The sequence below is a fragment of the Spermophilus citellus genome (assembly GCF_964194105.1).
Source record: "Spermophilus citellus genome assembly, chromosome: 18".
NCBI lineage: Eukaryota > Metazoa > Chordata > Mammalia > Rodentia > Sciuridae > Spermophilus > Spermophilus citellus.
This window is the reverse complement of record NC_138200.1, coordinates 63,508,883-63,778,873: the sequence shown is the minus strand read 5'-3', so window position 1 is coordinate 63,778,873 and position 269,991 is coordinate 63,508,883. Positions and strand designations below refer to the sequence as shown.

General features: G+C 54.7%; 1 protein-coding gene and 1 long non-coding RNA gene across 3 annotated transcripts; both read right to left on the bottom strand.

Annotated features, from left to right (window-relative positions):
* Window positions 1–19,657: 19,657 nt before the first annotated feature.
* On the bottom strand, window positions 19,658–21,251 carry LOC308637815. The gene is made up of 2 exons (XR_014019690.1): window positions 20,438–21,251; window positions 19,658–19,999 (listed from the first exon to the last, which is right to left on the bottom strand). It is a non-coding gene; the product is annotated as an uncharacterized lncRNA (long non-coding RNA).
* An 18,715-nt stretch (window positions 21,252–39,966) lies between these two features.
* CMIP (c-Maf inducing protein) lies at window positions 39,967–237,262 on the bottom strand. 2 transcript variants are annotated; one of them, XM_081273566.1, is made up of 21 exons: window positions 236,554–237,262; window positions 115,315–115,440; window positions 106,795–106,845; window positions 80,632–80,793; window positions 78,220–78,261; window positions 74,476–74,538; window positions 71,554–71,634; window positions 68,399–68,502; window positions 67,225–67,329; window positions 61,613–61,966; window positions 54,640–54,705; window positions 53,445–53,471; window positions 53,105–53,153; window positions 51,156–51,263; window positions 49,276–49,392; window positions 47,739–47,879; window positions 47,118–47,165; window positions 45,910–46,056; window positions 45,101–45,206; window positions 44,085–44,155; window positions 39,967–41,814 (listed from the first exon to the last, which is right to left on the bottom strand). In XM_081273566.1, exons 1-21 carry the CDS (start codon window positions 236,848–236,850, stop codon window positions 41,761–41,763), a joined length of 2,319 nt encoding a protein of 772 aa, XP_081129692.1. In that variant the 5' UTR covers window positions 236,851–237,262; the 3' UTR covers window positions 39,967–41,760. The 2 variants fall into 2 exon arrangements, with proteins under 2 accessions (XP_081129692.1, XP_081129693.1); XM_081273567.1 differs by lacking the exons at window positions 106,795–106,845; window positions 115,315–115,440; window positions 236,554–237,262 and adding an exon at window positions 85,274–85,405.
* Between the last annotated feature and the right edge of the window lie 32,729 nt (window positions 237,263–269,991).

Below are 269,991 nucleotides of genomic sequence, written 5' to 3'. Positions count from 1 at the left end.
ACGCACTTGGTAAACTCTCGCCCTTCCAGAGGCAGCGCTGGAGTCGGAGCACCTGTTACTACCCTAAGGCGGGTCACTTAAGTACCGCAGCTTCAGTTTCCCTTTCTGCAAAACGTGATCAAAGTAGTGCCAGTCCCAAAGATGTGTGGTAAGGAACAAAGAACACCAGATATAATTGATGCCCCATTTGCCCAATGAGAATGTAAAAATTCTTCAGGAAAAAACTTGCTTTTGGGTTGGGGAATGTGGCTCAAGCGGTAGCGCGCTCGCCTGGCATGCGTGCGGCCCCCGGGGTTCCATCCTCAGCACCACATACAAACAAAGATGTTGTGTCCGCCGAAAAATAAATATTAAAATTATCTCTCTCTCTCTCTCTCAAAAAAAAAAAAAAAAAACTTGCTTTTTTCCATTTCAAACCCTTCCTATGCACATTTGATGGAAGTATCCTCTGGGTGGCTTTAAGTCACCTTCAGAGGCCAGGGCACTCCAATTGCACTTCTCAGTTGCTTGGGTCACAGCATCTCTGAATCCACGACTGTCCTCTCATTGTAAATGCTGTATCGGAAGCCACTAGATCTGTGCTGCTCCGTGGACTCTTGGCTTACCTTGTGACTGGGGTGAGAACCAGGGTTAGTCCCCACAGGTCTAGTGCTTTCTAGATATCAACCACTTGAGACCATGGAGCCAGTTCCCCAGGAATCATGGCCAAATCTGACTGAAATTTGCCCTTTGTTTTTTATTAGAATTTGAATTTCTTTATTTCAATCAATCCTTTAAACAGCACTTCTGGTTGGGCTCATATTTTGCAATGTGCATAAAGTATTAGCTAAGTCACACCTGTGTAACTCATTAATACAAACCTGCATGTGTATATGAGGAACAGGTGAAACCTCTTGCTGACAAAATGTGCAATCAGAAGCCGGAGACCGCTGTAGGGAGCCCTGGCTCCTGCCAGCTGACCTGGAAGAGGCTAATTAATTTCAGTTGGAATTTTCTCCCCTCCCTGGGAGCCAAGCAAGAAGAGAACATATAAAACATGCTGCAGTTTTCGTCCTGACTGAAGCCTACAGCATTTTTGGACTTCAAATGCCCACGGTGAATGAGGCGGTGGGTATGGTACATGGCAATTTGCTTTTCCTTTTTCTTCATATTTTTAATTCTTTTCTTCTTTGCCTCACTTTTTAATGACCCTCTCCCCACCCACACCAAGGTGAACAACTAAAGGAATCCAGAGCAAGGAATGGGAGTGTGCGGGGCTCCTTATCTCTTCCTCAAACTTCCATTTGGTTGTTTAAAATAAAAGTAATTGAAAGGTCAGCCCCAGCTCTGGGAGGTTTCAAACATATAATGATATTTATTTTCCAAGGAATAATGGGGGGGGCACTCTGCACATTCAGGCATGTAGGTAGCTGTCCTGGGCCCCAGGTGTTAGGTCAGTGGGTGGTAGAGGCAGGATTTGAACTAAAGTCTGGTGCCAGAGCCCGAGGGCACCTGACCCTTTGCCCATCCCCAGCATTAATAGGAGGTGCTCGGGCAGGGAGTCATGAGTTTGGAACCACCCCACAAGTTAATGAAGGGTCAGGAAGTGACCTCAAAGGGTGGAGGGAACTTTCTTTTCCTTTTCCTATAAAAAGAAAGGAGGAGGAGGGCAGGGGAAATAACAGGAAAGAAAAGTCCCTTCATCCACACTAACTCGGCTCCTTTTATTCTGCACCCCTCACCTGCCCTCAGGTACACACATGCTTTCCCCCACCACCCTCTTCTGTTTGCTGGTGGCCCTGGTACACTGGACCATTAGCCTCTCTGTGCTCCAATTTCTCCTCTTCAAGGTGGGTATCACGGGGCTGGGGTTGTGGCTCAGCGGTAGAGCGCTCGCCTACCATGGGCAAGGCCCTGGGTTCCATCCGCAGCACCACATAAAAACAAATAAATAAATAAATTGTATTCAACTATGACTAAAACTAAATAAATATTTTTTAAAAAGAAACAGGTATTGGGGCTGGGGATGTAGATCAAGCGGTAGCGCGCTCGCCTGGCATGCGTGCGGCCCGGGTTCGATCCTCAGCACCACATACCAACAAAGATGTTGTGTCCGCCGAGAACTAAAAAATAAATATTAAAAATTCCCTCCCTCCCTCCCTCCCTCCCTCCCTCTCTCTCTCTCTCTCTCTCTCTCTCTCTCTCTCCCCTCTCTCACTCTCTCTTTAAAAAAAAAAAAAGAAACAGGTATCACCGCAACCCACATAAGGACTGAGCATAAGGACTGAGTGAGATGATGGGGGTTAAAGGCCCACCACAAACAGCGCTGGCTATTTTTAATATCATTGCTACAAGAAGAAAAAAATCCATGTTTTTAATTCTTTTCTTCTTTATTTTCCAAGGGATAATGGGGGGGGGCACTCTGCAGGGGATCTAAGCTCAAGTCCAAGGTCTGCCCCTTCCTTAGCTGTGTGAATTTGACCTGCTCCCTGCTCAGTGGCCCTCTCTGAAACTCCCAATTTCCCCACAGTCACACCTACCTTTGGAACATGCAGAATTAACAAATCTATAGAGACATAAAATAGATTAGTGGTTGCCAAGGAGTAGGTGGGTATGGAGGGTATTGAGGGGTGATGGAGAAGGTGTACAGGATCTCTCTTTGGGGTAGTGAAAATGTTCTAGAATTGACCACAGTGATGGTTAAACAGCTCTGTAACCGAAAGCCATTGGAATGTACACTTGGAATGGGTTAACTGTGTGGTATGTGAATTATACTGTCTTAATGAGAGTGAGGGGATTGGAGCCCAGACCCAGGGTCGCTTTACCACTGAGACACATCCCCAGCCCTTTTTAATTTTTGAGACATGTTTTCACTAAGTTGCTTAGAGCTCACTAAGTTGCTGAGGCTGACCTCAAACTTGTGATCCTCCCACCTCAGCCTCCCAAGTCACTGGGATGCTAGGTGTGCAGCACCACACCCAGCTGTGAACTACCTCAATAGAGTTTTTCAAACCCTTCCCTTATAAGTTAAAGACTTGAAAATAATGAGTGACCCAGAGTAAGGATGACAATGAGCAACAGCGGCTCTGGTTGCCATGGTCATTATTTTACTGGGGAATCTTCCCATCCTGGACTCCAGTCTCCACCACGGAAGGCAGTGGCCAGGCTGAGGTCACCATCCCGGCCCAGGGAACCTCACCAATTTTACCCCTTTGGCCTCAGAAACCCCCAAGAGCCCCTGAGCCTGGTTTCCGTTCCCGGCATTGTTCAGAGTCGTGCCCCTCCCCTGGGGACAAGGCGAATCCCAGCGGATGGCAGGCTGGCAGGCTGGCAGGCTCTGTGAGAGGAAGCACCACCCAGAACCCGGCAGACCTCAGTAGGGTCACGCTGGGCCTCGCCTCCAGCCTGCGCATCAGAACAGCCCCCTGGGCTGCTGGAGCCCAGGCCTGCCTGCCTGGAAGAGCCTCTGGGCCGTGGTCTTCCACGGAGCTTCTTAAGCCTGGGGTCCTGCTGGGACCTTTGACCCTTCAGTCCCAAGTTTCCAATTCTGCAAATATTTCAACAAAAAATGTTGCATTAAAAGGTGCATTAAAATGGATTGGGAATCATAATCTAGAGCTTATATATCATAATAATTAATATTATATTAAATATAATTATATTATTAGCATATAATTATATACTAGTTTTTATAGGTGTTCCACGTGTGGGATGATGGGACAAAGTCAGTTCACTCAGTCAACAAACACTTGCTGAACAGCTCTGAGGAGCGGGGCACAGCTGTCATCAAAGGCCTCCACTGTGAAATCAGAGATAAACTCCCCTTAAATACCATTTCACTTGATCACTCATTCAATAGATTGGTTCAGTCAGTCCACAGCATTTACTGAGCACCTACTACATGTCTGTCGCTCCTCTAGGGTCTGGGGATAAGAGGAAGAAAGATTCATTCCGTCAGGAGCCACAGACCGGTGGAAGAGGCCAGCGGGAAGCAGCTGACTCCATACCCACTGAAACGGCCAACATGACCGCTGACCGTGCCCAGTGCAGGTGGGATGCCAAGCAACTGGGGATGTGTGCAGGGGCGGCCTCGTGGGGAAACAGAGGGCAGTTTCTTAAAAAGTTAGACACACACTTCCCACAGGACCCGGCCATCGCACCTGTGTTTACCCAAGGGAAATGGAAACATATATCCGTGCAAAAACTGCACGGTAATGTTTACAGTAGCTTTATTCATAATCCCTGAAGAGCGGAGATACCCACCGTCTGCCAGCTCCTGAGTGGATAAACAAACACGCACCAAAGACACAGCCCTGGGCCGGGAAAGTCACGACTGGCACAGCTCGTGCATGATGCTAAGGGAAGACACCAGCAGCAAGAGGCTGGGGAGAGCCTGATTCTACTTAAGTGGCCTTCAGGAAGTACGACAGTGTAGACAGAAGACCGAGCCGTGGACGCCAGGGGCTGGGCTAAGGGGCAGGGCTGCTGCAGAGGAGCTGGGGGAGAGCTGGGGGGGGGGGCAGTTGTTAGGTTGTTTCGTTTGCTTGCTTTTTCGTTGTCACTACGGTAGAATCACCCAACTTCATAATTTGCCAAACCTCACAGAAATGTCCACCCAAGGGGTGAGTCCTGCTGAATGGAAACCGCAGTCTGTAAAAAGGTGGAAAGGGATGACCCAGGGGAGGAGAAGGAACGGTGGTGCAGGCTAGAGAAAGTCAGGAGAGCTTCCTGCAGGTGGGCGTCCTCCAACTGAGACCCCAGAAAGGGCCAAGTGGGTCAGCCACAGGTGGGGGAGGGGGAGGAGGGCGGGAGTCCAGAAAGCAGGATCGGTGACAATGACGTGCCCCTGGGAGCGACTCTGGGTGCTGGAGCACGGTGTCTGTGGCAAAGTGACACTGGTCAGCTCCCGCAGAGCCTGCGAGTCCTACTAAGGGATTGGGGGCAATAGGGAGCAGAGGAGTGGCCAGGACGGGGCTGTGCTTTGGGGAAAGCACCCTGTGAGCGGCCGGGGGGCAAGGGAGGGAGCCAGGCCTGAAGCAGGAAGGCGCTCAAGGTGCTCTTTCCCAGGGGAAGGTCCCATTCTCAGCTGAGACGGTGTCACCTGAGGAACACTGACAGACGCTTGCTGTGTGCACAGCACTGGTCTAGAAGCCGGGAAACCAAAGGAACAACGGAAACAAAGTTCAAAAACCAAACACTCCCTGAGGCTCTTCCATTCTATAAGGAAGACAGACCCAAGCAAGGACCCCCAAAGAGGGCCATTTCAGATGGGCCTGACCATTTCAGACAGTAGCTGAACATCCCAGGAGAGGCAGGGGGAAGGGACTCACACATGGCCTCTGGGGCTTTGGAGGAGGGGACATTTGGGCAGCCCAAGCAGGAGGAAGAGGGGCCTGTGAAGTCAGAGCCCAGAGGCTGACCTCCCGGCCACCGACACAGCGGTGCAGGAGGCTGGGGCAGCTGGTGCACAGCCCAGGCTCCCCCAATCCCCGGGGCCTGCCAGGGACAGCCAGGTCCTCCCTAGGGGGTCAGCCTGGGGAGGAGCAGCAGAGCCTGGCCCTGGGAGCAGCTAGGCCTCACCCGGCTGCAACCTTCTGCTGGGTGAGTGATTGCTCAGGCCCTGAGTGTTGGAGAACCAGCCGGGTCAGGACAGGCAGGTTTCCTCCTGGCCCTGACAGTCACGGCTGTTGCCATTATAAACAGTGCCCGTGTTGACAAAATCACGCCAGCTCCAGAGACACCTGGGAAGGTTGAGCCTGGATTTCAAATTGAAAAAACAGAAAGTAATAAAAGACCCAAGCAAGCAAACACATATTGGCGCCTTATGACTCAGGGGTCCCTGGGTCCTCTGTCAACAGACCTGGCTCCTTCTTGGGCCCTGCAGGACTCTTCAGTGTGTCACCTCCTTCCCCCCAGCCACACAGCACAGTGTCCACAGAGAACATCTGCTGAGGTTCTGCAGCCCGCCTGATTTAGCTGCTGAACCAGATCAACCCTCCACTGTGTGAGGGGTCAAGGTGTCATGGGTGTAGGAGTTCCCTGGGACGCTGTAACAAGGGCCACACCTGCTGACCTGCAGGCTAGACACCTGAGGCAGGTGTCAGTAGGGCTGTTCCCGCCCCAGACTCTGAGGGAGCCTCTGTTGGGGATGTGGGTTGGGATGTGGCTCAGTGGTAAAGGGCTCCCTGTCCTTGGGGTACCTTGGCTTGTAGATGCACCACTTCAATGTCTGCCTCTGTTGTCACTTGGCCCTCTCTGTGTCTCTGTCTTCATATCATTTTCCTTCTTCACATCTCTCTGTGCTCAGGTTTCCTTCTCTTTCTAAGGACAGCAGATGTGGGTGTCCACCCAAATCCAGTGCGATGCGTAAACTTGACAGTAGCTGCCAAGAGTCTCTCTCCAGATATGGTTGCATCCTGAGCCTCCAGGTGGACTTGAATCTTAGGGTCACTATTCAACCCAATTCTGAACAAGATGGAGAAAATCAGGCTCACCAGACCTCTGAGATGACCGGGATGCCAAGTGTTCCCACAGCTTGTGACTGCCAAGGGCGGGAAGCGGGGGCCTCCAGGCAGCATGTTAATGATGGGCATGGCTGACCTGCCTTTGAACAAGGGATCTACCCAAAGCCAGCTGTGGATTTCCAAGCACCCCTGCCCAACACCTATCACGAACCACATGTTCTTCCCCAATGTGATACCATCGTCCCTCCTCTGAGGGGTGGGGTCCAGGTTCCCTTCCCTTGAAGATTCTGGTAACTTTTTCTAACTGCCCCAATGGACAGTGGCAGAAGGAACAATGCATGACAGCTTCTTCCTAGCTTGGGACACATGTCCTAGAGCCCAAAGCTGACAGCACAGCCAGCTCCTCTACATTCATTACGCTGGGAGACCACACAGGGACACGGGGATGCCCAGAAAGCCTGGGTGCTCCAGCCCCTTGTCTCAAGTCCCCCAGCATGGGCACCAGGCCTCAGGGAGGAAGCCTGTGAGATGATGTGAGCACAAGCTTGCAGCTGCATGAGGGACCCTTGGTTGGCAGCGCCCTGCCACTCCCAAGTTCTCCTCCCCTAGACCCCATGAAAGACAATCAGCAAGCATTATTGTTTTAAGCCACGGCCTTCTGCACTGGATTCCTGTGGAGCAGTAGGGAACTGATCCAGGGGTTTGTCTGCTGAGTGAGGCTTGCAAGTTTGGGACAGAGCAGAATTATCCAGGGCAGTGGAGGCAGGCTGGGTTCTTCCCTCCTTCCACCCTCTAAGCCCTCCTCTTCTGCCCCTCCTCTCAATCAACCTGAACAAGTGCTTTAAAACATCCACCTGAAGGGACTCCATAAGGTCAGCCTCCGGAAAGTCGCATCTCAGAGCAGCCCTCCCGTCATAGGGAGACCCTGGCCTCCCCTTCAGCTTCCCTCGACCTGAAGAATTTGGTTCCATCCTGTGGCACTCTGTCCTATGTTAAGGAAAGAATACAAATTCTACCTACATGTCATTTAAATTAACAGTTGAGAGCTGCTTTTTAAAAATAACATAGATACAGTGGCACAAGCCTATCATCCCAGTGACTCGGGAGGCTGAGGCAGAAGAATTGCAAGTTCAAAGCCAGCCTCAGCAACTTAGCAAGACACTGTCTCAAAATTAAAAATAAGAAGGGTCGGGGATGTGGCTCAGTGGTAAAATGCCCTGGGTTCAATACTCGATACCCCCCCCCCAAAATAAAAAAAACCTTAAGCTGCATGGAGAGATGGATAAAGACAATGGGCCAGGTTCCGTTCTAAACCTCATGCCTCCTTGCTTTGCTCAGCCCATCCCATGAGGGATGCACTTACTGTCTCCATTTACCATGTAGGAAATGGAGGCATAAAGAACTTTAAACCATGACTGAGGTCATAAGGATAGTCAGGGAAAGAGGTATGACTCGAGTGGGTCCCTCAGCCCCGAGACAGCCCACACTGGACCATGACAGCACTCACCTTGCACGCATGCACTGCTTTCATGTCAAGATGACTGTAATTTCACACCTGAAAACCACTTACACTGAAGCACCACACAGTGGGCTTCTGCCGCGCTCTTAGGCTGCCCAGTGAAACTGCCCTCCTGTATTTGGGGTCCCCACTTAGGAGGAGTCAAGGGGGAGCCAAAACCTGCTTTCCCAGACTCCCTTGCAGCTAGGGTATGGCCATTCCACCAACCTCATGTTCAAAAGCTGGCTGGCTACAAGAGAAGCAGGTGTCAAAGGGCACGTACCTGGCAGAGGTAGTGGCAGAGACACCTGGTGTCTGGAGGCAGCAGGCTCAGAGGTTGCAGCACCCTGAGCCCCAAAGAACCTGCTATGCTGTCTGAGCCAAGTCCTGGCAGGGGCCACTCGACAGGAGCTATTGACACGTGATTTTGCTTTGGTAGGCCCAAGACTTGGATCTCTGCCCTCCTGGAGACTCTGAAAGCCACCTAATACCCTTTTTCATTAAAATATTTTTTGGTTGTCAATAGACCTTTATTTTTATTTATTTATATGAAGTGCTGAAAATTGAACCCAGTACCTCACACATGCTAGGCAAGCACTTACCACTGAGCCACAACTCCAGCCCTTAGTAAACTTTAATAAGTCCTTGTTTCTGCTAAGGTGAGAATGGGCTCCAGTCCCACCTCCTACAATAGACAGATATACTGTACCTTCAGGGTGGTTTAACTATTCAAAGAAAGCTCTGTAGAGCTAGCACCGGAAAGGAGCTACTACGAGTGGGTGCTCAGGAGAACGGATAATACCCCGTTATGTATTTATGGGGAAATGGGCCACATATGTCCATCTAGTCGGCCACCTCGGGGAGGTGGTAACAGTGGCTGTGCCTAGGAGAAGTGTGAGTGACGGGGCTCAGGGGAGAAGAAGGCTTATTTTAGACTTCTATAATTTTGTATCTGTGTAGATATTACCTGTCAAAAAACAAAAACATAACTGAGTGTACTGAAAAGACAAAAGGGAACATGATTAAATATTAACTAGACTGTTCTTGGGGTGGTTATTTTTTCATCTCTCTATATTTCTGCATTTCTAAAATATGAAAAGTGAACTTTAAAAATCAGCTTTAAAAGGGACCGTGGATGTGGCTCAGTGGTAGAGTGCTGGCCTGGCATGCATGAGGCCCTGGCTGGGTCCAATTCCCAGCACTCCAAAATAATAATAATAATAATAATAATAACAAAAATCAAACAAAAGATATAATGAAGAACTGGAGCCCACAGAATGGGAGAAGATATTGGAATGCCGTGTCAGATAAACACTTAGAGTATATAAGGAACTCTTACAACCCAATAACAGAAAACAACCCCATTAAAATGGGTGAAGATGAATAATGGCTACTAATGACATGTAAAGGTGCCAGCCAGGAAGTGCACGTGGACAAGATGATGCAATCCACTTCACACCTGTAGTAAGCTCAGTTTAAAAGACAGACGAGACAACACAGTAGAAATACTCCAGGAGGCGGAGGCGGCGACTGCCTCATTAGGGCTCCTAGAACTCAGGAAGAAAGCCAAGCGCTAACCAATGGCATGAAGTCAGACTAAGAAAACCTACAGAATGGGAGAAAGTATTTCCAGTTACTCTTCCTACGGAGGATTAATACTTGGGATATATAAAGAACTCACTGGGGGCTGGGGCTGGGGCTCAGCGGTAGAGCACTCACCTAGCACGTGCAAGGCCCTGGGTTCGATCCTCAGCACCACATATAAATAAATAAAATAAAAGTATTGTGTGCAACTACAACAAAGAAAGAAAGAAAGAAAGAAAGAACAAACTGGGCCAGGCATGATGGCACATGCCTATAATTCCAGCAACTCAGGAGGCTGAAGCAGGAGGATCACAATTTTGAGGTCAGCCTCAGCAATCTAGCAAAGCCCTAAACAACTTAGTGAGACTCTGTCTCAAAATAAAATATATATATGTATTTTTTTTCCTTAAAGGGCTGGAGATGTGGCTCAGTGGTACCCCTGGGTTCAATCCCTGGTATAAAAAACAAAATAAACAAATAACAACAACAACAAAAAAAAAACCTCACTGGAACATAGCTCAGTGGTATAGCACTTACCTAACATGTGCAAGACCTGGGTTCAATTCTCAGTGTCATTAAAAAATGATAATAATAAAGCTGGGCACAGTGGCACATGCCTATAATCCCAGTGACTTGGGAGGCTGAGACAGGAAGATCACAAGTTCAAGACCAGCCTCAGCAACTAAGCAAGGTCCTAAGCAATTTAGTGAAACCCTGTCTCAATTAAAAATAAAAAGGGCTGAGGATGTGGCTTGGTGGTAAGGTACCTTTGGATTCAAGCTCCAGTACCAAAATAAATAAATAATAGGATATATAAGGAACTCAAAAAACTCAACACCAAAATTAACAAATAAATAACCCATTAAATAAATGGGCAAATGAGTTAAACAGACTTCTAAAAAGGACAATTCTATAAAAAAATGTTCAACATCCTTAGCCATCAGGGAGATGCAAATCAAAGCTACACTAAGAGTCCACCTCAATCCAGTCAGAATGTCATCATTAAGAATGACAGTAACAATTGCTGGTGAGGATCTGGGGAAAGGGACCCTTACACAATGTTGGAGGAAATGTAAATTAACACAGTCACCCTAGAAATCAGCATGGAGGCTCCTCAAAACCCTAAAACTGGATCCAGCTACACCACTCCTGATATATAAACAAAAGACTTAAAGCCAGTGTACTTTAGAGATACCTGCATCTGTCATGTCTATAAAGCACAACTCACAATAGCCAAGTCATGGAGCCAGCCTAGGTGTCCGCCCACAGATGAATGGATACAGAAAATGTGGTGTATAGACATGACGGAGTTTCACTCAGCCATAAAGAAGGAAATTAGGTCATTTGTAAGAAAATGGATGAAACTGGAGAACATCATGTTAAGCAAAATAAGCAGATTGAGAAAGACAAGGGTCGTGTGATTTCTCTCATATGTGGAAACTAGAGGGAAAAAAATGGATCTCATGAAAAAAGAAAGAAGAATGTGTACCTGACCAGCAGCGTTATGCAAAATAACCCAAGTGTCCATCACCTGATGAAGGGATACCCAAAATGTGGTCCACTCACACACCGGAATGTCAGTCAGCAATAAAAAGACATGAAGTCCTGAGCCACGGTACTGCAGGGTGAACCGTGAAAACTTTGGGTTAAGCCAAAGAAGAAAGTCACAAAGACTACCTGTTGCACAATTTCATACACTGAAACGTCTAGAGAGCCAATCCAGAGACGGGAGAAAGACCGTGGCGGGAGGGATGGGAACCCAGGGCAGGGTGGCGTCATGCCACTCTGACTGCCCTGAGACCACGAGATGGTGCACTCAGGTGGGTGAGCATCATGGGATGCGAAGTGCATCTGACAAAGCTGGTTTTCAAGTGTAGAAGGGGGCACTGGGGTGCCACTCAGTGGGAGGGAGCTTCCCTGGCATGTGCGGGGTCCTGGGTTCCATCTCCAGAACTGCAGAATCCAGCCGGAGGAGAGTGCCAAACAACGGCTCTTCTCTAGAAGCTTACTTTGGGGGGTTTTATGTGTTTGGGTTTTGTGTGTGTGGTGTGTGGTGTGTGTGTGTGTGTGGTGTGTGGGGGTGTGGGTGTGTGTGGGTATGGGTGGATGTTCTTGTATGACTGGGAAGAAAGCTGGAGCCCAGCCAATGTGTCCTGCGGGGATGGACAGACAGATGATGAGTGGAGGGACGGATGACTAGGTAATGGGGGGTGGAGAGGAGGAGGGTGGTGGAGAGGAGGAGGGTGGTGGAGAGGAGGAGGGTGGGTGGGCCCGTGGTCACATGGGGGGATGAGCAGAGGAGCGGGTGGACGGTGACTGGGTGCCCTGGTAGGTCGGGGGAGATGAGTGCCTGGGTGGGAGGCTGTTTGGGTCCCTCCTCGAGCTTTCCTTTCCCTTTGACTCACCCAAAAGTGAAGATGATAAAACTACCCAAATGACTCTCTCCTAAAACAACAGAAACGCTTCTCTGGCACCGCCCACTGCAGCAGTGGCTGGGCCAGGCGGACATCCCTGCTCCGGGCTGTGTCTACGCTGCCCTCTGCACTTCCTCTCCTGCACAACTTCTGGACACTGGCATAGAGGCTGGTGTGTGGGGCCTGGGCCATCTGCAGGATCACGGCTCTCAAGACACTTTAGTTTTGAGCAAACTGCAGAGGGATGTGGCGCGGGGTCCCTGGAAAGGCAGGCTCTGCGGTAGCCGTGTCTAACTCTTGCTTGGGCCACCCCATCTCTCCTGGCTCCTAGTTCTTCATCTATAAAACTGTGCTGGTGACACCCTCCACGGGAAGTCTGTGGCTCTTCACCACTGACATCAATGAAAAGCTACAGGGCCAGGAACCAGCACTCACCTTCCTTCCACCCACCCGGCTCTGTGCTTGTCCTCCCCTGGCCTGAGACAGTAGATGGTGTGGTCACCTGCATAGGTTCTGTGTTCTGATGACTCAGATTTGAGTCCCTGCCCTGCCCCCTCTACTGCGTGACCTCAAGGAGGATCCTTAACCTCTCTGTGCTGCTTATAATAGGGTGATAATAGGAGCTGTCTTGCATTTTTTTTTTTTTGTTTGTTTGTTTGTTTTGGATCAAGGAGATAAACCGCATGAATTGCTGAGGATGGCGACTGCTACAGAATAGTGCTCCATGGAAACTGGCACACTGCTACCAATCCAGCCAGCGCCTCCCTCAGGGCCCTCCAGGGGAAGCACCCCCAGTGCTGGGCCACGCCCACCCCTAATCTGGACCTCACAGCGATGGCCTCCTCTACCCTGCGTCAGTGCCCTACCAGCCTCCAAAGCCCTCTGTGGCCCTGAACAGGATGCCCATCTTTCCTCCCAGAAACGCTGTTACCTTCTTGGTCTCCATGGAGACAGCAGGGGTTGGAGTCAGGCCTGGATGCAGTTGGACCGGAGGCTCAGCCGCGCCCTTACGTGGCTCATCAGGGAGGTGCCCGAGCTGCCTGTGGACCTGGAGTGGCACTATTCGCTGAGGGCCAGGAGCCCCTGAGAACAGCATGAAGGGGTCCTCAGGCTCCTGCAGAGACAGCTCTGGTGCTGAAGTTAGGGGGTTGGGCAGGGGTTGACCCCACCACCTCCGCCTCTGAGTTGGCTGGTAGCACTTCTCTGCTTGCCAAGACCCCAAACATCTTTTGTCTCATCTGAACCCCCTGCTCCTGGCTCTAACAGTTGATGGAGGCAGAGGTCCAAAGCCATTTGACAGATTAGGAAGCAGGCTCAGAGAGGTAAGGCAATTTGCCTAAAGATACACAGCTGGTTTGTCCTCTTCCAAAGTGTCCCTCCCTCTGTGCCATTCCCTCAATGGTGACCTTTGTCGAGGACACTGCTTATAATCCAGACTCGGAAAGTCAGTGTAGCTCTAAGGACAGACTTCCAGTGTTACAGTACCTGGGACATAGTTGTAGGTGTTCAATAAATATTCTTTTTTTTTTTTTTTTTAGTGAGAGAGAGAGAGAGAGAGAGAGAGAGAGAGAGAATTTTTTAATATTCATTTTCTAGTTCTCAGCGGACACAACAACTTTGTATGTGGTGCTGAGGATCGAACCCGGGCCGCCCGCATGCCAGGCGAGCGCGCTACCGCTTGAGCCACATCCCCAGCCCTCAATAAATATTCTTGAAACGATGTCCTATCATTTTAAATTTAAAAATGGTAATTTTTGAGGACCTGCGAGGCAGCAGGATTTTCCTACACATTATTCTATTTACTCTTCATAATACTCTATGTAATACCCCAGAGTAGGTATCAGGGCCCTTGGGTCCCTCCAAACACTTAAGACAGGCTGGTTTTGACATTGCTAATGGCAGTGTTGGTGGAGTCAGGGTCCATCGATGGCCCTGAGCACCTGCTCCTTTCCAGCCCTTGAGGCTGACACACTGTTGAGTGGGCGCGCTGCCTTGTGAATGCCCACCAACCGCCCCGCCTGATGCGAGGTAAAAGGAGCAGCGGAGACCCAAGTGGAACAGGAGAAGGGCTGGAAGTCAGAGAGCTCCTGGGAGACTTCCCTGTCCCCTCCCCTCGGAGAGAGACGGAGAACCCAGGAGTGGGTCCCTAGATCAGCTCCCAGGCACGTCCCCAAGGAGGGATTCCCCGGGGAATCAGCCCAGTGAGCAGTACATCTCCTGAGGGTGGCTGTGGTGGGGACCAGGCCAGTGCAGTGCCCTCAGGCTGCTCAGCCTCCACTGAGCTGGGACCTTCCTGGCCCTCCAGGGAGCCCTGGCTACTGGAGCAATTCTCGGCCCCCAGCCACCCCTCACCCCCCAGCCCCACGGGAGCCCTCCAACCACGTCTCCTGGGGATGCAGGGCCTGGCCACCAGCCCACTTCCTCCGGGTCCTCAGCCGCCCCTCCTGCTGGCTCCTCTCAGCCTGTCCCCACATGCAGCTCCCAGACCAGCCCAGTCATGGGGAGTGGTCGGTCAAGGTCAAAGGGAAGGAGAAGGGGCTCCCCTTGGCCTGGGCCAGGTCAGCGTCCCAGCGTCCCCCTCCAGGCCTGGCTCAGGGTCTCCCAGAACTGGCTCTGGAGGTCTTCCTGGCTCAAGCCACGGTGGAAAGAAAGGAACGTCCTCTAGATGGACATAGAGTCCCAGAGACCAAAATGACAACCTTGAGTCCTGGAGAGGGACAAGGGCCAGCTCAAAAAAGACGACCCCTGGAGGGCCAGGCTGGCAAGATATCACCCAGGCAGTGAGACCTGGACTGCAGGGCTGGGCCTAAGCAAGAGGACGAGAGGCCCTGGGACCCCAGGAGGATGTCACTGCACCAAGCACCAGCCCCAGTGCTGCAAGTGTTTTGTGTCTGAGACCCATCTGTCACCATAGCCTAAGGTGCTCCACTCTGTCCATCTCAGGCCACCAACAGCAACACAGCAGTGGGAGCAGCCGGCCTGGGAAGTGGCCGAGCCAGGCTCTGAACTCATGATACGTCCCCTGATTCCATATGGCCCTGGCCACAGTATGGCCAGAGGGGCCTCCCCAGCACATAGACCTACTTAAAACCCCAGGACTTCTAGCAGCTTCTCAAAACACTAAACAGAGCCGGCCACAGAGGCACATGCCTATAATCCCTCCATAGGCTCAGGAGGCAGGAGGATCTTGAATTCAAAGCCAGCCTCAGCAACTTAGCGAGACCCTAAGCAACTCAGTGAGACCCTGTCACTAAATAAAATACAAAATAGGGCTGGGGATGGGGCTCAGTGGTCGAGTGCCCCTTAGTTCAATCCCGGTACCAAAAAAAAAAAAAATTAAAAATTAAAAAAAATAAATAAACTAAACACAGCACTACCAGTAACTCTACTTCTCTTGGGTCATACCCAAAAGGATTGAAGGCAGGGACTTGGGTGGCATTTGTGCCCTGCAATTCAGAGCAGCCTAAAGTCAGAAGAAATGCGAGAGTCAGTTGACAAAATGGACAGACCAACTGCACCTGGGGGTCCCCGTGGAATATTAGTCACAGAAAGGAGACTCCATGTGCTGCCCTGTGGGTGATCCTCCAGGATACTGTGCCAGGGGACACAGCCAGTCATGACAGGAGTGGCACTGTGTCAGTAGGAGGTCACATTGAATAAGGAGGACACATTCATAGGGTCAGAGGGGGGAACAATGAGCGTCGGAGGAGGAAGGCAGAGTCCCCGTTTCATGGGGCCAGAATTTAGTGTGGAGAGAGAAGAAAGTTCTGGAGGAAGATGATGGTGATGGTAACACAGTGTCACTCAACTGTGCACTTAAGAAAGGCTAGGGCTGGGATTGTAGCTCAGCCATAGAGCACTCGCCTAGCACAGATGGGACCTGGGCTCGATCCTCAGCACTACATTAAAAATAAATAAATAAAAGGCATTGTGTTAAAAAAAAAAATGTTAAAAAAAAAAAGAAAGGCTAAAGTGGCCGGGTGGGCGCTGTGGCACACACCTGTAATCTCAGTGACTCAGGAAGCTGAGGCAGGAGGATCTCAAGTTTGAGGCCAGCCTCAGCAACTTAAAAAGACCCTAAGCAACTTAGCAAGACCCTGGCTCAAAATAAATAAGGGCTGGGATGTGACCCAGTGGTGAAGCACCCCTGGGCTCAATCCCAGTACTGAAAAGACAATGGTAATAGAAGGCTAAAGTGGTGGGTTTCATGTCACATGTACTCTATGACACTGCAAGTGCACAGGCTCACACACCCACGCCTGGGGCTGGCCACCTCAACCGTGAAGACACCCACACTTTACCAAGCAGGCTGCACCGGGCTCCAAGTCTAAACATGCATGCTCTCTGGGGACCCGCAGTGGGGCCACACAGGATCTGGGGTCAGGCAAAATGAGAGATGGGGCAGAGCCGGTCGGGGCAGGCCGGGGCAGGCTGGGACCAGGCAGGCTGGGACCAGGCAGGCTGAGGTGCCTGCAACTGGCTTCCTCAGCAGGGGGTGGCAGGGGCATCCCAGTGGCTCAGGCAGAGTCACAGGCTCTGGCTAATGCCATTATTAAGCACTTTCTATGCTCAGCACATTGTATGCATCACTTCATTTATTTCTATGACCCTTTGAGGTTCTGCTACTTATCTCCACTACTCAGATGAGGAAACCGAGGCACAAAAGATAAAAGCAACCTGCCCAGGGCCCCCAACTGAGAGCAGCAGGGACAGGCTGGGAACCCACATCTTAACAGGCCCAGCCTCCCCAGCCCCATCAGGCATGCTGGGGAGGTGCTGAGTCTCCCCCCAGGCTGGGGCCTCCCCCCTCGGGGAGTCCAGAGGGACCTGACTGTCGGGCCAGGAGTCCTGGCCCAGAGCCCATTCTCCATGGAAACTGCTAGAAGCAGAAGCAGCTCAGCCTCGGGGCCAGTGCTGCTGGTCTTCCTGAGAGAGGACTTGGGTAGTCCTTGCCCCCACTCCTCTTGGGGTCACAGAGACTCTGGGGAGGCGGCAGGAAGTGGAGGTGATGTGGCCCAGGGGGGTGAGCCATCCTGAGCGTCCCCCGGGCCTCCTCGCCTCTGGTGAGGCGGCTGCTTTTAGTGCAGCCACTCTGCCTCCGCCCAGGAGAAGAGGAAGTGGTCAGAGGCCAGCGAGGGAGAACCCTCAGAGGACGTGTCCCAACCCACACCACCCCTTCCCCCCAGGGAAGAGTGGACTGAGCTGGGGTGCCCAGCGCTTCGGGGAACCGCCCCCCAGGAAGAAGGAACCTGCTTCCGCCCCACACATATGACCTGAAAACACCCGGCACTCTCGAGGGCCTCAGTGCCTCCAGCCTAGGGAGCCCCAGGGTACATGGGAGGGGACAGCGGGAGCCCCAAACCAGCACCCCGCCCTCTGCAGCCTGGTAGCTCCCAAGAGATGGAGGAGGCTGCATTGTGGTGGGGGACACACCTCTGGGGCTGGAGAAGCTGTGTGGACAGCAGCAGGTGGCTTTCCTTCTCTGGGCCCGTTTTCTCATCTGTAAAAGGGAGCTAACAAGAGTCCTAACCTCTAACAGCTGAGGTGAGAATTCAAAGGGGTGTTAGAGGTAAAGTGTCAACATCAAGTCTCGAGTGAAGTAAGAACTTCTTTGATGGTAGCTACTGTTCCATGTCAGGGAATCACGAGGACTGGGCTCAAGGGTTGCCCGCCTTCTCCGGGAGACTGGACCCAGGGCTGGCATCAGGTGGAAGCTGAGTGCAGGGTATTTCCAGAGAAAACCAGTTATGAATGGAGAATCAGAGAGAAAAGACAAAAAAATGGATGCTCCCCATCTTGGCAGAGGTCCACTCTGAATCCCTTCCTCCTCAAGCACCTCCAGAAAAGGAGACCTCACCAAGATGTCAAACGGCCTTGCAGAAGGGGTCTGGGCACCACCTCGGGAGCTGAGCCAGATCTGCTTTCTTGCCCCAGGGCAGAGCGCTGCAAAACACTCGCTCGCGACCACGTGTTACTTGGGACAGCTAGCACAGCGCTTCTGTTCTGCCATCAAGAAGCAATCAAGGGGGCTGGGGATGTGGCTCAAGCGGTAGCGCGCTCGCCTGGCATGCGTGCGGCCCGGGTTCGATCCTCAGCACCACATACCAACAAAGATGTTGTGTCCGCTGAGAACTAAAAAATAAATATTTAAAAAATTCTCTCTCTCTCTCTCCCCCCTCTCTCACTCTCTCTTAAAAAAAAAAAAAAAAAGAAGCAATCAAGGGGCTGGGACTTGGCAAGTTGAGTGAAGGACTGAGAGAGGGAATGGCCCCAGAATCGTGTCCCCTTACACTTTGCAATTCCTTCAGTGTCCCCCTTGGGCTGCTCACTGGGCACCTCTTTTCATTTGCCCTAGTCCTGGCCCTGGCTCTCAGCCCCCACACCTTCCTCCCTTTCCAGTATCCGGACCACTCCCACCTCCAAAGAATTCACCAAGAACCAAACAATACCCTTTATAAGAACATCCTGCCATTAAAAGAAGGAAAAATGGGAGTAGTGATTTGGGCAGGAAAATGACCTTATTTTTTCAGAGTACAGAATAATTCATTACCTCAAGACTGAAAGCATCCTCACCCACAGATCTAGAAATCCCATTTCCAAAATAAATTCTTAAGGAAAGCACCAGAGACCTAAGTAGAAATTGTTATGATGAGACACCATGCCAAATTTTTACCCGATTTCTGTGTGACAAAAGTCCAAGCAGGGCTGGGGTTATGGCTCAGCGGTAGAGCGCTTGCCTTGAACATGCGAGACCCTGGGTTCAATTCTCAGCACCACATAAGAAAAATTAAATAAAGTATTGTTTCCAACTACAACTAAGAAATAAATATTTTTTAAAAATTTTTTTTAAAAAGCCCAACCAACAATTTATAGAAGAGGAACCACAATTCACCAGTTGGGAAAAAAACAAAAAATAAAAAATGGTCAGCCAGGCACAATAGCACACACCTCTAATCCCAGCAACTGGGGAGGCTGAGGCAGCAGGATTGCAAGTTTGAGGCAAACCTCAGCAACTTATCAAGACTCTGTCTCGAAATAAAATAAAAAGGATTGAAATACATAGCTCAATGGTAGCATGCCCCTGCATTCAATTCTCAGCACTGTAAAAAAGAAAAAAAAAAAAAAGATGGTCAATTTCACTAATCATCAAAAAATTAAAATGAAACACCATTCTCACAGTGTAGTTAAATAACACGCTATTTTTTTAACCCAAACATAGCGCGCGCTCGCTCTCTCTCTCTCTCTCTCTCTCTCTCTCTCTCTCTCTCTCTCTCTCTCTCTTGTACTGGGGGTTGAACCCAGAAACACTTTACCACTATACCACTGACCTACATCTCCAGCCCTTTTTATTTTTTATTTTTAAGATAGGGTCTTGCTAGGTTGTTTAGGGCCTTGCTAAGTTGCTGAGGCTGGCCTTAAACTTGCAATCCTCCTACCTCATCCTCCTGAATTGCTGGGATTCCAGGCATGTGCCACTACATCCAGCCCAAACATATCTCTCTATGTGTATGTATTAAAAGTTATTTTTTCATAATAGAACCATATTACTCTACTACTTGCTTCTTTTACTGAACAGCACTTTGTGGACCTTTTTCTACATGAGTGACCCAGCAAGCCTCCTTATAAGCCATCACCATTGTGCATGTATGGCTAAACACGGGGGAACAATGCCAGATCACAAACCAAATCATGACACAAGTTTGGATAGAAACGCCAAATTGCCTTCTACATAATTTACTGTTTGAATTGGCAAAAGCATCTATCAGTGTCTTTAAATTGTTTTAATTGAAAGACTACTTTGTCTGAAGTACGTGATTTGATAATGTGCATCTTCAGGGATTATGGAGATGGGAAAGATGGGCTCAGCGAGAGGCTCTGGCTGAGTTAGCGCCTGCTGTCCGCCAGCCCGGCCAGATAACTGCCAAACCAGCTGTCCGTGAACATGTAAATCGAACCCATGCTCCGGGTGCCCAGCATCAACTTCTGTTTCCTGCCAGGACATCCCCTCCTGAAAGCGGCAGCAGGAAGGCAGCTGGGCTGAGCTTCAGTGAGCACGGAGCCTGGAAGGGAAACCTCACTCTTGGCCTCCACCCTGGACCCTCTGCTGCCCCCACTGCCCCCCCACCCCAGCTCTCTCTGAGAGGTCACCAGCAAGAGCGAAAGAGCCAGAGGCAGTCGTTACACGGGACTGTTTCAATTTCAGCTCTGCCAGTGTCTCCTCGAGCCTCTCAAGCCTCAGTTTTCCTGTGTGTAAAATGAGCTGACTGAATCCCGCCCGGGTGTGGCTTCAGGTCTACGGCTGGGGGAACAGGGGCGCCAGCCTGGGACTTTCTGACCCCAGTGCTTCCCAGAAACAGTCTTCTTTGAAGTTTTAAAAATGTGAACAGGGGGATGGGGATATAGCTCAGTTGGTAGAGTGCTTGCCTCGCATGCACAAGGCCCTGGGCTCAGTCCCCAGCAACACACACACACACACACACACACACACACACACACACCTGAATAGGTCACGCGTGACAAAGTCAAATCACCCAAGACGGCAGAGTGGGCAGTAGGCCTGCCTCCGAGCCCGCCCACCCCTGCCGGGTCTCCCCCAGGGTCGGTCCCGGCCCAGAGGTGCGCAGGGTTCTTCCTCTTTGCCGCCCGCTTGGAGGGCTGTCAATTCCAAGATTCCAAGAGACTGGGGCTTTAGGCACACAACGTGAACTACACTCCCAGAACGCACCGCTCTGGGCGCTTCCTGTCTGTGGACTACACTTCCCAGAAGGCAGAGCGATCAGGCACCACCCCGTTTCCGCTTCCGGCCCAGGTGATTTCTGGGAGTTGCGGTCTCCATCAGTCTCGGGTGCCGATGTGCAAGGACTAAGGGCGCCGCGGTGGTCCAGGCAGCGGCCCCACCGGGATGAGTAGATGTATATGAGACACGGAGATACCTGAAACCACTCTCCACCCTCCGTTGCCGGCAGACCGGCTCAGTTTGCGGCCGAACCGCCCCTGGGAGCGTGGTTGAGCTTCCCCCTGACTTCGGTGGCTCGGTTGGTGTCGGGTGTTGTAGGCGCCGTGCGGTGGCGTCCTCTGCTTGGTGACATCATGTTGCCCCAACAGCGCACCCGTGCCCTTCCTCCTTCAGACCTACTCCCCTCCAAGGCAGTAAAGAAAAGGGAAGGAAGCACCGCTCGATAGGCTAGCCCTGCTCCCGCAGATGACTAAGTAGTCGCATTGCAGGCAGGAAGCGCGGGAATGCAGTTCGGCCACCGAAGCCAGCTTCTGAATCAGCACCTGGGAGCACAGGTTCTCAGCTGTGCTCTTTGTTAAAACCCACACGTCCACGTCACCCCAGATCCGCTGAATCAGCCCCGCCCCGCCCACGTGACTGATGTGCAGCCAAGCTGAGGATTTAGGTTTACAGGGAGATGCATCACATTTGTAGTCTAGACTTACCTGTCTGCCTGCCTGGAGTGCAGTGAGTAGGCTTATTTAGCTGGGGACAATGGCGCAGGGCTGTAATCCCAGTGACGTGGGAAGCTGAAGGAGGATCGCAAGTTCGAGGATAGCCTCAGCAACTTAGTGAGACCTTGTCTTAAAAAGGTGTGTGTGTCGGGTGGGGGGGGGGGGGCTGGGGATGTAGTTCAGTGGTAGAGCACCCCTGCGTTAAATCCCCAGTACACCCACACACACAAGATATATAAAATATGCGGTTTTTATGTTTGTCCCATGCCACCCTCCATACAGAATACACTTGGGATTAATTCGGGGCTGATACTGACCACAGGGCCAAATGTCTGTGGCCAGTAGCCCATTGGTCAGTGCCCATGATTGTAAGTATTTTGAATACAGCTCTGAGTTACTGTCATTGGATGGAACTGAGAATGATCTAGCATAGAAATGTTCCCCAACACTACCAAGTGGCCAGGTCATCCTGGAAGGCAACCCTCCTGACTTTTCATTGGTCAGCACTAGTCACATGCCCATGCTGTCCAATAATGGAAAGAGGACTAGGAGTGCCATCCTCCAACTTAAGTCAATCAAAATTGAGTCTCTGGTGCTGGCACCCTGGCACGGGCTCTGCAAAGAGGAAGGGAACCCCTCAACACCTCAGTAACCAAACATACCTTATCTAGGTTGGTCCTGCCATGATTTACACGCTGGGGTTTGTTTATAAAAGCATTTAATGATTCTTATATTTTTTGCTGAAGGTTTATGGAATAATGGGGGAAAGTTTCTAGCATACAGCATTCTTTTCAAAATGTCTATTACTAGCCTGTTGGTGGCTACTAATCCCAGAGACTTGGGAGGCTGAGGCAGGAGGATCGAAAGTTGGAGGCCTGCCTGAGCAACTTAGGGAGACCCTGTCTCAAAAAAATAAAAAGGGCTGGGGATGTAGCTCAATGGTAGAGTGCCCCTGAGTTCAATCCCCAGTAATCTAAATAAATAAATAAATCATATTCTTCTTCTGGTTCTTACTGAGAGGAATTCAATTCTTTCCTGGCTCTTTTCTCAAACTTGCCTCCTCATCCTCCTCACCACTATATTTTTCCTGAAGTGCTTGAGATTGAACACAGGGCCTTGCTCACGCCTGTCAAGTGCTCTCCCACTGTGCTACCTCCCCAGGCCTCGCTACTAACATTTGCAGAATGCCAAAAGACCTTTTTCATTGCAAGTGAGACAAAATTTAAACTGCTTTAAACAAAAGGAGAAAATATCAGCTCATGTAACTAGAAATGTCGAGCTTCAGTCACAGCTGGACCAGGGGCTCAGTATCATCAGGACGTCAGTCTCTCCCCACCTGAGGCCTCGTCTCCCTCTGACGAGCCTCACCTTCAGGCAGCCTCTCTCCCTTGGTAGCTCCAGCTTCACATCCACAGAGAGAGGGGATCTCCTGACCCCCTAGTTCCAATGACAACCCCAAGCCCAGTCCTCCTCAGTTCAGTGTAGATGAGGCGCCTGTTTCTATGGGTGGAGATGGAAGAGAGGGGCTAGTTTGGGTGGGATTGGGTGAGCCCCCTAGAGTCATGGTGGTCAGGGAGAGTCAGTGCCTCTCAAACCACAGACCCAGAGTGGAAGAGAACTGCTTGCCTCAAGGAAGCGGGAGACAATTAAACCATGCAGTGGAGCGCTCCATGCAGATTGGCCCAAGCATCCTTCTGTCACCTCCACGCTGGAGGACTATTCTCTCTAGTGCATCGGTGAGCACACCCAGGCCTCTAGGCAGAGCCAGCGGGGTGAGGACCCAGGCAGGCTTGGCCGCAGGTAGCTAGGTCCTCCCCACCTGAGTAGATAGTTTAATGGACCTGCTACTTGACCATGCCTCTTGGCTCTTCCACGGAAGCAGCTGATCCAGCAATGTGGCCCTCTCTCCTAGCCTGAGGACAGTGGCTGAAGGGGGCCCTTCAACTTGGAGAAGGAACAACATCACATCCTTATTTGCTCTACCCTCGAATCAGAACTAGCATTTTGTCCACCTGTGACTGAAGGTGCCCAAGCATCCATGGAAATCCCGCACATCTTCAGACCACGTGATACAGGTTTCGCACACCTCAAAATGTCATTCACGCCGGCCACTACTTGGAGATGTCTACTGCTACTGGGCCACCCACTAGATGGGGTTATTAAATGTGTTTGAAACAATCATGAAGACTACCATGTCATGCGTTTAGGTTTTTATGTGTTGGTAACTATTTCAGAATAACTGGCTGATTTTCATGCTTTGGAATTAGTTTCTGTACAGCTGGCCCCTCCTACCTGTGTCTTCCACACCCACAGATTCAGACAACCTTAGAGGGAGAATATTCGGGACAAAATATCGCATCTGCATTGAACACGTACAGACTTTCCTTGTCATTATTCCCCAACCAACACAGCGTGACAACTGTTCACGAAGCTTTCCCATTGTATTCGGTATTATAAGTAATTCAGAGGTAGCGAGGTACGTGGGAGGACACGTCCAGGCTCTGTGCAAACACTGTGCCACTTAATATGAGGGACTCGAGCACCTGCAGACATTGGTGTCCCCAGGAGTCCTGGGGCCAGGGGAAGCCGGGGAACACACCCTTCTCCTCTTTGTTCTTGGATCCTAGGAAGTCACCCTGAGGGAACTGGCAAGACTCTCCTCAGAGCCCCCAAGACCCAGGGATGTGACAGCCGAGTTTGGACACTGGAGGGACATTTGAGGTTAAGAGCCAGGCTGTGACAAGAATAACAGGGTGCACAGCTGCTCCTCAGGCTCAGAGGATCCAAGTCCAGGGGAGCTTTGGGGTGATGAGCTCCCCAACACCATAGTGACTCCTGAGTACCAGCTCCTGTCCCCTCCAGAGAGCCGGGCACACAGTGGCCACAGCAGCTTCCAGGAACACCATGCTGATCACATGGCTCAGGGGCTTCACACTTTTCCAGGGCTCACCAATGCCCTTGGCTGTCATCCGTGCGATGGCCTACAAGCCCTTCACCCCTGGCCTGTGACCCTGCCTGGCCTCATTTCACCTGCTACCCCAGTGCTCCACTCCAGCTCCGCTGCTCTCTGGCTCCTGGAACGTGTCCCTCCAGCCTGATGGCCTTTGACCATGCTGGTCCCTCTGCCGGGACAGAAAGCCTGTGTCAGTCAGTCCCATCAGCACACTAGTTCCTTTAACAGAGAGTGTAATGTAAACTAGGAATTGGGAGGCTCAAGGCCACGAGTCCATGTGCCTGGCGAGCAGCCCTCAGTGCCTCTCTCCACCAGACTGGAAGGAGAGCTGGTCTCTGCAGGGCAGCTGGGCAGAGGGCTCATGTCTCTTCCCTGAGTAGTGCTGGGACCAGTGGGACCTCAGGTGGCCCAGCCTCCACATGAAGACTGCAGTACCCTGCCTGCAAAATGCTGGACGCTCCCAGAGAACTGAACAGATCTGGAGGACACTCCCAGGCTCCAGCTCAGGGTAAAGCCCTGGGCTGAAGACCTCATTACCCAGTTTGCCTCTCCTACAACCACACATTGGTTGTATAACTTTGGGCCAGTCACTGCCCCTCTCTGGGCCCATATCTTACTCATGCAAATGAGCAGGTTGAGCCTGAATCCCCATCACTAAGGGCCCTGGGTTCTCTCCAGGGAAAAGCTAGGGGTGAGCTACTGCCCCAAAATGCTCAAAAGCCACAAACTGCTCTGGCCCCAGCAGCTGCAGGTGCTGGAAAAACAGGTGGTTCCCTTTCCCAGCATCTCTGGCCACAGCACACCACTGGCTCTCAGGCTCCCAGAGGGAAAAGCCCCACCACTGGCCCCCAGTATAGCTCACCTCAGTGGCTGGACTGTCCCCTGGGCAGCACCCTGCAGGGCGACCTCCCTCTCTGGGGAGGGCTGAGTTCCTGCTGCAACTTCCCCTTCTGGTCTTAGTACCAGCCTGATGTGAGTTCTCCAAACAGTTGCCAGAGACTCACTGGCTCTCAACCCGGTGACTGTCCCCCAAAGAGGGTTCCCAGGCTGCAAGTAACAATGCACACTTTGGGACATAATGATACTAACAGATATGCAATGTTTATCATCTGAAATGTACACTTAAGCGGGCAGCCTGTGTTTTATCTGGCAACCTACTCCCAGGGGACACCTGCCCATGTCTGTGGACAGTTTTTGTTTATCCCAGCTGAGGGGTGCTCATAGCATCTCTAGGGTCAAGGCCAGGGATGCACTCAGCACCCTTCAAGGCACAAGAGAGCCTCCACAGAGAGGGAGCCGTCCCCAGAGCTGATCATGCTGAGGATAGAAACCTGGTCCTCCGGTGTTGACACACATAACACTGTGCTCTCAGGACTTCGTTGAGGGCACAGCAGTTGGAAAAGTCCAGGAAACAGGCACGTGTGCGATGCCCTGTTCAAGGTCACACAATACAGACCTATGCTGTGTGGGCCCTTTGGATAATAACTCATCTGCCTTTCCAAACGCAGAGCCATAGCAAGGTCAGCCATGAAAGACAGGCAGAGGGTCAGGTGGAGCCTTTCAGGATCCCAGGACTCGGGATGGGCATTCTGGACCTCTTTGAGGCCCACCCAGGAGAGGGAGAGGAACCCTGGTGTCACCATCCGGCTGTTTCTAGTCACGCCACCAGGGGGCAGCAGAGACCGGGAGATGGCAGCATGGCAAGACTGCGCCCCAGGTCCACCCTCATTGTGGTCACCTGGGCTGCACCAGCAGCTGGTGATTTTTTTTTTTTTTTAACAGATCCCTGGTAATTCTATTGTGCAGGCAGGACTGAGAACCACCCGTCTAAGGCCTGACTGCGTGTCAGAATCACCAGGGAGTTAAAAAAACCCACTGTGCAAACAACTCCATGTGCACGGACAGATGAGCAGGGTCTACACAGAAGGGACGTCGTGCAGCCAAGAAAGGAATGAAGTCCCCATACTCACACAGTGAGGATGCTGGAGTGGTGTACTCAGCAAGCCCCTGCCTTCCTGGAGATTTGGCCACGAACCTAGAACTGCTGAAGAAAGCAAAACCAGCCTTTTGATTTTGAACGTTTTGTCTGTGAGGAAATGATGAATATCTGAGGAGACAGAGAAGTTTACCCTGATTTCAACAATACTCAGGTACAAGCGCACCAAAGCATCACTTGGTACCTCATAACTGAGCACATTGTTCATGCTCTGGGGATTGAACCCAGGGCCCCAGGCATGGCATGCGCTCCACCACCGAGTCATATCCCCAGGACCGATATGTACGATATTTGTGTTTTTATATATCAGTTTAAAAATTAAATTCAAAGAAAAAAAGAAAAAAAATTTCAGACAAATATAGATGGTCCTTGTCTTATGGGGGGAAGGAAACTACCAAGATGGAAGGAACCCAAGTGGCTATTGATGGGTGGCTGTATAAACCAAATGGGAGAGAGAGGGAAGATTACTGAGCTGTGAAGGGAAGGGAATTCCAACCGGGGCACAGCACGGGTGACCCTGAAGACTCACTGCGGAGTGGGGTTGCTGAGCCTGGGCTGAGGGGTGGTCAGTGGTTAGTGGGTGTGGCTTCAGCTTAGGATGGTGACAGTTCTGGAGGTGACGGTTGCAGAACAGTGTGAGAGTACTTAATACCAGTGGATTGGTCTCAAAAATGGTTAAAACAGGGCTGGGGTTTAGTTCAGTTGGTAGAGTGCTTGCCTGTATGCACTAGGCCCCGGGTTCAATCCCCAGCACCACAAAAAAAAAAAAAAAAAAAAAAAAAGAGAAAATGGTTAAAACATGGCCTGGGGTGTGGCTCTGGGGTCAGCATGTACTTAGCACGTGCATAGCCCTGGGCTCAGTCCCCAGCACCACATGCACCAAAAAAAAAAAAAAGTTCAAAATGATAAATTTATATACATATTATATATAATGCATATATTATATATTTTACTGATATTTGAAAAATATAGCAAGAACATAAATGCTGGACTTCACAATTAAAGTTTAAGATTATTCCACAAAACAAAAACAAATGCCAATGTCTAAATCTCTCTCAGACCAATTAAGTCAGACTGCCGAGGAGGACTAGCATTTTCTGTGTCCAGATGGATTTCACAAGCAGCCGCGGCCCAGAGTCCCTCTTCTAGGATTTCAGCACCTGGCTGGCTAGCTGGTTCTCCAGCCACCGACCTGTCCTGATGGCTGTAAAACGTATCCACAGGTTCTGCCTCGGGAGGTGGACACAGCCTCTCCCCTGGAGTGAGGGCTGGACTTAGGGACTCACTTCTTACAGGGGAAAAAAGGTGGGGAAGGAGATGGAGAGGGAGGGGAAGGAGAGAGGAGGGGAGAGGGCCAGAGGGGTGGGGGGAGTTGGCAGAGAAGGAGACCTGGTGAGGTGAGGGGCCGTGGGATCAGGAAACAGGCACCATGGCTTCTGTGTGGGTCTCCCTCAGACCCCTCAACCCGGGGCGGCCAGCTTTTCTTGTCATAAGAACACTCAAGTAGCCCAGGGCCCCCACCGTCAGCCATGTGAGGGATCCATCACAGAAGCGCACCCTCAAGCCCCAGTTAAAACCTTCAGTGGTCAGGACGGTCACACGGGCAGCCCTGGGCCACAGCCCAGCCACGCCTCTCCCAAATTCCTGACTCACAGAAGCTGTGACATGAGGACTGTTTGCTGACTTTACGGAGCAATTTGTTAGGCAGCAACAGATAACTAGCATCCATCCCCCTCTACACGCCACCCACTCATCCACCGTCTGTTATTTGCCACTTGTCCATACACTGGTCCATTCAGTGGTCCACCTACCTGACCGTCCATTCACCCATCCATCCACCTGCTCTTCATAGAACCCAGGGTCCAGCAAATGTCGGACCCATGAAAACATTTGTCAAATGAAGGAACCAAAGATTTCACAGACATGTGCTCTTTGTGTCTTGCTGAGATAGGTCCAGGGAGCCTCAAATAAGGCCCTGAATCACTGAGAGATGGGGCAGTACCTGGTCTGCAGAGCCACTCTGCCCTCTAGGTGCCGTTGGCTACCTCCTGGGAGGAGCCCCCACCTGGATCCAGTTAGCCACCTTCTCTCCTGCTGAGAACCAGCCCCAGCTGCTCTCCCACAAGCCCTCAAGCCCCTTGGTATGTGTTTGACTCAAGAATCTTGTTTTGGGCTTTCATGGAGGTTCAAAAACCTGGGCCAAATGGAGCAGCCACAGGGGAGCCAACTTCCCTGTGGGACAAAGACCCTCTGCCTCTACCGAGCAGTCACTCAGGCCAGGCCTGCCCACCTGCTGTGCCCTACTCAAATGCTTGTCCAGCCTGCTCCTGTTTCACCCCAGGGGTCACCTTACTTGCTAGGCCCTCCACTCTCTCATCTATGGAGTGAGACACACAGAGGGCCCCTCAGCGAGCAGCCCATGCTACTCTGCTACTCGGGGTGCCTGCTGAGCTGCTAAGAAAAGAGCAGGGGACAATGACACCACAGTCTTCCTGCAGCTGGCAGGGCCTTGGGAGGCCCTCTCCTCCCCTCTGGCCCTACTACTGGGCATTGGCTGCATTGCCTCCCTGCTCCTCTGGCGCCCATGCCCACCCCACCTCCCGGCCTCATGCCCACCCAACCTCCGGGCCTTTGTGCTGGCTGCTCCTGCCTGGAGCACTCTTGCCCAGATACCCAGGTGGCCACTGCGCCCTCCTTCAGGTCTGTGCCCAGGCGTCACCTTCTGCCTTGCTGAGCACTGTCTTCCACTCTCCCTAGCCCCCTTTTTGAATTTACTTCCCCACCATATTTCTCCTTCTAAAAACTCCATCTTCTCCCTATTGGTTGTGTTTGTTGCCTGACCCCTTTCAGAACCTAGGCTGCGCCAGGGCCAGAGTTGGGGTCTTGTTCCTGCACTGCTAGATCCCGGCTGGGCACCAGAGTGCCCAGCGCACAGGAGAGGACGATCAAGATGGATGGTGGTGGGTGGTGGATGATGGTAGGTGAGTGCTGCGTATGGGGTGGATGGATATATGGATGGATCAACAGAGAGACGGTCAAACTAAGAGGGGATGGAGGGAGCGTCTCTAGCAGCTTAAGTCAACATGTGAGTTCTCCATTCTGGACTCCAGGGGCAGCCTCAGGGCTTTCCTGATGGAAAATGTTCTGTCCTTCCAGCTCTGACAGTTTCCATGAGCAGGAAATCAAGTTCCCTCCACGTTACCCAAGTTCACTGCTGCTCTTCCCCACGCGGCCAGGGCCGCGAGGGCACGTCTTTACATTGTCTTAGCTGAACCAGGGGAAAGAGAACTGGCAAGAGGTGGCTGGGTGGGGAGAGGTGGCCAGGTCACCTGTCCACCTTCAGCTGGGAGGGAGCTCTGAGGTTCTAGAGTCACTGGGCATCAGAGGACGCAGGCCTGAGTCAGCTCCCCATGTTGCCAGAGTCCCACCCAGAAAGGAAGAGGAGACTCCGGCAGGAACCGCAGGGGGTGGGAGGTGACCCACAGGGGAGGGTGCTGGGGGCACGTCCAGGGACCATCACCTCTACCCCATCGCATGAGGTCCCCCCAAAAGTTCACACCCGGGCCAGCACTGGAACACCCAGGGGCCTGTGAGGAGTGCCCGGTGACAAACAAGAACAAGGGGGACACCAGCCAGGACTGAGCCCCTGTCCACTTCCACCTCCACTGGCCAGCGGGGGACGTGGGGCTCAGACCCAGGGGAGGGGGGACCTGCTGTCCCCAGCCTTTTTTTTTCTTTTTCTTCTCCTGATGGCCTCAGAGAACCAGAAAGAAAGATGTGACAGTCAAACGGAGAGGCCTCTGTGTGCCCCAGGGATTCCTGCTGCCGGCTTCATCCCTGGGGGCTGGTTCCAAGAGCTCAGTGAAGCATTTGTGGCCCCACAGAGGCTCTTAATGAGGGGCATAAACCCAAAACAGTGGGCTCAGGGGAAGGAGGGACAGGGAGGAGGTCGCAGCACCCGCTCCCCTCAGAGGGTCCCCTCTGCTCCTGCGGGGGCAGTTTCCAGACCTGGGCCCTGAGAGCACAGTCTCTGGACCCCAAGGCCCTATCCTGGGGACGTGGGGCTGCTACAGGAGCCAGGCAAGGCCCTCCCAGTCTGGGCCCGAGCAGGACCCAGGTCCACGAGGCTCAGCGCCACCCAGCCCGGCCCAGGCTGCAGCAGCTGTGTGGTCTCCATGGCAACGCTGACATCAAGGACCCGGCTGCTAAGGCTGCCTCCCGCCCAGCCACCAACCCGGCCCCACCAGCAGGGACCCTGCAGAGTCAGGAGTCAAAGCTGCCCACCTGCCCTGCGATCTGCCCTGGACTGGTGGCCAGAGGGGCCAGGTGTGAACGGGCCAGCCAGGTCCCTGCTGCCCTCTTGCTTTCCTCGCCACCCAGCACTCACTGCCCGTTTGTCCTGAAACTGCCCCCAGCCGGCTGCTAGGGTAACAGACCCGACTTCCTTTTCCATTTCCTGAAGCCCCCGCCCAGGAAGAGTCCACATTTAATAGGACATGGGAGTGACCTGCCCACCTCTCCCTCCACTGCTCCACAATGAAGCCAGGGGCGTGTGCAGCTCCCAAATGATCTCATATCCCCTCGCTATGGCTGCCGACTGGCCTCCCCTGTCCCCAGTCGCTCACGCCCCACCCAGTCCTCCTCTGCTGTACCACCTCTCAGAAGGCCTGTCCCACTCCCACCTGAACATCCAGCTGGCCGCTGGACTGTGGCTTCCTCATTTCCAGTTCAGCCAACTGTGGGCCAAAGACAAAACACACACGCACTGAATAGAGACCTTCTTTCTCGTCCCGATTCCCTACACGATGCAGGAAAATGCTTGCTTTGAATCACAAGTGATCTTGACATGCTTTAAGTGTGGGGCAGGATGTTGTTTTAGTCACTTTGGGTCACTGTGATCGCAAGACCTGCAAAAGCAACGTAGAGGAAGAAACGTTTGTCACTTGTGGTTTCAGAGGCCTCCGTCCGTCCACAGTTCGGTATCTCTGGCCCGAAGTGAGGCAGGACTCGTGGCAGAGGGCACAGAGGAGAAGAGCAGCTCAGGACGTGACAACAGGAGACGGAGAACTCTGCCCATCAGGGACAGAGTATAAACCCCAGTCACACCCCCATGACTGCTCCTCCAGTCACATCCCACCTGCCTACAGTAACCTGCAGTTATCCTGTGATTAGGTTAAGGTGCTCATAACCCAATCATTTCACCTCTGAAAATTCTTGCATTGTCTCAGACCTCGCATCTAAACCATAGCGGATGGGAATAGGTCAGATGCAAACACTACACCATTTTCATGAGACTTTAGCATCCCGGTGTCTCTGCATGCATGTGGGTGGGGGGTGGTGTCCTGGAACCATTCCCCTCAGGTGTGGAGGGACCACTGTACTTTTATTTTTTAAAGTAGAATCGGGAGATGCCCGCCTTCAGATGGGACTTAGGACCAGACCTGTGAACGTGACATCGGCAAGTCAGTGTGCTGGAGCCCACCCCAGGGTCTGGCAAGACTTTCTGCTTGGGATTCACTGTGACAGTCTCCTGGTGGCCTGGAGGCCTCCTCTCGTAAGGCCTCCTCTCGTCCTCGTGCCAGGGAAGGATTCTACCAGCGTGCTGCTGCTCTACCCCCGGCCCCTGCTTCTCACTATAGGACCACCGCTGCCCCTGCTTTATACAGAACCTGGAATGGAGAAAGGAATTGGGAAACTAAGGGAGAGATACTGAGTCTCAAAGGAAGTGCCCCCAAATCACTGAAATCTAAAAAGCATCCAGGGAACATTGCAGCAACCGAAGGACATGCCCTTGGCTCACATGCCCCTGAGCCATTGTAACCTGAGGGGTGACACCAAAGGCAGAAAATGGGCGGGTATAAAATGACATAGATCCACCCTGGCTCCATGTCCAGTCCAGCCTTAGAAACTGTCCCTCCACACCGCACACTAATGGAGTGTGTCTCTCCCTCTGAGGAGGGCCCCCACTCTCCCTTGGATGGGTATTCCTTACTTTACCCCAAAGGTGGCTCTCGAGATCGCCCCATTCTCCCTTGAATGTGTATTGGCTTTCCTAAATAAACCCCTGTCTGTGCCTGTGATTGGCACGTGCCGGAAGTCTTTTCTGCTTGTGTACCAAGAAGTTCCCCTTCTATCCTAGGACTCCTCAGACCCCTCTTCAGAGACATCTCTTCTCTCATGACAGAACCACACTGTCCCCAAAGCAGCCACAGGACACCTGTGGGAACTACTGAGCACACGAAATGTGGCTGCTCCCGACTCAGACGTGCTGCGAGAGCAAACATACACAAAGCTACAAACTGCAGCGAAGACTTGGCATGGAGGAGAGAGAACCTGCAGGGTCCCAGGGTTTTTTACTGGTCTCAGGTTGGAATGCTAATACTGTGGGTCAGTTAGGCCAAGGAAAGTACATTGGTAAAACCAATTCTGTTTCTTTTTACTTTTCAAAATGTGGCTACTAGACGCTGGGCATGGAGGTGCACCTATAATCCCAGTGACTTGGGAAGCTGAGGCAGGAGGATCACAAGTTCAAGGTCAGCCTTGGCCATTTAATAAGGCCCTAAGCAACTTAGCGAGATTCTCTCCAAATAAATAATAAAAAAGGCTGGGGATGTGGCTCAGTGATAGGGTATTTCTGGATTCAATTCCTACTACCAAAAAAAAAACAAAAACCCCAAACCAAAACCAAAATAATAACAACAACCCTCACCACCAGGGGGAGTCAGGGCCCACACCCTGCCCAGATCCCCAGAAGCAGCAGGATTCTCTGAGGTTTCTTTTAGACTGATAGCCCTCCCGCTCCCTGGCAAATCAGAAAGAAGACCTGGGCATGCGTTGTGGGGTAGGCGGGTGGGGAGGGTCAGCAGGGGACAGTCTTGCACTTAGCAACAACAGTAGAGAGGTCTGTCTTAGGAGCTGGGCTGGGTCCCTTCCATCCTGTCCTCGTCCTCTGGACCAATGGTACTTTGGGGAAGTTTCAACTGGGAGTCAGGAGAGGATCTGGGTCCTGTCTCTTCACTTTACACCAGGCCCCACAAATGGTGTAGCCAGCTCTGAGTCAGGCGACTCCAAATGGAAAGTACACGTGAACCATCTGAAGACCTTGTCTGGGTGAGCCCCTGGCACTGTATTTCCAAAGAACTCTCATGCGATAATAAGGCTGCTGGTTCCAGGCCCCACGTTGAAAAGCCAGGCCTGTGGGCCAGTGATCTCAACCCTGGCTGCACAGGGGAGTCATCTAAGAAGCTTTCAAATGATGTCTGCCCAGGCCCCACCCCAGACCTCGTCAATCAGGGTCCCTCAGATGGAGCTCAGCCATCAGCATGTTTTCAAAACCCACTCAGTAAGCCGGGTGCAGTGGCGCACGCCTGTAATCCTAGCACCTCGGGAGGCAGAGGCAGGAGGATCGCAAGTGCAAAGCCAGCCTCAGTCATTTAGCAAGGCCCTAAGCAACTCAGTGAGACCCTATCTCTAAATAAAATATAAAAAGGGCTGGGGGTGTGGCTCAGTGGTTAAATGTCCCTGGGTTCAGTCCTCTGTACACATAAGAAAACCCCAACAACAATAAAAATGACCCAGTGATTTCAATGTACACTGACCATCTCTTTGAGGGCAGCATCTCTTGAAACTTAACATGCACAAATCACCTGGGCACCTTGTTTACTATTATTATTATTATTTTGGTACCGTGGATTGAACTCAGGGGCACTGGACCCACTGAGCCACATCCCAGCCCTATTTGTATTTTATTTAGAGACAGGGTCTCACTGAGTTGCTTAGTGCCTCGCTGGTTGCTGAAGCTGGCTTTGAACTCGCGATCCTCCTGTCTCAGCCTCCTGAGCCTCTGGGATGACAGGCATGTGCCACCGTGCCCGGCTTGTTTAATGCAGACTCTGATTCAGCAGGTCTGAGTGGAACTGAGACTGCACTGCTCACAGACCCTACAGCACGCTGATGCGGCTTGTCCACAGGCCACGTTTGGAGTGGCGAGGCTCTAGGCTTAATTCTTTTTCTGGTTAGCAGCATCAACGTTAGAGTGGGGACAGAAAGAAAAAAAAAAGCCAGAACAGGAGTCTTCAAGGCCCCTTCCAAATCTAGATAGGGCACACTGAAGAGTGACACCAAGTCAGACGTCCCACCAGGCCTATCTGTGCAGGCTGCACACTGCCCAGGGCTGCCACAGCCCAGGGGCCCCTTACATCATGGGTCTGTGTGTTTATCATGACGTTTCCAGCAGGGGGCAGTCGAGTGTTCTAAGGAAGGGATCTCGATACCAAGAGGCTTCGTAAGGACGGACAAGGACGACTGCCACAGGAGTCCCGAGGGCACAGCTCACCTTCCCATTCCAGAAGCAGCTGCGGAGCTGCAGCCATCTTGTCATTTAAAAAGCCATTCTTTGGTGCTACTTTTTTTTTAAGTGCCATTCATGCCACACAAGATAAACCGTTTTAAAGTATGCATCTCTTGACAGTTAGAATATTCACAGTCGTACAAACACCATTTCCATCTAGTCCCCAAACACATTCAGCACCCAAGCAAAACCCTATACCCATTCAGCAGTCTCCCCCAACCCCGGCCCCTGGCAAATGCCTACCTGCAGTCTCTACAGAGCTGCCCCTTCTGGAAGCCTCCTGTGGAAGGGTGTGCTGTGCCGTGCTCTGGGCCTGGCTTCCTTGGCTGCACCATGTGTCCGAGGCTCACTTGTGTCGTAGGTTGTATCAGTACTTTATTCCATTTTAGGACCAATATCTGTTCCTCGTGTACTTACCATTCTCGTCGATGGACATTTGGGTTGTTCCCACCTGATGTCCTTTTAAAAGTCGTGGGGAACATGGGTGGTAAATTGCACACATCGTCATTGCAGGAGACACCCCATCTCCAGGGTCAGGACAGGAGCATCTCCGTCATGCCGGTGCTCCCTGACCCCTCCCGGGCCCACAGCAACCCCATTGCAGAGACAGCTGCCCGGTGACCTCTGGAACGTGTGGGGCGCTCACCTACTCCTGAGCTCCCTAGCAGGTGCGATATTGGTCCAATTAATCCATGACATTCCATGACATTGTGTCTCAGTTGTTGGCTCCTCCCTCCTGTTTGGTGGAGGTCTCTTGTGTCTGTCTCTGTGCTGACTCCTTCTCCAGCTAACAAGGACTTTCACGCTGTCCCCCTGTGACTCTCCCCTGGTGTTGCTCTGCTGTGGACATTTGAGCCCTTCCACTCTCTGGCTATTATAAATTGTGCTAATGGAGTATTACTCTGCTTTAAAAAATGACAAAATCATAGAATTTGGAGGGAAATGGATGGCATTAGAGCAGATTATGCTAAGTGAAGCTAGCCAATCCTTAAAAAACAAATGCCAAATGACTGCTTTGTTATAAGGGGAGTAACCAAGGACAGGGTAGGGACGAAGAGCTTGAGAAGAAGATTAACATTAAACAGGGATGAGAGGTGGGAGGGAAAGGGAGTGAGAAGGGAAATCGAATGGAAATGGAAGGTGATCCTCAGGGTTTTACAAAATTACATATAAGAGGAAATGAGGGGTAAGAGAAGAATAATACAAGTGGAAGAAATGATTTACAGTAGAGGGGGTAGAGAGAGAAGAGGGGAGGGGAGGGGAGGGGAAGGGGGACAGTAGAGAATAGGATAGACAGCAGAATACATCAGTCACTAGAATGGCAATATGTAAATCAATGGAAGTGTAACTGATGTGATACAGCAATCTGTATACGGGGTAAAAATGGGAGTTCATAACCCACTTGAATCAAACTGTGAAATATGATATATCAAGAACTATGTAATGTTTTGAACGACCAACAATAATAAAAAAAAAATAAATAAATAAATAAAAAATAAATTGTGCTGCTGGGAACACTCTTGCTCCTGTTTGGGGGGCGGGTGGGTTCGGCTCTAACTTGGGTAGTGGTTACGGGGCTTCAGCAGGCTGCGTCCCACTGGTGGGGCTGAGCCGTCACCAGCACCCACCCCTATCTCCAAACTCCAGTGCAAGACAGTTCTCAGGCTCCGGCACAGACCCTTCCAGCTGGGCCCAGGGGGTCCTTCAGTAGCTACGGGGCTGGGCAGAACTCCCTGGTGACCATGCAGTCCTCTTGGGAGGGCTTTCAGTCCACCCCTTCCTCTGTCTCCTAACGTGGTTAGTCACTTTTGTTACTTGGCCTTCCCCAGAAGCAGACAATGAGGTGAAGGCCAAGTACAGGAGGTTGTTCAGGAAATGGTCCCAGAAAACACCAGGGGGACAAAGGGAAGGCCTGGGAGGGGCGGGGGAGGGAGGGATGTCCTAACAAGGCAGCCAGCGCAACTGGGGATTAACCCAGGGAGGGACTGGGAGCTGTCCACTGCCCTCCAGGAGTGAGTTGAGGGACCGCTGCCCCACCTCCCATCTGTCATGGCCCAGGGCTGCAGCAGGGCCCAGGGGCTAACTCTGGCCCTGCTGTCTGCCTTCAGAAGAAGGCAAGAAGTGAAAGTCGCCTTGCCTGCCTGCCCACCCTCCTGAGCCAGTCACCATATTGTGCAGCTTATACCTGCACCTCTCTGGGCTCTTTCTCCACGGGGTCCAAGCCCCAGGACGGCTCATCCACTCACCAGCCATAGCAGACCTTCCCAGAGGCCTGGTCTAGCTCGGCCTTGCGAAGAGACCCAGCCTCTCCTGGCTGCTACTCCTGGGTGAGTTCCAGGGGATCCTGTTAGTGTCTGTTCAGAGCCATGCCCGGAGGGGTGAAGAGTGAGACCCGTGAAACCCCAGTACCTCCAGCACGTGGTGGGTCCAGGCACGCGCTTTGCTTAAAAATCGTGACTTTATAATCATTCCTTCTCCTCCGGGTAAGTCCCGGGCTCCTGAATATGATCAGTAAGAAATGGTTCCCCTCTCCTTCCCCTCTGGCCACAGTGTCCAGTGGTACCCCTGGGAAACCCCTACCTAGCTGTGTGCATGTGGCCCTCTATGGGAGATGGTCTTTGAAGATGCCACTGAGGATCTTGAGGTGATGCCATCCCTAAATCCAGTGTCTAGCGTGCCTGTAACCCCAGCGACTCGGAAAACTGTCAGGAGGATCTCAAGTTCAAGACCAGTCTTGGCAACTTAGCAAGACCCTGTCTCAAAACAAAATGCAGGGGCTGGGCTGTGGCTCAGCGGTCGCGTAGCACGGACGAGTCCCTGGGTTTGATCCTCAGCACCACATAAAAATAAATAAATAAAATAAAGGCATGGTTTCCAACTACAACTAAAAAAAATAAAAAAATAATAAAATGTAAAGAAAAAACAAAGAGCCGGGGACTGGCTGGGGATGCGGCACAGCGGGTTCAATTTCAGGACAGAAAGAAAGGAAAAAGGAGAGGCCGCAGACCCTGGCCAAGAGGTGCAGGAAGTCAGGCAGGATGGCAGTGAGGCCACCATAAGCCTCGGAGGCCAGGAGCCACCAGCAGCTGGTGACAGGAGGAGCCTCCCGAGGAACCAGGGCCTCTGCATCTGCAGGTCAGGTTTCTCCAAACGGGGAGAGGGCGATTCTCCTCCCGGCCCCCCAGCTGGGGTAACCGCCCAGGCGTCCGCAGGGGACGAGGCCAGTCACCCGCGCCCCAAGCACTGCATTGGTTTCAGATAGCAGCAGTGCGTGGGCTCACGGTCTGAAGGCTCAAGTCCTGACTCCAGCGAGCTTCCTGAGGGCTGAATGAGGGCCTCCTGGGCTCCCAGCTCCGGGAGGTCACTGGTGACCCCAGGCCTGGGGCCACGTCCCTCCCGTTGAGCCTCCATCCTCACACGGCTTCTCCCTGTGCCTGCGTTCTCTCCTCTTGCCCAATTTCCCTCGCAGAAGGACACCAGTCACGTCTCGGTGGACCAGGTCCACCCTAGGCACGTCATTTTACCTTAGTTACCTCTTAAAGATCCTGTCTTCAAACAAAGCCACAATTTGAGCTAATGGGGGTTAGGACTTCAGCTCTCTGGAGGGGGGAACAATTCATCCACTGGCAGTGCCCAGTGTTGAGGGGCTCTGGTTGTGGCCCAGGCTTGCCCTGTTCCTGTCCCCTCTGGTGAATGGCAAGTGTTCTCTCTCTTCATGTGTAATGCCACCTCCTCCACAAGCCACTGACTCCGAGAGGCCCACATACGCCACCACCCATCCCTGTCATAGTGCCCTGTCGTGGAGTGTGCTGTGTGACAGTGTGACTGATCACTGCTCACCAGCAAGCCTGGACACCAGGCCCCTGGAGGGCAAGACCATGTTTCCTGATCTCCCCCCATCCTCCCACCCTGCTCCACTTCCTTTTAGTACCAGGGATTTGACCCACTGAGCCACACCCCAGACCTTATTCTTTGAGACAGGATCTCGCTAAGCTGCTTAGCCCCTTGCTAGGTCACTGCGGCCGGCCTCAATCTTCCTGCCTGGGATGACAGGCATGCTCCACCACAAGGGCTCTTGGTTCTTTTTCTAAGCCACCTTAGTTAAGTGTGATTGACGTGCAAGCAGCTGTACACAAGGCATGTGTACAACTAGATGGGTCTGGAGGCCGTATGCATATGACCCTGTCACCATAGTGTATGCCATGAACATGTCCATCCTCTCCAGAAGCTTCCTCTTGCCCACTTGGTATTATTTTTCCACCCTAGGCTGGGCGGCAAGATCAGGTCAAGGGTCTTGTCATGGGCATGTGCACATAAGGCCTGTGGCTGGCCATGGTGAAGCCAAGGCCATCTAGGGCTCCTGCGGCATTGGACTCCTCCCCGGAGAGGCCTGCCCCACCCCGCTGCAGGTCCAAGGCCCCTGACTCCCTCCCACAGTACCTGCATTCTGCGTCACCAGAGCAGGTGCATGCTGGGAGGCTGGAACCCTGTTCTTACAGGGCAGGGCAAAGGCCTCCCAGGAATGTGGAGGGGTGAGCAGAGATGGGCAGGTGGCCTTGGATTCCACCTGGCTCAAGAACACCAGGTGGAGCATAGAGTTGCCTGGGCAGGCCGGTGAAGGGCTGGAGGGAGAGCAGCAAGGGTGAGGGGCGGGGTGGTAGGACAGACCAGGCTGAGCACCGGGCAGCGCGGACACCTTAATGAGACGGGAAACCTGCAGGATGACGGGTGTGGTAAGAGGGTGGAAATAAAACTTCTCTAGTTGGACAAGTTGAGTCTGTTTCCTGAAGGCATCTGGGGGGGCTGTGGCTAATGGATGGGTCTAGGTTCTGTGGCCAGAGTCCTCCCCTAAACCAGCAGCAGCTGCTTGACCAAAATGCAGAGTCCCAGGCCCACCCTGACCTGCAGGGTCACAAGATACCCAGGTGGCTGGGGATGTGCTGGGCTAGGGCTTCCACATGGCCCCGCTGAACAGCAGCAGAGGCCTGGGTCTATAGCACAGGCTCTCACCAGGTGAGTGATTGTGTCCCCTGGAAAAGTCTGGAGACTTGGGCATGCAGGAGTGGGGGGGGGGGGTACTCGTGGCAGAGACCAGGGATACTGATCAGCATGTCCTACTGAATAGCTCAGCTGTGCATCAAAGTCATGGGTCCAGGGTCAGGTGTCCAGGTTGAGAAGCCAGAGTCTTCATGGACGCAGGAGAGGGTGCCCTGCGACTGTCCTGGGCCTTGTCCCCCCTTGCCCAGCCCCCAAGCCACACAGAAAAGCCAGACGTGGATGAGTCACTTACAGTTTATTTTTGCCTGAAGTATTTCACATCTCTTTGTACACAGCTACGAGACAGAGTAGCAACCATCAGGAAAAGCGACAGTGCGGGGGGAGGTGGCATGTCTTGTTTCTTCTTCTTCTTCTTTTTTTTTTTTTTTCTTTTTTAAAATTTTTTTTGCTTCTGCTTCTTCCTGCACCGGAGTGCTGTGAAGTACGGAACCGGGGTAAGAAAGTCAAACCAAACAACGGAAAACAACAACAGAAAACGGAACACAAAACAGAACACACTCACACACGCACACACCGGAAAACCTGGCACGAAAATGAAGTAAGACTGAAACCCAATTTCTTTTTTTTTCCTTTTTTAAAAAAATGAGGGCATAGTAGGGGTAATAAAGTCTACTAGCAAAGTATAAAACGACAAAGCATGGTTTCCATCGAGTAAGATTAAATAGATATAAAACAATGACATCGACTGTGGGTTAGGTCTGAGGTGCCGGTGGGGGGACGTATTTGTGCTGAACCAACAGAAAAGGGAGCTGGGGGAGAGGGGGACCCCAAATAAACCATCACGGGACTGTCCTGTACAGTGAGGGCTTGTTAAGAAAAAGCCAACCGTTATAAAAGAAATGGAGGTTGTCTGTCTTCAGAACAGGTGTGGGGACAGGAACGTCTTCGCTGCAGTGGTCACGTTGATAGGGGTGGCTGGGCAGTCAGGCTGGCAGGGGCGAAGGATCTCTCTTCTCCCAGGAGACCATGCAGAGGCGGGCATGCGTGAGGGCCATGGGGGCAGGGACACGATGGCTGGGGAGGCCACAGGTCGCAAGTCCAGTAGGGGACAGGGAGGGACAGCAAGGGCTGTGGGGGGGTTGGGAGCTGTGGGGGGGAGCAGCTCTTCTACCATGGAGGGTGGGGGCTAGAGCCCCTTCCAAATCTGTGACAGGGGCCAGGAAAAGAACTCGGGCCTTAGAGGAGCAAGGCTTGGTTACGGGGACCCCATTTCTTCCTCCTCCCCTGAGCCTGACCCCTACCCATGGGAAGTGGAGATGTCTGGAAATCAGGAATACACAGAGGCAGGGGTGGGCAGGGAGCAGACAGACAGACGGAGCATTAGCATACAGAATCCTTTACGAAAAAGCAATTAATTTTCCAAGGAGGGTCTTTTTTTTGTCTTTTGTTTTTTTTTCTTTTTTTTTTGTCTGTTTCCTTTAAAAAAATAACAATACTACCACTAACCCAACAGCTGACTGGTTGTACAGTACTACACGCCAGGGGGTGGGGAGGGGTCAGACTTCATAAATAAGAGCAGGTCCCAGACCCGCAATTTGTCAACATTTCTTAAATAGGTGCATTATTTAAATCTTATGTACAACAAGAACCACTTTGCATAGCAATGGTGAGGACGCAGGACGGTGCGATGACGTGACTGGTCTTCTGTCTGACGGCAGGGGCGGATCCCACTCAGCTGGGGCCTCCAGGAGGAAAGCTCCTGGGCTGGCGAGATGGCAGCGTCCCCGTTGACAGTGACGTTCCCACATTAAACACAGAGGCAAAGAAAATCCACCAAGGGCCCCTGGCCGCCCCTTCCTGCCCCGCTGAAGCTCCTCTTGTTGCCACAAAGTCCGCTTTAGATCAGGTCAAGGTTCCGATTATGAAGCTAAAAGAATGAGGCGGGGCGGGCGTGCTGTGGACCCCTCCCCCGCCCCAGGCTCCCCCTCCACCCACAGCGGGTGGGACCCAGGACCTGCTGCCCTAGGCTATTAGTCAAGAGTCGCTGCTGCAACGTCCCTGCCACCGCCCAGCTTCACCAGGCTTCCGTGTAGCGGACGTCCACCTCCTTCAGATTAGGAAGCTTGGCCTGTGGACAGCAAGGGTGCAAGGGGGTCCCTGTCAGTCACACATGCCACTTGGGCCTGGAACCAGGTGGCATGGAGCGCCACCCTGCCCTCTCTCAGACTCTGCAGGCCGAGGTGGGTGAACCAGCTCTGCCACTCACTGGCTGCCTGACCTGGAGCAAACCACGGCCTCTCTGGCCCCGATTCCTCCGCGTGGCAAACAAGAGGTCCAGTCTCAGGCTGGAAGGACGGTGCTAGGGGTGGACTACCCCAGGGCCTCCCGCTGTCTACTGCTGTCCACCCGCCCCGTTACTAGGCCATGGGTGGGAAGATGGAGTGGGCATGGCTAGTCCCAGGTGTGAGGCGGGGGCGCTCCCCCTGGACCTGGGCCGTGGTGTGACCCCACCTCTTCCTCTCAGCGCAGCTTCCACCTTTCTGTTCTGCGGCTCTTCTTGTTTCTATTTTTTTTTTTTTCCCTAAAAGCTTTCACTGTACAGAGGCAGCTGCCCCCTGCCTTCCTGCCTACCCAGCTTCCCTGGGCCCTGCCACGGGGAGTCACAGATGCGTGCACACCCATGAACACACGCGCACGCAGGAAACTCCTGGCCACCACGCTCCCGCACTCAGCAACCCGGGGCCCCACTGCCGGGCAGGGCGGCTTGCTGGGCCTGAGTCGCCAGGCAGCGTGGGAAGCACATGGAAACCAAGCTTTCCAGACCAGGCGGCCCACAGAAGAATCTAGATTTCCAGGTTCTCTCCCCAAACAGGAAGATCAGGCCGGATGGGCAGCAAATCACGTGACTCTGCCTGCCTGGCCAGTGCACAGGCCTCCTGCTCTGGGTCCTCAACACTGAAGCCAGCTGAAGTCCAGAATCACCAGGCTGGCACCATGCTTTTCTTGAGTGTGTGAAAATAAAAACTTGAAGAAGCAACTTTCCCCTTGAGCAGCCTTTTGGGCCCCCTGCACCCCTTGCTCCCCCTGCAGGGCACAGAAGCACAGGACTCTGGGCACCTGGATGCAGGGCACTTGGGGCTGCGTCTCGGGCTGTGGTGAACAGGGAAGCCTGGGCAGGGTGAAGGCACACAACTAGCTCTGGCAGGCATGGGGCCCTGGCGCTGCAGCCCTCCCCAGCCAGGGTGAAGGTCCACGGCCCACTGGGCAGCACAGGGAAGACTCAGGAGTGGGTGGGTGAGGCTTGGTGGCCGTGCCCCCGCCCTTCCGGTCCCCTGCCTCCTCTGTGTGCTCATCTGGATGCTCTAAGCCCCTTTCTGCTGGCCGTCCCACCCCTCTTGCTGGTCCCTTTGAGCCCTTGCTTGCCAGGACTGAGTGTGCCTTCTGGGTAGAGGTCCTGGCAGCCACACCCTGGTGTCCCTTCCCAACAGGGGCCTGGGGGCCGTGGGTACTCCAGTGTCTGGAGCTTGACCTGAATGAGCCCTGGCTGTGGAGGTCTGCTGCGAAGGAGGCGCCACCAGAAGGGGCCACGGGAGTCTGGCTGGAGTGGGGCTTGGCCACGGCTGCTGGAGGAGTCCCTCTAAGAGGCTTCCAGTGCGGCTCGCGGGTGCCACCTGTGCCTTCTGGCCTTCAGACGCGGCCCACACTTCCTAGGGTGCCAAGTGCTGGCCTCACCTGCTCCTTCTGGAGCCGCTGGCCCAGGCCAGGATGGTGGCAAGCCCTGTCTGCCAACTCCCCGAGAGCTCTTCCCAGAGGGCCAGCACTTGGATCCTGCTCCTGCGTCCAGCCAGGAGCCCAGTTCCTCAGCCAATGGCACTCGCCCTGTGAAATGCTCTGCCTGCTTCTACTCTGGCTCCCACACACAAAAAAGCTGTTTTCCACACAAGGGCCTGAACAGGCTTTGAAAGCATAACTCGGTGCCCTGCAAGTGCCCTTGTAGGCTTTCTGCTGAGTGGACGGAACCCAGAGGCCTCCTGCGACTTGCCAGGGCTTCTTCACTGGCCCTGTCTGTTCCCCGTCTCCCTTTCTAGCTCACGTGCAAGTCAGGTTTGCCTTCTCTGCCTCAGGGCCTTTGCTCTTTCTCTTGCCCTGGGCATCCCTGGTTCTGTATCTTTGGGTCTCAGTATACATGGCCTCTTCGAAGGGATCGTTGCTGGTTCCCCACACCAGTGGCCTGCCCTGTTTCCGGTCTCTGCATGCCCTGCTGGCCTCCTCCTCACCAGCCCACCCACCCCACCTGCCCTTGATGCTCTCCTTCACCTGCTAATGTAACGGCCCCTTTATTGGAGAAGCAGCTCTATGCACCGACAGGTGACTGCCTGCCACAGGGAGGGCGTTTACCTTCAGGTCCTCGTAGGTGTCGGCCGAGAGCTTGGTGCTGTTCATGTTCAAACTGCAGAGACTCTTCATGGCTGCCAAGGCAAGAGACAGAGCTGGGCCTGCGGGAGGAGCCCCCTGCAGACGGGCGGGAAGCTGCCCCAGGTGGAGTCTACTCAGGCGCAGGTCTTGATTCTAGACCAGGGATCCCCAGAGCTCACCTGACATACCCTGGACCTGCGCAGGAGGCTGGCCCTTCCCCACGGGCAGCCAGGACGCTCTCTGGGAGGTGCAGGCTCAGAGCCGCTCCCCAAGCTTGGTGTGAGTCATGTGGGGATTTGTGGGGACACAGGTCCCTTGCCCATTCCCAGAAATGCTGAGGCTGGGACAGGTCCTGGAATCCACAAGGCCCATCAGACACACTTTCCCATGATTCCGAGGAGCACACCTGCTGCAAACCTCACCCCTGGCCCCTGCCTCTCTCCCCAGCCCTGCTGCCCCACACCATCTGAACCGGCCCAGACCTTGTGGGGTTGTGACCAATGCCCAGAGCCTTGCCTTCCGGGCCACCTCTTACCATCTATTGCCACAGCTATAACCTACCACCTCTCTCGAAGCCTACTCTGGTCCCCTGCCTGCTGAGCCAGGGGCCAGAAAAGGGAAAGCCAGTCAAATGCAGATTTCCAGGCTCAATACCCCCAAGATTACAGTTCATCAGGCCAGGGTCAGGGCACGGGGATCTGCATTCCAGGTCCCCTGAGGACCCTGAGGCTCTTGTGTTGGGCAGCACTTCTCAATCTGGAATGGGCCTGGCAGTGGCTTGGGCACCTGAGTGCCAAGCAGTCTCTGTGGGGAGGGGTGGGCTGGACTCCCTCCCGATTTCCTTCTACTAACTATAGGCTCCATGAGGGCACAGACAGGCCCCTTTCTCTCTTGTTCCCACAAGTGCTTGGCAAAGAGCAGGTGTGCTTACATAGTGGATGCCAGTCATTCAGCACAGTGTGGGAGTACACGGCCCTCCCCACAACCCTGAGACTCACAGCTGAGGGCCAGCAGGCCAGCGTCGGTGACCGGGGTCTCGCACAGGTTCAGCACCTGGAGCATGGTGAGGTGTTCTGACAGGAGCCGCAGGCCGGCGTCTCCAAACTGTGGGCAGAGAGACTCTCAGCCACCCCAGGACCCCAGGCTGGGGAAGAGCTGGGCGGGGGGGGGGGGGGCTGGAGCTGCTCCATGTCCCTCCAGGGAATCTGATGTCTGCCTGTCCTGGTTCAGATCCAGTTTCTGCTGGGGGCTGGGGGCCGGGGCCAGGGGCGGGCCCTTCCTGGAGTCGGTTTCAGTGTCAAGGAGGCTCTGAACTCAAGTGACTCTTAAGCTCCCAGCAGCACCTGCTGGGCAGGATGGTGGCAAGGGTGGAACAGGGTCCAGAGGGTATGGGAGCGGCATGCTCCTCTTCTCTAAGATGAGGTGGTGACAGAGCCTGTGCTTCCCAGGACGGATGGAGAGCTCAGCAGGTGAGCCTGGTGCAAGGGCCAGCAGAGGGCAGCCAGCGATGTCCTGCGGGAAGCAGCTCAGGAGCTCCCTGTGTGCTTCCTGCAGCCACAGACCTGCTTCCTGTCTGAGCCCAATCCCCACCAGCCTCATGCTCTGCGTGTCCTTGTCCTGGGCCTCAGTGTTCCTAATTGTGAAACAGGCCACTGGGTTTGTAGGCCCTCAACCCCTCCCACCTGCGGAATGGCACCAAGCTGGAGGAAGAGGGTGGTAGCTGGGCCCCATGGACACCAGGGAGCACAGGGCAGGGAGACGGCAGGGAGGGGGCAGGGTGAGGAGGGTGCGGGGTGAGGGTGCACACCTGAGTGGACCACAGGTTCAGCTGCTTGAGAGAAGGCAGTTTGATGAGGTGCTCAGCGCAGGCACTGGTTACGTTGGTGAAGGCCAAACTGAGGTTCTCCAGGTTTCCAAAGGAGCCCGAGCTCAGCAAGCGAGCCAGGTCAGCGTCCTGCAGAGGGTGGTGGACTTAGGGCAGTGCTGGGCCACCTGGAGCTCCCCAGGCCCTGAGGAGCTCCCTGCCTCTTTTCCCAGAACCTCACATTCCCTGGCTCTGTGGAGAAGGCTCTGGGCTGCAAAACCTGGGGCCGAGGTGATGGTGGGAGGGGCGCCTCCACCTGTGCATGCCGCTGCAGGAACAGGTGAGGCCTTGCGTGTGACTCACATCCTGAGTCACCAGCTCCGGTGCTCTGAGGCCACACCCATCTTATGATGTGGGTGCATGCACGTATGTGTGCATGTGCATGGGCCTGGCTAGCTGTGTGCTTCCAGGCAGTCCCTGCTCGTTTCCCACCTGCAAACACCGAAGTGCCCAGACTGGCCAGCGCCTAAGCACGCGCTCCACCCCTTTCCACCGAGTCTCAGTGGCTGCCTGAGTTAAGGCTGATCTCCCAGCCCCCTGTGCAGCTAAGCAGGGCCATGTGGAACTTCTGGAAGGGTCTTAAAGGGAGGCCACGACTAGAGTGGAATCGCATGCCTGGAGTGTGGCAGATTTCTTGGTTTGAGACAAACCATGAGCCAAGGACAGTGGGGCAGCAGGTAAGAGGAAATACGCTCCCTGAAGACTTTGGAGAAGGGGAGTGGTGACACCCAGACCTCACAGGGTTGTCGTGAGGATAACACAAACCAATGGCACAGGATCTGGCATTCAATGCCCAAGGGACATTAGCTCCTTACCACTATTGCCACCACAACTGTGACAGTATCACTAATATCACCGACATTCTTAGCTATTTATTTATTGAACCCAGGGCTTCACACATACTAAGCAAGTGTCCTACCACCGAGCCACGTCCCCAATATCACCAGTAATGTTTATCACAGCATTAAATTTCTCTTCTTGGCTTTCATTTCTTTCCCTGCAACCTGCTGACCCCGGGAAGAGCTGGCCTGTCCCATGCCAGGGGGTCTTTTCCACCCTCCCATGCCAGCAGCAGGTGTCCATCACTCCCCAGCAGGGTGGCCCCCGCACAGCCTCCCTCCCTGGCCCTGCAGAGAGCCAAACCCACTCACCGTGGACTTGGAGGGCAGCGTCAGTCTGGTGGGCCCGCCTTTCCTTTGCTGCAACAGAAGCCAGACTGGTCAAGCCCTGTCCCTCCACTTCTACCCGGGTTACCAGCCCTGGTGGAGCTATGGCTCTGCTCCAGAGCAGAAGGCAACCTGAGCTACCATGAGCACAGGCACCACCAATCCACGTCTTGCTGGGGCCACTGTTGACAAATCCCACTGGGGGCCCTGGAAGAGGTGGAGGAGCTGTATCTCAGTTCCCAGTCCAAGGGCCGAGGGGACTGGGTGTGTAACATCCGCGCCCAGAACCCACTGGGTGAGGGCGGCTCAAGACCAGGGGCATCAACTCCCTGCCACTTCCCCCGCTTCCAGCAGCTCATGTGGCTGCCCGAGGATACAAAGTCCATTGGAAAAGAGACCCAGGTGCTGGCATTTGGATATTGGCCATGCACCGAAGCAGAAGGAAGCTGGGCACGGGAGGTTGAGAAGGAGCCAGTCCTGGCCAGGTCAGGTATGAGCTGTCTGACTTCTGGACACTTGCTTTACCTCTCTGTCCACCTGGGAAGTGGCTGCTGGTAATCACGACCTCCCTGGGTTGGAGACCCAGGCGGGGCGGCGGGGACTCACCAGCTCCTTCAGCTCCCGCTGCCGGTCGCACAGCTGCTCGTACATGCGCTTGCCCACGTCCGTGCTCTCCAGCGTGGAGATGATCTGCAGCTGCGTGTCGTTGTTGTCGATGATGTTGTACTCCAGCATCAAGCACAGGATCTGGGGAACCAGAGGGGCACTGAGAGCAGGGTCTCCGGGGTGCAGAGGCTGAGCCTCGCCACCCCTGGGGAGGGTCTGAGAGAAGCCGAGCACATGGAGGGAGGGCTCCCCGAGAGCTGGCACGCTGCTCTCCTCGCACTCCTGGCTGTGTGGTGCTGGGCAGACCCAGCCCAGCTCCCGGCCAGGATGGCAGGGAGCAGCGTCCATGCAGCTGTGTGCAGGTGCGTCCTCGGCAAACGTGCCCAGGAATGAGGCACGCAGGACCCCAGGGCTGCCAGGAAGCAACAAGCCATTTCTCTCCCTGGCCCAGAGTGCGGCAGGAGAGGGCCCTGGGCACAGCTGCAGAACACATTTCCCAGTGCCTCCTGCACTGGTCAACTTGGATAGCAGTGCCTCTAAGACCCTCTTTCCAATGACCTCCCCATTGCCCAGGGGAGCCCACCTGGCCAGCCCCTCACAGCCGCTCTTGCCTGCCTCCTGTCTCCCCACTCACCCTCTTCCCACCCCACCTCAGCCCCGACCACAGGTGTCAAGACCAAATCTGGATTCCTCACCAGACCCCTGGGCTCCTAACAGGCTAAGCAGGTCCAGCCATCCTGACCTCCAAGAAGCCTCTTTCTGCCACAGGGCCTTGGCACGGGCTGTCTCCACAGACTGGACCCTCTGTTCCCGTCGCCCTGCTAATGCCTCCTTGGTCCTACACTTCACCATAACCTCTAGTCCCACAGGAAGCATGTGGATTTAACACCTGCAGTTCTCTAGGCTCTTCCCACTGAGAGATGGCGTCTAAGTCCCGTAGCCTTGACCAGCAGGTCGCTTGGCGACTCAGGTCTGAGGGGTCGAACGTGGCAGGCGTGACACTGCCTGACTTAGGAGGCTACGTTAAAAAGCAACATGGCTCGGGCCTGGCTCCTCCTGAACAGTTGCTGTGGGAGTCCCAGGCTTTGGGGACTTTGTGCTGGTGGTGGGAAGCAGGGGACAGGCCACACAGGGAGAGGCTGGGGAGTCCTGCCGCTCCAGTCTTGCTTCCCCCCAGGCCAGGGAAACAGGCTGTGGAGAGGACCCAGCCCAGCCTCCGTCGAGTGGCCTCATGAGACCCCAAGCGAGCACTGCTTAGCTGAGCCGAGCCACCTCCAGATCCATGAGCCAAACAAGTATCGCGGTTCTAAGCCCCCTCTGGGGTTGTGCTGCGTGGCCACAGAGGAGCAGGCTGAAACTCCCCAGTCTCTCTGACCAACATGCTGGATCACAGCGGAAATAAAACACTGACTCAGAGACGCGCTGAGCTCAGCAGGGTTGGGCTGCTCCTGCTTCGCCCTGGTTCCCTGTGCTCTGTGACAGCTCCTGGCTCCTGGGAGCCCGCCAACGTGGACGAAGGGCCAGGCCAGCTCCTTACCTCCACCATGGTCTGGTTCCCCCTCAGCGCCAGGAGCATGCAGGGGCCCAGCTTGTTTTCCGCCAGGGAGAGCAGAAACTTTTTGGTCTTGTAACAGGAGCCCATGAGGATGTGCACCTGCGAGGCAAGAAGGCCCAGGTGACGGCAGGGCCACCAAAGGAGGGGTTGTGGCCCCCAGTGCTGGCACCTGCCTGCTGGGAGGAAGGGAGGAACCCGGAGCCATTGAATGGATTGAATGGATGCTAACCCGAGTGCTAAGCAGAAAACTGGATCTTCAGTGACCACCACACTCTCCCTGGGGATGCATGGGGCTCCTCCCAAAGAGGACAGACCTTAAGGACGTTAGGCTGAGCAAACAAGCAGGAACAGAAGGACAAATGTGACCACTGTGTGGGGCTGGGATGGGTGTGTTCCCAGAGACAGGCGTCAATAGTCTCAAATGGTAACTCTTGTTAAAGTCCCTCTCCAGTGCCCAGGGGCTGTCCTGGCATTCCATTCTCTGAATTCTTAGCACTGCTGGACCCAGGTGGAAATCTGGGGGCAGCCCTCACTTGGGGAAGCACTGGACAGCTCCCACACCTGGGGCAAGTTGTCACCCACTCTGCTTCCCTGCCAAGCCCCCGTGAGCTGGAGTGTTGAAGGAGATGCCCACGCCACAGGCTGAGAGCTGGGAGACCCGCTCCCCCCCATGTGCTCCTGGTCTGTCTGTCTGGTATTTGGGGAGGTGTCCACGGCAGGGGTCCCCAGGCCATGGAGCTGGGGGAGGAGAAACCTCGCCTCTTCCCCACTTCACGCAGGCTGGGAGGCAGCCTGATCCAGGGGACACTGCCGTCCCTTCGTTGCCATGAAGTACCCCATTTCCACCCGGTGGTGGCCGCTTCCTTCCCTGCGCCACCACTAATAACTCAGGAGCACACACACAGAGGCACTGAGCCAGGCTGCCAGCTCCCTGATTCTCTCACGCTGAGTCCCTGCATCAAGGGCGGGGAGCACTGTGTTGCCATGGTGAAGCTGTGACATCAGAGGCCAGAGAGAGGCTGCGAAGAGCAGAAGCCGTGTGAGCATGGGTGGGCAGCAGGACAGGTTTCTGGGGTGCGGGGCACTTGGAAAGGAGTCCTACAGCAGCGAGTGGTGGGGAGGGAGCCTGAGGGAGGGGCCCAGGGCAAGTCCCTCTAGGGCAGCTTCAGAGGCAGCACCTCGGCTGTCGTCACTGCACCAAGTCCACCGCAGTTAGCTGTCTGCCCAGTCCACAGGCTGCCAGCAGAGGGGACAACAGCCACAGGCAGCAGCTAGGAGCATGGCTGTGTGGCCTGCCTCACCCAGCATCTTGTCACCAGTGTGCCAAGGACAGTGTACAAAGAAGGCCTCAAGCAAGCTCTGAACCTCTCTGGGCCTGTTCCAACCCAGGTGTAGAGCGACAGGAATGCTGGGCAGATGAACAAGGGCAGTGTGTGAGGGTCCAACAGGGTGAAGGGGGACACCGGGGGCACTGTGGATGCAGTCCTGAGATGGGAAGAGCCACCCCGACCTTGACCCCTCTCTGTAAGGACTAAAGGAGTCTGTGGGTTTGAGTGCCTTCCGGGCGCCATGCGCTCAGGCCTCTGCCATAAGCTCAAGCAACTGTGGGGCCTGGGCAGTAAAGGCTGTGGCCATTAATGGCCTCGTCTACTATACAGGGTAAAGGTAAGGTTCCTCCTCCCAGAGCCAAGTGACATGGGCAACGCTGAGCTCAGGTAAGGAGCGAGCAGGTGACCACCATCAGCACTGTTTCTGCAGAGGTGTTCCTGGACAGGCCACAGAGGGCTTGGGGCAGCTACTCTACTGGTCAGAAGGGGCAAACCCTGTGCCCAGCGCAGCTCCGCAGAGCCTGCACTACATACCATGCTGGCAAACAGCTCCCCATCATCGTCACAGGCCACCCCTCCGGGGCTGTAGAGCTGAAACCAGCCATCCTTGCCAGCCCGCACGCTGAGCAGGCAGGAATGCACCTGTGGCAGAGAAGCAGAGGGTCAGCCTCCCGTGGCGGGACCACAACACCCGATCCACAAGGGAAGTGCCAAGGCCCAGCAAGACCAGCAGGCCCGAGACTCCCAGCTGGAATACCTTTGGGGAACAGAGGTCCCCACACCCTGGGGAACGCCAACTCCTACATCAGTTCCCTGGGATGGAGGCCTGGGCCAGCCACACAGCTGAGAGCCAGCCAGGCTCGGCCTCCTCAGCTCCCTTCCCTGGGGCTCCTCCGGGAGGGATGCTTCCTTCCTCCCTCTGCCGGGTCTCTGCCCCTCTCCCTGCAAGCCTCTGACTCCTCCCTTGCTCTCTGTCCCCCTTTCTGTATCTCTCTTGTCACGGTCCTGGGGCAGTCTCTGTCGGCCTCCTTCCCCACCACTGTGGTGTTCCCTGCTTTCACGTCCCGCCCTCTCCCCCTGCCATCCTCCTCATGAGGGCTCATCTTTGCTCCTTCTCCATTGAAGGGTCTTTGTCCCGGGCACCCAAAGCACGACCTCAAATTCCTTCCCAGAGCTGTGTGTGCCTCCATGAGCATGGGTGGGAGGAACTCTGTCCATTCCAGTCCCACACGAAGAGACAGGGACACAGTCACCCACACACAGGCCTTTGCCCCTCCCTCCCCGTCCTCAGCTGGAGAAGGCCTGATCAAATCCTTCCAAAGGAAGGACGACCTGCTGCCGGGAGTCACTTACTCACAGGGGTCACGGTGGGCACGCCCCCCCACAAGTAAACACAAAGCAAAGGCAGCAAGCGTCCACGCCACCCTCCGAGCTGGCAGAACCCAGGCTGACGTGCCCACTTCCCAGAGTCACAACAAGGTATGAAATGCTAACCAACCAACATGGCCAGGAACTCAAAGACGACAACTTGGGCCTCACTCAGAGGGGGAAAGCCAGGAGGGGAGAGGGAGGAATGAAAGGAGGAGAGACAGAAATGGGGAACAGCAGAGAAAACCAAGAGGCCAAGAGGAGAAGGGGCCACAGGGCAGGCGCACGAGCAGAGCGGCAGGCTGCTTCCTGTGGCCGGTCCCTGGCCTCAGCACGGCACCCTGGCCTGGCACTGGCCCTCCCACAGCCGCTCTGCCTCTCCACGCTTTTGTCCTCAAGTCTGTTTGGACACAGAGTCCCTTCCCAGGAGGGCTCTGAGACTGTTCTCACACAGTGAGTGACTTGGGGTGATATATCCCAGATGACTCGGGCTCCAGCTCCTTAAGAGCTCCTACCTACAGCGAGGCCCTAAGCAACTTGGCAAGACCCCGTCTCCATAAAAAAGGGACAGTTGATGTCATGGCCATCTAAGGCCTTGCTCACACACAGGTGCTGGGACGAAGTCTACCTGTCCCCAGAAGCCTAGCTTTGCTGAGGGTCGGATGTGTGGCCATTTATGGAGGCCTTGGCCACCATGCCCAGGAATAAAACCTGGCTTGGATTCCTCCTGGGCCTGCCAACTCCTGGAGCAGCAGCCCTGGACAGGACTCCAAGCCGCCTGGGGGCTCAGCCCACCCCTCCATCAAGGCCTTCGCAGTGGGGAGAAGCCATCAGCCAGTGGCAAAGCATCTCTGGTTAGCTAGGTCCTGGGGAGCAGTGCCATCACAGACGGTCTATGCTGGCCACGGCTGTACACACCAGGCAAACATCCTCCGTCAACTGCACCTGTCCCCTGGTGGCCAGACAGCCCCTGGCAGAGCCTCAGAGGGCTCTGAAAGACCCTCGTGTGACTGCTACCCCCAACAGCATGCCTCCTTGCAGAGAGAGGCTGGGTGTGGCTCAGCCGCGGAGCGTGTGCCTAGCGCGAGTGAGACCTGCCTCCACCCCCAGCTCACCTCTTGCCGCGGGTCTTCTGCAAACCTCTGAATCACATACTTCAGCTCCCTGGAAGAGATGGGCAGGCAGGTCACTCCTGGCCTGGGTAGACGGGGGGTGGAGGCATGGGGCAGGGAGGGATCAGGTCACACAGGGAACGTCTGACAGGGCAAGGCGTGTTGCTAGGACAGGCTGGACAGCTGCAGGAGCACGTCCAGGAGGATACACTGCTGCCTCCCAGAATGCACGTGGCTCAGAAAATGGGCTAAGAGGCTGGCCATGGAGGGTGACCTCAGAACAGAGGACGTGCCACCCAGGAGCAGGGAGGAGGGTGGAGGGTGCTGCCACCGGAGTACTCACTTGGTGAACTTCTCGTGCGCAAGCGCTCTGTGCAGAAAACAAGGGAAACACGCAGTCAGCACGGGCTTCCTAGCCACTCCAGAGCGGCCCTGGGACTGTCTGACTTTGTGTTTGACTCGAAGAATGAAGAGGGGGTTAAAATGAAAGACTGACGTTTTGTCCCCACTCAGAGCTCCAAACAAAGGCCTCCTTTGAGGAGTGACAAATCCTAGCAAGGTGACAGGCTAAGCCCATGCCCTCCTGCCACCAGCAGGGGCGCTAACTGGGTGCTGAGCTTGTGCAGTTGCACGTGGGCTCTGGGGACCCAGGTGTCGTTAATCGTTCCACTGTCAAGGCCTGGCTGCACTAATTACCGCTGCACATCGGCAGGCAGCCGGGGACCATTTTTCAAGCGAACTGCATCATGGGCCACTGTCAAGTGTGTGCCTGGGCCTGTGGGGACACTGGCTGTAAGCAATGACGCCACAGCCCTTCCGAGACCCAAAGCAGCTCTCAGGAGTTGGATTTCTCCAGTCTCTAGACCTTGGCCCCGTGGGGACAGGACGGGCCAGCAAATGGGGCAATTACCGGTGTAATGCCTCCCTTAGAGGAGCTGCATTTCATAAACACGGGCTCCTTAATGGGCTCCGGAGAGAGCCCAGGCAGGCCCCCGAGGCCAGGCCTCTTCACATGGATCAAAACAGACCTGGAGGCATGTGGAGACCTGGGCCCGAGGCAGAGCTCTTGGCTCCCCTAGGCCATCACCACAGATGGCACTATTTTCCTGTGATGCTTCTGATACTGGGATCAGGGCTGGCAGAGACAGAGGGTCCATTTCAGCCCAAATTCATGGTGGAACCTGAGCTAATCACCATAACAGGGTGGTGAGAGCTTCCTGCACTTTACCATGCTGCTGCCGGCAGACAGTTCCAAGTGCATTTTCTTTGGATTTTCACCATCCCCCTTGGAGACAGAGTGGCAGGTGTTATTTCCCTTTTGACGCATACTAAAAACTGTTAACTTGCTGCCGCAAGGCTTCATGGGAAGGCTGCTGCCTCCTGAGCTCAGCCGATCCTTGCCACAGAGCCCTAGGCCTAGGGAGTCTCCTCTAACTCCCTGTGGCGTCCACCCTGCTCTCCCCGTGACTGGCTGTGCCCCTGCCATGACGTGCCCTGGGAGGTTTCCCTGCAGTGGAGGTTCAGGGCAGTGGACTTACTCTTTGGGGAATGGAATGGGTTGAAGCAAGCTGGCCAGAGACGGTCTCCAGTCATCATAGTCCGACCTAGAATGAGAAAACATGTGGTGAGGACAGTGGTCAGGGCGAGGCTGTTGATGTGCCGTCCTGGGTGGGCAGGAGGGTGAGATGCTAGTCTGGTGAGTTCGCCCACTTCAAGGTCCAAGAGTGGTGGAGGGCACAAGCACCTCATGTCCACAGTGTAGCATGAGGTCACCAGCAGACCCAGGCCAGCTTCCAGACGGCAAATGCAGGATCACTGCCTTACTCCCCAGGATCTCAGACCTGCCCCACCTCTGAACAAAGCCTTCGCTGTCATTTTCCATGCCCTCTCTTGAACCACCAGGAGTTGTTAGGGGCCAAATTGTGTCCCCCTGACCCAAATTCATGCTGGCGTTCCAGCCCCTAGGACCTCAAAGTATGACTGTATTTGGGAATCAGCCCTTTAAAGTCGTGTCAAACGCAGCCCTCAGGGCGGGCTCCTCCAACCCACTCACATCCACACAAGAAGGGGAAGCCCAGACACCAGGACGCACCAGGTGTGTGCATGCCACGAGAAGGTGACCCCCCGGAGTGCCTATGTAAGAGGCCTCAGGAAAGACCCCCCACTGATGCCCTCATTCCAGTCTCCTCGGAGTGGAGAGAACACACGCTTCTGCTGGTCACTCTGCGCGGTACTCAGTGTCCTGTGTTGGCCATCAAGCACGCTGACACGGCCGTGCTCACCCTCGACCAGAAATGAAGGGGCAGCTGTAGGTGCCACGCTGTCTGAGGGCAGTCCAGGCACCTCTTGTTGTACTGGATGCTTCGATTCTTGCTTCCAGACAACCCCTTTCTTTCTGCAGCTGATACTGAGAATGCTGCGATTCCGTCACCTGCAGCCCTGCACTAGAGTGCGCCGAGCACTTCGCCCGCACCAGCCCATGGAGTCTGCTAGGCAGCCCCGGCAGAGCCCCAACTGTCCCTGACGAGCTGTCAGGCGGCTGGCGAGTAACTGCAGAGCTGCTCCACGTGGGCACAGGAAGGAAGCAATGCCTGGGAGCCCCCGGGTGGGCAGGGCTGCTCCCGCCCCACCAGGTCAGCTTCTAAAAGAAGGAAGTGTACTGCCCACTCTTGCCCCAAGAAGCCAGAGCAAGAGGGTCTGGGATGGGGGCGCGAGCCAGCGTCTCAGTCTGGGAAGAAACGGCCTGCACACTGCGGCAGAGCTTCCTGAGGACCCCCGTTCTACAGATGAGGGAAACCAAGGTTCAGAGATGCCTTGTACTTGCTACAAGTCGGAGCTGGTAGTTGAGGTATGGCCTTAGGTGTCTCTAAGGCCACAACCCACCTTGTCTCCCTCCCCAAGCCTACACTGACTATTTGTAACACTGACTATAATTTGGTTACAAACTGAGTTCCCGATTTCTCTGGCTTTGGGGGCTTAACTGAAAGTAAACCCAGAGGTAGGTGGCTCTTGCCGAATGTCCTAAGCCAAGCCTGGCACTCCAAGGTCCAGGGCCGAGGCCCTCACGCAGGGAGAGAGGGCACTGTCAGGGCAGTCCCCCAGGCAGAAGGGTCCCTGCCTACTCCCCAGGATCTCAGACCTCCCTCCGGCCCAGGCAGGGGTTGGGGCTCACCTATGTAGCCCCTGTGGTGGGTGCTGGCCTGGGACACGGCTGGTGCTTGGGAGAAGTGACACAGCCTGGGGACTGTGGTTCACTTAGAGCAGAAGGGGACATTGATCAGTCTCCATTCTGTGGAGCTGTGAGAGGATGGCCGAGAGCCTGTCTTGGGCCAGGGGCAAAGGGCTGGCACATGGGGGCAGAGGGATGACCAGGGGCCCCAAGCCTGATTCTTGTTCTTGGGACCTGTGACTCCTTTACACTGGGAAGGAACACAATGTTTCTCAGCCTCCCTATCCTGACCTCTACCAGGAGAGGTTTTCCTAATTGCCTCCTCCCCACATACATTTTAACACACTCTGTCTGCTGTCTGTGTGCTGTACACCTACAGGGCCTTAGACAGAAACAGCAAACCTGTTTCCACCACCTAGGACAAACATTAGCTTCTGTGGATAATGCCTGGTTTAGAGACCCCCTGGATGAGGGATCTTCCTGCCCGGCCTTCCTCCAAACAAACCCATGATATAGTGGCAGCCTTTGGAACCTGGACTGTTCCCTTGAAGGTCCTGAGGAAAGGCCCAGATGTCGGACGCCTGGGAGAGAATTGCCAGGAGCCTGGTGGCCCAAGGTCAGTTGTAGCGGCGGTACTGGCTGACTTGTGCCAGGCGCACATTAGGCCCTATGATCCCGAACACCAGGGGAGCTGGAAAGAGCAGGGGGTGGGAGCCTCAGCCATCTGAGAGGCGCAGAGCTGGCCTGCCGCAGCGAAGGCCTAAGTGCTCTGCTGCCGTGGAACTTGGAGCCCAGAGGCCCCAGGGTGCAGGCAGGCACATGCCTGTGCCCTCAGCTCTTTCTGGGGGAGGCGTACACTTTTGCAGCTCGTTCATCTTCCCTTCAAGATGCCCCTCTGGTCATTTCCCCTACCATCACTGCCTCCTACTGTTTCCGGCAATCTACATGCGACCTCAGGCACAGCACTTCTAAGTGCCATGCTCTCTTCCAGAATTTTCCCGAACGTCAGCTCGTGTGGTCCTCCTGCAACCCAGTCACACGGGCATTCCTGCCACCTATTGTACAGACAGGCACACTGTGATTAGAGAGGGTCCCCCTTTGGGATGCTCAGCTGGGTGTTCAGCCACCTGCCAATGACCAGCAACCTGGAGCTCTGAGTTGTTCCGTGACAAGACGCTCCCTGCCAGGCGGGCCTTCTTCTCATTCAAGGGGAGAACACTGCAGCGCCAGAGCAGCCTCGCTGCCCAGAGAGGCCCAGAGTGAGGCACAGCAGAGGCTGAATGGGGTACCACTGGTCCTCCTCCTGCTCCTCACTGGACACTCAGGCAATGTTCATGGGCTTTGTCCTGGGCCTGCTGTCCTGTCCAAACCCCACTGCACCTCAGTTTGCTAGGCCTCATATGACCCGGTTCCTCTCTTTCCTGCAGGGACTCCTCATGGGGTTGAGGAACATGGTGGTGGGATCTCCAAAGAGCAGAGCTTCCCTGAGCAATACCTGATGGTCTCCTGTGATCCTGCCCAGTAAGGCCTCCCAGCCATCAGAATACCCCAAGGCGTCTGCATTTCCCCTGAAGACCCTGAGGGTGGGGTTCTGCCCAGAGTAGCTACAGCCTGTCAAACCTCTTTAAAACCAGCCTTTGCAAGGAGTGGTAGACAGCAGAAGCAGGAGGGTCAGGAAGCCCTCCGCAGGCTGTCTTCTCTCCCTGGACAGAAGTGCATCCTGCTGCCATGGCCTGCCGAGTACCCACAGCTCCACGCACTGCACCCCACCCCACAGGGCACTCAATGTTACTGCTTTGGGCACTTGACAATCCTCAGGTTCTGAGGGACTGAGGCAAGGACCAGGCAGAATCCCTGACATTTGGCACAGAACCTGGCCCACTGAAGGTGTGCCACCAACCTTTGATAAATAGGCAAGCCAGGTGTGGTGGCACACACCTGTGAGCCCAGCAGCTCAGGAGGCTGAGACAGGAGGATGGGAGTTTAGAGCCAGCCTCAGCAATGTCAAGGCACTAAGCAACTCAGTGAGACCCTGTCTCTAAATAAAATACAAAATAGGGCAGGGGAGGTGATTCAGTGGTCAAGTGCCCCTGAGTTCAACCCAGTTACTGACCCCCCCAACAAAAAAGAATAAGCAAGCAGCTAAGTGTGAAAGGCCCATGAGACTACACCCCCCAGAGGCCACGGGCCTGCTCCCTGCCAGCTCCTTCCCTCACAGAAGCCAGCCGGCCTCCCAGCTGGCCTTTGGCATCAATCCTGACTGCACTCCCGAGGGTCCCCAGGGATGACTTACGGCTTTGGTTACTTTGCAAAGTGTCCATTCTAACAACGCTGGGGCCTTCCTGTGGGAGCACACACAGCCACGACTCAGGGACTGTGCCTTTCTCACACTGTCCCCGCTCCTCTCTAGCTGCAGTGTGGGCTGTGCTGACCCACACTCCCAGGGACCAGCAGTGTCCTCTCCAGTGGACAGAGGGGGCCATGCTGGCCAAGGCTGAGTGCGCACAGCCTCCTTCACCCCACAAAACCTTCAATTCCACACTAAGTCTACTTGACATTGAACTGTCCTTTGGGCAGCAATTCAGTATTGCTGATGGCCATTCACCCTTATCAAGATCGGGAGGCCAGCACAGGACCCTCCCACATCCCCAAGTTCTCATGAGAGCCCTCCACGGCAGGCAGCCACCTTTTTCACAGCCAAGAAAACAGAGGCCCAGGCAGCCAAGAATACTGACACGGCCACACAGCAGAGGAGTCCCGTGGCCGTGGCACCCGACCACCCACATGGAGGTTCCTGGCAAGGTTGAACTGGTTCTTCTCCCTCAAAGCACTGTATTAAACTAAGGGTGCCTCTTACTGTGGCTGAAACAGACACTATGGCTGTGCTCACAAATTCCAGCGACTCCCATCTGCAGGTGCCACCTTGTGCTGATGGCTGCTATGTGGGGTGCAAGCCTGGGCTGGATGTACTTTCTCTCACCAATGGCCAAGGTGGCCATGAGCACTGCACCTCTCAGCCCAGGAGCTGAGGCTCGGAGGCCCACCCACTTCACGAGGAGTATGTGACACACGGGAAGGGCACGGAGCCTGGGCTGGATGTACTTTCTCAGAGCGTCACACTTGCAGCCCTCTGAGGTGCGCAGCTGCTTGGCTGGAGCAGGTCTGAGGTCCCCAGTGTGCCAGGAGCTGAAGTGGCCCACTGGGTTAAGAAAGAACGTAGGAAATGAAGCCACCAGGCAAGCAGGGGACACTGTAGCGTGCTCCGAGCTCCCCTTCAGAGACTTCTGAGAGTTTAACCCCACTCTGCAGAGGCCTCTGACCGGGCCTGCCCACCAGGAAACCCCGAGCTCAGCCTGTGCCTGGCAGTGGCCATGGGGTAGGCGGGCCAACGCCTAGAGAACCGAGCCTTCTTCCCACGATGCAGGAAGGGAAAACCCAGCAAGTGAAGAAACGCAAGCCCTCAACGCCAGGTGAGCTCCAGTCGGGACCCAGGAGGTCCAGGCCTGGAGTCCTCGAGGGGGCGGAAGGCAGCTGAGCAAGGCCACCTGGACCTGGGCTGGGAACCCTGCGGGACCTCTGCCCTGCCTGGAGGACACTCTGGGCAGAGCGGGCAACTAGCAGCATTGGGAATGCCCTTGCTGGGGGTGTCCCTGGGTGTGGTGGTGCCCTCATGGGCTCTGTGTATGGCTGGACCCACATGGGAGGCTGGCACTGACCCTGGGGCCCTGCCTCTTCTTGGCCAAGGCCAACACCAGGGCAGAGGAGCTGTTTGGGGATGCTGCCTCCATGTCCTCCTCTAAACCACAGGAAGCCACTGTGTAACCACAAGCCCATGTGTGTGCACACACGCGTGTGAGCATGCAGGTACCACAGTCCTCGCTGTGGAAGCAAGGGGCATCTGAGGCCCCTCCCTGCCACCTCACCAGCCGGCCAGGTGTCTGGAAGCTGGCCTCCCCTTCAAAGCCCTGGGCACACTCTAGGCAGCAACATGACCACGAGTTGGGGACAAGCAAATGCCACATTGTTGCATGACAAGAGGGTCTCAGGGAACCCTGCCCACACTGACAACAGCCCAGGTGCCTGGATCCTCCCCTGAGAGAGGCCCCTGGTATCCCTGGTTTAGGCAGGCACTGACTGTTGGTTCATATGTGACGATGCAGCCGTGCCCGATCCCTCTGGGAAGCCCAGCAGGCACCGCCAACCTGGACATGCGGGTCTGTGGCTCTGGCTCCACAGAGAGCAGGACAGAGCACTACTCTGAAGCAGGGGATTTGTGGGAGCCACCTGCTGGGTGTCTCCAGACATAAGCTTATCCCTGGGCCATCCAGGTGCCCCAAACGTGGCTCCAGGAACCAAGCCCACGTTGCTTGAGAAGGGCTGGAGCTGGCAGAGTGAATGGTGGGGCTGGAAAGGCCCTTGGGGGCAAGGAACAAGCCTGCCCATTTCAGACTCATACAGCCAAGAGGGACAGAGACCAAAGAACACAGCTTGGAAGCAGTGCCACCCAGAGCGGACCGGAACCTCGCTCCTCCAGGGCCCATCAGGAGCTCAGCCAGGACAAGGCCTGGACCTCAGCATGGTCCAGTAGAGCTGTCTGCCAAAGAGATGCTGCCCTTACAGAAGGCGCCCATGTGCACAGACCACACAAAGCACATGACCACAGCTATGCAGGCACACAGGCACAAACAGACTCCATACCCACCGTGTACGCAGGCTCAAATTCACTACACACGCACACTCTGCCACACACCAACACAAACATGCATGGCTCATACAAAACACAAACACCTGCTCACACACACACAATTGCACACACGCATACTCATGCACAACACCAGGACAAGTGCCTAGACACACCCTTACTTGTGCATTTAACACTGAGACACTCACAATAGGACCCTATGGAGAAATCCATGTGAAGTCTACTCCCATATATACCACAGTCATACAGACACACAAGCTCAGAACAAACCCAAACCCAAACCAGAACGTGCAGAAATGTCCATGTAATCTCTCTCTCTCTCTCTCACACACACACACACACACACACACACAGCCATGCATGCACTCCACATGTGTACATTCCCGTGCACACTCCAGTGTGTGCTCACAGACTCTGCTGTGTGAACTCACTCTGGTGTCTGTATACCCATGCCCAGCCACACTGGCTGTGCACACTTCTCCAGACCCCAAGCAAGTGCGTACACTCACACACACACCCACCCTGCCCCACCTCACAGGTGGCACGTCAACAACTGTGGCGGAGCCCAGGGGCAGAGGGGGCATCCCTTAGTCCCCCCCCCCACCCCACCACCCCCGGCAGCAGCTCGCAGGATACTCACAGCAGCTTGAGGATCTCCACGTAGCAGCCAAGCGTGCGGTCAGCCTGGGGGCCCAGCTCGATGCTCATGGTGCTGCAGGCGGGGCTGACCATGAGGCAGTCAATGAGGTTGGGCTCGCTGTCGTTGCCCGCGCTGGCCGTCAGGGCTGGCTTGGCAGTGCTGGTGCGTTCCACCTCCACGTGGATCTCACTGGAGGCCACGACCACCGACTTGAGCCGCGCCTCGGACAGCGTGGCTTCCTGAGATACCAGGTCCGGGCTGGGGTGCAGAAGGCGCAGAGGTAAGGTGGGCTTCCGGTCGCAGGGCTGCTGACAGCCGTTCCGGATCTCCTTCAGGCTGGGGGAGTTGTCGCGGCTGGTGTAAGAAGAGGAGCAGGCAGGTGAGAACGGCCTGGCATGCTCGGAGGCAGGGGTGGCGGCTACTGGAGACGGCATTACGAGTGCTCAAGATGCAGAAGGCACCAGGCTGCTAAGTGCCTCCCCAGTTCCCACAGCAAGGCCTGGAGGGAACACGGCCCTCATCCCTGCTCCAGGAACGGGGAGTGGCTCACTGACAGCCCTGCAGACAGGAAGCAGTGAATCTGGCTCCAGACCTGGCACAGAGTGGCCTCAAAACACCTGCTGACCCCACAGACCCAGCGTCTCTAAGACAGCCACAGGCTGTGGGGCTCACCTCCACTGAAGGCCTTCCCTGGTCCTCTCCTGCCAACGATTCTATGCCTACCCCCATCTTGAAGCCAGTGTCCTCCTGGATCCCACTCCAGCGCCCACCCCAGCCAGGTGAGAGAGGCCAGCATCTGCCGTCCACCCAGGAGCCCACTTCAATGGCTCCCAAACCCCAGACTGCCCATCACAGGTCCATCACAGCTGCCTGCCCAGGGTGTTACTAGAAGTAACATGGCATCATTAATGTCACATTTGTTTGGAAAATGTGGGGCCAAGTGGTAAAATTAGGCCTTTTCACAACAGGACTCGTCAGCACCTTGACCTGGTTAAAACCCCTCCGCTGAGTGTTTCTTAATGCACTTGGTTCCCACCAGGGCGGTATAGCAGCAATGGGTATCCTGGGCTGGTGCCCACAGGCTGGCTCTGTGCTGAGTGCTGCTACACAGATGCTCCAAACACTGGTGCCGAAAGTATTCCTGAGGTCAAATGACCTCCCTGAGTCAAGGAAGCTGGGATATTAAACTGGATCTCTCTGATACAAAGCCAGGCTCCTCCCACCAGGTTCTTCCAAGACCTCCTCAGACCCTGTGCAGGTGCCCTCCTGCAGGAAGTCTCCCTTGATTTCTTCCTCCCATTGAACTCTAAGCCACAGCTTTTCCCCTGGTTGGACACCAGGATCTCCTGGGGCACTTCAAACACCCAAAAGTCCAATTAGATCAGAACCTTCGGGTGAGGTCTGGACATGAGTCATGTTCCAGGCTCCGGTGTGTGTGGTCAAGGTTGAGATCCTTGCTCCACCTGACTGAGCGCTTGTCCAGGCCTCCCCAGGAGACCCTCCCGTGCATGTCCTGTGCCTCCCACGCGTGTCCTCTGTGCCTCCCGAACTCTTGCACCTGTGCTCTGAGTAGCAGCATGAGGGGCCCTGTGCAAGTCTCAGACTCCACGCACCGGGAGGGTCTGAATTCACCCAGCACCTGCCACAAGCCAGGGCTGAGCTGAGCCCACCAAGGGTGTTTAATAAACATGCTTTAAACTTTGCTGGGGGAAAAAACAATCCCTTGGCTACAGTCCAAGAACTCTGCGGTCGATGGAAAATTGTGTGTGGCCTGTGGGGGGTGGGGCAGCCCGAATGTCTCCTTTGGTTCAGACCTAATTTGCTCCCCGATGCTCAGCGCTCCATGTCCTTTGCGTTTCTGGGCCCGGGAGTGGATTTTCAAGGCTGTTTGGCTCTGATGGGTGATTTTCCCGAGAGCCACGCTAACCTGGGTCGAGCTGTCTGTTCTTGTGCCTGTGAGTACATCATGTGCCACCGGAGCTCTACGGAAGGCCTAGAGAACACTGCAGCTTTATCTTGGAGGGACTGACCAATGGGGTGTGAGGGACGTGAGCCCAGGAACATCTCCCTGGAGATGAGTGTCTTGGGGTACCTGGAGGAACTGGCAACACTGGTGGGGACCCCGACTCCTCTGGGCTCTGAGGGGGTTCAGCAGGGAGTTGAGGCCAGCCTGGGGGGAGGTGGCAGAACCTGTCTCGCCCCCTCCCTGTTTCAGGAGCCGCCTGATGCCCCCCTCGTCTCCTCCAGCCCATCCTGCAGCCAGCAGCAGCGTGACCTGAACCTCTGGCACTGAAATCACACGAGGGCCTCCTTCACTTCCAACCCACACTGACTCTCCAGCCTTCTCAGAATAAATCCTGCCAGTGAGACAGTGCTAAAGAGTGGTCCCCACCATGGCACGACTATCAGAGCAGGGAGCCTCTCAGATTGGCACCCGAATCTGCTTTTAAAGACCACCCCCAGGAAAGTGTCAGTCGCAAAGGTCAAGAAGCTGAGCTCCGCAGATCTGGCCATGCCTGGGCCTGCCTCCCTCTCCAGCGCCACTTTGTGCTGCTCGCTCCCTGCCCCACTCACACCAACTTCCTTGGGTTCCTGCCCTGCAGAGCGCCTCTACCCTCCCTGTGAAGCAGCATCACCTGAGGAGTTGGGGATGCAGATTCCTGGGCACCCCGCCACAAGAGCCGCCTCCAGGAATCTGCATCTGAAAGTGGCCGTCCAGGTGGTTCTGAGGCAGGGGCTCAAGGCCCACCCACAGAAAATACTGTGACCTCAGCAACTTCATCCACCCCTGCTGGGCCCTGTGTGCGCTTCTCCCTCTGCCTGGATCACCTGCTTCCTGCCTCTGCCCTGCTGACAGCCGGGAGGTCTCGGCTTACACAGCACCTTCCTGAGGGGTCCTTCCTGGTCTCCCTGGAGCAGGGGCTCTCAGCTCTGGTGTGCCAGACCACCCCGATTCTATCAGAACCGCAGGCAGCCCATGGGGCCCAGGGACCCTGTTCTGACGGCAGGATGCCAGTGACGTCTAATAACCACTCCTGCAGGAAAAGGCACCTGGCTTGCAGCATTTGCCAACTTCCATGGGCTCAGTATCCCTGCTGCAACTGCCCTCAAGTGACGTGGCATCGCTGGCCACAGGGCTGGGGAGCGTGTCCTCTGAGGGCCTAAGTCAGCTGAGCCTAAGTTGCCAGGGTCGGCAGAGGGAGCGACTCCTGGGCACAGAGGTAATTTCCACACATCTCCCCATGTAAAAGCACCCCGGCCAGGGCTCTGCAATGGGACTCGCCTGGCATCTGGGGATAGAGAGCTGTCAGCTGTGTCCAGACATTGCCAATTCCCCCCTGGGAGGAAAACTGAGGAACCAAAGCAGCGTGCAGGGTGCGGACTGTTTCCAGGAGCCTGGCGGCTACCTGCCACCATTCTGCAGCCTGCCGCCATAGTGAGTTTTGCCCAGCCTTGAGGGTATCCTTTGGGTCTGACTTTTTGCGCTCGGTATGATGCGCTCAGTGAGGTTCACTAGTTCATTCATTCCTGGCACGTGGTGGCCCCTGAACAAGTGCTGGGGAGGGGAGCAGGTGGGGCACTGGTGGGGCTGCTCCCCCTGAGGCGCAGCGAGCGCAGTGTCCAACTCTGTTCCTTTCCCCTCTGACCTTCCCCTAGGTGTGAACTGGGAGAGATTTCCAGTCTCCTTGTCCTCTGCCTCCTGTTCCAGGCGCCTCACAGAGCCCTGCATTCACTATTTTCTGCTCCTGACCCACTGCCACGTTAGCCAGGTGTGCAAAGCACCCTGCAGGCCAGGTGAGTCAGGTGCCAGGAAAGGAGCCTGGGGTGTCCTGTGCACATCTGTGCCTCAGAGCTGGAGTCCAAGGCCAGGGCAAGCGAACACCAGTGTGTACAGGGGAGCCTTGGGTGTCCGGGGGACTGTCTGACTTCCTTTTCTGTATTTTTTCTTTCTCTTCTTATCCATGCTGCAGGCCTTAGGACAGGCACTTGGGAACAACCAGCTTGTCCTTCATGTCCTAACCCCAGGGTCTGGTCACATTTGAACACCAGGACCTGGGGCTGAAGGCGTTAAGGACAGCAGCCCTGCCTTTTAACGCTCTGCCTCAGGGACACCCCGATTTACCAAGGCCCCTTTCCCACTCCTTCCTCTAACCCTCAAAGCATGGTGCTTGTTCTAGAAGTCCTGTCTGCACAGGGCTTCTATTATAGTGTGGATGTGAGGTGTCCCCTAAAAACTCACAGGTGACACAAGGCAAGAAGGTTCGGAGGAGAAATGATTGGGTTGTGAGAATCTGAGTCCAATCAGTGACTTAGTCCCGACAGGGACTAACTGAGTGGTAACTGGAGTGGTGGGTATGGCCGTAGGAGGTGGGAACTGGGGTGTGCTCTGGGTATATATTTGTATCTGGCGAGTGGAGTCCCTCTGCTTCCTGATGATGTGAGCGCTTCCCTCTCCACACTCTCCATGACATTCAGCCTCACCTTAAGCCCCAAGGAGTGGAGTCAGCCTTCTATGGACTGAGACCTCTGAAACAGTGGGCCCTCAAATAAACCTTTCCTCCTCTGCAGCTGTTCTGGTCAGGTCCTTTAGTCACAGCAACGGAAAAGCTGACTGAAACAGTCTCTGTGCTCCACTGCTTTTTCTTTAAGAAAAACCAAAGTCCACTCTGTTGCATCTTCAGCTACAGTGGGGCCTAGACACTGATTCCTTGGAGTTGTGCAGTGAACTGTCTGGACAACTGGGAGGCTGCAGCAGACATCATCACCATCATACACATGCCACATCTCCTCCAATGACCAGAGATCACTGCAGAAACTTCCTCGTGAACTCATGGTACCCGAGTGGGCCTACCCCAGGAGTAGACCTCCACCAGCAAGGAAAGGGGCCTGGGAACTGCCAGTGTCGGCCCTCAGGGGATGACTAACCTCATCCTGCAGTGGTCACCTGCTTGCTAACTCAGCTGGACCAGCTGTCCCCTCTTCCCTGTCTCCTTCTACCTGCACTTGCATCTGCTTCCACCTGCATCTGGGTCCAGGGTTAGCCCCTGGGGGATCTGATTCCAGGAAGAGGCCCTGCAGGACCTCCTCTGGTCCCCTGCTGCCCGCCTGCTGTGTCTCACCTCGCGAACAGCCCTTCTTCCCAACTGACACAATCCTACTGCTGATTGGTCTGCAGGATAGAACCCAGGCCTCAAAGGGCCAGGGGAGTGGTGACCATACTTAATCTCCAGCACCAAGAACCAAGCCTGGCCTGAGACAGGTGCCCAAGAAAAGCCAGAAGATCCCTGTGCTCTCAAGGACAAGCCAGAAACAGACCTCACTGTGAGCCCGTGCCACGTGCACACACCCACACACGTGCACTCACACATGTGCACCCCCACACACTGCACACCAGCTGGTCAGAGTCCTCAGCACACAATCTGGTTCCCAGAGCCGGTCACCTAGCAGCCTGTGGGTGCTGGCACAGACGCAGCGCTTGCCTTCTCAGCACCCTCCCAGGGCCATGCCCCCGTTGACACGCCCAGGGGACTTGGCAAACTTGAGTCCAGTCCAGCAGAAACTATTCCACCTCCCTGTGACCTCTCACCCATGCCCCCCGGGGTGGCACTGACCTGTTGATGAATTCTTCGTAGCAGGAGTAGATGGCAGCCAGGCACACGGCCACCAGGTTGGGCAGGACCCGGGGGTGGGGACAGTGCCCTGTGGGACCGTGCATGCTGGAAAAGAGTGGAGGGCAGGGTGAGCCAGCTAGCTGAGTGGCCTGGCACGCTCCCCCGTGTCAGTGGCTGTCACATGAGGGAAACAGGCCCCTTCTCCAGAGTGACAATGAGCACCAACTTCCTGGTTCACAGAAAGACTAGTGCCTGCGTGTCCTGGGGCAGCCACACCTGCACCTGCTGGTTCTGGAGTAGTCACACCTAACATTCCACTGTACTCTCAAAAGTGTACTTTTTTTTGGAAGAAAAAATTTTATGGTCATCTGGGCTTGGCATGGATTTAGGACAGTCACTAAGCCTTCCCAAGACAGGCCTCACTTGGTGAAACTCCACTAACCATAAAGGGGGCTGTAGGGGAACCTGAGGTCCCCAGGGTTCTGAAAGAAGGACACAGCAGCACTTGGGTTTGGAAACGCGCTGGAGGGTCAGGTGGGATACTTCAGAACTCTGAGGCTTCAGAACCGTTTTAACCACATTGAATTCCCACACTCACAGGGTGAAGTGGATACTTGGGGTTTCATTTTAGAGATAAGGAAACTAAAGTATGAAGAGAAAAGTGAAGAACAATACAAGAAAAGCAAGCGGGCAAAGCCTGAACCTCAGAAATGGGCAAGAGCAAGAGCAGCCGGCTGCCTCCTGGTCACGAGTGGGAGGTGGCCGTAAGTCCTGCTGATTCTCTAAGACCACCAGGGTAAGATCCTCTCTTAACCACCCGGTGGCACAAGGTTGAGGGACCTGGGGAGAAGGCAGCACTGCTTAGGACTTCCACCACTTCCCAAGTGCCTACTGAGCAACACTACCATGCTAGGGGCTGCCTCATGCAGTCTCATGGCCCCTGCCCATACAGGAGGACATGGGATTAGAGAGGTTGGCACAGTGCTACCCCACAAGCAGGCAGCTCAGCCCACACAGGGCTGGGAGGATCTAGTGGAGTTCCTTGTAAACATAAGACAACAGGGCTGCGGAACACCACCCAACTCCCCTGGGCGTCGTGGAATGGGAGTGCTGGGGCCAAGAGGGAGGGAAGCGGGCTCTCAGGCCAGGGGAAGAAGCCAGACGGGAGACCTACCTCTGAATAAACTTCTTCACCACTTCCATCCCCGCGTTGAGTTCGTTCAAGGCGAGGATGTACTCCTGAGTAAAGAGCCTCAGTCGCGGGCACTTCCCAAAGTCCTGCACACAGAGCAGAGGGCAGGAGTTAGGGAGGCACCTTGGAGCGGGTGGGGTCCGGCTCTGCTGGAGTGCACAGAGAACGGGAAGCCCCGCTTCTAGAAAGCGGTGCACAGTTCAGCACAGTCACCTGGAGAACCAGCACTGCCCTGGCTCTCGCCTTTGATGACCCATGGCACAGGAGCTGTCTGGGCTCAGCCCCTCCTCTCTCTGCAGGACCATGTGGGACCTGCAGAGCCCAGCCAGCCTCCCACAGCCCCAGGAAGCTAGGTACACTTCTGTGGCCACCCAAGAGTCTTGGCCCCTGCTATCTCTGAGCTGTGATCTGAGGCCCTCAGTCCAGCCAAGCCAAGGTGCCTGGTGCAGGCATCGACTTGGGGAGGACTCTGGACTTGCTGGGGGTGTGGAAGAGATAAGTAGCACAGGACAAAGTAGCTCCCTGAGTCCCCAAACCACCACACTTAGTAAGGAGACACCTGCTCCATCCCCAGAGTGAGGGAGTGACAGGTGGGAAGGTGGCCCACAAGCCGACAGTGCCCAGGTGCAGCCTCCCTGCTCCAGGATCCAACTAAGGAATGTTTGATGACACTTCCCTGGATAGAAAGCCACCACCAAAGGCGCATGGGGACCAAAGGCAGATGGGAGAGACAGGGGGTGCTGTTGCTCAAAGAAGGGTGTGGAAGAAGCACTGTGGTGGTGTGTGTATGGGGGTGTTGGGGAGTCCTGGGGCTGCCAGACACCTGGATGACCCTGGTCTTCCCAGTACATGCCTGGTGTCCTGGACAGCCAGCAGGGAAAGCCCAGAGCCATTCTGCCCAAGCTCTCTGGACAAGTGGCTGGCAGCAGGACACTGGTACCCCCTAGCTCATCCTATGCCTTCCACCAGGGGACCCATCAAGAAAGCCACCTGATGGCAGGGGCACTAGTGGTGAGCGCTTGCCCGGCCTGCACAGGCCCTAGGTTCCATCCCAACACCACAAGCACTCTATCCATCAGAGAAAAAAACACCCAAATCAGGGTTCTCACCTGCAGAACAGGAAGGCAGAAGGAGACCTCCCTTCTGGGCCCCCCAACTGCAGGGCTCCAAGCTATGGCTGCTGCTGCCCCTTCTGGGGTGATAGGGGCTGCACAAGCCCCCAAGACCACTGGGGCAGTGCCTGCTCACACTGGCCACAGCCTTGGCCGCTCACTGAGCATGAAGAAGCGGCCTTGAACAAAGGTCAAGGCTCCCCGTGCCCCACTGTGCTGCCAGGACCCCAGGTCTGGCTCCACCAGCCCCCACTGCCCACCGCTGGTCCTTCCCAAGAGCAGTGCATGCTCCTTGGTCCTGTCTGCAGTTCTCTCCTGACCACACTGTGGCGTTTAGTCAGTAGACACCTGTGGGATGTGGGATGTGGGATGTGGACGCTCCACAGTGCCTGACGCTGAGGAGTGCTGGGGTCCTCGTGCCTGAGGCCAGGCCACCATTGCCTCTGCTGACTTCAGGCGTGCCCTGCAGCAGTTGTGATTCTATGCAGAAAACTTAGGTGGGCAACACTTGGGCTGTGAGACTGAGAAAATACAAGGACAGCAGGCAGAGTTTTGACTCTTTCCCTGATGTCAGAGGTCCCCCCAGAACCCTGTGAATAATGACTACCATGGAGTATGCAAAACAGCAGGGTCTGTGTGCCCCAGAGACATCGCCTGGCACGTGTGCCTTGGGCACGTGGCTCTGCTTTGACGAGTTAGACCCCTTGCAAACAAAACAAAACCAAACCCAGGCCTCTGTGCTGGACCCTCACCACCCCACACGCCAGCAGGAAGAGGCCCTGTCCTCCCAGCTGGCCAGAGCAGATAGTGCTCCTCCTTAAAGCTAGAAGAGCCCACGTCAAGGCAGAAATCCCCTCCCCACCCTGTTGTCCTGGAGAGAACTGCATGCGGTGTCCCCTCCCACTTTTGGAAAACAAAAGATGAATTTGCCCCGAATCTAGAGGATTTCAGAAAAAAGCAACACTCCATCAGGGTGTGTGATGGCTAAGAGCAGAGAATAGGTGCTCCCCTGTGCAGGGACCTCAGCGTCCAGGCTGCAGGCCGCACAGTACCTCGTGGGTGGGAATGGGCCCCCTGGCTGCCTGCTCCTTGGCCCCACACCCACAGACCTGGGTGGGGCACCGCCTGGCCTTTCTGGGTCCCAGGCTCCTGTGCATTCGCTGTGAGGTTGATGACCCCGCAGGCACTCTCCTTGGCTCTAAGAAGGTGTGCGAGAAATCTGCGAATATCTGACTTCTAGCTAGGCCTCAGTGGCCGGTCAGTGGACCCTGCCAACCAAGCCTGTTTCCCTGTGCTCCTCGGCAACGAGAACACAAGGAGCCACAGATCACAAGTGCCGGATCCTGTAACTGGGCAGTTCAATTCTGTAAAGTCTATGCTTCATCCAGATTTCCATCACTTCCCCTAATGTCCCTTTTCTGCTCTGGGGTCCCCTCCTGGATCCCACATGATGTCTGGCTGCCAGTCTCCTTAGGCTCCTCTCCTGTGTCAGCTTCTCATCTCCCGGGTTTGGATGGCTAGATGGATCTTGGGCCCTCGGTTGGGATGTGTGAGGTTTTTCTTGAGGTGAGACTGGGGTGATGGGCTGCAGGGAGGGGTAAAGTGCACGGTCTGCATCACTTCATCTCAAGGTCCACGCTGTCAACCAGAGTCACTGCTGCTGACCTTGGTCACCAGGCTCTCCACCGTGATCTGCTTTTTCCCCCACCACACTGCTCTTTGGGAGAAAGCTGCTCGGCAGAGCCCCAGGACAGGGTCACCCTCAGGTCCTGGACACAAGCGCGTCCCCCCACCCCTGGGTCTGCTTTGCACAGAACGTGCCTCCTAAGCCAGTGCTGCTGCTGTTCTAACCAACTGTGAAAAGACTCTTCCTGTGGCCTTCATGGAAGAAAATCGAGTCAAGGAAGGTGGGTGCATGAAACTCCCAGCTCCTTGAACAGACTGCTGGACCACCCATCCCCTAAATCTGTGGGAAGGCAGGAGGTTGGGAGGCTGGGGCACGGCGATCGGGGGTCAGGAACTCACCATGTTATGCTTGAGGATTCTCTGGACCACGGGGGTGAACACCTCGATGACCACCATGGACCGGGGCCGCTCTCTGCAGTGCTGGGGAGAGATGGTGGGTCAACTCAGCTGGAGCGTCCATACAGCCTGCAACTTCCAGCGGGCCAGGGCCAGGGAGCCCAGCTTATTTTTAAAAAGCCTTCAATTTTTACAGCAGTTTTAGGCTCACAGCAAAACCACAAGGAAGATGGCGAGATGTTCCATATGCACCCGCCCACTCAACCGCACAGCTCCCCTCGACATCCCAAGGGCACGGCGATGCTTGTCCCTTGTCCCGGGCCTCGAAGCCACACTGGCTTGTCACTAGCACCCATAGTCCACTGTTTACACTGGGGTGTACCCTTGGCGTCCTACACTTTCTGGGATTGGACCAACGTGTAAGGACACGTATCCACCACAGCAGCAGCAGTCAGAGCAGGCTCACTGCCCTCAAGGTCCTCTGCGTCCTGCCTCCTCACCCTTCCCTCGCCCCAAGCCTGACAACCTCTCATCTCCCTTCTGTCTCAACAGCCTTGCTTTTCCCAGCACATCAATATAGGTTGACACCCCGTCTTTGAAATGTAAGAGACCAGAAGTGTTTCCATTCTTTTTTTGGATTTTGGAATATTCGTATGTACATAATGAGACATCTTGTGGATGAGACCCAAGTCTAAATAGTCATCTGTGCTTCCTACCCGGTTACACACAGCCTGGAGGCCGTTCTGTAAGTTCTACAACGTCGTTAGTGTGCCTGTGTTTTGACTGTGACCTGCCAGGTGAGGAGTTTTCCACTTGTAGCGTCACATCAGAGCTGGAAAAGCTTTGGATTCGGCAGCATTTTCAGATTTCAAATTGGGGATCAGGGTTGCTATGCCTGCAGCTGGAATCACACAGCGGGCAGCTTCTCCAGTGTGGTTTCTTTTATTTCTAATGTGCCTTTGTGGCTCGACAGCACCTCTCTCTCTTTTTTTTAATATTTACTTTTTAGTTGTAGTTGGACACACATCTTTATTTCACTTATTTATTTTTATGTGGTGCTGAGGATCAAACCCAGGGTTTCGCACGTGCGAGGTGAGCATTCTACCACTGAGCCCCAGCCCAGCCCAACAGCTCCACTCTCTTTAATGCTGGGTGTGATCCCACTGCAGGGAGGCACCACTGATTTTTATTCATTTGTCCACTGAGGGTTCTCGGTTGCTTCTGCGTTTGGGCAGTTATGAATGAAGCTGCTATGAACAAATATGTGTAGATTTTTGTGCGGATACAGAGTCGTTAGCTCATCTGAGTAAAAACCAAGGAGTGCCATGGCTTTTTTTTGGGGGGGGGTGGGATTAAAAAAGTGTCATGGAATAGGGTCTCTGATTAGCTTTTTGTTTCTATCTAAAAGTGTGAGACTGCTTCAGATGGTGCAGTCAAGGTCAAGGAATCTGCTCCAACAGGATTCTTATTTATTATATGACAAGACTCTTGCAGAACCAAGAGCCAGCACCCCTGGTCTGATGGACCTTGACGATCAGGTTCGACAACACCCAGGGAGCTGAAAATGCTCTGGCTTTAGCCATCCCAGCTGCTCTCCTTCAGCAGCATGGTGCTGTTTTTTTTCTGAACCAAAATGTAAGGCCTCCATGCTGAGCAGACCCCCACCCCACCGTCCTGCACACATTCATAACCCAGCTGGCCATGGAGGTGCTGAGCTGCCCACCCCTGGATGAGGACAATGGACCTGGGATATCAGAAACCAGGGCTTCCCTGGGAAACGAACACAGACGGACTTGGAAACCCAGAAGGGAGGCTGCCTGTGAGTCCAGACAGCTGCTTAGGCCAGGCTGCATCCCCGCAGCTTCCTGCTGGGCTCCCAGCCCAAGGAAAGTGGCTCAGCGGCTCACTGGGCCATGGCATCCTGAAAGGTGGCACCCTCCATTTTAGCACTTGTGGACTCCTGTCGGGTTCTGGGCCCTCAGACGCACCCCAGCACTTCAGGCCTACAGAGGTGTGCGTGTCTGGAAAGGATCTCTTGCTGCAGAGGCAGGCTGAAGACAAAGGCCCGGTCACATCTCCCTTTCCAACTCCTACCCTTGACACACAGAGCACTCCCTGGCTGGGGCTGGGCGCCCAGTGTACCCCTCCTCCCCTGGTGCCTGTTCTGTGGCCTCTCCAGCTTGTATCGTGAGTGGACACAGCGAGTGCACCTCCCCTAAGGGCAGCACATGACCATGGAAGGGGCAGAGGCCACCCTCATGTGCCCAGGGAGATAGGGCAGGAAGGAGGATGGGAAGCGAGGGAGTGGGAGTGGGGGAGCTCCGGGGAGGGGACAGAGCCAGGCCAAGCACATAGTAAAGAGCAGACAGGCATGTGGGCTAGTGCCGCCTCCAGCATGTGCCCGATCCCTGGGAATGCAGGAGGCCTGGCCCTGGTGCTGCTAGGCAGTGCTGCTGGGCATTGCTGCTTGAGTCCTGCTGCGAGGCTGGCTCTGCGTCCCTGGGAATGGACGCCTGGCTCCAAGGCTCCCCTGGGCTAACCTGGAACACTCCGCCAGCTTCCCCTGCCTAGGGAAAGCCCCGCGGCTGGCCCCTACTGTGGGCCAGCTGGTGCCTGGAGGAGCCTCGGCTAAGAATAACCCAGCTCTGACGTCAGGAGCCCAGAAAATCTCTGCAAACTGCTTCCCAAGACAGCCAGGGAGTTATTCCAAAGAAAACCCAGATGCTCGTCCCTGCCCCCTGCCCTGGGACCCTGTTCTAACTTGTCACCTGTGTGGCAGAGGGACTGTAGTCCTAAGAACAGGTGCCCTTTATGTCCTCTGCCTGCATCTGGGACCCTGGCCCCAGGCTGGAGGGCCTGGGTTTTCAGCTATTTTGTGTAAACCACCCCTACCGTGCGGACAGCCCCACCTCAGCAACACCATACCTTGCAAAAGAATTCACAGAGGTCTGGAGGGGGATGGTTGTTTTCCAGCAGAGGAGCGATGGCCTGAAAGACAAGGAGCAAGTGTCAGCTGGACGGAACTGTGCGGCAGCCCGGGTGGGGCTGGGCCAGACTCCTATAGGAGAGGTGGCCTGACAGGAGAGCAGCCTTCCGCCGTCCTCGGGCAGAAAAAGCCCATTTTCTGATCTGCGGACCACAACTCCCTCCAGAGGCTCAGAAAGCCCTGGTGTGTTCCCCTGGGAAAAACACACACACAATACATACGATGGTGTGTATAAATTTAGGGCCTGCATGGCCTGCTGCCACCCACTGTGTCCCCTTCAGACCCATACCCTGGAATTGCACACAGGACATCAGAGTGGGCAGGTACCTCGCCACTTTAGGCAAGGGCCTGAGCACCCTCAGGTTCTGGTTTCTGTGGTGGGTGCTGGAATGAACCCCCCACAGGTGCCAAGGGACAAGCATACAGGATGGGGGCACAGTCCCAAGTACGAGCCCTGACTCTGACGCTTGCTGGGTGTGGCCATAGAACAAGTTGCCTCGCCTCTTATGACCCTCAGTTTCCCACTTGGAAAGGGGCCCAGAGTCACCTCAAGAGTCACCTGCAGGTCAGGGCAAGCGGGGCTCCAGCCTTCACTGGTGGGCCCACCTTGTGCACCATGGAGGCTCGACTCACCAGCGGCTAAGAGCGCCCTTCCTAGTGGTGACCATCTAGTGTTCCAGGGCACACCTCTTAGCAAGCCTTCTGGGGCTAGCTGTGTGACAGTACTACCGGTTGGCTTGCTCCAGGGATCATTAGGAAAGGGGAGTAGACTGGCACTGACTGATGAGCTATTCAGGCAGGCTACCCGGGACAATGAAGCCACTGCAGGGGAGGGCCCTGCTTCCCAGCACCAGCCACAGGCTCACAGAGTCGGGCCCAGGCACGGGTCTTCTTGGCTAGGGTGGCCCAGGTATGGACAGTTCTGCTGGAGGCAGTGGGCTCCTAGCCTTCTGCAAGGGGTGAGCCCCGCCTGTCACGATTCCTACCACCATTCCTACCAACCAACCACTTCACAGTACTGAAGTACTGACCGTGACAACATCAACATCCATGACACTGAACCTGGCTGGGCCACTGCACAGTGTGGCTCGAGCGTCACTGTCTGTTGGGAGGTGGGTGTCGGCATGCCCTCCTTTCTCAGGTGGGGAAGCAGGTCAGAGATAAAGTCAGAGGGCCAAGGTGCACAGTGAGAAAGAGGTAGAGCCAGGAGGAAATGACATCTGTGACCCCAGAGCCTGCTGTGCCCCAGGCGGGGGAAGGCTCCACTGTTCAGACTGAGCTCTGGGACCAGTTGGGGAGAAGGGACCTTGGGCAGGGAAGTCCCCTCTTTTGGATAACAATAAGCCAGGCTGCCAGGGGCGAGAGTGACTAGCTGTACACTTCCACTGTCTGCCAGGGGCGGTCTGGTGCTTCCGCCGTTGTTTTACTTCATCCTCATGACAAACTCATGAGGTCCAGTGGTAGTTTCATTTGTACAGATGAAAAGAGGACCGGGGAGGTTATCAGGCTTGATCTGGTCACTGAATGATAATTTTTACATGTGTCACTAATACAAAGGGTTCTGTTCTTAGCAGAACTTTTCGACAAGCCTGTGCCCCTGTTCAGCCTGGTACTGCATTAACTCACAGGATCCCCCAGGGGCCCAGTAGAAGGGCACCAATATGTCCTTTTCACAGACGAGGAGACTGAGGCTTAGAGCATGAGGTTGGCTGGAAATGACTGAGGCATTTAGAAAGAATGGGGTAGACCTGAGGTGATTTAGCCCTCCAGGGGATCCCTAGCACACCTGGAGGCCTCTCTGTCCAGAAAGGGTGTTACTGGCCTCCAGTGGGTTAAGGCTGGATGTACTGCTAACCACTCAGCAATGCACATAAGAGCCCTCCAAAGAATGATCCTTCCTCAGATGTCACCCAAGCTTTGGTAAGAAACTCTGGGGCAGGTCCTATAAAACCAGGAAGAAACTGGAAGACATTTCAGGTGAAAAACCAAATGCACAACACCCTGTAACATCATGGATGCTAAAAATAAGAAGCCACATGGACTCTGGCTGCTGGGGTGTCCACCTGAGAAGGGGATCTCTAAGGAGGGCTCAGGCTGGGTGCCTTCTGTTCTACAGTGAGAACACACTCGGACGGCACTGCCCCATTCAAGACTCAGCCACCACTCAGAGTTCTGGCCTCCACGTCTCAGGATTCAACCAGCTGTGGACCAAAAGTATTTTGAATAAAACTGTGCCAGTACTGAGCATATATAGAATTTTTCTTGCTATTATTCCCAGAAAAGAGCACAGCAACTGTTTGCAGAGCATTAATGCGGCGGCATCAGAGGCTCTGGGTTGCCCAGAGCCCACTCCAAATGTGTGGGAGGGTACACCTCGCACTGCAAATGCCACACTATTCCACATGGGGTGTGAGCCGCCATCATCACCCTCAGGGCTCTGGAATCGATACCCCAGATACCAAGAGTTGACTGTGTTTTAAAGAAAATTAAAAGTTCTTCTGTTGCTCCTCCAAGCACACAGCCATGTCTGGACTTGGCTGTGAACTTGAGCCCACACTGGGTGTGGGGCTGCCATCTTCATTGACAGGCTGAGTGCCACACAGTGAGTAGGACTCTGGCAGGGCCTGGAGGCCAGGCAAGCTTGCACGGTGACACCCAGCTGTGACCGCCAATGGCTCCTGTGGCTCAGATGCCTGGCCGATGGAATGAAGGAAATCAGCTCACGCTACGGGGGGACTGCTACAGAGAATCACCTCGCACACTGGAGGACAGCTGCCCAAAGGCCAACATGACAAAGTAACTTGGGCTGGAGAGCTCCGGGAGATTCATGGTCACAGTGACAGCGAAAGCCATGGTAATAAGGAATACTGAAAGGGAGGCTGCAGAACCCGGGGCAAGGGCTAGGCCTGCCACAAAGCTCTTCCCTGTTCGGAGGCATCCTGCAGTGGGGAGGCTCAGCCAAATTAGCCGGATAAATACAGGTGCCTTCACTGCCTTCTGCCATCTGTAAAACTCCTACTGATCCTGCAAAACATACCACTGGCTCCTCTCCCAGGTGGGGCTGTCACCCCAACCCTCCACACCCCTTGTCTATCTTGTGGTTATCACATCTGTCCTCCTATAACAGACCACAAGCTCCATGGGAGCAGGGCCATCTCAGTCCCTGGGGATTCAAATACAGCGCATTGTGTGCAGTAGGTGCAAGTCCATCTCTTCCTTCTCCCTAGTGAGAGCCATATTTCAATAGCTTAAAACTGCCCAGGTAGGTAATTTACTCCCAGTGGTGCATGTATCATTATTGAGCCCCTGAAAATCCCATCTTACTTTATACATGATACGGATTACACCCCGGTTCTATCTGCAGACTAACTAGAAGACAGGCTCTGGGGTAAGAAAGAGATCGTTGACTTTTCTGCTCACATGGTGATGGCCGTGCATAAACACGTCTCTGCCACCTCCTGCCCTCACCTCCTGCAGCACACCCGGGCACAAACATGAAGTGTGCTGATCACCCAGCCTGCTGCGGTCCAGAGGGGCTCAGAAGTGCACAAGGGCGGGATGGCAGGAGCTTGGCTTGACGGAAAAGACAGACCAAGCAAAGGAGGTCGGAGCTCTTGTGCTTCCCGGAGGATCTCAGACTGGCTCTGGGAGGAGGGCAGAGGGTGATGTTGGGAGGAACTTACCACAATGATGTTCTCATGCTCCTGGGTGGTCAAGTTTGTGTTCTAAAGGAGAGAATGGAGAAAGGAGGAGGAAAACAACATCAAGAAATCAATATATTTGGATTTCAAAGGTGCACAGAGTCTCAGGTCCTTCAAGGGTGGCTGTCACTTTTTCTTTTGTTTTGTGGGGCAGGGACTGGAACCCAGGGCCTCACGCAAGCCAGGCAAGCCCTCTGCCGCCTGCCGAGCTGCCTCCCCAGCCCAGCCGTCTCTTCCTAATTCCAGGGAGGACGTGACAGAGGACTGAGTCCGTGTCCGTGTTTCACAACCACGTGGCCTGGAGGATGGTTAGCTCTCCATGAGACTCAAGTTTCCAGGGGGGCAAGTGGGGATCCTGCTAAGCACACCTCCTGAGGCTGCCGTGAGAGGACGTGGCGCTTGTGACAGCGACGCTGCCTAGAGCTGGAAGGCAGGTCGGGACACACAGAGAAGCACCTTCTTGAGTCTCAACTTTCAGAGCAACATATACTTAGTTTGTTTACCAAGTATTGAACCCAGTGCTTAACCTCTGAACTACATCCCCATCCCTTTTTTATTCAGACAGAGGGTCTCTCTGATCCCGGCCTGACACACAGTAGGCGTGCAGCACGTGGAAGTGTCTTTCACTTTCTTCCTTTAAATATTCTTATCCCTCTACTTGGGGGTCAGCAGACTCAGAAAGTCTGCCTTAAAGCCCAAGGGGAGCTGGCCACAGTGGCCACACCTGTGATCCCACTTGGGAGGCGGAGGTAGGAGGACCAAAGGTTCAAGATCACCTGCGAAGATTCTGTCTCAAAATAAAAAAACAAAAGGACTGGGGATGTAGCTCAGTGCTAGAGGGTTCAAGCCAGTAGCACAAAAATAAAAATAAAACAAACAAATAAATGAATAAATAAAATAAATCCCAAGAGGGCGGAAGGCCAAGGGGCATGTGGCTACTGTGAACACGCCTGAGGTAGGCTGGAACGCAGCCAGAGTGGGCAGCGAGGCCCACCTGCCACCCCCGCCTCATCAGGATGACGGGCCTAGCTGATCTAATTTGATGGTGGTGTCGTGGTCCAGCCTGGTGAGGCTGGAGGGCTGGGCAATGTGGCCTCCAGTCAGAGCCAGGCAGCCCCCACCACTGGACTGAGCGGGTCACTCGGTGCCCTGGCCTCAGGCCACGGTCAGGGAGAACGTGAGTGCCATAGGAGAAGCTGTACGTGTGGCTGTCGGCTTCCGCCTGGCTTATGAAAGGTAAGCTGTTCTCCCCTCTCTGGAGAAGTGTGAATGCAAGGCTGGCACTGGGCACGTGGTCTGGGAACTCAAGACCTTGGTGGCAATTCATTTCTGAGCCTGACTTTCCCCTTTTGCAGAGCAAGGCTGTCCCTCACCTGAGAACACAGCTATGCCCTCCCCCTGTGCCATCTCTGCTACCCACTCTCTACCTCCCAGCCCACCTCCTCCCAGCAAGGGACCCTCCATTCAGCACTGCAGAGGCTCCTATACCAATGGGCAGCAGCCTGGGCCTGCAGAGTGGGCAGCAGGACAGAGGGCAGAGGGCAGAGGGTGCAGGAAGCTCACCAGGAGCTTGCAGCAGTGACCCAGGAGGGAGGGGGCCAGAGGGACCACTCTGCTGGCTTATGACTCGTTTGACTCTGGGGTCATCAACTGCGGTGTGTCCGAGGGCCAGGCAGGTCAGGCAGACACACTGACGTCTGTAAGCTCAGAACAGCACCTGCTCCCACGTGCTCCCTCCTGAGCTCTGACAGGACTGACCCATGATCACCCGGGCTCAATGGCACTCCAGGCCCACAACAGACCCTGGCAGGTGCACATGCTCCCAGCGTAGGGCTGTTAGTGGGCCAAGGAACCGGGCTGCTGAGTGACCAGTGACAGCCCCAAACTGCAGCTTTCTGACCGTTTTTAAAGAAAACCTGGAAATTCTCATTTTGTTGTGAAATCTGATTTTAAACCTTTAGTGAGCTAAATGAAGCCTATCAGGAGGCTGAGTGGGTGATGGGGTAGAAAGCTGACAGAGGCCAGGAGGAGTGACTGGGGGGGCCGCAGGCACGTCACCCTCAGGAATGACCAGGTTTCCAAAGCCAGCACCTTGAACCTGGGGAACTCCGTTGCTACGGCTGTCACTGCCACCAGCCCAGGCTGAGTCTGCTCTGGGGGGCTGGCAGGGGCAGCAGCTCTTCCCTCCTCCTGCTACACTCCCTTCGTGGAAGCAGCTGGACCAACACCCAGGACCATAGGGTGGGAGCCGCTCGCTCCCTCTGCAACAGGAGAGGACGCGCCTGGGAGCAGCCATGGCGTCCGCTTCTGGGACAGGGCTGGTGCTCAGCGGAGGTGATGCAAATGGCTCACAAGGGGACAGGGGTGCAAAATCAAGCCAGGGGAGCGCCTTACTTCTGAGAGCAGTTTTGAGACAATTTCCAGTGGGGCTTGGTTGATGGAGTCGTCCTGCAGCGGGGATGTGAGGGCCATGTCCACCAGCGTCCGGATTTCCTTCAAGACAACTTCCCAACGGCCTGGGTTACTCAGGACCTTCTTGTATTTGTAGATCTTTTTCTGGGTGGGAGAGAGAAAGAGACAGACGTCACCGAATTGAGGAGGGCAGAAGACACGAGCTGATTAAAGAATCCCGAGCATTAGGCTGCGCACAGGCCCTTGGGAGGGACCACCCTCCCCACAAGGAGGGGACACCTGAAGAAAGGAACAGCTTCATCGAGGGCAGGCGCGCCTGCCGACAGTCAGCTCCAACACCGGAAGAGCATCTCCCACATCGTTCCCACAGTTTTGAAATGGCCCACGAAGGGGCTTTCTTTGAGTCAAAGGCATTGCTTCTGCAGATCCTAGGAGGTCCCCGGACAGTGGTGTTCAGCCACAGAACATGACAGCCCGGATGAGGGCCAGGACTTTGAGCACAGTCAGGCGGGGCCGAGCCCGAGGCTGAGCATCCACCTGGAGAGAGACAGGAGCAGCTCACCTCTGCTCAGCACCAGCTCCCAAGGCCAGAGTGGCTGGGTGGGGGCTGCTGCCTGCACCTGAGGCAGAGTCGGTTCCGCCCTCTGACATCATGGAAACAGAGCGTGTGTGGCGGAGGTCCCAGCCGACGCTCCCTCCACACCGTCTCCACGGTGGCCTGCCCCACTGCCCGCTTGCCTGGAGTCTGCCTGGATGAACTCCTTCATTAAGCGCGCCACTCCTTGGGGAAAGCCTAATTTTAGTGTCACTGAGCCAGCAACCAGCTGGGGTGACTTGTCACAGTTTCTGAGACAAAGTCTGAATGGGGGAAAGGGGAAGGAGGGGGGAGGGTCCCCTACTGATAGAGGCTCCAACAGAAGCTAGCAGGCCACAGGGTCTGAGGACACGGTATCAGCAAGGAAGTACTGGGAACATACTCCATGTCACACGAACAGCCGGCACTGGGCGCGGCGTCCCCGGAACAGGCGCTCCTTCTATAAACTGGGCATGAAGATGCCTCTCAGGCCTTTCAGTGTGTAAACCCTGCACCACACGGGCCGTTCCTGCCGCAAGTGCAGTCCAGGCGGGACGGGCGGCACCACCAGGAAGAGCTCTGCTGCCCATTCATTTCTGAAAGCCGTGAAACACACCCCACAGCAGTGAGAGCACGCTCCCCTTTCCTCCCTCCAGGTTTTTACGCCCCACGCTTGTCCGGGGCCTCTGGGTCGCTCGTCATGCCCCACTGTGGCCCACATAGACGGCATCAGGTGTGTTTCTCCCCCCTCATCGGCGGATCTTGCTTCTAGCTCCCTTCTTCCTCATTCTCCCTGTTCTTCCGCCTGTCCACATGCGCCCTTGCTCTCCTCTTCCACGCTCCTGGCCTCAGTGCTCTTTGCCCGCTCCCCCATTCTGCATGGGGATGAGGAAAGGGGCCCGAGGCCAGCAGGGAGGCAAGAGGGCAGTGTGCATCAGGAGGGCGGGAGGTCGGGACAGCTACCGAGCTTCAGGTCCTCGGGGACCGTCAGGAGCGCACAGCAAGCTCTGCTGGGGTGAACCAGTGGTGAGCGTTCTACTTTAACAACAAGACACATCTGGCTTGCCCAGGCTTCTCTGGAACCGTAACCAGCAGCCTTCCCCGTTACCAGCACCTGAGCTGCCCCGCCCCGGTGTGGGGAGCAGAGCGCTGCTATAAAACAGAACAGACACGGCCCAGTCAAGGACCCAGCCCACTCCAGGAGAGGACGGCTCCCCCGAGCCCAGAGCCTGTGGTCTTAGTTTGTGCCCAGAGAGCTGCTTAATTTTTAAATGACAATGAAACGGTCACAAAAATTCACCGTACGTGAAGAGCCCAAAGCTATTTAGTGGGACTGGAATCTTCCCACAGAAGGTTCTAGATCTGAGCATGGCCTGAGCTCTCAGAGCCCTCTCTGCTGATCAGCTGTGACTTACTTCTGAAAGAATAATGACTTCATTCTTTTTTGTGAAGATGATGCACACTCATTAAAAAAATTAAACATACCGAAAAGCACAAAGGAGGAAGACAGACTCAAAAGGCCTCCACAATCCTACAATCCAGAAACAGCCGTCATGATGTCAGGTGAGCGTCCTCCCAGGCAACGTTCATGTACATTCTGCAGAGTGTGACCAACTGTGGGACTGGCAGCTGCCACTGCAGCCTCCCCACACTCCACAGAGACTTGGAGGCCTCCTGTCCGAGGCAAAGCAGGCCTGCACGACACCTCCACCAGTATGGCTTCAGGGACCAGCCCCACTGTCAAAGACCCAGCCTTAGCACTCATCGGGGGCCCTCCTCAGAGCAGGAAGGACAACGGCTCTCTGGCTCTGTGAGTGTCTGAGCCCTGGCTTCAGGGCAGCATTCCCAGTCGGGCGCTGCCCCTGGTGAGCTGGTACGACGTGCCCGGCATGGTGCTAAGTTGACAAGCACTGTCTCACTCAGTTCTCACAATGATCCTATGAGCCAGGGACTGGCCATAGGTTAAGCCCTGTGGAAGCAGATCCTAAAGCAAGAGACTGAGCACAAATGGCTTACGACTTGTGAAGTGGTAAGGTGGATGGAAGGGGATGAGGCCCAGGAACAACCCCATGAGGCTCTGAAATCTGAATGCCAGTAACCAGAGAGAGGAGGAGCCAGGGACGGGCTGTGGGAACAGCAGGCAGGGGCTGCACCGTGACGTCACAGATCTGGAGTAAGGGCAGGCCACTGTTTCAAAAGAGGCTCTGAGCCATGGCTTGGGCAGCCTGTCCAGGGCCACAAGGCCCCCACTTCTCGGTGACAAATTAGCATATCTCTTCCCAGGAACTCTGATGAGCTCACCAGGCGATGAATCATGCTCTCAGCTTGAAACATGGTCCTCCCCCAGCCCTCTCTGCCAGCGGGTGGGGGGGGGTGCGGGGGCGGGGTGGTGGCCTTGTAGTTTGTCTGGTGTGGCTCCCATGGACACCGGATCCCTGTGAGCTGGGAGGTTGGGTGGACGGAGCCTTGGAACAGCCTTGTGGCTGGTCACACAACAGGTGTGAGGTAGAAGGGAGCAGACTAAGTAGGGTTGGCAAAGTACAACGTGTGGCTCCCTCAGCCCAGCCCCTGCCTGTAGTCCCATGAGGACAGATGGCCTTACATTCTTTAAGAGTTGTGACATAAAAATAAAAACCTAAAGTATATGCAACAGAAATTGAATGTGGCCTACAAAGCCCAAAATATGTGCTATATGGACTTTTATAAAAAATGTTTGCTGGGACTTGGCTCACAAAGTCAAATCTCTGCCCAGGAGTGATCGTGAAAAAAGATGCACAAGGTCATCAGCCCTCAGGCAGAGGCAAGTTAAAACATCTCACCCTTGCCAGGACAGCTGCAGTCAAAAAGATAATACCAAGTGTTGGTGATGATGTGGAGAAATGGGGCCCTTGTGCTCTGCTGCAGGGAAGGTAAACTGGGCACACGTTCGCAGTTTCTTAAAACACTAAACATAAGCTTCTCACGTGGCTCAGCCATTCTGTTCAGGGAATCTGCCCAAGAAAACAAAGACCTGCCCACAAAACTACTCCCGTGCCCATCAATGAAGGAGCAGGTAAGTAAGACCAGGTACAGCCGACAGACAGTGCTCCCAACACAAAGGACGGAGCTCACGACGCTGCATCGTGGGTGAGCCTCACCCACCACATGAGCAGAAGAAGCCAGACACAAAGGACATACTGTAGATTCCTTTTTATGGAATGTCTAGAAAAAGCAAATTTGTAGGCAGAGAGTGGCCCAGTCGCTGCCCAGGGTTGAGGAATGGCAACAGGGATTAAATGACAGATAAGCCCAAGGACATCTCTGGGTGTGTGATGGGCACGACTCTAAATTTACTAACACACAAATTCCACATTTACAAGTTTTATGGGATGTAAATTATGCCTCCAATAGGCTATTTCTACATGACATCTTAGGGTGTAGATGTGGAGGTCATCAGACAAAGCAAAGGCCAGCAGGTTTGGTGTTGAACAGTCCAGGATTTGAAGCAGACTTTGGCTCAAATCTGTGCTTTATTTCATCCACCCACCCACCCATCTGGCAGTCAGTCACTCATCTATCCATTCACCATCCATTCATCCACACATCTCCCCACCCACCCACCCACCTATCCTCCATCCAATCGCCCAACAGGCTATTTGGCACCATCCATTATGATAGGCCAAGCACTGTGCTAAACACTAAGACACCCAGGGCGAGCACAGCAGACAGGCCCTGGTGCTCGTGAAACTTACAGTCTGACTTGCACCTCAGTTTCTTTATCTGCAGAGCAGGAAAAAGTAACTACTGTCAAAGGCTTGCCGTGATCATCCACTAAACATGTAAACATAAAACAGCCTACTTCCTGGATAAGCAGCAACTGATCGCCTACCCCGGCCCGGGAGTGGGCAGTCCAGGGCAGGCAGGACTCGGGGGGCCCCCAGAATCTGCGACTCAGTCCCACAGCTAACGACAAACAGAGGCAGCAGGAAGAGCCTCCTGCTTCCCGTCCGGCAGAGCCAGCCACTCCACTGCTGTCCTCACCCTCTCCGCTTGTCAGGGAAGGGACGTTACCTGGGCAACACCCGCCATCTCTCTGGTAACAGCTCCCGCGGCAGAAGCAGGCACAGACTCCGGAATTCTCAGGCCTGGGAAAGCGGAGCTTGTGGGTTTTCCTGGGGAGGCAAGCTGTCAACAGGAACGTGCCCCTCGCCAGGAGAGGCGTGGCTCCGAATGTACTGGAAGCGGGCCTCGCGAGGATGGGGCTGCGGCTCTGCTGCGTGGTGCAGCCTCTGAGGCTCGCACACACACCAGCACGCATGCTCCCACCTGTCAGGGAGAGGACGCCACACGGATGCTCGAGGAGCTGCGGAGGGGAGGAGGACCCCGCAGACAGGAGGCGGCAGGAGTCACGGCCTGGCTTTGACTATCTCCCCAGGGCACGTCCTGGGTCCTAGAGCAGAGCTCCGGTCAGAAAGCCACTGGCCCAGGGACTGCTACCAAAGAACTTCACTAGAGTGAGCTAAGACTAAGATCCAGTGCCATGCCACACTAGTCACACGCAGTTGCTAGTGGCCACCACACTGGATGACACAGAGAACACTTTCATCATGGTGGAAAGTTCCATTGGGCAGTGCTGCCCTGTGGAAAGGCTGGGTCTAGCCCCGAATCACTCTATTTTATAAAGCGGCAGTTTGCCATGAATAACTCCCTTTTGAGCCCAAGTGCCAAGGTAAAATGAGTCCACGCCTTGTTTGTACAAGTAAACAGACACCATCTGCCCAGCACAACCTTAAGCACAAGCTGGTAAGTACGTTAATCGTGCTAATAAATGCTGACCACCTGTGAACTTAATGGAACTGAATTACAAGTAGATGGACTCGTGGGCATATCAGACCCCTAGCAGAGAAACCAGGCCCACAAGCTTCTCGGTCTCACCAGCTGTATCCCCCTCTCGAGACCTATAACCCCAAGACTGGTTATGGTGGCACCCACTGACCCTCATTAGACCATCTGGCAAAAGCATCACAAGGGCGACAGGCCATGAACCCAGGGATCTGCGGTGGTGTTTCAGCTCGGCTCCGTCTCCCCGCCCCAGCGGCCCACTTGGAAACCGCCTCCCTCCAGGGCCCTAGCATACGTCCCTCACCCTGACAGTCTGCTTCCCGGTGGAGGCTCACTGGTGGTTATCTGACCTGACCACCTGGAGTGACTTGTGCCTTAGGATCCACTCTGGCCTTGGCTTTTCAGGGGAACCTGTGGCCACCCAGACCCCATCTTAGCCTTTCTGTAGCCCGCACATACCATCATGTGAACTCAGTGTCACAGGTGCTAGTAATTAGGACTGGAACAAAAGAACTTGTCACTGCCTGCCTATGGCCACAAAGTGACCCATGAGTATTCGGTGGATTGTTACTGATGGAAGAGGTCCACGCAGTTTGTGAACTTCTTGTTATTCAATAAATTCCAACACTGTGAAGACACAATGGTGTCCAGTCTAGTGAGTGGCATACCTCGCCATACAACATGTCCCGAAGTCTTGGGGTCCCCTCTGTCACCACACCCCAGCTACTCTCTCCTGCCTCTCCCCATCACTGCTGAGGGCCACTGTGTGCATTAGCACATGGCTCCTATACACCCCCTCAGGTGGGGACTCCTGTAAGGTCCGCCAAGGTTTGGTATCCTCAAACGGGCCTTGCACACCCAGGCACAGGACTGGCTGGTCAACATCCCTGGCCTTCCCGACTCAAGATGCGCTCTGTCTGGGCATGTGGTGTGTGCAGTAGTCTGCGGTCTCTGCCAAGCCAGCGGCTTTCGCAGCCCGGCCTCTTGGGCACAGGTGCGTTTTGGTCTGCTCTCCAACACTCCAGGTATTTTATTGGTGCACTGCAGCTGTACCTGATGATGGCAGCTGTTGTCACATTGCCGTACATCACACAACAGAACTATGATTTGGCCAAATTCCTCCCCAGCACTCCCCACCCTCTTTTGCCCTCTCCTCTACGGAGCTCTCCCTGATTTTCATGAGCTCCACCCCCACTTTTCTTTTCCTTTTTCTTCTCTAGCTTCCACATAGGAGAGAAAATGTATGACCCTTGACCCTTTGAGTTTGGCTTATTTCACTTAATATAATGGTCTCTAGTTCCATTCATTTTCCTGCAAATGCCATGATTTCATTTTTCTTTTTAGCTGAATAAAATTCCACTGTGTCTAGGAACCACATTTCCTTTATCCATTCATCTTTGGACAGACACCGAGGCTGGTTCCATAGTTTGGCTATTGTGATTTGCGATGCTATAAACATGGGCAGGCATGCATCATTGTAGTAAGATGCCTTTAATTCTTCAGGAAAAATACCAAGGAGTGGTATAGCTGGGGCATATCACTCCTAGTCTTTTGAGGAACTGATTTCCATAGTGGTTGTGCTAATTTACAGTCCCACCAACAGTGTAAACTGTTCCTTTTCTCCACACCTTCTCCAGCATTTATTATTATTTGTATTCTTTTTTTAAAAATATTTTTTATTTTTTATTTTTTTTAGTTCTCGGTGGACACAACATCTTTGTTGGTATGTGGTGCTGAGGATCGAACCTGGGCCGCACGCATGCCAGGCGAGCGCGCTACCGCTTGAGCCACATCCCCAGTCCCTTATTTGTATTCTTGATGACTGCCGTTCTGACTGGTAGGGAATGACATTTCAGTGTAGTTTTGACTTGCATTTCCTTAACTGCTAATGATGTTGAATTTTTTTCATATATTTATTGGTCATTTTTATTTCTTCTTTTGAGAAGTGTCTGTTTAATTCCATTTGCCTGTTTATTAGTTAGGCTATTTGATTTTTTAAGTTTTTTGAGTTCTTTGTATATTTTAGATATTAATCCTCTGTCTGAAGAGTGGCTAGCAAAGATTTGCTCCCATTCTGTGGGCTCTCTCTGCACATTCCTAATTGTTTCCTTTGCTGTGCAGAAGCTGTTCCATTTATTAATTCTTGGCATCATTTCCTGAGCTCTCAATAGGGATCCAATTGCAAAAGTCGTTGCCTGTGTCTAAAGGCTGGAGTGTTGACCCTGTGTTTTCTTCTAGGAGTTGCATAGTTTCTGGTCTAATTCCAAGGTCTTTGATCCATTTTGAGGTGATTTTTGTGCAGGGCGAGAGAAGGGTCTAGCTTTATTCTTCTACATATGTTGTCCCAGCACCATTTGTTAAAAATGTAAGTTTCTGGCCCTTTTGTCTAGGATTAGATGACTGTACCTGTGTCGGTTTGTCTATCTTCTATTCTCTACCACTGGTCTGTTGTCTATTTTTATGCCAGGACCTTGCAGTTTTTGTTACTACAGCTCTGTAGTATACTTTGATGTCAGGTATTGGGATGCTTCTAGCATTGCCTTTATTTTTTTAGTTGTAGATGGACACAATACCATATATTTAAGCTTTAGGTGGACACAATATCTTTATTTTATTTTTATGTGGTGCTGAGGATAGAACCCAGTGCCTCACGCATGCCAGGCAAGCGCTCTACCACTGAGCCATGATCCCAGACTCCAGCATTGCTCTTTTGACTTAGAATTGCTTTGACTACTATTCTTCCAAATGAATTTTAGAACTGTTATTTCTAGTCGTGTGAAGAATGTCATTGGTCATTGGATAGCACTAAATCTGTACATTGCTTTTGGTATATGGCCATTTTAACAATACTAATTCTGCCTGTCCATGAATATGAAAGATCTTTCCCTCTCTGAGGTCTTCTTCAATTTTTTTTGTATTTTATTCAGAGACAGGGTCTCATTGAGTTGCTTAGGGCCTCATTTTTTTTTTTTTTTTTTTTTTTTTGCTAAGGCTGGCTTTGAACTTTTGATCCTCCTGCCTCCGCCTCCTGAGCTGCTGAGATTACAGGTGTGAGCCACCGTGCCCGGCCTGTTCCTAGTTTTTATTTGTTTGGTGAGGTTATTGTGAACAGAACTGTTTTCCTGATTTCTTAGCAGATTCATTGTTGGTATATAGGAAAGCTATTGATTTTTGTATGTTGATTTTGTAACCTGCTCCTTTGCTGAATTTCTTTATTAACTCTAGCAGTCTTTAGGTGGGGTTTTTGGATCTTCTACATATATGCTCATATCATCTGCAAACAGTGATAACCTGACTTCTCCCTTTCCTAATTTTAACCCTTTTATTTCCTTCTCTTGCTGAACTACTCTGGCTAGAATTTCTAGTACTATATTAATTAGGAATGGTGAGAGGGGATATATCTGTCCCAGATTTTAAAAGAAATGCTTTCAGTTTACTCCTCACTATGATGTTGGCTTTGGGTTTTTCATATATAGGTAGGTTCCATCTATCCCTAGTGCCTTCAGTTTTTTTTCTTTTTTAAATCAGAATGGGTACTGAGTTTTGTGAGGCCTTCTCTGTATATACTGAGTGACTAAGTAATTTTTGTCTTTATTTCTATTTATGTGATGAATTACATTTACTGGTTTGCATGTGAAATCATCCCTGAATCTCTGGAATAAAACCAACTTGGTCATGATATACGATCTTCTTAATATATTGGTGAACACAATACCTAATATTAAGTATTTCTGCATCTAAGTTAACCAGGGATACTGATCTATAATTTTCTTTCCTTGGTGTGTCCTTATCTGGTATGAGTGTGATACTGGCTTCATAGAATAAATCTGGAAGTGTTCCATCCCTTTTTATTTTATGGACTAATTTGAGGAGCATTAGCATTATTTCTTCTTTAAAGATCTTGTAGATTTCAGCTGAGAATCCATCCATCTGGTCTTGGGCTTTTCTTTGTTGGGAGGCTTTTTATACTGTTTTTGGTCCGTTTAGATTTTCTATATCCTCTTGATTCAATTTTGGCAGATATTATTTGTCTAGAAATGTATCCATTTCTTCGAAGTTTTCTAATTGGAGTATAAGTTTTCAAAATTAGAAATTAAAACCAAAAACCCTTCAGAAACTACATAAACACATGGAGATTGAACAACACACTTTGAGTGATGAATGGGTGATAGAAGAAATCAGGGGAGAAATTTAAAAAATTCTTGGACTTAAATAAGAATAGTGACACAACATACTAGAACCTCTGAGACACTATGAAGGCAGTTCTAAGAGGAAAGGTTATAGCTAATAGTGCTCTGATAAGGGCACTATCTAAGATCAGATCTTACAGCGATCTGATGAGAGGCAGGAGTTTCCTATTTGCTGAGCTGCTTTGTGCTGGCCTTCTCTTTATGACTCCAGAATGGCTTCCCTTGATCCTTCCCTTAAGTCCTTTTGGCATTAAAGACCATTGTTTTGACTTCAGAGATGACAAAGGCCCTGTGACTGTTCCACATGTACCCCCAAACGACCCATCTGGCCCTAGGTCTTCATCATTAATTCAAGACAAGATTATCTCTGCACAGAGATGCCAAGGGTCACATGCAACTCTCAGACTTTACACAGGAGAACCGGAAGGCATTCATACACCTAACTGAGGGGTTTAAGTAATTACAAGATGCTCACCTTACACCTACATTACATCACACCTACAAATCAATACCCTCAGATCTCAATCTAAAAGAAATATTGTAAATGCATAGTTTTTTGTTGTTGTTGTTGTTGTTGTTACAGACTGGGCTCTCTGTTCTATAAATGTTCTGAGATTAGACTGAATACTACTTGTTTTTCTCTACAGCTGGGATTCTTCCCTTGCCTGAAGAGTGGAAAAGCTCCTACTCTGGGGAAAAAGGGGCTTCACCTGCGACAGCCCACCACTCTGGCTGCCTGGGAGTCCAGGTGTGGGAAGCAGCTCTGCAAGGCACCGGCTCTTACATGCACATACATGGACATACACCACACCACACTCCCACTGCCCACACACCACACACACACAGTTGAGGTAAAATTCACATACCACATAATTAACCACTGATCATTTTTTAAAGAGTTGGATCCAGGCACCCTTAGTGTTCACACAATGTTGTGTACCCTTGGTCCCAAAGGAAGCTCTGTGCCCCAAGCAGCATTCCTTGCTCCCCCCAGCACCTGACAACCACTGGTCTCCTTCCTGTCTCTGTGAGTCCCTGTTCTGGACAGTTTGTAAGAACAGAGTCATATGGCAGGTGGCCTCTTGGGACTGCATGTCACACTCAGCATGATGCTTTCACGTTTGTCCACACCGCTGCAGGTGTCAGGACTTGTGTCGCTCCTCCGTGGACACACCACTGTCGGCCCCTGAGGACGGGCACCTGGTTTTTTCTGCCGTGCACACTGCCACTGCCTTTAGCTGACGACAGGAGGTCTACACCCTGCTCTGGGACCTCAGCTGCACCAGGACTGCCTGCACAGGCCACAGGGCAGTGCACGGTTTAATGGTCTTTCAGGGGACCACAGTTTAGCCAGGACAGATACTCAACTGTCGCCTGTTGGTCCAATAACTGACAGAGGGACTGATCAACAACCGCCTTCCAGGAGCTGTGGGCTCAGGATGGTAAAAGGGCATTGAATGCACGGAGGGCAGGGAGCAGGGGAACAGCCAGGCCTGTGCACTGCCCATCTGGCTGCAGGGCAAGGCATGGTCCCATCACTCTAGCAATCTACTAATTACAGTGACCATGGCCACTGCTCAGCGAGGAGCAACTGCAGTGCAAGTGGTACCAGGGCGCAGGGGCTCTGCTTTCTGGAGGACCCTCAGGGCCAGGCCAGCGCTCAGTGCTTCAGGTGCATTAACTTTTCTAACCCTGCATGGCGTACACAGCCCCACTTCACAGCTGAGAAAGCTGAGGCCGAGGTTAGTCACACAGTCTAGCTTTGCATCCTGGGTACCCCAGAGAGGGGTGCACGTGGGTGCCTTCTGTGCCCCGCCCATGCTGCCACTTCTTATCATCCCCCCCAACATACTCAGCTTGCCTCCTTGGCTGCCCAGGGGCAGGTGCACCCTGGCTGCTGCTGGGTGCCCAGCTGACACGTGCCTGGAAACACAGGCTCCTGGGGAGACCTGCAAGAGCCCCGGAAGAGCCCACCAGAGGCAGCCTCACTGCAGCCATTACCACTGTCACAGAAACAGCAGGTTCTGGGGCATCTGCTGGTTACCTAGGTAACCATAAGTCTGCCTGGGGAGGAGGAGATGACCTGGCTTGGGTGTCAGGCTCCCAGCTGGGCACCATGTCCTACCTGCACCTCAGGGTCTACTGCACTTGGGCAGTCTGGCCACTATGGATGCTGTCTGAATGCAGCAGAAATCGAATGTGGCCGTTTTTCCCACTGAACGTGAGCTCCGTGAGGCAGGATGATGCCTCAGCTGTTTCTTCAATGTGTGGCCTGATAACTGGAGCCACTTGGGTGCACGGCAGGTGCGCTTGGTTTTTGTAAAAGGTAGGGTCGGCAGGGAGGAGGCTAATCATCAGAATAACAGCTAACAAGTGTTCAGCGCTTAGACTGTGGCAGCCTGGGACAAATCCTTTTACCCACTTCCCCTGCGTGGGAATCGCTGGGTCGGAGCGGGCCCTGGCAGTCCACTATGGAGCCTGCTGGGAAGACTGATGCTCCTGAGCCCTCTATGTGGTGAGTGCTAATCCACACGCCTATCCTGCCCCATGATGCAGAGCAGACCGTGATGAGGAGGGATCGTGACCTTTCCCAGGGTCACGCAGCTGTTGTTGTGGATTCTGCTGGGCCTCCCCAAAAGACAGTCTGAGTCCTACCCACTGGATATGACTGTGGTCGTCTTTGTAAAGAGGAGGTCATACTGGATGAGGGTGGGCCTTAAATCTGCCTGGTGTCCTTATAAAAAGGCCACGTGGAGACACATTCACACATGCACTCTTGGGCACACTCAGAAGAGAAGGCCACGTGAAGACAGGCAGAGACCGGAGCACCACATCTGCAGACCCAGGAGTGTCGGGGATGCACAGCCCCCAGAAGCTGCAGGCAGAGCAAAGAGCCCCCTGGAGCCGGAGGGAGTGGGGCCCTGCCCAAACCCTGATTTTGCACTTCTGGCCCCAGAACTGGAAGAGAACAGATTTCTGTTTGAAGGCCCCCAGTTTATGGTAATCTGTCCTGGCAGCCACTGGAAACCCACCCAGCTGGCTGGTAGCAAACAAGGGCTGACCCAGGAGGCTGGCTTCTCAGGGCTCTGCTGCAGCTGTTCAAGTGACGGAGCGGGCAGCGGGGCCTGTGGGACTCCGGGTGAGAAGGCCTCAGTTCCCGGCTTAGCCTCGGTTTAGACTGTTGGGTTTTACCTTCCTGGTGGCAACCTGATGCCCTGTCCCTTTCTGCTCCCTCAGTGGGTGGAAACACTGACATTCGCCTGAACACCAGCCCAGCCCGTCACCCGGTTGCATAAGCCCTGGTCCTCGCTGTCTCCGGAAGGCGGAGCCAGGAGGCCTGCACACCTGGGCACCTGCATCAGCAGTGATGTCAGAAGGAGCCGCCTGGGGTCCCAGGAGCCTGCAGGAAGAACTTCCAGGAGAACCTGGGCATGGACGTCAGCTAGAGGATGACGCAGGGTCCTTGGCAAAGAATGGTGGGGGAGGACCCCAGCTCAGAGCTTCTCTGTCACCAGCAGCCACCTGCACACCAGCCGACAACTCAAGCTGCCCACAAACCAGTTGAGCTCATGCCCAAACAAGCCCACCAGCGTTTCCACCCTGAACACACTGTAGCCCCCGGGGGTTACCAAATCTCAACAGTACAGTCCAATCGCAGGCCAAGCCTATCAGGCGGGTGCTGCGGATGGGTGCGACCCAGGCATCAGTGCTTTTTTGGGCACTGGTATACTCACAAGTCCATCTGTACACAACTCAAACAGCCAGAGGGAAGCAACTCACGTCCACCCACACTGCATGATAAACCACCGTGGTGCCAACAGACAATGGAGTATTATTCAGCCTTAAAAAGGAAGGAAGCACTGGCATGAATGAGCCTTGCTAAGTGAGCTGAGCTGGTCACACCAGGACAGCTCCTGTACAGGTCCATTCACGTAAGGTGACTGCAGCAGTCAGCCTCACGGGGACAGAGAGAAGGGCAGCTGCCAAGGGCTGGGGGAGGGGGAATGGGAACTGTCTTTTTGTAGGTCAGAGCTTCATTGTGGGAAGGTAAGAAAGTTTTGGAAATGGATTGTGGTGATGACAGCACAAAAATGTGACAGTGCTTAAGAACTGTACACTTAAAGATGGTTAAAGTGACAAATCACACTATGTTTATTTTAATACAATAGACTAAAGCATGTTTAGAATCTCCAGATGGCTAGCCAGGCGTGATGGCCCACCCTGGAATCCCAGCCTCTCGGGAGGCTGAGGCAGGAGGATCGCAAGTCCTAAGCCAGGCTCAGCCACTTATCGAGGCCCATAAGCAACTTAGGGACCCTATCTGGAAATAAAATGTAAAAAAGGCTGGGGGGTGGATCAGTAATTTAGCACCCCTGGGTTCAATCCCTGGTACCAGGGTCAGCAGGGGAGACCCCCATTTTACAAAGGGAAGAGGGGGAAAGGAGCCAGTTGAGGCCTGCCTTAGGGTCCTGGGCTGCATGCCTAAGTCCAGCCTGACACCCCTGGTGCTCTGGAAGGGCTCTCCTGCCTTCAAGTAGCCTTAACCCCAGGGGATGTGTTGACCCTGCAAACCTGCCAGGCGCTGGCACAATAGCATGCAGAGGGTAGTCCTCAGAGCGCACTCCGCACACGCCCACCAGAGACGTTTCCCGGAGTCCAAGAGCTGGATGCGGCCACCCTGCCCCACCCTGCACCTGGGTCCCCTGAGCTTCATTCTCAGTAGGTGGCAGAACCTGTGGGTAGAAGGTGCCTCCCCCTTCCCAGGAGGCTGACCTGGGGCAGGAAAGCTTCCTGCGCCAAGTGGGTCCTCAGTGGGGTCTTCAACATTAGAAAGAAAAGGAGGACTACCACCCCTATAATCCCAGCATTCGGGAGGCTGAGGCAGGAGGATGAGAGTTCAAAGCAAGCCTCAGCAATTTAGTGAGACCCTGTCTCAAAATAAAATACAAAAAAGGGCTGGGGATGTGACTCGGTGGTTAAGTGCCCCTGGGTCCAATCCCCAGTGCCAAAAACAGAAAAGGAGGAAGGTGACCCAGTGTAAGAATATTAGGAGCTGGAGCCCTCAAGAATGGGATCAGTGCCCTTATCAGAGGGACTCCAGAGCCGTGTTGCCCTTCCCACCATGTGAGCACCGCGGAAAGATGGTCATATGAACCAGGAAGCAGGCCCTCACCAGGCACGGAATCTGCCTTGATCTCAGGCTTTCAGTCCCGGAACTGGAGAAATAAATGTTGCTGCCTGTAAGCCGGCCAGCTTCTGATTTTGCCACAGCAGCCTAAATGGACCAAGCCACAAAAGAACACCTAGAGACACCAGAGCTGGAAGGTGGGCAGGGTCGTGTCCTAGAGCTTTGGATGGGTGCAGATGTTAGCAGCCCGGGACACTCACCCCAGCAGGGAATCTCCAGCTTCCTGGGTCCTCTGGCCTCTGCCTCTAGCAAAGCTACAGCAAATTCCATCAGCAGTGCACAGAGGGCTGCCCAGCTTCCCCCTCTGGCTGAAGAACTCTAGGGAGCCTTGCAGGTCCCCAAGCCCATGCTCAGCACACCCCAACACCTCACGCCCTCAGCTTTTTGATTATTCTTATGATTTTTTAAAAAATTTTGTTGTAGTTGTAGATGGACAGAATGCCTTTATTTTATTTGTTTATTTTTATGTGGTGCTGAGGATGGAACCCAGTGCCTCACACATGCTACTGACACTGAGCTACAGCCTCAGCCCCATGATTACTCTTTAAGATTTTTGGACTTCCCCCTTCCCATCGAGGAAACTCCTGGGAACCAAAGACCCAGGAGTGTGCATTATAATGAACAGAGAGTGGGGCAGACCCACATTTGGATTTCTTTCCTCCTACTTAAAAGTTGTGCAGCCTTCGACAAACCATGTCACCTCTCTGACCCTTATTTTAATCATTTATAAAATAAGGACTTTAGTGTCACTTGCCTCTTGGAGCTGTTGAGAGAATTAAATGGAACATTCCAGGCTTGACAGTAACTACTGAGTTCAGTAGGTAAGTGCAAAAGCTGAGTGACAGACCGTGGTCACAGTGCGCCACACAGCAGTTAGAGAGCAGGGACACCCAGATCCACCTGGACCCACCTCCACCATCACCCAGAGTCAGGCCTGCCCGCCCACACGGGATTGGCCCACATGCACAGCCAGGGAGGCCCACATCCGTCCAGCACAGCTGGCTTCTCTGCAGAGGTGGCTGGGGAGGGGTCTGGGCAGGGGCTGGGCTTGCTCCACAGCAGAGATTCCAGCCACTGCAGGAAGCCCCAGCCAGGCGCCGCACTTCCAATTAAAGAGAAAAGAGGAAGGAACCCGGGGAACAGTCCTCACAGTGGCCAGTCCTTAGTATTTGTTTTTTTTTTTTTCAAAAGAGAGAGTGAGGAGAGAGAGAGAGAGAGAGAGAGAGAGAGAGAGAGAGAGAGAGAGAGAGAGAATTTTTAATATTTATTTTTTAGTTCTCGGCGGACACAACATCTTTGTTGGTATGTGGTGCTGAGGATCGAACCCGGGCCGCACGCATGCCAGGCGAGCGCGCTACCGCCTGAGCCACATCCCCAGCCCCAGTCCTTAGTATTTGTACTTTTTAGTAGTGTATTATCTGATTTTTAAAATAATATGCATTCTTTGAAAAATCAGGATTGTATAGAACAATGAGGACAGAAAGCAGAGCGGCCCCCTGCCGGATGACACCTGCCTTCGGTCTCTGGGTGACCTCATTTCATGCATTCTCTTCCACACATATGTACACACGTGAGCGCGCACACACACAAACCTGCACATGAATTTGGGTTGTAACATCCCTGTTGGCTCTTGACTCCCATCGCCTCCCCTCCCCTCCCCTGCTTATGGTAAACACATGCGAGGCGAGCAGCCACAGTCCCAGCAGCCACAGTCCCCTCCTGCAACCACCGTGCTGCTGAAGCGTGGCGGGGCAGGGCTGCACTCCAGAGCCCGCTGGGGAGAACAGGTGGTGCAGGCAGTCGCGCCCGGGTCAGCACCGTCAGCATGGCCTTGTGCCCTTCTCGTGGTCCTGGTAATCAAACAGGTCCACAGAGCAGAGTCTGAGGTCCTCATTTTGTTATGTCTGGCACCTGGCCTGCTTTCTCATCACCTGCGGGAACCCTCCAAACAACTTCCTATCAATTTCCACATCTGTGTGCCTTAGTAAGCCACCTCCAGTGGGCTGGCAGAGGCAGGACGTCCATTCAAGACGTAAAGATGAGGACTGTGGCAGTCCTGCTGCCTGACCTTACTCCCACATGCTGTCTTCCTGGGGTCACCTGTGGCAGTGCCAATAGCTTCTGCTCAGTGACTGGGATAGAGCTCCTTCTCTCAGGCCTAGAGGGAGCAGAGCTCTGCCCCGTGGTTTCGGGCCAGGCCACGCACCAGGGCTGTTCCCCTGGGCATGGAGCCGGAGCCAGCGTGGCCTCTGGGATGGTCTTTGCATTTTTCTTTGGGGGAGGGGGTGCTCAGAAAATGCTACCTCAGATTAGTGACTAACAAGGCCCCTGCTCCCATCTTAATTTTGGGTGCAAAGAGCTATTTGACCCCCCTGAGGAGGCAGGATCAAGTCACTGAAGTCACTGAGCAGAAGCTATTGGCACTGCCACAGGTGACCCCAGGAAGACAGTGACTTGATCCTGCCTCCTCAGGGGGGTCATTCAGCTAATACTCTCCCCAGGTGCTTTCAGAAACTCAGTTTCCTCGCTTGGTCAATAGCATTTACTGAGAGATCTAAGCCCCATCTAGCTGAAAGCTTGTCTCAACAGAGGATAACACTCCTCCCTCCCATAATTTCACTTACCCAGGGCCAACCACAGTGTGAAAATATGAAATGGAAAATTCCAGAAATACACTACTTATGAGTTTTAGATAAAGAGTGGAGAGTGTGATGAAACTTGTGGCGGCCCACTCCACCCGGCTGGGATGCAGTGTGTCCACCCTGTATACACTATCAGTCCGATAGTAGCCTCTCAGTTACAAGGTCAACCTTGGCAGCATCCCATATTGCAGTGCTTGCATTCAAGCAACCTTGCTTTACTTAATAGTGGCCCCAAAGCACAGGAGTCGTGATATGAAGGAGGTGTCGGGGCATAGGGCATGGAGCATGGAAGCACACACTCTGGCACCTATGGCAACGCTGCAGGCCACACAGAGGAGAACGCTGTCTGTAGGGCTCTGAACCAGCTGAGGATTCAGGCATCCACTGGAGGGTCTTAGAACATGTCCCCCACAGATTGAGGGGCTGGCTGGGGTGGTTTCCTGGGGTGATGGAAAATTGGGTGATGGTGAACCTGAGCTTGACCGTCAGGATACATGCACTTTGTTATATCTAAACTGCAACCTGATTTTGAAAAATCCTAGCTGTTGGGAAGGGTTACGGACAGTGGGAATGTTTTTACAATTTTCTTTGATCTCCTTAGTATTTAAAAAAACACTTAAGTCAAAGTGCCACTGGGTTCAACCCCCAGTACCTAAATAAATAAATAAAATACCTTAGTAGATATACTTTTTAAACGTCCCGACTAAGGGCTCTCCTACCCCTAAGAAGGAGTGGAGGTACGACACGCCAGAACACTGCTGGCCAGCGTCAACTGAAGGTGACTGTAAGTCTGCCCTGTAGCCTGATGACTTAATTCCCAGCACACGCTCAACAGGCATGTGGACACACGCACCAGGATGTTTACACGGTTCCACCTGTGACAGCCCCAAACCGGACGTATATGTCCACGACAGAACACACAAGTCAAGAGTGCGACCCAGCAACGCAAGGACGAGACAACCGCAGCACGCAGCAGGACAGCTCTCTGATAAACCTGACTTTCAGCCTAGATGCCAGGTCACAGGAGTTCAGGTTGCATATTCCATTCAGATAAAGTCCAAATATGCAGAACTAACCCGTGCTGCTGGAGTCCAAGCAGCAGCAGCCCTGGTGGGGAGGCGGGGGAGGCCAGGGAGGCCGGGGAGGCCGTTGAGGCCGGTGAGTTCCCCGAGTGCTGCTCTCATGATCTGTGTGCTTTCCCCTCATGCTGTCCTGCAGGGGAGGTTTATCACACAACAGACAGGACAGTCTGTTCTGAAGAGAGTCCTGGTGGGAAAGCAGGAACCTTGCCCCCACCCCAGCTGCCCTGGCCAGGCACGAGGCTAGCCTGGAGGCCACCACCCTGGGCTGCATCTCAGCTCTGCCCATTGCCAGCTGTGTGCCTGGGTACCAGCCCCCCTTCCCTCAGCTCCTTCTGTCAGATGGGGTTTCCTGAGATACACTACACAGAAGCCCCCCGCCCTGTGACTGGCTGTTCTCTTCCTCTACTGTAAAGAAAGCCGGTGGGAGTTTCGGCTCTCGTCCCCAAGGCTGCCCAGCCCTCTGCCACTTGTTGGTTTCAATCCCAGAAGCTCCCCTTGTTGTTGGTTACAGGGTCCCCTGTGACCCACTAAGCGCGGCCTATGCTGTGGCTGGGAGACGCTGGAGACAGTGGACTCTCCGAGGAGTCACCCTTGGGCCCATTGAGCACAGGTACAGGGGGACGTCCCAGGGCTGGGTGCCCCCAGCTCAGCCACCTCTGGGGGGGGGGCCCTGCCGGGTAGGGAGAGCCCTCCTTTCACACTGCTCCTTTGAATCCCTCTGATCCCTCTTAAGAGGTCACTAAGTCCTCTTTGACTGAGGACCAGAAATTAATCTGGATGGAATTCCTGTGTTTCAACCTGGCTGAGCAGGCACGAGGCTGGGCCCTTAAGTAGCAGAGTCCACCTCCTGCCCACCTTGCCTTGCTCCTGCAGGATACTGGGGTAGTACCTGCCTGTCCCATCAGAACACACTCAGACTCAGAGGGTCTGGCTGGAAGCCCTGCAAAGGCCCCTGGGGCAAGCCCCAGAGACACAGGAGAGCCTGCGGCACCAGCCTGGAGTCCGCAGGGCACAGGCTGCCACAGGGTCTGGGCACTTGCACTCCCTCGGCCACGGAGCTGGGCAGCAGGGCTCTGTGGGCAGAGCTCTGTCTCTGGGAAAGTGGACTGGCGATGCCTGCTGGGGGCTCGCTGGGGCTGGGCCATGTGTGCCTCAGCACCCCCCTGTTCCAGGAGCCCTATCTTCTGGGGTCTTGTTTGTCCATGAAGAATAAGCAGCAGCCTTCACTGAGTGTGAGCATGAGGCAGGCGTGGTTCTAGAATCTCCATGGCTACTGACCCGCCACCTCCCTGAGAACCTACTGAACTTTGGACCTGGGCCCCTCGGCCTGCAGCCTTCACCACTCAGCAATGGACACAATGTTGTTCTGGGAGCAAACTGACAATAAGTGATGAGAGCCACCCACCACCACTGCCAGCCCCTGACCCCTTCCCAGTAACCTGTGTTGTGGAAACTGCTCTAAAGGACTTAAGGGAAGTGAAGGCTTAGCTGGTATAGGAGAGCCACAACCACGCCGTCTCAGAGGGAGCGGCACAGACCCATAGCCGGGGAGCCTGTACCTCACACCCTACGCGGACCAGACGGCCGTCCGTGCAGGAAACATCTGCGTGAAGACGCACAGCACCAGGAAAGGCGTAGGGGTGAGCCCTGGCTGGCGCAGAGGGGCCACTGTCCCTGTGCAGCTATAAAAAGGTAGAGAGGGCTGGGGTTTCTCAGTGGTGGAGCCCGCCTAGCTTGCGGGAGGCCTGGGTTCCTTCCCCAGCATTACAAAAAAAAAAAAAAAAAAAAAGAATTAGAGAAAGATAGGATGGCAAAGGGGGCCGAGAGGGGAAGGCAGCTCTGTGGTGGCTGTTAGGTCAACACAAAGGGATGTCCCAGCAGCAGGCCTGCAGAGAAGCCCGGGTGGAGTGGGCAGAGCACACAGAGCTGGGACTCCAGCCTCTGGGCATGCGTGATGCAGGGCTTGGGAAAGGCAGGAGGTGGGTCAGTCCTGTGCTTCACCCTCCAGGGCCAGGAGGCAGGGTCTGCAGGCTGCACAGACAGGAGAGGCTGGGGAAGGCACTGGCTGGCACCACGCAGGTTCCCAGCACCCAGCGGGGATTTGCAAGGCAAAGGTTAATTAGCATCATCCCCCATGACGTCCATGAGACAAGCGGGAAATGCAAAGCTCCCAGGCAAGGCCTCCGGAGATTAAAAGGCCAGGGCACAGCACAAGGGTCTGTGGAGGGACGGAGCTGTGTGTGTGGGGGCGCACTGTGCCTCGCCCACCTGTGGGTGGCATGCCAGCTCCTGCTGCAGATGTCCCAGGTTTACAGCCCAGCCCTGTGCCCTGGAGAAAGTGGTGTGACTCTGGGCCTTGGTTTCCACATCTGTAACATTGGGAAAGCCGGAGGAGCAGGCCCTTCCTGGGATGGAAGGAACCTGAGGGGGTGAGGTCAGTGTTCAGGTAGGGCAGGTGCTCAGCACAGCAGTCGGAGCCGTCACCTGCTACTTGGTGCAGAGGGCTGGGGGCAATTCAGGGATCAGTCTGGGATGGAGAAGGCTCAGGAGGGCTCTGCAGCCTAGAATGGGGAGCCTGGGCTACAGCCAGGGTTGATGGGACCTGCTGAGGGTCCTGCCCTGAGCTCACAGCTCTCCCCTTCCCAGAAGCCTCCCTCGCTCAGCCCTCGGCAGGGCGGTACAGCAAGGGCGCCAGCTCAAGGCCCTTGGTCCTCCTGCCCTGCTTCCCTGGGAATACGGGCCCAAGTTGGGCCCTCTCCCTGTGTGGGCGAGTCCTGTTCCCAAGGGCATGGCCAGATGGCCACATTTTGCTCTTGCGGGGGACCCTGACAGCAGCTGTCCTTTGGTGTGGGCCCTGAGCGAGCCCCAGGCTAACCCTGATGCCTGCGGACCACTCAGTGGTGAGGAGAGCCTGGACTCTGGACTGATGACGGAAATGCAGAAGCCAGAGGGCTCTGAGCGCCGTGCTAGGAGCCGCCATCCTTGGTGATGTTCCTCGCTCCTAGGACTCTCAGGCCCTGGCCAGGAGATGAAGACTTTGCAGAGCCGTCACGAGGCTCAAGGGAGCAGATGCATGTGCACTGCTGGTCAACGGGACGCTCTGTTGACCTCCTGAGGACAGACTTCCCAGCACAGCTCTGGGGGTCTCGAGCTGCCAGGACATGCTGGAGGGGGCTGGAGGGGGCTGCAAGAGGCACTGGCTCCTGCTAGGGTCCCCTCTACCTGCCACGTAAACAGGAACATGAGCCTCACAGTAATGCAGCAAGTGAGGCACTGTCACCATTTCACAGCCAACACACGCTCACGCACCCGCACTGTGGCCTTTCTCTCTTTCACCCGCCTCCCACATTCTTTCCTGCTTCCTTTACTGTACAGAGGAGGGACAAGGCCTGGACGCAATGACCAGAGGCTGCGGCCGCCCCAGGGGGTTGGGAAAGCCTGCTTGGGGAGGAGGCAGCTGTGGCCAGGGCAGCCAGCCAGAGAGGATGCAAACATGGGCTAAGACTTTCCCAGAGCCAAACGCATTCCTCTGGCCTGGCCAGCCTGGGACAGGGAAACTGGCCAGCCTCTGTCACACACTCAGTCTATTCCTCGGGCTCAGCTCTGGCGCTGGGCCCCTGGGGTTGTTCTTAGTGACCTAGCTTCCCCGGGGATGAAACTTGGATTCCAAGTTTAGATTCCAAGACTTCTGTGCAGCGGCCTTGGAACCCATCAGGAGCGCAGGGCTGGAGTCTGCACAAGTCCCAGCTGCGCGAAGCAGGTGTCTCTGGGCTTCTGGGGCTCCGTGATCAGCCCAGAGCGTCTCCTCACAGCCTGGTGTGCGGGCCTGTCTGGGGCACTCAGGCCCACCATGACAGCTGGGCTCGCCTGGGCCTCTCATCCCAAAATCCTGGACACGGAGTGGTTCATTCCTCCCAGGGCTCTGTGAACCCATTCTTGGCCTTGACGCACAACCCAGCTGTACCATCCTGGCCCTATATAAATGAACCCAGCCTCCAAGGGCCAGGGAAGGAGCAAAGTGGGGCATCTCAGAGTCAGAAAGGAGGCCTCATTAACCCAGCATCGTTGTTTGTGCTTCTAAGCCCCTGGGAATTGGCCTCCGGGGCCCAACCACCAGAACCAAACAGGGCTAGCCTCCCGAAAGAGTCGAGGACCTGAGCTCTGCTCCAGCGGCTTCCAGGAGGTCTGCAGCTACTGTCACGCCACCCAGAGCACCCATCCCCGTTCAACCCACCGGCATGGGGATGGCAGGTGCTTGCTGGTCTTTGTCCTGTGGGCTCCAGGCCTCCTTGGACTTCCCTGACCAACACTGGCTGGGAGCAGGAAGAGCACAGTGCCCAGGGAGGTGGGGGGTGGAGAGAGGACCCTGCAAGGGCCTCGTACGCTTTGCATTCAGATCTCATCTGCAAAGGGTGACTACCGAACCTGTTCGGAGAGACAGATAATCCACAGGCATGGTGCCCAGCAGAGGAAGTTCTCCAGCAAGAGGCCGGGACGGCGGCAAGCACTCTCGAGGCCACGTGAGGCCTTTCAAATAGCGGTGCTACCGGTGAACAGGGACGAGCAACAGGGCATCACAGACATCAGACATCATGGTCATACTCTGCCGCATCCCAGGAGCCAACCGACAGCAGCATTTCTCAACCTTCTTCATGACTGTCTCCCTGCCCTGCACTGAGGACTGAATCCAGGCGCTCCACCACTGAGCCCCAGCCCCAGCCCTTGGTGATTTTTGTTTAGAGACAAGGCCTTTTGGACAGATCTCCCTCATTTGCTTTCCTCCTTTTACCAAACAATAAGGTTTTAGTGAACAGAGTTGAGCTTCAGAGGACCACCGAGTATTTTTAAAAAACAAATATTTCTAAGCCCCAAAGACCTAATTCTGGCCCTAAGGGGACTTCACTCCTATGGGGAATGCCCAGAGATGTCAGCACAACTTGTCCACAGCTAAACCCAGGGACACGGTGTTCCAGAAGCTGTGCTCTTCAGGAGCAGAAGGAAGCTTTCTGTACACGAACTGTGCTGCGGCACGCCCGCGTACACTGGTTTCTGAGTACTCAGAAATGCAAAGTCTCAAGTGAGGTGGTGGAAGTTCCAGACATCCCTAATGACACCCCCTCCCCCGCCCCTGTTAAGTAGCAAAAGGGAAAAGAAAAAAGGAAAGGAGAGCTTCATTCAAACTGGCTGGTCATATTGTAAATATGGGAGAGAGAGTGGTTGTCTTAGCAGCAGCAGAGGGTCCTGTCCCGAGTGGGCTGAAGAGTCTGCCTCTCAGTCAAACACAGTTTGATCAAGGAGGAGGAGGGATGGACCGACAGACTGGAATAAAATTTAGATCTTGTTGCTGTGCAAATATGAGCAAGTCATTCAATCTCTCTGAGCCTCATCCCCTCATCTGCTGAATAACAATGAACCAGAATGTACCCAGCCAGGCCTGACACACTGAAGGTATTTACTAATTCCATCTCAATTAAACAAATATTTGCTATAATCTTTCCAGATCAGTACAAGTAAGTTACAGAACCAGGATTCAAATCCAGGTCTTCCGGCTCATCTGGCCAGGCAGCACCCTCCAAAACAACTTATGCTTCTTCCTTTCCCATTTTAAAAGAAGGAGAGTAAGCCCCCTTAACTCTCATCAGAACTAGGTGGCTAAGAGTCAGGAATTAAATCAAGTTGCCAACACTGAGAGGCCGCTGCCACCTGGTGGTGGCACACCTAAATCATTGGGGGGCAATTACCGAAGGGGAAAAACGGCCAGTGTCTTACACATGCCTAAAACCCCACTAAGCCCAAACTTACACAGTGAGACTGTCACCAGCCACCACCTGTCAAAGGGCCAGCACACCACCAGGCACCTGCCTGTTCTCTGACGCCTCTGGCTTAGCTTTCCTAGTTACCCGCCCCCGGTTTTTCTTTTAATTGATCAAATTTAATAACCATCAATAAACCAAATACCACCTTATCTGAGCACAGACGGTCTTCCCAAGAACTGCTGGACACCTACAGCCCCAGTTCCTGACGAGCTTAACCAACCACCTGGACACCACATGAAATTCTTGACAAACCAGTGTTTCAAACTTGAACTTCTAAATCAGCTTTCCGGCCAAACTCTCCCGAAATTCTATTTTTTATGCCCATCTTGGTCCTCCTTACAGCTGGGTAACGTTCACAGAACCTGCAAGCGCTGACCTCTGGGCGTGCCTACTGCTGGAGGAACGCTGCTGAAGGAACAAGGCCCAGGCAGAGCCCTGGACGGCACCGCAGCCCTCGCTCACACCCTTTACAGCTCCTCTGGGCGAGGTGCTCCCAGCCTGCGCACCTCCCGCCCGCCCCGACCTGGGGAGGACAAGCAAGGCTGCCACTTATGAGGACTCGCATGCGAGACCCCTAGAGAGCCGACGAGGCTGGACTAAGGAGTTACCGTCCCTGACCACAAAGTGGACTCTTCTTTTAGGAAAAGCTCTGGGGGGCTGCATACCATGGTGATGGCATGTAACAGGTCACTGCCGCCCAGTTGTCATTCCTCCTTTTCGACCACTGTGGCATTTAACTCCCAGATGGCCCAGGGGGTCCTATCTGTGTCCGCTCATCCTGGGCACATTGGCCCTGGGCACAGAGTGTGGCATTAGGGATGTCAACCCTGTGTGAGCTGATTCAGCAACACTGCTGGTTCCAAAAGCTGACGTGTGCCACCTGCCCCCTCAGCCGCCACCCGGGGGCTCCCACCCCAACTACACCCAGAACCTAGTGGGAAAGAGGGACCTGAACCTGCAGGAGGCTCAGACTCCAGCCTCAACTTCCTGTGCGTACGACAGGACAATAATCATAGACTTCGAGAGGTTCTGGTGAGGGTGAAGTGGACATTGTGAGACAGGCACAGCTCCTGGCACACAGAGGAGTTCAGTCTGCACAGTCCCAACCTGGAGACTCGTGGCCTGGCTGCGGTGAGGTCCCTGGGAGGTGTGAGGAGCCCAGCCTCCCTCGGGACAGACGACAGCTCCCGGGCATGCCTGCCGCCCGCGCTCATCCTCCACCACTGCTGGCACCGTGGGAGCCAGGGAGGCACAGGTGCTCACTGGGCGAGCTGCACACCTTGTCTGAATGGGATACCACCGCCAAAGTCCCAGAGCAGAAACTGGACTGCAGGGGCCTGAGGACCCAGCTTGGCAGAGGTGGTAACCAGCCAAAGTTGAATTTCTCTTTATGTGTCAGAGGACTCCAAACCATCCTCTGCAGAGTTCCAACCAGGCAGTCAGGCCACAGGCCAGAAAGAGACAGGCAGGAGGAGCCCATGAGAACACGGTTGCTCTCTCCACGGCTTTGCACAGCCTCCAGAAGTCTCCTCAGCACAGCTCCTGGAGCCCTGGAGGGCCAGCCTCCCCAGCCTCGGACCACCTTCCCTCCAACAGCAAGCAATTCTGGGACCCTTTGAGAGCAGGGACACCAGTGTAAGGCGCTGGGCCAAGCACACCAGGCGGGAGCACAGCTCAGCACTGCGGGGGACAGGACCTCACCCCAGAGAGTGAAGGGCAGAGGCTTCTCCACAGCAGGTGGGCCTCTCTGCAGAGCCGCCTAATGGCAAGTGTCCTCTGCCTCCACGCCCCCGGGGTGGCCCCGGGGAAGGAGCAGCCGAGGCAGGACTTACCTTCCACTGCAGAGAATGGAACCACTGGTCTCGCAGGTAGCTGTTGGCAGCCTGCAACGAGAACAAGAGAAGGTACAGTCACCAGAGGGCGGCAACTCAGGGTCCCTGACAGCCAGCACGTGAGCCCTGCCTGCTCTGGGCAGACGAGCCCTGAGTGAACTGCCCTGGAACAGAAGCATGCGGGGGACTTTTCTGGAAAGAAAGACACAGCCCTGGTGGATGCTGGCTGCTGGGCACAAGGAGCTCCCCCTTGCTGCCTATGCACACACCCGACTCACTCAAAATCATGGGAAGGGTGGTGACAGTGGCAGGAGCTGCCAAGGGCTCCCTCCCACCAGGATCACCAGGCACCCATCCCACCTCTTCTCCGTCCTGCTAGTTCCCTAAGCTAAAGGCGGCTTCCATCACTGCCCGCTCCACAGAGAAGACCAAGACTCCGAAATCCCACACTACGTGCATTCAGACCTGGGTGGGCCAGCGTCAAGGCCTGTGTACTTCACCAGGACCCTTGTGACATCTACAGGTCAGGGTGGGCAGTACCAGCCTTGAACTTGGCCAGACCTAGGGTAAAGCACGGAGCCGAGAAGCAGAACCTCCTTCATCCCCAGCAACCTGATCCCGAGAGCCGGCAAGGCAGTCTGGACTTTCCCGACGTGCGGCTGTGAGTGGGAAGTGGCCCGCTTGTCGGCGTCGGAGGATGGGGGACGGGCGCCGTAACCACCCAGAGCCTGCTGGAGGCCACAGCTGCCATTCTCACCAGTTCTCCCAAATAAAACTTGGCCCAAGCAGGCTGGACCACCGGGCACGAATGGCTGCTCTCAGGCCGCCCCCAGCAGCAGTCCTGCCACCCGTAGCAGCCATGTTGACAGTGTCCGATGGGACCTGCGGGCTGGCCTTGCAGCAGCAGCCCTGGGAAGATGGACTGTCCACATCTCGTGGTGCAGAGAGAAGGAAACTGAAGTTAAGAACGTTCCCAAGGTTCAGACGGGAGCTGAGGACCAGGAAGTGAGCTGTAAACCACACACGGCGGCACTCTGAGCTCTCTCCAGGCCACCCAGGCAGTAACATCCCCCTGCTCCAAGTGACCCTAACTGCGAAGGTCGAGAGGCTCCATGAAGGCTGGAATGACTCACCCCCTCTGCTTCCTACAGCACACACACAGGGCCTAGGTCTTCTGTAGACAATGGTCTCCACCCGACCGTCCTGAATAAACAGACTGCTTGGTGCCCAGGTGGCACAGCATCCTGGGGTCAGTCCAGAGACACCTTTCAAACTTGGGCAGTCACACCAGCCCCTGAGGCAGGCTGAGCCTGAGTGCTACCCAAGCCAGAGACCAGCTTCTGTGCTCCTGGGACTCCTGCAATGGCTAAGCCTCCAACAGACCCCGGCCCAGGCCCTGACCTCTGCCATAGTCTAGCGTTCTGCCCTGGAGGATGTTGGGGACACGGCCTGTGACACCTGCTCAGGATTGCTCAGGCCCAAGAGGAGAAGCAGCCCCCTGCCGGGCTGTGGCTGGGGTCCCCGCTGCCAGCACTGACCCAGCATTCTGGTCTCATGACACTTCTTGTTCATTAGGATGACAACACACATCCCCAGCTCAGGGCAAGGGATGGTGACACCCCAGGCGATGAAATAACCATGGGAAAGAGCTTACTCAGCACGCCCCAGATGGCGCACGAAGGCTCTTGAAACATGGCCATTCGGGTCAGCAGCAGCCACAGCAGTGCTGTGCCCACAGACGTTTAGCAATGGGCTCTCCAGGGCTTTTGTGAAAAATGCCACTTCAGCTGACTCCAGCGAGGGGACGTGGCTGCACCACCACTGGGAAGCGTGAGGGCCAGCTCTCATGGCAGGGGCATGCAGGAGGAGCCACTCCACATGGCCTAGGTCTGCTGATCACACCCAGGAGGCCAGAGGGGGCTGCGGCAAGCAGGATGAGGTCCCCAAGACGTGCTCTGGGATGATGTCATCTTAACACGGCAAAGGGACTTTGCAGATGTGACTGACCGAAGGCTCTTGAGATGGGAGACTATTCAAGATTATCCACCTGGCCCAGGGGAGTCACAAGAGAGGAGGAGGGAAGGTCAGAATCACCAGCAGGAGTCAGAGGGACGCAGTCGGGCCTCCAGCAGCTAGAAGAGGCAAGGAAACACCCTCCTGGGAGCCTCCTGAGGAGCCGGCACTGCCCACCCTGGATGTTAGCCCGGGGGACTTCCGGCCTCCAGAGATATCCACAAGTGTGCGCACCACACACACACACACCCGCTACACACACACAACTATGCAGGCGGCTTCAGGATATGTTATGAATTGCAGGCTAAGGACCTAGATCTAATCTGACCTCTTCTCTGATGCCATTTTTCTGATGTGGAAAATGGTCCAGATTTCCTGTACCTGTCATCAGTTCTATTTCCAGTGGCCTTCTTTACGTGACCATGTAGCTTGCTCAATGAGTGTGAGCTGGTGGATGAGCCAGTACCCTCTTGAGCTCCCCCGCCCCCGACCCCGCCACGGTGAGTGGCACATTCCCTGAGGCCTGAGCCCCACACACGCTGCACACAAAGCTGGGGTGAGCAGCAGCCACAAGGAACGTGGCTGCTCCCCAGGGCAGCATCAACTGGTCCTCACACAGCCTCAAGCCTACCACCACCTCCCTGCCCAGAACACTCTGCCTTCACCCCGCCCCCGGGGCCTACTCAACTCGTACTCAACCCTCAGGTCCCCCTGAAATACCTCTTCTCCAGAACTGTCATGATGGCACCTCCCCCCACACCCACCCAACACATCGCACTGTCTTACAGTCACCCGTCTAGTGTCCCGTCCCTAGGCTTGGGCTCTAGGAGGTCAGGAACCATGTCTGATTTAGGCACCACTGTGTCAAAAAAAAGCCAGGGAAACGTTTGTCAATGAAAGACGGGCTGACGCGCTGAATGAATGAAGGATGGAAGGATGTACAGATGGATGCGTGAGGCAGGAGGACTGACAGAAGGGTAGATGAATAGACAGGCAGATGCATGGGTGCATGGTAAGACAGAAGGACAGACAGATGGCAGACACATGGGTGGATGGGCACCAATGTACCCACTCTGTTCAATGGAGAATATTTCATGTGTGTGAGAACTTCAGAAGAACTCTTCAGTCCTCACACCCTCTCTTCCCAACTTGTATTTGATGAAGCCTCTAGAAATAACCATGGTGGTATTTTCCTGACATACTTTGTGCTAATACTGCCAAGTACTTTACACAGAATCTATGATCCTCTCTAATAACCAAGGAGACAAACATTATGGGTCCAGTTCAAAGATACAGAGGGTCCTTCCTGCTGCAAGGGTCACACAGCTACCTACACAGCCTCAGCAGTGTAGGGTGACACAGCCAGTGCATGGCAGATCTGGGCTGGAGCTCAGAGGGCCTGACCCCAGCCTGCTGTCCCTACTGCTCATCCCTGGAACTGGTGAGCAATGTGCCAGCTCCTCTGCATCCCGGGCCCTGAGCTGGGAATCTGAAAGAATTATTTCCCCGTGTGACTTCCCTCTGATGAAGGGAGGAAGGACCTGCCACCCTGTTCCAGGCATAAGGAGGCCCCACCTAAACAACAGGGTGGGCCTGAACTTCCTTCCAGAAGAGCAGGTACAGTTGATGGAGCCAGAGACTGCAATGAGGGTGGCAGGAAGCTGCTCCTCCTTGGACTTATCTGGTTCTGAAGGACCACTGCTGGCCCAGGGCCGTCTAAGTAGCTTCTAGCACAGAGGAGCCTCAGCCCAGGGAGAGGCTTCAGCAGAGGGCCCATGCTGCTCTGCGGGCGGCCGGGCAAGGACAAGCCAGACCCCAGGGAATGCTGAGTCTGAGGGTCACTCAAAGGAGGAGCCACTGGAACACAGGCAGGAGCCCCCGGCCCGCCCAGTGCTACTCAGGCTGCCCTCTGACGGTTCCTAGTAATAAATCTTTCCAACCAAAGGGCCTGATTCCAGGCAAACTCTGCCTAATTTCCTCTTCAAAAGTTGCCAAGTTCTGGCTCATTGTTGTATTGTCTACAGAGGTGAGAAAAACAGCCCAGGGAGCACCGGGGTACTGTTCCCAAGTCCCCTTTTCTGGCCAACTCTTGGGGAAAAACAGCCCGAGTGTGCAGACCGGAAAGGGCTTCCCTCCAGCTTCCAGTAAGAAAGGAACCCACCCTGTCCCCTGCCCTGATGCCAGTGTTTGGGGTAAACAGTTGCCTGGCTCCTGTGGGCTTTCCGGAACAATGACAGCAGAGCCAGGTTATCTGAGACACCCGGTGATGGTGATGTGGCTGGGGAGGAGGGCCTCCTCACTCTCCCATCACCAGGAACCTCGTAGGGCTCTCCATTTCTCACCAATGTGTTTAAACCCAACTGCAAGGCCCAGCTTCCTGAAGACGCCCTGCCCTGCCCTGCCCTGCTCCTAAACAGGTGTGTTCTGCACCCAGGGGTTCTAATAACATGGCATTAGGGAGGAGTGCTGACATCACACAGCACCCAGAATTGCAGCAAATGGACCATGGAAGGCTGGGTGTCCCCGTCTAGCACTGCCCCCGCAGGCCAAATGCTCAGCCTCTGGGCTGGAGAGGGGGTACCTGGACCCAAGCATTCCCCAGCCTCCTTCGTCTTTCAGGTCAGCTCCAGAGGCTGGTGTGGGACCGGTTCAAATGTGGGAGTGTTGAAGTGGGGTGCCAGGGGGGCAAGCAGAGAGAGAAGAGAGGAGAGGAGAGAGAGAGACACAGAGATGCAGAGAGTCCAGGAGGAAGGTGCCACAGAAATGATGCTGACAGACGGCAAGTGAGAGATGGCGACTGGGAAAGGAGGAGGAGAAACCACGACAGGGAGAGGGATGGAGGAGAAGCAGAAGCACAGGGGAGACAGGAAAGAGACAGGCACAGGTGCAGGGAACCTGAGACAGAAACGGACACCCGACAGGCAGGGACAGGCAGGGTACACCGGGAGCCTCCTCAGGGGTGCAGTGACTCAGGCACAGTGAGGGACTCCACCTCGGGAGGCTACTTCCATGGGAGGGGCCTGGCTAAATGAAAGGCTTCAGGCCAGCAGTACCCACAGAACCTTCTGAGGGTACAGAACCTCTCTTGGGGGTAGGGGACTACGGGGGATTGAACCTAGAGTGCTCTAGCGTTGAGCTACAATCCCAGCCCTTTTTATTTTTTATTTTGAGGCAGGGTCTTGCTAAGTTGCTGTGACTGGCTTTGAACTTGCAATCCTCTTGCCTCAGCCTCTCAAGTTGCTGGGATCACAGGTGTGTGCCATGGGGCCCAGCTAGAGATGCTCCATATCTGCTCTGGCTAATGTAGTGGACACTGGCTACTTGTAACCACTTGGCATGCAAAACGTGCCTGGTGGACTCAGAACATGCATTTTTAATGGAATGGAATAAACCAATCCAAACACAAATGACCCAGGGAGGGTCCTGGCTACAGAGCCAGGCAGCAGCTCGAGGCATCTTGGCTCTTCTGCCACCTGGAGCACTCAAGGCCTTCTAATTGGGCTGTGACCCATCAGCCCACCTGGCTGCCTCTAGAACCCCTTCCCCCACTCTAGAACAGAAAAGATCTATCCCCGGGGACCCTAAGGTTGCTCCTGGTGATGTCCAAGCTCTGGGTCCTAACACAGCAAACCATACAGAGTCAAGGCAAAGGAAAGATCCATCTGCCACAAGAGCAAGCGGACCCCATCAGCAGGGGAGAAGGCCCCACTCAGCACCCCAAGCACTGTCTTGGAGGGGGCCACCCGGGCGCCCCTATACCCACACAGAGCTCCCAGGCAGGAGCCCACTCCAGGATGACTCGGATCTGTCTCTGGAATGAGGCAGCCACACAGCAGCCATGAATCACAGGAGGCAGCAGGGAGGAGGGCGACGACAGAAGCCAGGGAGAAGCCACCCCAGGTCCACCTCCCTGGCCCAGTGGAGATGACAGCAAGGGAGATTGACAGGGTGGGGGCCGCACCCACCTGGGCTCCCCTGGGGACGGAGGGCCAGGCTGCTCCTGCCTAGCTCAGCTCTGCCTCCCGCTCGGGATCCAGGATCCGAGGCGCTGCACGTCTCCCCCTCCCTTTCTCCTGCTCCTCTCCTGCTCCTCCTCTGGCTGTGCCTTCCGCTGGAGCAGGGGCAGTGAGTAGGGGATGCTGGAGCAGCCACAGGCCGCCACTGCCCAGACCAGCCCGTCAGCTTTGCAGGGGGAGCTCTGAGGCAGAGCACTGCCCACTGCAGCCGGCTGAGCGAGTCATCACGGCGGGCCCACGGCCACAGCCTGGTTAAAGGGACACTCCGGCACTAGCAAGACGTGTCTCCCCCACAGCCTCACTGCTCCTCCGTCCCCAGGGTGACAATACTCTGGACTTCCTTGGGGGCAGGGTCATCCTTAACATTCTTGGAAGAGATCCTCCTATGGGTGGAGAAGGGACCCAAGGCCTCCCGTCTCTATTCCAAGAGTCTCCTTCCTGTCTGTCACTCCCACATTCAGCCCCTCTGCCCTGCAACCATGCTCACCTACCTAGCGTCTCTTCTACCCTGAAGAGCTTTCAATGGCTCCCTGTTGCTTCCAGGATGTAGTCTGAGGCTCCTTTAGCTGGCAAGGCCTGCAAGATCTAGATGGAGCCACAGGTCCTGAGTCCCCTCCTCTAGTGACAGCAAGTTCCTGGTGTCCCCAGATTGGTGCTTAGCCCCGTGTCCTCTCCACCCAGAGGCGTGCACCCCCCATGCTGGCACATGCCTGTTCATCCCTCTGCACACGGCTGCATGCAGAACCCCTGGGGAAGCTGCTGTGGCACCTCCAAACTGAATGGGTCACTCCGTCCTCTGGGCTCCCAGAACCCTGGGACTTGCCTCGACTTCAGTCCTAACTTCAGTCATGGTCTGCTTATGGCTCTGCCTCCCCAGAGGCCGAAGGGCTCTGCAAGGAGGAGGCCTTCATCCACGCAGGGGGAGCAGCCTCAAAACTGTGAGGGCAGCAGAGGCACTCGGGTGAGACGTCCCTAGGTGTCCCTCCCTCTCAGGTATTACTGCCAGCAGGTCTCCTGCTGCCCTGCCCACCCCCTGCACGGACCTGGCTGAAGCCATCAGACTGGCAAGGAGTGAAAGAGGAGGCAGGGAGGCCAGTGGCAGCAGGGGCCTCTGGGAGGGGCTGAGCTGGTCTCCACACTGAAGACAGGAGAGCAAGGAGGACAGAGGGAGTTCTGCTGGACAGAGGGCGAGCAGAGGGCCTCCAGGAGAAGAGCCACTGAAGCAGGGCGGGGTTGGTCCTCCAAGCGACAATAAAGACCTGGACTTGCCCACACACGTCCAGCTGTTCCACTCACCAGCATACTTGGCACTCCTCAGAGGCAAACAGGGTGACTCTTGGCCCCAGTGCTGTGACACAATCTAGAGGCCACTGCTAAAGCAGGGAGCCATTCTTTGGGCCAAGAGAAAGTCTCCCCAGAGAATCCAGGTGCGAAAGGCCAGGGCAACCCTCCCTGGCTGGGCATCCAACCTGGTTCCCCAGAACTAGGGGACCCTGATGTGGCATGTAGCACCCAGGTGTACTGGGTGGCCACTGGCTTTGCTTCCCCTTCTTTCTAGTACCCACACCTCTTGCCTCCACGTGGCCCTGAGGGCTATCAGCCAGAACACACGCTGCCTATGTGGTCAAGGGTGGGCAGGGCAGTGTGCTCCCACGGGGTGAAGGCACCACAGCAGGGCCAGTCAGCAGCTTCTCTGAGATTCTACAGAGGTGCTGAGATGAATGAGACGCTGCCTCACAATAAAACCAGCACCCAGAAGCAGGGCCAGGAGATGGAGGAGCTGCTGAATGCTAATGATGTCATCGGACCCCTGGATCCAGGACCCAGCTATGCTTCAAGTCCTTTCTCGGACTTCCCAGTTATTTTTTTAAATATTTTTTTTTAGTTGTAGATGAACACAACACCTTTAGTTATTTTTATCTGGTGCTGAGGATAGAACCCAGGGCCTCACATGTGCTAGGCAAGCGCTCTGCCACCGAGCCACAACCCCAGCCCCTCCCAGTCATTTTAACGGTTATAGTACTGCATTCTCTTCTTGCCTTACTACTCTGAATAATGTCTGTCATTTCTAACCAAAGTCCTGATTAGAACATACAGCATGCACATCTGTTTTCTGAGAAGAGGAACCATAATTCCACCGATCTCAAGGATTAGCCAACGTGAAGTAGAAGTCCCCTCAGTCAATGTAAAGCAAAAGGCAGCACCTGTTGCTCACAGGCTTTTCCCAGCCTTCACAACTGGCCATGTGCCTCGCTTTCCTCATCTGCAAAGCTCGTTTCTCAGGTGTAGGGAACCAATGAGCAACGTGAAGCTCCCGGACAGCAGCAGGCATGCAGCAGGAGCTCAATCCTCGCACATCCCCTCCTCCTTTCCTCCAGTGAGCCCTAGTGGGTACCTTTCTTACACTTGGAGTTAAACCCCTTCCCTCCAGGGGAACGACGGGCAGCCAGCCGGGCTGAGAGGAACTGCCTGTTCATGCTGTTTATCCTACCTGCAGCAGGACGGTCCCCCCGGGGATTGTGAGCTGTAAACAGTACTTCGGGGCATTCTCCCAGGACAGCAGCTGAACGTCTTCGATGGCGCTGTAGGAGACTGAGTTTTCCATGTACCCAGTTGGCTGCAACAGAAAAAGAGAAGACACACAGGTTACAACTACGTAACATGTAACAATCATGTAACAGGCATGGCCCCAGCCTGAAGAGGCTCCCGAGAAGTCCCCACTCTGGAAACAGCACGGGAGCTGGTGCAGAGGTCCGCAGCTCCGTGGCCAAGGGAAGTTCTGTTACTTCTGGCTGGGGAAAGGGGTGCTGTAGAGGAAACCCATCCTGCATTCAGGAGGGCAAGGGCTGGGGATTGCTGTGCCTGGCATCCACGAATGGGCCCAGCCCAGGGCCTAGCTGGAATCCCAGCATCCCTCACCAGCAACCTGCCACTGCCACCCCTCCCAGAAGCAGCAACAGCCTCCCAGTGGTCACCCTGAATTCTGCACTCAGGTCCCAACATGGCCATCTCATCCTCACGGCTGCTCAACACTGCTCAATGGCTCCCAGCAGCCTGGGTACGGAGTTCACGCCCTGGTCTGCTCCATCCTCCAGCCTCACAACCCACCGGGTCACACCCTTCCCTGCGCCTTCTTCCTCAGGCCTCACCACACCCTACTCAATCTGCAGTCTACTTGGTCCGCCTCTGGCCAGGTGCAGGTCTGTCTTGGCCCCGTCTCCCCCGTGCCCGGCCCATGGCAAGGGATCACCAGTATGTGTTGGAAGACAGAACGAGATGGGCTACTGGGGACAAGGCTGGAGGAAGCATGGGAAAGAGAAGTCCACAGATACTCTCTGCAAGAGACCCCAGGTGCCAGGACACACATGGCCACCAGGCTCTGGCAGTGTCCCTGTCACTCTGGCCCTGGCATGCCAGAGTACAGGAGAATCAGAGGCAAGCACAGCACAGCTGAGAATATCGACAGCTAACACCTCCCAGCTCTTGCGTGGGCACCACATCTAATCCTCACAAAGACCTCAGGGAGCAGGACCCAGGGCCATCCCTATCACAGGGAAGCAGAAACTGAGGCTCAAGTGGCCCTGTGACTAGCCCAAGGTCACTCAACTAGGAGTGAGTGGCATGACCAGGGGTGAACTCAGTTCAGATTCCGGAACCCACACCGGCCACTGTGAGCCCTGTGAGCTGGCCCCACCGTGAAGACCTGGCCCCCGTGGGTCTTCCCTCCTCGTATCTGTCTGCCTGAGTGGAGACGGGTGGCGCTGGCAGGGGTGGAGGGCTGGTGGCTTGCGCGGCCTCACTTCCCCATGATGGGTCCGTAGGCCCAGGAAGTCCGAGCAGCTGTCCAGCAGAGTTTTCCCATCCATCCCTCCCTCGCTCTTTTTCTGGTCCAATAGGTATTTACTGAGTTCTGTCACACTCTAGGGGCCATGCTGGGTGCTGGGGGTCAGCAGTGAGAAAGACAGGAGCCCAGCAGGGCAAAGAAGTGACCAACAAAATAGCCAAATAAATAAATGACTGAAGAGTGGCAAGTGCTGCACAAAGATCCAAATAGGGAGCGGCAACAGGTGGCCGAGAGCCAGGCCCAGTGGGCAGAGATGGAGGACCTCAGAGCAGTGGCCAGCACAAAGCCCAGGAGGGAAGAGCTGGGGGGAGTTTTGGGGGAGGCAGGGCAGGCCAGGCCACACCCAGAGGTCCGGCTGGGGCTGGGGCACTATTTCGGGGGACACAGTGCTTCAGGCAGGGGCTGGAGCCAGACTCAGCAGCATCAGCGGGTCCAACAGTCCTGGGAGTAGGTTGGCGGTGGAGACAGCCCCAGCTCCTGCACCGCTGTGGGGGGCCAGGCTGCTTGGACCCTGCAGGTGTGGGAGGAGGCAGCAGGTTCACCCTGCCCTTCTCACTGGTCATCCCCCATGCTCAGCAAGACCCCTGGGTACCACCCAATGGCTGCTGTGTTCTGACCAAGACAGCTCATAGCAGTACATCCCAAGTCCACGCAGGTGGCCCCCGCCCACCACCACCCAGCACACTGCCTGCAGAAAGTGGCGCAGTCTTCCCGCACGCAGGAGGGGGAAGCGAGTGGTCAGTGAAGCCAGTGCAGTGGCTGGCTGTGACCGCCTGCCTGACCCTGCCTGGAATAGTCATGGCGTGTCCCTGCCACGGCTAAGCACCCGGGCCTGACACCCTAACAAAGGAATGAGCATCTTGCTAAAGTGAGGGAAGCCCGTGAGCGTGCCTCTTGTCCTCACCACAACACACCGCATGGTCCAGACCAAGGCGCATGCAGCCTCAGTTCTTTGGGGCCACCCTTGGGTTTCTAGTCCCCACAGACTTCTGGGAGGCCCTGAGAGGCAGCAAGGCCTGATCCCAGCTCCTGGAGGTGAACATGGCTGCTAATGTGACTGGCTGGGAGCGACGGGGCCTGGCCACTGCAGTCCACCTCTTTCTCATGACCTGCCTGGGCTGTCTGAAAGCAGCCTGGACCAAGAGTTGCAACCAAGGCTTTCTGGGAAAAGGCTGGGTATAAATAATACATATTGTTTTTAAAATGCAGATTTATTGCCTCCCCATTGTTTGTAGCAGCATTTGGCCACAAGCAGGGTTTTATAAGAACAAATGAACCTATGTTTGAGCCACCAACTGTGTGTCCTTAAGCAAGTTAGTGCACCTCTCTGAGCCTGGTTCCTCCAATGGTAAGATAAGATTGACTCAATAGACACAATTATGGGAGCATTGAAAAAGATCTCATTTGTCAAGGGCCTAGATAGCATTTGGAACACTGTGAAAACCTCAATAAAAAGAACTATTATGAAAAAGACTAAACTTTATCTCTGGGGTCGTCCTCCCAAAACCCAAGTCTCACCATGAAGAAAACATCAGGCAAACCTCAACTGAAGGACGTTCCTCCAAACACCTGTCCAGGCCTCCCCCAAAACAAGGAAAGCCTGAGCAATGCCCCACACAGAGGTTCAGGAAGACATGGCTCCCGGGATCTTATGGGACTCAGGACAGAAAAAGGACATTAGGTGCAAAGGAAGGGAAGCAACAGTGTGGACAGTGCAGTGGTGTCCACAGCAGCCCACCCCACCCCACCCCCGTCAGCAACAGGGACGCTGGCGCCTCGTGGAGTCTGTGTCCTCACCCTTCCTCTGCCATCTACACTGTCCCCAGATGAAAAGCTCACCACAGCACCCCACTGCTGCTGCTTCCCCACCCACCGCCTGGGGCAGGGCCCGAAGGCCCCAGACGTGGCTGCTCTCTGGTCTCGTGGCCACAGTGCCTACTGCTACCCTGGCGCCTTCGTACTTTGGGGACAATCTCAGGGTAACTGTCAAGGCCTGGTGACCAGAGCGTGCTGAGGGGCAGAAGCCAGGGCTGGGGGAGGCTGGAACCTGGCTCCGGGGCACACTAGGAGACCTGAGCGTGGGCTGCACGGTGGCGCCATCCTGGGGCCTGCACAACCGTGGGATGGCCAGCTCACGCAGGGGAGGGACCCCTCGGCTGTGGTACCACTCCCCAGGTCTCACACCAAGGGTGGGCTTTCCTGTCCATGGATGACTACTCCACCTGACTGGAGAGGGAGGCGTGGACACGGCAGGGGACGGCAAGGTGGTGGACGGGAGAGGCTCTCCTGGAGGCCACCTTCTGGGCCACGCAGGGCACCTGTGGGTCACCTTCCTGCTGGTGTTTACAGTGACTTTTCACAGAGCCCCAACAAGCGGTGCGTGTGAGTGGGGCGCCTCTGCTTGGGTCAGATCACAGGTCACCATCCTCAGCAGCGGGCCCCAGGACCCCTGTTGGTAGATGGAAACCTTTGTCCACCCTTTATCCCCTCCGGCTTCCCGCTCTGGGACAGCACCCGCTCCGCTTCACGCTGCTCCGAACAGCTCCGCGGCGACATCCTTGCGGAGCGTGTTTTTCTGCCCTATATTTAGGATTATTTCCTTAGGCCAGATTCCCAGAAATGGAATTACTGGGACAAAGGGTAAGAGCGCATCTCACGCTGCTGCCAAACTGCCCTCATTAGGGAGATGTTTCGAGCCCTGCAGGGCGCTGAGGGCTTGCGTCCCTGGCCACCAGCTCCGCTGGGTGCTGTCCTTCTCCCCAGGTGGACTCAGTGCATATGCTCAGTAGCTGGGCCTTGACCCTCTGCTCTGGGGACCGTGTAGGGGTCTTGTGTTTCTGCCCTCAGCCGTTGTCTCGGGGTGAGCTGGCCTGGAAGGCTCTGACACCTAGATCTGCACCAGGGGGGCAGCAGAGACGTCCTGAGGACCCTGCGGACCCTCACGGCCTCCAGAGCTGACAGGGTGGGCAGAAATGAGGTGGCCAGCCCCTGTGGGTCCCCACCCCCCAACGCTGCAACCAGGCCCCCCACCCTGGACGCCTCCTGCCTTCCCCGAAGCAGCTCCTGCTGGCCCAACCTGCCTGTTTCCACAGGGATTTCTCTAAAAAACGAGCGTGATTCACTGGTGTGTGCAGCCTCAAGACGAGGCTGGGGCTGACTCAGCTCAGCAGGGCAAGGGCAGGGAGGGGCGCCGGAGGAGGGGAGTCGGTCGGGAAACATCCCTCAACCTCCCTGGAGGCTGGGGACGGGGCCCAGTCGGGAAATGGGTTAAAATAGCAGGTTGTCTGTCACAGGGTATCTGTGGCCCGCTGGGTAGGCCAAGGCAGGTTGAGCCCTCTCCTGGGTGGAAGTCGCCTGAGTCATAGTGCAGGGGAGACCTGCTGCTCCGCGGGTTCCCTGTGGCACCATCCCGCTAGCACAGGAAGCATTTGCTTGGGGCCCGCCCACAAACCAGCCCATCTGACATGTGTCACATCAGACGGTGGGGAGTCCCCAGCCCAGCCAAGAAGGCCCAAGACGAAGGTGCCAATGGACCCTCGCTCTGGCTGTGGCACCATGAGGGGCCTGGGGAGCGGTGGTCTGCAGTCCTATGGCCAAAGCCGTGACAACCGAGCCACTCGCCACTCAAGAAGCGAGCAGTGGGGCAGCACCCCGCACGTTTGCCACGCCATCACCCAGCCAGGTTCTGGGACACTGTCATCTCCCCAAATGGACCCCCACCACCACCCTGAACAGCCCCCGCTGCTACCCGCCCATCCTCCATCTCCGAGTGGGGCGAGCAGCAGGCACCCTGCTCTGGCTGCCTGCCTGATGGCCCGCCCACCATGGAGTGTCCGGACGGCTCCGTTCATCTGCCAATGGACGCTCGGGCTGCCTCTACCTCTGCCACTGTGAAGAGCCGGCTGTGCCCTCTCCAACGTGACCAGAGGACACTGTCCTGCGCATGCCACCCCTGTCAGCCCCGCCACACGGACGTGCCAGGCAGCCACCATGGGGCCAGCATCTCCGAGAGCTCCAAGTGTGGCACCTCACTCCGCTTTACAGCAACTCTGGCAAGAAGGGACTGAGGACCGAGAGGTGGTGACATGTCACAGACACCCTGCTTTGAAGAGACAGATGCTGGTTTCAATCTCATGACTCTCAAGGCAGGTGACCTGCCAAATTCCTCCAGCCGGAGGCAAGACTTTGTGCCCATGTGTACGCACATCTCTAGGGAGGCATGGCAGGCCATGCAGAAAGGGCTAGGGTCCCCTCTACCTGCTTTCCCACTGCCACCCAGTCTGGCGGGTGCCCCTGGTGCCCGGAGTTCAACCTGGCCTAGAGGGCAGAAACCCCAGATGCTCATCCGGGAAAAGCCTGTCAAAATGCTGATGATTTCTTTATTCTCCACAAAGGGCAAACCCACAGCTAAAGAGGTGGGGGGGGGGGGCAATATGCTGTGGGTGGGCCGCCTGGGCCCTAGGCCCAGGACAAGTCTCCCAGATGCCCCTCCGAGGCCCCTCCCCTTGTTCCTGAGGACCAGAGGCGCTGAGTGTGGCCCCCTCCCCTCGTGGCCTCAGGGCGGGGCCAGCCCTACCCCCATCACTTTAGGTGCCCAGCCTGGACAGCTGCTTGTGGCCGCACTCGATGGCCCGGGGGCTGACAGCTTTGTATCTCTTCCGCATAGTTTTCCAGTGATCCTCCAGACACCAGGCGGCCCCTTCCCACGGCCGTCAGCGTGCAACCCCGGCCACCCCTGAAAGGCTGCTGCTCCTCTGTGGTAACCTGTGACGCCAGAGAACAGAGGCCACCGGAACTACGCATAAAATGACAAGAAAGAGGCATCCGACAAAGAAGGCTCTTGGGAGAGGACCACACCCCTTCGGTGTTTTCCTTGGTGACTTCACAGTGCTGCCAAGCACAACTTCCTGCAGTGACAGGGACACTGGATCTATATTGCCCACCACCGCGGTGCCCATGGGCTCCTGGGCACTTAAAGCGTAGCCGGTGCCACTGAGGGACTGGCCCGTGAGTTTTCCTTGATGCCCACTCATTTAAATTGAAGCAGCCACATGTGGTTGGAGTGACCTTCCTGGTCAGCTCAGCTACGAAGGACACTCCACATTTACCTGGTGGGGGTCAGTTTCTAAAATACCTTCATTAACGAGCACACGTCACCCTCACGGCCAGCTGAGGCCAGCATTACTGCTCTTAGTTACACAAACGAGAAACTGAAGTTCAGCATGAACGGGAAATGTCCATGTCCTGATCCTCCAGGACACTCCCCATATGGGAGTTGTCCCCTTAGGACTGGAGTCACATAGTCACTCAAAAAGGAGAGGCCTCCCATGTGCAGCCCGAGGCCAGAGTAGACCAGAGAAAGAGACGTGGCACACACTCATGTCGCTGAGGGAGGTGGAGCCCCTGACACACCCTTCCACGCACCGAAGTCAGCAGCGGGCAAGCCTAAGGCTGTGCAGGAGGTCGGTGTGGTCACGGGGTGTCAGATGCACTGCACGCAGGGAAGTCCTGGGAAACAGGAGGAGTCAGGGACCCACCCTACTGTTCACCAGGGACGGTCCAGGACCAGGCAGTGTTCTAGGTCTTGATCCTGGCTGGTGGCCACACAGGCGGGTGTCCACTTTGCAAAAACACGTCCAGCACTCCACAGGGGGTGCGCTTCTCTGTGGACGTGCTGTTTCGATAAAGAGTTTTTTAACAAATCAACAGATGAGTGCACACAAAACATGGCCTACCAACCCCACAGAACATCACCCCGCCATCAGCAGGGCTAAGCAGGAACACACGACAGCCGTGAGGAACCTTGAAAACAGGGTGCTGTGTGAAAGAAGCAGCCAACAAAGGCCACCGACTGTCTGACTCCATCTCTACGAAAGGCCAGAACAGGCGACTCCAGAGACGGGCCGACTGCTGGCAGCCAGGGCAGGGCTGGGGAGGTGGGAATGATCACCAACAGGTGTGGGCCCCTTTGGGGGCACACAAAAATCTTCTAAAATTAGGTGGTGGGGATGGCTGCACACCGCGAGTGTAGAGAAGACGACCAGATACCACATGTTGAAATGGGGACTCTCGTGGTGTGTGAACCACATTTCAACCAAGAAAAAGGCGAGCGTGCCCTCCTGCGGCTGAGTGGAGGGAAGGAGAACGACCCCACGCTGGGCTCAGAGACCCTGCGACAGGAGACCACGCTACACTGTCACCCCGTGGCCCCAAGAAGGGGCTGCGCAGCCTGGCAGAGGGGACACGGGCCAGAGACACGTGACCAACGGCAAGCAGACACGTCAGTTCCCAGGGTCCTGGACTCAGGCCTGAAGGACCCACTGGCCAACGCCACACCCTCTCAGGCAGGCCTGCTTCCTCCCTCCCTCTCAGCTAAGCCCCCACAGCCCACACCTCCTCGGGGACCTGAGAAGGGTCTAATGGAGGCCATGGATCACTGGCGTGACTGGAAGACAGCGAGGCCTCCTCCCTGCTGCCCAGAGCTCAGCACAGCAGGCTTGGTGCCAGGCCGCAAGGGCAGGCCGCTCGGGGGCTCCACGGAGAGGCACATCGGGGCTCCACAGAGGGAACACGGGGGCTCATTAATCACAGGTCCTGCCATAGCAGAGGCCCCCTTTTATGGCCAATGGCTCAAGGAGTTTAATAATAGAGCAAAGGACTGATATTTCCACATATCAGACCCTTCCAATCCCGGTCATCTCTGCAGGCATGTGAAGAATGAAAATCTGGTCCCCAGGGTAAGGCAGTGAGCATCTGGGCCACCAGGCACCTTTGCCGCGGGAGAAGTTGATGGGGTGGCTCAAAGGTGCTCCGAAGTCAGCAACCTTCCCAACCACCGAGTTCCCGGAGGTTTCTAGGGACGACAGCAGCCAAACTAAATGAATCCTACTCCAAATGCCAGAGTGAGCTAAGCTGCTGCAGGCACCACCTGACCAAGCCCTCAAGAGGACCCAGAGAAAGTCCTGCGAGGGCTCCTCCTTCAGAGGAAGAAGGGAGGGTCAGAGCCTCTAGGTAAGAGGCCCGGGTCATGGCTGGTCAGTGGAAAGGCCACATAAAAGCCAGGACTGTCGGCTGGGAGGCCATATCCTTTAGGCACTGAACCACATCCCTCCAGCTCTGCCACACACAGGCCTGGGAGCTCCGGGATGGCGAGGGGGCCTCATTGTGGGGGCGGGAGTGCAAAGGTACATCAACCTCATGGAGAGGTGCATGGTGCAGGAGGCACGGAGAGGAGGGAGGGAGGGACACGGTGAGACAGGCTTCTCAGAGGTGACCTTTGAGGAGATCTTACAGAGGATCACTGGGCATTCTCAAAGGAAAGGGACACTGTGTGGGTCCTGGCCTGGGAATGAGAAGATGTCAGGTGACACTAAGTACAAGGAGGCCCGGAAAGGGGTCTGAGAAAGGACAGAGACCAGGGGACAGCTCTCCACTGCCCAAATCGCATATTTCTGAACTGTCTTATTCTCTATTCCTTCCCTTTGGAAAAATACTTCAAGTTTAAATAGTAAAGTCCATAAAGCATCAAAGTACACACACCTCGCGTGTGCCGCTGGACTTATTCTCACACGCACACCTTGTGCAGCCACTACCAGGGCGAGTCTGGGGCGGCCCCTTCACTGCAGGACCCCTGCAACCTTTCCCTGCCAACCTGCCCAGGGGCCTTGGCAGCCCTGGCCTCTGTGGCCCTGGGTCGTATCACGTGTTTCTGAACTTCTCACAAGTGACGCAGCAGATTCCTACCAGCTGGTGTCGAGGGCGTCCCCACGCACCCTACCCACCTGCAGCTCTTCCTTCACCCCACAGACCAGGGTTCCCAGGCCATGTCGTGTGGTCTGTTTATGGACACAGCGGCTGTTCCCTGTTTGGGGTTGCTGTGAACATCCTTGTATGTACTTTAGGGGGAACAAAAGCACTCTTTTGGGTAAATGCCCAGGAGCAGGATTCCGGGTAACATGCCTGTCCCCTTAAGCCCAACAAACACACAGTCCCTGGGAATTCCAGGGAAGTTTATAAAAACAAGTGCCATTGCAGGGGCCAGGCCGGCCCGCACAGAGACTTGATCCTCAGGAAGATGAGACTGCTGAGCCCTGGGGACACAGCCAGGCTGGCAATGGAGATCAACTTTCTCAAAAGACCAAGTGCACCCTTCACAGAGGGGCCTTCCAAGGCCTGCAGCAGAAGCAGCCCTGTTCTCAAGCCTGGACGCAGGGCCCCGAGGACGAGGGGGTGAACATGAACCTTCTGGTGACTTCAGACACATGCTCGTGCAACAGAAGGGTGGTGGCTCCTTCCTCACCACAGCAAGGAGAGCAAATGCCCAAGCGGGAGCTCAGAGCCCAGGGTCGCGATAACAGCTGCCTTTTAAATATTACATCTTCTCCGCTTCAGAATCACACGCCCGAGGCCGCGCAGGCCTGCATCCCTGTGGTGTTCCGCACGATCTGATGGTGCACTTCCAGAACATCAGCACCGGTTGATGGTGAAACCCAGCTGGGGGGAAACTGGCCAATGACAGTCTGCCCTCATGCGCCCGCTCTGGGTTCTCACGGCTCAGAGGCACCTTGACCTTGGGCACTTGCTCTGTACTGGTGCCAACTGTCTGTGTGCCGGGAGCTCCTTAGACCTTTAATGCACCACCTGAGCTCATTCTCACTTTCAGTGACCTGTGACACCATCAAGGACCTTCTTGGGCCAGACACCTTCCCACTGCTCTATGAGACGACACCATTATGATTCTATCTCACGGCAAAGGAGACTGAGATGCGGTGAAGAGAACTACCTTTCTCTAGGCCATGCTGCTAGTTATTAATGAAGTCAGGCTCTGAAGCTGCTATGACTCTAAACCAGAGGCCAGCAAACATTCCTACAAAGGGCCAGAGGGTCAATTCTTCAGGCCTTGGGGTCACAAGGTCCCTGTCCTAACTACTTGACAATGAGGCTGCATCATGAAAGCCACACACAATACACAAGTGGCCAGTTGTGTTCCAATAAAACTTCATTTATAAAGACTAGAGGCAGGTGAACTTTGGCCTGGGGACCATAGTTTGTCCTGCTCCAAACCTGTGTGAGAGAAACACAAACAGGAAGGGACACAGGCGTGCAAGTGAGCATTCAGGAGAGTGCACGTGCAACGCGTTCTTGCTTGCCTTTTCCTAAGGCGACTTCAGCACAAGGCACCAAAAGACGTGTGAGTGGGGGCGTGGTTGGCAGATGGACTTGCTATCTGCTGTGCTCCCCGAGACTGGGGTCCTACTGAGAAGTGCAAAGACCCTCTATCTCCTGAGACATCACTCCTCCCAAGAACTGGCCTTAGTCCTAGTCCTGAGTTCTGTGGAAGCATAACAAGTTCTGCAGAAATTTCCCAGAGGACGAACTTGGGGGAAAGTTCCCCAGGCCCATCCTTAAACAAAGCCAAATGGGACAGCTGCCAAGAGCCTCTTGGGGAAGCAACTGGTGGAGACCAGCACACCCTGAGCTCAAGCCCCTGGGCAGGCTGAGCCACACTCAGCTCTTCTTGTTTTTTTGTTTTGTTTTGGGGTACCAGGGATAGAACCCAGGGGTGCTGAACTGCTGAGCCACATCCCAACCCTTTTTATTTTTTGAGACAGGGTCTTGCTAAGTTGTTGAGGCTGACCTTGAACTTTCTCAGCCTCTCAAGTCATTGGGCTAATGGGCATGCGTCACGTGCCTGGCTCTGCTCTTGTTCTTGACCTCATGGGAACAAGCTGCATGAGTGACACATTGTTCAGAGACCCTCTGGTAGTGTAATGGAAGCTGGGACAGTGATCTCCAACAATGCAGGATTCCCAAAAAAAAAAAAAAAAAAAAAAAAAACAGAGACAGGGTGGAAGGAAGGAATGGGAAAGAAGGAAAAGAACCAGAAGGATGTTTTGGTCCAACATGCAGAAGAAAACTGAGACTCAGAGAGGTACAGCGACCCCACAGTCACTTAGTTGCAGGTGCAGAGATGGCAGAGATGGCCTCCTGGAGGGCCGCAGCTCTACCTGGGTGGTGAGCAGACAAGAGCTTCAGAATGACAGCTTGCCAAGCCCCCTGCTGAGGACACTCCTTGGAATTGCTCCCTGGGCCTCCAGTCAGGACACCTGTCCTCCCCTGCATTAAGCCATGACCTTGCCACCTAGACTCTGTGCTTTTCTGAGGACACAGAAGACCCAAGGCAGGCACCAGCCTATTATCACTGTGCGATCATGGGTAGACACTGTCCTTTTATTTTTTCACTGAACAGATAAGCTCAGAGGCTGAGTTGCCTCTTCCCTCCATGATAAGTAAAGGGAGGGTGGGAGACTCCACAGAGTCTGGAGCATGTGCTTTTCCATGTCTCCTACACAAAGTCCTCTAGTTGCTCTGGTCAATGGCAGTGCATCCACAGGCATGGACACAGAAGGGCCGGCAGCCTTGCTTTGTGACTTTCTCGCACCATGCACGCCTACACAGCCCAACAGGGGAGCCCACATGTGCCAGGCACACGCCAGGCTCAGGAGGCGAGCTCTGTCCCTGCCCACAGCCACCGCCTGCAGAGGACAAGGCTTGTTTGTGTATGTGTATGCGCTGTATTTAAAAACAGGCAGGTGCTATTGTTAGGAACACGATTTGTAGAAAAGCAAGCCAACGCACTGCATATCAGAATGTCTTGATGGAATTCTTTTGTTTTCTCCAATGGTAATAGCAACAAACACTCCTAGGATCAGAAACCTGACCACCCCTCAGCTCTGCCTCTCACGGGCTGGGAGTCCTAAGCTAGAGAAGTCTCTGGAACCTCAGTTTTCTCATCTAGGAAGTGGGAATGCTAACAGCCTAAGACAGGGCCATGGCGAGGGCTGAAGGGCGGAGCTCAGCAAATGTGAGCTAGGACTCAAGCACCTGCCCATGTGGAGTCCTCCTGCAAGTGGGGGAAATGGAAAAACAAACCAAAAAACAAGTACAACACACAGGATGCTTAACAGTAAGAAAGAAAACAAACAAAGGAGATAAGAGCAGAGGAGGAGGGCCGGGCGGCTCAGTGGTACAGCAACTGCCCAGCATGCCCACGGCCCAGGGTCCAGCCCTAGCACTACAAAGAGAGTGTTTGGACATGGTGGCCACAGAAGACAGCCACATAACCGTCACCAGAAAGGAGGGACAATCCTGCAGAAGCCCGTGGAAGCACCACTTGGTATTTCTCAGGGTAAGCACCCTGGCCCTGAGACCACAGACCTGACAAACCCAACAGGCTCCTTAAAGAAAGGGGCGGAATTTACAGAAAAACCTTCTGCTAATGGAAGCAACCCAGCTGACACATCTACCCAAAACCTCTTAGAGAGCTTTAGTCTTTAATCTGCAGCTGGGGAGAAAGAAGAAGGATCAGAGATCCCAGAAGATGGGTTTGTGTGCCTCTTCTGGCCAGAAAAACAAGGAGCACAGCGGAAACCGCCTCCCTCCCTTCTGCCACCTCAACAGAGACCTGTGAGCAGCTGCAGGACACGTGGGAGAGGGTGGGTGTCTCCAGGGATCCTGAGGGTCTCCCTCTGCCTAGTCCTAATGACAGCATTGCACAAGGTGTCTTAGCTCTGAACACCCCGCGGCCAGGGCATGCTCTTACACAGACCAGCACGACATTCTCAGCGTTCTCAGGACAGCTGGTGGCAGCCTAAGATGGTGTGCTTGAACAAGTGGGGAGGCCCTGGTCGTTCTTCTCTGGGGTCTTGCCTGGAGGCTGAGGGCGTCCAGCCAAGGGTTGCCGGAAGTGTAGAATTCCACCAGGCTTGTGCTCACTAGCTGCTTGTGGACCCTGTGCTCTTCTGAGCAGGCTGGACGCAGGGCCAGGAACACCTCTGAGGCCTGGGCACGCGCTCATTCACCACCAGGAGGGGATCCATGTGCACTCTCTAGAACCACCACAAAAAAATCTGCTCCCCAGGGCAGGTAGGAGGAAGGGACAGGCGCAGTCATGTCTGGAAGGCAGGTGGGGTGGAGGAAGGTTCTGGAATGTGGGAGCCACAGCTCATCCCTGGGTGTTCTCTGGCAGCTACTTCACCTCTGGGAGCTTGGGTTTGGTCACTGGTGACGTGGGAATGAGAACAGTGTTTGGCTTAGGGACTGCTGTGATTGTTCTCGCAATCCGTGTTGGCTTGGGTGGCAGAGACTTGCTAGGTGGCTGAGTGAAGGCACAGAAAGGCCAGCCTATGGGCCAAGGCTCCTGTGTGTGACAGGGACATACATTGGTCACCTTGTCCATCCTACTCACACACTCTCCATCTATTAAAATTCTGCCTAGCAAACAAAATAAAAGCAGAGGTGATATCAAAAGTGCTTAACAGCTGACCCAGCACAGGGAGGGACCAATGAGAGAGCAGAGAGTGGTGGAAGCCAGTCCCAGGGTTGGGTGTGTCCAGGACCGGGCCACCGGCAGGGAATTCTCCCACTCCCTTTTCATGTACAAGAGCCTCTATCCCCCCCACGGGGAGCTCAGATCAGCACCTGTAACTGGTATTACTCAAGCCAATAGAACACGTTGTGTCAGAAGGCGAAAACCAACCAAGCACACAGATTTTATCTCATATCTGCTGTTCTTCACACTTTGCAGAACTGGGGAAAGAGCTCACAGGTTCCAGCAGACCTATGTGAACACCTCGGTACTGGAGCATCCGGATTTGGATCCAGTGATCTTTCCTCTTCCAGTTCTCCACCTTACCTCCTTTATCCACTGTTACATAAGCACCCCATGAACTCTCCTAACTTACCTGCCGAGCAGTCGAAACAAGAAAAAAACAGCCCAGAATCTCTCCCCTTAACTGTGCAGTTGTGCATGGAGTCAGATACACCTACGCACTATTGCAATCCTGCGAATTATATGTGCAGATATGGAGGCAGGGGACTAACTCCACCACGGGTCACTCAAGAAGCCTTCGGAGAGCAAGCGAATTGGGCTTTGAAGGATGAAAAACCCGTCAGGCAGAGGGGCGGGGGTTTGGGAGAGATAAGTCAGAAAAACTGGCTGGATCCGGATTCTGTAGTCTTGAATGGCAGGCTGCAGTGACTGCATTTACACAGTGACTAAGGAACATGGGGACTCCCAGGGAGTGGATTTTCCTGGTGCACAAGAAACCAAGTAAGCTAACAGGGCATCGTAAAGAGTGCCTCCCAGGACCACACCCAGGGGCTCTAGACTTACATGGCCCCTCGGGCAGGTGAGCTTTGAACCACCACATCCCCTACATCAGCATTGCTCATAATGACAGAGAACCATCGCCTTAGGGACAGGGGCAGCATGATGCTGCTACTGGGTTTTTCTTTGGGGAAACTTGGACCAGGGAGTGATTTTCACCCCGTCCATAAAAAGCTCCTCTGAACCCTGTGTTTTCAAGAGCCGTGTCCAGGTTGCCCCTGCATTCCAGCACCTACCAAGGGGTCCTACCCTCCTCTGAACCGGCCTGGTAAAGCAGATGCTAAAGATGGGGTGAGGTGTAGAGTGACGCCAGCCCCCACAGCAGGTGGTTAGACCCCAGAACACCCTAGGTCCCTTCTGGAGAAGACAGGCACATGCACAGATGAGAGCATGACAAATCACGGACACCAGCAAGAGGAGCAACAGGTCTGGGTTCAAGGCCAACAGTTTGTTCACCATGTCACGCATTCCCTCAGCAAACCTTCCTGCAGTACCTGTGTGCCGTCCTCCAGGTGGGAGGTGCCCCATCAGTACGGGCCAAGGCAGGTGATTCGAGGGGCCGATAAAGACAGCCACCACCACTGCTTCTGCTGAGTTAAATCTTGACAAATGAGTTCACTGGACCCAGGAGACGAAAGGCATGGGGTGGGCGGGGAAGCTGAGTGGTGCTGGGCAGCAGGGAGTGTGGCCGCTCGGCAGGCACAGGAGCAGGCCACAGCAAGCACGACTGGCCAGGCCGGCCTAGGGAGGGTGGGAAGGCCCAGCAAGCTCCAAGGCGGCTCTGTCCTGAGGTTCTGGCCAGGCCGAGAGGTGGCCAGGAGGTGTGGGCCCAGCAGCCCAAGTCTCATGGAGGTGTGACAGAATGTCGGAGGTCCAGGGAGGGGGCTGGCAGCAGTGTGCTGTGCCACGGGACATCCATTCCCAAATTCTGTGTTTTGACACGACGCTGTGTAAGACACGATAGTGTGCACTGACACTCAGGGAAGCAGGGAGGAGAACCGTGAAAAGACGAGACCCAAACCCATCTAAGCCAGAAGCAAAAGGCCACATGGGTCTCGTTTGCATGACACATCCAGATCCAGGGACAGCAAGCAGATGGGTGGCGGTCACGGGGATGGGAAACAGCTGATGGACTTAGGGTTTCCTTTTGAGGGGATGAGAATATTCTGGAACTCAACAATGGTGCTGTTGCATAACATCGTGAAGGGACTGAGTGCCAAGGAACTGTCCGTCTTAAAACGATTTTGACAAGATGTGAATTCTGCCTCAATTTTAAAAATCCAAAATTAATGCCATGATTCTGAGAATGTCACAAACTCAAGGGGGACGCAAAAGAGGTGGGTCCAAAGCCCCTGTTCTTCCTGAATAAGGGCCCTGGACAGCTGGAGAAGACTGGGCCTCGGCACCCAAGTCCAGCGGACTCTGAACACCATCCCCAACACTCCTGCTCAGAGAGACACCCTCTCCTGGACAGACAGTGGGGGAGAACCAGGCTCTCAAGGAGGCCTCACAGGCCAGTTCCAGAACAAAATCGCCTCCTGGCACGTAACCATGTGCTGAAACTCAGAAGACGGACGGTGCCAGGGTGAGGTGTGGGTCTCCCTCGCAGGAGGAGCCAGGTGGGTGCCCCTGCGAGGGACTGCCGTCAGTCGGTGCAGACACACTCCTCACATCACCAGGGGCCTCACCCATTTCCAGGGCCAGCTCTGTGGCCACTCCAGGTGAAGCCAGGGTCTTTCTGACAGGGAGAAGGACGCACAAGCACTGCCTTGTACTCAGCTTGAAATAAATAATCTAAAAGCTGGATTAAGAGCCTGTTTCCTGAGCTTCAGACTCACAGTTTATCCAGTCATCAAATATTTATTGAGTGCTTCCTGCGTGACACAAGAAGGCCCTGCCAGCGCGGTCTAGGCGTCGGGGACACCTCTTCACACAGAACAAGGCTCCTGGCCTTCAAGGTGCGGTTCCAGCAGAGGGCTTGTCGCCCAATGAGTCCCACCTGGTCCCCTGACCCTCCCGGCTGGCTGCTGCCACATCTGCAGGTCACCCACACTCAAGCCACACTTCTCCCTCCAGCTGGACCCAACCTCGAATTCAGCCAGTCGCGGGGGCCACCCCACCGCTCCGCCCCGGCACCCCTCGTGCCCTCCACAGCGCTGTCTGCTCTCGGTTCTAGCTGTTGCCTCTCATCTTCTAGATGCTTCCTGTCTGGATTTCCTGCCTCCAGCCTGGTCCCCTACACTCCTCTCCACAATCTGTGTCAAGAGACTCCCCTGGCTCCACGACCTTCAGGGCAACGTTTGCCTGCAGAGGAGACCCCAGCCTCCTGGGCCCTGCATCAGCAGCCCCCGCTGGCTTTCCGGATGTTCGGGTCTTTCCCAAGCCCAGAAATGCCTCTGCAGAGACAGGAGGGAGGATCTGGGTCCAAAGAAAAGACAACGAATCCCTCAAAGGCCTCAGTTGGGGTGACAGTGAGAAGAAGGACAAGGACACAGGCCGCTGGACTCGGCTCCTCTGTCCCCTCTTCCCCCTGACCTACAGGATCCAGAGAACCTGTGCTGGCTGCTGGTCCCCTCTTCCCAAGACAAGTACTCTCAAGCATGTATTAGAAGCAAAATCAGGTGTGAAGGAGAAAGAATTCAGGTTTTGCCTAGGACGGTTGCTCAGCAGGTGACAAAACAAGACTGTAGTCAAGCCCATGCAGGCTGAAGGACCGAGGCTCCATTGCTGCTGTGGGGACCACAGCCTTGGGGGTGTCCTAGAGATGCAGGAGGCCCAGGACTTTGTCCACACTGCCGATGCCAGTGGACAGGCCGGGGGGCTAGGCGGGCAGCCCAGGTGTTAGCAGGGGCCTGTGAGCAGCCTGGAAGTCCTTCCTTCCCTGCCCGGCCAGGCGGTCAAGGACACAGGCAATCCAGCTTCGGCTTGCCCTGGAGAGCATCAAGGCCTTCAGAAATGTTAATAATTGGACAGAAATGCCCCTTCTTTCCCTTGCTTTCTACAGACCGCATATTCTTTGCTCTCTTCTTGATGACAGGTGCCATTCGGGCCACCTTCTCGACACACTGGCCCTGCCAGGGCTCAGTGCCCCCACTGCTGGGCACGGCATCTCCACTCTCCGTCCTGGCCCCCTTCCCTGGGTGGCAGGCTGGCAGGCGCGCCTGCCTCCTGAGGACAGCGTGTCCACTCATGAATGTCGCCCACCTTCTCCTCTGCTGCTTCTAATTTCCTGGTCTCAGAAACCCAAGCAACACACTCATCAGGGCTGCGCCCCTGGGAAATGAGCGCTGTGAGCCGGGTGTGCTGCAGCGACTCCCCTGGGCTGCTTCTCCCTGGGGCCCTGAGCTGTTGCTGGAGAGCGGCCTTGGAATGAGCCGGGTGTTCCTGTTTACCAGCGGCAAGGCCCACTGCTGACTCGAAGCTCAGAGTTCTCACAACTGGACAACCAGGGTGCAATTAAAGGTCACTTGCTGCCTCTTAGGGCAGGTCTTTGATTCCCAGAGGAACCATTTGGGTTCCTTAACCCTCTAGCCCCACCTGCCCTTCTCAAGCCCCATCTGATAAGTGGCTTTTAAAAGCATCACCTTGACTTGGGCAGGCTCTGGCTCAGAAGGACAGGGAAGAACTGGCCAGTTGGCAAACATTCCCAGGTGGAATTTCTGCCCTGGGCTGAGGACTTAGGGTCTCTCAGACATGGGAAGAAGCCTCTCTGGGGAGGGTTTGCAGGCCTCTCTGGAGAGAAGGCAAAAAGCAGGAACCAAAGGGCTCTGGTTCCAGAGCTCCTGGGTCATGTGAGAAGGCAAGCCAGTCCCCTGCTCTGAGCCTAGGTTTTCCCACCTGGATGACCTCAGGTGTCAGTGGAAGGATTAAAGAAGGCATTGTTCCTAAACCACCGAGCTCAGCCACGCCCTCCTGGGTGTCCACCCAAAGGATTCAGAAACAGACCCACACAGGAATGTCCCAGGCAGAGTACTCCTAAAGGCCTGACTGTGCACCCACAGACAGATGCATAGACAAACATGGCAGCCACAGCCAATGGAACCTTTCAGCCATTCAAGGGTGAAGTCCAGTACACACCACGGCACGGATGAGCCCCGGCATCGCCAGGCATGAAGGCCACCTCCTGTGGGGTCCTGTGAAGTGTCCAGGATGGGTAAATCCAGACTGGCCCAGAGTAGAGGCTGCCAGGAGCTGGAGCGGGGGCAGACGGGAGCCGGGAGTGCCTGCTGGTGGGCAGGGGCTCTCCTTTTGGGGGGCTGGCTGCATAATGTGCTCAGTGACCCTGCACTGCCCACTTCAAGACAGGCAAAGCCACTCAGAGTGAAGAGATTGATGTTAGGTTGGTGGCCGTGACTTAGAACAAAGCAGCCCGCGCAGGAAAGGAACATCAATCAGGTGCTTGTCAATCAGCAGGATCTCCTGACTAACGCCTGTCAATCAGCAGAACCCCCTGGCCAATCCTGGAGTTCAGCCAACTGCCCTGACCAACTCCAGCAGGACAAAGGGCCCTAAAAATCCCTTTTCCTGTCCCAAGCCCTTCCCTTCCTGCCGAAGCCCCATAAAATCCCAGTCCGGTCGAGCTCCCACACGGGTTCTCCTCGGACCCTTCTCCCGTCCACTCTGTCGGTCTGATCGAGTTCCGCCCGGGAGAGACATCTCGGTGGCCATCTTTGGTGGCCTTTTTAAATCTATCTCCTTTGGTCGCTGCCCGCCTCGCCTGACCTTACAACTGACACACACTCCAGCTCAGGGCCAGCATGTGGCTCCCAGGATAGGCCGCAGGGTCCCAAGACCCTGGCGACCTCCTTTCTCAGACTCTTCAGGCTGTCCCTCAAAGGGGTCCCACCACAACAGGGCAGCTGGGAAGGGGGAGACCAGGTGTCTCGAGGCAGGGCAGGGGCGTCTCCTTCCACCCCCAGGGGGAAGGTCTCAGGCCCTGAAGATGCTGGACACGCCTGTTCTTCAGAAGGAGCCAGAGTCGCGTCCCCCTCGGCCTAACACCTGCTGAGCCTGCGGTATCGTCCACTCCTCTCAGTGGCAGAGCCAGTTTTTCAGACGAAATCTCTGACCAGAGTCCGTGCAGGTAAAGCCAAGGCAGGGAGGCGGTGCAGGGCCTGCCAGACCCTCCCAGCCACTGCCCAGTCCAGGCTTCCTCACCTCCCAAGTGAGCCAGCCATGAGCTGCCTGGGTCCCTGGGGCTGCCACTCTGAGGGACAAGGCTCCTTTCCAGCTTCAGACTGGCTTCCAAGGCTGGAGGGCTGTCATGGGCACAGAGCAAGGTGCTGGGTGTGTGGGCCAAAGTGCACTGGGACCAAAGGGTGCAACTTAAGAGGGATGGAGACGAAGGCCCCAGGTCCCTAAGTGATGCCAAGGGTGGTGGGGCCTGCGGACTGACCGCTGCCTCATCTTGGGCTGACCCTTCAAGTTCCTCTTCCCTGGTTAAGAGATGCCCCTCATCATCCTGAGAGCCCTTTGATGGGGACAGTGCCACCCCCAGTTCACTACAACGGAAACGGCGGCAGAGCGCCAAGCCAACGGGAACTCTGGTCTGCACTTGAGACCCTGTGGGTGAGACACAGGCTGGGGAGGGGAGGTGGCCTCCTACGCCACCGCTCCTTCCAGGAGAGGAGAGGGAGGCAGGCCTGGGCTCAGACAGATCTGGTAGGCCAGCAGGAGGTGGGCTCCAGGTGGCAGTGGCACTCCCCTGCAGCCACAGTGGGCAGGGAGCAGATGTTGGCTGCTCCTGGGTCACTTCCCCAAAGAGGGACAGTGGGGACCCAGAAGGCACAGTCCTTTACGACTTCTCCAAGTTCTCTAACCAGCCATGAAGCCGCCTGCCCATTTTATCAAGCTTTCAAACTTCCTGAGCAGAAGGGCGGGGGGCGGGGAAGGGCTGGGGAAACACCCCTCTCTCCTGCATGGGCCCCAGGACCGGGCAGTCTGGGGGAAAAGGAGTCCCACAGACAAATGCACTTGGAAAATCAACTCTGTCATTCCCCTGAGGTTTGAATTCACAGTACTACAGACTAAAGGCACTGAGAAGTCCTGTCACCAAGAAACCTGCTGTGCTACGTTGACAGCAGAACTTTGGGGTTGTCTGGTCTCTTCTACTGTTGTTATTGCTGTTTTACCAGCCTTCCTACCATCGTAGACAAAGGGCATGTTAGGAAATGCCAGGCTACGATATCCCTCATAGAGATGAGTGTGTGGCAGTTTCCTTCTTCGGGAAGCAGAAGAAATCCTGTCAACTTGATGCCGGCCTTGAAGACTCTGGATGGCTCGTGGGTAGAGTTCAAACCCAAGAGCAGCACTGAGGCCCTGGCAATGGGGTGGTGGTCTTCCTTTCAGTCTCACCTCCTGCCACTCTATGATATCCCACACTCAGGATCCAATCTGCCTCAAGCACCCCATAGGCTTGGGCAATAGATGCTCACGCTCAAATCCTGACTCTAGTCAGGGTGCTGTGTGCCCTTGAGCAATTTACTGTACTTATCTGTGCCTTGATTTCCTCAACTGTAAAATGGACATACGCTGTATCTCATCCAATCAAAGATGCACAGGCGAATCTCCCTTAAAGCCGCTGTGACCACAGAGCTCTGCTGCATTCTTGTCTTTGTGGTATGTGAGAGAACAGGTATAGTCCAGGAATCTCAGGTCTGATGGAAAGCAGTAGCACCTACCCTACAGGGTTATTAGAGGATTAGATGAGATTAGACACTGCAAGTGCTCAGAAGAGCCCCACGTACCAGCGGGGCTTGGATGAGAATCCAACCTTATTCCAATATGTTTCATAGCACAGTCTACTAGGTGTGTTCAAGGGTTTGTTAAGGGTATGATATGGTCAGACTTTGAGACAAACCCCATGCCCTCCATCAGAAGCTGACATGGCTAGGAAGGGCCAGGGAGGATTGGAACTCAGACCTCTTCACACCCAGCCCTGCACCTTGCATGGTGAGGCTCAAGGGCTGCACTGTCACCAACAGCAACTCAGATCCCTAGGGAGTTGAGGAGGGAGGGGCAGCCTCGAGGGCCCTTCACCTGTTTCCTCTACCTAATGGATGAAGTCAGTCTCCTTTCCATGGGACGGTCCCTCCTGGGGCCCAATCACCAGATCATCACTCTAGAGACCCAGGCTCAACGGGGGAGATGTTTCCCTCCCTGGCAGTGACGTGTCCTCCCCCAGGAGCCTGTCAGAAAAGGTGGGCAGTGACAGCACTGGCGGCTGGGGGCGGGATGGGTGCAGGTCAAGCCTGTCCAAATCGGCTCTGCAGGAACAATCCCCATGCCACTACTGGGTGGCAGACGCTCAACTTTCTGACTCTGCGCCTCAGTTTCTTCTACTACAAAATGATCCCGAGGGCCCACGTTTGTTGTTGAGGGTTAAATGAGCTCACTGGGCAAAGTGTTTGGCCGGCATGCAGTAAGTGCTCAGTTAATCTTAGTTATTAGGTCACAAGGTGACTCCTGGAGCACACTCCAGAAGCAGCAGGGCACACTGAATGCATTACCTCCTCCTCCAAGTGGGAACAATGACAAAGCGAGAGGCATGAACAGGACTCCTGTACAGGTGTTCCTCCAGCAGCTGCTTAATGGGCACCAACTAGGTGTGGGTCCTGGGACCCACAGGGGACCATGCAGTCCTTGCCTGTGTGATCTCAGCGTGGCGTGCTCCAATATTCGGTTTTTGTAGGATTAGCACAGTCCACTGGCCTGTGATCTACTCAGACACCTGTCTGTTTCCCCTGCTGGTCTGTGACCGCTAGAATGCAGCCAGAGTGACCTGTCCCCAGAGGCCACCACTATACCCCAGGCAGTGGCACAGTATCTGCACACAGAACCTGTATGCAGATGGCTAAAATACCAAGCAGAGGTGGGGGTCTGCATCTCAGGCCACCACCAAGCCTGGCGGGTACAGCACTGCCCCATCTCGCCCTCCCTTTTTTCTTGGGGACTAAATTTTCCAGTGTGTCTGTTACTAAAACTTCCAAAGGCTTCCCAGTTTTGTCAAACCACCACCTTTCCTTCCCGGATGGACTAGCAGACATCACAAGCCCGGGCAGGGCCATGCAAGCTGAGATCTCCGGCTTCACGGGTCCCACTCAGCCAACAGTGCCCAGTGCCAAGGCTGGCAGCCCGCCAGCCTCCGCCAGCAGCAGGAAGACTCCTGGGGCCACGAGAATGTTGGTGCCAGGCGAGGGCAGTCCCAGGATAGGCCGAGAAGTGGCAGGCAGGAGTCGGGGGAGTAAGAGGGAGGTGGCAGCCTGGATGAGTGGGGACACCAGAGACCCCAAATGCAGGCACATTTAGAGTCAGCCATAGGACAGAGCTGTTCCTGGGCTCTGGGCTGGCAGACGGGCAGCACCAACCCTCCAGGCTGGCCCTACGAACTTTCTGCGACAGTAGGAATGTCCTCTCTCTGCGCTGCCCAGTACAGTGGCCATGAGGGCCAAGTACTCAAAGGTGGCTGGTGCGACCCAGTAGCCGATTCCACAATCCACTCGATTTTAACCTGAACCAGCCACGTGTGGCAGTGTGACCTGTTACAGGACGGCACAGACTGGGACACCAAGGTTCCCCCAGGAAGTCAGCAGAGAACTGAGGGCCGGCGGAGAAAGCAGGCAGCTTCCTGCTGTCGGGCACATGGCCTGCTGGGGCGCAGGGCGCGGCCCGTGTCACACTAGACCCCACCTTTAGCCGCCACAGCTGTGGGCGAGCGGGACGTTACCCATGTCACTGATGAGGAAACTGGGGTTTCCAAAGTTTGAGCCACTTGCTTGAGGGGCACAGGACTGAACTCAGGTCTGAGTATTCCAGAGCCTCAATCCACCCCATGGGTCCTCTCTGCGCCCTGTGCCAAGGAGGGGCCGGCCTCCCTCCCACATCAGGGGAGCTGGCTTGGTCCCCAGGCTGTCCCAGTAGAGAACAGTGGGAGTTCCTGGGGGAGGTGGGCCGGCCCCGAGGAGGCCCCCGGGCTCTGCTCAGCAGCTGGACATGGACGGCGCGCTCCCAAAATAAAGCTGGGGCTTACCAGCGTTCTTGGTTCTTCAACTTCTGATTCCCTCAAACCCCTCCCTCCTGCCAGGTCCCGTCAGCTCAGGAGGAGGAAGCCCCACCTCTTGCCAGGATGCACCCTGAGTCCTGGGTCCCCCCTCCCGCCTCCCTCAGTGCATGTATGGGGGGACACTGACCCCCGCCTTCCTCCCTCCACCCTCCTCCCACCCCGGGGCCCCAACCCACAAAGCTACTTCCAATAAAATTAACAGGTCGCATTGATTTTTTAAAAAACACAAATAACACCCTCTTTTCAATGAGATCCAACCTTGGTGCCCTCAATCTTGCCTTCAAGCCAAAGGTCTTGGGTGGTTTCAAGGACACAGGGGCACACAGGAGGGCTCAGGACAGTGGCCCTGGCTGCCAGTGGCTATGGCCGGAGTGATACCTGCAGGCCTGAAGTGGGCAGAGCCCGGACCTCTGGAGGCAAGGGTGGCTCTGGTGGCCATGTGTTCAGAGAACCCCAGGCAAAAGGGACAGCGTTTCACCAGGGAGCCTGGAAGAAGAAGGGTCCCTGTGGAGACTCTCCCAGTCTGGGGTAGGGCTTGTCTGGGTCGGGAGTGTCTGGGGTGGGGCGTGTCTGCCCGGGCTAGGAAGGGCCAGCCCAGGCCTGATGTAGCAGAGTGTGGCTGACTGGGGGCCTCTTGGGTCTAGCCTCTGTGAAACCAACATCCCGCCCGCCCAGGGGAGGCACTGTGGTCAGCAGGCACAGAAGTGCTCCTCAGACCAGTCAGTGCTTGCCCAAGGCCCTCCACCAGAGGTGGGCAGGCCTCACACCCTCCCAGGTGTCTCAAGAATGGTGGCTCCTAAAGTCCCAGATCACTCCTCCAAGCTGGCAACTGAGCAGCAGGGTGGCTTCCAGGATGCACATAAATGAGCCCACACCTGAGCACCAGGAGTGGGTCTTCTCAGGGCCCTGCTGGCCACACAAAACCAGGGGCCACATGAGTGGTGATTTGTTAAAGATGAAAAATTGTGGCTGCCTTGGATCAAAACTCAGCAAGTGAGAATCCAGCCAAAGCCCTCTGCAGGAGGGCATGGTGGGCAGATGTCCCCTCTCCCCCAAACCCCATCCCCAGAGGGAGGGAGGGAGGGAAAGAGAAGATTCTAGAACAGGCCCGGTGGACCCTGGATGAACAGATGCCCAGGGAGTGAGGGCTGCTAGAGGCGCGATGGGTCACAGCCGCGTGCACCCCCAGCAGGGGCCTCGCTCGGCCAGTCAGACTGTTCCCCCAACAGCAAACTCACCACTGCCCCAGGCTGACTCCTACCTGCTCTCTCTGCAATGGGGTTGTGTGCATGTGTGTGCGTGGAGGGAGAGGTAGGGGAGGAGTGTGTGTGTGTGTGTGTGTGTGTGTGTGAGAGAGAGAGAGAGAGAGAGAGAGAGAGAGAGAGAGAGAGAGAGAGAGAGGGGGAGAGAGAGAGGGAGGGAGATGCTCTGCCGGCTTCCCAGGCTTTGTGAGAAAGCTGCTCTGAGGCTCTAACCCTACAGATGATTCATCCCAATGAGCTAAATGATGTCATCTTCTCTGTAACCCACCACCTCCTTGAGGGGACCATCCTGTCCACCAGCCCAGCGGGTCACGGCCACTGCTACAAGGTAAAACTGAAGACAAGATGCAGCATCACCTGAGGGCCAGCTCCTCTGAGAGCAAGAGGAGGCAGGGCACAGCTGCGCATGGGCTTTGGGATGGGCTGGGGGGGGGGGGGGGGCGACACGCTTAGGCATGCTGAACCTCACCCAGACCCCTCGGCCACTGTGCCTCCCTGTTCCCACCCATGACGCGGGGCACTGAAGTGCTCAGACTGAGACGGTACGGAGAGAGGCCGGTCCAGAGCAGGTGCCCATGAGCTGGCCAGGGTGAGAGGTGAAGGGGAGCGTGGTGGGCCACCGTCCTAGGGAGGGGACGGCATGTCTGGAAGGCAGTGTCCACCAGGCGCTGCAGGTGCCTTCCCCGTAAAGGGCAAGGCTGTAGTGCAGCCCGCGCCGGCTCTGCGGCAGGGACACCCACGGCGGGTGTCCTTTACTCCAGGCCTCTGCTCAGGGGAGGCTGGGTTCCCGCTCCTCGGCTCCTGGGCTCCTGGCAGGCACCTCCACGCCCCACCTCAGTGCCTCTCATTTCCCTTGGGGGCTGCTTCTCATTGATCCCTCCAGCTTTCTTCCCACCAAGGTCGTTTAACCCCTCCTTGGCCAGCGGCTGGCACTGTGCTCGGCCACCACATGCCTTTCAGATGGGTCTGTGGGAGGCGGGTCGTCCTCCCCGCTCGAGGGTCACTTTGTCACGCAGCCCAACGCGGCTCTCTTTCCTCCGCAACACCTGCCTGCGGCTGCCAATCTGCGGGACCGATCCTGCTCGCCGCCTCGAGAGCGAGAAGCCAAGGTAAAAGTTCCCGCTCTCCTCCCTGTGCCCCTGGTGGCCGGGCACCGTGCTCCCCGGGCCTTCACTCCATGGGCCTTCACTTGTCCCTGGAGCTCCTGCCTGGCACAGGGAGAAAGTGACTCACTCCCGAGGCACCATGCCCTGTCCTGGGTCTCAGCCACACCACGATGGGAGACCCATGGCTACAGGTCCCTGGGCTTTTGCAGAGTGGCTCCTCACACGGGGTTGGGGACAGCTCCTCCCTGGTGCCTACTTCCAGAGGACAGAGGACAGGCACATGGCCAGAGGCAGTGGAGAAGACGAAGCCAGAAATGAGGGAAGGCCGGCTGCACTGACCACACCACAGCCACGGTCGGAGCCAAGGGTGCGAGGCAGAAGTCCCCGCCCGCCCTGGAGCCTGAGGAAAGGGCAAAGACAGCCAAGGAACCCTGGTGTGAGGTCCGTCTAAGGCCGCCTGGCCCCCGTCTCAGCCTCCATATCCTGTCTACCCACCATCGCCCGCTGACCGGCAGCCCTGCAGCACACAGCACCCGCACCCAGGATGAGTGCTCCGAGGTGCTCTGGCCCCAACTTTCCGGGGACAAGGAAGTAGAGGGGGTGCCAGGTGTGGCAGGGGAGGAAGGGCCTGGCAGTGTGGCCCAGGAGCGAGGCAGAGGAAGAGCAGCTTCTGCTCGCTCCGGTCCAGCAGGGGGGTTTCTTTGGGGTTCCAGCGTGGTTGCGGTTCTGAGCAGCACAGGACAGCTGTGGCTGAGGGTCCTTCTCTCTGGGAGGGCAGGGTTCAGAGTTACTCAGGCTACTTCCACCTGGTCCTGTACGCAGAAGGTGGCACACAGGCTGACATGTGCACATGTGTGACCACCCTGCAGCTCCCTCTCACCCTTTCCCAGCCACTGCCCTGAAGTGGCCGTTATTCCGACCTGTATTTACCTGCTGTGGAACTTGACATGCGTGCTCACTGTGTCTTACTCAATGTGACGTCTGCAGTGTGGGGGGATGTGTCATTTTTCTTTGCTCCATAGTATTCCATTGTGTGACCAGGTCACGATTAGTTCATCTGTTCTGCCAAGGATACATCAGAGGATGCTGCCGATTCTGGGCTGAGTATGACTAAGGCTGCTCTGAACATTCTCGTTCATGACTTTTGGTGGACTGAGCAGAACCACTGGTTCCTTGATGTAGGAGCACATGGGTGGACCTTGCTGAGCCAGAAGACAGGCAACCTAAGCCACACTGTAGGAGGAAACAGAACGCTCTCGAAACGTGCCTAGAGCACACAGCAGGGCCGTGGTACCAAGCTGAGCTGTGCAGGGCTTCAGCGCCTGGGTCTCCTTGCCCAGCCTCCGCTGGGTAAGCACCATGAGCCTGAGAAAGAGAGTGCGTGGGAGGATACTGCCCCTGCACTCCCTGGAAGACCATCAAGGCCCCAACCCGTCCCCAGGAGGCCGGGAGACCAGGTACAGGGCCTGGCAGGCTGGGCAAACAGAGGCGCATGAATGAGGTCTAAGTCCACCCAAACCCCAAGCACATAATTTTATCTGGAAGCAAACGCACCCAGCCGCACCGGCGCGCCTCCCTCTGGAGGAGAGGGCAGCCTCCCATCTGAAGCGCCTTTGTCTCCCGCGGACTGTCCGAGACAGAGTGGCAGAAGCCTCCCTTGTCCAAACAAATGACAGGCAATGGTCTCCCAGGCCCCCCGCTGCCTGGCTTCAGCCTCAAAGAACCAGCTATTTGCCGTCTCTGGAGTGTCTCACTGAAGTTTCCCACTTGGCTGTGTGTCCAGAGTGGACTCTCTGGCTGTGGTCCTGAAACCCGAAGGGAGGGGACAAAGTGACACGTCCACCCTGTTGATGTGTGCCCACTCCCAGGGAGAAGATGGGTGAGAGCCAGTCTGTCCCAGAGGCGGCCACACTCCGCTCCACGCAGGGCTGATGAGGGCTGGGGTCCTCCAGGAAGGGAGTGAGCAGGTGGCAGGCTGCTACTGTCTGTCCCCCTCCCCTTACAAAGTCCCCTCTGAAGCTCCCCCCGCCCCGTGGTCTGTGGGGCTATGACAAGTTACCCAGGCGGCTGCCCTAAGACACCAGGCCCCTGCCTGGTTGACATCTGCCAGAGCTCAGCCACAATGGGTCCCTCCCTGGGGGTCTGGAAACTCGGAGGAACAAAGATCAGAGGTCTACCTGCTGGTGCTGAGCCCCCACGTCCAGGCTAGAGCACACTGCAGGCCAGGACTCGGAATGAGGGGACAGAAATGCAGGGGGGCAGTGGACCGTCCTTGTCCTTGCCCACAGGCCCTCCTGCAGCCCCCTGCGCTGGGCTGCCGTGACAGGCCCTGGAACTGGAAGTTATTGGCAGCAGCCCACCTCTAAGGGTACCCCAGGGTGAGGACGGGGAGACTGGCCCCTCTGAGAACGCAGTCTAAAGGCATCCAGCCCCCCCTACTGGGCCCAGCCCAGGGCTGAGGTTCACAGTGGCACCCTGCCCCTGGGGGTAGGGCATCCCTTGATCCAAGGAGGGACTTTGTAAGAGCACATTGGTGATTGGTAATCCGCCCACACACACTGCTCCCCAAACTGAGCCCTATGGTCAGCCCAAAATCTCGAGCTTCCTCCTAGAGTGACCCAGTCCTTGGCCACGCACCACCCTTCCACAACCCACTCTGCAGAACCCTCCTGCCCAGGTGTTCGCTGCCTGGAGGACGCCTTCCTTCCCAGCACCTCCCCACGGCCACAGCACCCAGCCTGGACCCGTCCTACCACTCCTACAGACCTCTCCGTTCAGCCCATGTCCCTCGGGGGGTGACCAACTTCTGAAAGCACAACCCCCGGGGTGGGAGGCATCAGACAACCCACCCCTGCCGCCACTGCCCACAGCCCTGCTCGGGGGCAGGTTCCCTAGAGATGCCATGGCAGTGCTGGCAGGGGCTGGCTCTGCTGCTTCTCCTTGTCCCTGTTAGTTATCCCTCTTGCCAATGACCCCAGTGGGTGCCAGGGAGGGCTCAGAGCCCATTACAGGAGGAGAAGTCCCTCTTTCCCGGCTCTATGGCCTCACTTCTGCTGAGAGCATTACACACGCGCACACGGAGCTGCACACACACGTTTTCAAGTCCAGTCTCTGGGGGTGGTCAGAGCACACCTCAGGGAAGCTCCCAGGAAACACGATGAGTGCTGACCAGGGCCAGGCCGGGACTTTGGTCCTGCTGTCCCCACAGGCTGCCCAACCTCCTGGCCTGAGTGAGGGCCACATTCTCTCCCCCTCTGCAGATTTACTCAACCAATTAAAACCTGGCTCCACGGTGCTGTCAGTAGCCACCTGCTTCTTTCTGCCACCCCAGCTTTCTCTGACCACAATATATGGATCTGTCCTAAAGCTACAAGGTAAACAGAAAGGGGAGAATGAGCAGCTGGCCAGCTGGCCCTGGCTGGCGCTCGGCTGCCCACCCCACAGGATGCTGGGCTCCGAAGGCCTGGCCCAGGCACCAGCAGCAGGAGACGGCTGGGCTGCAGTGTAGAGCCAGAGTGAGGTCTGCCATGGAGGGCTGGCTCCTGCAGGTGCTGGGCCGGCCAGGATGGCACCGATGGCCAGCAGGACACTTTTCTAGATATCAATCTGTTTTCCAGGGCACCTCATCTCTGCACCACAAAGCCCCATGATAATAAGAGTCCAGAGTCTGCAAGAGGCAGCGCCGATGCAACTTGCTATGATGAGAGACCAGGTCTTCTAAGAAAAGGGTCCCTGTCCACTGCCAGGTAGCAGCACAGGGAAGAGCTTGGCCCTAAACCATTTAGCCTGCACCCGAGCTCCTCAGCTTCCACAGGCTCATGAGTCACCGCGGGTCTGGAAACCGAGGCAGGGGTGGGCAGCTCCTGGTGGACCTCACCGGGCTGGTGGAAGGCACCAAGCACGCACACACCATGCTTCCCACAGCACCACGGCAGCTCCAGGCGTGTGCACCTTGCACAACCCAGGGCAGGAAGAGGCCGAGGTGGCCGGCACAGTGGCCAAGTGTGGGCGCCACGTCTCTCCTGGATCATCCAACAGCCCCCCGCAGGCTCCCTGACGCCACACTGCCCCTAGGTAGACCACACTGTCCACGAGGACCTTCTGACGTAGCAGACACATTCTTTGTCAGGGTCAAGGAGGGAACACTTGAAATGGGCCTCTTATGACTGAGGAGCTGAGTTCTTAACTTTCTTTTTGGTTAATTTAAATGTAAGTGCCACACATCCCCCATGGCTCTGGGTTTGAAGGCTTAAGACAGCTGCTGGCTTTTTAAAGCCAGTAAGACGGCGTCCCTCTTCGGCTGGAAACCCTCCTAGGACCACCCGAGGTACTGAGTACCCGTCGGTCCACTGTGTCTCCTGTGTCCTGACCAGGATGAAGGAACCGTGGGGACAGGCGGGGGGCTGCTTCCATGACCTGGTCCACTCAGCCAGGCCCAGGGCCCTCCTTTCCCAATACATAAAGAAACACCACCCTCTCCTGCTGCCCAGCACCCACTACCCATGGGTGCCAGAAGCCGGAAGTCCCAACACAAGGAGGAAGTCCTGGTGGCTCGGAGCAGCAGGAGAGCTTCCGGCCTGGTTGCTGGGTAATCCCCGATCACGCACAGACACGGCAACTTGGCTTCCACGGGGAGGGCCCTGTGTTTACCCGGTCACCTTATCTGCTGGGCTTGGCTGCCAGTGTTTACATCTCGCTTTAAAAAGGACAAAGTACCTCAGGGAGCAAACATGGGGAGAATCAGACCAGGATCTACAGGCTGCTGCGGCAGCAGAGGAAGCGGGCCTACTGTGAGCAGCCCGTCAGACTGCCAGCCTGCGGGGCGCTGGGCTGAGACAAGGCCAGAAAGCTGCTTTCCGGGGTCTGCACGCTGGGACACACAACAAGAGCCAGCTGCAGCCGTGTCATCCCTCCTTCTGGAAAAGGCTCCGCCCTCTGACCCCGTTCTGCTCTCTTCCTCTGCCCCCCCTCCCTCCAGTCCACACCCCTCAGGGAGCAGCTGTGGGCTCTGCAGGGGCTGAGCAGCAGCTCTGGTCTCTGCCTGCTGCTGGGAAGAGAGGAAAATGGCTCAGCTGCTGTGGGACAGTGTGGCTCCTGTACAAAGCAGCTGGATCACCACCTGGCCCTCGGTCCCACTTCTGGGTACCTCAGGCACACTTGCGCAGGCACATTCCCTGCAGTGCTGCCCGGGACAGCCCAGAGGCGGGGACAGCCTCATCCACAGACGGTGAGCGGAGATGTCTGCGGCGCAGGGAGCAGCACTGGGCAGGGGAAGAAAGCCCCAGCACGTGAGCACTGGGAACGTCACAGGAGGACCCAACCACAAAGGACCTGGGTGGTGTGCTTCTGCACATGAAGGGCCTGGAGTCACCTACTCAGAGGGGCAGAAACTCAATGGGGTGGCCAGAGGCTAGGAGAGGGAGCAGGGCGCTCGTGTTTGACGGGCAGTCTGAGTCCTGCAAGATGCAACGCTCTCTGGGATGGACACGGCGATGGCTGTGCCACGGTGGAAATGCACTTAATGCCACAGAACTGTCCGCTTCACGTGGTCAACACGTGACAAATTTGAGGCTATGTGTACTTTACCACAATTTTTTAAAATGCCGCCAGTCATTGCCAGAAGTTCCCTGGGGGGCACACTGGTCCCACTGAGACCCGCTGCTCTTCTCTGCCTCCCCCCAAGGGGGCCTTTCCCTGGCAGGCTGGGTGCCTTGGTCCTCCCCCCTACCTCCACTGGCTTCTCCCAGCCTTAGGTCCCAACTCAGAAGTCATTTCCAGGGGACTGCTCCCACAGTGCTCAGGACAGAGCCCACACCCACAGCCCACAACGCTCTGGTCTCGGCACAATCGAGGTTCTTAGGAAAAATGGAAGGACTCTTCCAGGGGTCATTTCTAGTCACTTGGTTTGGCTTTGTCCCCTGTAAAGAGGAATTCTGGGTTTCGTTGTTGTTGTTGGAGTAAAGGCACTTTGCTCACAAAGAGAACAGTAATAAGGGCACAGTGAAGAAGTAACAGGGTGCTGGCACTTGGGGTGGGGGACAACTCCAGGCCCCAAGAATACTCTCTCAGCTGGAAAAGCAAAGAAGGCAGAGATTCCATATTTCCAGAATGTCAGATGTGCCAAGTTGACGCTTGGACTCTGGGCCATTTCCCTGCTGTTCCTTGTACCCTGCACACTCTTCCCTCCACACTCCGGAGCAGGCACCGCCATCCCTCAAGCCAGCCACTTCCTCCTTTTAAAAACTACACTTCGTTTGAGAATAGCTCTAGGTTCACAGGAAAGCTGTAGAGGTGAGAACTCGGTCCTCCTCCTACCCAGTCTCCACCGGTGTGACCACGCCCGTGACCAAGAATATCTGTCACAACCCACCAGTCAACACTGGTACGTGACAACTGGCCAAACTGGGCCTTGGTGTGGACTTCACTGGCTCTCCCCAGCTACCTCTCCTGTCCCGAGTCCCTCCCAGGGTCCCACACTGTGTCGGCCACCCTTTCTGGAGGACATGCTGGTTCTCACGTACATGCGCCAGGTGTCGGGCAGGACGTCCCTCTGCTGGGGTGGCCTACGTGGCAACTTTTCTGTGTTTGCAATTTCACCACTCGGGTGTGGGTCCAGTGGCACTGGGTACACGCACACAGCTGTGCAGCCGTCCACTGTCCACCTGCAGCACTTTGGCGTCTTCCCAAACACAAATGCCGTCCCCGTCAAACACTAACTGCCACCCCGTCCCTCTGGGGTGGGCCCCGTGATTCTGCCTGACGCCACGACTGCAGCTGAGAAGCGCGGAGAAGTGCCTCTCATGCCCGTCGGGAGGGCCACTGGGGACGCTGGCATCGCGCAGGTCACTAGAGGGAACGCCTGAGGTGCCACTGTGTGGAAATTAGGTGGTCTCTCAAGACGTTTTCACGGTCACTGATCCAGCAGGGCCACTTGCAGTTATGCACGAAAACAAAACCCAGCCCCACCCAACCCTGCTCCCAACTCAACTGGAAGGTGTGCCCTGGCCCCCAGAGCAGCGTCCACAGCCGCCCACAGCCCCACGGCCCTCACAGCCACCGACACCTGCTCTCACGACAGGCACAACCACCAGCTTGACACCTGTCCCCCGCCCCACGGGTACAGAAGAGGTGACTGTGGCCTGGGAGTGGCCTGCTCCTCTTCCCCACAGACCTCAGGGACAATGGGCCTGCATTTTCCAGGGAAACAATGGCTTCAGAGAGGAGGTGACTCTCACTGGCAGGGACCAGGCTTAGGTTGTAAGACAAGTGAATGTGCCACCAAAGAGTTCCTGGTTATTAAGCACTTACCAAACGCCACAGTGCAGCTCCCAGCTGTCATCGCCACAGCTCTCTGTAGCCAGGGAGCAGGTCACCATCTTTATATGTCACCAAAGCCAAACACATTTTGCACTGGCTCAATTTAGAGACAAGGGACCTACATGCAGGGGGAACATCACTGCTCAGGACAGACTGCAATTGCTCCCGTGGCAGTAACCGGCAGGCGAGCAGGCTCCCCCGAGCCTGGAGTGCACAGCTGGACGCAGCAGAGCAGGGGGGACTCTCAGGTCCCCAGGCAGGACGGGAGGCAAAGATTTTGACCTGAGGCTAGAGGCATCCCTGCCCCACAGGCGCACACTAAAACTACCCCTAGAGTTCCCATTTTGTATCTTAATTTTCGGTCTCTACCCAACAGCTAGTTTTACTCATCCATGGAAAGTTCTAGCAGAGGTTCAATATGTGACCAAAGGAGGCAGCACCGTTCAGCTGCACCACACTGAAGCGGCAGGCACGCTCCGACTCTGCCCTCTGTGGTGGAAGCTGGAGGCAAGGGTGAGGCTGCTCCTCAGACGGAACCCTAGCTGGGGCGCTGCGGGGTGCCCTCAGGCACACAGACCTGGACAAGCGAGGAGAGGTATGCCCCTGCTCTCTGCAAGGCCAGGGCAAGAGGAGGCTGTGAGCTGCAGACAGACCCAGCGTGAGCCCCAGGGTCCCGGAGCCTGGCTCTCAGCCCCGCACCTGTCCATCTGCTCCCCCGTCCAGTAGGCCCTTTCTACCAGAGCCATCTGGGGTTCTGCCTGGGACCCTACTTCCCTGGGAGGCCTGGCAATGATGTCACCAAGTCTGTGAGGACACCTGGCCAGGGAGCAGGTCACCATCTTTGTGTGTCACCAAAGCCAAACACAAAAGGAAGAAAGTGTCCCCAGCGAGTCCAAGAGGATCCTGATTTCCCACTGGGGGCGGGGGGAAGACCTCGGGTATCTATTTTTCACAGTGCTCAGTCACGTTTCTGCTCCCTGGATGATGCCTGGTGCTTATTATAACTATGACAACATCGGAAATATTTCTTGTGGATTTCCACAGGGGGGAAATGACAGGCTTGCTGATCCCTCTGGCTTTTTGCTGGATGCTGCAGACCTGAGATAAGGCCTTGTGGGTGTGCGACGGCCCCGTGGCTGGGAAGGCTCTCTGCAGAGGCGAGGCCACGGGGCGGGAAGGGTATGCAGGGGAGGGCTCACCCAGGGCCAGGAGACAACCCCCACTCTGTGTCCCTGGGCATACGCTCAGGTGGCTAGGTCTCCCACCTGTGGAGGACCCAGGCAAGCCGCCCTGAACTTCTTCAGTATCCCTGGTCCCAGCAGACACTGCACTGGTGCTCTGCGCTGTGGCTGGCCCCCCAGTCCAGCCTACCTTAGGATTATCCAAGAAACCCACGCTCAGGTTTACACTGCGGGGGGTGGGGGGGCGGGGGGGCAGGGAGAGAAGAATGGTAACTCTGACAAGAGTGACTGGAGGAACGAGAAAGTGAAGTCACAGGCCCAAGTCAGAAAGGAGAAATCTGGAGGTCAAGGTGATGGAGACACCGCCAGCTCCATCCTTAGGTGTGCGGTGAAGGGCTCTGCAGCTGCCTCTGGGCTCAACAGGAAAGAGCAGCACTTGATCACTGATGTCAGCCCTGGGTACAGCCGTGGAAAGCGTGGAACAGCTGGGACGTTTACCATCACACATCACTGTACAATCCATCACCAATCACACCTCCACTGCGGATCCTTCTGACACAGGGGACTTCCCTGGGTCCTCCCCCTCCTCAGCTTCCCCTGCACCAAACTCAGGAGCAGAACGGCCGGCAGGAACACCTTCCCAGGAGGACAGTGCTTTCTCTGATGCTAAGTTACACACCTGGAATTTGCAAATTCAAAGATAAAATTCAATTCTTACAAGAAAGAAAGGCACTCAATGCACACTTATTAAGCACTGATTGTATACTAGGGTCTCTGTTTTCACTTAGTTTAGAAAACAACTGATAAATATTTAATAATAATTGTTGTTCTAAATGCCTTGAACAGAAAGGACGGGTCCTGTCGCTGCCCACTGCAGGGCGCCAGGCCTCCCTGCCGCGGGTTTGACTGGCGTGGAAAGCGCCTTCCTGCTCACATCCACTGGCAACACCTGTACCTCGGCTCTGGCCTAGAAGGGTGCTGGGCAGCCAAGGAATGTGGGCGCACAACACCCAGGGCTGCAGGAGGCCGCGCTCCCCGCTTGGGAGCCGAGGGTGGTCTCCCTGCCCGCTCGCCGTCCGCCCGTGTTCACTAATTAGAAGCTCATGCCTCCTCCTTTGATTTTTCCACTGCAGAGAAGAATCTTGGCCACGCTGCCTCTGTAGCTTTTGGCAAGGGTGGAGAGCATGGCAGAGGAAACCCACGGGCCTCTCAGGCTGTGGGGAGTGGGGGTCTGAGGCTGGGGAGCTGCTCAGTTCTCTCTCGGGCTGCAGTTAGAAGTCTCTCTCCCCTGGATGAGCAACCTCGCCCACCGCCGTGCGGTGCGTCACAGCCACCTCCCCTGCTCAGGGCTGGCACCAGCACAGGCAGTGGGGTTTGTTTGGAATACATGCTCCCCATCAGCGGAGTCTGGAGCAGCCACCCTTTCTGGTCTGGAGACGGAAGGCTCTGCGAGCCAGCGCTTCCCCAGCGCCACTGCCCGCCCGGTGGCCTTCAACTTTGCTGCTCCTGCAAATGCATCCTGGGTCCTGTTTCCCAACCGGCACAGCCCAGTCAGGCTGCCTCATTCAGGCCTGCCTGCCTCACTGGCCAGACTAGGAGAAGAAGGAGGCCATCCCAGCCCCCCTCCAGAGTGCCAAGGGTGGCCGCCACCAAGATTGACAGAAGCAAGGAGAGACTTTCAGAAACAGAATAAGGCTACTGAGGGTGCTGGGACCCAGCAGTGCAGCAGACTCTCTCTGTGACTTCTAGTCCCTGAGCCACGGGCAACTCTCCCTCCCCCAGTCCTGAAGAGGCCTTTCCCGTCCCCCTTGGTTCCTGGGCTGCCTGATAAAATGCTCCTCACTTTTGCCCTGGACAGTCTGTTGAAGGTCAGACTGGCAGCTCCCTGAGGGCAGGAGCAGGGCTGCCCGCTGGCTCCACCACAGCCCCAGGGCAGGGCCTGGCAGGAAACTAAGAGCTAGGAAGGCTGGAGGAGAGAGAGGAGAGGCTGTGTGGCTTCTCCCTTGGGCAGAGGAGCAGCCCCCAGGTGGACTTTCCAGGTGGAAGAAGTGAAAGAGGGCGAGATGGGATCGAGTCTGGTCAGCAGGTGGCTATTCCAGCCAGTGCCCTCATGGGAGGAGGTGCAGGGCAGGTCTGAGGACACCGAGGTTGAGTGGTCCGGAGCAGGAGGACCAGGCCAGGGGCCTGCAGAGGCTGGAAGAAAGTGAAGGGACTCTCCAGGGACCAGCTGCCCTGCTCTGCTCGCTCTCTGGGTCTAGCGGGAGACAGAGGACCCTTCCTGAGGTCTCCCCTCCAGGAAGCCAGATAATGTTTGTGTGGTTTAAAGTCAGTGAATGTATGGAGATTTGCAATAGCAGGCCTAAGCCTAGGAAGCCTGCACCCCTACTGCGTGCAGGACACTCTTGGGACCTCACTCCAGCACCATCAGCCCAGCTGGGCCACCCAGTGGTATGCAGGTCACTGCTGAGTACCAAGCTATGGTTCCCATCTCCTACCAGGTATATGAGGACTGGGAAGCTAGGCCATGGCTACTCTTGGGTTCTGGCCAACAATGTGCGAGGAGGGGATGTGAGTCACACCCCCAAGGCCAGAAGACTGAACTACCAGAGCTCGCTCCACATCCTCCTGCCCCTGCTGCAGCGAGCCTGGGCTCCGTGTGGAAGTGGCAACAGACACAGTGACTCCGGTCCTCCTGCCGGGCCCTGCACACGGCCCATGGCGCTGCCAGCCAAACGAGAGGAAAACTGAAGTCTCCAGACGGGGGAGTCCTTTGTCACAGCACCAGAATCCCACCCATCCTGACACTACACACAGACCTAACTATGGAAACAACAGCCGTCCACTACAGGGGGCTCAGCCACCTTTGGGAGGACATGCTACCTCAGTCACAGACACCCTGCCACGTCCCCAGAGTCCTGTGCCTGGGATGGGAAAGCTGGTCTCAGTCATTGAAGGACCATGGAGTGGAAGTCACTTCTTTCAGTGTATAGGCAAAGGGGACAAGGGGCAGGTCCCCATACTCCCACGTCCAGGGGGTGCACCTGCAGCCTCAGCCTCAACACCCCATGTGACTTGGTCCTCAGAGCATCCACCTTGGGGCCCTCAAATGTCTTCTCGGGTTTCTGGTCCTGGCCAGACCCCTTCCACCATGTGTGTGGCCAAGATTTTATGAAGTCGAGGGGCACTGTCAGAGCTTTCCTGTCCCATTTGTCACCTGCTAATGACCAGGGAGTGACTAATCAGAAAACAGCAGCAGGCAAAGAACACCCCCCCTTGCTCTTGGCTTCCCGTGGCCGTGTTGCTGGGAGCCCTCTGGTGCACCTGAGGGAGCTGGGGTGGACAAATAGGGTCAGGGTTTCTCTGTCCCCTGGGCAAGTGTGCCAAACCACGGGCTGTCACCAAGAAAGGGATGCTGCTTCCCTAAAACAGTAGCATATGACCACTGTAGGCAAACACCCGACCCCAGCCGCCTGGGACTTCTCCCTGACCAGCCAAGCTGCAGAAGCACAAGCAAGCCCGCTGGGGCCCAACTCCCCTGCTGGCAAGGCCAGGTGGACTCACCGACGCGATGGGGCCCGTCTATACCCTTGGTCCAGTGCTGCAGGAGAAGACAGACACAGGCAGAGGAAGCAGCTTAACCCCTGCTGCCCTCCTGCACCCCCAGGAACAAGGTCACACCTTCCCAGAGCTGGGGGGACCCGGCAACAGCCACCCTCTTGGAGCCAGGCTCAAGGCAGTGCACACAGCGACCTACAACCCTCACCACAAGGCCACATTGCTGCTGTCCCAACTCTCCCATTTCAGAGCAGAAGCCCGAGGCTCGGCAGCCACACGGCCAACCTCAGATCATAGCAGGTGGCAGGCAAGGCTGCTGTCCACCCAGGTGTTTGTGTCCACAGTGTGGGAGCACACAGGGAGACCCACCAAGGGCACGTTAGCGCTCAGCATGTAATGCCTCCGTCCTACAGAGGAGGGACAAAATCACACCACGTGTGTGCACATGTGTAAACATGCACACACACACACGCCTACCCACACACATGTGTAAACAGGTGCCTGAACAGAGGCTGCATGTGTACACGTATAATATTCGCACGCACACTCTCCCATATGCACAAGTACACATGTGCACACGCACAGGGCTTCCCAACATAGAGGGGAAGGGGCTGTATGATCATCAAGGATGCCAACCAGCATCCAGGACCCCACTGGGCAGCCAGACCCGCTACAGCCTGACCGTCCTTGCTGCCCCTGCCATCGGGGCCATCTCATGGCCAATGTGCAGCTTGCAGAGCCAAACAAGCAGACATGAGGTCTCGCTCCACTCTCAGGACCACCAAGACCTTGCTCTGGGCCACTTCCCCGATATCCCCCCATGGGGAACACACCACTGGCACACCACAACCAGTCCTACAAAGGACAGTTTCCTGGGGACAATGAGAGATCAGGGCTGGTAAGGGAAAGCAGGAGGAATGGGCCTGAGAGCAATTTCCCAAGGGCCTTCCACACCCCTGGCTGCTGACCTGGCTGGTAATAAAGTCCAGTGAAGACAGTGCAGATGGGAGGCAAACTGCCACATTTGCAAGGCTGGCATTTTCCAGGGTAAAGTTCTAACTATCAAAAGATTTACCAGCTCAGCTGGGTTAATCATTGCCATGTAGGAACAAATGGCTCCCTCAATGCCCAGGCTGGGCACGCGGGTGCCAAGTCAGAGACCAGCTCATGGTCAGAGGTTGTGCCCATTTCATCCCAGCACCCCTGAACGTAGGGTCTCGGTGCTGACATCAAAACAGCCCCTTCCAGCCGGGCATGGTGGCACATGCCTCTAACTACAGCTGCTTGGGAGGATGAGGCAGGAGGATGACCAGTTCAAAGCCAGCCTCAGCAACTAATCGAGGCCCTCAGCAACACAGCAAGACCCAGTCTCAAAACATAAAAAGGGATGGGGATATGGCTCAGTGATTAAGCGCCCCCAGGTTCAATCCCCAGTACTTTAAAAAAAAAATACAAAAGAGCCCCTTGCCTGGCCACTTGTTATACCCAGCCTTGGGCAGCACTTTTTCCTTTAAACTGAATTAGCAGAGGATTGGGGGCCGAGAGTTCGGGCCCAGGAGACAGACCCAGATCCAACTCCGGATGCCAATGGGGGAGCCACACGAGTCGGATCCTCGTCTTATAAAACGGGGCACCGTAAGAATAAACGGGCCAAGGTGTATAAAGGCTGGTTCTCAACGGGGGCATCTGGCAGGTTCTGGAGGTATTTTTGGCTGTCACAATGAGGGAGGAGAATGTGCTGCTGACCTCTAGAAGGTTGAGGGTAGGGACACTGCTGAATGCCCCACCTTTGCAAAATACCCTGTGATAAAGAGTGACCCAGCTCCAATGTCAGTGGTTGGCACGAAGACATTCTGGTGTACCGTGTGAAGCGCGATGCCTGCAGTGAATGCTAGCCGTGGTCATCATCTCCAACTGTGTTGTGCCAAGAGGAGGCTGGGATCAGAGGCCATGTCTTGCTCAGGTGCCATTAAGGCAGGGCAGAGCTGGAGACTGCCTGCATCCCTATGTGTTTCTTTTTCCCACGGTACCAGCCTGAAGGACAAGCTGGTCCCTACCCTGGGTACCCACTGTGCCACGAAGATGCTGAAGCCTCTTGATGACCTGAAACTACAAGCCAGCTCTCCATGTGCAGCTGTGCGCGGGGAGGAGGGGCCGCTCCTAACCTGCTTCCTTGGTGGACAGACACCCTCGTTCGGACTCAGCAGACCACTGCCTTCGTTTCCCTCCTCCACTCCTGAGCCTACCTGCTGCAGCTTTTTCCAAAAGGGTGAATCTGTCCCCCAAGAGCCAGCCTCCTGCTCTGGCCCGGAAAAACAGACTCTCTGGCAAGCTGGCTGTCCCTGGCTCAGGGGCCACCACCTGGCATACCTGAGGATAGAGATGGTCAAGAAACAACATCCCACCAGTAGGGCTAAAGGAACATGGTGAGCCCTCTGTCCCTCGAGGCAGCAGAGGACCCTGCCATCCATGCGGAGCCTCATGCGGAGCTGGATGAAGCCCACGGTCTTGGCCACAGGAACACATGCAAGGTCTACAGTCTCTTGGCTCCTCCCCAAGGCCAACCCTGAACCAGTTCTTGCCTCTATGCAGTGTGTTGTCCCTTTCCCTGGCTGGACCATACTGAACCCTCTCTGTCCCCAGGGCCCAATATGGATGGCGGTCCAGCTTCCATGTGGCCATGACTCGGCACAGACTGCCCTGCGCTGCACGGAGACACACGCTGGTCTTCCCCCAACACGACACCATGAGCTTCCTGGTGGCGGGGGCCTGTCCAGGGCCTCTCCACTACGATGGAATGTTCTAGCTCTGTGCAGTACAACACGAGAGTCAACTGTGGCCTGAGCGCTCCAAATGCGGCTTGTGACCTGAAGGGCTGCATTTTAGCTTTGTCTCGCTTTAATGAGACTGTCACAGCCATGTGGCTAGTGGCTACCACACTAGACAGCCCAGGAAGAGAAGTGCTCAGACATGGCAAGTGTTTGAGGCCACCATCGGGGGAGCGAATGAAGGAACATGAGTGCACAGCGCTTGTGTGGTCCCCGGTCACCATGCTGCAGTCATCGGTATCCAGCTCCTAGAGGATGGCTGGCACTGCTGACCTTGCTCACCACTGCAACCCAGTGTCTCTCAGGTGCCTGGTGCACAGACCCCGGTGAAAGTTAGCTGACCCACCCGCCCCTCCCACCAAGCCTCAGGACATCCCTGATGGATGAGAAGGGCCACTCTGGCTGACCTGGGCATGTGCCCCCAGCCCAGCTCCTCCTCCTGCCAGCATCCTTTCTGCGCTCCTCTCTCCCAGATGCGAGCAAGAAGTCTTCTCGACTCAGATGGAGGCTCCCCCTTCCCTGCCCCGGCTCAGGTGGCAGGCCCCTGGGAGGTTTGGGGAGCGATCGCCACTCCTAGGAAGGAACTGGAGTCTTCATATCAAATGCCTCTCATGCCGACTACTGGCTGCTCTGCTCCTGGCGCTGCTACTCACTGCGCGCATCATCTGTGTCCCTCCCGCCCACTGCCCCGTCCCACTTCCTCCCAATGTAGGTCACGCTGGGTTCTCCTGCATTCACTACATATGCCTCCAGTGAGGGGGTGACACCGCCTGAAACAAATTTAGGAATTCTCTCATGGACACGTGAGGACCCTGTGCTCTCATTCAGCCAGACCCAGATCCGCACCCCACAGGGAAAGCCCGAGCAAAGGCCCCGGGGCTCACACCCAAGGAAGGTGGCTGGGCACTGGAGCTCAAAAGCCACCATTACGTGGGCACAGTGCCAAGGAAGGTTGGTTTCCCAAATAGAAGCAGATCAGTCGAGAGGCTTTTGCAGTGAGCATCAGTTCTGTGACCTGGAGCCTTGCTTTCCCTTCTGTCAGTGGAGAAGCCAGCGCTACTTCCCAGGCTGCAGGGCACAGAGGAGGCACTTGCCAACCACCATCATTGGGGGCACCTCAGCTTAGCCTCTCCCTGCACAAGCTTCTTGCCATGGAAGCTCAGCTTCGTTCCTCGGCTGCCCAGCCTGGCCTCACACCTCTGCCAGACCCTGACCCAGGTGCTGCTCACATAAGACAGGTTAGTCTGTGTCTGTCTGCACGTGGTGCAGCGATCCCTGGGATGGGGGACACACTAAGCCACACACAGCAGTACCTATGGTTAGTCTACCTCAAAGGACTGGAGAAGCTAATGAGCCACGACAGGCAAGGGCCAGGAACGAGGAAAGGAAGGGTCCCTGGCCAGGTCTAGGAATGCACCAGACCAAGGGTTCTCCGAGCAACAGGAGAAGGTTATTTGAGGCACAGGGAGCCTGGTTAGAAGTTGGCAGGAGATGAAACTGAAAAGACTGAGTCTGAGCCAAATTCAGCCTCTGCCCGGAAAATGAAGAGTTGAACTTTGAGCTGTGGATAACAAGAGGATTTTAAGCACCACTTCTAAAGTTACTCAGCGCTGGAGACCAGGAGCTAACCCTCCATACGTATGTGTGTCTGCGCACACGCACACATACACGGCATATGTACACTTCCTCCACACTCGTGAACACACACAAACACTACCCACTCACAAATAGACCCTCCTCACACGTGTGCATGTACACACAAAATATCCATGTGCATACATGCAATGCTCCACACTGTGCACACATGCACTCATGCCCACACAACACTAAAACACACACACACACACCCCTATGCATGTGCACACACACGCCCTTGAGTGGGGCCTGACACTTGTGTGACCCAGGGCAGAATGGAGAACAAAGGCATCGAGCTCCAAGAGGAGGTGGCACAGAGGCGGAGCTGTCCCCGCATGCATGCCCACGAGCACCCGCATCCCCTGCCCTGAAGCTACCGGGCGTCAGGACCAATGCATGCAGTGAGACTCTGGGATGAGAACCCAATCTTTTTCACTACGTAACTGTCCAACCTCCATCTTGTTTTGGGATGAATTTCCTCCCCTTGTTTAAAAGAGACACGTGCATAGTGACAGTCTTCTCCAGGAAGTCAGGCCCCAGGCAGGAGCTGGCAGGCACAGACAGGGAGCCCCACAAAGGGTGGCATAATCCGGGAGGGGCAACCTCTCCCTGTCCAGTGCTGGCACCTCCCACCCTCCCTCTCTCGTGAGCTAGGGGGCTGTTCTAAAAAAAGGAATGGGTACCCCAACGAGGCTCGTTCACAATGAAGATTTCTTGTACCAGGTGGATGAAAATTAAAGCACCCTAAAATAGTCGCACTTTCCTAAGAAGACAAACCCTTTTCCCTTGCAATATGGTTCACACCAGTAATCAGCTCAGCAAACACTCTTCTTTGGAAAGAAAAGAAGTGGGATGACGTTGAAGGGACTTCAGAGGTCAGAGTGGATTGGTGGGAGTCCATTTTTTAACCAATGAGTCAAACATAGTTATTTCCTTGGAAGGAGAGACTCATGAGCCAAGCAGGACCTTCTCCTCGACCCAGATGATGGAGCCCCATCTTTGTCAGATCCGACCCAGAAGCTGTGTCAGGCAGCAGCATGGCCTATCCTCACCGTGACTCGAGGTGGGGAGCTGAGGTTCCAAGAGGGAGTGACTTGCCCAGGTGTGAACTAAAGAGCAGGTGCCACCCCACAACCCCCCTCCCCTGCTCAGCTTGCTCAGCTGCTGCATCAAGGCAGGCCACACGGACAGTGGCCGGGTCCTGAGCAGCTGTGAACCTGAAGGTGGGGACAGCTGGCCGTGCAATGTCCCAGTCAGGCAGCAACCTCTGGGGTACTGCGACTGTACCCAGTGGAGGGGGCTCTCTGGCGGTCATGCAGCATGGCATATGACCGGGAAGACTTAGGGCAAAGACGGCCATGAAATCGGTCACAAAGGCCACTCTGTGCCATCTCAGGACTTCTCCAGCTTCCCCAAGCCAGACCCAGCCACCTACGGAGGGAAGCAACCTCTCCGAGGCCACACAACAAGCAGCTGGCAGAACCACACAGGTGCCAGGAGGCCAGACCTGCGTCCTATTGCCAGGTTCCTGCGGGTGGGGGTCAGACCACCACTCTTCTGCAGAGACCCTAGAACTAACCCCAGATCTGACCTCTTGCCTTGCTGGAGAGAATTCCCCACCCCCGAGACAAAGCCACAGGTCAACACAAACCTCCCACCCCAGCCCCACTGTGAGACACTGCTTCCCTGGCTCCTCTAAGCTGGGGATGGTGCTGGGGACTGGATGTTTGTGTCCATCCCTCTCAATGCATATGCTGATGTCCTAAGTTCCACTGGAATGGTAGCTGGAGGTGGGGCCATTGGCAGGTGACTAGGGTTACAAGTAGCCACAAGAGTGGGGCCCCATGATGGAATTAGAGAACAGGGCTCTCTCTTTGCTGGGAGTGGACACAGCTAGAAGGTAGTGTCCTTTGCAGCCAGGAAGAAAGGTGTTTGTTTGTGTGTTTGCTTGTTTGTTTGCTGTTTGAGAACCAGGCATTGAAACCAGGGGCACTCAACCACTGAGCCACATCCCCAGCCCTTTTCTTATTTTTTGAGACAGGGTCTCACTAAGTTGGTAAAGCTGGCCTCAAACTTGTGGTCCTCCTATCTTAGCCTCCTGAGCTAATGAGATTATAAGCATGTAGCACCACACCCGGCAGGAAGACAGCTCTTGCTGGAAACTTTGGGCAACCTTATACCTGGAACTGGGACCCCAGCCTCCAGGGCTGTAAAGGCAATGCCTGTGGTGTTTCCTTGTGGCAGCTCAAGCTGGTATGAACAGAGGACATGAACCTCAGATGAGGGCCCAGGAAATCAGACCATTACAGCCTCTTCTGCCAATGAAGAATTTTTACCTACCTCTCAAGAGTAGGCCCCCACATTACGAGCCGCCCACCCCAGAGCCTAATGCGGAACCTGGCACACGGCTGGGTCTGAAATGCCTGCTGGGCACGAAGCCGTGAGCACAGGGAGTGCCGTCTTCACGGAGCCCGAGCCTGGGAGTCTCCGACTTCCAAACCAGCCCACTCAGCACCTTCCTCAATGGAGAAGCCAATCGTGAGCTGCAGATCCACCCAGGGACCTGTGGCCCGCACCCAGGAGCCCAGTGAGACTCATGCTCCATGAGAAAGAGCCCTCCTGTCCCCCACCGCCCCAGGCAAGGGCTGCCTTCATGAGTCCCCCAGAGATGAGGCAGGGCCACAGCCAGCAGGTCCAGGGGTCAGATGCGAACCCCAGGTCCTCCCAGGACAGGGCTGTGGAAACGTGGAGGAGACACACAGAGAGCTACGAGTCCACACCTGCTCTCCAGCCTGCGCCCCGCTCCAACCAAAGTCCGCTCTGTCCTTGGGCATGGTCCCACCTAATGCCTTGCTGACAACTCGCAGTCTGCAGCCATGAGCTGTGGCAGGCCCCCTCACAGGCCATGGGGCCACCCAGCCCTTCCCCCTGCTCCCCATCCTCTCATTGCAACAGGCTGAGGGAACCCTCCTCAGCGTCCCCCTTGATTTTTCACAGAAACAACTGCTCTCCTCACACTCATAGTCCAGGAGCTGAAGTGACCCTAGGTAACTGTGTGGTCACAGTGACACCTGCCTTGGACACAATCGGGTCTGGGAAGAAACCCACCTGACTCCTGGCAGACAGGCCACTCGAGGAAGAGCATGGGGTCTCAAGGATGTCTCCCCAGTCCCAGGCTGTGGGCATCCCAGGCTGTGGGCATCCCTCGTGGCAGGCAGCGGGCGAGGGGAGTCAGCAGGGCTCCCGAGGCTCTGCTGCACGAACACATCTCAAAGTCTTGTTGCGTGAAAAAGCAACCTGCAGACACACACAGGACCGGACCCCTGCTGCCCTGCCCTTAGTACAGGATTCTAGTACGAAAGAGAAAGACCTGAGGGAGGGACGTGGGGAAGGAGCAGGGCTGGCGGGGGTGGGAGGGGAGATGGACTTCTGTAAGGCATCCCTTCGCACAAGAATGTATTCCTACGTCAGGTGAACAGCTGAGTTTTACTCTTTCTAATCAACAAGACAAGACTTAACAGAGAAGTTCAGCACCCAAAACAAACAAGCCCGGAGCCTGGTAAGCATGCAGCTGAAAATCAAAACAACACTCAAAACAGGAAATATCTGGCTACAAAGGAAAGGCCCTCAGCCTCCCGGAGCCAGGGCGAGCAAGTGGATGGCGCGGGCCGACGGCATGCAGGGACGGAACCTTCAGTGGGCAGGGCTGAAACGGCGCATCCATCAGCTCAAATGTGCAGGTCAACCCAGCTGGCTGCTCAGTTGTAGGTGACCAACGACCTTCAGCCCTTGCTGTTTCTCCAAGTGTCCAAAGATGCTGCGCCTCTGGCCAGTTCACTCAGACGCAGCATGCAGCAGGACCTCCCAGGTGGCTGAGGTTTTCTGCAAACTAGAGAGCCACTTCAGCCTTGCTCCCTGCTGGCACAGGTACCAGCAGTGTGGACGCTCCTTACTCTACCCAGGCACAGAGCTCAGAGCTGGGAACAGATTTGTGAGTGCAGGCTAGTAACCTGGCAGACGGAGACAAAGAGCAACTAAAGACGAACGATTCTTTCATATGAACTGTACTGGGACTATAACACAGTCCAGAAAGGGAGCCATCTGTCCCATCCCAGGTGGGGCAGGGAGGACCCCAGAAGGTCCCCCACAGAGGTGGAGTGAAGGAGGGTGGTGACAGGTCAGCCTCAGCAGGAACAGCATGCACCTTGAGTGAGAAGGCGGCTGTCCCACTGAGCGAAGGAAATGGAATTCCACCGCTGAACAAGGTGAGGGATTCAGGGTGCCGGAAGAGGGGGAGAAGCAGCTGTGGCCCTGTGGCCCTATGGCCCTGTGGTCCCGGTCAGGATCAGCAACGGAGCCAGGACAGGACACTGAATGGAGGCTGGAGCTCTGCCACATTCCTCCTGATTCAGCAGCCTGGGCTTCCTAAATGGTCCTCAGGGGCACCCCTCCCCTGGGCCACGCACACCTGTTCCAGGTCCCCCTCAACAGCCAGGCCTCTCGCAGCTGCCCTGGCCACTGCCACCACTGGGGACTCCCAGACGCCTGTTAGAACCTTCTCACTGTTTCCCACAAGCCCTGGGACTGCTGGCCTTCTGGAAACATCCCACCAGTGTTTTTCTGAGCAATTGAGAGGCCTGCCTGGGAAATCCCTGCTCCAAGCATTTCTTTCTCCCAGGCAGCTACAACTGACTGCTCTGTTGCAAGATTCTGCATCACAAAAGGGATATCCCCAGCTAACACTGGAGACCAAGTGGAGACCGGGCTGCCTGAATCCAGGCCAATCATGTCCCATCAGTACGTGCCCTTCCTCGGCATGACCTAATCAAATTTCCTGTATATGTGAATATAAATACTGTTGTTTGACCCATGATGAACTTGTAAACAGCCTGATTATATCAGCTTTAATAGATCAGGTTTGCAGAAGCAGATGACACTGTTACTTTTATTTTAATTTGAAATGAACACAATTTCCACTGGATACAGATAAAATTATTGACCTTAGAAGGAATCAACTTGCCCAAGATTACAACAGGCTGGGTTTAAGATGCCACGTGCTGTTTTTGACCTTAACGCCTTTTTCTATTTTCTTAGAATGAGGCCATTCTACCACATTCTTTGGGGTGGACTGAACATCAGTGTGACTTAGCTTAACAGGCAGGAGATAGATGGCCACCCCAAAATTACTGAAACCAAGAGAAATCCACAGGATCAAGACCAGACCAAGAAAATCTTATAAAACGGTAATCGAATCAACCTCCTTCCAAACCAGACTCTTCTTAAATTACAGATAGCAGCTCGCTCGGCATATGAAGCAAGCACATGAAACCGTGCCATTCCCGAGCAAGCCCACTGGGAAACGCCTGCCAACCCACAGCACAGTCTCCAACCATGACCGGACAGGTTCCAGTCGTGGTCACCTTCACCCAGCCACCTGTGTTACGAATGGGCATCTTCTCAGTCCTCGTGTCCTCACCCTGGAGACAGGCCATTGGTGCCAGCTCTGGACTTCTCTGGATTTCTACTCCCAGGTTTCCACGGCAGGCCAGAGGATGCTGATCTCAAGTGTCTTCTGAGAACCAGACACCTAGCCTCACTAGCTCTACTTACTAGTGCCCAGTCCAGGGCAAGTCATTTCACCTCCCTGAGCCTCAGTTCTCTCTTCTAAAAAATGGGTACAATGACAGCCTCTGCCTCACAGAACCCTGTGAGGGCCACACGCTGGGATGCACAGCAAGACTGTGGTGACATGCTCAGAGGTGTCCAAGGCAGGCTACGGTACTGTCCAGAGCAGCTGGGCTCTTGCCACCCAGCTCACCCCGACTCTCACGCTCTGTCCTCGCAGTTGCCGGAGACTCTGCTCCCCACGGACCCCTGCCCTGCATTCCAGCAGGGCCCTCCCGGCAGAGCCCTTGCCCTCACTTACAACACTACAGGGCGCTTCCCTGCTCAAAAGGAGCAGCTCCCAAAATCCCCACGTCGAATTCCTCCGCTGAACTTTTGTGAAACCCCTCATTTTGGCCATTTGTACCCAACTGTTTCTCAGGTTCCCCAATGCTCCCACTGGCACCCTTGGTGGGAAAGCCAGGAGAGGGGGGCTGGCCGAGCAGAGGGGCCCCCAGTCCACGCCCAGTGTCCCCCAAGCTCTGAGATCTCTGGCAAGTTACTTTCAATGTAACAGAAGCATCACATCATGCGGAAGATGTCAGACAAAATCATACATGCTGTGACTGCCTATGTGGGTGCCAGGAGCCGGAGGGCTCTCTGAATGCTGACAGAGCCAGGAGAGCAGTTACGGCCAGCTGGGGAGCAGGGACAGCAGTGCTCAGCACGTCTCTTCTTCAACCGGGGCTGGGTACACTTGTGCACTCAGCTGATGAAAAGCTGCGGAGCAGTGTGTCACTGTGCATGTTTCCAGATGTACACTGCATTCCTTAACCCTTACTGACAATCTGCCTCAGTTTCCTCATCTGTAAAACAGGAGGTGTGGGCAACTTTCTGAAAAGCTCCAGCTCTAAGCAAAGTGCACTGTACCCCAAGGTAGGTGCCATCCTGGAAGGCAGCCCAGGCCCACAATCAGGACGAGCTGTAAACTCCTGGAGCCCAGAGGCACACCGTCGGGGGGCATACTCAACACCACCAGCCTGTGTGTGTCAAAGGGCTGTGGAGGACTCCTGCGCTACGGGTATTTTACCACAATTTTCAAAAATGATGAGCATATGAGCTGTGCAGGAATGTCTGACTCCTGGAGATGAGTTCACACTCTCAGAGCGGACAGCAGTGAGAAAGGCCTGGTGCAGGCAGGCAGGCCACACTGGGTCCACCTGAGCCACATGCTCATCCTGGCACAGTGAAGCAGAGATTCCAATCTGCACAGGAGAGGTGGCAAGCACCTCCTTTGGTCACCTCCCAACGGTTCAAGGAACCACTTATTATATTAGCTTTCATGGCAAGCAATCCTCTCTTTGTGCAATTTTAAAGTAATTAACACTTATCTGATTTCAGAGTTTTACAGGGAAATGAACCTTTGTGCTGGCTGGTGGTGGCTGCTTTGCAGACCCGGGAGGGGTTGCTCTGTATCCCTGCGTAGAAGCTTACGCTGCAGACAGGATCACATGGACCCCAGGAGACTGCAGGCATAAGACTATCACCAAGGTCCCAGGACCCTCGGGGGACGCGGCTCTCGGAGGAGACCTAGGTGGTCTCACCCTGATGTCAGAGTGGACACTTTCCCCAAAAGCCTGGCCCACTTGCACTGACAGAGTCCTTGTGGCTCCGGGCAGTGTTAAAAGGGTATAGTTTTGTCACTATGGTAGCTTGTCAGCCCATTTAGAGTTTGGGTACAGGGGCAGATATTTGTCAATGAGAAGATCCTGAAATTCAAGACGTGCCTACAGCACTTACGGACAGTATGAGGTGAGAAAGTAACTTACAGGTAAAACTGATGGGAATAATAGTAGTTGTACTATTACTAATATGTTATGAGCTTTTTAGGTGCTGGGCATAGAATACAAAATGCACAGGTCTCGTCTCATTCTTGCTAATTACTGTACATAGCTGCTACTATGACTAGCTCCACTTAGAGACGGAACTTACTGCAGATAAGTTAGCATTCTAGCAACACGAATGAGTGGAAATAATAATACAGTAAGGTATCATGAGACACAACCCACAAGGTCAAATACACTGAAAATTGTATGCATGTGAGATTCTGACACACCACCTAGCTGTGGGGCCTGGGGCATGTCACCTGGCCACTCTGTGTCTCTCTTCCTTCCTTCTTAAAATGAAGGGGTCAAATTCTAAACACTATAAATCTAGAGAAACTCAAAAGAGCATGGTGGCTGAACAAGCAGAGCAACCCCAGGGTAACTAACAGAAAGCCTAAGCCACGAGCCGAGCACCTGGGGCAGGGTGGTTTCCAGCAGCAGGCGAGCAGCCTACCCGGGGAGAGCACTACCCAGTGTGGACAGTGGCACAGCTGCATCCTCCTCCACCCTATGCCAACACCAAGTCCAGGTTTTCACGGCTATCCGTTCTTTAAAAACAGGGAATGTTTGCTCGATACTAAAATTTGGAGAAACTTTCTAAGCTACTAATTTAGGCAACCATCACTAATTACGACACTCAAGTCTGACCACAGAAAAATGTAAAGCTTCTATAGATCAATAAATACATCCAGGGGCTGGGGTTGTGGCTCAGAGGTACAGCACACGTCTAGCACACGCGAGGCCCTGGTTCGATCCTCAGCACCACATAAAAATACATAAATAAAATAAAGGTATTGTTTGAAATAAATAAATAAATACATCCAACAAAACTAAGAGGTAGAGGGAAAAGATACGTTAGGGTGGGGGAAGTAACACTGATACGTGAATGGCTGAAAAGGATTAACTGGTTTTTCTATTTAAAAAAAAAGAAAAGAAAACCTCACAAACTACTTTTCAAAAAAGGTACCAAAGCCAGGTACACTGGCACACACCTGTGGTCCCAGCACTTGGGAGGCTGAGGCAGGAGGACTACTTGAGTCCATGAGTTCAAGGCCAGCCTGGGCAACACAGGGAGACTGTCTTCATTTAAAAAAAAAAAAAAAAAAAAAAAAAAAACCTACCTCAATTATAAATAAAATAGAAAATGTCAACAACTTACCAAAGAACGGTAAATAGTTAACCATCCCACAAAGAGAGGGACGTAGGTATGACTGAAGGCACCAGACGACCACCAGCACTGTGTGGCCTGGCCTGTGTGGCCGGATGGCTCGATCCTGAGAGGCCTGGCCATAGGCTGCCTGGGACGAGCCCGGGTGCAGGAAGCCCAACCCACACAAGCAGAGCCACCCGAGCCTGGGGGACACAGGGAATGTCGGAGGAATTCCCTCAGACCCACAGGGCTACTGTGAGCAGGGACTCCCGTGGGGTCCTCTTCTGCCCCGTAGGGACTCAGAAGGCGAGAAAATGAATGCTCACCCCTGAAACCCCCCTTCCTTGCCTGCCAACTCCTTGGCTGCCACCGGGGCTTAAGGGACGGGTGGGAAGGAGCAGTTCTGCCTCTTCCTCTTTGGACTGGTGCTCCTGCCGCTGTGCACGGACCTGGCCCTCAATGTGCTCCAGGACCTTCTGATGGGGCCCTTTTCCGTTAAAAACAAAACACATAACATCAACAATAACATGCAGCCGCTCTGCACAGCGCCCACTGCGGACTCGGTAGGCACACCGCAGTCCAGGGAGCAGAGCGAAAGCGACTCTCATTTGTTCAGTTAAAAACCACCAAGAATCGAAACGTGCCATCTGGGGATACAGCAGGGTGAAAGCACCAACAAAACCCCGGCCTTTCTAGCAGGAGGCGGCAGTAAGCGGAACCAGGAACTGTCTGCCAGTGCAGGTGGGGCTAGGAAAGCAGAGCAAGGCGGGAATGGACCAGAAGATAGACTGTGGGGCAGGGGGCTCAGGGGGCTGGCCAAGGAAGCCTGGGAGGTGACTTCCGAGAAGAGGGGGGAGGCCGTGAGGGCCACTGAGGCACTGTGCATCCCGGACAGAGGAACATGGGGAGAGGCCTCCAGGTGAGGCAAACTGGGTGTGGCCACCCAAAAGGCTGGGATCACACCATTGCTGTGAGCCTCCACTAGTCACAGTGCCCTTGCAGACGGGCACAGGTGACATGGGATGCCCAATGTCACACGTGAATCACTGAGAGACCAGCCAGATGTTACCGCCGGAGGAGGGCACAGAGCTGCTTCCTGGGGAGACAAGCCCACCAATGTCCCAGGCACTGCTATGGCGCTCATGGGACAGCAGCTCCTTTTGGGCACCAGGACGTGCCACCAACCCTCTGCTCGGCACAGATCCCCTGGCTCTGCCTCCAGGTTCTCCAGCTCTGCAGGATGTCCTCCTGACAGCCGGGAGTCTCTGCAGATGCAGCACCAAGCAGCGGGCTGCCAGCCCCGGTCTCAGGGGACACTCAGAGCTAGTGGCGGGATTTAAAAGGTACTTGAGGTGACGGCAATAAGCCAGTGATTTATCTGTTGGGCTCGATTTATTGAACTAGCAGGAGAGGTCATTCAGGAAACGTTTCAAAATTAGTGACGGCCAACATTCAGAAGACAGACACGTGCTCATGCCTCCTGCCCAGGCACGTGGTGCACACAGGCGCTTCCAGAGGTGAACACTGTATTGGTTTCATTCTGGTGTCTAGCAGTTAGGAAGCTGCCTGCAGTTGCCATGAGGATGAGCAACGCGACACAGAATACTGAGTCCCAAGACTGCAGCTTGAAACCCAGCTCAAATGCCTACGAGACTTGAGACCTTGGGCATCTAAGGTCCTCAGCTGTCCTTGGCTTCAGTTTCCTTACCTGTATAATGGGGGTCACCACAGAAGACAGTAAGCACCAACCCACACCCCTCAGAGCCTGAAGTGCGCAGGACAGCCACCAGGTGGAAGCCATCAAGTCACAGCATGGCTTCAGAACCATCCACCATGCAAGCCTTTCACTGCAGAACACAGTCCAGGCCCATGCAAGCAAATTTATGAGCCATTTCTAAATGCAAAAGGCAACGGAGGTGAGGATAATCAACAACTAGCACCAACCAGGAATTTGCAACAGAAACGAATATTCTAGTCAATCATCCTTTTCTTTCCTGGCAGTGGCAGGGATGGAATCAGCCAGTATGGGAAAAGCCTCAGCATTCGGCTTGACTTTGCAAAAGCAGGTAACATGGAAGCAAGGGGAATGATTCGGACCCATCGGAACACCACGCTCCAGGCAGAGGCGGGAGCGGGCCTGGGCTTGCTCCCAGAGGCGTGGCCGGGCCTCCTCAGCAGTCTAAGCAGGACACCTCCTGACCCCTCGGTCAGCACTAAGCAAGCAGGTGGAAACGGTACCGCCTCGGGAGGAAGGGGAGACAAGAGGCAGGCAGCAGACTCAAGACCACAGGAGCGCACTAGTGTCCCCAGGTTACACGACAGTCTCACCAACTGGGCAGCTTCCAACACGAGCAGGAGGCCAGAGGTAAGAGGTCCTAAATCAAGGTGCTGGCAGGGCAGTGGTAGGCTCTGTGCCTCACCCCTGCTTCTGGTGGCTGCAGGGACCCCTGGCTTCCTTGGCTTATAGCTGTACCCCAGCTCTCTGCTCCAGCACAACCTCCTTTTAACCTGATGAACTCTGTCCCCAAATAAGGTCACTCTCATGGGCACAGAGTTATAACTTGAACATACCTTTTGGGGGTCATCATTCAAGCCTTATCAGTGACCGCCATAGTTGGGATATGGAATGTCTCCCAGAGGCCCGTTGTTAAAGGTTTGTTCCCAGCCCATGAGACAATGGAAAAGCGGTGGAACCCTAAGAGGTGGGCCTAGTGGGAGGTCTGAGGTCACAGGGTGTACTTTTCAAGGGTCAGTGGGACTCCAGTGCCTTCCTCCTCCTCTCTTTCAGACCCAGCCACGAAGTAAATAGGCCTCTCCTGCAACATACCCTGCCATGCCATGCTGACCCACCATGGGCCCAGCCGGTCATGGACCAAAACCTCCACAGCTGTGAGCCAACACAGGCCTTTCGTCTTTTTAAATTGACATCTCAGCTCTTTGTCACAGTAATAGAAAGCTGACGTGTGCAGCGGCCACTGAAGAACATGGCAGAAGCAGCCCACGGTGGCCAGTGGCTGATGCCCACAACCAAGCAGCAGAAGGTGAGGATGAGGGTGGCAGGTGCACTGGGTGCTGCTGGTCCAGAAGGGGGCTGTGTGATCAAGGTGGTGTATGTAAAAGAGGGCACATGCCTGGCACACAAATGCCACTCGGGAATGCCACCAGTGCTGGCATCTGGAAGAGGCTCACAGGGCTGGCACTCGGTGATATTTCCACTTCCCGTGACACAGAAGCCTTGGAGGCAGCGCCACACAGGCCCCCGGTTGGGAGGGAGCGTGGGAGGGGGCGGGCGCCGCCTGGGCGGGGGCTGAATGGAGGAGCAGGCTTTTGTGAGGGGAGGCGGGGACTCCGGGGCGCCGTCAGGAGCGTCAGCCAGGGTGCGGGTGAGTCACTGAGTCAGACGGCCGCGCCGATCCCACAGAGACAGATCCTCCCACCCGGGAGCCGTGTTTGACTTGAGGAAGGTACAAGCTGCAGTGATACTCCCCACACGCCGCCCGCTGCGGGAGGCACCAGCTCCGACGGCACCGCTCCGCAGCCCCCAAAGGGGGCCCGACGCCGAGCGCTCACCTGCTCACCTGCGACTGTGCAGCAGCAGAACCCCCAGGAGCAAGTTCAAGCCTCGTCTCGTGGGAAACGGGAAGAATGGATCCAAACCCTCTGGTTTTCCTGGATCCTAAATGAGGCTGACTCCCCTCGGCCTTAAACGTAAGGACAGCCACCAACAAGAACACCACGCACAGCTGCCGAGAGGAGGCAACCCCCGTCACGGTGGTGGTCTACTGCCCTCACTTCCCTGGACAGTCAGGGCCACCCCGCTCTCCAGCCAGACCCTCCATCCAGGCATAGCCTGGCCTTCAGATGACCCAGTGCTTGCCTTGTGTCAGCTTTCTGTGGCTGGGTAACAAGTGACCACGGGCCTAGCGACTTGCCCTCTCACAGCTCTTGAGGCCAGAGATCCAAAGTGGGCCTCCCTGGGCTGGCCTCAAGCGAGGAAAAGGCAGTTCTTGGGCTCAGGGAGAATGTACGCTTGCCTTCTGCCTCATCTGAGGCCGCCTGCTTTCCTGGCCCCAGGTCCCTTCCTCCTCCCTCTGCTCCCTCCCATCTCCTCTCCACACGGACTCTCCTGCCTCCCTCCAGCCCTGAGGAGGACCCCATAATCCAGAACACCTCCCCATCCTACCCTCCATCCGTCCATCGCAAAATCCTCTTCGCCCCCTCAGGTAACACCTCAGTGTCTGAGGACCAGGACATGAACATCTTTGGGGAGCCTGGTCTGTCCACCACATGCACCCCAGTGCCCCACACTTCCACAGCCTTCACTCCTTGGAGGCCAGCAGGGCCCACCTCACTCTCCACGCTCCCACATGGTGACCCCGAGGCTCCTGAGTGTCCCAGGCACTGCTTACCTGTGTCTCCAGCGCAGAGGCCACAGGCCCCTTCTCCCCCCTCCTCCTCAATGGCCCCTCCCAGGACAGTCTCCAGACGCAGCATCACACTATGACCCCCCGGAAGCTTTTCCCGGTCCTCCTAGCCTGGCCAAGATACCTCTGTGTTGTCCCCCTTCTCACCCATCCCCTGTGCCACACTGAGGGGTGAGCATCCACTTGACCATGTCTTCTCCAATGGGGTTCCCAGGGGAGAACCTCAGAAGCAGGGACCACGGTCCACTTGACATGTCTAACCCAGTCCTCGCTCACCATGGTCATTCAGTAAGTGTGGATGGGAGGAGGGGGCACAGGTGGATGGGCAGAGATGGAGACTGGGTGAGGGGATGATGGACAGATGGACGGACAGGCAAATGGAAGGGAAGGTAAAAGGGTGGAAGGGAGAATGGGCGAGCATCCAACAAAAAAAATGCTGTGCTCCCTGAAACAAACTCATTTGTGGAGTGAAGGAAGGAGGAGGAAGGGTGTGGACTGAGGAAAGCCAGTTAAGCGGTGGCCAACTCGAGGAGAAGACTCACTTGAGCATCATTTGTGCTACGTCGAAAAGGGACAACCCACCAAGCAGGTGGCTGTGACCTCAAACCAACGACACAGAGCACTCCAGGACAGGCACACAGTCGGCTGGAACCAGCAGAACATCAATGGATCACAGCAATTTCCCAGGCCGACTCCAAAGCTGTGTCTCTAGGAACGAGCAAGAAGCAGGAGCACACGCCGCCCCCTCCCCACACACACACCCCCAGCATTCTGCAGAGACACCTGAGCACACTCCAAGAGCTCCCCGCCTCGCCAGGGTCCTCCAGGGTCCTCCGTCTATATCCAGCTTTTTAAACTTGATCCAGGACTCAGCATGGGGCCCAGGGCAGCCAGGGGAAGAAAAGGGTCATGGCAGATGGGACAGGCCTTGGCACCGTGCAGAGAGGAGCACAGTCTTCAGTCCAAGGCCAGCAAGTACCCATTTCACCCATTTCCTTAAAAACACTTATTTCTCTATGAAGTTGTCATGTGAGTGGGAATGATATTTTTTTTCAACACCTTATTGTGAAAAATTTCAAACATAAAGAAAACTTGAACACTGTTCTACACCCACCAAAATGTCTAAAATTAAAAGGCCTGGCAATGACAAATACTGGCATGGATGTGGAGCCACCAGAGCCTCAGAGCCTGGGAGTGTCAACTGGTACAACCACTGTGCAATTTGCTGAGCCTTCTCTAACAAGTTGATCTGTGCAAAGCCAGAGGCCAGCTTCTGGTTCCTCACACCAATTTCATACCCACTCCCCAAAAGGTGTGTGCAAGTGTCCTCCTAGGACGGCTGCTCATAACCACCCAAGGAGGGAGATGGCTTCCTGAGTGGCCCACCAGATGCAGAACGGCATAGTCCTCAGGTAAAAATCCATGGAGCCACAGAAACAGAACCCAAGGAAGCTCACACACTGACGCTGAGCAAAGTGGCCAGACGCGGAGGAATGCACTCCAATGGGTTGTCTGTGAAGTCGGAACTGAAGGGAGTTAAGTAACGTGGACTCAGTGATCAGGAGAGCTGCCTTTGGAAGGATCAGGAAAGGTGGGCAGTGGGAGGGTCTGCAGGGGATTCTGGGGTGCCAGCAATGCCCCTTCTGACTGACAGCCTGGGTGGCCGGCACACGGGATGAGATGATTCAGTGAGCTGTTCGTTTCAGTTGCGTACTTTTTTAAAAAATATGTTGTAGTTGTCAATGAACCTTTATTTTATTTATTTATATGTGGTGTGAGAAGCGAACCCAGTGCCTCACACATGCTAGGCAAGTGCCCTACCACTGAGCCACAACCCCAGCCCCTCAGTTGTATACATTTTTAAATAAGTAAAGCCCCAATAAAAAGAAAGAAAAAGTTGAAAAGAATCTTACAGTGAATGCCCATCACTTTAGATTCATGAACATTCTACTTTACACAGGCCATGAAGCTCAAGTTTCTCGAGCAACTCAGTCGCTTCCCCACTGCCATAGGCTCCTGGCCATGACTTACCCTCACTGTCACCTCATTCCCAGGGCCCCCTTTCCTGTCACACTCTGAGCAGACGACTGGAGAGCAGAGATGTTCCAGTGTGGGCGACACCCAAGGTGACGTTCCTCTTTAGATTTGGACCCAGCAGGACATGCATGCTGTCTGCACCCTCAACCTGCTGCTTCCTCCAGGGGACCAGGCCCCGGACACACATCTCCAACCGGTGTGTGCAGGCCAAGTCCACAGGCACAAGGCATGTCCACAGCCATCCCAGGAATCAATGAATAATCCCGGTATTTGCAAAGTCAAACTTCTCTTCTTACTTTGGAAAGATAAAGAGAAGCCCAGGGTCCCTCCACAGAGACCCCAACTGTCCTCCTCAGGGCTGCCTGGGAGCAGCACACTGAAAACCTGGGCAGGCTGGTTCCTGCATTGTGACCCCTCCCAGGGGCTCCTTGAGAAACACGAGTGGGCTTCCTAAGCTTTTGTGTGCCTTGAACCCCACGGTACCCTCTGAGCCCCCACTTAGGGCAATCTTTTTAAAAACAAAAGATAAATTCACAGGAAACTGCAAAGGAGTAGCCTGTGTTGAAGCAACTGTCAAATTTTATCTTAAAACCTGTGATAGAGGAACAGCTGTCTTCTTTATTAACTCTTTAAGAAACAAGACTCAACTATAGGCTGGTAACTACCATGACTCTGGCAAAGTGTAAATGTGACGATGTTCCCAGACACCCGCAACCCAGGACAGAAACCTGAAAATCCCCATGATGTCTTTGAGTGGCTGTCACAGGTGTTACAAAGGCCACATGGCTGGCACTGCCTCCGGGCACTAAAGGAAGTGCTGACTCCAGCTATGGCTGGTGACCATCCAGATGGCTTCTTTTCACATTCAAGCTCACAGATCTCTTGAATTCCACCCAAGGACCCACAGTTAAGATCTCCCAGAAGTTAGGAGCTTTCTTTTTTTTTAATATTTATTTTTCAGTTTTCAGTGGACACAATATCTTTATTTTATTTTATGTGGTACTGAGGATCGAACCCAGCGCCCCGCGCATGCCAGGCGAGCGCGTTACCACTTGAGCCACATCCCCAGCCCTAGGAGCTTTCTTTTCATTACCTTTATTTTATTCCTGATGACAAAATGCTCCCTACACATAAACACACTGAAAATAGGGACTCAGCTACTTGTAAAGCAATATTCACGCCCGCCCTGTTCTCATGGCTGCAAGGCAGAGGCAACCCAAGCACCAAAGGATGGACAAATGGACACACACATGCTAATAAAAGGAAGGAACTGACTGGCCAGGGCACAACATGCGTGAACCTAAGTGAGACAAGCTGGTCATAAAAGCCAAATCCTGCACGGTTCCACTCCTGAGGTCTCCAGAGTAGTCAAACTCCTAGAGACTGCCAGGGGCTCAGGGAGGGGCCTGGGGATTGGTGCTGAGCCCCAGGCGGGAAGACAAGAGGTCTGGAGCTGAGCGTGGACGCAGCATGGATGTCCACAACAAGCCACACGGGCGGAAGACGGTTAAGGTATCAACTTAGTGTTATGTGTGTTTGAACACAACAACACCTTAAAAACAAAACCAAAGGCTCCCTGCAGAACGTGTGCAGAGAACAGCTTGCCGGTGGCCCAGGGCAGAGCTGCTGGGGCTGAGCAGTGCCTGTGCCCCAGACACAGGACTGCGGTACTGCTGCACCACTTCCAAGTTGGGCCACCCTAGGCAAGTCACTTCAAGTCACTTCACCTCTCTGACCTCAATTTACGCATCTGTGAAATGAAGGCCATGGCCACAACTGTAGCTACTACATGTTAGGCAACAATGACATCAGCACATAGATAAGCATTTGCAGTCACTCTCTCACCAAGACTCCCCAATAACCCTGTGAAGTTGATGGGACTGTGGCTAGTACCTTACGAATGACTTCATTAACTTACCCAGGGTCACCAGTTAAGAAATGGCAGAGCTGGGCTGGCCCAGGAACCAGGACTTGTAATTCTCTCTGTATCTGTCCCTCCAAGCTGCAGCAGGCCAGAGGCCATCTCTGCTTCCTGTGCCATGTTAGCCCAGAGCCCACATCCAAGCAGGTCCTCCACAAACACTTGCGGGACCCAGCACTGGAAGGTGATCTCTCCGGGGTCTGCACCTCCAGGTCTCCAGGCTGGCATGTTTCCAGGGAGCCTCTGCAGCAGTGGGGGCTGAGGAAGCCACAGCTTGAGAGACGGCGGTAAACCCCCCACCCCGAGGTGCACACAGACACGGCCCACATGTGGCGGCACATACACGCACACCCAGCCACACACCTGCGACTTCAGCAGCCGCTGTGCTGTGCTCTCTCCTCATGTGCAGGCGGTGTGTGCTGCAGGCGGAGAGGCCAGTGCTCAAGAGACCTCACTGAGGTCAGGGGTTTCAGTCTGGCTGAGGAGCCCAAGGTCAGCGTTACTTTGGTGACACAGTTCATGAACGCCCTCCGCAGGACTCCATGGGGACGTGAAGCCGGTCAGGGAAACGGGCACACAGCTCCCCAGAATGGAAGCGCCTGATCACGTTTCTGTCCATATTCACTGGAGGCCACCATGCCGTGCCCTGTGGGGAGGGGCTTTGCAGTGACCTAAGTGAGGCAAACATCGCTGGCTGGACAACTGGAGAGCTGGTGTTTGTCAGCCTGGCTCAGTCAGCTGCCTGACCCTGCCTTCCAAGGCCAACCAGGGAGGCCTAGAGGCTACCAGGCCCGCCAGGTGGCTATGGACGCTACGCATGTCTTTGCAGGAGGGGGTGAGTCTACCCCATCCAGGGCTGCCCCTGCAGTGGGGCAAGATGGCAGACTGCTAGTCCTCTGCCACCAAAAAAAGGCCCCTGAGCCACAAAAACCAACAGTCTCAATCAAACACACGCCACAGGACTGAGAGCGTAGGGCGAGCTGTGAGGACCCTCTAGAGACAGACCCAAAACAGCTCTGCCCTGGTTAGGGTCACGTAACCACAGCAAACTTGTAACGCAGGGGACCTGGACAGGGCAAGTGAACAAGAGGTCAATATTAGGGTGACTGTACCTTTGCTAATAATTTATTTTAAAAACATGACTAAAGTCAGGTCAGGTGGTGGAAATGGGGACTTCTGGCTGGTCTTGGCCGCTTCTGCCCTCTCTTGCTAACCAGCTGCTCACCTAAAATCAGCTGAACCTGGTCCAGTGCCACTGACTGTCCTAAGCTGGGTTCATTCTTTTTAGTTTTTAAAGTCAAACAAGGCTGAGTCTGTCCCAAGGCAGTGCTCACTAACGCATCCCTTGCCTAGAACCCTCTTGCCCAGCTCTGCTAGAGGACTCCCCTGGCCTCAGCTATTTAAGCGAAAAGGAGAAACCCTGCTGGCCCTGCTTCCACAGGACAGGCACAGAGGTCTGGGTGTCCTTCAGTGGAGGGACCACATGAAATGTCAGCGCTCTCTCTCTCCAGTTTCAATCGGGGATGGCCACCTGGTTGAGGGTCTGAAGACGGGTTGGGTCCACCAACCACACTCCAGGAGCCCAATGACATCATCCCTCACCAACCAGAGCACAAGCCAAGGGCGTGGCCACACCAGAAAGACGGGGCTGCAGCTGTGGGTGCAGACACAATGTCCCCACTCTCCCAGGCAGCCTCATCCAGTGCAAGGGTGCAGGGACCAGCCAGGAGCCCACGGCCCCCTGCTCCTAGCTCCTCGACTCCAGGCTGACTCTGGAGTTGTAGCAGCAACCCTCAGTCCTGCCGACACACTGCCCTTACTCCCCACAGGAGGAGGAAACGGCTGCGCACCCTGTCACGGTACCAGATGCCCGCATTTTCTGTGGAGACAGAAATCTGTAGGTTTCTGACACAGAAAGGAAAGAATCCTTCAGTACAGATTCTGTGGTTTCCTGGTTTCATCCAGCCCCCAGCTGAAGAGGATTACCATATGAAAGCTCCACCGAGCCCCTCCAACTGTGGCCATTTTGAAATCTGGATGCAAGACAGTACAAGATGCTAGCACACCATCCCACATCTGCTCAAAAACAGGAGTACCGTGGATGAAAAGGAAGTCCCTCCACAGAAGGGGCTTTTGAAGAGGCCCCTCCCAGAATAGCCTGCTGGGTTCAAGGTCGATATGTAAGCACCTCCCACCCTGAGCTGAGGGCCCCTGCAGACAGCCCCCCTTCCTTAGGAAGCAAAATGCTCCTTTGCGGTCCTATCCTTCCAAGAACCAACAGTGACACTTCAGGGAGGTGGCCAACCTCAGTGGTCACCATTTTACAGAGCACAGTGACAGTGGGGACAGCTCATGTCTGCTGTTCAGGGAAGCAGTGAATGTAGAGTCACCAGATAACTGAAACCTCCACTGTCTTCCTGCCACTGCCGACCATCACCATAGGAACCACATCCTGCTGCTACCATGGCAACCATGCAGCACCAGCCACTCAGCAAGCAATGATGCACAGGCCACTCAGAAAGGCCTGCTGCAAGGCCTTGGGAGGAAGGGGTCCACAGTCAAGGGACCAGGAAGTGACAGAGAAATGCCTTCCACAGTGATTCATTTGATTAAAAAAAAAAAAAACTTCCTCCTGTTCCTCAAGTATTTACCCCCAAATTACAATCTTTCTAAAATACATTCCTACTACTGAGCTCCAAAAATCTCCAGGGCAGAGGCATCAGTTCAAATCCTGGGGTAGTTTTTCTGGCACATGGCACAGCTAATAAAAGGGAGTGAAACCAAAATCAGGGGGCTCCCCACAGGACAGCCTGCCGCTGGCTACAGCCACGTCGCAGGGCTGCACCTTGCAAGAGCAGTGCCCGAGGCCGTCCTCACAACCAAGCTTGCAAATCTAATTTCCCACTTCCTACCCAAAGAGGAATCAGCCTCCAAGAGACCAGCAACTTGTCCAAGGCCACACAACACACGGACAGGGCCTTCTGAGAGTGCCCTGCAGGCCCTGAGAAACTCCAGTCAACTCAATTACACCCAATGCAGTCTTGTGGCCAGCCTCACTTATTTACAGCAGCTAATGTTGGCTTTGTTAAAATTTCTCTATTCATTCTAATTTGTTATACATGATAGCAGAAAGCATTTCAATTCACAATACAGACAGACAGCACAATTCTTCATGTCTCTGGTTGTACACAAACTAGAGTCACACCATAGTGTCGTCATACATGTACTTAGGGTAATGATGTCCACCTCATTCCACCGTCTTTCCCACCCCCATGCTAATGCTGACTTTTAATAACATTATTTTTAATAAATGTTCCGAGCTACTCCACAGAGGTGGCTTATATTGTGCTGCGTCTTGTGTAAATACCTTACAGGGGCATCTTGCCTGTGTCTCTCAGTGTCTGTGGGGTTCAACTACTACACATGAGGAGCCAAGAGAGGTGAAGAAGCTTGACAGAGGAGGCACACAGAAGGCCAGAGGCAAGCGTCGGGTTCACACCTGACCAGGAACACTCCACAGAGGGCTCTTGGTCTCTTGGCCATGCATACCATTCCCTGCGAACTTGGGTGGCCAAAACACGAACATTAGATCCCCCATCAACAAAAGCCAGCCTCCCAGATCCTATCCTCTGGTTTGCTCCATCACCCTTAAAACAGTCTGAAGTGACCCAAGTGGCCGCACAGGAGCAGCTGCACCACCACTCCAGCCACCACAGCCCCAGCAGTAGCACCATCAACAGCCCCTTCCGCCCAGAGGGGCCGCTCCCAGGGAGTGGAAGTGGAAAGGGCTCCAGGAGACGGGGACCTCTGTTCCAACACCTCACCAGGACACTTCCACAAAGGAGGGGTTGGGATGGGCCATGTCAAGCTGCCATTCTGGAGGTGAAAAGTGGCCAAAACCTGGCACTTTCCTATGATTTAGCCTACTGCCTTGGCTTCATAACTATCCCACTTTACAGATGAGGAAACTGAGACTCAGAGGGTTAAAATATGGCCCAAGGTCACAGACCCAAGTCCCTGCCTACCACAATGCCCATGCTGACTTGACACCTGCCCTCAGGTGCAGAACAGGGTGTGGCTACATGTAATCCAGAGCAGAGAATACAGATCCCCTCCTCTGCTGTGAGAGATTTGAGTTAGGGAATCAGGACTTTCTTGGGGCATCCCAAGTGCTGCTCTCAAGTTAAAGCAGGTGCGGCTCAGGGATGAGGCTGTAATCACAGGGATTTTGTATTATTAAATCAACAGACATGGCACACAGGAAGCAGGCAGGCACCACTTAACTGGTCTGAGCCCCAGGTGGCCAAGGGGTCAGATAACTGAGACCAGGACAGCAGACAGCATGGCGCTGGGTGAGAGAGGAACTCGGCCCTGGAAGCCAAGCGCAGGTCCTCCTCTGTGGGGAGCCCCTTCCCTCGCCCAGCGCTGGGCTTCAGCTTTCTCCCAGGATGCAGGGGTGCGGCCTGCCTGGGTCCCCGCAGGGATTTCGGGAGTCGGCCTCTCCCGGGCCTGGCCTACTGTGCACACCTGGGCAGGTCAGGGTGCTGTCTGTATTTTGGCCATCACGGGAAAGCCACTACAGTCACTCACAAGCCAGACACCTCTCCACATCCCAACTCCAGGCATTCACCAACCGTGGGTCAGGTAAACTGACCCTTAGCAGATGGCAGGCCACACTTTCAAAATGAGGGTGAAGTTTCTGGGCTCAGCTCTCTTTGGATCTCAGAGAGCGCCAGGAGGAAATGGGGGGCTGGGCTAACCCAGGGCTTTGGCCGTAGGCGTTTCAAAGCTGACCTGCAAAGCACCAAGCCTTGGCCTCTGACCTCCAAAGACTGGCAAGTCCTCAAACAGCCACACACCACCCTCCTACACACACACACACACACACACACACACACACACGCTCACATGGCTACTCACAGTGCCTGCAAAGAAAGGCCACAAGTCCCCTGGTGTTCACTTTCCTAGAAAATCCTTGAACTACAGAAGGTTCCCATTGTTGTGGCCGGAGGTCACACTGAAAATAGATGTCCTAAGGCACTGCCAACTGTGTGCCGCGGCTGCATCTTCCAAGCTTCCTGAGAAGAGCAAACTCCAGAAATGGCATCCCCAGAGGACGGGAGCATTTCCGAGAGAACCTGAGAGTGCCGCTTCGACACTGGAGTTCTTCAAGACCATGTCCCTGGCCCCTCCGCGGATGTCTTCAGGGGAGACTCCTGGGACACACTGGCTAAAATGAGGGGCTTGTTTTGTACTGGTTTGGGTACTGGGGATTGAACCCAGGGCGCTGTATCGCTGAGCTTCCTCCTCAGTCTTTATCTTTTTGAGACAGCATCTGACCAAGTTGCTTATGCCTTCCTAAATTGCTGAGACTAGCTTCAAACATGTGATCCTCCTGCCTCAGCCTCCTGAGTTGCTGGGATTACAGGTGCATGCCATCATGTCCAGCATGTGGGTTGGTTTTTGTTTTTGTTTTTGTTTTTCCTTTCCCTAATAGCCTGTTACCTATTTTCCAATTACACCGCTAATATGGGAACACAGTACTGTCATTAAAGTTAGAACAATGCAGAAACAGGAAGAGTGAAAAGCAACAAAATCCCCTTCGCCATTCAGTCCTCCCCCACTGCAGGGGGTTTTCTTTGAGTCATTTTTTAGGCATCTGAACACATCCTAAATATCTCTGCCTTACACTTTTGTGCATCCGAGAGTCTGGGACATAATGAGCCCTGGAGCCTTCTCAGAGCCGGGCACTGACTCTCCTGTTCTCCGTCATCACGACATTATCCTCCACAGAAGCAGGGCCCTTCACTGGTGGCACTTGGTGGCCAGCTACTTCTTCACTCCACTACCTGCCACAGCCTGAGGCACATGTGCACATGCAGGGACTACAGGACAGACACCAGGATGCTGTGACACCAGGAGGTGGGTTTGGCCAGAGCAGAGGAGGAGAGCTCGAGGGCCCCGGGAGGCAGCCTGGCAAGGGGTTCTCAGCCTGGGACCCAGCTCACACCTGCAAAGGGCCAGGTGAACCAAATATGGCTCCTCACGCCTGAGGCACTCCTGGAGGGGACGCTGGGGAGTGGAGAGCAGTTTACCTCTGAGAAGCCAGATGCACTTTTTTTTAAAAAATATATTTTATTAAACATTTTGGTTTTTGGTGGACACAACATCTTTGTTTGTATGTGGTGCTGAGGATGGAACCCGGGCCACACCCATGCCAGGGGAGTGCGCTACCGCTTGAGCCACATCCCCAGCCCCACCAGATGCACTTTGTATCCTGGAAAGTGCCCAGGGACACAGATGGCTGAGGGCTGAGGGGCTGAGACATCAGCCCTGGTCCCAGGAAAGGCCGCATCAGCAGGATGAAGGCCTGGGGGAGGGGTACAAGAATTCGGGAGCCTTTCATGAGTGGTCAATGGAAAGGTCAAAATAACTGATGGCTAGCTCAAGTCTGGGACCAGCAGCCATGCGAAGGCTGAGCCCCACCATCTTCACTGCACCAGTGGGGCTGAACCCCAAGTCAGAAGCCACCTGAGTATCTACACTTGAACTCAGGGAAATGGGTACACTGAGTGGAAGCCTGGAGAAGCCAAACAGGGGACAATGAAACAACCCAGAGATGAGGAACAGCAGGAAGGTGCCACCACCCACACCGGAGGGACAGAAAGAGGAGGTGGCGGTATTGAGGCCAGGAGCTGGGATGGCCAACCAAAGATGGACCTCGAGGTGCCAGTGGGCTGCAGGTCCCAGAGTCGTACAACTGCTGCCAGACGCCTGCAGAGATCAAGGGCAAAGGACAAACTCCCTGCAGTCTCCCTTCCCCCAAACCTCACATTTGAACCCAGTGACCCGTGTGCCTGCCCCCCCAGGCCAGCCCTGGCCATATGGCAACCCAGACCAAGGACAAGGAATGTGCCCTTGGGCTAACAACCACCCTCGACCTGGAATAGCACCTGGTACCGCACACACAGACTGGAAGGACAAACTGTGGAGGGGCTCATTTCCGAGTCCCTTCAGTCCCTCTTCCTGACAGCATTCACCCCCCCCCCACAGCTGCTGAAACAAGCCTCACTGGTCCCCAGCCACTGCAGCCTCCCAGCACTCAACAGCCCAGCCCCTGAGCCAAGATGGGCATGCCCCCTCACTTCCTGGCACACAGTAGTGCCACCCAAGAGGGAACCAAATATGGCTCCCTACACTGAGGCGCCCCTGGAGGGGACGCTGTGGAGTGGAGAGCTACATTTTGATGACAACCCCAGAAACTCAAGGACAAGAGCCAGAAGTCCAAGGTGTTCTTCCCTTGGATCACCATGGGACTCCAAGCACAGCAGGAGGACCCAGGCTCATTGCCAGGCAACCCCCTGTCCCAAGGCAGATCCTTGCCCAGCACGCAGAGCAGCTGGTGCCCACAGGTGTCTTCTGCTGAAGTCCAGCTCCTGGCCTGACTGGTAGGAGGAAGCCCTGCACAGGGAAGAGGCTGAGGGCCAGTGGGCAGGGCCCTGCCAGGAACCAGCCGGGTGGCCGGGAGCAACCTCCAGCCTCAGGCTCCAGCTCTGGCAAATGGGAGAGCTATGACTCCCCTTGGGCTGTCAGAGGACGTAAGGAGTTAGGCCTGGCCCTTGCTCTTCCCTGCTTCTTCTGCCCTGGAAAAGGCCCCACCTGGACCTGTGGCCACCTTATCTACAGCTGTTGGTATGAGCAACAGCTGGAATACAGAGCCAGCCCCCAGCAGTGCACACAGAGCCAGGCATCAGCCTAAGTGTCAATCTTCACAACAGCCCAGGAGGGGAGATACTATTCCCCCACTTTACAGGTGGGGAGACCGAGGCACAGAAGTCTGGAAACTAAGCCACAATAACTAACCGTCTCCTCCACAATCACTCCAGGGCCCACTCTGCTGGGACCATCTGTGGTGCCCAGCCCGTCAAGCACCAGGAGCCATGGTACAGGCTCCTAGGGGGCTGTCCCCTTTCACCCTCAGGACAGCTCCACTTACAGTGGAAAAAATGGGGCTTCAGTGAAGTCAGGCCATTTGGCCAAGGTCACAGACTTACAAGTGTCTGCTGGGCTTGGAACCTGAGTGGTCTCACGCCAGAGGTAGCGCTGCTGACCTCCTGCCCAGCGCAGCCTGTTCCTCAGCTAGAGCTAGGTGCCCCTCCTCCCACCACTGCTGGAAGCTTGTCCCACCCTGATCCTCTGGAGGTAGTCACACCCCCACACACACAGGGCAAGCTCTCCTGGGCCCCCTCCTCTTCCCTGCCTCCCCCATCTGCAAGGACCAGAACACCTGCCCCTTCACAACAAAACCAGACACAAATAGACCATTCCTCAAATAGACCAGAAGTGTCACCGGATTCTAGCTTCTTACATAGTAAGTACATGAAGTCACTCTCCATAAACTGACACATTTTGGGGGGGGGGGGGGGTTCTCTGGACATCAACAAAGCTGGCAGCAATTCTGTGTGTTTTTGTTTTTTCAAACAAGCAGCAGCAACCACAGCAGAAACCCTGGGGCCCGTTCTGGGGCCAGAACAGAAGGCTTCCCTCGTCCCATGACTGCAGGGCACAGGGCAGGAGCTCCGGGCAGGGTACGGGTTGGCGCACACACTGCACAGGTTCAAGTCAGAGGAGCGAAAGCCAATCCCGGAGGTTCAGAGAGCTGGAATTTTAAAAATTCACACAGGAAGAAGTCGGACCACTCAGCCAGGAGCCACCGGAGCTACGCCTGTGCCCTTGCAGCTGCTCCCTGGCAACAGGGCCACTCTGGGGAGTCACCAGGCCGACCCCTGCCCCACTGCCTGTGCCCACAGGTCTGCAGAGCAGCCAGGCCAGAAAAGACAGGGTGGCCCCCAAGTCAGCACCCACCGCAGGACACCAGGAAGGTGTCCCCGCTGCTGCTGTAGAGAATGGAAGGCCAGCTCTAAGCACGAGAATCCCAGGGTGGAGAGGAGCCCGTCTGGCCAGGTGCTGTGCGGATCAGCTTTCAGTCCTTCCATTCACTCAACAGCTGCTTCCGGAACACCTACTACGTGGGGCCTGAGCCAGCCGAGCTGGCCTGGCTCCTCCACTCCAGCCTCTTGCTGGGAACGGGGCAAGGAGGCCCAAGGAAAGGTGGCTCCTATGAATAGCCCGCCAGCAGGAAGCCCCCGCGTCCCGAGCCTGGTGAGCAGCAATGGATGCGGCAGCCCCACTCTAAGAATGTTCGTGCTACTGAGAAGTCATCGACAGTCAAGGAGATGGACAACACACACGTATCAAAACCTCACACTGGGCCAAACACAAGCAAAGCTCCAACCAGAAGAAGAAGAATCACCCAACCAGCTAAGCCCAGGAAAAAACATGGAGATTCACAAATGGACAAGAACAAAAATCACCCAAGACAAGACAATGACGAATCCAAAAGTACAGTAACTGCAACAGACCCACCAGCTGTAACATGGATTCACTGTGATGGTAAAAAAATAAAATAAAATAAAAAGACAACCTTGGGAGGAGCCTACAAGCCCAGCTGATCACTCTAAAACTTGACCTCAAGGAAGAACGAAACACGTTTGCTGTCTTTCCTGTAGACACTGAACACGAGGACCACAAGGAACTTATGAAGGGACGCCCCTTCGGATCACTCAACATCACGAACGAAGGTAGAAAGGCACACTGATACCTTCACGTGCAACCCCTAAAGAAATACGGGGTGTGAGCAAAGACCATGCAGAAGAGCTATTGGGAAGCTATTATCAGACGGCAGCTCCAGAACCTGCCCAAAGATCACCAGAAAGACCCTGGAAGTGAGAGGACCCTGGGTGGGGCAGAAGGGATGCACGATGGTTCCTGGGAAAGACCTGAGCAGAACGTCTTAAGCCAAACTGACCAGATCCTTAGATCAGCATCTCAGTAGAAACACACAGTGAGCCACGAAGTTAAGTTTAAATTTTCCTATATCCACATTTTTAATAAGTAAAAGGGATGAAACCAATGTTAATACATTTTATTTAACCCAATGTAACCGACACGTTATCATTTCAACATATAATCAATATATAAAATTATCTAAGTCTTTAAAGCCTGGTGTACATTTCAAACTTTAGAACACCTCCATTTGGACCGCCCACATTGCAAGTGCTCAATGGCCACAAGTGGCCAGTGGCTGAAGTTCTGAACAGCATAGGGCTAGGACTGACAGAAACCCACAGAAGTGCAGGAAATTCACAGGAAACCCAGGGTGGCCAGGCACACACTGCATGGCACCCTGGGGAGGCGAAGGCAGAAGCTGCATGTGGAAAAGTCCACAAGACAATGACCTGAAAAGAGAGTTTAAGAGAGTTTAAGAGAGTTCGAAAAGAGAGTTTAAGACCCTTAAGAGACACACTGAGCAAGCGAGGCGTAGGCCACGTCTGGATCTGTGTCTGAACAAACCCACAGCAAAAGGTCATTCCTAGACAACTGAGGCAAACGGAAATGCTGACTGGACATTTGCTCTCAGGGAATTACTGCCCGTTTCTTGGGCATGGAATAGTATTCTTACATTTATGCTTATTCTTTTTTAAAAAGCCTTAGAGACTTAAGTCACTTCTATTGAAATGACAGAACATCAAGGACTTGTATGAACACAGTTTAGCAGCTGGGGAGGAGGGAAGTACCTGGGCCAGCTGTATCACAAGACTGTCCATGCGGGCTACTGCAGTACCCAGGGTACACCAGGGTGGTCCATTTTATCCTTCTGCATTCTCAAATTTCCCAAAATGAAGATTTGTACTTTGTTTAATTAAAGAGAAAAGCATGAGTCCAAGGCTGGTGTGAAACAGTGCCCAGGTCAGGGGATGGCTTTGGAACCAGGAATCATACCTCCAGGGTTTAAATCCTGGTGCTGTCCCTGGCTCATCAGGGACATAGGACATGTGCCTTTGGGTGCTCAGCCTCAGTTTACCCATCTGCTAAATGAAGCTGAAAATCATAGTGTTTCCTAGCAAGACTTCCCTGAGGACCAAATAAGCAGACTGAGCTTATTCAGGGGCACAAGTATTGTTATTCTCATTACTGTCACCCTCCTCATGCTCATTGGCAAGGACATCAGTGGCACGAGTGTCAATCACAGGCCCACTTGGCGATTCCCATTACCCAGCTGAGCTGTGGTTTCCAATCTTGAGAAATGAAAGCCCCGAGGCTGACCGTGGGGCTCCTGGAGCAGTCCTGAGGAGCGGGTGTGTCCTGGTCCCCAGTCAGGCCTTGAGAGCCCTCACAGGAGCAGGCAGCACAGTGGTGGGACAGAGCTGACACTGACGGTGACGCGTTGACAGGGCACTTACAGTGAGTCAGAGCTGGTCAGCACGGCTCTTGCCAAATGCCCCATCACACATACAAGCAAAATGCCTTCACTGAAAACTCTAATGGAAACTGATAGGAAAATGAGGTCCGACTTGGCAGCTGGACCTGACCCGGGCACTTCTCTGGGCAGAGCTTCATGGAGAACAGGAGGCCAGAAGGTCCTGACAAAGGAGGCCTTGCCCATCTGATCAGTCCTACTTCTGTGTTCTGGCCAGGAGAGCCAGCAACCTCCTCCTGTCCAATCAGGGAAGGCAGACAGCAGAATGGGGGCCCAGCTAGGACCTAGCCCCAGAGAGGTCTGCTGACACAGGTAGGCCCCAAGACACACCAGATCAAGCACAACTTGGGTGGTCCAGTGAGGATCCCAGGTCCCCTGAACCAGATCTGAGCCCCCACCCCAATGTGAGGGCAGAGCTCTGCCTGTGGCCACACTGGTCTGACCTGCTCAGGGTAACTGGAAGAGGTGGGCAAATGGGCAGGAAAGAAAGACTGCCAGACCACGGCTCCCTGGGCACCACCCTGGGTCAGCACCAGTGGGAAGGTCACTCCCATTTCACAGTTGAAAAACCAGAATCCAGAGAGACACCAGAGGTGTCACCAGCAGGAAGACGGGGGCCTCTGCTTCACACCCAAGAGCCGATCTCCAAAGCCATGCTGGCCCCCGCTGAGGGCACATGGGCCTGCGTCGTTCCTGAGGGTCTGCAATAGGGCGGACCAACCCGGGCTGCTTCTTTCTGTCCCACTTGCCTGACTGGAATGGAGCTAACGAAGCCGGCTACAGTGCAGATGAGGCCAGAGGACCAGGAGGCAGACCGGCCATACAGGCACATACCGGGCTGGCACACAAGCTTTTCCTGGGGACCTGCTGGCACTTGCCCCAGAGGAGTGCACCTTTATTTGAAAAGCAATACACAAATGACTCCCTTCCTCCAGAGCAGGTGCTGCTCCTGAGGCAAAGTGAAAAGCAGCCTGAATCACACTCAAAAGTTCATTGCTGGAGTGGGGGACTCGCACTGAGCAAGAAGGGGGCCCCGTGTCCCTCACGCTGCTTCTTGTGAACCAAGACACTGCGTGCTTCGTGGGCAGAGCCAGGGAGGCCCGCTCCGGCAGGGACACCTGCTCTCCTAAGCATTCCCAGCCCGCGCTGCTTAGCTGACGAAGCACATGCCAGAGAGGGCCCTGTCGTGGCACCTGCTTGGGTCCCTGTGGCAAGATCTGACTGTCCCGCACACCGACCTGGGCCTGCGCAGGCCACCCTGAGACCTTCCTCATGGCCCACTGTCTCGGGGCAGTGGAGGGTGCGGAAAGTCCACCGGGGTTTGGAAATGCCGCGGATATTCTGACCTTCGACTCGGCTCTTCTGCTTCTGGGGACTTATTCTACACGCTCCTGCATCTGTCTCAAATGTCCATGGACGGCCATGGCAGGGTTACTTGAAAGAGCAAAAGGCTGGAAACAGCCACCTGTAAGAACACGGCTGAAGAAGCCCCCACAGGAAGAGCCTACGCCACCCCCCCAGGATGCGTCGCCGTCGGGGTGGATAGGCCCTTATTGTTCTTTAGTGAAAACGTAATTGGGGGATGTGTGTACAGCACTGTCATTTGTTTCAACAAACACAAGAAGGGAAGCACCCTTGGTTCGTATTTGCACGGGCTCCTGGAGCGTCTCTAGAGAGAAGACCGGCACGAGTGATCCCGCGCAGGGCTGCAGGGTGACACGCTGGGGCCCTTCTCAGTGCTTTCTGAGGTCTGCGTCATGTGAAAGCATGGCCTGCTCTAAAGCAGACACGGCGAGGCAGCTGCAGCCCAGGCTGGCCCCGGGAGGGGCGGGCACTCTCCTGCCGGCTGCAGTAGGCTCCACGGAAAGGCTTGAGAAACCAACCCGGAAATAAAGCAAGAAAGGTAAAGATCACCAGTGCAGGCGGCCCCAGGAGGCCCCTGGCCCCTCACCACGACCATGGCAGCCTCTTCCAGACAGCCCAGGCCCCTTAATCTTCCATGACCCCAAGGGACCCAAGCGCTGCACAGCCATGTCCCCCGCATCTTCACCCGGTCTCCAGTTTCACCTTCGCAAGTCCCGTGACCTCACTGCACTCCTCAACTGCCCACTTTAATAGCAAAATAATGTTCTCAATGACTCTCTGGTTAAGCAGTTTAACCTCTGCCCCTCGCCAAACCTTCTGAAGTGGGTGCGGCCAGGAAGGGGCACCATGTTTAGATCACACTCCTGTTACAGCATTTAACCTCTCCACCCCTCAAGCAAAATGCTCTCTCCCAAGAAGACGGGACACATTTTAAGTTATATGTTAGTGAAATTATTTAACTTTTCCCTCTGAATCAACAAATCGATGGACACGTGGGGAAGACATACTGGATTTGATCTACAGTTTCTCAAACTCCCAACTTCCTACTGGGCTGCACATACTCCAATTTGAGAAGAGTAGTTTTAGCCTCATTTGGGCATCTGCAGAGGAAGGATACTCAAAACACCCAGGACAAACGGTCTTTCTCCAGCAAACATTCAGGAACAAGGGTTTAGGCCATTTCAACTTCAAAGACCCACTTTATTTTCTTCGTCCCTGCCTTGAATTACTGTCCTTAAAACACCGTTGATGTTTATTTTCACTTTCCAATGTTATTTCATGGAAGGCCAGTTTTTTAATTAATTATCAATACTGGCAGAATCAGGTCTGTGTAGTGAAAGGCTGAATGTAACTGAGGCACCTGGTTCAATTCTCAGCACCACATAGAAATAAATGAATAAAGTAAAGAGGTCCATCGACAATGGGGAAAAGAAAAAAAAGAACAACAAAGGTCAAGATCTCGCCAGACTTCTTGATGGGTTAAAAATGTCTTTGGAGCCCCTCCTCATTTCTATCTGCTCAGATCCCAAGTCAGTTAAGTAGAGTCAAACTGTTCCGGCACACGCGCACATCACACGGCCAGATGCAGTCCCACTCAGCAGTCTCTGGCTGGATGACCTAGAGGAAGTTCTTGAGTCTGAGATTTGCTTTCCTCATGCATGAATCAAGGCTCAGATAGTCCCACCTCTGAGGGATGCAGGCTGTGGATGAGGTGGAGTGTGAACACTGCCCCACACAGTGACCAGCACATAGGAAGCCCTCAGGGAATGGCAACTCTTGCTCCTGCCCCAAAGCAGCCGCTGTTTCAACAGGAGCAGGGTGAGGTGCAGGAGGGCCAGAGATCTTGCTTCTTCCCTCACAGACCATGATGAGAGGGACAAGACACAGCTCCCTGACCAGGAAAGCACCAGAGCCAACCTCCCTGGAGACCAAGAGCCAGCCAGATGGTACCACAAAAACCAGAGGTGACTGGCTGCAGAGACCTGGGAGCTCTGCAGGCCATGGGAGGCCCCCCAGCTCAGTGGCCCAGGCACACTGGATTTGATCTACAGTAGAGTTCTCCCCACAATTTCCGGTCTTTCCTATCTGTAGGTACGACTCCATTTCCTCTCCCTCCCTCCCTGTATAGGGATGGCCACATGACCTGCTCTGGCCAGTGAAATGTTCAAGGTGGTGTGCATCACCAGAGGCCCGTGTGCAAAATGTGAATGGAAGCACCATCAGCCTGGGTCCCAGGCGACAGATCAGCAAGGACCCCTGTGAATGTGCCCTGGATGCCCGGCACAAAGAAATAAACATGGGTGAAGGAAACCAGGGGTGTGTGAAGACTGACGGGCAGGGCTGTATGTGGCTGCAGCCGGACCTGGGGTTAAAGAGCACAGTCCACAGCAGCACTTCCCAGACTCTCCGTGAGAGATCCCCTGCAGACTGATACTTTAGAAAAGTAAAATAAAAACATCACTGTCACATCAAGTTGTGAGCAGTTTCTACACCCTCACAGAACGGTAGCAAGCAGCTTACAAACAGCTCAGGTCATAGACCACACCAGCAGCCGTCAGGAGTGTGCCAGAAGTGGGCTTGGCCCTAGCTCAACTAAGAGTGAGACCTAAATATGGAGCTCACAGAGCACAAGCCAGGCACAAAGACATACTCAATGACACAAGTTGCTCATGAACTCACACCCTGTCCTATTCCAGGTGACACCTGGGTCACCGGCAGGCCTGGCAGCTGCCCTAGGAATCTGGGGCAGGGCCACAGGACCAGGCAATGGGTTGAGATTTAGAAATCACTTCCACACATCCACTCTAAGACAAGATGACCAGACGGGTATCTAAAGGAGGAGAGCTACCTGGGGCTTGGCAGCCACCTGGTGGTCCACCGAGACCAGAGGAGAACATTTCCTGCCTAATGCCATGGGGAAAATCTTAAGGTTATTTATAAACTGTATGAAATCAGTGTTCATGGCCATCTGCAAGGTGCCTCTGTGCTAGACTCTTAAAAAATAACCACTGATGCTTCATAGTAACCCGGCAAAATATGTACCGTGAAGCCCGCTCTGCAGGAGAGGGAAATGAAGCTGTGTGGTTAAGTAACGTGCATGCAGTCACACAGTGGAGTCACACACGGTGACCCAGGCTGGGTCACCTCCAGGGCAGGATGGCCAGTAAGCCTAGTTTTCCTGAGACTGAAGGAACACGAGACTCAGAGTTTTATAGAGAGGTCAGTCTTAGGCAAACTGGGACAGTTTGGGCCTCCAAGCTTATGCCCTGCAGCCCTAGGCATTAGCAAGAGCTACACCAGAGCAGGTCTTCAATTCGACATCAGGAGGCTGGAGGACACCCTGGCTGCCCAGGACACCCAGCAGCTGTGATGCAGTACAGCAGCAGGTAGGATAGACAGGCTTTAGACAAACCCTTATCCCACATCCTGGGACAGCAGCAGCTACAGGGCCTGGGTCAAGCCCATCCCATTCCCGTTTGGGAACAGGAACTTATAAATTCCACTAATAGGCCTTCTTCTTACTCGGTTTTGTTTTTTAACCTTTATTTTAAAATTCAAACAATAGGTAATCAGAACCCTTTATTTCCAAATTCAAACAATAGGTAATCAGAAGTGCTTGGGTAATGACCATATTGTCATAATTTGCCAAAGCAAGGAGAATAAGAGGTAATACTCTGCATTTCTCAGAAGGGCGGGTCTTGGATGTGACTCCACTTCCCAGAGCTGCCGGCTCAGCCTCCCTCTTGACCCTCCCCCTTAGTCCGTTAGGGAGCATGACGCCCACATATCTGGAGTGTGAGAGGTGTCCAGGGATTGCTGGATTCATGAGTTGACAAATGAAGAGATCTCCATTCTGCAGGTAGCTAGGCACCACAGACAAGGTGGCTGGGTGTCCTATGGTCATGTCACCTCCCCTCATGGCTCACGACTTGTCCCCAAAGCCTGTCCTAAACACCCTGTCCTATTCCAGGTGACACCTGTGTAGTCTGTAGGTACGACTACACATAACCTACCGTACAAACCACGGACGGCTGTGAATGAAATGGGGCACCACAGGCAGTTCCAGCAGGAGCACAAATACAATCTAGAGCAGCCCAGGCAAAGCCGACAGGCAGCGACACCCCCCACCAGGCAGACCCGCCCCCACAGCACCCCCTCCTCACAGCTCACCAACCCACCTGGAGAGGCAACACGGCTCCAGGGGTGCAGCCTGCCACCTGCCGGCTGGGGCAGTGACTCATCCACCGGAGGCCTCAGTTTCCCCGTCTATACATGCAGCTAGGCTGCCTCACAGGGCAAACTACACAACTTAATACTGCCACACTTAGAACAGAACCCAGCACAAAGCAGGAGTCATAGTGCATCTACTGAATAAAAACGTCCTCCTGCCACACCCAGAATGGGTCCCTGGAGTCATCAATGTTTCACAAAGGAAATGAAGGCACAAGGGGCTTAAGTAACATGACTGTTGGTGGCAGAACTAGATTCACAGCGAAGGCCGTGCCTTACGCACCCTGCAGTCTTGCCCATGCCCTGCGCAGCAGGCAGCTGCTAGCTACAGCACCTTCCCTCCCCACCAGGAATGGGGAGCATGGGGAGCCGAAGCACAGGAGCCCTGATGGCCCTCTGCCCCAGGCATTCCCAGGCTCCCTGGGGCCAAGAGTGGCTGACTCAAAGGAGGGGACTCAGTCCAAGGCCCGTGGCTTATGCAAACCAAGAGGCACCAGCCCCCAAATAGGAAGGGCATCAGCTGCTGGTATGTCACAATCCAAAGTTCCCCTTTTCGTTGTCCTGACAAATTACTCGATCTCAGAAATTATTTAACAAGACAAGACTGAAATGCAATCCCCAACACCACTGGGCCCCGTGGAATCTCAACAACATGAACTGCTGGGTTCTCCAGGAGAATGGAGGAAGCGTGCCTGAAACTTCAGATTCCTGGTGGGTCTTAGAAAGCTCAGGCTCAGAGCAGCTCCTGGAAACGGCAGGAAGTGGTTTGCCTTTGCTTATTTTCCAGAGGATAACCACCAGATTTGCTCATAAAACTTTTTAACCAATTGGCAGAGGGCACCTGTGCCGGCCAGTGATCCCTCATGTCCTTCGGTTTTTCTTCTTTGTTAGTTCAATTCATGGGGCCTTCAAGAAACAGATGATGGAGGCCTTGGCTCAAGGAAGGAAGGGAGGAAGGAAGGGAGGGAGGGAGGGAAGGAGGGAGAAAGGGAGGGAGGACGGAGGGAGGGAGGGGGGAGAAAGGGAGGGAGGGAGGGAGGGAAGGAGGGAGAAAGGGAGGGAGGAGGGAAGGAGGGAGAGAAGGGAGAAGGGAAGGAAGGAGGGAGAGAAGGGAGAAGGGAAGGAAGGAGGGAGAGAATGAGGGAGAGAAGGAGGGAGGGAGGGACGGAGGGAGGGAGGGAGGGAGGAAGGGAAGGAGGAGAGAGGGAGGGAGAGAGGGAGGGAGAAAGGGAGGGAGGAGGGAAGGAGGGATATTTTGATGAAGAATCCAAATTTACCAAAAGCAAGTCAGACTGCAGCCCCTGGCCTCGGGCCCAGGGGTGCTCTAACAGCATGGGTGCCAATTCTGGGACAGACTAGAGGCTGAGGTGGAGTGGCCTGCACAGAGCGAGAGGGTGGAGGGAGCAAAGGGCTGAACCTAGAACCTAGTTCCCTAGAACCTAGTGCACCTGGGGTTCTGAGAGAAGGAAGAAAGGCTGCTCGAGGGAGGACGGCCCAAACAAGGCCCAGAGACAGGTGGAGCCCCGCGTGGGTGGGGGCTAGGATGGGCCAGGGCAGAGGAATCGGGATCCTTCTGGCGGAGCCAGAATAGGAGAATCTTGCCCTGCGGACAAGCCCAGACTTGAACCTGAAAGTCATGGGCTACAACTGAAGACCCTGGGCAGGGCTGGGCAGGGCTGGGCAGGGCAGGGCAGGGCAGGGCAGGGCAGGGCTGGGCAGAGAGCACTGCTTCAGATTCAGAGGCGCTGCTGGAAGCCAAGTGAGGGGCACAGAGGATGCCAGGAAGTGACCGACTGCAGGGGGACCGTCAGTTCCCTGCCACAGCCTCATAGGAAGCCTTGAGGAGTCACTTCTGTGCCCTGGGCTGAGGCCATGAGCGGCCCCCTACTGTGGATACCAGTGATTCTTGGAAGCTGGGCTGGGGGCTGAGGTCCTGGGCCGGCTGATAAGCCAACGGGGTTCCGGCAAAAGACAAGGGGTGCTGGGCAGATAGATATGAAGGTGAGGACACAGCTTGGTCAGGGCTGCCTCCTACACTGAGGTCACAAGCGGGAGAGAGGGTGGCCCAGGGTGAGGTGCGGTGAGCGGGTCCAGACCTGTGGGATCACTTCCCTCCTAACCCACGAGTGCACCAGACCAACCCAGACGGGACTCTCCGAAAGGCAGCTGGCAACTGGGGAATGCTGGGGTACCTGTGTGTGTGTGCGTGCAGATAGCGTGTGCTGTGTCCCTTCCACACACAGGTGACAGTATGGCACTGCATGCACACACACTCCTAAATGAGGAGGCCAAATCATGCAAAGGACCAGAGCACGGACTGCAGCCAGACTGGAACTGAACCCTGGCCTTGTCTTGCTAGCATGTGACCTTCAGCTAATGACCTGACTTCTCCATGCCTCAGTTTCCTCATCTGTAAGACGAGGCTAATGACAGAGCGTCTCCTACAATTCCTATTTGTAGAGTACCCCGCTGGGCTCCCTGTACATGGACTGAGCGTGTGTGTTAAAAGAACAAAGACTGAGCCCAGGTCACGCAGTCGGCGTGAGTCCGCCTGAGCACAGCACAGGCAACAGGAGCGTGTGCGCAGGACAAACAGGGCCGGGAGACGCCTGCTGGGTGAGCACAGGTGTGCAAAAGTGAGGGGCATCTGCTCATCTGAGCACAGGTAAGGAGTGGCGAGGGAGGACACAGGGCTCGCTAGCTCACCAACCCTCTTGTTGGCCCAGGGAGAACAAGGCAGGAAAACTGACCTCTGAGCAGCTGAGAAGCCTGCCCAGAGTGGAGGCGGTGAGCAGCGGACCCCAACCCGCGATGTCCAACCCTGGGCTCTGCGCTCTCAGCACCACAAGGAAACCAGGAAGCCGCGCTGAGTGCCCAGGAAGCTAATCCAAGAAGGGCAGGAGCAGAGGGCGCAGACACTCCTTCCAAAAGCCTGGCAGTGGACAGGACCCCCTCCCTGTCGTGGGTGGAGAGGTGTTCTGAGCAGGACCAGGACCCAATCCACGCAGGTGACAAAACCCACCAGGCCACAGCCACAGATGACAAAAGCCAGGCACTGCTAAGCGAAGTACCCCAGACTTGGGATCCTAGAGGTGCCACCCTCTGTCCTGTTCCTCGTGCCCTTCAGTGGACCCCATTCCCTCCTCCTGGCCCAGCTGCTCACCTCCACTCCTAGAGTCTGAGTTGGGGCGCAGGGTGATCACCTCCCACTACAGCCACAGCAGCCTGAGCTCCCAGCTTCCTGTCTAGCTGGGGGCAAGGTGGGAAGACCACATGGCCAACAGCAAAGTCACTGAGGGGGCTCCAGGAGGGGAGGTGGTATGGCTGGCCATGAGTGGGGCATTCCCAGAGGAGGTAACCACCCTCCAGGTGCCTAAGGGACATCAAACGGCAGCAGTCCACACTCTCTACCCTCCTCCCGGGGACACAAAAGGAGAGAGGCCAGGCCATCTCGGACCAGGACATCTGTGCCCCTCCAGAAGGGGGTCTGCAGCTTCAACCAGCGTAGAGCTGGCAGGGGTGGAGAAGGCAGTGGGCATGGCCCTGGGCTGGACACAACCCCCACTGTCCGCACCACGTGGGCCCACACCCCAAACAGCCTGTCCCATCCTTCCCCAAACACCAGGGTGGAAATCCGTAACTTCCCGCCTCACAGGAAATGCAGCGGCAGCCCGCGGGGTTGGTGTGTTGTTCTCTAAGCATCCACGCAGGCGTGCCTGGGCCCGCGCGAGCTGCCTGGCCTTTACTGCCAGGCTCCCACTTAGCACAAGGGCCAGCTCTCTAGGGCCTTGTCCACAGGACAATAAGTGCTTCCCATCTGATCATCAGGGTCTTTCCTCATGAGAAAACGTGCTATGGGAGATCAATGACGATGATGCTAGCTGACACTCAGTGAGCATCTACCATTTGCCAGGCACTCTACAGTTATTAATTCATATAATTCAAACCTATGCCACAGGGAGCACAATTAAGTCCATTTTATAGAAGAGGACACCAAGGTTCAGAGAGGGCACCTGACTTGCTCAAAGCCTAACAGTGCCTGAGTAAAAGGTATCCGTTATCAGAACTGGTGTGAGTCACCCTCTGACTAACTCTCTGATCTCTGGCTAGTTCCATACTGTTCTGGCCTCAAATGTCCTCTTCTGTAAAGTGGAATTGAGATGCTCAAACTCAGGGCTTCCCTAGCAGGACATGAGAGAGCACCTGGCCTCCAGAGGCTCTTGATAATGGCAGCTGTTATTAATCTGACATCGGTCATGACAAAATAAGAGCAATGCTGTTTGTGGACAAGGCGACCACCAGGTACCCAGTGGTACTAGAGCAGCACAGCAAAGTCAGGGGGCCTGGGCGTGACTCACTGTGTGGCTGTGGCACGGTGGGCACTGGAAGGAGGCAGCCCACAACCAGGGCCCACAGCCACAGGAAGCAGGCGGCACTAGGCACGGGGCCTCCCAGCCAGGCCCCTCTGGAGCCCTCTCTCTGAAAGCCATGCATCCTGCTGGACACTGCCAAGCTTCCCTCCCTCCCAGAGGTGAGAGGGGCTGTGGCCTTCCCTTGGAAAGTTTCTAGGAAGGCCCGCCCTGATCCAGGCAGACAGAGAGGCCCACCCTCTCCCAGCACAGCCACGTGGCGCTTTCCCACCCTTGGGGAGAGTGTGGGCTCTGCACCTGCTGGGTTCTCAGCTCCATCTGGACACACCCTGGGCTGGCCAGCTCTGCTCTGGGTTCAGGGCACTGAGCTGGGGACAGACAGGATCTGTCCTGGGCTGGAAGGGGCGGCCCCCACAGCCTGGCGCCAACCTAACCCTGCGTGCTTCCCTGGGTGACCCCAAGGATGAGGACCACGCCTGGAGGGAAGCTTCTGGAACATTCCTCATCTGCGTAGATGAGACCATTGCGTTTGAGCCAGGGATTCCAGCCTTGACCTCTCAGATGCTGAATTATGCTTCTTCACACTCACAGACTGTCTTTTAAAAATTAAGAGAAAAAACAGCTAATAAGTCAGCCAGCCTTCCAGACGTTCCTGAAAATGGCCAACCCATGCACCAGGCCTGGAGCTGAAATGAGTTAACATGGGCCACGTGACTCCCAGGGCTGCTCTGTAGTCACAGGCATCCGCCTTCGACGCTGCTGCCCCTCATGCTGCTTGAGCCAGGCAGGGACGTGGCCTCGGGGCTCAGGCCGCCGTCAGTGCTGCTGTCTGCAGGCCGCAGTGCTCTGCCCCATGCGCCTGCCCTCAGAATCGTCCGGAAACCTGTTCCCCATGGGTAAGAAACAGTCTGGCCGAGCTCGCCCCGTCGCTGGAGGATGAAACAAGGCCAGGCCCTGAACGGGCTCACACTGTGTCTTTGTGGTCAGCATGAAGACCGGTGGTCAGCAGCCCCGGGCCCCAGCACCCAGAGTCCAGCCTGAGCACCAGCCGCTGCAGGTGTCCTGTGTTCTGCTCCACTGACTCTCTTGACAGCCGAGTGGCAGGCAACGTCAACACCTGCACTGAAGGGCTGGAAGGCAGTGGGGAGGAGGCGACCACTCAGCAGGGGCCTGCCTGTGGTCCCAGGCCTGCTGACCACCCCAGACCAGCTTCAGATGCTACGCATGGCCCAGGGAGGACCTGGCAGGGTGGCTCCATCACTGGAACCTCTGTGTGCCAGGACTGCACACAGACAGGTCCCTGGCGAGGACACTCACAGTTAGCAAGGGGCAGTGCCAAGTGGGGACTCAGTCTCCCCGTTCCTACTGTGGCTCTTTACCTCCCATCAGCTTAAAGAGGTGCCAGGGCCCAGGCCTCCCTTGTTTCCCACTGGCATTTCTGTGTCTCTCGCCACACCCTCCAGCCCCTGTGCCCTGCAGTCCTCCCCCTTATCCCGCCAGCCGCACCTCCCTTCCTCTGCCCTTCGACATCCTGCCCGTCCTCCTTATCCCTGCGGCCTGCCGTTTCCGTGGTCTATTTTTGCTGGCCTCTGTCTTTGTTTCTCCCTCCCGCTTTCCTCCAGCACCCTCACTTCCCTCCCCGCCTGGCCTTTGTCCCCAGACCCACGGGGCAGCCTGCAAAGCCCGGCCGCTGGTGCCCCCACTGCTACTGGGGCCCACAGGAAGGGGCTTGAGCATCTCTGCTAACAGTGGTGCCGGGCGGAGGTGACCACAGTGAGGATGTAAAGGCTGGCCTCAAAGCCAGCTGTTGAGTAGTCACCCCTGAACGTGACTCTAGTCGATGAATGAAGTTACTTTATGATTAAAAAAAAAAAATTGAAAACAAACCTCCCAAGGCCAGTGGCAGTGAGGGGAGGACACCCCCAGGGATGCATCCCAGATGGGTCCAACTCCCAGACAGACCAGTTTCGGGGACATCGGAAGACAACACTCTCCTAACCCCTCACCTCTCTCAGGCACTTTTTCCAATCACTCAATCATCATCGGAAAGCACAGCCGGGTGGGGCCTGCCGGCCGGGATACCCGCTGAGCACTGCCCGGCAGAGAAGAGCAGGAAGCACCCTGCACCCAAGCAGAGGGATGTGGACCCCGAAAACACGCAGCCACTCGGGAGACGATCACGTCACCACTGACCACGGCCACTGACCACGGCTGGGAAGCCTGCGCGGCACCTGTGCTGTGGCAGCGGGGGAGAGGAGGAAGAAGGGCGGCTGCTCAGCTGCCTCTGACGACACAGGAACAGGTGAACAGAGGACCAGGTCGCCCTGGGGAGCCAGCTGCACTCGCTCCTGAGTTCACACAGTGAAGGAGGCGGAACATGGGAATCGGTGTGGTTCCGTGTTCGGGACCAGAGTGCAGCCAGGAGTGTCTCTCCCCCAGCTGCGGTGCGTGCCAGTGGGCTGCTGTCCCCTGCTCCGTTCAGGCACTAGAATCCTAAGTAGAGGTTTTCTCTTTTTCTTTTAAATTCTCTTTAGTGTTCTGTTGGTACTGTTTTTGCAATTTAGTAAAGAAAAATCAGAATCTCGCATATGGACTTTGGAGTGGCGAGGGACTTTCCTGTGTGTAATCTTGCTTGATCCTCATAAAATCTCTGGCAGGGAGGTGGGGCAGGGAGCTTTACTGGCCCCATTTTTTTTTTTTAAACAAGATGAAAACTAGGAATCAGAAAGGATGGGACTTTCTTGGAGTCACGTCAACCGAGCAGTGGCAGAGCAGTGACTCGAGCCAGGCCCTCTGGCAGGCAAACCCATGCGAGGTGCCTATGAAGCCAGCACCAGCCACCAGAACTCCAACCCTGGCGCACCAACCCCAGGACTGCCAGCCAGGAGCCCTCACGAAGACAGCACGGCAGGGCAAAGCCCAGGCCCAACGACATGGTCCACACGTGGCAGAATAGGGACCTACAAAGGAAACCCCACACTGGCCTCCCAGCTGGGCCCAGCAGCCGTCAGGGCCAGCACTGCAATCACAAGAGCCAAGGCCACTGCCACCCAGGGGCCACCAGCTCTAATCCTACTTCCTCTACTTCCTGACTGTGTGTCAAAACCCTCAGTAAAACAGGAATTATAACAAGACTGCCTCCACGGCTACTCACTCCAGGGCCCACAGTAAGCGCCACTCGCCACCATGCTCTCCTCAGCCTCTGCACGTCTTCCCACCTGGAGTGTTCCGCCCAGATACCAAGGTGGCTCCTTCCTCGAGTCTCAGCCCAAGCATTCCCAGGTGGAAGCCTGGTCACATGGTGAACATGCCCCTCCCGCCCTGGGTCCTTCATGGCCCTGATCCACACCTGATGAGCCAAGTATCTACATGAAGGGCTGTTAGTTCAGGCCCCTGTGCTGGGCATCCCCCACCACAAAACAAGCACGCCGTTGGCTATGAGGCTGTACTTCCAGCACACAGCAGGGGCTCAACAAAGCAACCGATTACTCTATGTGCAGTGGTAGTGACCTTGCCAGAAGCAGCAGGAACCCTGGGCCAAACTCAACCAATGGCCCACACTAACTTTCACAGCCTCCAACAGGCATCAGTCCCCAGAACACCAGCCCAGGCCACAGTACACACAGGCCCACACCCCGAACACCTAAGGGGCACAGTCCAAACGCTGGCACCGAGAAGGCACCAAGAATACTGCAGCCTGAAACCCAAAGAACTGTCCTGCAGCAGCAGGACTGCAGATGTCGGCCCAGCCATTGGATCCTGGCACTCTGCAAGAGGACAAGGCCAACCTCCTAGCACCAGAAGGCTGGGGAAGTTCCTGCCCCTTGCCCTGCCAGAGCTGGCACTGGCCAGTAGATCCTATGTCAGGCTCTTCACTCAGGTGGCCACTACCTCTCCCTACCTGGAGCAAGGCCTTCCCACAAAACAGCAAGAGGAGCCTCGTAAATCCAGAAGGCCACCTCAGGGTAGGGGCTGGGGGCACAGTGGCTCATGGGTCTGTGCTGGGTCCTTTACTCTGCAAATGAAACAGTCCCAAAGGCTTGAGACCTCTGCACACGCTGGCACTTTGAAAATGAGGACTCACAAACGAGACCTTTAGCGCTGGTCTCTCATCCAAGCCCCTGAATCCAAGGGACGTACCTGATTATGGGGAGCAGGCAGAGCCAGAGTACTGCAGGCCTGGAGGCCAGTTCTGGGTAGGAAGGGCCCCCTGCTGGGGACCCCCCACCACCGCCGCCTTCACCAGGCCATCTCTAGTCCCTCCCCAGGGGCTCACATAGATGTCACCTTGCCTGACCCTTCAAAGTCAGCTCCCAGAGCCTATCAGCCTCAGTAGGGCCACGATGCGTGGTGACACAGCTGGGATGGGAGGCCCAGAGCCCTTGGACCCGGTGGGCCTTTCTCAAGGCTGCCTCTTCCAGTTTGAGAGTATGGCAGGACAGAGCAGAGGCTCAAGGGTTGGAAAATTGATGAATTATCAAAGAATGAATGAACAGAATGAATGAAAGCAAAAAGAGAATGGAACAGGCAGAGTCAAAGAACAAAACCCGGGTGGAGCTCGCAAGGCCCGCAAGGCGGCTGCGCTCTCCTGATGCTGATCCAGGCCAGCAGCCAAGTGTCAATGACAGCAGCGTGCCTCTGATTTCACAGTCACAATCTCCAGGCCACACTGATGACTATTCTCTCCCCATCCTCAGGTCACAGAGCCAGAGCCACAGACCAAGAGTCAGGATTGGGGTGAGAGCCCCCAGATAGAGTGGAGTGCGAAGGCTCCAGGCCCCAGTGCCCCACGTGCAGCCACCTGGGCAAAAGGAAAGCAAGGGAGCTGATAACCGCTGGGAGGGCCACCAAAAAGGAGCCCTATTAGCACATCATCCTCACAGCCGTCCCAGGAGACTGGCATTTGCCCACTGCTCCAAGAGAAGCAGACACAGAGGAGGCCACAGTCAATGCCTATGGGTAGATGGGGGACCATCATGGTAACACCACTCTGCACGGCGCCCTGCTCTCTGCACTTTGCACGTACGACCTCGTTTAGTCCTCTGACACCCCGTGAGGTGGTCACTATCATCTCCAGATTAAGACTGGGAAATTGACGGGGACTCTCAGTCAGGGACCCAAGGTTACACCGCTAAGATGCGAGAAGAGGAATTTAAACCCATGCAGACTGTCCGGAATCTGAGCTCTTAACCACTATGGTCACTATCTCTCAGCTTTCGTGTACAAAGCCCATGGAGCCACTAACAACAAAAGTAATGCACCCACCTTTAGTATGCCCAGGTCATACAGCCAATCAAAAGCAATAGCATTCCCCTTAGCTTAGTCCACAAAGGTCATAGGACCAATAAAAATAACAGGGTGTCTCAATGACACTCCAGAACTATGAAGAACAGGAGGCAAAAGCAACGATTCAGTGCAAGAAGGGTCATCAGGCTGTCCAGTGCTCAGTCTGCAGGGCCTACAGGTCTTCTGCTTGGTCTCCACATCCACGGAGTGGCTCAGGGACAAGGTGGGGGCCAAGACCCCAAGGCTCCGCAGCTCGGGAGCCCTCTCTGTGCTGAGCACGGACCTGCAGCGATGCCCCTGGTGCTTCAAAACAGCACGCTGATGCTCGGGGAGGGTTAAGGGACCTGCCCACTGTCACACCAGGGCCCTCAGCTAGGAAGTGGCATTTGAACTCGGCCACACTCCGATCCAAGCTCCAGACCTGGCGCTCTGGCTCTGGCTTCCTTTGCCTTCAGAGGGAGGAGCTGCCCAGAAGCCCAGCAGGACAAGCTGCCAGGCTGCCCACTCCCGCCAAGTCGGCCCCTCAGGCCACCACAGGCCCGGGAACCCCGTCACTTCAAAGTGATTCACCCTCCAGGGCTGTGTGGTCTGGTGTGAGGCCTTGGGCAGTGGAGGAGCCGGGCCTTGTTCACCCCTGACCACCCAGGTCTGAACCGGGCTCCCCAAGACCTCAGGAATCCAGGTGCCAGCTCACGCCACCACCCAGCTGGCACCACCTCCCCCAGCAGGACGTTGAACTTCCTTCATTTCTCAGGAAGTTGAGTGATGCCCCCAAACAGCACAGAGAGGGCAGGAGAGATGGAGGTGCTCAAACCAGCCCACTGCCCCCCCCCACTACGCAGCCAGGCTCACCTCTGTTCCCAGCAGGACCCAAGGTAGCCCTCAGGACCCTTCCCCTACGGCCCTGGACCAGCAGGACTGGTGTCCAGGAGTGTGGTCATGCCAGCTGCCCCCACCCAGTGTCCCACGCTCCTTCTAGAGCACCTCCCGTGTCCTGCTCAATGCGCGACACAGTTATCTCCTGCCCAGTGCCTTTCAACCCCAGGAGGCCAGGGAACGCTGGAATGTACGATGCCTGAGGTCAGAGCCCCGGCTTGATTTGAGTTGGGTTGAGATGAGGGGAAAATGGCCAAGAACAACTCGCTCATTGACTTCATTTCCAGCCTTGGCGGCTGCCGGGACACAACTTCCAAACCAAGCTGGCTTTGGCCAGGACATCTGCAGCAGCGCCAGCCACAAGGCACATCTGGATTCACTTAGGGAGTTAAGAGCCATAAAGTTCTCTTAAGAAATTAGTTCCTCAGGAGCCCAGGTCTCTCTGGGGACTGGGCGAGGGGCCCACCCCTCAAGCCTCACCCCCTGAGCTAAGGACACCCACAAACTGCCTGCCTGGGAAGGGAAGGACTGAGTTTTGCTTGGAAGGCCGCGCCTGCACCGAGTACAAACTCTTGCACCCTGCAGGGAGCACTTCCTGGCCGCATGGCCCCAAGGAGGCCTCTCGCCTTTGCTCCAGTGAGAGTACCTGAAGTGCAATGTCCTGGTCTGCCACTGTGCCTCAGCCCACTGAGGTGACAATAGCTGGCCTCGGGTTCCTCATCTGACAAGAGGGGCTGCCCTAGGGTAGCTGGCAGGACGTGGTGGCCCTAGAGCAACGCGTGCTTGCTCTCTTTGAACTAGCCTTTTACTGACATACAGTAATCACATACACGCACACACGTGGGCCATGTGGTGCCTAGACACATGCATTCTTCATGTGAGGCATACATCACCAGCACATCTGTCACCTTTTTTAAAAAATATATTTATTTATTTATTTTAGTTCTCGGCGGACAGAACATCTTTGTATGTGGTGCTGAGGATCGAACCCGGGCCGCACACATGCCAGGCGAGTGCGCTACCGCTTGAGCCACATCCCCAGCCCACATCTGTCACCTTAAGCGGGCATTGTTTCTTGGTGGTAACAGCATTCAAAGCCCAGCAGCTCAGGTCTCATAGCCAGGTCTGAGAGCCTGAATGTCCCAAAAGTCAACCTGTGACCAAAACACCTCTTACCCTTCCTTGGAGCACTCTCATCTGAATGTGACAAAGCAGCTCACTATGACCAAGGCGACAAGCGTGCAGACCAACACGTAAAGAACACAGTGTGATGACCTTGACTGTAGCCTTCACAGGCCCCTCTCAGCCTGCCAGGCACAGTGCCAGGCTCTCATGCCTGGCCCCTCATCACTCTCAACCATCATCTATGCAAAGACTCAAAGCAAGATACTGAGTGAGTCTCTGGAGGAAGTGGCAAGATCCAGGTGAGCACCAGGGGTCCCATCCCCATCAATCCCAGTTCTGTCACTCATGAACAACACGACCTCTAGAACTGTCTCTTGCCTCGACTTCCCCACCTGAATCTGGGGTTGAAAGAGGACCTACTTCACCAAGCTGCTGTTGTGTGAAATGGTACCCACCTAATTCAACAACACCCAAAATTCCCAAAGAAGTCTCTGGCATATTAGAAGTGTTCAGTGAGTCTTAGCCCTTACCACCTGCACTGGCCAGCTCCAAACAGAGCTAAACGAACAGGTGCCCAGAGAGCAAAGAAGGGTAACAGGAGGCTGCGGTTAGAAATCGCCTCCAGTGTTCTAAACCGAGTTTTCACCCAGGCCTCCCCTCAGAATCACCTGGGCAGTGTTGACAGAATGTGACTGCATTCCTATGGACAAGGTTATTTGCATGATCACCAGCTTTCTCCAGGAAGAGCTGTAGAGTAACTCAAAGACAACCAAAGGTAGAGCAGCTTGGATGGGGAGCTGGAGAAGACACCCACCCATTTCAAAGTCATCTGTGGTATTTCTTGACATGAGCTCACAAAAAGATGTATGCAGAATGTATTATAGTGGGAAAATTTAGAAATGTAAATGTCCATCAACAGGAAACTGGCTTAATGAATCCCAGCATGTATGTGCAACAGAATACTCTGCAGCTATACAAATAGATGATATCAGAAGAAAAAACAAGATTCCCCATCTCAGGGTGGAACCAGTCCTCCGCATGCCTTAGCTCCTTGGGTAAACTGCTGTGCACACTAAGGTTGGGAATGCTACTCTAAACCCCCACAAAGTCAAAGCAGTCCTCCAGGGTGGCCAGAGGCAGGAGTGACTGCAGAGGGATGGGAAGGCAGAGGGATAAGGAGCCTAGGCCCAGGCAGGCTGAGCATCAGAGGGAGAGTAAATCCCACACTCGTGCCAGAAGGTGCCTGGCATCCCCAAGCCCCACGCAGAGCCTCCCAAGTGCTAAATCTGCCCAATTAACTTCTTGGTCTACAGAAGTCTGCTGGGTGGTTCTTAAGCCACCAGGTGTGTGTGAGCAAACTGCAGTGCAGAGTCCGATTCGGTCACCCAACTATGCTACCCCAAAAGCCCATTCCTGCATCCAGTTCCCCATCCACATGGCCCATGGGAAAGGCGAGCCTGCCTGCATGTGGGGGCTATGGGCAACCACACACTCTTCTCCATTAGAGGCAGGATGGAGCTCAACTAGAGCATTCTTCAGGAGCCTCAGGGAGGTGGGCTGCCATGGCAACTGCACACCCAAAGCCACCCAAGTCAGGGCTGTGGAGTGTCCCAAGGCTGCTGCACAGGCATGCTTGCTCCCCAGTCCCCCAGAAACCATCTCAGGCTGGCAAGTGAACTCCATCCAGCCACGGTGTCTGGGGGCCAAAACCAAAGTTGCCCGGAAGAATGGGGGTGCTGGCAGCGTCCAGCAGGAAAGGATGCCTCTGCCTGTGGGCCTCTGGGATGACCAGAAGTGCTGAGGGAAGAGGACGAAGTCACGTGCGGACCACTTCCTTCACATGCTGGAGAGGGGATCCCTTCATCCACCTCCAAATCTCACGTCTCTCAGAAAACGTAGCACACAGCAGGAGGGTTCAACAAATACTCACTAATTCACTAACCGTGAAGTGGCCAGGTACAGAAGGGAACTAAACTGGGTGCAACTCTGCTGCAGGGTGCAGTATGAGTCAGGTTTAAGCAGCAGCACCTGGGCAGAGAGCTAGAGCACATGCTGCTCCTGTCCTTGTCCTTACACGCAGACTGTCATCATCTGCCTGCAGAGGCAACAGGGTAGACTGTGACGTTCTAGAGCAGTTTATAAACCACACGCCACATAAACAGAAAAGTCACAGCAACCAGCAGTGATGAAAGCTGCAGGGGACACAAGTAGTCCCCAGATTGGACTGTGGCCAGGCTGCTGCTCGGTGTGGCAGGTCTTGATGGGCCCAGCCAGTCCCCACCAAACAGAGGGCAGCAGGGCAGCAGACAGCTTGTGGGGTGGTCACTTTCCTGAGTGCCTGCTCCAATGCTGGGCCAGAGCCAAAGGTCCTGGGGGCCCCCGCCAGCTGGCCACACTGGCCTCATCCCCTACAACCTTCCTCAAGGTCCCTCTGCTCCAATCACATTCGCCTCCTGCATTCCCAGGAAAGGCCTACCCCAGGGACTCTGCAAATCACAGCTCAGTCCCACGTCTTCCCAGGCCTCTGCTCACACGTCGCTTCCTCATCAGACCTTCCTCGGGCCCCCCTTCAAGGTACTGCCACACGACACTGCACCCGCCCAGCTGCTCTGACACTGCACCCCTCATCTTGCTGCACGTTCACCCAGGGCATTTGTCAACACTGACCAAAGTCCACACTCCCTGTCCCTTCTCTTTGCCCAGTGGAATGGGCTTCAAGAGGGCCAGGACCTTGTCGGCCTTGCTCTTTGCCTAGAGCAGTGCCTGGCACACAGTGGACGCTCCACCAGCCCCTGCTGCAGGAGCAGCAGACGAGCCCACTCTGCACTGATGTGTCCACAGTTTGGCTCAGCTGGTCCTCAAGTTTCCCCACAAGACAGTCACCAGCTCACTGCCATTCTGCAGTTGAGAGGAGGCTCAGCTTAGAACCCAAGGAGTCAGACTTCAATCCAGGCCCCCGACTCTTCAGCCGGGCTCACCTCCCGCAGTGGTGTGAAGACACTCTGTCTTCCAGGCCAAAGGCCACAGGTAAAGGCCAGTGGGCAGAGGGGGAGCTTCTCCACCATGCTCCAGCCTCCAGGTACACCTGTCTCACGCCCAGGTGGGAGCAGAGAGATCCTTTCTGGATGCCACTTAGCAGGTGACCAGCTCCCAGCCAGTCCAGTAGCACACAAGCCTCCCCAAGCCCACCTGTCCTGCCGAGCCCCCGCCCAGACACACTCACTCCAGCTCAGATACTGCAGCCCTCCACCAATCCTGCTCACTCGTCACACTACCCCTCAGTGGTACCCTCCTGCTGTCACAGGCACAATAACGGCCCCCAGAGAACCCTCATCCTAATCCCTCCACTCTGTGAATAAGTGGCCTGAGGTGGCAAAAGGGACTGTGCAGAGATGCTTCGACTAGCGACCATTGGTCAGGAGACAATCCTGGGTGGCCCAGGGTCATCACAGAGTCCTCCCAGAAGGAAAATAGGAGGGTCAGAGTCAGAGGGGACGTGACGATGGAGACAGTGGCTGTAGTGACACTGCCAGGAGCAAGGGGCAGTCTCCAGGCATGACCGGCAAAGAAGGCGGGTCTCCCTGGAGCCTCTGGGAGGAGCAGCACCTGATGCCAGCCCGAGACCCACAGGGCTCCTAATCTCTGGCACTGCAGGATGACGACCCTGCTCTGTCGCGAGCCACCAAGCTCATGCTCGTGGGTCATGGTGACCACAGGGGACCAATGCACTGTGAGCCTGGCCGGCACGCGCCCCAATAGGGGCTCTGGGCTTCCCCTTTCACAATCATCCATCAGTCAGGTTCTGCTTCAGCCTCAAGAGCCCTGCGAGCCGGGACCCGCCTCCCGCCTCCCCCAGCCACCCTGCACTCCCCGGGCAGCACAGCAGAGGTCCACCCTGCGTGGCCCCCAGGGGCGCTGGAGACAGGGTCTGTTGCACTCAAGGAAGCAGGATGCCCCCATCCACATCCGCTGCAGGATGACCAGTCTGTGGCGAATGGAGACTGGTCCACTGCACGCCCCCGGAGTCCCCAGACTCCCAGTCATCCAGGTCCTCGGGCAGCACCAGAAAACTCACACAGAGACATGGGGAGAAAGACGGTGAGGCAGCGCCCTGAAGTGTGCGCTTCCAGCTCAACTCCAATGGCCCAGACTCTCCAAACTGACCACTGCCAAGGCCTGGCCACAAAAACGCCGCGTCCAGCTCCAGATCTGGCCCTCGGGCCGACGTCACTCTGACCAACCCTCCCTGTCCCCCGCCTCAGGGGAGCCCCCACATGACAGCAGAGGAGGCCCATCTTCCTGCAGAAACACCCAGAGAAACAGGTCACTACTATAGTCCCTCTGCCTGGGCTACTACAGAGGTCAAAGGACAACAGGTGCCCCTTTCAAATCATATACAGAAGAACCAACGGAGGGAGGCTGGGGAAGCAGGATGGATCAGGGCTCTAGACGCAAAGACTCCAAGCTCTGTGAACCTGGGTAAGTGGCTTAACCTCTCTGACCCTGTCTCCCACCTCTAAATGAAGACGGCGTCACCTCCTCCAAGGGACTGCCAAGGCACAGTGGAATACTGCATGCCAGGCACTGCCACACTGCCCGGGCTTCCTGCAGACCAAGGCGGACAGCTCTGGGTGGGGCCTGGGAGCACAAGGAGGGCCCAGGGAATTCCCTCCCATGGGCAGGGAGGCAGCACACACACAGGAGGCACCCAGGAAACCCAAGTTTCTGCATCGCTCCATCCACTGGCAGGGACCCCACTCAACCTTCACTGAACTTTCTGCAGAGGCCTCGTACGTGCAAATTCACGGGTTTCAAAGCATCTGCTGGCTGCCAGGAACTGGGGGCAGGGAAATGGGTATGGGGTTTCCTTCTGAGGTGACAGGAATGCTCTGGAACTAGGTGGGGGTGGTGGTTGCATAACATTGTGAATGTACTGAATGTCACAGAATCGTTCATTTTAAAACAAGTGTTTGGGCTGGGGATATAGCTCAGTGGTAGAGCGCTTGTCTAATACTCATAAGGCCTTGGGTTCAATCCCCCAAATCAAAAAGAAATCTACATGTGTGTGCATGTGCGTATGCGTACGTGTGTGTAGAACAGAAGTTCTTGTTACGTGAGTCTCATCTCAATTTTTTAAAGGCAAAAAAAAATCATAATCTAGACACAAAGGGTAACTCCGGTAGGATTCCACTTACAGAGGTCCCCAGAGAAGTCAAATTTCTGGTGACAGAGAGCAGAATGCAGCTGCCATGGGCTGGGGAGGGTTGAACGGTACGGGCTTCAGGTAGAGAGGCGGGAATATTCAGGAATGGAGGAGTGCTGGGTGCACAACACCGAAGGTGCCTGGGGCACTGAGCACAGCACAGGGGAGGGGCCCCTTAACACGAGGAGCTGCACCAAGGCTCGGCAAGGCGGCGCCCCGTGCCCAGTGTCTGGCCAGCGCAGGAGCCGCCCCACTGGCCACAGTGCGGGCACCTCGCTCCTGCAGGAGCCAGCGTCTTCCCAGCTATTCCAGGACAGCAACTTTGGGTAACCGGACGCCCGCTTGACAAGCAGGCCGGGACCAGGCCAGACTAAGTAAAGAAACCCGCGGCCTCCCCCCAGGAAAAACCCTATCCGGTCAAAGGCAGAACTAAAGGCCTCGCGACTTTCACTTCCCGCCCTCCACCTCCCCAGCCCCTTGAGCCCCAGCCTGGGGTGGCAGGTCAGCCCTTCACCCTGCTGTGGGTGGGGCCCACCTCCACTGGACCCTTGTAAACAAGAAGGGCTGCATGGTCCCAGCAAGCGGTAGCAGCAGTGGCTGGGAAAGGCCCTGACAGGGGCACATGGGGGAAGCCCTGGTCCCCTGCCTAGGGCCTCTGTCCTAGGCACAGCCCCAGGGCACCGCACACACAGAATGTGAGGGTTCCCTGGTCTGCTCTGCACCTGGCCCCAGGACGCCCACTCCTCACGCCACCCCATCAAGGCCCTGCGTTCTGAAGCGCGGCCTGTTCTAGGGGCATGTCCACATACGTGTCTCCCCGCCAGCCTGTGCCTTCCCGACAGCGGAACAAGCCTGTCCCTGGGACACCTGCAGGAGGGCGGGTAAGGCTGGTGTGGCCTACGTGGACATCCTACGTGATCCTCTGCTCCCTCCTCACTAATAAACTCCTGGCCTGCAGAGGGCTGCACTGCCCGCTGGCAAAGGTCTGCGTCTCCCAGGCTCTCTTGCAGCTGGGCTGCTGTATGACTCGCTTTGGTCAGTAAGACGAAAGCAGAAGTCTATTTAAAAGGGTAGAAGTCTGTCCTCTCCCCTCTTCCCACCCCCACATCCACACTCCCAGTTCCTGCTCACTAGAATGTAAATGTAATGACAAATACCTACTTCCCACCAATTGAAATGTAGACTAAATGGCAGGAACTTGAGCAGCCACCTTGGACCATGAAGTAAGGTGGTTAAATGGGGCAGCAGAAGACAGAAGAATCTTGGGTCCATGAAGCACAAAACACTACACTCATCCTAACATGACAGCCTGCATCCTGGATTTCTTTCATAGGAGAAAAAAACATTTATTTGTGTTGAAGCTGCCAGGTTTTTTAAATCTCATATGAACCTGGACCTAAATGCAGGATAAATCAAGTCTATCTCCAGATGGTGAGCAAGCCCAGTTGCCTGCACAAGAGGCCAAGCACCCTGGCATCCTGAGCAGGAAAGGAGGCAGCACAGGCTCTGGGCCCTGGTGATTTCAACAGCCCAAGTCAGGCCTTGACATCTGCCCCTCAAGAATTCCAGGGCGACATCTCAACTTTGATGTTTCCTCAAAGCCAATGGATGGTCCGGTGTCCAATGGATGGAGAGGTGCAGCCCCACCATTTATCAAGCACCTACTGTATGCCACAGTTGCTCAGCTTAACATCCTACACAAATCATCCTAGACTCACAAGAAAAAAGTAGCCCTGCCGTAGATGAAGCCCCACAACCGTCACCAAGTCCGGGCTAAAACCCACCATGCCTGCCACCAGCCTGGGGTCCTTTCCATTCTCTTGACCGTCTCCTGAAGATTCCTGGGCTGGTCTTGGCTGACCCTGGGAAGTGAAGACAAAAGCAAGGGAGAGAGGGAAAGGGTGGATGGGAAGAGGGAAGGGAGAAAGCCTCCCACCCCTGCACAGGAGGCGCCCGGGTTCCCTGCGGCACCGTCTCCAGCAGCAAAAACCCTCAGCAACCCAAAAGGCTGCAAACAGAACCGCTCAGCAGCCAGGAGACAACATGTGGGACAACAGAGTGGACGCCCAGAGCCATACGAGGCTCCCTGGTGGACCCCACACACAGGTGAGCAAAGCAGCCGAGGGTGCGCAGCAAGAAGCCAAGCAGGAAACCACCCTGTGAAACCAGAACCGGGGCGACACCGGCCTGTGAACACAGAGCGTCCCAAGACGAATCCACCCCGACGCCAGGGCCCAGAGAGGAAGGGGGGGGGGGGCACAGCAAGACCTGCGCAGGAACCATCTGGGACTGAGGGGCTCCGCTCGAGTACTGTTGGCTCACATGCTTCTTTGGATGGCAGGAATAGGCCGCCATCCCTGAGCGCGGGGTGTGCTGGGGACACGGCTAGGCAGGGCCTCGCTCACCCGTCTAGAAGGACACGAGAGCCTGCAGTTTACTGCTTATCAACCACGCCTCAACCAGGTGACTTTTTAATACACCCAAAAAGGAAAAAAGGGAGAGAGAAGACAAGTGGGGGGCATGGAGGGAGGGCCGAGGCCTCCGTGGGACCATGCTCCCTGGAAGCCAGAAGCACAGGTCACACCAGTGCCCAGGAAGCCCCAGGCCCAGGTCCTCTGTGAAGAGGGCAGTTCACCTCCACATGCTGAAGCATCCTTAGGTGAAATGACATCTCAAAGCTTCCAAAATAAGTCACCCCAAGCCTGGCCACTCCCCAGAACCATGCCGAGCCCACCAGTCGCTTATTTCTCCCGCCCTCCTGCCCCATGGCTAGAGGCAGGGTGGCCAGGTTGGCTCACCTGGCACCAAGGGAGACAAGAGGCGGGAGGGGCAGGTGGAGGAAAAAGAGCCCCAAGAGGAGGTCACCACAGCACCCTGCGAGGCCCCTACACAGGTGGGCAGTGGCTCCTCTGTCTCCCCATCACCCTTTGCCCACAGAAGTGTGGCTAACACTGGACAGGAGTGAAGGATCACACAGAGGTGGGGTCCCCAACTGCCATGACCGAGTCACCTCTGGGACCCTCGGGCAGCACCTTCCACCAGAGGCCTGGTCTGAAAGCAGGGCAAGGCCCGCCCAAACCAGGGGTCCTTGCGAGCCCCGCTGAATGAGGGGAGCTGGTGGGGGGAGCAGGAGACAGGAAGGAGCCGGGAGAGAGGGAGAGATGGGAGGTAGTGACTCGCAGGAACAGCAGCTAGACTCCAGCCACCACCCTGCTCTCCCAGGCTCAGGACGGGCAGGAAATGAACCTAGCACAGAGGGCCAGGGGCTGGGGCAGGGTGGTGGGGCGTGGAGAGCAGCTGCCAGCCCAAAGCCATGGCCCCCAGGCACAGCCGGGCAAGCGCATTCAGGGCCTGCCCCCACTCCCCACTGAGGGAGGGATAGGATGGCTACAAAATGAAATATGGACTTTTCTTAAGAGAAATTCTCCCAATCTTTAAATGCAGACAACTTAGTAAGGTCACCCCACTCAAAAAAAAAAAAAAACCCACTGTGGGCAAAGTCAAGTGCGTGTGTCTGGCCGGTGGGACAGGCTCCCAACCTCCTCCTGCGAGCCCCTGCCCCTCTGAGGCAGGCTGGGGCCCACCAGCCCCACGTCCCCGGTGGCCACAGATCATCCCACTGCCCCACATCCCGCCCAACCTCTCAACAGGAAGTAAACCTGAGTCAACCCCCAGCAGCCCTCAGGCCACAAGGCTGAGGACTGCTACTATCACCCGCCACATCCAAGTCACCAGTTCTATTTCACAGGAAGGAAAAAGACCTACTTAAAAAGGAGAAGAAAGGGAAAAAAAAAAAAAAAAACAAAGGCAAACTCAAAAACACCCGCTGTTGACTTGGGCAGCGGCTCCGCCAGTCACAAGGAAGACAGCCTGGCCTGAAACCCGTCCCAGACACGAAAATTACAGAGCAGCAGGCCGACACCCCTGCCCTCTCTGTGTCACTCACTCCTGAGGAATGCAATTACAGCCCCTCCCCCAGGACAAACAAGAAAGAAGACAGCGACACCACCGCTGTCCGCTGTCCGAGGAGACAGGGACTGGGTGCTTGCAGGCTGCGCACGCCACAGGGCGGCTGATGGCCCACCCACTGTACAATCAGGACACTGAGGGGACCAGAGAAGATGAGACCCACATAATCCAGCACCCTCCGAGGAGGGGCAGGGGGCTGTCCGCACACCCTCAGGTGAGCAGGTCAGCTGACCGCCCTCAAGCACTCACTGGGCAGCTGCTGAGTGGCCAAGGAGCAGCGGAGGTCCTGGACAGAGTGCGACCACCATGGCAGGGACCTGCCTGCCCTCCAGCCTCCACCACTCGGCCCCTGGCCTCCCAGCGGGCTCCTGCATGCACACCACCTCTGGAGAAGCCCCAGATATGCAGACATGCTGCCCCCGCTCTCCCTTCATCTTCCACATCCATTACTGTCCAGCACGAGCCACCTCTGCAGGGACCGGGTGGTTCATGAGCCCATTTGTGTGCTGTCAGCCCCAGTGAACTCCCAGCTTCCTGAGAGCAGGGGCCGTGTCAAGAGGGCCTAGGACAGCGCAGGAGCTGGCCTCAGTGTGCTGAGAGCCCACCATCTACTCAACTGGGAATTACATGGGAGAGGGCCAATGCCCCAGGGCAGGCCAACCAAGCAACATGGGGGTGGGAGAGCGGCCCAGGAGCAGTCAAGGCCTAGGCTTGTGCCCCGCATGACCTTCTGAATCCTGAGCACACTCCCGAGTCTAGAGTGTGGCTGCTGACCTCATCACATCAAGGAGACAACAAAGGGCTGGAGGTCACATGACCTGCCCAAAGTCACACACCTACTAAGTATGAACGTGGCAAGAAAAGTGCCAAAGATAGCCCTGGAAGATGTACATGTATGTGTGGGCACATATGTATCACGGGTGCGAGCACGGGTTTGTGCATGCATGTCCATATGTATATGCCTGTGTACAAAAGTGTGCTTCTGTGTGGATTGCGTGCACATGTGTGTGCATATACGGGCACCTGTATGTGTGTACTACGTGTGTGTCTATCCCTACGGGTACCCGTACACATGCAGACCTGCGTGAGTATGTGCACAAGGCCACCAATCACAATGTTCCCTCTTCTGCCCCAAGTAAAGGTTTCTTTCTGTATTGACCTTGGAAGTCTTGGGGCTACTGAAAAAGACGACATCCAGAAGCTAGGAATTGTGTTTATTTAAAAACTAGTAGGTCAAACTCCAGGAAACCAATACTCACATCATTTTTTACTTAAATCGCAATCTCTGTGGCTCCAGCAGGTATCACCCCAGGAGCTACCATGCTGTGGCCTTCTAGGGGGCAGGCTGAGCTGAAGGGGAGAGGCCAGGCCCGCTCCTCCAGGCAGCCCATCAGTCACCTCAGTCCCAACCCAGCCTTACCTTCGACAAGAAAGCCTTGTGAGATCAAGGTTATGTCTCACTGACCTGGCCTTCCTGAGCAAACACCATGGCTCACAGGACATTAGCAAACACCATGCTAATGCCTGGAGCCCCAGCCACCAGAGCTGGCATCCTGCACGTGTGAGCAAGCTTCACGTTCAAGCTACTCAGTGAGGCACCTCTAGAACCCGCAAGGCCCTCCCAGACCTGGAGGGGCCCTGGTCTCACACACAGAAGCAGAGTGGAGTCCAGAGGCAATTTGTTCATCTAATATTCTCAACGTCAAATTCTCTTTAAACTGACACTGTCAGAAGTTGCATCTGATCAGTCTTTAGGCTGCAGAGGAAGTGGTTTGTCCTTCCTTGCTCACAATTTCTGCAAAAGATAATACACAGCGGTGAGGCCAGGGCTCCTGACAGGGGCCTGAGGAAATGTAAGCATTAACTCAGTCTGCTCTGCTCGTACCTGCTGATGGCTGTTAGACTCCACATAAGGTCAAGGTGCCACTAACAGGCAGCAGGAGTCCCCAAAGCACTGTCCCTTCCCCCACCCCAAAGGCTGTCAGCAAATTTTATTCCAACAGGAAAACTGACCAAAGGCTCCTACACCCCCAAAGCAGCCCCGGAGCTGAAAGCTGTTATCCCATTTTCCAGGTGAGGTAACTAGGCAACTAGAATGCAACTAATGTGCTCAATTTAACTCCAGTAACTTGCCCCATGTCATCCATGGCTACAAACTGGTAGAGCCTGAACTTAGGAATGTCTGACTCCAGAGCTTGACAGCACCTGCCCTGGGAAGCCCCATCCAACCCCTCCCTGCCCTGGGTGGAGCCAGGCCCTCCTCTGGAATCTGGGAAACAGCAGTTCACAGGTGGTACAGGAAGTAAGAAGAGCCTACTCCTGCCCTGCACGCTTTCTCTGTGCCAGACACAGTGTGCTCATGACTGGCGGAGAGCCCCTGGGATCAATACCACCATTCAGCCCATTGTGCTGATGCACAACAATAGCTCAGAGGTGAACTTACTTGCCCAAGGTCACACTGCAGACCAGCAGCAAAACCCAAGGTAGAACTCACAACTCGCTGCTCTGACCACTGGCCAGTGTTTCTAGGGTCAGGTGGCTCTCTCCACCATCCTGAGTCTAGATACCTCCAGTCTGGGGGACCTCAGGGCCAGCCTCTCTGGGTTTCTCCACCATCACCCCAGCGGAGGCAAAGAGGCCGCTCCCTGTTGGCAATGCTCTGAGCTCACCTCGTCTCCCGCTGGCCTTTCCCGATCCTCAGCCTAAGTAGGCCCCACACCCCGGCAAAGACCTCTGCCCTTCCCAGGCTGAGAAGGAAGAATGCTTCAGGCAGTGCTCCTGGGATTCCCCTTCCATACTGACGTCTGCAGCCCAAGTCTCCAGGCCAGCCTGCAGGACGGTGCCCCAGGCCCACAGCCAGGGATCACTGCCCTCCCCTGGGCGCACCAGGCCTGCGACACCTCCAGGGCCTGGCCTGGAGCTCCTAGCTGCTTCCTCTGCCGGCCAGGCCACCACTCCATCAGCAGCCTGCTCAGGGCACTTCCCAAGAGCACCCAACAAGAGGCACCCTTGTGTGTGTTGGGACCACATGGGGCACTGACACAGACGGTGCCACTCTCTCTTCCCAGCTGCTGCCCTGCATGCCCAGCCCTCAGCATGACACTGGGTGCCCAGGAGATCCCCCAGTTAGAAAGACCCCACGCACTTGGGAGGACAAAGTGCAAGCAGGCACCTGTCCCAGGCCTCAGGAGCTGTTCCTCGCTTCGCTCCTCTCACTTTGTACAGGAGGTTCCATCCTTGAATGCCACGTACCCACAAGGAAACGGAGGACCACACAGTTGAAGCAACTGCCCAGGGTTACGCGGATGGAAGTGGCGGGCTGGGACTTGGGCTGCAGACCCACTGCTGGAGCCTGAGGGGGCGGCTTGTTTCATCAGAGACCAGAGCCAAGCTGCACCGGGAAGGGTGCATGCCCACCCCCACCCCCTGACCAGTGAGCCTGGCTCGTCAGCTCAGGCCCAAGGGCCACAAAGGCCCTGCCAACTGGGTGTTTCACATTCTGTTCCCCTGGACCAGAGGTCCCCGTTAGAGAAGAGGGAGCGAAAGGGAGGGGCCAGCAAAGTAGACACCAACTCCCTCTGCAGACCTGAACTGGTGCTCGTGGCATTTTTGAGGGTGGGGTGTTCAGATCCTCCCAATTTCTCCTGGTGGGCAGATGTGAGGAGGCAAAGGAGATCGCCCTTGCTGGGGAACGAGGTACCCTATCAGGGACGCTCTGTGCTAAGTGCCCGCCCTGGACATGTCACTTCATCCTTCCTCCCCAACACAGCAGGGTAACGTCCAGCACCTTATTTGGAACCAATCAGTGACAGGGGGCCTCAGGTCCCATAGTGAGGATCAGGCGGTCTGCGGCATCACCATGCCCTCCAGCAGCAAACAAAACCCACCCAGTGAACACAGAAGATGCCCTGTCCCTGTGGCTGACCCTGCCCTGATGGGAAGGGCCAGCTTCAGAGGGCAGTTTAGGGGTTTCTGTTGGCTTCTTTTCCTATATGTTCTTCTGCTCATCTCGATCATCTCCCCAAAAGAATCAGTGCAAAATGAGGCCAGGAAACAGGAAGAAGTCTGTGTGGCCACATGCCTCCTGGGGCTGGCTGCAGAAACCCAACTTTGGCTTCCAAACTGGAAGGAACAACAGGCTCTTTCAAGTGAGGCCCTTTTGTTCCTCATTCCCAGGGAGAAACAGAGATCGGACACGGGAGGGGGTGGCTGAACAAATTCGGTTGAGCCAAAGTGTCTCAGGGAAATGATGCCCTGCTAAGTCCACCACCCTAACTAACCACCTCCAGTGAGGGCGACCCCTGATCAACTGGATGGGGTCCACTGGGGAATTTTAAAACATATTTAAAATGTAGCTTCAGATTCATCATTCGGTGGTGGCCCGTTCATGATGATAACAGCAACAGCAGCAGTCACCTCGACCGTCACATCTCATGTCTCACAAGACCCTGGAAAGCAGACACCATCCTCCCTCAATATCCACACAAGGAAACTGAGGCCCCAAGCTTAGGATCACTACCAGGGTCATTGTGGAAGTGTTAAGCACAGGACCTGCAGATCACCAGCTTCCACCTATCCAAGAAAGTGAACTGGATCAACTTCTTAACAGAGAAAGAAAAAAATGCAGAAGAGAAAAAGAAAACTAATATACTTCTCTTTTTTTTTTAAGAGAGAGAGAGAGAGAGAATTTTTTTAATATTTATTTTTTAGTTCTCAGCGAACACAACATCTTTGTTGGTATGTGGTGCTGAGGATCGAACCCGGGCCGCACGCATGGCAGGCGAGCGCGTTACCGCTTGAGCCACATCCCCAGCCCTAATATACTTCTCTTCATAACACTTACTACTTGCCTCTTTGTACCAGGGTGTCCCCTGCTGTGAATGGAGGGTGCCTTGTTTCTTCTTCCCATAGCCCAGGCCCCAGCAAAGACCCTGACATGCAGGAGACCATCAGCAAATGCCTGAGGAGTGAGGGAATTCCCACGTCCTGCTGTCTAAACCCCCTCCCAGATGACAGGACAACTCATGGTCAATTACCCCACCCATCCCCTCCACCAGGAGGCCTGATAAGGCAGCAGATGAATAAGCCTGGCCAGAGAGGACCAAGTTCAAGGTCCCTTGCTTGTTAAGTTCCTGCATTCACTCATTGGATCATTTCTTCATTCCTTCAACATATTCACAATCAGGCACTATGCTAGGCAGCCTCCCTGGGGCTTCAACAGTCCATTTAGGAGGCACATGTTAGAGAAAGGAACACAAAACACAGGCCGGAGCAATCCCAGGAAACACCAAGGACAACCCCTGGAGATGGTTAGGAGGCCAGCTTGGTCACAAAAACTGAGTGGGGTCCCCTCCCCTGCCCAGGGCCTTCCTGTGGAGTTTTCATATTTCTGAACAAAGATCATCACCCACCATCAGAGATGCTCACACAGCAGGATCGTGTACAGATGGAAAAACCAGCATATGCAAACGAGCAAAATGTTCACCACCACCTCTGGGTGTTGGCATTCCAGGTGAACTTCATTTCCATCTTCTGTTTCCGTGAGTTGTCTAATCATTCTACAATCAGCCTGAGTCCTTTAAGTAATGGGAAGGAGCATCTCTAAAAACTTAACACCTTTAGGTTCATATCCCAAAAAAATGACAGGCGGGGACTACAGGAAGCTGCAGCAGCCACAACGGACAGGTGAATCTGGAAACAACTGCAGGGTCCACAGGAGGAAGAACAGGCACAGAGATGTGGCAGCACACGCTAGAATGCCCCCTCCCCCACTCAAGATAGAAGAGATGTGACACCTACACACATGGGTGGAGGCTGGAAACACAGTGCTGTCACAAGCCAGTCCCAGGGCGGACGGATGCCACAGGACTCCACACACACAGGCACCCAGAAATCACCAAGCTCAGACACACAGAACAAAGACGACCGTGAGAGCGAGTGGGGGTGGCAGGTGTTCACTGGCTCAGTAGTGATGAGAAGTCTGGGCCACGCTGCGCTGTGAACGTACTAATGCCCCTGAATGGTCACTTCCAAATGGCTATAGGGAGTATAGTTTAGCTCAGAAAAAAAAAAAATTACTAACAACTCAGAACTTCAAATGCCAAAATGAATGAATGCATGACACCCTCCCAGATCTCTCCTGACCAAGCCTTGCCTGGCCATGGCATGAGTGGGCACACGAGAAGCTGCGCTGAGGTAGGGCCGGTGCCTGCAGGAGTGGCGCATCTCTGGCTGTAAAATGAAAGCATCAGCCCAGATGTTCTCGATGGCCCCCTAGAGCAGACGGGGGCCTGACCAGATCTGATCTTCCTCCTTGGGTCTGAGAGCTAAGTCTAGCAGGATGCTGGCAGAAGCCCCCTCGTGGCCCATCCCTCCTTGCTCGCGGCCCACCCCCTCCTCAAGCCCAGCCTTCCCTCACCATGCCCGCTCCCTGCCCTCAGAGCCTGGTCCTCTTGCCTGGACAGTGAGACTGCTGTCGAAGCTGCCTTCTCTGCACCCCTCCTTCCTGCCCACACTGGCAAGGGCTCCCCCACCCCAGGTCAGAGGTGATATGGACAGAACTCTAGCTTCATACCAGAGCTGGCTGCCCAGAAGAAGCCATCCCTCCCCGCCAGCTGACTCAGGGGGCTGGGACAGTCCTGGCCACCCCCAGGCTGCAGGCAGGGCCTCTGGGCTGCAGAAGTGAGGAACTCTCCAAGGCCTTCCTTGACAAACAGCACCCTCTTCATTTTTCCTTCAATGGAACCTTGCAAGGGGAAGGAACATGAAGGACACCCAGGGTGTCCCTGAGGTCCCAGGAGGTACAGTGGGGCCTCAGGAAAGGTACACAAGCTCAGTGGGCCTGGCCTGGGCTGGAATCACTGCTCATGATTTGCAGCCGTAGGACCCTGGAGACGCAGGATCTCTGGGAACCTGTCCCCTCTCCTGTAATAGGGGCACACCACCTTCCCAGGAAGTTGCTGCATCTCTACAAGAGGACTTAGCGGGGCTGGGGATGTGGCTCAGGCGGTAGCAGGCTCGCCTGGCATGCGTGCGGCCCAGGTTCGATCCTCAGCACCACATACAAAGATGTTGTATCCGCCGAGAACTGGAAAATAAATTAAAAAAAAAAAAAAAAAGAGGACTTAGCGACGCATGCAAGACCCTGGCCCACAGTAGGGGCTCAAGGAATGGTGAATTCCACAATGTCACCTGGCCCTGCCCTTCCCTGGCAATCAGGACTGGCTGGGAGAGAGCTGCTGGAGTTGCCCTACAACACCCTCAGGGAGGAGAGGCCGCCATGCGCACGACGCACTTTGAAAAAACCGAACCTGAGTATAAAAAACACAGCCACCATCCCACCAAACTGCCAAATGTGGTGGGAGTAATGAAGCAAACAAAAGGAAAAGTTCAACTACATTTCTGGCGTAAGAACATACGAATACAAAATTCAGCAGCAAAGAAATGATCCCAGCAAAGCTGCCTGCCTACATCTGAAATGGCCCAGGAACTCTCTCTCCAGTCGGTTAAATAACATCTCACTCCAGGGCGTGGCTAAAGATTGGTGGGGCTAGTGAGGAAGAGGCCCAGGCAGGCAGAAAGCGGAGTCTGGGATCCTGCATCTCCACAACAAGGAAACCCTGGGCTTCTCTTCCCAGTACCTGGTTAGTCTCACCAAAGTGATGGGGACCCACATCAGAACCACACACTCGGCCACCTCAGAGTGCACTGGCGGGCTCCAGCTGGGCTCATCAGGCAGCCTCCCTAACAGACTCAGTAAAAATGCCAACAGCACAGGGACCCAGACTTCTGAGTTAAATTCAAGGCATTTAAATGCAAAATCTGCCATGGCCTACCTGGGCACTTCCTGGGCATATTATTTATGCTTAGTGTTCTTTAACCCCTGACCAACAAGGATGCATGGTCATTCTGATCCTCTGCTGTACATGTCAGAGAGGTGAGGTGGCCCACATCCGCCCTGTGTTAGCCACCCCAAGTGCTGGGGTGGGGCTGAGCCCCACCTGCCTGACCCCAGCAGAAGGGCCCTCTACGTGACACCCACATCTCCAGTGATGCGCTCTGCCTTATCAAGGAGTGAAGAACACTTCTAAACCTTTACGTAAACATTTTAGGGGCAAGAAGTGCCAACCTTGAAACTCCAGACTAGGATAAAGGAAGAAATATTTCACCATCCTCAAGAAGACTAAACACAGCTCGAGCAAGTACAAACCTGCTTCCCCGCAGCGGAGCAGAGCTGGGAACAGAAGCCCAGGCTTCACACTTAAGAAACGTCTGTCGTCCACGTGTCCACTTCCGTGTCAAGTTCCACTTCCTGCTACCGTGAAGCCTCACACCCTGTCGTGGGTTTATAACTGGGGATGGGGAGCCCCAGGAATCCCTTGGAACACCTAAATTATACGTGCTACAAAATAGAGATGCCAAACTTTACGAGCCCGGCATCTTAGCATTTTGCCAGGATTCATACCCTTTGGCAAATTTTCAAAAGGAGTTCCTCGCTCATAAAAGTCTAGGCCAGGGTCCCAGGACCCCCATTCACTAGGAAGAGTCTGTCACTTCGATCGCTGTGATGACATGAGGATGAGGATGACACCAGGAAAGAAAAGAGAAACAAAGCACTTCCCAAAGCAAGTCACGTGAGACAAACGGGCCCAACTGTGAGCGGAAAGCAGGAGAGGAGGTCAAAGACGGCGGTCAGTGTAGTCCCGGGCCTCTGAAAAGGGACAGGAAGAAAGGAAGTGCCCTTCCTGGGGGCAGCCAGGCTCTCTGGACACAGGGGCCTCCTCTGTGCAGCTGACAGCCACCTGGAGGCCCCAACAGTGATTATGAGGCACTTGGGAAATGCCTGCTAAGTGTGTGACACACACACCAAGTCATTTCTTCCTCGCGATCCTGGGACACGGGCACTGCAGCCTCCACTCCCAGACAAGGCTCAAGGAAGTTACGTGACCTACCCGAAGTTACAACCACGAAGAGACAAAATCAGGATCTGAACCCCCAACCCATGCACTGCTGTGCAAAACCCAGGTCCTGTCCACTCACCACCCCCTGTTCAAACATGGACTTTCAGCCCAAAGTCATCCTGTCATAGCAAGCATCCCGCGTGAAGAAGGCTCCACACCCCAGGAGCTCCCCTGGGTCTAGACCTTGGGTCCCTAGTACAGACAATGGGAGAGGCTGGACTGCATTAGGCTGGCCGACAGGTCTCCCTGCACACCAACAGTGACTAGCGATGGCCGTCTCTGGGCTCACCGGGAAGACTGATAGCAATGTTGACCACAGGCCAGGCAAGGAAAAGTAGTACCATCCATGTCATGAACTGGCCCTCCCAGAATTAGATGACTCGCAGGTTCTGCTCCAACGCGGCTGGCTCTGACCCTAATTATATAAATGTGTAAAGAGGGTAGGGGGCAAATGGAAAACAGATTCATTTTCCAACATGAGCCACGACGGCTGCATTTGGCCAAACCAGAGCTGGCCGCCCAGCCAGTCCAGCACACTCTGTGCCACACGGGAGAAGTGGAAAACATCAGACCCCAGCCCTCAGGCCCAACAAGACACCTGACCCGAGCCAGAAGTTACGAAAGTAGGGGTTTTGCAAACACCTCATTGGCGAGCCTGCAAGCTCACAGGGAACGCCGGCAGGCAACCCTGGCCGGACCCCTTGCCCAACCTAACCCTAGGCAAGTTACTCCACCTCTCCACGCATGTTTCCTCCACTTGAGGAAGTCTTCACCGACCGCGGTGATCAAGCACAAAAGTGCATCAATGGCCCTCGCAGCAAGCCCACTGTAGGAGACAAATACAGGGTCGCCACCACCATCACCACCCCAACACGCCACTGTTCTCAGAAGAGGGAATATTCAGAAGAGTCCAGGGCAGGCGACCTCTGTCTTTTTCCCATGTCCAGCAGCATGCCATGGTGACCATGTGCTCTCACGGGAAGAGGACCTGGAAACACTCCATCCTCCCCACGCTCCGGTGTCAGCCAGGGTCCTGGGAGGAAACAGATGGCTGACACAAAATGGTGGGATTTAGGAAATGTAAACAAAAGGACTGCAGACTAAGGCGCGGGGAGGAGTACTGGGAAAGAGGCTTTTTCTACCTGGGTAACCTGTTGTCCCTGTCTGCCTTGTAATGGGGGCTTCCGGGGATACAGAACTTCCAGGGCAAAGCCTCCGGCAGTCAGAGGCAAGGCAAGACAACTCGTCACCCCGCCTCTGCAGCAAGTGTTCCTCCCACTAGTCACCTAACCTGGGTGCAGGGGTGACAGCATGGCAGCTGTGCTAAGATGCTGCCCCCTACCCAAGAAGGAGAGCTGGAGAATGGGACCCCGCGGGCTCCCCCTTCCCTCATCTCCCTCCAGGCTCTCCGCCACGCCCACCCACAGCCAGGGGCCTGGGAGCTGGTCCTCAGGCACAGGAAAGAATGGCAGGTGTGGTGTCCAAACACCGAGACAGAACAGCCAGATGGACCGGGGTCCACCCTGGACACAGCCTCTTAGGAAGCTCCACAGTGGGTCCTGGTGAGGACTCATGGTCCCCGTCCTCACTCAAGAGACAGGAAAGGACCTTCCTCCCACCAGGAAGAGGGCACTAGGATGGGTGTTGCACACACCTACTGTGGCGGATGGGTTTGGATCTCAGCATTCAAACACGGCTGGGCAGGGCCTGGAGGAAGAAGCCCCTGGTGGCAGCAGAGACGTGGTGACGGCTGACAAGGTAACAGGGCTGAGACCACACAGCAAGCTGCCCCCAGAGAGGGTGGCTGCCCAGGCTCCGTCAAAAGCAGGGGCTCTGGGCATGGTGGACCCACCTGGGGGATCCGAGGCAGAAAGCCGGTCCTGGATGGGGTCCTGTGACAGACACAGGTGTGCCCAGGGAGTGCTGCGAGCGGGTCTGTCGCATCGCTGTGCTCAGACCAAGGCCACCGCTCAGCTCCAGCACATGTGTCAGGGGCAATATCGTTTAGAAAATAAAAGCAACTTTCAATTCTGTTTTTAAATCATATTTTCCAAGATCAAAATCTTATTTTCCAAGCACTGCTGCTGAAAGCCGAGGTAAAGCCACCAATAATATCTTAAGGCTCCCAACGGCAGGCTCCCTCCTCTCAAGCTGGGGACTTGACAGCTGGGTTAGGACCTAGGCCAGACTCCAAGACCTGGAGTTTCCGCACGGGGTCACACCCTACAGGAGCCTCCCAAGACTCCAAGGCCACCAAACAGGGCAGGGGTCTCCCAAAAAAATGGAGACTTTTCTCTCTTCACAGCCTGGGTCCCCAATGTTCCCCTTCAAGCAACAGTGTTCATCAAAGGTCTGTTCAGACATCAGGGATTCCAGGACAGATACTCCAAACCCTGCCTTCAAGCTCAAGATCCCACGGGAAGTCGGCACAGGGTGAGCAAAAGGTAGGCAGCAGAACTCGCAGTGCGACCATGGTTGGTAGGGTGGGGATGGAGGTGGTGGCGGTGCGCGCGTGCGTACTGAGCACTGGCTCCAGGTGCTTAGCCCTTCCCAGGCATGGTTTCCTCCTTTCTCAGGACAACCCAGGCCAGGTGTGTGACTCGTGCCCGTGGAGGCTGAGACAGGAGGATCCCAAGTGCAAAGCCAGCCTTAGCAACTTAGGGAGATCCTCTTTCAAAAAAACAAAAAGGACAACCTAAGAGGTGGCGCCTCTTCTCATCCCAGCCTGCAAGAGGAAACTGGACCTGGATCCCATCAGCTAAAGAGCCAACATGGAAGGTCTGAATCCAAAACCAAACTGGCCTGATGAGTGTTTCATTTTACAGAAGCAATGGCCAGGTCCAGCAGGGTCGTTAAGGCCTCATCCCCACCCCACCCTCAATTCACAACTGAGAATGAGTGTGTTCAGGGTTTCAAAGTGGGGCTGGTTTCCCCGTTCCCTAATCCAGTCCACAGGGCAGGCCTCTTTAAGGAGGCTTCCCAGAGAGGCCAGGCAGCAGCCCTGCCCAGGAGCACCCAGATGAGGGCCTGCAGGGGCTGAAGCCTTGCTAGACTCAGCTCACCCTGGCCCCAAGGGCTGCATTAGCCCCAAGGGTACTGCTTGCCACTGAGACAACAGAAGAGCCCCAGCCCCTCCTCCACACTGCTCCCTGGCCTGGGACCTCTCTCCCTTTTAATCTGCTGCCAAGACCACGCACAACTCCAAACCTTCCTTCTCGTATCTTTTCTGAGGATATAGTTCCATCAGCTCCAAAAAGCAGAAGGTCTCACTGCACCACCTTGAGTGGAGCTTGGGTCCAGCAGGTGATGGCCTCTGGAAAGCCAAGAAGCCAGGTGGCCGCCCAGACTGCTTGCTCTCCACCCTACTCCCTCAGCCCCCACACAACCTGCTTCCACTCAGGATGCACGAAGCAGGTCTCAAGGTATTTTCCTTACACCAAAACTTTCTAAAGCTAATTTTCTCTCTCTACTGACATGATGCAATTCCCTTTTCAACCACCCAGATCTCTGAAGTCCTGAGTCATCAAGGTACAGGGGTGGGTCCCTGGGAGTGATCAGACGTAGGGGACTCTTGCTAATGCTCTGGCTAGCCAAGATTTCCTCCTTGGGGCAGGGGGCCAAGTTGCACCTGGCTCTTGGCCCCACCACACCAGACACAGGGGAAGGGGTTGACTCTGCGGCACCAGTTTTCAGAACAGCTTGAGGCCAACACTGAAGAGACAAGGTAACTACAGTGGGGGCATGAGCTTCCAGCTCTGCCAAGGGTGGCCGGCTGCAGGAAGCAAGACCCCACAAGGTGGAGGTGACAATTACATGCTTGAATTCAGTGATTCTCACCTGAGGGCAACGTGGCCCCTGGGGACATATGGCAACATCCGCTGACTGGCTGTTACACCTGTGGGAAGCAGTGTCCTGGCCCCTGGGGACACTGTTCAACATCCTGCAGTGCACAGGGCCAGCCCTGCTGTCTACAGGGTCAAGTGAGCCCTTAGCTAGACTGCTGAGCCTGCATGAAGCGCTCGGTGAGGGGACTTGGCACTGGAGACCCCGAGAAGTGCTCCACAGTCCCGCACTGCATCCATGCACACTTGCCCTCCAGGGAAAGAGCAAAGGTGGCTCTCCGCAGTGACAGGCGACTTCCGGGGACAGGGCTGTGGGAGAATTTTTCCTCCTTTATTTCACGAGATCATCATAATCACTGTCCTGTTACTTTTGCTGTCTTACGAGTAGAGAGGTGAACAGCTGGCGGAAAGATGAGCCAGGAGCAGGGCTTCCCGGGCCACCCAGCTGGGGAAGTGCCACACCATGGGTCCCACTCCAACACAGGAAGGTGGCCCTTAGAGGCCACCAAGGCAATGGAGCAGCGATAAGCATGCCAGAACTCAGAGGCAAGAGCCACCCTCAGCCAGAGGCAGGCGGGCGCTGCTCCACAGAGGACCTGGGTTTCTTTTTCTTTTTTTTTTTTTAATATTTATTTTTTGGTTGTAGTTGGACAAAATACCTTCATTTTGTTTATTTATTTGTTTGTTTGTTTGTTTATTTATTTATTTTTATGTGGTGCTGAGGATCGAAAACCAGGGCTGCAGCAAGCACTCTACCGCTGAGCCACAGCCCACCCCAGAGGACCTGGCTTTCCATGGTGGCCTGGCCACGTCCTCACAGTCATCTCTGACAGGGCGGCTCCTGAGATTCGGGCCATCCCAGGCAAAGAATCTGAGGCTCCAAGAGAGCAAGTGAGTATCCCAGGACCAACAAAGGGCCAGAGAGAAGCACAAGTCCCCGGTGGCTCTTCACAAGCAGGCCTGCAGGAAGACGGCTGAAGGCCTGGTGCTGGACCCCAGCAGATCCTGGGAGGCCCGCTCCGCCTGGGTGGAACCCTCTGCTTGGTCCACAAGCTCCCTCTTCTACAAGACCCTCCTCGCAGCACAGAGGCACCCAGGCCCAACCTGAGGCCTTTCTGATGCTCTGTTCTTAAGCCCCCGAACCCTGCCACCAGCCACAAGCAGTTATCATACTCTGGGGCTCAACAGCCCTGGAACTGACACCAGCTCCACTGCGTGCTCAGGTGTAAACAGGGACATCACAGGATTTGACAAGCGCTCACCTACATGAAGGCTCAGGTTGGGCCCAGCACACAGGGAGTGCTACACAGGTGAGAGCTGTCATTCCCACTTCCTGGCTGGTAATTCAGGCGTTGCTGCCACAATCCTGTGGAGTCACGGCAGCATGCAGAGGCCACTGGCTCTGGGTTCCACTTGTGTAAATTCCTAGCACATGGGGATGATGTGGGAATCGAATGCACAAATTCAGCTAAGAACCCAAATGGCTGGAAGAAGTGATCCTTACTACCCTGGGGTCACGCTCGCTCCTTCTTGGAGGTGCACATCACTGGCCAACTGGAAGCCCCAAGCACTGGTTTCCTGCCCCTGAAGCAAGCCTCAGTCACAGGGTCACGAAACACAAACCAGCCAGAGCAAAACACATCAACAAGTCACGGTTCCCCTTTCCACAGGACAGCCCTGCCCCCACTGCCACGACCCCAGGCACTTCCTCACTGCAGACACAAGGCCAAGTGACACCCCTGCATCATCGGCTAGGTGCCCAGCTGTCTCTCGGCCTGGGCCCCAGCCCACTGAGATCACCATCCCAAGAGCCCAGGCCTATTCTAAACCGGCCCCAGGCCTCAAGGAAAGGAAGGTGGGAGGGGGGAGCCCTGGGGGCCAAGAGTGAAGCGGAAGGTTGGGGCCTGGGATCCAAGCACTGGAGGCCCCTGTGAAAAGCCCGTCAGGACCTGCCTGGCCACTGTGACTTCACAGGCTGCAGGAGGGGGCCAGGAATCCTTGCACTTGTGTCCACACGGAGGCTGGCTGTCACACCATGCTCGGGCACTACGCTGAAGACGCTGCCCAAATGCTCTCTTCAGCTGGATCACAGCCCTGGAGCAGGGGAGAGGTGTGACAAGCTGACAGAGAGCCAGAGAGGCATGCAGGTTATGAGGAGGGGAGGGGTGGAGATGTCAGCGTCTTTCTCCCTGTGCGGCCTCTCCCTTTCCAAAAGGAGGGCTCTCCTGACTAGACAACTGCAGGTCTCATTTGTCTCCATTCATCCATCTATCCACTCTTTCATCCAAACAATGTCTGCTGAGGGCACTGCCTCGGTTTCCCCATCTGTAAAATGGGAGAGTAAAGGTATTTTACAAGGTTGTAGGGCTCCCCAATGCAGCCCACCAAGAGCAGTGCCTCACTAAAGGAAACACTGATCAAATCACACATCATGACCGTTGTATGGTCCCCACTGGGACGGACCGCCTGGCCCTGGGGCCTTGGAAATCCCTGAAGCTTCATGAAGAGGCCTCCTCAGTCTCTTCCGGTGGTCATCACCATCTGCCCTGCAAGTGGTCATCAGGGCCCTCCCTGCTCGGGTGCACATGGGTAGTCCCTGAACCAGCAGGCAGTGGCAGACCTGGTCATCTACCACTCCTCTGCCCCGATGGTGTGCACCACTAGAGAACAGTGCAGCCTCCCAGAGCAGGGGAGGCCTGTCTTTTTGCTTCAACAGTGTCTCTGCCCATTCCCACCTGTGACCATCATCCTATCTCGAGCAGTCCCAATCCCACTCTGTCCAGCCAGATGGGCCTCTCCTAGGAAGGCCTTCCATGACCAGGATGGCTTTACTTCCTCCCCTGAAGACATGGACAAGGCACAAGCCTCTCTGAGGACGTGTGTTCTGCTCTGCAGCATACTGTGATTTGTAGTCACCCCATTTAGCTGTGAGCCCACCGGGCGGGAAGACGGTGCCTGACTGAGCCAGTGTAGCACGTGGGGGCAGCCGCTCTGCAGGTGCAGTCCCTGGCGTTCGAGTCATTAAAGTATGCCTCGACAAATCCTTGCCATTCACACTCCAACTCCAGCCTCTGAACTCCCTGGAAATATCTGGCAAACATTTAACTGCCAAGCCCGCTTCTGTCCAACTCCGACGTGTCTGCAGGAGGCTAAAGCGATTTCGCACCTACCCAGCAGATGCAGTACACACTCCTGCACACACATGAGCAGGGGTCACACCTGGCTTTGACCCCCAGCTCCACCTCCTCCCAGTGCCCCCAGAGTCTCCATCATGGCATCTGTAAAGTGGGAATAATGCTCACCCCATGAGAATGCTCTAAAAATAAAACGCCACAGCACCTGGCGCACACTGGCGCTGAGCAACAGGGCTGTAATTATGAGGCAGAGCCCCAGGTCCTGCGACAGGGTCTCTTACCCTCCTGAATTCCCCAACAGAGAAGGCTGCAGACCTTCCCAACCTGCCACTAACCTCAAGCTCAGGAGACCTTGTCTGAATTTCCTTTCCAGAGAAGCAGCTCTGCTCCTGGGACGCTGGGAAGTTCAAGGGTGGGAGGAATCACTCTTAGCCTCTCTTCCTCCTGGACACATGTGGAAACCACACCCCCGGCCTACGCTGTGCAGCTTACCTGTACCCCCTCTCTTGCCCCACCTCTCTCAGTGGAAGACTTGGAGGAGGGACAGCCCTACCAGTGTGAAGGTGTCTGGGTACCCCCAAGATCAAGTAGGACAGCACCCTCTGGGCACTCCCCCGACAAATGCTGCAGGAGCCACCCCACTATGAGTGCTATTTGTCACAGCGGCAAGCTCACCCAAAGAGCTCACTTTACACAGCGGCTGCACTTCCTCCCTGGGGAACACGTTGCCTGAGCTATACAGGGAGCCAAAATAGGAGTGGGGACCAGGTCTGGGTTTGTCCAGACTGCACACTCCATTTTCTGCTGAGCTGGACCATTAAGGTGCTTGGGACTGGCCCAGGACACCCAAGGAAGCCAGCAGGAAGCCTGGTGTCTCCTCCCTCTCCTCGGAACCCCACCTGGGCCAGCCCGAGGAAGCCCCTGCCCTGCCTGGTCCACACACCTGGGCACTGAAAAAGCCAGCTCACCTGCTTTCCTCCAAGAAGAGTTCACCGCCTCATCACAATGCTCTCCTCTCTGGTGGCCACTGAAAGCACACAGCCAGGAACCAAGACACGGGCTCGAGGCAGGACTTGGGTGAGTCCCAGCTGGGCAGAGCTGAGGCTGAATGAGATGAGTCTAGACCCAGGATGCTTGGAACCTAGTCACCGACAAGGGCAGCTAGCGGGCTGCTAATAGTTTTGCTGGGCTGGGCAATGTAAGAGCCTCTTAAAGCACCACTACAAAGGTATTCTTCACTATTCCCTGGGAGGGAGCCAGGTTTTTTTAAAAAAGAGAAAAAAGCACCCAGCAGAAGCACAAGGATGGAGACTCTCGGGGGCAAAGGGCTGCCCTGTGCCCAGCACCCAGCACATCTCGAGGCACTCTGAGTTTTTAACAGATCACAGCTCTTGGAGATTAGGGGAAGGAAACCAGCTAGAGAGCACCTACTGTGTGCCCAGCGCTTCCAGGTGATTTCTAATTCCCGTCCAGCCTCAGGGCGGTGCACCTGCCGCTCCCTCTACCTGGAATACTCTTCCCCGGGTCGGTATCACTGCTCCCTGAACTCTGCACAAAGCAGCAGGCCCCAGAGCCCAGGCAGTGCCTGCCTGGCCTTCCCCATGGTCCCTGTCGCCAGCTGTATTCTCTCGCTTAGCCATTCATGGTCTTCCATGGCACTGATCTGCTGGAGAAGGCACGAGCAACCTGCAGCCTGACCCCCCTTAACCCTGACACCAAGGCTAGAAGGAAGTCCCCATAATCCTCACCTTACAGATAAGGACAGGGTTTGGGTGGCCTACCCAAGGCCACCATCTGGGAAGACAGAGACAGGACTGAAGCTCACCTGTGTCCTCCCACAACCCTCTGCGGGTCACTATCTCCTCCCACTACCTCAGTGACACCTAGCACAGGTAACTGCTTCCTGGTGGTGGGGTAAAGAAAGGCTCCTGAAGATGGGAAACCTTTTTGTGGGAGTCTTTTGCCTCAGTACACACAGCAGGCACCGCCTCCTGCAGGCGCCCACATCCCCACCCGGCTCCACGCCCTGCAGTGACTTAGGGCCCCCCTGCCCTAAGCAAAGCTCCCCTGCAAAGTGTCCACGGCCCCCTGAGCACGCTGGCACGCCAGAGCTTCCTCACCAGGCCAGGAGTGGGGAAGAGAAACTCTCACTTCCCCCTCCCTCCCAAGGCCCAAGCAGCCTGACTTCCACTCTGGGCAAAGCAGGAAGTCCAGGGGCAAACCAGAGGCTCTCAGGTAGAGAAGCTCAGACCCTTGTCCTCAGGGTAGAGCTCAGGGTCCTTGTCAGAGTCCCAGGTTCACCTGTGTTCTGTTTGAGGGAGGGCCAGCTCTCCCTTCCCAAAGAAGCAAGCAAAGGTTAAAATTGTCAAAACAGGAAAAACTCAACTAAGTAAAAACACAAGTGTCAGCCGGGGACAGTGGCACATGCCTGTAATCCCTGCAGCTCAGGAGGCTGAGGCAGGAAGATCGCAAGTTCAAAGCCAGCCTCAGCAACTTAGTGAGGCCCTAAGCAACTCAGTGAGACCCTGTCTCTATTGTCTCTAAATAAAATATAAAAAAGGGCTGGGGGTGTGGCTCAGTGGTTAAGTGCCCCTGGGTTCAATCCCCAGTACCAAAAGAAAAAAAAAAGTGTCTTGTTTGAAATAGTAAACTAGGCCTAATGTCAACGTTCATCAACAGGAGATGGTACACCCGCTCTACAGCAAGCTTCAACACCAGAAAGTTACGCAGCTGTCAAAAAGGAAACAGCAGGGGCTGGGGACACAGCTCAGTCAGTAAAGTGAGGCCCTGGGTTCAATCTCCAGCACTAAAAAAAAAAAAAGAGAGACAGCAGCTGATCTAAATGACCTCTAAATACAGTGTCCAATGAACAATAATTGTACATGCTCAGAAAGGTCAGCAGGACACACAAAAAATGAAGAACAGGGTCTGCGTTGGTAATAGCAACGAGGGGTTTTAGGGACAGAGACAATTTAAATGTACTGGATACGCACACAACTGCTTCCGTGGGCAGGTTGTTTTTTAAGAAACTAGCCTGTGCCCTTGAAGAATTTTTCTTAAACTGCTTACAACAACCTCGGTGCCTTTATTTACAGCAGCTCTGCCCAACACCCCTAACTTTCCCCAATGCAAGGTCCCTCTCAGGAGGATCTTCTGTGGAGACCCCCCATTCTTTCGTAGCAATAATCTCTTCCGTTTGTAGAGAATCTCAGGAAGCTTCCAGGGAAAGTAGGAAACCAGGAGTGGGAATATGGATCGAATGTCGCACCCTACTGTGTGCCAGCTATTTTGAGTTCTCCAGCTACAGCCACCCCCTAAAGAAAGCACAACCATGGCCCACAGATGAAGAATCAAGGCCCAGTGAAGGAGAGCAACACGTGAAAGTCACACAGCCAGGAAGTTGGGACCTGTGCACCTGGACCCCGCACCATGAGAGCACAGCCCAAGTTTATTCTGCCCCATGGCAGGGACACCCTACACAGGCTGCCTCGCCTAATCTCATTTAATCCTTTAATCAAAGGCATAAACCAGTCCATCTCAAATATCCATTCCTACAAAACACCCGGTGGGTCCCCTGGGAAGAGTAAAGTCCTGGCTGGCCCACAAAGGTGGCCAGCTCGCTGTCCTCTGCCAGTGGAGGGGTGCCCTGGACACTTGTGGGGATGACTTGGCTGCTGGGCTTCCCCTGAGCTTTGCCCCAGACGATGCCCCAGAAACACCCGCTTCCCCTGCCAAGGAAGGCATCAAGGAGCAGCCAGGACCAAGCCACAATGTGCCTTCCTCGCACGGCCGCTCACGGGGAGGCACCCACTACCTGGACTGGCACAACGTCGCCGCAGCCAGAAAGGGCAATCTCCTAAAATGCACCCCTTAGGACAGCCTGGGGGGGCAGACGGCAGTGGCCGGTGACAGAAAAGTTGGCTGTTTGTGCCCCTCCTGCTCGGCATTCCCATCTCCAATCAGACAAGTTATCTAGGAAACAAATTTGTGAATTCCGAAAGTTTATGACCAAAAAAAAAAAAAAAAACTGTAAAAACTGTTTATTACTAACTACCATGAAAAACACCAAACACATCAAAGAAGGGAAGGAAAGACAGGCACATGGAGGAGGGACGTATGTGACAAAAATGAACAAAATTAACATGCGTGTGTGCACACAGATGGGTCCCAGGACTGGCGACTCCTCTGGAGGACAGACTTTAATACTCAAGTAGAAACCACAACATCTGGACCGTTAGCTCAGATATGACACACAGTAGGTCTCAGTCGGCATCTGCTAAACAAGTCCAGGTTTAGGAGGATGCTCCCCTCGCCCCCTCCCACCGTGAGACCACCTGACTAAGGAAACGGAGGGAATGCCAGTGGCTTGTCTTGCCACAGCTGACAAGATGCCCTACGTCTCAGTCCAGCGACAGAGTGGTGAGAATTCAAGAACCAGCTCAAGTACAGTTTGTGCCCCACTGCCACTTCTGCCCCAACCCCTGCGAGTAAAGGACTGTCGGGATTACACCCACCATTCTGAGATGCTGCGTGCCACATTTTTAAAAAGTAAGATGAGATAGAAGGTAAGCAGCTTGCTTGGGCTCCCTTGATGCAGAGGAAACAAAGACCAGACAAAGCCCTCTGCCAGCAGCCGAACCCGTCTAGCAGGCGATCAAATCCAGCCCAGGGACCAGGACAGCAAAATGGATTCTGGTGTTGCTGAGAGTGACGCTGAGGCAGAGCCCTGGATGCTGATCACAAGCACACCCGTGACAGCTGAAGAGCAGGGGGCCCGGGGGCTGAAGTTTGGATGCCAAGGGAACAGGGCACCACATCCAGATCAGGGTGTCGCCAGGTCCCGCCACCTCCCCTCCCACATCAGCCTGAGCTTCCTCCTTTGTTTACAGCCTTCAGGATCCAAAGTCTCCAAGCACAGGGTGCATCAAACCTGGCTGCCTGTCACAAGACATGTCGGGCACACTGTTGGCTCTGCAATGATTTAATCAGTAACCAGCCCAGGAGACCAGGCACAGGGCAGGCAGTGACCCGACCCACAGAGGGCAAAGTTTACAGCCAGGCCAGGGGAGGGGCATCAGGCCCCACCGCACCAGAGTCCTATTTAGGTATCCCCAGAAAGGAACCAAGAGAGGTCCAGATTAGGGGTGTGTCCCACTAAAGCCACCAGTCAGGGAGGGCTGGGGGCCCCCACCAGCTTGCACCCCAGCCTAACGCGTCTCCTGGAAGCCTGGTCTTTATTGCTCATGATTCGGGTAACTGGATCCGTGTAGACATACTCCTCAGACAGTTTGGGCAAAAAAAGAGTATTTGGTTTGTTTATTGGTTTGAATCCAGATCAATCACTCTGGGTCCGTTCCTGAAGCCCACACAATTAACTGGATAATTTCCAAATGGTTTTGATTTGGGCTTAAAAATAAGCCACATATGGGGCTGGGGATGTGGCTCAAGCGGTAGCGCACTCGCCTGGTGTGCGTGCGGCCCGGGTTCGATCCTCAGCACCACATACCAACAAAGATGTTGTGTCCGCCGAGAACTAAAAAATAAATATTAAAAATTTTCTCTCTCTCTCTCTCTCTCCTCTCTCACTCTCTCTTTAAAAAAAAAAAAATAAGCCACATACACTTCTTGGGAAGATATGACCCTGTATGAAACACACCTGATCTATGGGCAGCTCAAGGATAGACAGGGAACACTGCAAAGCCACAGGGCTGCAAAGGGTTTTTGTTGTAGTGAAATGCACTCAGATTCACCTTTGTTTCATTTGGGCTAATATTTCTCAATAGAGTGCTTGGCCGCAATATAAAATGCAGACAGATTACATAATGCCCAGGCCTTTGGGAAACCCCACAGGGGCTCCTTTGCTTCCTGAGAGCCTGGACACCAACCAGGCAGGTGTCTTGCCACTGACAAGGTCCCAGGTAACAATTCCAATCCCACCTCTGCCATAGAGGATACAGCTCCAGCCTCCCCCATGACCTGAACAATGGACCCCACCTCCACACTCACAGGCCCTGAGGGCAGGGGGAGCCGTGGACCTCACTTGAGCCCCCAAGGAGCAAGGGCCAGACTGCAGGATGCCCCGCCCACAGCATTTGGTGGAGAAAGGCGGTGGAGAGGGGACAGTGCCAGCCCACTGGCTCTTCCTCCTAGTTCCTCTTCCCACATTTCCTAATGCCAGGGCAAGGCTCCGCCAAGATGAAACTTGTTCCATGGATAACCCTGAGTCCCAATACTGGAAATCCCAGGTGTTCTTCGGGAAGGCACAAGCTGGCAAAGACGCCAGCACCTTGCCTGGCCAAGGTGGGCAAGGGGCCTCTGGCTGCTTAAGAGTACAGGCGCAGCTTCAATCCCTCTTCCTTTCCTCTCCCTCTCAAACATGCCTCTTGAGCAACCAGGGTGAGCTGGGGGCTTTTGGCCTCCAGAGCTGGCTTCCCCCAAACCAGGAAGGCCAGCAGCAGAGCCATCAGTACTCCTGGCTTCTCCCAGGGAGCACAGGCTCGGCCTGCCCTTTCCACAGCAGGCCACTGTCCCTCTCAACTGTTTCCTCTTGCCCTCAACCTCTCTTCATTCTGAGGGGTGGCAGAAAAAAAGAACAAAGCTCCGTAAAGCCCACCAGCCAGGTGAACATTCTCAAGGCAGACTTCAGAGCCCAAGCAGGGAGTCACCAGAGCCTTCTGAATCTGAAACCCTGCGTGCTGGCAAATTTGAGGAAGCTCTCCCTCCACCAAATGAAAAGCCAAACACCGAGGCCTGTGGCTAGAGGCAGGTTTGAGAACGCGTACCAGCCTGGAAGCAGGACCAGGCCGCCTCCCGGCAGCCAGCAATCCTGCCTGAGAAAGCAGTCTGCAGATACTGCACCAGCTGCCCACAGGGAAGAAAAAATAGGTGTTCTATGCGCCGTTGAACCCAAAATTCAGAATAAAAGTCCATGTGTGTTTCAACTCTCTGGGGGCTGGGGTGGGGGGCAGAAGCAGGAGTAGGATTCTTGGGCTAACTTTCCCCCCTCCCCATTCCTCGGAGCATGTGTCATGGCCTGTGACACACTGCCAAGGGAACATGGATGCCGGGGAAATGTCTACACACGCTACACGCTTGTGACATGCCATGTAAGCGACACCCTGTTTCCTGGCTGGGCTTTCTGGCACAGGTGTGGGCAGGCGCTGGATTCTGCCCCCTCCCACTGTGCTTAGTAAACAGGATTCCAGCTGCCCTGGGGGGAGTGTGCATTCTGGGAAAGACAGGGCCCCCTCTCCCAAGAGGATGGGACCCCCTCAGCCAAGCTCAGGCCAAGCCAGAGCTTGTATTTGAAACTGTCCTTGTTTCAAAACACAAAGCATCCTGTTCAGGCTCCTACCCGCCACCCCCTCTCCCCCCGCTGAGCCCACCACAGCTGTCTTTCTCCAGGAAGAAGGCCACCATTTGCAGATTCGATTTCAAAAGGAGATCTGTGGATTCTCCTCTCCATCTCATCAAGCTGACCCGGCCCCAGCCATAGAGTGAAAAACAATAACAATAACAAAATAGGTCCTCCAGCGACAAAACACGCGCACACACAGTCCACAGACAATGCCATGCCAGCTTCCACCAGAACTTGACCCCGTGGGCGATGTTGCAGGACCCCGACCCCCTCCCCCGCCGACCTCCCAAGGTGCGAATGAGATTTTCCGAAAGGGAAGCACCCAGTTTGCCTGCCAGCCCGGGCAGGAGAAGAATAAAGGACGGGCAAAGCAAAGAAAGGAACTGCTTTTCTGGGAATCCTTAGGGTCTGGGGGCTTTAAGGTTTTGTTGGGTTGGGGGGTTTTTCCCCCCGCTGGAGGTTCTGGGTCGTTTCGTTTTCCCCCGCAGCTCGGATCCAGATGGGCCACGGGTCTCCAGAAAGGGAACTCCACCACCCTCGGGGCCCAGCCCGGGTCCGTCCGCGTCCCCGGAGGCAAGAACGCAGGAGCCCGGGAGCGGGTAGCGGGCACCGGCCGCGGCCGAGCCTCCGCCTCGGGGTCCCCGGGCCGGGCGGGGGCGCGGGCTGCCGGGGGCGGCGCGGACGGTCGCGGGAGCCGCGCGCGGGGCGACTCACCGTGGCGGACGCCAGGCTGTTGTCGGCCAGCGTTAGGTGGTGCGGCTCCCAGCGCCTCAGGAATTTCGAGGTGAGGATCTTGCTGAGAAAGGTCCGCGGGTGCCGGATGACACAGACCTGGATGTCGCCCTCCTGCAGCAGTTTGTACCTCATCCCGTTGCAGAGCAGCAGGGCCCGGCGGCAGGGCACGGCGCCCATCTTCGTGCCCTCGGGGGCCGACACGTCGCCCCCCAGCAGCGGCTTGGTCTCCTCGATCTGCCGGGGGTCGCCGCCGCCCGCGCTGCTGGTCAGATCCATGGCCGGCGGGGGCGGGGGCCGCGCGCGGAGCGGGGCGGCGCTGGCTCTGGGCGGCGGGGCCCCCGGATCCGGGGCCCGCACCCCCCCACCGCCCGCGAGGGTGGGGGGGCGGGGGGCGGCGCGCCGCGGGGGGCGGGCGCGGGGGCGGCGGCGGCGGCGGCGCGCGGCGCTTCCTGCGGCGGCCGGCTTCCTCCTAGCTCGTCGGGTGCATGCTCGGCGCGGACGGCTGGGGCGGCGGGCGCGGGCCGGGCGACGGCGGGGGCGGGGGCCGCGGGCGGGCGGGCGGCGGGCGTGTCTCGGCCCGCGCCGCCGCGCGCTGTGCAGTGCGTGTGTCCGCGTCCGTCCGCGAGTGCCTGCGGGCGGGGGCCGCGCCGGCTGCCGGGGAGATTGCGGGAGCGCTCGCGCCCGCGCGATTGGTCCCCGCGGGGTCATGTGCCCGCCCCTCTGACGTCAATGGCGGCAACGGCGGCGGCCGCCGCGGCTTCGGCCTCTCGCAGGCGGAGCCCGCGGCCGGGCGGGGATGGGAGGCGGGCGCGGCCCGACGGGAGGGCGGCCCTGGGGAGGGGGCTGGGGCGAGCCCCGGCAGGCCCGCGCCCCGCCCGGAATGCGCACGGGGGCGGAGCCCGCGCCGGCCGTGCCCCCGCCGGTGCCCAGGCCCGTGCGCAGCCCGCGCGCGCCCCGCGACCCCGCGACCCCCGGAGGGAAACCGAGTCCCCACGACGGCCGAGGGGCGGCCAGGTGCTGGAGGGTTGGAGGCTGGACCACTCGACAGCCCTCCCTAGCCAAGGCTGTCCACCCCGTGGCCAGATGGCGGCAGAAGGTAGCTGCTTCCAGTCGAAAATGTCCCTTGAGTTATGCGGAGATGATCCCACACTGCCCTGCCTCAGACTGCCCGACTCTGCAGGCCTCACCTCCTCCTGGGCTATGGCTGATGTCTGCTGGACTTGGCCTTGGTGTCCTCAAACCTTTAAGGGACAGACGTCCCACCCTTCCTCCTTTCTTTTGCCCAGGACCTCCCAAAGTCATCTGGCCAGCTGTCCTCTGTCCTAACCCAGGCAGCTCCAGCTTCTTCACCGCCACCACCACCTCCCCTGGAGGGGACCTGGTCCTCACCTCGGGATCCCCAGTCCCACACAGCCCAGGAGAGAATCATATTCCAAGGGCCTTTTTAGAATGAACCACAGTTTCCCCAACTCTAGATTGGAAGCAAAAGCACTCCCTTTCTGTCATCACCGTGGAGCCCCACCTGAGGCCACCCAGCCACTGCTCAGCTCTGCATCCAGCCTTTCTCACCTCCACAGGCTCCTACAGCTAACACCATGGAAAACCCCAGATTTTGCCTCAGTGGTAAGCAAAGGTGCCTTTGTAGGGAACACACAAGTATGTGCAGCATGTGTTGAACTGCATCAGGAATGCTGCAGAGTGTCCACAGCATCTCTGAGGTGGAGATGTTCACACCCCTCTCTACCAAGAACAGCCAGCCAGGTAGGAGTAGGTGGCAGAAGGCAGGCCTCAGCCTGCATCCTCGCCAACTTAGACTCATGTCCAGCCTGCCCAGCAGTTGGGCAAAGCTGTCTTGGCCCCAGGAAAAGCACTTAGCTTACACCATTAGAAATTCATCATCTTCCCACAATTTGCTGGCATTTCTTTCAATCCATGAACTTTAGTATTCTTGAGAAAACCAGCGAGCAAGAAGGGTCAAGCACCAGACCCCACCTTCTGATATGGATGTGGGTGTGGGGAATGGTTGGTGCCAAGAAACCCCCAGTCTGTTAAGGGGTTAGGCCATTCCTTCAAACCTTTATTGCCCTCCTTCTGTGCGCCAGTTGCAGGCCAGGCACCAGTGTGTTAACAGCAATTACTATGATAATTGCACTGCAGTCGACCACGACCTCTTCTATGCTAAGGATTTTGCTTGCCCATGTTATATTCTTCTCACAGCAATATAGGTGCTGTCGTCATCCCCTCTTGCAGATGAGAATACAGAGAACTTAGATGATTTGCCCTCGCCCATTGGGGTAGTTAGGATTGGACCCAGGTTTCTTTGACTCCAGAACCCATGACTTAACCACAAAGCATGGAGTTCAGTGTCCAAGACAATGTAAAAACAATGGCCACAATGTGATCACGCTACAAGGACAGAGAGGGGACACCTAGCCCAGCCAGGGGTGAAGGTGGCATCAGGGTGTACATATCTGTATTCCCAGAGATCTTTAGGAGTCAGGTAAAGAGGACAGGAGCTCCAGAGAAAGGGAATGGCCACAAAAAGGCAAAGAGATGGCAGGATGCTTGGCCTGTTGAGGAGACTCACTCATCGCCCTGAACAAGGTACCCAAGGGAGGTCACAGGCAGGCCCTGACATGCAGGCCCAGGGACCAGCACGGTGGAGAGGGAACACACAGACCATGCAGGGGAGTGACTTGTACATAGCATTTTCAAAGGTTAATGGCTGTGGTTTGATGCTGTTGAGGGTTTCCCAGGAGTAGTCTGGAGATGGGGAAGGCCGGTGACAAGGCTGTCATGGGTAACCAGAAGGGAGGTGATGAGGCCAGCTCAAAGTCACCAAATGGGGGTGTCTGGTGGCAAGCAGAACAGCTGACGTCCACTTTAGGGGGACATCTATGGAACTTCCTCCATCCAAATTCCAGCAGAAGAGGAGATTAAGCAGGATGCACAGGATCCCCAGTTGCTTCCAGGACATCCCTGACCTCCTCAATGCCACTTAGATATAGCAGTTAATAAATAAGTAAGCACTAAGCAGGAATATGACAATGATGTCCACCACCCACATGCCAGGTGCTATGCTAGAGGCTCTGTATGCTCCCATTTCTCCCAACCAGCCCAGGAGGTGGGGATTATTATGACCCCCATGTCAAGAATGAAAATTTGAGGCCCAGAAAGGATCAGCTAACAATGGAGACCCAGCCAAGATTTGAGCCTGAGACTCCATCTGACCCCAAATTCCACGTTTTTCCTACTCCGTACCAATTTCGGAAGACAATGCAGATGTCTTCCTTTGTAATGGTTTCCTGAGCAGGCAGGCATTCGGGAAGAAAGGATCCAGTTCAATCATGTCACCTTTAAATCATATTTCTTGTCTTTAGTTTAAAATAGGTGAAATGGAGCCTCCAAGATATTGCAAGAAGAAAAGCTCCTGGTCAATGGCAGTGCCAGCTCAGAACCTGCAGGTAGTCAGGGCTCCATAAGTAAGACACTGATTGTTCGTCAAGGTCACACTTCCCATGGAGCTCAGGAAAGTGCCAGTCACAGGACTAGTTCACAGAGACGAGAGGGCATTGGCACTCAGTCTGTGATCGTCCCCAGTCTCTCAGACTGGAACTCAAGTCATTGCCTCCCTGGTTACTGCCTCCACCTGTCCCCGGTTACTGACCTAAAAATGAATCTGAGTCCAGCCATCAGACTCTATCAGAATCCCAGGAGCTTCCCAGCCCATCAAGCTTCCATGAATGGGTCATGCATCTAAGTTGTTCTCAGTGCCACATGAGTCCACTGATGTCCTGACCCTCCCAAGAATTATCCAGCACCCCCCAAGTTCCCTGCCAACTTGAGAGGTTTACAGAGCCACAGGAAGGCACAGAATTCATGCACCCTTCCCTTTCTGTTAAGGAATTTGATGAGGTGGCAAAGTCCCTGTGGGAAAGGAAAGCAGAGGAGCTGGTGACCAGCCCAGGAGAGCCAGGCTGGGCCCCTCCTTCAGCAGCCACACCTACAGACTGTGTCCTCCTCCTCAGGCTTGTCTCGAGTGGCGATCCCTGCCCTCCTTTACCCAGCTCTTTTATTGCCCCATCCACCATGAAATGGGGCAGAACCCCAATCTACGGTACCCACCAGGCAGGCATATTTCACCCCAGGGTTGCTTACAGTCATATCCAGTGGTGTGCTGGTAAATGTTGAACAGCTTGCTGAAAAAAAGAGAAGCCCTAATTTATGCTGTGTCCATTTCTCTGGTACAAATATTCCCACCACACATGGCTGAGCTTGGAGTTAGGAAGAGGTGGACCCCACTCTAGAACATACAATAGACCAGGGGTCAGCAAACCACAAAGGGCCAGACTCAGCCCCTGGACAGCAAAGCCTACAGTTCTTACCACCTGGTCATTTTACAGGGAAAGTTGGCGACCCCTACAAGAGACATAAATAACTTCAAGACCAGAGATACCAGCAAAATGTAGAATGATAATTAGGAGATGTTGGGTTTTATTACCTTCCTAAAGATATAACTTATTTAATTGTAATTATATGTAACTTAATCTTTTTAATGGCTATTTGACAACCAGCTTGCAAAATTCCTGAAAAATTAACAATCCACAGTCGTGAGCCAACATAGGTCAGCTCCAACACATGCTGTTTCCCTAGGACAGGTCCTGCTCAGATGCAGAGGGACTGTCTGTTGAAAGGTTGGCTAACTAACTGACGGGACAATGTTCTAAGCTCTACCCTGCATTGTCCAGTTTCATTCATTGTGTGTGTGTGTGCAAGGGTGGGGAGTGCTGGGGGTTGAACCAAGGGCCTTGTGCGTGCTGGGCAGCACCCTACCATCTGTCATTCATTCTTTCATCCCATTCCACTAATACCTATTTATCAGCACCTCCTCGAGGAGCTTTGTCAGGTACCATAGCTCCAATTCATAGATGCAGCCTCTGTGGAGATCACAGTCAAGTAGGGGATCCAGACCCCAAATCACAACCACCCCAAAGAAGTACCCCAAGAAGAAAACAAATCCCTGTTCTTCCCTTACTCAGCCATGTGTATCCTTGGTTGCTCTATTCTAAAGTGGGGTCATCGCAGTACCTTCCTCTGGGTCATGGAGATTCTGTGAGAGTCAATGTCAAGCTCTTTGCATTTTCTTTTTTTTTTTTTTTCTTTTTTTTCAAAGAGAGAGTGAAAGAGGAGAGAGAGAGAGAGAGAGAGAGAGAGAGAGAGAGAGAGAGAGAATTTTTTAATATTTATTATTTTTTAGTTCTCGGCAGACACAACATCTTTGTTGGTATGTGGTGCTGAGGATCGAACCCGGGCCGCACGCATGCCAGGCGAGCGCGCTACCGCTTGAGCCACATCCCCAGCCCTGCATTTTCAATAAGGTCTAGCTTCTTCACATCCCTACTGTTATTTCAGAACCCGTGTTGACACGCCCTGATAACTGACCTTCATATGGTCCGTGTCTCTGAGTCTTGCCCGTTTGCCCAGCACCTGGGGTATGGCCATTCCAGATGCAGCATCTCTCAGGGTAGAAAGCAATGTTTATGACCTCAGTGCTATTAACAGTGTGGATAGATCAGACTAAGTGGCAGGTGACTGCAGTATCAGCCCCCTCCCACTCACCCATCCTGCAAGTCCTAAACTGGGGGAGACGGATCATTCCACTGGCACAAGGCACCTCGTCCTCAGATGCCATGGACAGGAGCTGGAAGCAAAGCTGCTCACAGCTGACTTTTCTGAGACTGGAGCCACACAGAGTCCTAGAGGAAGGAATGGATGTGACCTGGTTGAGGTGGTAGTTCTGAAGCCTGTTTAATGGCACAAGGCCTTGTGTATAATAAAATACCAGGCACTGAAAGCAGGCAATGAAATTGTTTGTTCCCAAGTGGTCCAAATTTCATAGCCACCCATCATGCTGTGGCTTTGGGGGAATTCTCTGGAAGCCCCGTCTGAAAACTCTATCCCCAAATTACATCATCAAGGAGCGCATTCCTGAACTTCATTTTTAACAAGCATCAGATACCAGAACATACACTCTGTACCAAAGGCATTTAATGTACTGATCAAATAATGAATTGTGCTTATTTCTTCTCCTGGTATAAAGAGAAGAATCCTGTTTTCTTCCCGGAGTCTGCAAACATCCTCCTCCCCCTTCTCCCGAGCTGATGTGAGCCAGCGTCATTTTCTAGGCTCCATCAGTGAAGAGGGAGGACGGAGAGGGCGGGAGGCTGCTTTCGTATTTCGCAGCCTCTGACAGTGGATAGCTGAATGATAACCCCACTATGTCCCTCCCACCTTCTCTGGTTTCAGGGGACAAAGGGGTCAACAAGGGAATAAGAAAGGTTGTGTTCTCCCTCTTTCCTTCTCTCTTTACCAAATACTTAAATCTGGGGTTCATTTTTTTTTTAGACAGAATTTTTAATATTTATTTTCTAGTTCTCGGCGGACACAACATCTTTGCTGGTATGTGGTGCTGAGGATCGAACCCGGGCCGCACACATGCCAGGCAAGCGCGCTACCGCTTAAGCCACATCCCCAGCCCCTGGGGTTCATTTTTTAATTAAGTGTATATGACAACAGAATGCATTTTGATTCATCGTACACAATTGCAGCACAACTCTTCATTTCTCTGATTGTAACGATGTATCATCGCACTGTATGTGTAGTCATATATGTACCTAGGGTAATGTTGTCATCTCCTTCCACCATCTTTCCTGCCCCCATACCCCCTCCCCACCGTCCCTCCCCTTTGACCTATCAAAGTTCCATTTTTCCCATGCATACCCCCATTATGGATCAGGATCCACTTATCAGAGATAACATTCGGCCTTTGGTTTTTTGTGATTGGCTAACTTCACTTAGCATGATATTCTCCAACTCTATGCATTTACCTACAAATGCCATAATTTTATTCTCTTTTAATGCTGAATAATATTCCATTGTGTATATATACCACAGTTTCTTTATCCATTCATCTACTGAAGGGTATCTAGATTGCTTCCACAGTTTAGCTATTGTGAATTGAGCTACTCTGAACATTGATGTGGCTGTGTTACTATAGTATGCTGATTTTAAGTCTTTTGGTGGAGTGGTATAGCTGGGTCAAATGGTGGTTCCATTCCAAGTTTTCTAAGGAATCACCATACTGCTTTCCAGAGTGGTTGTACCAATTTGCGGTCCCATGGGGTTCATTTTTTAAAAAGTATTGCAGAGGACTGAATGTTGATCTGGAGCTAACATTTCTCACAAATGGTTGATTGATTGATTGATTTACTACACACACCAAAACTTTAGCAGTGGTTATGTCCACTGGAATTACAGGTAATTCTGTTTCCTTTTTAAGCCGCTGTTACTGAAGTACACTCTTACAAGTAATAAAGTGGAACAAATTTAAAAGAACAGGTTGATAAGTTTTAGTGACCACGCACTGGTGTGTTACCACCACTTCGATGAAGATTTGAATCCAGAACATTTCCACATAGCAGATCATTTCTCTGTGCCCTCTGCAGTTAACCCCAGTCACCCACTCCTGGCTCCAAGGAATCCCTGATCACCTTCCATCATTACTCATAGTTTCTCCCTTTCTTGGTTGTCATGTAAATAGAATCGAAAGCTATGTCCTCTTTGGGGGCTGGTTTTGTCTCCACCTAACATCTGTGTTGGTGCATGTGTCATTGTCTAGTCCTTTTGGTCGCTGACTAAGGTATCCATGATGTGGAGACACCACTTACAGGTAACTATTGTTTTCGATTTGCTTTAATTAAGAAACAATAAATGTCAAAAAAGACATACACAAAAAAATAATAATAAATGCTTTTTATTTTTTAAAACGTCAGACACTTTTTATGAAGACTGCAAATGTCAGGTGACTGTTGACTTGTGAAAATGGCCGCCTGGCACAGCTCTGGAGAGGGGAAGGCCATGGATCATGTTTTTTTAAAAAATAACAGCCACTGTGTTTTTCAGATTAATGCGTCTCGCTGGCATAACAGCCTTCGCGGTGAAGCTGCTCAAATTGACCAATTTACATGTGGCCCCTTTCTTCCCACCTCCAATGGCTCTGAGTCAGTTGCTAAGAAGCAGTGACGGAGAGGCATAGGGGGTGGCGTGTGGCATGCCTGAGCTCTTCGGAAACTCATCCCCCTCCACCTTTGCCTCAGCTCCTCCTGTCTTCACACGGGCAGGGGTGAGGTTCTCACCCCATTTTGCAGATTAGGGAGTCCAGGCAAGGTCAAGGATTGACTAAGACCCTACAGCAGGAGAGAGCCCTGTCTAGGGGCTCCAGGTAGGTTGGTGAAGATGCTGAACAAGTTTGGGATTTGAATCCCCCGCTCTCTCTCCATCCTCCTGGGTTATGCTAACCAAATCTCTTAATCTCTCTGAATCTCAGTCTCTTGTCTGCAAAATAGAGATCAGATTGTGATGCTCACAATTGAACCAATGAGATAATGCACTGAGGGGCTTAGCGCCAGGCTTAGGAAGAAATCAGTGCTCACTAATGGGAGGGAAAGTGGCTTCTCCACCACTATCACACAAAACTGGATCCTACCTCAGTCCGTCTGCATGCAGGGAAAAGAGTGAACATTTCCTTAGCTCCAGGGAACACAGCCTCCTGGATGCAGAGAAATGAGAAGACAGGTGGAAGCATCCAGAAGCCTCAGTCCCAATAGAAACCAGAGTAGCTCGGAGTGTGGCTGTGGGTTACAAGGGCTTGAAGGTTTCTCACAGAGCCCCACCAGCAAAGTCAGAAACCAAAGGCCCAGGGGTCTTCTTTCTGCTTCTCTCTATAGCAGACTTTCAGTGCTCCATTGCTTTGGCAAGACAGAAGGGGGGCCACACCCTCGAGTGACCAGCCAAAGCCATAGGATCTGTTCATCCCAGTTCCTAGGGAAGGCTGGCCCAGCTTGGGCCAGGTACTCGCCCCAGCCTATGTGTGGGCCACGCTGTACCAGTATAGTTGCTGGTGACCAATCCCTAGAGGAGAGAAGAGTGGGCATATGGGGCATTACGAGCTGGGCAGGCCCCCAAGAAGCATCCTATTACAAATAACAAATACTTCTTCCATTGGGGTCCCCAGTCTTGCATTTATTTTATTAGTTGCAGCAGTTAAGACTATTATAGGACTTAACAGATGCCAGCCACTTTGGTAATCACTTGGTATATCTTTACATTATTTACATTAGTCCTTATGACTCAATGAAGTCTATTATGTCCATTGTACACATGAGGAGACTGAGGCACAGAAGGCTAAAGAATTTGCCCCAGATCACACTCAAGCAAGACCAAGATCTGATACCAGATCTGCTTCCTCAGACTCCACGCCAGGTTGCCTATTTTAGCATCAATCATTTTATAATTCATCCGTTAGCCCATGCCTCTCAAAATGAGAAAAAGATGGAGACAGGGAAAAATTTGAGGTCTGGCATTTCACAACAGCATCTGACAGCTGGCCAAGGAAAGGCTGGAGCCCCGCTGAGCATCCTCACAATTGTTTTGACCTGGAGTCAGGGGAGCAGGTGTGTCAGTCTTATACAGCCCATGGCACACCCAGGGGCCTGGGACCACCCAGGGCCCTGGCCTGGCCTTCTTTATGTGTCACCATGCACCTGCACACAGCACTGTTTCATAAGGTTTGTTACTGCTCAGAAAATGTGTATTCCTCTTGACAATTTTCAAAGTCCTTCCAAAACAGGTGAAGTGTTCAGCTAAGATCTTGCCCCGGTGATGCCTTGGGGAAGGGGGATTGATGGGAAGAACACACAAGCAGGGGGACCCAGCACGCGCTGAGCAGGCAGGCCTCCGGAGGAAAGAGCCAGGGCAGGTCTAGGAACTCCCCTCTCTATCCCTCCGCCCACTGGAGTCCGTTCTGGCATCTCACCTTCCTATAAATGAGCTGCCTCCGTTTTCCTGTCTGGTACCAGGGCCCAAATGGCTGCCTCAGCCCAGAGGCCAGGGGGAGTACCTAGGTAAGGAATCCGCTGGGCTCAAGCCTTAGGTTCCCAGTCCAGTCCAGGAAGGAAAGGAGCCTGGGGCTGCCCTGAGGAAGTACCCCACAAAGATGAGATGTATTCTCTCATCTTTTGATTTTGGGTCCAAAAGTCCCTAAATCAAGGAATCCACAGGGTGGGCTTCTTATGAGCTGTGAGGGAGAATCTGTCACAGGCCTGTTGATGGCAATTTGGGCATTCCGTGGCTTATGTATAGATAAACGCATACCCTCATCTCTGCCTTCACGGTCAAGGGCGTGTCCTGGTCTGTGTCCTTGCCCAGACTTCCCCTTTTCATAAGGACACAGTCATAACGCAGTAGGATCCCACCCTACTCCAGCATGACCTCATCTTAACTTACCACATCTGCAACAACCCGATTTCCAAAAAAGACTGGCATTCTGAGACTTGAGGGTTTGGACTTCAATATATTTGGAGAGGGTACACAGTTCACCCTATAGAGGAGCCCAAAGGCCACACCGAAGGACACCCAACCTGCACCTTGCCCCCAGCTAAGTCTCACCACAAGACCCCTGGCGCCCAGGCCTCCTTTTGGCGCGGCAGGACATGGCTCCCCCTGTTTTATCAGGGACAGGCAAGGACACAATTCTGCTTCCTGTCCTCAGATGCACACTAGAACATTCACTGGGTGCAGTCGTGATTCGCAGGCTCCACACGGGCGCCCTGGGCAGAGCATGACTCAACTCTTCTGAAGTAGTCAGAGGGCTTTCGTCAACGGGCAGCCCATTGTCTGCATTACTCCACCACGCTCCAGTTTCATGGGGCAATTTTAGAGGCATTAAACCTGAACAGCTCACAAAGGACTAATGAATTTCATTCAGCATGGACGACAATGACCCATGAATCTAAGACGACCCGTGTTCCCTCTGCCTGTGTGGTTTCACAATAGCAGTGCTTGACAGATGGCTGAGTCCTAGCCAGGGATTCAGGCAAGTGGTTCATTTCTCTATCGGTTCACTTTTCTATCTGGCTAGAAATCTTAAGCAGATCTGGCTTGGAGGTCAACTAACCAAACCTATCAGGAGGACCAGTTGCATTTCCGAAGCCCTGGGCCTGGCTTAAGGTGGGGAAGCTGTCCTCTCCTCTTTTTCAGCCGGGACAGACATCACCAATCAATTGTGGACTCAATTCCTAAGATCACAGGCCAGCAAGCAGCAGACTGGCGACTGCCTGTGGAGTCGTCTGTGTTCACGTCATGCTTTGACTAGGAGACTCAAAATTTTGAGTCTGTACTTGGTGCCCGCCTCTTTGTCAGAAGTGCTAAAGTGACCACTGACACAGCCAAATCCCAACCACTGTCAGTGGGATGAAACTTGGCCTTACAAGAGACGGGAAAGCTCCTCAGTCCTTCTGGTCCTCTCCTAGTTGGTAAGGGTGAAACTGAGGCTCAGGGGCGGGAAAAAGGAACCTGACCCATTGATATTAAGATACTGTTTTAAAAACTTTGTTTAAAGCCAAACATGTCTGTGGTTCCAGCTACTCAGGAGGCTGAAGTAGGAGGATTGCTTGAGCCCAGAAGTTCAAGGTCAGCCTGAGCAACAGAGCAAGACCCCATTTTAAAAAATGTTAAAAAGTAATTATGGTAGGGCTGGGGCTATAGATCAGTTGGTGGAGTGCTTGCCTCACATACACAAGGCCCTGGGTTCAATCCCCAGCACCAAATAAATAAATAAATAAGTAATAAATCATGGTAATGTCTTATGCCAGGTGTGGTGGCACATACCTGTAACCCCAGTGACTCGGGAGGGTGAAGCAAGAGGATCAAAAATTCAAGGCCAGCCTTAGCAACTTAGCACAGGCATTTCAAAATAAAAAATGAAAAGGACTGGGGATGTAGCTCAGTGATAAAACATGCTTAGGTCTAATACCCACACCAAAAATCAAAACAAGCCAGGCACGGTGGCCCATGCCTATAATCTTAGGGGCTCCAGAGGCTGAAGCAGGAGGATCGCAATTTCAAAGCCAGCCTTAACGACAGTGGTGAGGCTGGTGAGGCGCTAAGCAACTCAGTGAGACCCCCATCTCTAAATAAAATACAAAACAGGGATGGGGAATGGGCATGATGGCCCATGCCTATAATTCCAGTGACTTGGGAGGCTGAGGAAGGAGGATCATGAGTTCAAAGCCAGCCTCAGCAATTTAGTGAGGCACTTGCAATTCAGAGACCCTCTCTCTAAATAAAATATTTAAAAAGGGCTGGGGATATGGCTCTGTGATTAAGCACCCCTGAGTTCAATTCCCAGTACCCAAAACAAAACAAAGGAAAAAAACAGGCTAGGATGTGGCTCAGTGGTCGAGTGCCTTGAGTTCATTCCCTGGTACAAAAAAAAAAAAAAAAAAAAAATTGAAACACAACAACAAAATCATGGTGATGTTTTTAAAAATAGTCTCTAGGTTTTGGATTTAATGTAAAATAACCAGCAGGGGAGGGATGCAGTGGTAAAGATGAAACAAAATTATTGATTTATTGCCAGTTGTTGAAGATTGGTGATGGGTGATGCAGGTTCATTATTTTATTTTTCCTTCTTTCATGAACTTTTGAAAATTCCTACGATTAAAAAATATGGCCTACAGGAACTGTATATGGTAGTGCAATTATTTTGCAGTGAAGAATACTGAACTAATGCTTAAAGATGTCAGGTCATTTGCCCAAGATCCTCTAGCCAGCACATCCCAGAATTGGGATTTTAAAAACTCTTGCCTGGCCCAGTACCACTCTTGACTTCTAGATCTTCCATGCACATAATAGGACGGAGGTTTAAAAACACACAGCATGCTGCTAGACAATTGCCCTGCCACACAGACTCCTTTAGTGTGTCCTTGAGCATGTGTTCTTCCACAGAACTGTGGAGAGGGAACTAGCCCCCAGGCAGTGCCCACTGGAAGCCAAGCACTCCAGTGTGTGACTTAGAGGACACCCCTCCAGCATCTCTGGAAGGTGAAGGTTTTTCTCTCTGCCCCATTTTGACAGAGAAGGAAACAAACTCAAAAGGAGGTTGTTTGCCCAAGGTCACAGAGCGACAATTGATAGGCAGCAAAGCATTTGACAGTGTGGCCTGAGGTTAAGAACACCAGCCTTCCTCTCTTGACTGACCTCTAGGAGATCAGCCATTACGCCTGCTTCCTTCTCCTCATTCCATGAGCTGGATAATTAAAAAAAAAAAAAAAAGATTCTTTAAAGGAACAAAGGAACAAGTACACCCCTCCCTTATCAGCTACTACACAAAGAAGCATCTCTTTTTTTCCCTCCTAATTAAGGTAGGATATGCAACATAAAATAGACCAGAGCAAACCTGCTGAAGTGCAGTTCTGTGGCGTTCACTCCATTCCCACGGTGGTGCAGCCCAGCCACCATCCAGCCCCGGGACTCTTTCATCTTGAGAACTGAAATTGCATGGCCATCAGCACTAACTCCCCATTCCCTGCCCCTCCCAGCCCCTGATGTCAGCTCCACACTCCGCTCTCCTCCTCTAGGAATTTGTACCTTCCAGAAACGGGATCATGCAATATGTGGCCTTTTGTGACTTGCTCATTTCATTTAGCAAAAGGCCCTCAAGATTCATCCATGTTGAGGCATGTGTCCAAATTTCCTTCATTTTTAGGGTTGAATGTTATCTGATTATAGGATGATAGCAGATTTTGTTCATCCATTCATCTGCCAATGGACATTTGGGTTTCCACCTTTTGGTTACGGCCAATAGGCCAATAATGATGCTGTGAATGGGGGTGCGCACATATCCCTTGGAGTCCCTGTTTTCAATCTTGTCAGTATATTCCCAGAACGGGGTTGCCAGATCATGTGACACTTTTTTTTTTTTGGTGGTGCTGGGGATTGAACCCAGGGCCTTGTGCATGCCAGGCAAGCACTCTACCAACTGAGCTCTATCCCCAGCTGAATCCATTTTTATTCTATATTTTTCACCTAATCATGAGCCTTTCTGTTCTGCTGTGGGTTTTGTCATTTTGATGCTCACATGTGGGCAGGGGGCGTGGTTCTTCCTGTGGGCTGCCCCTCCTCCTGGGGCCTCCTTCCTGTCTGGTCATGATTCCCATCCCAGGGACTCAACTCATCCGGGAGTCATCCCTGAGTGGCTAATGGCTTGGGAAAGACCTGTGATGCTACCTGTTCTTCCCCGCCCTGTCCTGATTTCCATTACTTGATGGTTTGGCTCACCATGTGCCCACGCTCTCTCTCGTGGGGGAACAGCGATTCCTGACTCTTGTCTCCTGCCCTCTTGCTTCTGTGTCTACTCCGAAGCCTCTCAGTAATGTGCATGGATGTTATTGAAGTAATTAAGTAATTACCTCCTCTCCTGGGGGTCGCTTCCCACATTTCAGGAAAAGTAGCCACAAAGAGAGTTTTTGTTTTTGTTTTTAATCTATGATGATGAACCAATTCCTTAAGATAAATTTACAGGAATGGGATAACATGTCACTGGATTTGGGGTGGGGGTAAAGAAAATGGCAGATTGGGTGCATACCTTCTAGGGCGTGACTGGTGAAGGGCGCTCTTTTCCCCATCTTGTAGGAACTCCTCCCCACCCTACAGATGGCCCCTGCTCCCCTGCTGCCCAGAAGATGTGTCTGCTCGGAATTTGGGAATGCATCCTTATTTGGAAAAGGGTCTTGCTGAATGTAATCAAGTTAAAGATCTCAAGATGAGATCATCCTGGGTCAGATAGGCCCTGAGTTCAATGTCAAGTCCTGGTAAGAGCAGAGAAAGGGAAGCAGCTCAGAGCCCTAGGAGAGAAGCTTCTGCAAGCAGGAAAAGACAGGATCCTAGCTGACCTCCTGGAGCTGAGGGGACTGGAACGTACTGCACCTCAGACCCTCCTGAAGGAATTCACCCTTTGACAACTTGATTCTGAACGGTAGCCTCCTGACCTGTGAGACAATACACCATTCTACTCTTTTAAGGCACCAAACTTCGTGGCAATTTTTTTTTTTTTTTTTTTTTTTTTTTTGGTACCAGGGGATTGAACTCAGGGGCACTCAACTACTGAGCCACATCCCAGCCCTTTTTATATTTCATGTAGAGACAGGGTCTCATTGAATTGCTCAGTGCCTCGCCCTTGCTGAGGCTGGCTTTGAACTCATGATTCTCCTGTCTCAGCCTCCGGAGCTGCTGGGATTACAGGCATGTGCCACCGCACCCACGTGGCTCAGTTAGTGGCAATCTGTTACAGCAGCCACCAGAAACTAATCCAACACCCATCTCTGCAGCCTCTAGCACAGGAACACAGCTCCAATTGCAGGTTCAGCTGGGTTTGTTCTTGGGACAGGCAGGACCGCCAATGGGTTGGGTGGCTGCTGTAGTTTGGACCTGGAATGAGAAGGGGGTAGATGCCTTTCGGAGGTAGGGCGTAGGGCGAGGTTATGTAACAGGGGTTCACTTGACGCTTTGACTCTATCCCTCGTGGCTTTGAGATTTACATGTTTTTTTTTTTCTTTTTCCCATTCTTCTCCTCCCAGATCTTCTTTTCCCTAACCTTCTCCTTCCTGATCTCTCCTCCCCAATCTCATTTTCTTTGAATCACTTCTATAACCCCCCCCACCCCCGTTCCTGCAGGTGGGCAGAATCACAGCCTTTGGGACAGGGGTGCCTGTGTTTCTCCTTTGCTAGCAAAGCAATAACCCCTTTTCCTTTCTCTCAAGACCTTGTCTTCTTATTGAATTGGCGTGGAGGATGGGGACTGAGCTTTCGGTTACAGTTAGGTCAAAGGGGATCACAGGACTCTGGTCTCTTCCTCTTCCTCTTTCACCCCTAGTCAAGAGGTGAATGATTTGTTCCACCACTCCCTCCTACCACGATACACTGCCTGCCTCACTCATCACAGACCCAAATGCAGCAGGGCCACTGACTGACCATGGACCCAACATCTGAAACCAAGAGTCAAAATTAACTTTTTCCTCTTTTGACATTGTCTCAGGTGTTTTGTTACAGCGACTAACAGAGTGACTACCACTCCAGAGGGAACTTCCTGGAGATGTAGTGGGGGCCGGGGAGCATGGGCATTTCTCCCCAGCTCCCAGGGCTGCTGCAGCTGGTCTGAGAAACACACTCTGAGGAGCAGGGAGCCAGTCCAGCAGCCTCGGCCCTGGCTGCAGTCTGATTGCAGCTGGGCCCTCCTCCAGCCCATTAAGTCAGATCTCTGGGTAGGGCCTGGGCACTTCATTTTCTAAAGTTTCCAGGTGATTCTAAACTGCTGCCAGGCTGGAGAGGCACATCCTAGAGAAGTGAAGTCCCTGGGGCACCCCTCAACACAGTCCCTCAGGTACCTTCATGTAGACTAGGATGTGATCTTGGTAGCGTCACCCAGTTCCCCAGGTGTGTTTGAGCCCACCTCCTTCCCCTGAAGTCTGACAGCAAGGGTTCTCAAACCTGAGTGTGCCCCCCAAAGCCCCAGCAGGGCTGGTCAAAGCAGATTTCAGGCCTCACCCTGAGTGTCCAACTCAACAGGTCTATAGGGTCCCCCAGAAAATGTGCTTTTCTAACAAACTCCCAAATGCTGCTGCTTGCTGGCCCGAGGCCCAGGCTTTGAGAACTCCTGCTCTAGGGGGCCACTGGTACCAGGGCATGGAGGCCATCCAGAATATCCATGGGAGCCTTTAAATATATTTTTCTTCAGTATGGGGGATGGAACCAGGGCCTCATGCAGGCTAGGCAAGCACCGTACCACTGAGCTATATCCCCAGACTACAGAAGTATATTTGAAGATTGAAAATCAGAAATCACCTATTTGGACTATTGTTCTGGGACACACACTCACTCTAAAGACGTCCTAACCCAGAGTATGCGAATGTGGCCTTGTTTGGAAACAGGGTCTGTGTTGATCATCACTGAGATGAGGTTATAGAGGATCCTTGTCCAAAATGACTGGTGTCCTTTGTAAAAAGGGGGGAGTTTAGACTCTAGGACAGAAATTCATAGAGAGAAAAGGACAGGATGGACAGAGGAGAAGGCAGCCCAAGCCGGGGAATGCCTGCGGCTGCTGGAAGCTGGGAGGAGCCACCGGGCAGACCCTCCCTCCCTGCCAGAGGGACCCTCCCTGGCCACACCTGAGTCTGGACTTTGGACCTCTAGAACTGTGAGATAATGATTTTGTTGTTTAGGCCTCTCGGTCTGTGGAGCTTGCTGAGGTAGCCCTGGGGAGCTAGGACAGCCATCGCTGTCCTAGAATGGCTGATTCATTGCAGGACACCATCGGAGGGGATCAGCTGGGAGAGTGGAAACCATCAAGGAACGCAAGTTACAGAGTGACGGCATGATGCCATTTAAGCACAGCCTGAAAACACAAAAATGTGACTTCTAGTCTTTGCAAACGTAAATGGGAAACACGGGATGAGCATCCCTAGCCAGAGTCCCAGGTGCACCAAACTGCAACACCCGGAGCGCAGACCGGAGGCCGCAAGGGGAAAATTCCACACCACATGAGACTTTTGGGCACAGAACTCTAAGATCGTTGTATAAATTTACCTTCAGGCTTTGTGTCTAAGCCATACATGAGACATAAATGAATTTCATGGATCCTGTCCCCAAGATAGCTCATTGTGAATGTACATGCAAATATTTCAAAAATCCTTCTTCCCAGGAAAAAAAAATCCTCAAATCTAAACATATAAACCTGAAGTCACCTGGAAATATGCACTAAAAGAGAAACACCAAATTTTATCTAGAGAGTGGCAATTTTTCTGTGGAGAAGACTTAGATACACAAGTCCCCCCTGAGTTGGGGATCCAACTGTATCTACCATAAAAGAAATCAGGTAGAATTCATTCCATCAACAGTATTAGCTGAAAACCCAGTGTGTAGGGAAGAGGGCTGAGCCCCATGAAAAAACTGCACCCAAGAGTGTGGTCATCAAAGCTTCTCGTTTTGCTGTCTGTCCTGTTTTGGGCACATTTCACCCTCTTCTCCCCAAATACCTTATGTGCTCCTTACACACAAGGTGAGGTTCAGAACGCAGCACCCACTGATATGATTGGGCATGTGTGCACACCCATGCACACACACACACACACTTCAACAAGAACAGCATGACATAGCAATTTCCTCTCCCTATTTTTTTTTTTTTTACATAAAAAACAAACAATTCAGATCCATCTTCCATGTCATGGTGATAGAAAAGAACAAAAATATACCAAGGAAGAAACTGACAGCAAAACAACCCAAGCCCAACTCCCAGTGAAAAGGCATGCAAATCCCAGAGCCCGGAACCCACAGAGGCCCAGGAGATAATGCAAAGAGAAACAAATTCAATGGAAAAATGTCCAGCCACCAAGATTGCCCCCTCAAGGGACAGCTAGGGTGAGGCTGGCTTCTGGGGCCTGGGAGCTCCTACCTGAGCTGGCCACCTCAAAAACCAAGGGAGAGGGAGCCAGTCACGATCAGAGAGGCTGGTACCCTGGAGCATGCACAAGGGACCAGGCCAAAGATGGTTGAGACACTGGGTTACATGGGGAGGCCAGGGGTCCCTCAGTTCTGCTTTCAACAAGACTATCTGTGACTATCCCACCACGGGCAATTGACTAAGCCAGAGAAACTAAGATTAAAGTGCCATTTTATTCTATTTGCAATTTTTTGAATGATGCTGCCCGATGCCGGGAAGACGAGGTAGAACTGGGTAAGGAGAGTTGATACACAAGCAGGAGATGAGTCACCCATTAATTCACTCAGCACCCACTGAGCTAGAACCTACCACGTGCCAGGCCTGCTGATCTAATAAGCACCAGGGAGCCACACTGTGGTCCAAAGCCAGGTCCCTCGGAATCTGGGAATCTACAGCAGCACGGCTGGAGAAGAGAAATCAAACAGATCCAGGTGGAAGGGACTTTCAGGAAGGCCCCAGATATGATGTTTTTGATAAAGGTAGCTGCTGGGCCAGGGCTGGGAGCCGGGCAGGACCGTCACCCCAGTGTCAGTATGGATTGGAAAAGCAGTTTGGCAACCCGAGGTTAACACAGCCAATTGTTCACCGTCTTTGAATAACGCTGTGCTTGGAAATCTATCTTTCCTCCCCCCCCCCCCCCCGTCCTTTTTTATTAAAGAGCTATTGGAAAGAAGATGTTCTCTTAAGACAAAACTGAGCACCCGTGGAGGGTAGTGGTTTCCATGGCTTGCTAGTCTTATCATGTCCCATTTGCCCGGTGAGTGACATTGTTTTACAGCAACGGAAATGTAACTTTGATGACCGAGGAGCAGGATGGAAAACTCTGAGGAGACGAGTGGTATCTACGGAGCAGAATGAAGAGGATGCGTGCCTGTGTCTGCAGCTCTGCAAATGCTTCCGATTGTGGATGGAAAGGACACGCAGCGGGATGGGGTGGGGGTGGGTAAAGGAAGACTTTTTAAATAAAAAATAGGGGGCCGGGGTTGTGGCTCAGTGGTAGAGCACTTGCCCAGCATGCGCAAGGCACTGGGGTCGATTCCCGGGGAACCACATAAAAATAAATAAATAAATAAACAAATAAAATAAAGGTATGTTTTTTAAAAATTTAAAAAAAAATTTTTTTTTTTGGCGGACACAACATCTTTGTTGGTATGTGGTGCTGAGGATCGAACTCGGGCCACACGCATGCCAGGCGAATGCGCTACCGCTTGAGTCACATCCCCAGCCCCGCCCATAATTTTTTTTAATATTTATTTTTTAGTTGTAGTTGTACATAATATCTTTATTTATTTATTTATTTTTATGTGGTGCTGAGGATTGAACCCAGGCCCCAAACAGGCTACGTGAGCACTTTGCCGCTGAGCTACAGCCCCAGCACAAAATAAAGGTATTGTTTAAAATAAAAATTAAAAGTAGTTTTTAATCCTATTATATTGTCTTTTAATTTATTTTTGTTTTTTGGTACTGGGGATTAAACCCAGGGGCACTCAGCTACTGAGGCACATCCCCAGCCGTATTTTGTATTGTATTTAGAGACAGGGTCTCACTGAGTTGCTTAGTGCCTTGCTTTTGTTGAAGCTGGCTTTGAACTTTTGATCCTCCTGCTTCAGCCTCCCAGCTGCTGGGTTACAAGAGTGCACCACTGGGCCCAGCTACCATGTCTTTTTTTTTTTTTTTTTTTTAAGTAAGGAAGGAGCTGGGCGGGGTGGATCATGCCTGTAATCCCAGCCTCAGCAAAAGCAAGGCACTAAGCAACTCAGTGAGACCCTGTCTCTAAATAAAATTCAAAATTGGGCTGGGGATGTGGCTCAGTGGTTGAGCGCCCCTGAGCTCCGTCCCTGGTACCAAAACAAATAAACAAAAACAAAGTGAGGAAGGGAAGCCAGTCATTGTAGACTCATGCACTTGGACAAAGACATCACTTGCAAACAGTCTTTGAGCACAGGTGGGAAGAGCCAATGATTGAAAGCAGTTTGAAGGTCCACGGAGTGGGCAATGCTTAAATTAACAAACCTGGTTCATCCATAAATGGAGAGCTATGTAGCTGTTCAAAAGAATGGGGCACTGTGGCCACGCCTCTAATCCCAGCTACTCTGGAGGCTGAGGCAGGAGGATTCCAAGGTGGAGATCAGTCTGGGTAACACAGAGAGATCCTTTCTCAAAATAATATAAAAAGGTCTGGGATGTAGCTAAGTGCTTGACTGGAGTGTGGGGGGCTCTGGGCTCAGTCCCCAGAACTGAAAAACAAAAACCGAGACTGAGGCACTGCAGTATTACTGGGGAGGGGTGGCCATTAATATGCAGTTAGAAGGGAAGGTCAGTGTCTAAGCTATTATCTTGCAATCGAGTTATTATTCAGGTAAAAATGACACAGACAGGTACATATATTCCTATATATTAGTAACTGTCTCTGGAAGCACACATTTGTGGAGGGCAGTGGGTGGTTGGAGCCATGGCTGGAAAGGGACTCCTTCTATTTCATGCATTTGGGATTTGTCATGGTGTGAACTGAGTCCGCCCCAAGGGCATATCCCAACATCAATGTCCTAATCCTGTACCCTGTGAATGTGACCTTACTTGGAAAATGGGCAGTTATAGGCATAACTAGGTTAAATGTCTTCAGATGATCTCTTCTGGGATTGGGGTGCACCCTAAATTTAAGGAGTGAAGTCAGAGGCAGAGATTGGAGCAATGCCACCATAAGTCAAGGGACACCCGGGGCCACCAGCTTGGCAGGGGCAGTTTCCCATGAAGCCTTTGAAGGGAGCACCGTCCTGCTGATATCTTGATTTTGGACTTCGAGCCTGCAGAATGATGGAGAATAAACTTGGGTGGTTCTAAGCCCCCGAGTTTGTAGAAACTTGTTATGGGAACCCTAGAAAACTATTGAATTTTCCTGGTGTCATATGATTGCATTATCGACTCCAAATAAAGTTAACATACACAAGAAAATCCATCGCAGGATCACCCCACACTGGAAACAGTCTGAACACTGTCCAGGAAGAACAGGAAAGAGCAGTGGTAGTGAGCGGTCAGGGGGACCCTCAGCTCGGCCATCAAGGGAAGGAACTTCAGATCCGTCTTGGGTGTGGGGGGGCGTCTCACAGCCACGCTGCGCTCAAGTGGAAGAAGCAGATGCTGAGAAGACACCTAGTGCATTGCCATCTACCTGATGTTCGAGACCAGGCAAACCTGACCATAGGATGGAGGTTAGCAAGGGCCAGGGGTGTGCTGGTCTCAGTTGTCCAGCTGGATCTCAATGGTAGTGTCTTAAGGTCAACACAAGCAAAAATCCACGCACTTTGCTTGCTTTAAGGTAGTTGAGTGATATCTTAGCTTTTAAAAATTAAAAGTCAACATTAAGAAATAACGGGGGCGGGGGGGCTGGGGTTGTGGCTCATTGGTGGAGCTCTTCTTGCGTGTGGGCGGCACTGAGTTCAATTCTCAGCACTGCATATAAATAAATAAGCAAACAAACAAATAAATAAATAGAATAAAGGTCCATCAACAACTACAAAAAATATATATATAAAAAACCAAGAAATAATGGTAGGGGGGCTGGGGACATAGCTGAGCAGTGGTGCACTTGCTCAGCATACACAGGGCCCTGGGTTTCATGACCATCAGTGCCCCCCCCCCCAAAAAAAAAGTGGGGGGAGGTCTTTACCAAGAAAGAGCTGGACACTCCTGTGTGAACGACCCAGAGCCATCTTTTGTGCTCAACATAAAAAAGTCAGTCCACACAGGAGTTTCCAGGAACTTTCCAGCAGCAGCAGCAGGATTCGGCAGTGGTCATTTCTGCCTGCCCTGAGGTAGAAGGGAGGGGCACCTGGGTTTGGCCCTGAACTTGATTTACTCTGTCTCCTGAGAAGTGAGATGGGCAGTGACCTCAGTTTACAGAATCAGCCAGATGCTGGGGCACAGCCCTGCCTTGCAGGACTCACTTGGATGGCAGAGGCAGTTCCCCCACCTGGTCTTCTATGTGGTAGTTGTGTTGAAGTGGGATGAGGAATGTGTGGAGACCTGCTGAAAGGGCAGGCTCCCCTTCAACAAATGGTGTGTGCAAAGGCCCAGTGCAGACCTGGGGGTATGGCTCAAGCCATTAACCTCTTTGTTTTCCTGGGGACAGTTTCCAGACTGTCCCCATTGGCATTGAAAATTTGTCCAGAGTCACTGGCCATTTGGTAACACCAGTGGGCAGGAAGGCTAGCTGTCCTGTGCCCTGCAACAAAGAACGGGCCCACGTCCCATTCATGTAGGTGAAAATCCTGTTTGAAATTATTGGCATCTAGAATCTGACTTCATTTTACATAGAAATGCATATGATTTCCCAGGAGAGCAACCACCCTGTATGTTGAGAGAAAGTTGTTCTCTGCTTCTTTTGGACGTTCACCAAGACTTGGTCACCATTTCAGAAAAGCACGTCACCAGCAGCCTTTCATGTCTGAGTCACCTGCAGGGCACACCTGTGGCCATTACCTCCCAGGCGTCTGGTCCCTCCTTCATGTCTTGGAGGAGGTCCAATCTCCCCCTCTATGAGCTTATGGCTTGCTCTTAGTCCTCCTTCACACTATAAATCAGGGCACACTGTTGATATTTCTGAAATGACATGCACGGGTGGATCATATTTCTAGGAATTTAACTTCCAGGTAGAAAGTCACATTTCCAAATATTGGCTTTACGAAAGCAGCACTGGGTCTGAACGTTTGTGAGCCCTGTATTGGGGGACCAGGGGACAGTTTTGCAACGGATGAGCCAGGGCTGAATGGAGTGACCAGCAAGCTGGACAGATGAGGGCAGAGCCATAGGAAAGAGCATTTGTGGGAATGAACCAGGAGGAGGGACTCAACTCAGGCTGCACCACCTTCTCCAGCCAGAAACTTAACAAGCACCTTTGCCCAGTGCTGACCCATCTTGGGTGGCGGAGACTCCTGTCCCGAGGAGGAGTCACAGGCACAGGGCAGAAAGCTGGGGGCTGTTTATGGACAAACAGACTTTGAACCTGAATCCACGTAAGACACAGTCATCCTTTAAGGAGTGTGAGTGGCTAACGTCATCTGCCCATGAGGGCAGGAAGCTGTCATATGAAAGATGCTTCCTGATTAGTTAACAGTTCTTTGATAAGAGTTTCACCAAAAGAGAAACTGTTCTTTTTTTTTTATTTGTGGTGCTGGGGATTGAACCCAGGGCCTTGTGCATGCGAGGCAAGCACTCCACCAACTGAGCTGTAACCCCAGCCCGAGAAACTATTCTTTTTTTTTTTTTTTTTTTAAAGAGAGAGTGAGAGAGGAGAGAGAGTGAGAGAGAGAGAGAGAGAGAATTTTTTTTTAATATATATATATATATATATATATATATTTTAGTTCTCGGCGGACACAACATCTTTGTTGGTATGTGGTGCTGAGGATCGAACCCGGGCCGCACGCATGCGAGGCGAGCGCGCTACCGCTTGAGCCACATCCCCAGCCCCCCGAGAAACCATTCTTTACACTAAAAATAATTTAAAAAGTTTTCCTCTTTGATAAATGTGCAAATATTTAAAGACTACCAAGAGGTGTCAAATGTCCTGCCTGGGCCCTGCTGTTGCTTAGAGGGACGAGGCTGGAGGAAACATCGGAGGCCTTGGGATCAGCCTAAGAGGCTCAAACTGAATCCTGAGTTTACTGGGAAATCACTGGGGGATGTTAAACAGGAGCAAAACGAGCAGATTTGTATTTTAGACAGAGTCACAATGACTACAGGGCAAACAACAGGAAGGAGGGGCAAGACCAGAGCAGAGGCCAGGTGGAGCCTGCCAGGGTCATCAGGGTGTGTGGGCAGCCTGGCCTGAGTCAGCCAGAGGGCAGGCAGGCAATGGTCCAGGGCACGTGGTTCATCTGGGGTGGAAGGGTTTGAATGTGACCCTGGTTTTCTGGGAGGTTTAGGGAATGAAGTGGCCATGACTGTGATTTGGATGGGCAGCAAGAGATAGATGGTCACAGGCAACCTTCTTGGCCCTGTGCCAAGCCCTGCTCCCATAACCCTCCGGGCGAACCTCCATGGAGAGTCCATTCTGGTCACAATGACCACTTTCACAGTAAGGGAGCTGAGACACAGCGCTTACACCTCTGCCGTGCTCACACTGGCAGGACTGCGGCCAGCTGAAGTGAGTGCTGGCCCACACACCTGCCTACCATGGAGATAGTCCAGGGCTCTTCTGGAAGCAGCGTTGACAGATCCCACTGCTGGGTTCATGCTAGGGCAAAAGTCGTGTCTCAGTGACAGTCCAGAGGTGCCTGACCTCACAAGTGGACATAGATCCCAGGCCCTGCTCTTCAGCCTGGACTCAAACTCATGCATGCTGCAAACCGAGGGACAGTGGCCCTAAAGGCCCTAAACTGAATAGGTGCAACCAAAAGCGGCTACCGTGTGCACACAGATGCTTGGGAAATGGCATGGATCAGAATGACTTCTGACTTCTGAAGGTCACAGACAGACCTCAGTCGGGACCAAGAAGGATGCAGGTAGCCTTCCCATCATGCACCATCTGCACTGGCCCTGGCTGGGAGAGGAGAGGGGATTGCGCAGCCCTGACCTTCCTACTTCAGGATGTGGCTCTGAAGGCCCAGAGCTTTGTCCGCGTGGGCTTGGAGCGCCCTCTGCTGGAAAATTCTGTTGCTGCTGTCTGATGCCAGGATCCATTTCAGGGCATTTGGGGGTCTGGTCTGTGTCAGGGTGAGGATGGAGAGGAGGTGGGGAGGGAGAGGCAGTCCCAGAAAGAAGACGGCTGATCACCACCCATAAGAAAGAAGACACAGGGCAGAGGGGCCTACATTTTTCATCTCACAGGTTTGTGCCCCCATTCTTTGGGGTATCCCTGGACAGCACACTGACTGCCCATGGGCTGTCCTTCAGTGCATCTTTGATGCAGTATTCACATTGGCCCACAAAAATAAGAGCATTAAAATTATTTTAACGGACATAACTAATCCTCCCAGTTGTCACTGGTTATCATTTGAGCAGATAGAACCTAACAGCTGTCACTGAGTGGTCCCGATGATCCCGGGGCTTCGATCCCTGCTTAACCCTGAGCATTGTCAACGAATCCATTGTTCAGATGAGAAAACCAAGTCCCATGTTCGAAGTCCATAGCTGTGTACGGCAGAAGAACAGGATCCTCTAGAGGGGCAGAATGCAGCCCAAGTCCTTTGTCACCCTGGGTGAGACTCTAGGGCCAGTTCTCTCTCCTTTCCCTGGCTGGCTCCTCATCCCTCGAAGCAACAGCAGGGCCCAGGCAGGGGGGCCCAGGCAGGGGGGGGGCCCAGGCAGGACATTTGACACCTCTTGGTAGTCTTTAAATATTTGCACATTTATCAAAGAGGAGAACTTTAAAAATTATTTTTAATATAAAGAATAGTTTCTCTTTTGGTGAAACGAACAGCACTCGTATCTGGTACAATAGGGACGTCACCTAACACTCAGGACCCCTGGCTCACCCTTGGGGAGAGGGGGACACTTCTGCAAGGTTCTGGTGCTTGTGGAGCCATGCAGAGAGAGCCGCCGACACTTGCTGCACCCCCAACCTCCCCCCAACGGGGTGGGGGCACCTTCTCTGGCAGCTCCTAGTTTGAGAATGGAGGCGTCTATGCAGAAGGCTTTGGGCCTGATCCTTGGGCCTTCAGCATGGTAGGGTGGGTGTGGGATGTCCCCCACCCCCCAGATGGCCCAGCAGCGTGGAGGTGCAAGGGGACTTGGGGGAACCCTCTGTGTGCTTAGGACTGTGGATTAAGGGCAGGGCCAGTTTTGGGGAGACTCAGCCTCTCCCAGCAACACCCTTTCAAACTGAGGCTGTCTCAGCTCTGTGGGCGTGAGACCTGGGCCAACGGTGCTTCAGGCCCCAAAGAGCCCCTTCAGGGTTCCTCTCTTGTGACACGCCCAGCGTTGACCTAAGGCAGTGGGGGCAAAAGGGCAGCCCCAATCCCCTCAGCCAGGCCCAGGCTGGGGGTTCCACAATCTCCCTGGCTCAGGAGAGGGCAAGCGCTGGTCCTTCGCCTGTGGGGAGGCTGAGGGGGAGACTGAGGCAGAGATCTGAAGCAACTTCCTTGCCCAGGGGCCTGCAGCTGGGGAGGCCCAGGATTTGAACTCTGCCTTTCCAATCCAGCCAACCGCTCTTCCATTAAAATGACACTTGGATTGGCCAGAGGCCCATTGGACTCACTTCTTTTCATTTTCCACGTTTGCACAAAGCTGGTCTCACCCCATCTGGCAGAAGCACCTGGAGTTCAAGTACACAGACTCAAGGATTTAATGTTGACCACTGGGCAGATGAGTCCACTGCTCTGTGCCTCAGTTTCCTCACCTGTAAACAGAGACGACAGCCGTGCTTACCTCAGGGGGATCAGTGAAGAGTCCAGGACTGAGGCGTGTACAGATAACCTCTGGGGGCCTGGCTCAGGGCAAATGCTCAACAAAGGGGGCTCTTAGTATCCACTCACGCAGGACTCAGCAGACCCCCCTGGGAGCTTTACATTACCCCCAGGCCCGGGGGGGGGGGGTGGGCATGTCAGAGCTCGGGTAATATGGATGCTCCAACCAGGTGAGGAGCGTCAGATCACAGTCCCCCTGGCTGGTGTCCTGGGTCTGGGACAGTGGGTGGCACCAGCAGGTGTCAGGAAGCGAGAAGGCTGCTCCCACGCCCTCAGTGTCCACACATTCTGGACTCAGCCCGGGGATCACGCTGAGCTTGGATCTCTTCTCTCACGGGTTGGGAGGGAGCAACCCACTCAGACCGAGGTCACCAGGCCTGAATAAAGACAGGCTTTGTCCCATCCCGAGAGAGTCTCTAATCCAAACATGAAGTCATCCCCACCCTCCCTCTCGGCCAAGGGCTATGGAAGGGGACCCGCCCCCTTTCTTCCTAAGTCACAGGCTGCTGTCCCGTCTTCCTCGGATATTCCAGGAGCAATTCAGGTCCAGCGGGGCTGTGGGGATGGGTGAGGGCCACAGAGCTCCCACTGGTGGCTGAGGTCCAGGCCCCTGCCTTCTAAGCCACTCAAATCCCCTCTGAAAGGACGACAGTTGGCACCATTTGGACGTGACTTTAAATGGATCTTCATTTCCTCATCTGAGAAGAACTCACAGATTTAGAATCTCACGATGGATGACAGAGTAGGGCTGCATCATGTCCCTCCAATGTGACAATCATGCCGGAGGTTGTGACTGGGGTTGGCCCAGGAGATGCCCAGCAGTGCCACGCTGGCCGGTGGACTTTGGTCACAGCGTGGGATGAGGCTGCAGGGACTAGGACTAGGAGGGGACTGGAGGCTGGAGAGACGCAGAGGAAGTGAGTCTGCCCGGGTCAGCCGTACCTCCTCCCTGCAGGGTTCGACCCGACTCCCCCTGGACAGGGGCCTGCCTGGGGAACTCTCTTGCCCTGGTTGGAAGGGAGGGGCCACCTGAGCCTCCTCCCCTTTGCTGTTCAGGCCCCAGCGTGGACCAAATTAGAAAATGTGCCTCCTCCAAGCAAGTAAATCTGCCTAAACACACAGGGGCAGCATTTCCACGCCTCCACGTGGGCAGCTGGAGCAGGAGGCACTGCAGGGACGCAGGCTGACCGGCCCCAGCTGCCCCTCAGGTTGGGCCTCTGTCCCAGGCTGAGGACAGCTGCTCTGGAATCCAGGCTCCCACTTGCCGAGTGGGAAGCAGGTGTTCCCGTGCTGGAACGAACGCGGCTTGAAGTATCAGCCCCAGAGGGGCCCCCTTTATGACCATTTCTTTTTTGGTTTTGGGGAATGAACCCGGGTGCTGTCACTGAGCCACATCCCCAGTCTCTTTTAATGTTCATCAAGTACCTACTGGGTGTCATCGGGGCACTGAGATCCCCACACAGGTAACAAAGTCCAGGGCGTAGAGCTGAGTTCCAGGGAGTGCTGGAGTGGGAGGGTGGGGAAAAGAGATGACGAAGGAGGGCAGTGAGGGCCAGCTGGAGTTCTTGATGGCAGCATCACCACGCGTCCCTTGACACTGCCACCATCTATGTCCTCGCCGTCTAGCAGAGTGGCCTGGGTGCAGCCGGAGGTCCTCTCGGTGGTCTTGCTTGAAGCCCCTCCTCACTAGGGTCTGGTGTGCAGCCCGACGGGGCGGGAAGGTTTTGGAGGGCCTTTCTCCCAGTTCCGGGCCTCTGTGCATGTTGGCTCTTGCGACCCACAGTGGTCGAGCTTTCAGGCTTCGCTACATGGTGGCCAAAGGGTTTCAAGAGGGAGAGGCACAGCTGCAGGGCCACTTTTGGGCCCAGGCCCTGTAACTAGCACGAAGTCACTTCTGCCGTGTCCTATTGGCCACCATGAGTCATAAGAGTCACCAGCCCAGATCGATCAGCAAATGGGAAAATCAACTCCCTTTCTTTTTGGTGGGAGTAGTTGCAAAATAATGTGGCTGTGTTTTTTTACCTTCCAAAGGTGACAGGTGACAGGGTAGGGCAGAATCAGAAATCAGGCTGTGGAGGAAACTTGCTTGGTCTCAACTTTGAACACAAAATGAAGCTGAGCAGTGGGTAAGGGACATCTTACAGCAGCTCAGAGGCCACAGCATGATGGCTGAACTTGATTCTCCATGAGGCGGGCAGCAGCCGAGGGCTTCACCATGAGAGCAGACTGGGAAGGAGTGGCCAGAACTTGGAATGGGTTTTATAGGAGCTGAGGGATCTGCATAGAAGACTGGTGAGGATGCAAGCCCTGTCTGGGGCGTCTCCTTGCCCTGGCTGCTGTCTGAGGAGGAGCCTGGGTAAAGAGAAGCCTCAGCACACCTTGGGTGGGCCCAGGGACTTCGCTGCAGCCTTGGGAGGGTGGGAAGTTTGAGCGGCTCAATTGCAGGAGAGTAGGCACAGCTCTGCCCAGCGGACACCTTGGCAATGTCCGGCCAGCTCTGCAAGCAGAGGTCTCATTTCCAAAATGCCCTTAGAATGGTGGTTCTCAGCTCACCCAGGCCCCCTCCAGATTAATCAAATTCTAATTTATCTCGCTTTTTTTGGTACCAGGGATTGAACACAGGGAGGCTAAACCACTGAGTCACATCCCCAGCCCTTTTTTTAAATCTTTTTAAAAAATATTTTTATTAGTTGTTGATGGACTTTATTTTATTTACTTATTTATATGCGGTGCTGAGAATTGAACCCAGTGCCTCACACATGCTAGGCAAGTGCTCTACCACTGAGACACAACCCCAGCCCCCTTTTTCTCTTTTGAGACAGGATCTTGCTAAATTGCTTAGGGTCTCACTAAGTTGCTGAGGCTGGCTTTGAACTTGTGATCCTCCTGTCTCAACCTCCCAAGCTGCAAGAATTACAGGTGTGAGCTACCATGCCTGGCATCAAATTCTAATTTCTTGAGAGTGGGACTGCATTGGCTACTGTGACAAATTAACACAAAAAAGTTGTAGCTTCAAACAACTCACATTAATTATGTTACAGGTCTGGAGGCCAGGCACAGTGGTGCACATCTGTAATTGTAGCGGCTCGGGAGGCTGAGGTAGGAGGATTGTGAGTTCAAAGCCAGACTCAGCAACTTAGTGAGGCACTGAGCAACTCGGCAAGACCCTGTCTCTAGATAAAATATTTAAAAAGGGCTGGGGATGTGGCCCGGTGGTTAAGTGCCCCTGGGTTCAATGACAGATCCCCACGCCCCCCATCCCTCACACACACACATGCACACAAAACAGATCTGGAGTCAGCTGTCAACACAGGCTCCCTGGGCCGACAGGAAGGTGTCATCAGGGCTGGCTCCCTCTGGAGGCGCCAGGGAGGAGTGCATCCCCTGCCGTTCCACCCCTGGAGGTGCCTACTTGCTCTGCTGGTGGCCTGCATCCCTCCCTTAACCTGTGCTCATTTCCTGTTTCACGATGACGCCGGGCCTGCTTGGGTAATCGAGGGTCACCTCCCATCTCAACACACTTCATCACTCACAGAGGTCAGGGAAGAGAGTCACCGGTTCAGGGATTAGGACGGGCAGGTATGTGGGGGGCATGGGGGGCATGGGGCATTGTTTGGGTTTGGTAATAGTGTTTCCTGCTGCCGCGTCATCTTGGGAACAAGCCTGAGCGTGCCGGCTAGGAAGGGCCCGTCACAGGCCTGGCATGGTTGTTGATGCTGGCCCTGCACAGTCTCTGGCCAGCTGAGAGGGTTGGAGGGGACACCAAGGCTGGAGCTGGACAGGTCCGTGGAAGCAGCTGACCCAGCCCTTGGAAGTCCCACTTTGCCCTTGGCCCTGTAACGAAGCCCTGCAGGAGCAGGCCCGACCCATGTCCCAACCCCAGAGGCTGCTCTGCACGCCAGAGTTCGTGTGAGTGAACTCCCTCTGGCCTCCAGATGGGTGGGTGGGCTGCTTCTTTTCTGGTGCTGGGAATTGAACTCAGGGGTGCTACATATCCAACGCTTTATTTGTTTTCTATTTTGAGACAGGCTCTCGCTGTTGCCAAGGTTGGCCTCAAACTTGCAGTCCCCATGCCTCAGCCTCTCCAGTGCTGGGATTACATGCATGTGCCACGAGGGACTTCTTTAACAACAAAAACTCACTCTGCCAGGTGTGGTGGTGCACACTTGTAGTTCAGCGACCCAGGAGGCTGAGGCAGGAGGAGCCCGAGTTCAAGGTCAATCTGGGCCACATAGTAAGACCCCACCTCAAAAAACAAAACAAAAACACCTCAAACTTGGTTATTAGTTAAAAAAGAAAAAAAGACCCTGGGTCTCATCAGCTCTCTTCCAGCTGAAAGTGGTGGTTTTTGCCTGCTTCCTGTCCAGGAAGTTTCCTGACTCCTGGGCCCTACTCCTGCCTGATGTCCCACCCACGTCATTAAGTCAACAACAGCACCACTTTCAAGAAAGTCTGTCCAGCTGGGCTGGTGCACACGTTTCGTCCCAGCTAGTCGGAGGCTGAGGTAGGAGGGTCACTGTTAGCCCAGAAACAAGGCCAGCAGGGCCACACAGTGAGACCCTGGCTCATGGAAAAAGAAAGCTTGTCCCTTTCCAGAGAGACAGGCAGAGCAGTGGCGTCACTGGGGGTGTGGATGTTGGAAGTGGCCTCCGCTGGGCCCCGGGGTTTGGCAAGTGACTCTCAGTGCCAGCTTCCTTTGCTGGACTATGACAGCAGCATTCCTCACAGGGCGGTTGTGAGGACAAAGTGCCTGGTGTCTGCCACAAAGGTGTGCAAACCAGGCCCTATGACTCTCAGCAGAAGTCAACAGGCCCAAGGCTCATGACGGTCAGTCCCACACGTTGACACTGCACAGTGTGCTCCTTCCTGGAGCAGGTGACACGGGGCGCATCGCTGCAGGCCAAGCTCTCAGGCAGATGTAGGTGCCACACGTTAAAAAAAAGAGGGTCTCAGGAGATCATCCGGTTCAGGGTGTCATCACTGGGTTCTGCCACTGTCCTTGTCCTCTGGACAAGGAGACCTGGAGATCTGGTCTGATTTTAGAGACGAGAAACAGAGGCCGAGTGGCCCAGGACGAGGAGGCCCCTCAGCCCGAGTGGCATGGCCAGGATGGGGGTACACGTGTGGCCAGCGCTGCACACGGAGTGCCAGTGACTCCTCAGGGAGCTGGCAGGTGACCTGTGTGTCCACAGAGTGAGGCCCAGGACACACCCTCTGTGTTTTGGGGAAGTCAGCACAGACTCACTCTGATGGTGGGAGAGACCAGAGTTACGGGTGAGGAGCGTGGCTTCCACGGCAGCTCCCAGACCACTTAAGTCACCACGAGAGGACAAGGTTCTCTTTAAGAACCCAACCTCCCAGGGTTGACGACGCTGATTCAGCAGGAAGCACCAAAAACTGGAAGCAATTAGAATGCCTTCCCCATCAAATTGTTTTATTAGGTTGATTAAACAGCTTAAAGACAGTTCATTTTGTTCAGTACCCTTCTAGAAAATATTTCAAGTTTTAAATGAACTTCCAATACATAAAACAAAATTACTTTACCATACACAAATTTCAGATCAAAATACAACACTCTGTTTCTGTTTTCTTACAGTTATAAAATCCAGTCATTACAAACTACGTAAAAAAGATAAAACACTTTCACTGATCCTTGGTACAAGAGAACAGCACAATGGCAATATGTCCCCCACTGCACAGGTCCTGTGCTCGGGAGAAGGGATCGACCCCATAGTTACCCCACGACATACCAAAGCATGTAAACAAAGTGCGTGCTACTTAAGAAAGTTGACATGATCTTTTGCATCAGAATTACTTGTAAACCATAAAGCAACTTTGTAAGAAAGGTTACTAATTAAAAATTACTTCAAACTTTGCTAAATTCCATACCAGCAAATGAATAGAAAATTACTCCACAGAACAAACTGGTACATTTGAACCACAAGATGCATGACGTGACATTTCAAAGAAATCAAGTTAGCACAATTTCTCTACTATCCTACTGAATTTGGGGAGTACAATTTTACAAGTGGCAACCTTCTGGTCCTTCAAATATTTTGAACTTCCTATATAACATCATTTCTGTATGTTCGTTGCAAATCCCTGTTTTCTAGTAGGAGGGCTCTCTGGGTACCTTCTTATACACAGTACCCGTGCATCTGAACACATGCTGAAGGAGACATCCCAACTTGGACCTTCGCTAGGCAACAAAAGCTGCAGGATTCAAACTGAAAACCGTTCTGCACGTACCATGTACCGTGTCAATCACACAGATTTGGGCTTAACAGGATGATTTTTTTTAAATTTGGCATTTATAAATGGTCTTTATGGAATTTTCCCTATGGTATTAAAAGCATCAACATGACAAGAGTGTGCTAAAAGCCAGTCCTTTACCAGGGCAACAGTCATATACTAGGTGCCAGGGACAATATAGGCAGGAGCCAGTGAGAGTGAGATGGGCCATTCTGCTGGGCGAGGACCGCCTGCAAACAGCAGCCCCCAAATTCGGGGGAGTCACCCTGAACTTACAATCTTATTTTAAGGAACTTCCCGGACAGCCTTCTCTCCTAGCAGAAGACCAATGCCGGGACAGCAAGCCAATCTCCAGGCTGCGTGGGC

Excerpts from the sequence above, each read along its gene's own strand:
- CMIP (XM_081273566.1), bottom strand. The coding sequence starts at position 236,850 with ATGGATCTGACCAGCAGCGCGGGCGGCGGCGACCCCCGGCAGATCGAG. Across the intron at positions 54,706-61,612 it reads GTGGAGATCCTCAAGCTGCT|GTCGGACTATGATGACTGGA; the intron begins GTGAGTATCCTG and ends TTCTCATTCTAG. Across the intron at positions 51,264-53,104 it reads CAGAAGACCCGCGGCAAGAG|GTGCATTCCTGCCTGCTCAG; the intron begins GTGAGCTGGGGG and ends TCTCTGCCACAG.